Source organism: Chiloscyllium plagiosum, unplaced genomic scaffold (genome assembly GCF_037043375.1).
Source record: "Chiloscyllium plagiosum isolate Xiang-an unplaced genomic scaffold, Cpla_swu_hap1 HiC_scaffold_12, whole genome shotgun sequence".
NCBI lineage: Eukaryota > Metazoa > Chordata > Chondrichthyes > Orectolobiformes > Hemiscylliidae > Chiloscyllium > Chiloscyllium plagiosum.
In genome coordinates this window covers 69,188,422-69,476,779 of record NW_028270150.1, presented here as the reverse complement: position 1 = coordinate 69,476,779, position 288,358 = coordinate 69,188,422, and the positions used below count along the sequence as shown (strand labels likewise).

At 40.6% G+C, this 288,358-nt stretch overlaps 2 protein-coding genes across 6 annotated transcripts in view; one reads left to right on the top strand and one right to left on the bottom strand.

Moving 5' to 3' along the window:
- Positions 1-115,467: 115,467 nt before the first annotated feature.
- Positions 115,468-249,312, top strand: tab3 (TGF-beta activated kinase 1 (MAP3K7) binding protein 3). Of its 3 annotated transcripts, XM_043700739.2 has the most exons (8): positions 115,468-115,719; positions 195,734-195,929; positions 201,009-202,524; positions 204,750-204,910; positions 211,975-212,068; positions 221,564-221,656; positions 230,510-230,605; positions 247,778-249,312. In XM_043700739.2, the coding sequence occupies exons 2-8, from the start codon at positions 195,828-195,830 to the stop codon at positions 247,924-247,926; spliced, it is 2,211 nt and encodes a 736-aa protein (XP_043556674.1). In that variant the 5' UTR covers positions 115,468-115,719; positions 195,734-195,827; the 3' UTR covers positions 247,927-249,312. The 3 variants fall into 3 exon arrangements, with proteins under 3 accessions (XP_043556674.1, XP_043556676.1, XP_043556675.1); XM_043700741.2 differs by lacking the exon at positions 195,734-195,929 and having other exon boundaries at positions 115,469-115,719; XM_043700740.2 differs by lacking the exon at positions 230,510-230,605 and having other exon boundaries at positions 115,469-115,719.
- Positions 249,313-279,667: 30,355 nt separating this feature from the next.
- The window catches only part of LOC122555492 (uncharacterized), an 81,668-nt gene continuing 72,977 nt past the window's right edge, over positions 279,668-288,358 (bottom strand). For 2 of the 3 annotated variants that reach the window (XM_087992888.1, XM_087992889.1), the window contains exons 11-12: positions 286,054-286,287; positions 279,668-283,862 (exon numbers count right to left, since the gene is read on the bottom strand). In XM_087992888.1, the coding sequence (XP_087849014.1) occupies positions 283,805-283,862; positions 286,054-286,287 (292 nt within the window). In that variant the 3' untranslated portion in view covers positions 279,668-283,804. The remainder of the gene's footprint in view (positions 283,863-286,053; positions 286,288-288,358) is intronic. The other variant, XR_015758904.1, reaches the window with a different exon arrangement.

The window sequence follows — 288,358 nt, the reverse complement described above, 5'->3', positions numbered from 1 at the left end:
CAAAAGCACGTCAGAATTATATCACTTGGATAATGTGATGTGAATTCAAATGTACCATTTCAACTGGACAAAATATTAACCTGATGCAGCATATAATCATTGGGCAGTAAGTAAAGATGTGTGAAAAGCTGCAACAACCATGTGAATGAATTACAAATTTCCTCTTTTGGTCAGATATTTGGTCAGCACTAAATGGGTCCTGAGACTTCTGAAGCAAAAAACAAATACTGTTTATTTCAGCAAGTAGAATATCTGTAAGTGTTAATTAATATAAATGCACACTTTGAATAGTTAATAAACAAACTGCAAAAAAAAAAATTCCACTCAATGGATACAATGTGCCACTCCAATTACTCCAGGATCTGCACAGGCCCCAGGGAAATTAGAGAGAACACTGCCCTAGCTAAAAAGGATAGATAAATGTTAAGAAAAGCTGGATGAAAGCAATAGTTTTTTTACATATATTCTGTGTGTCACTTTGAAGATATAGATGGTTGCTCATGCCATTTGTCATTTCTATGGCTCTAGAGGCGAAATTATGATGGTACAATGGCTTTAAGAGGTGTATTTGGTCCTTTTGTTTTATGAAGCGAGGTTGAGACAGAGGTACTGAGCAGTCTGCTTCTCAGCCAATGAAGTAAATCATTTGTAAAACCTTGGCATTTTTTTTAAAAAGTTGGTACATTTGAAGCGGCCTAAATGAATGGGGTCAAACTCCCACAGAATCAGGATTTTTTTAGTTTTCAACTTCAGTAGCAGTTGCTGGGGTCTTGAAGTTGAATGTGGAGGCTCTCATTCCTCTCTCTCTCTCTGTTACAGCTAAAATCTGGGGTTCTCTTCCTACTGCTGGAATTGCATGTGAAATAATCAAGTTGCCTTTACCAAAGGGTGTCTTTATGTGATGTTCTTATATGGGAACAGTTAATTAGTAGTAATATATGTTTTGTTAAGAATTTCGATAGAGTTACAGTTAAGCCAATTATTTTGTTTTTATTTTGTCTGCATTTAATTATACTGTACGAAAGAAAGTGTGTTTTGTTTCAAGCCTAGTAGTTTAACCAATTAAATTGCACCCGGAACACAAAGCTTTACACTTATCCGTAAAATTAGAAAAAGTTAGAGTCTACACTACCTTAACATATTTTGAGGCGGTTTGATCTGGGCCATAACAGTATCAGTATAGAAACATGAGATAGTTAGTGATCAGCTAGTTCACCGATGCAACAATATAATGGAAAATGTCATTATTGACTATGATTAAAATCTAGTGCAATGGTTAATGGTTGCAAGATAAAGCTGAAATGGAACAAAGAGGTAAGGTATATAGATAATGTATCAACAGGAAAAAAAACTTTTGTCTAGATTCCTAAAAAGGTGAAAACTGTAGCAGCAAAACAGCAACCAATAAATGTTAAAGCATTGCAAAGGTTTATTGAATTTCTCAACTGTTGAGCAAAAGTCTTGTCCAATTTGTTGCCAGAATTTTAACCATCACACTAACTCACTGCCAAAAAAAGCAATGGTATTGTGTCTTGGAGCAAGACTTTTCTTCACTACTGTTAGGCAACTAGAGATGGTAATGACAGTGCTGAAATGCCGTGGTATGAATGGTAAAGTCACTCTGCAGTCTGACATTATGAGCAAAGAAATCAAGAATCACATCATAGTTTAAGCTAAGTAAGCTAGAGAAGTATTGATGACACATGATATCCCAGACAGACCATGGACGAAGCTGGGACCAGATTTCTTTATTCACAAAGGATCTGATTATTTTGTCATGATAGACTACTACATTACCTTCTGGGAGGGGGACTAGCTGACTTCAGTGCCTACCAGTGCGATGATAGAATGTCAGAAAGCACACATCAGCTTTTATGGCATTCCTGACATTTTGATGAGTGACAATGGCCTTCAGTTCACAAGTGAAAAATTCAGCCACTTTATGAAAGGTTTGGAAATTCAACACCATACATCATTTCCATGCCAGCCCATGTTAAATGGAAAGGCTGATGCAGCAGTGGAAATCACTATAGGAATCATTAAAAATCAAGTAAATACTGCACAGTTTAATACTAGATAACCGTAGGAGAAGCAGCACACCTACTGAATGTGTGGCAAGTACTCTAGTACAAAGACTAATGTTACACTGCAGCCAAACTATTTTTCCAATACAATAAAAAGTCACTAAAGTCAGATGTTATAACAGGTGCGAATGACACAATCATGATTAAGTGGTAGAAAATCAAATTTCAGATTTTAAAGATTACCAAACCATTGCCAGAGTTGAGTATTTGAGATCCAGTCAGGGTACAATTCTTCAACACTGTCAGCAATAATCAGCTCCAGAAGCAACTGGGACCTGTGTAGAGCAGTTGTTACCTCAACGGTCTGTCATGGACATGAACAAGCAATCTACTGTACTAACTGCAGGTATGTAGGCACATCTGGAAACATCGTTTTTTACCTATTGGTGGTTGATCAGGAAGATGTGAACTCAATACCTGCACAGGCCACAGATCAACCATCAGACTCAGAAATCCAACAATGGAAATGAAGCTACAACAGCTCTCACTGAAATGACAAATGACAAAAGAATGACAGGAAAGGAACATCACCTATAAAATAGTAGATATTCCATATATACCATGATTTAAACATGATGTGTGTAATGCACATTTAAAAAGCTGATAAGAATAACAAGCTGTTAATACATGATAGCTGTTTGTATTGTGAATAATTTGGGTAAGTCAGAAGGTACATTTTAATGCATGCATTTTTTGTGTTTTGCATTAAAAGGCAGATATTTGGAACAGAAAGTACCAATGGCTTGCTGTATTTATATGACTTCTACCATGAGGCACTGACTGGTTATCCCTCTTCCAGCGATTTTCAAGAAAGCCAGAGGACAGGCAGAATGGTATTGGATTGAATACATAACAGATGTCCCCAGATTCAGTGTGGTTAAAACAGATGTAGGCACATTCACAAGTGATTTGGAAAGGTTTTCACACTGTACCAATTTAACCCTCTCCCACCAATTGGGTGGAGTGTTAAGAATGATTGTGGGGTGTCAGTCTGACTCCCGTTGTAACTACTGTCTCAGAATTTATATACGCACAAACGCAATTTGCTTGTATATTGGTTAGAATAATACGATGGATCTCTATGGTACTATGGACAAGAAGGATGGCTTCATGAAAGATAAGTTTTTTTTGGCTCATGATTTTTAATTCTCTACAGCATTCCTACACAATGATTTTTTTTTCCATAATTGTTAGCAGTGAAAGGGTTTGTTGTCTTGGTGTGGTGCTCAAGCAAACCAATTGTGTTGTCTTGAGGAATCAACAGGTAGACATTAGCACTGTTGCTCCAGCTTTATAGTTGATGAATCTGATCAATTCTGTGCCAATAGCTTGTCAATGAACCCTTGACATTTGTAGGAATTACAGTGCATATCATTTCAATACTTTCAATACAATCATTCATTCTTTTTTATTTTTTGTTCTTTTGACAAAATCCTTTCAATTTGGTTCACAATGAACAAAATGACCCTATACAGTTTGCAAGAATGTTACACAGCAGGCCTACATGCATCTTAATGAGTGTGAACTGGTGAGAAAGCACCACTGTTTCTACCTGAAAGAAACATAGCACTTAAGAGACTGTAATTGGCAACTTTAAAATTCATGTTAATGTAAGTGGATAATGGTTATTGCTTTATACTGGCTCCTTCTTTAGAGATGGGCATTTTAAATGGTATGGGCTGTATTTCTCCGCAGGTAACAATTAAGATCTATGAATTTCAACTTTTCCCAAAAAGCTTTCATGAAACCAGCAAAATAATAGTGTCCACAAGTGGACGTCACAGGTCGGGAATACTCCAGTAAGTAACTCATCTCATGTCTCCCCAAAGCCTGTCCACCATCTACAGGAAATAGAAGTCATGGTCAATGGATATTTTTTGTGCTCAAGGAATGTCTGTAATGAAGTTTGAGGGTTGGATTTAGGACCCTTTCCTGATGCACTTTAATGACCTGGATGTTGGTGTGCAGGGGGAAATGTTAAAGTTTGTAGATGACACAAAGTATGGGAGGCATGTAAACTGTGAAGCAGACAGTGTAGAACTCCAGAAGGACATAGCCACATTTGTGGGAATGAGCAGATAGATGACAAGTGTGTTTTAATATGGAGAAGTGTAAGTGATGCATTTTGGCAGAAGGAAGAACTTTGAAAAACAATATAAAGTAGGGGGAACAATTCTAAGGTGAAGTGTGGAGGGACAAAGGGGAGATGGTGCAGGAGCAGAAAGACCTGAGTGTACATGTGTACAGGTCATTGAAAGTGGCAGGACAGAGAGTGAGCAGTAAATAAGATGTACAGCATCCTCGCTTTGTTCATAGGGTCACAGAGTACAAGAGCCACATAAATATTGTTGAATCTGTATCAAACACTATTAAAGTCTGCACTGGAATATTGTGGACAGTTATGGGTGCCATTTACAGGAAAGATAGAATCTTAGAATTGTTACCCTGTGGAAATAGGCCATTCAGCCCACACTGATTTTCCAAAGATCATTCCACCCAGACCCACCCCTACCCTATCCCTGTAATCCTGCATTTTCCATAGCTAATTCACCCACACTGCACATCTCTGGACATTACGGTTAATTTAGCGTGGCCAGTCTACCTAACCTGCACCCCTTTGGACTGTGGGAGGAAGCTGGACCACCTGGTGGAAACCCACACAGACATGGGAGAATGTCCACACAGACAGTTGCCCAGGAGTGTAATTGAACCCAGGTCCCTATTGCTGTGAAGCAGCAGTGCTAACCACTGAGCCACTGTGTTGCCCCTTTTACAAAGGGAGGTAAATGTGAAAGCAATGGAGAAAGTACAGAAGTGGTAACAAAAATGGTTCATCATAAATTCATCAAGTGTATAGATTGAAGAAATTGGAACTGGCAGGAGATTGGCAGGTGGTAATGAATAAAATAGTTATTTATTGTCACTTGTATTTTTACAAAAACTACAGTGACAAGTATTTAAGTTGCCGTACTCCAGCACCTATATTGAAACAGAAATAACACATATAGAAAAAAATACAACAAAGTTTATCTTTGATCAATTCATGGGTCATGGGTTCTCAAGGAAATGACAGGAATCACATTCTCCACTACAACAGAAAGTCGCCATCGAAGCTACCGAATCTTGAGCCAATGGAATCTCAGGCTTTTGGAAACCTTGGCTGGACCACATGCCGCTGAAGACATGGCAGAAGCTGCCTCAAGGTCCCACTTGGTCTCCAAAGCCACTGCTGAAGCACACCACCATTCCAGGCCATTGGGATCCTGGGCCAGACTCCCCATGCTGCCGAAACCTCCGAACCAGACCACCACTCCACAGGATCCACCAGGACGCAGCCGCAATGACCATGGGGAATTGACCACACAGCCTTCAACACTGCATCAGATTCCCCAAAACATCCTTCCTCCACTGCAAAGAAGGCAAGATGAATTTTGATGTTAAACATAAATAAATATAGAAAGAAAAAATGGTAGGTGGGTGTTGGGTCCAAGGATGGGGAGGAGGGGAGAGCATACCAAATAGTGGTTAGGACCAGATGTAGATCAATTCCGGAGAGTGGGAAGGGGATGAGGAAAGGGGAAGTGGGTCCAAAGCACCTGAAGGGGGTGCCAGGTCCAGGGTGAAGAGGGGCCAGGTCCTGGCAGACAGAAGGAAATCAGTGCTCCATGACCCCAGGATAGGTTAGTGCCCAGTGAGCACTTCCTCCTCCCCCAGAATAAGCAGTGTTCAGGCACCAGGCCATGCCAGCCTGGTCCAGGGTTGCCACCCAATTACAGCAATCTCAGACTTTTGAAGGAATGCCCAAAAAATGCCCAGAGTAGACGTTCTCTACTCTGCCAACATAAGTATCACCATCTTCTCTCCAATAACTCTCACACACTGTCTTCTCCTAGACTCACCTCCCATCAAGGCTCATGCACTACCATTCTCACTGCTGCCTGCAACAACTCACCCACTCAGTCTCACCCACACAAACTCCTGACATCACTAACCTTGCACGTCCTCTGTGCAGCCTGCTCACTCACTTCGGACATCTCTCCATCTGGACTAACAGTGATAGCTGTTCCATCCACTTTCATCTCCCTTAATCCCAATCTCTTCCTCTCATTCCAGAAGCAAAACAGCCCGCATTAGGCTAGAAAAAGCCAAGATGATGTGCTGCTTTTTTAAATAAATTAATTCACGGAATGAGGGCCTCGCTGGCTAAGTCAGTATTTGTTGGTCATTCCAGAGGTTGGTTAAGGATCAACTATATTGCTGTGGGTCTGGAGTCACATGTTATCCAGACTCAAAAAGGAAGACGGTTTCCTTCCCTCAAGGACATTCAGGACCTAGATGTGTTTTCCTGATGATTGAAAGTGGACTCATGGTTATCATTCAAATCTTAATTCCAGATTTTTACTGAATTCAAATTCTACCATCTGCCATGGTAAGATTTGAACCCTACCATTCAAGGACCCTAGGAACTACAGAGGATCACAGTGACCTTGGTTTGCACGCACATAAACCCTTGAACGTAATAGGGTAGGTAGTCAAGGTGGTTAAGCAGAAATATGAAATACTTGCCTTTATTGGTTAAAGCATTGAATACGAAAGCAAGAAGGTGATGATGGAACTGTATATAATGTTAAGCCACAGCTGGAGCACTGTGGGAAAGATGTGACTGCACTTGGGAGGGTGCAGAAAAGATTCACCAGGATATTGTCTATGCTGCAACAACTCCGATGTAAAGATGCACTCGATAGGCTGGGGGTTACTCACAGCAGAGAAGGCTGAGACCTGATCTGATTGAGGTGTATGAAGCTCAGAGGGGCATCGATATGGTACTTCGGGAGAAATGTTTCTTGTTAGTAGAGTAATCAATAACCAGAGGCACAGTTTAAAGTTAAGGAGCAGAAGTTTGAGTTGATTTGAGGGAAAACAGAAATTACACAGAGGGTTGTGGGTATCTGGAACTCACTTTCCAAGAGGATGGTAGAAGCAGGAACTCTAAAGACATTTAAGAACTAGTTCAATGTGCACTGGAAACACCATAGCATTCGGCTGCAAGCCAAGTGCTGGAAAATAGGATGAGAACAGATGGATAATTGATGACTGGCACAGACACAATGGGCTGAAGGGCCTGTTTCCATGCTGTGAAAATTCTACGACTCTATTACTAATATTAACTTGGTACCTCTAGCTGAGGGGTCAAAAGGCAATGAGCATCCAGGTAGGCTCAGAGTGAGTGATAGTTATGACAGCAAGCGAAGAGCCCGGAGATGTAGTCTGGTCCAGTTCATGAGCTGGGTGTGTGACCCTGAGCATAGTGTCCTTGCTGCAGTGTTATAAGTTGCTGGTGCTTCATTAATGTGCATCATTGATGTGCAGAAATGTCCTGTAAATGTATCAGAAACGTGTCATGATGGTTCATTGAAGCTGGCACATATCAGATGTCAATGCCTGTGGATGCTGGCTGAATGTGGCTGGTGCTCATGGAGTTTGCCTGAATAGTTGGCACCCGACTATGGAAGTGGTTTGGAGCAAGTGGCAGTTAAATCCACCAACAACTGACTCTGGTTTCCATGTCAAATATTCCAGATGGCTATTTTGTATGACGAGTTTGGTAAGATCACAAACCATGACGCTTCGAGCTGTTAACAAGACTTTTAACAAGCAATAATGAATGTCAGTTGGGAATCTAACCATGCTGCTTCAGAAAAACATACCAGATACAGTTGGGTGAAGTCAACATTGACATAGGGTCTTCCCAACATCTTGCCCAATTCTGCCACTCATCTTGCCATTGCCCACACTAGTCATAGGATTTTGCCCTATGTATTTAATAGTCCAACATTTCTTGAAGAACTATTTACTTAATTTCATCAGAACTCTCCAAATTCTCTGATTGAAATGGATTCATTCAGAGGATTCCAAGCATAGGAGAATTGCTTAGTGAAATCTTCAAATTCCTGGGTAATTCATTTGGAGTCTGCTACAATGCAGGTTCCACAGAGTCCCATACAGAACTCCCATCTGCACTGGCATAATGACTGTCTGGCCGGCAGAAAATCCGGGCCATTATCTCTTTTGACTGAGTGTCTTTTTTTTTAACTTAGATCTGCAGTCAAAACATGATATTTGGAGGGTGTTTCTCGTAACTTTCAAATCCTCATTCTGGTTACAGTTCAGTGAAATGCGATAAAATCCTTGAATATTTCCCCTATTTGAACTTTGTTTCCATTGATAACAAGTGTTTTGACTATCAAAGCATGAGTCTGGAGATAGGAGTTTCCTGCATTCCTGCAATCCTTCAGTGAATGTTCAGCAAAATAAACGCCCTCGTACATGCCCCTTCATTTTATGAACTCAGATTGTGACAATTAATTATTTTGCTTCAAGTATTTTAATTGGCCTCCTTTTGTTTAGATCGTCTAGAGTCAATTGAAGGAATGAACTCTGCTGGCTAATAATAGAAATTAGTGAATACTTTCTAATCAGCCTGTTCAGAGCTGTTATTACGCCCCTCAGGAGGAGGCGAGACTCAAATCCAGACTTCCTGGTCCAGAGGTAGGAACAATGATAATGAATCCAGATGGCTTGGTTTAATATGTTTAACTGGTTAAACTTTTAAACTTGACACAACCCACAGAAGTTCCAGGCCTCAAATTTGTTTTCCAGATCTCAATGGTTTTTTTAACAAAAAAAATTAGCTTGTTTTTAAGTGCAATTTCATTGAATGTTAGTACAGGAAAAAGCTCTGCTATTTTCACCTTTTAAAAACAATAATAATAACAACTTACGCCCATGTAATATCTTTTAATGTTATAAAACATCAAAGGCACTTTGCAGGAAACATTTTCAGACAAATTTAATACTAAGCCAAATAAGAAGATTTTTATTTGGAGATGCCAGTGTTGGACTGGTGTGTACAAAGTTAAAAATCACACAACACCAGGTTATAGTCCAACAGGTTTATTTGGAAGCACAAGCTTTCGGAGCACTGCTCCTTCATCAGGTGGTTGTGGAGTAACATGGGTTACCAATAGTTTGTCCAAGATGGTAGGTTTGAAGGAGTGTCTTAAAGGCAGAGGTGGAGGAGAAGTTGATTGAAGGAACAGCCACAAATGGTGGGAAAAATCTAATGTGGGCTGCACAAGAGTGCAAAATTGAGAAAATGCAGACTTCTTTGAGATTTGTGAGGCTAGACGGTGAGGAACTGGTAGTGGGTACTGGATGAGCTGTTAACATTAAATTAAAGATAGATTAATTTTTGTTCAGCAACTGTATTAAGAGATATGAGGCAAAGGCAGGAACATAGAGTTAGGCCACAGATCAGCAATGATTTGAATGAATGGTGAACCAGGCTCAAAGGGCTGAATGGCCTACTCCTATGTTCCAAGAGGATGGGAAGTTGTTCCATTCAGGTAAGGATTGGAAAATTATTAACAATGCTTGCAAGTACTGGAACTGTTGTTTTGGCATTGAATTCAATTACATATAGAATGAATTGGTTCCTTTTTCAGCATTTTTCTAGGTTACACAAAGTTGCCCCAATGATAGATGAAACCTTTATATTAATAATCTTTTCTGGATTGGGGGTGATTCCTCAACATTAACCCATTTATCAAAGCTGGGGATCAACATTAGTAAATGCTGCTTTGCTTGCGCCAATAACTGGACTCATCATTGAAATGTTTACAATTCACAAAAGTAACTTCTGATTTACAACCTGAACTATTGATTGAAAAAGTCTATATTCTTCAAACAAACAAATATAATCTTGCAACGTGTTCCATTGCAACATAATACAGTGGCAGTTCTCTGTTCAACTCAGGGTCCTTTTTAGCAACATATTGGGTCAAAGCAGACATACTCTGGTGCAGAAAGGACATGCAATCCACTTCAGGGAATGATCAATAATGCTGAATCCAAGAAAAATGTCTTGTAAAACTCAAAAATGTAATTTCATTGTTATTAAGGATGAAATGTTTAGATGTCAAAATGTAGTAAATTGCAGCAACCTTTCAGGGAGTGCTGCAAGTCATTGACGATGAATTGTTAAATTGGGTGGTTTAACCAATTGATTTTATATAGTCCCCATGAACATTGCTGCAGCTTTGTGAATTAATCGAGCCTGGGCATCCATCAAGACAGTATTTTGAGCAAGTATGTTCCAATAAAACAAAGGTGGGACAAAAAATACGCCATTCAACCTGAATTCTTGTTTGGATTGAATTATCAGATGGTAGCTGACATCCATACAGCTTTTTGAAACAAGATTCTCAGCTAGTCATGTTATGATCAACAGAGAAGATCCTTCAATGAGTGATTCCGCCTTAAGTGCTAAAACATGGTGAAGAAGACACAAAAGTCATGCAAACATAAATTTGGGAGAGGCAGTGATGTATTGGTACTATCACTGAACTAAACATTAGATCAATGCTCTGGGGATGTAGGTTCAAATCCCACCAAGCCAGTTGGCAGAATTTAAATTCATGTATGAATACAGCTGATAGTCATATAAAAAAAACATCAAGTTCAAAAATGTCTTTTGTGTGCCTACATGTGAGTCCAAACCCACAGCAATGTAATTGACTATCAAATGTCTCTTGAAATTGCTCTGCAAGCCACTCAGTTATATCAAGCTGCCACAGAAAAGAATGATCCCAAACATAGCACAATGACAATAGCACAATATCTAGTATCTCTGTTGGCTCCATGCTGTCTGCACTGTGCAACCTGAAGTGTAAAAGCTATCTATAGCTGTGTTAACAATTTCTAGGAGCTATGCCAAATTGGGAAAGCTGTCCCAAAGGTGAATCAAGCAACAGCCTGACATAATCACACTCACCAAATCATACCTTATAGCATGGATAGGGTAAATAGTCAAGGTATTTTCCCTAGGGTGGGGTAGTCCAAAACTAGAGGGCATAGGTTGAAGGTGAGAGGGGAAAGATTTAAAAGGGACCTAAGGGGCAACTGTTTCACATAGAGAGTGGTGCCAGTATGGAATGAAGTGCGAGAGAAAGTGGTGGAGGCCAGTATAATTATACCATTAAAAAGCCATCTGGATGGATATATGAGTAAGAAGGGTTCAGAGCGATATGGGTCAAGTGCTGGCAAATGTGATATCTGGTCGGCATGGATGAGTTGGCCCGAAGGGTCTGTTTCCATGCTGTACATCTCTGTGACTCTATAACTCAGACACAATCATCACCATTTCCCAGCTGGATAGATCCAGCACAAGAGGCAGCCCAGTGGTAAACAATCAGTGGGAGTCCTCAACTTTGGCTCCAGGAAACAAGAAGTGGCTCCAGACCCATGACGTTTCATGCCACCAGGTCAAGGAAGTCTACTGATCACCACCTATTGCAGGACTTAACTGATGAATTGCACTCCTCTATGTAGTACATCAACTGGAAAAAGTACAGAGGAACAGAATGTAGTCTGCATGGGACACCTCAATGTGCATCACCAAGAATGACTTAGCAGCAGCACTATTGACTGACCTGCTGAATCCTAAAGGAAATCATCACCACATTGGGTTGGCAGCAGATGATGAGGAATCAACAGCAGGGAATAGCCTCCATGACCTTATCCTCACCAATTTACCTGGCACAGATGCAGTGACCACCTTATTTCCTAGATCTTATGTACATGAAGACCCAGCTTCATACTGAGAATGCACTCCATTGGGTTTTGTGACACCAGCACCACATTAAATAGGATAGATTTCAAACAGGTATAGCAGCTTAGAACTGGGCATCAGCAGCAGAATTATAGAGAACCATAAACTGTAAAAAGTGTTTCTCCATTTTAACAATACTACCATCTGAGAAAATCAACTGTTGGTTCAGTGAAGTGTGCAGGAGCAATATCAAGTGTACTTAAAATGAGGTGTCAACCTAGTGAAACTACAACACTATTACATGTATGCCAAAACAGTGGAAGTAACATGCAATAGACACAAATGATTTTACAAGCAATCAATCGATCAGCCTCAGCACATTCCTTCATGAAAGGTGACCAGTCCAGTAAGTTTGAACAAAAATACCAAATATTAAAACATATGGACAAAACTCTGCACTTTGAATACTTTTAAAGAAAGGGGACAGCTGGACTGATTCTGGGGAAAATACACAACATAACAAGCAGAAAGGAGATTGTTGTCTGGATCTATTGTTTAGCCTGGAATCCCAATTTATACCTCCACTCCAAAAGGACAATCGACTGAAACCAACAGGCCCGAGTCTGAGACAGCTTTTACACCTCAGGATACACAGCGCAGACACTATGGAGCCACCAGAGATATTTGACATTCAACGCCAAACCTAACACATCAGTGCAAAATTAAAAATCACACAACACCAGGTTATAGTCTAACAGGTTCATTTGGAAGTACTAGCTTTCAGAGTGCTGCTCCTTCATCAGGTAGCTGTGGAGCAGGATCATAAGACACAAAATTTATAGCAAAAGATCACAGTGTCTTATGATCCTGCTCCATAGCTACCTGATGAAGGAGCGGCGAAAACTAGGACTTCCAAGTAAACCTGTTGAACTATAGCCTGGTGTTGTGTGATTTTTAATGTTGTCCACCCCAGTCCAACAGCAACACCTCATCATCCATCATCAGTGCAAAAGGCAAGCCTGAAGCTCCAATCTTCAGTCAGAAGTGATAAGTGAACGATGCCACTTGGCCTCCTCCTGATTCAATTCATTCACATGATGTCAAGAAATAGTTGAAGGCACTGCAAAGCCTAAGCACTCTGACAACATTCTGGCAATTGTACTGAAGACTTGTGCTCCAGGAGTAGCCAAAACCTGAGGCAAGATTTTCCAGTGCAGCTACAGCCAATTCTTCTAAATACTAATGTGAAAAATGGCCCAGCATGTCCTCCACAAAAAGCAGATCCAAAGTCCTGTGGCCAAGTACCACCCATCAATCTGCTCTCAATCATCAGCAAAGTGATGAAAGTTTGTCAGCAAAGCTATCAAGTGGTATACTTCGCAATAATCTATTCACTGACATTCAGTTTGGTTTCCATCTGAAGATTCATCTCCTGACCTCATTACAGCTTTGGTTTGAACATGGACAATACAGCTGAACTTCAGAGATGAGTTCAAGAGCAACATTTGAATGAGCGTGGCATCAAGGAATCCCACCAAAACTGGAGTCAGTGTAAATCAATGCTGAAAGGAAGGTGGTGGTTAATATAGAGTTGAATCATCTTTGACCAAGGTCATCTCTGTTCCCCAAGGTATCTATTTTCGAATCAATGTGTTCAGAGATGTTAGTAAATACTGTTAAAGCCTATTTTTCACAACATCCCCATTCTGTCCATAAGAATTACTCCAATCTCCAGTTGCTTGCCGTTTCAATAAACCATCTCATGTTAACATTTCTACCCTGGGCCTGCTGCAGTATTCCAGCAAAGCACGGTGCAAGCTCAAGGAATACAACTACATTTTCTATTAGGCACTTTACAGCCTCAAGATCACAAAATTGAATTCAATAACTTCAGAAACTGACCATATAGAGATGTACAGCACGGAAACAGACCCTTCAGTCCAGCTTGTCCATGGCTCTCGATGCACTTTCTGAAGGAACAATTATGCCTTTCTCCAGCCAACGTTTTCTATCTCGTATGCTGCAGGCAAGGATGCCCGGAGGCATAGTATATTGGCAAGGCTGAGCAGAGGCGATGACAACTGATGAATGGACACCGCCCAACAATTACCATCCAGGAGTGTTCCCTCCCAGGTGGGGAACACTTAGAGTCATAAAGTCATAGAGATGTACAGTATGGAAAGAGACCCTTCGGTCCAACCCATGCATGCTGACCAGATATCCCAACCCAATCTAGTCCCACCTGCCAGCACCCGGCCCATAACCCTCCAAACCCTTCCTATTCATATACCCATCCAAATGCCTCTTAAATGTTGCAATTGTACCATCCTTCACCACTTCCTGTGGCAGCTCATTCCATACACGTACACCCTCTGCATGAAAACGTTGCCCTGAGGTCACTTTTATATCTTTCCCCTCTCATCCTAAACCTATGCCCTCTAGTTCTGAACTCGCACACCCCAGGGAAAAGACTTTGCCTATTTATCCTATCCATGCCCCTCATGATTTTATAAACCTCTATGAGGTAACTGCCCACAGCCTCCGACGCTCCAGGGAAAATAGCCCCAGCCTATTCAGCCTCTCCCTACAGCTTAAATCCTCCAACCCTGGCAATATCCTTGTAAATCGTTTCTGAACCCTTTCAAGTTTCACAATGTCCTTCTGATAGGAAGGAGACCTGAGTTTCATGCAATATTCCAAAAATGGTCTCACCAATGTCCTGTACAGCCGCAACAGCCTCCCAACTCCTGTACTCAATACCCTGACCAATAAAGGAAAGCATACCAAACACTGCCTTCACTACCCTATCTTCCTGTGACTCTACTTTCAAGGAGCTATGAACCTGCAATCCAAGGTCTCTTTGTTCAGCAACACTCTCCAGGACCTTACCATTAAGTGTATAAGTCCTGCTAAGATTTGCTTTCCCAAAATGCAGCACCTCGCATTTATCTAAATTAAACTCCATCTGCCACTTCTCAGCCCACTGGCCCATCTGGTCAAGATCCCGTCCTAATCTGACATAACATTTTTCGCTGTCCACTACACCTCCAATTTTGGTGTCATCTGCAAACTTACTAACTATACTTCTTATGCTCACATCCAAATCATTTATATACATGTTGAAAAGTAGTGGACCCAGCACCGATCCTTGTGGTACTCCATTGGCCACAGGCCTCCAGTCTGAAAAACAATCTCCACCACCACCCTCTGTCTTCTACCTTTGAGCCAGTTCTGTATCCAAATGGCTAGTTCTCCCTGTATTCCATGAGATCTAACCTTGCTAACCAGTCTCCCATGGGGAACCTTGTTGAAAGCCTTACTAAAGTCCATATAGATCATGTCTACCACTCTGCCCTCATCAATCCTCTTTGTTATTTTTTCAAAAACCTCAAACAAGTTCATGACACATGATTTCCCACGCACAAAGCCATGTTGACTATCCCTAATCAGTCCTTGCCTTTCCAAATACATGTACATCACATTTCTTTTACATTCTCTTCACATGCACCCTCTCCCACCTCATACATGTCATGTTTGCATGTTGTTTACTTTGCGCTTAGCAGAAAGGACTAATTCTCTCCCTTTAAACCTTAATTTACGTTTTTTTTGCACCATGAACAACCCCTTTGTTTTTTACACTGGGCGTCTCCATCATGTGTCCTCTTGCTCCTCCTCAGTCTCTGTCAAAAGTATAAGGAAGAATCTACTTTTCACCATCTTTCAGTTCTGAAGAAGGCATACCAGATGTGAAGCATTAACTCTCTTTCTCTCTCCACTGATGCTGCTGGACTGCAAAGTTTCTCCAGCATTCTCTGTGTTTGTACAATTCAGCCTCCTCTGTTCAAATGAAATCAACCAGTACCCAATACAGTTATGTCCTTTCTGTAATGTGCTGACCAGAGCTATGCATAAAATTCCAGCTCTGCCCTGACCAGTGTATTCTACAGATCAGCATTACATCCCTGCTCTTACATCCAATATTTTACTTATTAAAGGAAAGCATTCCAGATGTATGGTTTATCACTTAATCGACTTGCCCTGCCACCTTCAGGGATCTGTGGACATGCATTTCAAGGTCTTTCATTTCCTCTGAACACCCTCTTTCTGTTGTACATTCCCTTGCTTTGCTCACCCTCTCCAAACGCATATTATCAATCTTCATCAAATTGATTTCCATTTGTCACTCTCCCATCCGCTCAACCAAACCCTTGGATATCTTCCTGCTGTTTGCTATCAACTACCCAGCAATTTCTGCGTCATCTGCAAATTTTCCGACGGTGCCTCCCACATGTGAGTTGATATAGTTAGAGGCCAAACACTGAGCCCTGTGGAGCACCACTGGAAACTGCATTCCATCCACAAAAACATCCACTCGTCACTCCCCTTTCTTTCCTGTCACTGAGCCAAATTGGATCTAACTTGCACATTCCCCTTTATCCTTTGGGCTTTAAATTGTCTGACCAGTCTGGAACCTTGATAAACACCCTCCTAAAATTCATGTAGTTAGCAACTACTGCCTTATTGATATTGATCTTTCTTGTCACTTACTCAGAAAATTTGATTCCATTCGTAAGGTAAGTCCTTCCCTTAACAAAACCATGCTGACTATCCCTGATTAATTTGTGTCTTTTTCTGGGTAATGCTACCTTTCAAAATTGATTGCAGTAATTTGCTCATCACTGAGGTCAGACTGACCAGCCTACCATTATTTAACTTTTAATTTGCACCCTTTTGAATGATAGTACACTTGCAAACATCTAGTTCCCTAATAACTCACCTGTTTCTAGTGAGGATTGGAAAAAGATCCTCAGAGCATCCATTATTTCCTCCCTGCCTTCCTTTGACTGCCGAGATTACACTGTATCTTCAATGAGGTTAAACCCTCCTGTACTTTGCCTCTCATTCTACTTATTTGCATTGTTTGAGATCTGGAGGAGAGGCTCAGAGGGCTGGCCATTTTGTGAGGAATCAGTATCTGGAGATTGCTTTGGGTATGGGTGCAGGGTGTGGCAGGGTGGGGTGGGTGATAGCTGTTAGTGGGGGGAACACATTGGTGATGAGGATGTGGGAAAATCAGGAACACATTAGTAGGGATGTGAGTCGGGATCAGAGGCCGAGTGGTGGGAATGTTGGTAGAGGTGAGGAATGGAGTTCTGGAGAGGGTGGGTGGGTTAATAAGGGGTGGAAGTGATCAGGGAGTTAAGTGATTGAATGGGAAACTCTGGAGGAAAAGACAAATGGGGTTTGGCATGAACTTGGAGGCTCCTAATCAGGTATGCTGGATTCAAGAACAAGATGTGAATATTACTGACCTCCTGGATCCATTAGACCTCACCTTGTTGAAATTACTGCATTTCCTGATGCCTGACAAACCTTGGTCGATAACAGTTAAAGCTAAAGGGTAGAATGATGGTTGACTGACAACTTTAAAGTTCAAACCATGTTCCTGGATCAAATTGATCACCCATTCATTTTCTGGCCTCAGTTGTGGCTGGGAATGGATGAAACGGAGATGGATATGAATTGGAACAATCGTACAGACTTTAACTCCTTCCACACCCAACTCCACCCTGACTTTCCCTTTTGTTTTATGATAAAATTTCCACAGTAAACTCTGTCATTTCCCCACTAGCAATAGATGACCTGCTGAAAATATCCAACATTTTCTATTTTAAATTTTCAGCATTTGTAGTGTTTCACATTTCTGTTTTGGAATCAGAATGTTATTGATTCAAACCTCAATTTGTGATCTGGAAAACCTGAATTCAGGCTGATGATCCAAGATACTACACTGGTTGGCAGATGAGGTTGAGGAGAGAGTGAGGACTGCAGATGCTGGAGATCAGAGTCGAAGAGTGTGGTGCTGGAAAAGCACAGCTAGTCAGGCAGCATCCGAGGAGCAGGAGAATCAATGTTTCGAGCATAAGCCCTTCATCAGGAATAAGGCCTCAATCCTGATGAAAGGCTTATGCTCAAAACATCGATTCTCCTGCCCTTTGGATGTTGCCTGACTGGTTGTGCTTTTCCAGCACCACACTCTTCGAGGCTAAGTTTCAGGTAAAGCATTTAATTGATATTCTGTCTTTCCTCTTGAGTGAATATTAAAGCTGCAGACAAATTCTCTGATAGCTCCAATTTTACCATTCAAACAACACCATCAAAAACAGTACCTACTCAGAAAGTTGAGCTATTATTTAGGGAACCTTGCTGTTTATAAAATGGCTGTTGTAATTCCTAACAATTCAACAGTAACTGCTACAAAAGCAGTTTGGAACAACCTGAGGTGGTAAAAAATGCTATTTAAATGCAAATGATTTCTTTATATACTGCTTCCCCTGCCTTCAGCTGAGTAATTTTTAAAGACTTCTCACATTTCCACACATCTAACCAGTTGTGTTTCCAGTGGGTATGCAAATGAAATGTTCGCAAGAAATGTTCACATAAGTAACGTGCAGACCATCACCAGGCACAGTCTGAAGAAGACTCAAAACAGCAGAATTTTCCCAGCCCCTGAGCAATGTGGGCAATGGCAAAATCATTTGGAAAAAGACAGTGGGAATGGAAAAATGAGACTCTCAATGTCAAGAAAAAAATTTCAATTTTCCACTTAAAGCTCCAATAACAAAATGAGAATCTTGCTTATGAGCAGTGAGATACCTATTTCCATGCATTGTCATCTTATTATTACCTAGTCTCACTTTATTTGTATGTAGGTTGCTAAGTCTTCTAAGCAGTAGAGAGAAACTAGAAGGCACCAATTCTCAATATAAATGTCTCAGCAGATACCTTGTGGATGAAGCTGGGACTGTCTCTTCTCCGGAAAACCACCTTGGCCACCTGGGCAGTACGGTGGCACAGTGGTTAGCACTGCTGCCTCACAGCGCCAGAGACTTTGGTTCAATTCCTGCCTCAGTCAACTGTCTGTGTGGAGTTTGCACGTTCTCCCCGGTCTGCGTGGGTTTCCTCCGGGTGCTCCGGTTTCCTCCCGCAGTCCAAAGATGTGCAGGTTAGGTGAATTGACCATGCTAAATTGCCCATAGTGTTAGGTGTAGAGGAATGGGTCTGGGTGGGGTGCTCTTCAGAGGGTCGGTGTGGACTTGTTGGGCTGAAGGGCCTTTTTCCACACTGTAAGTAATCTAATCTCAATGTCTACTCCATGGGCAGAGATTACCTGCACACTCCAACCATTGATGTTGGCAGTGGTCCATCACCACATCATTATGGCACATCGTAGACTCACTCAATAGAGTTCAGCACTTCAATACTGCATCTTGGAGCACACTAACACCTTACATTGCGATACTGCTGTCAGGCAATTTTGGACATAGGGATAGATACTCAGCAGATGCCATTAGATCAGACATCATTTATGACATTACTTTCTTTGCTCTCAGTCACTTTGTGCCTACTTGGCTGTGCACCACAACTTGTCCTGCATTGCCTGACAGTTTTGTGCATTGTCATTTCATTCAGGACTTACAGGCTCACAATTCCTGTCATCCCTTGCCTTTTAGTGCAATCACAAAGCCAGGCAGCTTGTCATCTTTGTCAACAATGATCAGTGGACTTGTCTCCAGCACCACACAGCATCAAAGATACACTTACAGCGTGTGCCAGCAGCGAAATCGGTAATTCTACTGCATATGCTTCAACTACGTGGCCATGTCTAAAAGTCTTAGCAGAGAAGTCCTTAGTTCTGCATAGGGAGACTATATTGTTTCACAGTCAGTTAAGGGCATAGTCAGATCCCTGTCCAGGGCTTGGACACTATCTCAGGTTCCATCACTGGGATGGAGGGAGCCTGCCCAATGGAATTTGTTTCCTTTCATGTTTTTTATTTACTTATAGGATGTGGGCATTGCTAGCTGGTCAGTATTTACTGTTTATCCTTGGGTGCCCTTGAGAAGGTAATGGTGAGCTGCCTTGTTGAACCACTGCAGTCCACATGCTTAGATGACTCTGAGGACATTTATGATTGGAGGGTCCAATTATGATTGCTGCGTGTGTTCCTGGCCAGATGCAGGCTTGTCCGCCTTGACTTGAACTCCCACACAGAGTTGAGCGTCATTGCCAGAGTGATAGTGGAGTGGCTGGATACCACTGGAGTGTTCTGAGATAAGACTTTGGTGGGCCTTAGGAGGCACTACCTTATCGCCTTGTGAGGATGGGGTACCTGGAGTGAGATCTAATGTCCCCTGATCCCTTGTCGCATTGTCATTGATGCTGACAATCAACGGCAAAAGTGATGCAGTGCAGGTCTGCGTGTACTTCCTGCAGCCAATGAGTTCTGCTGGGTCTGGTTTTTCGGGGCCTTGGCCAACCCGCCCATGGAGGCAGCCAGATGGACAAAAACCATATCCAGTCATCACTGGTGGACTTCTCCAACTTCCAGTTCAATTTCTCAAATGTGTCTCTGATAAACCTGCCTGCTGCTCCTGTGTCGGTCTGCGGATTTGCACAAAGTTTTAATGGGTGACGCCATGGGCTTCTCCCCTACCTGGGGCTGAGCAGGTGCCTAGTGCCTGGAATTCTGGTGAGTGCCTGGTCTCTGGAATTCTGGTGAGTGCCAGCAACCTATGGCATTTCTCCCTCAGCCCGCTGAGTTGGTGTGATAGGGTTGTGCTCAGCACCACGTGCTCCTGATACTCATCTAGCAAAAACATACTTAGGCAATGTCAGTCTGTGAACTCAAGGATGCTTCAGGAAACAGCCAAACCACCTCCCATCTTGTCACTCCCTGCCCTACTATGAGTCATTTTCTCCTGGACTGAGACAAAAGGGAGGGATTGGGTGAGATCAAATTGGCTGACACAGCTGTTAGTGGTAGTGCAGGTGGTTCAAGGTGGTGAGGAGTGCCGAGTGTGTAACTAGAATGCACAAAGAGAAGGGAGTGTGGTACTTTGGGAGGATGGTGTAGGTGACAGTGATTGAGGGAACATGCTGCATGCCATTGTGAGAGTGTGGAAGAACATGAGTCTTTTGTGAAGGACAGTCGTGGAGTTAAAGTGAGTGTGAACCACCAGAGAGGAGATGGTAATACTTACCCTAGAGGACTGCAGTATGTCATTAAACTCCATCCTGCATTGCTAACTGTTCCTCCAGACTAAAGATGTTGCACTGACACATGGGCACCTTCAGATCAGGCTGGCGGAGTCTGGTGCTGATGTCTCCTCTGGCAGTCCCAAGAGAACAAGGTGGTCTTCCTTTCCACAACTTCATCCATCAGGATTTCCAGATCTATGTCCATGGTGTGGATGCTAATTTGTCTCTATTAGTGACAACCTTGGGAATCCTTGCATATTTGAAATGTGACTGGTCACTCCTAGCTTGTTGCATTTGCAACAATGCATAACTGAGCTTTAAATATGGCTCTGGTGGCAGGAACCTTGGAAGTTCTCAGCAGCAGTGAGCACTTACATTATTGCTGAGTACAAGGTAGTGTGACAGTGGCACTGTGCAGACTTGGTGCATACTTTATGAGATGAACAGTGTAAAGTTGTGCAACAAAACACACTATAGTTCTTAAAGAGAAACTCCCAACAATCTTCATACAATTGATGCTGAGCCAAACTTTGGAAAAATTCTATCCTCTGATTTTATTTCATCATACAAAAGAAGCAACACACTGCATGTTGATTAGAACTAGATAGATCCAACATTATTGCCATTTCAGATAGTGGCCAAACATCAGAACATTACTCAAATACTGCAAACAAACCATCAACATTGCTAGGCATCATTAATCTAATACTGCCAAATAGCTAGAAACTACTAGGGTGTGAAAGATAATGGCTCAGAACCGGCTGATAAACTAACATTCTGTCAAAGATGCAAGCTGTTACTAATATATAAATTGACCAGCAACCAGTAGTTTAAAAGAGATAGCCTGGCTTGAACATTAGCTCCTGATGTGGGTGCACCAAGTTAGCAAAATTCTCAACTCCGCAAGCCTGACACGGGAGAAAATGTCCCGTTAGTCGGATTTTCTTTCCAGGGGACTGGCAGTAACTGGAGTCAGACCCACCACCTCTAGCAACAGTTTGGAGGCAGCTATGAGGGCTGCCAAGTGCAGAGGCAGGCTGCATGAAAGGTTCACTTCAGTGACCTGGGTCATTTTCCTAATTGTTTAGCATTAAGGGAAAGAAGGCCTACAGCCCTTCCCTTTCACATTCTGCCAATCACATTCTGACCAAATACACACCCCATCCATTTCATGCACACCACCCCACCCTCACTCGTCCCATGATCTCTCATACTTTCCATGCCAATCTATACACGCCTTTCCATGCCTCATGGCCCTTGTGTCACCTCAGGCCAAACCATGCCCCTCTGCATCCATCGTCTTTTATTTATCCTTGCACTTTCCTCACCTTATTTTTGCCCATGGACAGAGCACAGTACCCAAGTTGAGATTAATTTTTTAAACATTATTATGTGTCGTTGACACATTCAATATTTAAGTAAGAAGTCATTGATTAAAAAGAAATTCATGACATGTAATTTCCTTCAACTAGTTACTCCTTAAAAACACACTTTTATATTCAAAGCCTCACTTCATATACTTCACTCACTGGAGCTGTCAATCACCTTATGAGCTGAGCTGACAGGCACCCACTGTGACAATGATAGGTTGTGAAAACAGTCATGCTGCACAAATCTTATAATGATAGGCCTCAAGCCTACACCAAATAGAGTGAATTAGTGACACAGACATTTTCTTTATTACAGACAATGTATTCTTTCTGAAAGAGTAAGGATTTAAATCCATTGAGAATTTCCTTGACAGCTTGGCTGGCACTGTGACAACCTGACCACTCCGTCATACAAAACTTATTGCGTTTCTACATCTCTTCAGATCTGAAGAAACTGATATTAAACTTAATCAATACATTAAGTGCATTTTGCTGTACAGAGAGAAACCACTGAACTTCTTCAGTACTCTTTCTTTTTATTTCAGATTTCCAGCATTCACAACCTGATCAATCAATTTGATAGTTGCTTGGACAGCTTGACTGTTCCAATCAACATGACAGATCCAATTAGTTTATTCACCCTTATTATGGACATTCATATTTACATTTAACAATCCCAAACTCTCCCAAGAGTGTTTCAGAACATTTACAAAAAGTAACTTACCTGTGGAAGAGGACACGTTATCCTCGACTAAGAACTCTGGTAACTCGATTTGATTTGATTTATTATTATCACACGTATGTAAGTAGCATGAAAAGTTTTGATTTGTCTGTAGTACAGGCAGATCTTACCATACAAAGTGTATTAGGAATAGCGCAGAGCGAAGAATACAATGTTATGGCTGCAGAGAAGGTACACAAAGAGCAAGATCAACATTAAATTTAAAATTTGAGAGGTCCATTCAGAAGTCTAATACCAGCAGGAAATAATTTGTTCTTGAATCTGTTAGTACATGTGTTTAAGCTTTTGAACCTTATGCCCAATGGCAGAGGTTGGAAGAGATTAGAACTGGGTGGGGGTGGGGGAGGGGGTCTTTGATTAGGTTGCTTGCCTTCCTGAGGCAGTGGGAAGTAGATGGAGTCATTAGATGGAAGATTGGCATAGACCTTTATTTGAAAGATCTAAAGCCCACAAGTCATGTTTTGGAAATCCCAGTTATGAAATCTGTTTGGAAATAGCTGTACTTTATCATGTGCTGCTGTCTTGGTTTGTCATCTATGTGCAAAGTACAACTCATCTCCAGTGCTGACTTCAAGGGAAAGGCTGCCAGAATTGAGTCTTTGTTGTATACAAGTCTAAGCTGAACTTCCGATATTTACAAAAAATCAGGCTTCTGTATTATGTGAATTCTCACAAACTACTACCCAGCTTGCCCTGCCCTACCATTAGCTTCATGCAACATGTTGCACTTCATTTCCCCATAACTTTATAAAGTTGTTGCATTTGTACATCACTTGCCTATGAAATTTGCCACAGAAATTTACTTTTAGTATTGAGCTTCAAGTCAGAAATTGAAGAGAGTGAGAGGCAGAAGTGAGTTTAGTGGCCAATGCTAAGGAGAGGGTGCTGGGAAAGCTGGAAGGTCTGAAAGTGGATGAATTACCAGACCGGATGGACTACACCCCAGAGTGCTGAAGGAGATGGCTGAGGAGATTGTAGATGCAATAGTGGTGTTCTTTTAGGAATTACTGGAATCAGAGAGGGTCTCAGAGAACTAGAAAATGGTTCATATAAAAGGGAGGTAGATAATGGGAAATTATAGTGAAAATTCGAGATGCCAAGTAAAAATTTAAAGTAAAAATTAACAATTTTATTTCTTATAGTATAACAGAGAATAATTAACTAACAACTATTTACAACTCCTTTCTCCAACCTATCTTTTACCTTCCCCTTCTATGGTACTAGTCTGATTAAAACCCCCTGATTAAGATTTACAAAAAGATTCAAATTTCAAAACCAGGCAGCTGTCGAATCTTCTCGTCTTCTTTTCTTCTTAGTGATTATGTTTCACAGGTCACTGATCAGCATAGGTACCTTTAGGAGAGCTATTCTCTGGCAGTCTGCATTTGTTGGTGGCTTGGCAGTTCTCCGTCCCTTGAACTTGGCAGTCCAATTTTTCCCGGTCTTATACCCCCAAAGTATCGGATGTGTCATTGGCTTTTAATATTGTCAATATACTAAATTCAAACTTGATTGGAGTTTAGTATTTTTGGGGATATAATTTAAACTGATTGGCCAAATTTGAATTTGTTTTGTCGTCTCCAGGCAACCTAGCTAATCCAGCTGTTCGATCAAATGTTACATTGTTCCCTTATTCAGAACACTTGGTGCTGTATCAGGTAGTTCTGCTAGCTTTTAACTCCCGTAAAGGTATAATACCCTTTACACCTTTATAACAATAGGTCAGTTACCCTGACCTTGGGTGAGAATACGATTTTAAGGATGAGAGTGCAGAGTATTTGGAAATGCATGGTAAAATAGGGCAGAGTCAGTACTGCTTTTTCGAGGGGAGGTCATGCCTGACAAACGTAGAACTCTTTGAGGAGATAACAAGCAAGTTAGACAAGGGAGAACCAGTGGACATGATCTATTTGAACTTAAACAAGAGTCTGCATAGAGACTGTTAAATAAGATAACAGCCCACAGTGTTAGGTGCAAGGTCCTGGCATGGATAGAGAACTAGCTGACTGGCAGAGGCAGAGAGTGGAGGTAAAGGTTTTCTTGCAGGATAGCAACTGGTGATTATTGGAGTTCCACAGTGTACTACTGGGAGCTTCAGCTGTCTTTGATCATGTAAAGCTGGAGAATAATTATTGTTTGAAATTCTTTTCCATCTGCTATTTTATACCTTGCTTACAGAATAGTCATGGTGATTCATATTATACATTAATGATCTAGACAAAGTAACCAAGGAACAAAATTAGAAATTGCTGGAAAAGCGCAGCAGGTCTGGCAGCATCTTGAGAGAAATCAGAGTTAACTTTTCAGGTCAAGTGACCCTTCCTCATAACCATTAGTTGAGGTCTTGAGGTCTGTACTCGATGGAGGTTAGAAGGACGAGGGGGATCTCACTGAAGCTTATAGAATATTGAGGGGCCTGAATAGAGTGGACATGAATAAGATGTTTTGACTACTAGGAGAGACTAGGACACAAAGACACATCCTCAGTGTGAAGGAATGACCCTTTAGAATTGAGATGAGGAGGAATTTCTCAGTCAGAGGACAATTGTCCATTGAACTAGTTGCCACACAAGGCTGTTGAAGTTAAGTTACTGAGTGTATTTAAGACAGAGATAGTAGGTCCTTGATTAGTAAGGGGATCAAAGATTACAGGGAGAAGGCAGGAGAATGGGTTGAAAAACATATCAGTCATGATCAAATGACAGAGCAGGCTTGATGGGCTGAATGGCATAATTCTGTACCTCTATCTTATGGCCTTATGAGTGGCCTAACATTCATTCAACAATGTGATCTTTGTGAACGACTGCTAATGATCTCACCTAACCAGAAAATATGGCATCAGAATCCTTTAAGCAGCGAAACACAGAATGAAATTTTAATAATATTAAATATTCAAGAAAAGAGCAAGGGGTTGGCTTAATCATTAGGGCCTCTTTATAAAGCTCCATTCCAGCAATCCTGAGCTATAGTTTATGTTTATTCTAACCACGTTTATTCTGTGAGCAAGGTATAAAATAGCAGATGGAAAGGAATTTCAAATAATAATTATACTCCAGCTTTACATGATAGAAGACAGCTGGAGCTCCCAGTAGTACAATACTTGGTGTGAAGAGTAAAATAAAATGACGATACTTATTGGTAGATGTCATTCTTAAAAATAATTTGAAATTTTTTCTAAATGCACCATTTGGAGCAATTGACATGACAACAGAGTATGTTTTTGCTTTGCTGAGCATTATTGCAAAGTCCAAACTATTGTTTCTGCATTTGATGGGGATGCATAATTATGATGCCCCAGATGTTTCCGATTGCGGTTTTTATGAGTCTACCATTGTTGGAACAGCTGTGGGAGACTGGTTTCATTTTTTATTTCAGCTGGTACCAGTAAAAATTAGAAATAACAATCCTTCACACTTTAAATATAATTGACACTGCAAAAAAGAAATTGTGATCTCCATGTCACCTGCCTTCAAATAGTAGCTGTTTTCTGAATACTATGGTGCCAACAACATGAAGGCTGCCAAAAACACAGCTTTGGAAAAATCATATTGAATTTGTTCCCTCTGTTGCTATCACTTGTAAAATGGGAAGACCTTAATTGTATTGAATCTGAGTGTAAATGACAGCTTAGAAATGCTAAACAGTGAGGTGCACTACTTTTATTTCAATGGAAAAAGATTTGTGTTCGATAATAGTCTGCAGAGATTGAAAGGTTTTCTGGTTCAGCCATATCCATTGGAATAGTGATTGATTTAGATCTATTGTAAACTGATGGAATTCACTGGGATGCCAGGAAATTGCAAGACTCTGGATGAACACCACAGTAGCAAAGTGGGGAACAACAGCAAAGGAAGAAACAGTATTTGGGACACTTGGCACTCAGCTAAGTTCATTGCGTGGCTTAACAATGTTTCCTAGCACTTTTGAAGAATGGCTTCTCCAAAAGCAGCTAACAACCTGCAGCCAGACAAGACAACAGGACATAAAAGCATATTGTTTGCTGTCTGTCCAGAATAGCAGGTCTGCCAGAAATGTCACTTGTGTAATTCAGAAGAAGTACAGGCACTATGGATCAACCCTCTCACATTTGGCACATCAGGGTAGTAAGAAATTCAAGGACCTCACTACAATAAGAAAGGTAACAGTGCGGCTGCTCTGTCTTTCATTCCCTGGCCACTCTGAGTAACAATCCATCCATCATCTAAGTTAATACCTGAATAACTAATGCAATCCATTCTCATTAAGTGGTCTCTAACTTGAAATCCAGTACCTTGGCTTCCCATTTCCTTGCATAAACATCCATAACATCTCCCTTGATTCAAACAGTTTTGTACTCCCCTATCTTGGACCTACTACTTGTTGCACATACTTTTCTGTTCAGTCTTCAAGATCAGATAGTTTTAACTTTTGTGTGTTTCGGCTCATCCTGGTGGCTGTAGCGGAGAATTCTGAGCCTCATTTAGTTCAATGACACTGCAAGTATCAAAACACAAACTTAGTGCTACACTGCCACTGGCTTCAATTAAAAAGTACTTCAATATGTAATCAGCTGAAATAGTGGAGGAAGGACTAAAATAATAGAGGGAATCTAAATTGAAGCAAAATCCACCCAGAAATCAATTTATCTTGATTATGTACTCACCAGATAAAGGACATGAAGGTTCAGACATAATACCTTATAATTATTTTGTAGTGTAATTTTATATTAATATGTATGTATTATTTCCCCTTTAACCACTAAACTGGGCAGCAAGTGCTATATTTTTGGAAAAAAAAACCTTTGGTTCACTAATGTCCTTTAGGGAAGGAAGCTTCCATTATACCTGGTCTGGCCTACATATGACTCTGGACCCACAACAATGTGGTTGACTCTAAACTGCCTTCTGGGCAATTAGGGATTGGTTAAAAAAAAATCCTGGCCTGGCCAGTGGTGCCTACATCGCGTGAGTGAATAGAAAAAAAATAAAAAACAAAAAAAAACGTAATGCCAGAACATTAGTAAACCCTGGTTCGGCCACATTTGGCATTTTGTGTGCAGTTCTGGTCACCAAATAACCATAACCGGAAAGACATAATTGCTCTAGAAAGAAGTCAAAACTGATTTACAAGAATATTGCCAGGGCTTGTAAATTATAGCTGTGAGGAAATATTGGTTAGGCCAGGGTTGTTTTCCTTCAAACAGAGGAAACAGAGGGTGACTTAATCAAGATGTATAAAATAATGAGAGCTTTGGATAGAGTGAGCAGGGAATGCTTGTTTCTCTTAATGAAGGGGTGTCCTGCTGGGGCCACAGATTTAAGGTGACTAATAGAAGGATTAGAGAGAACATAAAGAAATGTTTCTTCATCCAGAGGGTGATTTTGGGTGGGTTTTGGGGGAAACCTTCAATTCAATAAAAAGGAACTTGGATCTGAACCTGAAATTCTGTAACCTGCAAGACCACAGACTAGGTTTCAGGAGGTGGAACGAGAAGGACAATAAATTCATTCAAATGGTACAGTTGTGATGAATGCACTGGCCTCTTTCTGTGCTGTAACTCTTTTTTATGGTTTCAGGGTATTCTCAGAAAGAAGTGTCATTACTAATATAACTCAAAAAACAAAAGCCAGTCCCAGTAGATAGAGGCCAAAATTATTGAAATGTAATAAGAGGGGCTAAATCGCACGTTCGTCACTTTGTTTGTAATGGGGGTGGCATGACAATCTTCTGCTACCTGTTGACTTTTGTGATTGTTATGTGCATCCAGAATGAACCAAGCTATTGATTGCTTATATACTTGAAGTCCAGTCTTCCATTCTCCTACCTGTTCCCAAGCATTCTTCTCATCTCTTCCCCTACAAGTCAGCAGCATTCCACTAACCATGTACAGAAATTCATAAAAGTGATTAGTTAAATTTGTATGTAGCATTGCATGATATAGTTTGCAAAAATGTATTGGAATTGATATTGGCTTATTTAAATATTATGGCTAAGAGGACAAAGTGATGGCCAACATTAGGTGAATAGAGAATTGGCATTGAGATTATTTATAGCACACCTGAATTAAATTTTCACATACAGCCCAGGTAGAGATCATGCTGCCTTTATTCCTCATCTGCGTCTTGAGCCTTCTTCTTTTCCACATTCTCCTGTTCCTTCTGAAGCTCCTGCTTCTCAGCTTCTCCATGCATACTGGTATGAAGGATAGTTGCCTCACAACGATGAGGTTATTATGTATGCAGCAGGTGACTGAGCATCCTGACAATGGCTCAGTCAAGTACTGACAGGCTCCTCCAAAGCAGATAAGGCAGATTGGTTGTTTCAACATCCCAGTGGTCTGCTATATTTCATTTCATGCGACAGCACCTCTCTCATTGTATGCATGCCATCCATGTTTATATGGGTTGTGAACTTGGGTCATCAGTTATTAGTCACATCATCCAGGAGTCACCCCCTGGTTTGCAATGCTGGCTGAGATACATAGAGTGGAAACATGACTGTGTCTTCTGCCAGGATAGTGAGCACTGACCTGCATGGTCATCAGGCTCAGGCTGGGGCTTATTGGCATGGAAATCCTTCTGCATGGGGCAGAAGTGAAACAAGGCATCTGTAAAACATTTCATAACATCCCATGCCCAAGGGAAAGCTTGAACATCTTGCACACCCTAATGCTCAAGGTGTGGTTTTGTCTCAGGCAAAAGAGAATGAAATGAAGTAATCTATTTTGAATAGAGAGCTTAAGAGACCTCTCCTGATATAACAAATGATAGCAAATGACAAGAAATTGCAAATACCTTGAGCTGCAGCCTGAAAAGACTCAGACAAAGTCCATAGCCAATGAAGATCACTTTTTGCCCTTTCTGAGATTATAGTTGTGGCTCCAGCAGTTGGCAGATTTCAGTAAACATCCCTTATTGAAATGTAAATGTCTCAAACATTGCTCCTCACTGAAATTCAGAGGAGAATTATGGATTCCTGAATACCCAGGTTAAATATGGCCTCCTCCTCCTCTTCCTCTACCTCTTCCTCTTCCTCTTCCTCCTCCTCCTCTCTTTGTTCCCTTATCCAACAGTTTGTTCTGCACTCAATGGCCTTTTTTCATTCTCATAGCCATGCTATGTTCCAAGAGGAAAGCTCATAAATTCATCCATCTCTGACAAGTTGTTTGTAAAACTTTGTAGTCAGCAAAAAGCCCTTTGCCACTTTATATGCAACGCTCTGCTGACTTTTTGAGACAACCACTTGATGAAGGAGTGGCACTCTGAAAGCCAGTGCTTCCAAGTAAACTTGTTGAGCTATAATCTGGTGTGAGACTTTTAACTTTGTACACCCCAGTCCAACACTGGCAGTTCCAAATCATGGAACAACTATGATAGGCATTAAAACCACATAGAATTGTCACAACAATCATAAGAAATCAACTGATAATTAATTTGTAACAAGTCATTGATTCTTTCAGGTTGTATTGATGGGAACACCTTCCTGCTCTTTAACACTTGTTCCACTGTGCAACCTTACTAGCAGGTATTGGCTGGAGAATTGATCTACAAATTGGTAGCATTGGTATCAAATCAATGTTGAATGGTGTAATTACCTACCCAAGCTGCAGACTCGCCAGACATTCATAGGACAGGTGCTACCAAGCCTAATTTCCCATCCATAGTAGCTTCTGAGACAGAGAAACCTAACAACAGCACCAGCACAATCTAACATGGAGAATATTCTTATATATTTATGAAAGTATACTCTACTGCATAATGGCCACATATTTAAGTAGAAAATGTTCCTGTTTGAGGTATTCTTGCATTTTGACTTAAATTGTTATTTCCTCAGTCCAACTTTTTTTGATGAGATTTATGTGAATAAACAGCTGAGAATTGCAGTGGGTCTTGATCTCATTCTTAAATATTGGTTCATAGCTAATTACAAGAAACAGAGTTATAACATCTTTTCAACTCAATCAAGATTGAGTTCAATCAGAGAGTATGATCAGAAGGAAAATAGATTGGCTTACAAAAAGATGTGGAAAAAGTGAAAAAAATAGGGGAAGAGGAGAGGGATGGAGTAAACAAAAATAAGTCTTGAGTTTGAGTTCAGAATATCCAATAGTTAACTTTGCGACTGGGACAAATATCAAATATACTTTTATTTTGAAAGAATAGAGCAAGTCATAGAGTCATTGGGATGTACAGTACGGAAACAGACCCTTCAGTCCAACTCGTCCATGCTAACCAGATATCCGAAATTAATCTAGTCCCATTTGCAGCACTTGGCCCATATCCCTCTAAATCCTTTCTCTTCATAATAGAGTCATCAAACATTAAACCATATAGATTATGCAGAAAAAAATAAAATTTTAACATTGTAATACATCTGTTATCTTTTTCTGAAGATTGGTTTTATAATTGTTCAAAAACGTTAAAGCAAACTCTAGGCCCTCAACAGGTTTCGCATTCCAAAATGGCAGAATTACAGAAATCATTTAGGGCATAAAGAGGCCATTCGACCCACCATGCTTGCACCAGCTCTTCAAATGAGCATCATTACCTGCTGTTGATCTTCTGCTTTCCCCCACGCCCTTGAGTATTATTTGTATTCAATTAATCATCCAATGCCTTCACCAAAGTTACCATCATTACTGTTGCTTCTAACTCTTCCAATCCAAATATTCCCAATTTTTTTTCACCACTGGATCGATGGTAAACACTTCACATAATTCTGAAAAATGTTCAGTATTTGTCCAAATTCTGCAGCACATGAGGGAGAAAGGAATAGAAGGATATTTTAATAGAGTTAGATGTTAGAGGATGAAGCATAAGTACTGCATGGACCAATTGGGACAAGTAACCATCTCTGGTGCAGCCAATGTATTTCCATGTGAACAGGACAGTGGTCCAGAGATAGATTAATAACCAGATTATCCCAAAGCAAAGCAAATAAAGTAAACCTCATGAAACATAATATAAAGGCCAGTCACAATTTTTCTTCTGTGTTTACTTTTAATGTCAGGGAAGTGATCACTGCTGTTAATTTAATGTAAGTTTACCTCATGGGCCAGAATTTTAATGTTATAAATTGTCATCAGGTTTCTTTTAAAACAAGGACTTTAATATTTAACAGAGCCATGGTGTGAAGCATTGGGCAGTCGGAGACAGTTCAGACAGGCAGCAGTCTGCTCCAGTCTCCCTATGGAGACACATGTCTTACTTCCATCTTGCTAATAATAGTTAATGAGCCTAAGAGTCAATGTAACCTCTGTGTAGTTACTGAGAAGTAATAAATTGTATCTTGTTGTCTAAGAAAAGAAGAAAATAAAGTAGGAAGATCATGACATCAATTGACTTGTAGGTCTCATTTGATGCCAGTGCTGCCACTTCCGAGCTCAACATCCTACTTAAAACCCTCTATTAACCATACAGCTGTAAGGAAGATCTCTTTACCAAAGATATTTACAGGGATCATCAACCACATTCAAGTAGTTGATGTTGATTTTAACCAGTTCTTGCCACACTTGTTTCCAGAGGTATATACGCTGCTGAGATTCACATGGAGCACTGAAGAAATTTGTCAACTTCCAGCATTGTGCACCAAACACTTGTGAGTGCAATAATATACATCTGCCTTCGAGTAAAGCATGTCTATCAGAACGAGCACAGGGCAAACTAGTAGAAGAGGGATCAGGGAAGAGAAAAATCCATCCAGAGTCTTCAGAGAGCAATTCTTCATCTGAAATTCGTGGTGATGAACAGGTTTCCATACTAGGAAATCCTCAGAATCGAAAAGTGTGGTGCTGGAAAAGCACAGCAGGTCAGGCAGCACCCGAGGAGCAGGAGAGTCGACATTTTGGGCATTAGCCTTTCATCAGGTTCCTGATGATTCCTGATGAAGAGCTTATGCCCGAAATATTGACTCGCCCACTCCTCGAATGCTGCCTGACCTGCTGTGCTTTGCCAGTGCCACACTTTTCGATTCTGACCTCCAGCATCTGCAGTCTTCACTTCCTCCTAGGAATTCCTCAGTGAAATTAGCCACCTGCTGCAATCAAAACTGAAGTCATGAGGACAGCATTGTGATTGGCAGAAAAGATGATCGTGCCGTGAAATTTTCTGTGTCTGGGCTTTGGTTGCTTTTTTTCTATCGAGTTGAGTTGCAAGGAGAAAGGCAAAATGGTAGCAAATGTTGAGGAAGAAAAAAAAAGTTTCCATACCAACAGCATCAGAAGCGATTGTCGGGTGAGGGAAAAGTGGTAAGCGAGAGGATGATTATTGTAGGAATGTCATCATCTTTGACATTCTTAGGTAGATTATGGCCATGACCCAGTGTCAGGACAGACATTCCAATGGTGGTTATCATTGTCTCGCCCAAGGGGGTAAGCCCTGTCACATGCTGCAGCCTCAAGTTGTGTGTCATCTTGTTATGCAAGAGACTGAGAACTGTCTTGATAAGGTAGGGGTAAGTGTGGCACAATGTAGTTAATGTAATCACCCCATGGTTAAATAGTCGGCATGTGTACAAGCTATGAAATGATGATTTAAGACCTGCAGTCAACCAAATATGTGAGGGTGTGATAAAGCTACAAATGTTACAAAGGAGCCAGAATGGATAGAGATTAGTGGTAGATAATTGATGGAGATTAGATTAGATTAGACTGGATTCCCTACAGTGTGGAGGAGAAAGTGAGGACTGCAGATGCTGGAGATCAGAGCTGAAAATGTGTTGCTGGAAAGGCGCAGTAGGTTTCATTCCTAAAGAAGGGTCATGCCCGAAACGTCGATTCTCCTGCTCCTTGGATGCTGCTTGACCTGCTGCGCTCTCCCTACAGTGTGGAAACAGGCCATTTAGGCCCAACAATGTTGGGCATTGATTCATGTATGAGGCGAATCATGTAAGATCATTGAATTTCTTTCAGATCTTTTGGGCTGGATTCCTGGCGCTGACCACCACAGCCATTGAGAGCTCCCACTATCTGTGCAGAATTGTGCAGAAGGCCTTCTGTGATTCCCTATCAGCAGAGAACCCTTTTCGTTTTGTCTGCATCCTCCACCAGCACAGTGAGAGACAGCCTTGGAGTCTACATGCTCCCCTTGTTGTGGCATAGCATAGTGTTCCTGTTCTTCACATTGTCTTAGGCAAACAATTCTTATTGCTGCTCCAACCGAAATATACTTCCCTTTTAAGGGAGCAAGTCGTCTTCACATACCTCAGTCTTCTTTAGGTGGGACTAACTTCATGACAGCCCCCCGCTGAGATGTGCAGTCACTTGGCTGTGTTTAGCACATGCTTTATGCAGTCAAGACACAAGTCTGCAAGCAGCAGGAAGTGTGTACATTGCTTGCTTCTGAAGTGTTGGGCTGATTAACTGCACACTGCAATACTTACAACAAATTTTAGACCCCGAAAAGAATTGCAGTGAAGTTTTGCACACTCCACAGTTCCATTCCAAAACTGTGCCAGTGCTAACCAAGTATTATCATATTTGGTTGACTGATTATTGACCATTTCCATAAAAGGTGCAGAATTAATAATCCATTGCAAATTGCCCTCACCTGGCATTTTAAGTGGAATGTTTAGATCCCACGAAACAAAGGTTATGGATCTTTGTGGAAAAGAAACTGAAATTGCAATTCCATGTTAATTTTGTTGAATGGAGTATTTCTACCTGATAAAACAAGATGCTAACTGCACCTAAGCTGTATTGTTTCACTTAGTCTGAGCATTTCAGAAAGGAAGAGAAGGTTCACAGAGGATTTACCAGTTTAACACAGTGCAGATAATAGTATGAAAATTTGATTGAGGCATTAGCAGTAGCTCTAAAGCTTTTAAGATGCGGAAATTGAATATTGTGATGGCAACTAAATGTTTTCATTATTACTGCACTTTTCTCATGGGGTGTGAAAAGAATTTAATTAATTATGTCAGAATTTATAAAACAGGATTAAAATTGTGTCAACAATTGAAGTATTTCAATTTTTCTCTTCAACGCGATAAGTAACAGAATAAGGAATTAATGACTGGGGAACTCAGCCTGGCTTTGATATTTATTTTATACAAAGGAGGCCTTTTTCAACACAAAGTATGATTAAGATGCCTGATACAAAGCTGATCCAATTAAGTAGAATATAATGGTGTCATGTTTTGCAAATTTGTTTAATTCAGAGTTGAAATTGCATCCTTCCAGTAAAATATCTGCAATTTCACAATTGTCAGTTTGTAGTCTGTTGACAGACTTTTGTCATTAATTCAAAATACCCTCAGTGAAATGATTTGTATGGTAAAGAGCAGCTTCTGACTTAATGTGGATTCAGGAAATATTGCCTGGCTGAACTTCCTATTTTGTAGTAGAGAGTGTAGTGCTGGAAAAGCACAACAAGTCAGGCAGCATCCAAGGAACAGGAAAATCCACGTTTCTGGCAAAATCCCTTAATCAGGAATGAGGCTGGGAGCCTCGGGGGTGGCGAGATATATGGGAGTGGGGTGGGGCTAGGTGGGAAGGTAGCTGAGAGTGCAATAGGTGGATGGAGGTGGGAGGTAATGGTGATAGGTCGGAGGGGAGGGTGGAGCAGATCGGTGGGAAAGAAGATGGACAGGTAGGACAGGTCATGGGGGCCCTGCTGAGCTGGAAGGTTGGAACTGGGATAAGGTGGGGGGGAGGGGATTTCACCAGTTTCTTCATTTCCCCTCCCCCCACCTTATCCCAGTTCCAACCTTCCAGCTCAGCACCGCCCCCATGACCTGTCCTACCTGTCCATCTTCTTTCCCACCGATCTGCTCCACCCTCCCCTCCGACCTATCACCATTACCCCCCCACCTCCATCCACTCTCAGCTACCTTCCCCCCCAGCCCCACCCCCTCCCATTTATCCCTCCACACCTGAGGCTTCCAGCCTCATTCCTGATGAAGGGTTTTTGCCCGAAATGTCGATTTTCCCGGTCCTCAGATGCTGCCTGACCTGCTGTGCTTTTCCAGCACCACTTTCTTGACTCTAATCTCCAGCATCTGCAGTCCTCACTTCTGCCTTCCTATTTTGTACTCTTCTCTAAAATGTTAACATTTGCTTTGCCTTAAAATTTCTCTTTACAGTCCAGCCTTCTGGTCAAAATCCTCAGAGTGAAAAGAGGATCTATTTTCTTTCTTGTACCAGGAACTATTCTCTCTCTGTGTGGTGTCTCATTCATGTCTCATTGTACAGGCCTAAACTGCTTGAAAGAATGCTCATTTTCATTGCTGTAAGCAATTGGCATACCTGGAACGCCTGCACAATCTAGAGGAACACTGCTCAACCTCAATTCTTTTGTAGCAGGATAAGGGACTTAAAGGAGGAACAATGCAAGATTTTTTTGCCCCATTTCTAATACTCTCTGCATGACTTAGCAATGTTGTTCAGAAATACGATCACATCTGCCACCTAGATCCAGAAAGTAGTAATGAAGGCCAAAGGAAAAGAATTTGGCACATCACTCAGAAATGTTACTCAAGTGGCCTGGAGTAACAACTTTCTCTTCCCAGGACAGTAAAACAATGCCAACAGAAATATTCAAGAATTTCATTTCAACTCAGTAAGGCAAAGCACTGACCACTTCCAATTGTGCACCAACATACTCTTCACCCTCTTGAAGCAGTATTCTGACAGATGACCTTTCATATTGCAGCTTTGCCAAAGGCAGGTCAAACTAAATATCCTTCACTTTGATTTGGTACTAATTGTTGCTTCATGCAAAATTCTAAAATACTCACCCCTGCTTCAACAGCTCGATCTCATACTGTCCCTTCCATTACCAATCTCCTCAGCCTTTATGCTGCATTTGCAGCTCCCACAGAATGATAGAGAGGCAAGTATTTCAAAAGATGATAGCAGATGGTACTGCTAAAACTGTAGGTGCAGGTGGAGTGATGTGCTGACTGAGTGAGCAGGCAGCACAGAGGCATTGCACTGCAGTGATATTGGAGTTAGTGGTTGGTGAGGGTTAGTGTGGAAGATATTGCAGGCAATAATGAGATTGGTAGAGAATTAGCCTTATATTTTATATTTGTGTAAGCATGATAAACTGTCACTTTAGGAGTCTGATCATGTGACATAATGATGTCATCATCAACTGTTTTGGACAGAGAGACGACTCTGTCTCACCTTGCTGCCTGTAGAGTGAATACCTCCATTATAAAGCTCCTCCTGCTTTCAGCCTCATGATCCTTCTTAGAACGTAATACCTTGGTGGGAGGTGGGCACAGTAGCAGAGATGGACTGAGTGTGAGCTATTACAGAGGCTGGACTTCTCTGGACTGACAGTGCTGGACTGAATGCACAACAGCCTTTGAAATATGGCATCTGCAGCAGGTATGATGGTCAATTCCAGGATATCTGGTAAGCGCCGAATTACACTTCCGGAAAGAGTACTTGGCTAAATGGGATGGAGATAAGATGTGATACACACTGCTTCATCTTGTTTCCCCATGATAAGATCAATGCTGCAGACAGGAGAATCGGACTAAGTATTGATATTGATGTCCACACATTGTGCTTAGAACATCATATCATGATGTGGCTGACTTCGTCAACCAAAAGGAGTTGCACTTCATCAAAGTACAAGTGATTTGACTCTAGCAATCAGAGGGATAACTTTCTGCTGGCTGTAGTCATGCCTGGCATAAAATAAGTTGGTCATCTTTTGCGAGAGGTTAGTCATCTCAGTTCCTCTGTAGTGTCCCAGGCCTAACCATCTTCAGCTGCTTCATCAATTACCTTCCTTCCATCATAAGGTCAGAAGTGGGGATGTTTGCTGATGATTGCATAATGTTCTGTACCATTTGCGACTCATGAGATTCTGAAACAGTATGTGTCCAAACATAGCATGACCTAGACAACATCCAGAATAGGGCTGACAAGTGGCGATGAACATTTATGCCATACAAGTGCCAAATGGTGGCCATCACCAACAAGAGTGAATCTAACAATCACCCGTTGGAATTAAATGGCCTTACATTTGCTATCAATATCTCGGAGGTTAGCATTGACCAGAATCTGAAGTGGACTAGCCATTTAAATACTATGGCTGCAAGAGCAGATCAGAGGCTCAGGATCCTGCAGTGAGTACCTCAACTCCTAATTCCCCAAAGCCTGTCCAACATCTGCTAGGCACAAGTCAGGAATGTGATAGAATTTTCCCCACTTACCTAGATAAGTGCAGCTCCAACAACATTCAAGAAGCTTGACACCATTCGGAATAAAGCAGCACACCTTTTTGGCACCACAGCCACAAATATTCACTTCCTCCACCAATGGTCAGTAGGAGCAGTGTGTACTGCCTACAAGATGCACTCTGGAAATTCATGAAGGCTCCTTAGATAGCATGTTCCCAGTCCATGTGCACTACCTAGAAGGATGATCCTGTAGTTACAAGAGAACACCAATTCCTCCAAGCCCCTCACATCCTGACTTGGAAATATATCACTGTTCATTCATTGTTGATTACTCAAAGTCCTGGAATTCCTTCCCAAGCAGCATTTTAGCTCTACCTACGACAAATGTTCCTGAGTAGTTCAAGAAAGCATTTGAGCACTACCTTCTCAAGTGCATCCAGAGATGAAAATAAGTTCTGGCCCAGCCAACAATGTCCACATGCCATGAATGTACAAGGAAAATTGTGATCATCAGTTTCATATCTTAGAAGTCTGCGGCCGATATCTTGGAACAAGCCATCATGTGTATATCCACGAGAATTCTCAGGTTCCTGCTTCGCTTCAAGGGCCGGTTGCCTTATTAGGATTGTTACTGGGAGACAAGGGTTACCTTCTGCAAGCTTGACTGATGAATCCATTATGCAACTCCCTGACTGAGGCCGAGCATAGATGCAATGTCATTTTTGCACTGGAGCTAAATTGGAGCAGCAATGATTGTCCAATGCTTGAATTGGTCTGGGGAGACTTTGCAGTACAGTCTACAGAGTGTTTGTTGCATAATCCAAGCATGCTGTGTCTTGCACAACTGGAGCGGGCAAAGAGGGGATGTAGTATACACTAAAGAGCTTCTGTCTGAAGATAAGAATTTTGAGTAAAAGGAATATCAGCTTCAGCATGATAGAGTGATGCAGCATTGGGCACAATAAGCCAGTCAATCGATCTGATTTGGGTGAAGTGATCATTCGTTGTCTGTAAGTTTGTTGTTCCTTGAAAGGCAAATTGTTCCTAGCTGTTTTCAAAAGGAAATGCAACATTTTTGGGTTTTTTTAGCTTTTCCGGTTGTTGAATAAAAGTTAATATTTTCAACTGTTTGAGAAAAGATATTACACTACACTAGGCATGAGGGAAAGTGTAGCACTCCATTAGACAGGTTCCAAGATGGAATAACACAAGATGGGTAAGCTGTTGTAGTGATTGGAACCAGCTGGATCTTTTTGACTACAAGCTCATTGTGTTAACCTGGGTCAATAAGGAAGCCCTGGTTGACCAATATAAACAGGGGATCATCTGCTCGTGGGTCTGCACCTGGGCCTGGCCAAACTGGCCATAAACAGGTCCAGGCAGTGGGCCATGGAGGGGTCGTTAGGGCCAACTGCCTGCCGCTCTTCCGCGGTCACGTTAGTGCCTGGGTGTCCTTGGAGAAGGAGCACGCGGTGTCCACCAACACCCTGGAATTGTTCAGGGAGAGGTGGGCGCCACAGGGAGTGAAGTGCATTATTTCCCCCTCCAACTCTATTTTGATTTAATCCCTGCCCTCCCCTTCACTGTTTGATCACGCAGCATTGCCCTTTGATGAGAAGGGCACTGCTTGTCACTGGCCACTTGGGTGTTTCTTTTCTTCCTGGTGGTGGAAATTTGAATAAAGATTTGTGCGCCTTGTGTCTTTCACTGTGTCTCACACCTGCACACACACACACATGGGTGCTGGGGAAAAAAATAAACACTATTGCAGTTAGGCGGTATTGTGGGGGTAATAAAAAAATTAAATAGGAGAAAAAAAGAAAAAACAACAAGAAAAAAATAAAATAAACAGGAGGGTCAACATGGGTGCGGGCGGAATAAATAAGCACTACCACAGTTAGGCGGTAGTGTAGTGAAAAAGTTTTGTTTTAAATGGAAAGAAGAAAAGAAAAAATAAACAGGAGTGCCAGAGGTTCTGTTCTCTCTGAGAGCTGGTTCCAAGAGAGCTGCATCAAAAAAAGAAAAAAAAATAAGGAAGCCCTGGTTGACCAATATAAACAGGGGATCATCTCCTCATGGGTCTGCTCCTGGGCCTGGCTAAACTGGCCATAAATAGGTCCAGGCAGTGGGTCGTGGAGGGGGTCGTTAGGGCCTACTACCTGCCCCTCTTCAGTGACTATGTCCAAGCCTGGGTGTCTCAGAGAAGGAACACACGGTGTCTACCAACACCATTGAATTGTTCAGGGAGAGATGGGTGCCACAGGGAGTGGAGTGCATTATTTCCCCCTCCAACTCTATTTTGATTTAATCACTGCCTTCGCCATTCACTTTTTGATCATGCAGCATTTGCCGTTTGATGTGAAGGGCACTGCTTGTCACTGGCCACTTGGGTGTTTCCTTTCTTCCTGGTGGTGGAAATTGATTAAAGATTTGTACACCTGCTGTCTTTCACTGTGTCTCACATCTGCATGCACACATCATGATTAAAAGAAAAAAAAAATAAGAAGAAAACAAAGAAAGAAAAATTAAAGGGGCTCATCTCCTTGTGGTCTGCACCTGGGCCTGGCCAAACTGGCCATAAACAGGTCCAGGCAGCTCTCTTGGAGCCAGCTCTCAGAGAGAACAGAACCTCTGGCACTCCTGTTTATTTTTTCTTTTCTTCTTTCCATTTAAAACAAAACTTTTTCCCCACACTACCGCCTAACTGTGGTAGTGCTTATTTATTCCGCCCGCACCCATGTTGACCCTCCTGTTTATTTTATTTTTTTCTTGTTGTTTTTTCTTTTTTTCTCCTATTTAATTTTTTTTATTACCCCCACAATACCGCCTAACTGCAATAGTGTTTATTTTTTTCCCCAGCACCCATGTGTGTGTGTGTGCAGGTGTGAGACACAGTGAAAGACACAAGGCAATCGTTGTGGCCGATTGCCTACTCCTCTTCTGCGGCTACGTCCGAGCCCGGGTGTCTCTGAAGAAAGAGCACGCAGTGTCTACCAACACCCTTGAGCTGTTCAGGGAGAGGTGGGCACTGCAAGGCGTGGAATGCTTCATTTCCCCCTCCAACTCTATTTTGATTTAATCCTTGCCCTTCCCTTCACTGTTTGATCACCCTGCATTGCTATTTGATGAGAAGGGCACTGCTTGTCACTGGCCATTCGGGTGTTTCCTTTCTTCCTGGTGGCGGAAATTGAATAAAGATTTGTATACCTGTTGTCTTTCACTGTGTCCAAAACCTGCATGCACACAACATGGGTGCTGGGGAAAATATAAGCACTATTGCAGTTCGGCAGTATTGTGGGGTAAAACATTTTTTAAAATATAACCAGGAGAATTAGAGTCTCCTCAGTTTAGGGGGCTGGCTCGGCCACTATAAACAGGGGAATCACTCAATGTTTCTTCACTATGTCCTGCACCTACATGCACACGACATGGAAGCTAAGGAGAAATAAGCATAAGGCTATTTAGCAGTAGTGTGGGAGTTCAAAAAAACTTTTTAAATAAAATATTCATAACTAGGATATTAGAATCTCAGCTGAGGATTGACTGCAAGCTGGCTGGCCACAGCCAGTGTGCTGAAGCACTAGAAAAGAAGAAAAACATATATATATATATATATATATATATACACACACACACAACACACAGGGGATTTAAAATCTTCTCCGTTCAGGGGGACAGACTGTGAGCTGGCTGGCCATAGCCAATGTGCAGTGCACATGTAAGGTAACTTGGTGATGGGATACTGACCTCTGTGCAGTTATTTCAGCCATGTAGTTTGATTCTTGTAGCTGCAGTGACAATGAAATCAGATAGGGTGATGATGAAAATACCAATATAGTTAGAATTGTGCACTTCTGTTTGCAATGCAGTGTCAACCATGTTCTGTCAGAAGATTTTTTTTCTGTCTCCTCACACTATGAGTACTGTGAAGGATTATTTATGGGTGGCAGCAATTGATCTGATGCACAGCTGGGTTTTAAATATTCAGTTGGCAGTACATGGGATTGGACGTCACGTACTGAAATGGATAGAGAACTGGTTGACAGAGAAGAAATAAAGCCCAAAAATGAATGGGTCTTTTTCCAAGTGGCAGGCAGAGTCAAGTGGGGTTCTGCAGGGATCTGTGTTTGAACCCTAGCTATTCACAAAATGTATCAATGTTTAGGTGAGGGAACTAAATGTACTATCACCAAGTTGTAGATGACGCAAAACTGGGTGGGAGGGTGAGCTGGGAGGTGGCTGTAGAGATGCTTCAGTGTGGTTTGGACAAGATGAGTGAGTGGGCAAATGCATGACAGATGAAGTATAATGTGGATAAATATGATGTTATCCACTTTGGCAGCAAAAACAAGAAGGCAGATTATTATCCGAATGGTGAGAGATTGGGAAATGGGGAGGTGCAACAAAACCTCAAAGCCCTCCTAGACCAATGGCTGAAAGTAAGCATGTGATGAAGAATGCAAACTGTATGTTGGCTTCCATAGTTAGATGACTTAAATATAGCACCAGGGACGTCTTGCTGCAATTGTATGGGGCTTTGGTGAGACTATTGACCTCCTTAATTGAAGAAAAATGTTTTAGCTGTGAAGGGAGTGCAACAAAGGTTTACCACAATGAGTTTTTAAAAAAATCATTCATGGCATATGCAGGTTGCTGGCTCGGCCAGTCTTTATTATCCACCCCTAATTGCCCTTAGAGCAGTTAAGAATTGCTGTGGATCTGGAGTCATATGTAGGCCAGACCAGGTAAGGTTGACAGTTTCCTTCCCTAAAGGACATTAGTGAACAAGATGGCTTCTTCAAAAAATCAGTAGTGGTCATCAACCAACTCTTAATTCCAGACTTTGAGTGAATTCAAATTCCACCATCTGCCATGGTAAGTTTTGAACATTACCTGGATCTCTGGATTAAGAGTCTGACAATAATACCACAACGCCAACACCTCCTTTGTCCTGTGATGGTAGTACTTACCTATGAAGAAAGACTGGATCATAAGGACTATATTCACTGCAATTTAGAAGAGAGAAGGGAATTACATAGATTGCTATGTAAATCTAACAGGACTTAGATGGGTGAATGAAGGAAGGATGTTCTCAATAACCAGGGAGTCCAGAAGCAGGGATCACAGTTTACGGATATGGTATAGGTCATTTAGAATTGAGATGAAGAGACATTTCTTCACCAGAGAGTATGGAATTCTCAGCTGTAGAAAGTAGTTGAGGCCAATGAATTGAATGTTTTCAAGGAGGAGTTTGAGATAGTTCTTACAGCTAAAGGCACCCAAGGTTATGGGGAGAAAGCAGGATCAAGGTACTGTTTTGAATGCAGCCACGATCATATTGAATGGCGATTTCGGCTCAAAGGACCAAATGACCTACTCCTGCTTCTATTTTCAATGTTTCTGTATTTCTAAATCCCAGCAAGTCCCAGCAATGGTAAGTATTCCTGTTGCTGGTGAGCACATAATAGCATAAGTATGATGCCATAGAGGCATGGTGCAATCATAACAGAGTAAGTAGTGGATAATTGTATTAGGTAAACTGCTGGAGATCAAACAAAAGCCCCTATGAAACACTCTCTGAAATGGCACAGCCGATTTTGGCAAAATTCAGCCCAGTGATTTTGACATTTCATTGGAGGAAAATATTGGATGTTGGGCAAGCTGTCTAACAATTGAGAGACAGTGAGCGCTTCAGAAAGTCAAAGAGTCATAGAGATGTACAGCACGGAAACAAACCCTTCGCTCCAACACGTCCATGCCGACCAGATATCCCAACCCAATCTACTCCCAGCACCCAGCCCATATCCCTCCAAACCCTTCCTATTCATATACTCATCCAAATGCCTCTTAAATGTTGCAATTGTACCACCCTCCACCACTTCCTCTGGCAGCTCATTCCAAACACGTACTACTCTCTGTGTGAAACAATTGCCCCTTAGGGCTCTTTTATATCTTTCCCCTCATCCTAAACCCATGTTCTCTAGTTCTGGACTCCCCTACCCCAGGGAAAAGACTTTGCCTATTTACCCTATCCATGCCCCTCATAATTTTGTAAACCTCTATAAGGTCACCCCTCAGCCTCTGACGCTCCAGGGAAAACAGCCCCCGCCTGTTCAGCCTCTCCCAATAGCTCAAATCCTCCAACCTTGGCAACATCCTTGTAAATCTTTTCTGAACCCTTTCAAGTTTCACAACATCTTTCCAATAGGAAGGAGACCAGAATTGCACGCAATATGCCAACAGTGGCCTAACCAATGTCCTTGTACAGCCGTAACATGACCTCCCAACTCCTGTACTCAATACTCTGACCAATAAAGAAAAGCATACCAAACACCTACTTCACTATCCTATCTACCTGCGACTCCACTTTCAAGGAGCTATGAACCTGCACTCCAAGGTCTCTTTGTTCAGCAACACTCCCTAGGACTTGACCATTAAGTGTATAAGTCCTGCTAAGATCTGCTTTGCCAAAATGCAGCACCTCGCATTTATCTGAATTAAACTCCATTTGCCACTTCTCAGCCCATTGGCCCAACTGGTCAAGATCCTGTTGTAATCTGAGGTAACCTTCTTCACTGTCCACTACACCTCCAATTTTGGTGTCATCTGCAAACAGTGATGGTGAGGTTGATATAGGCATCTTCATTGCACTCATGGAAGCTGGCACTATGTATTCAGATTATGTCACCAAGGGGCAGCAAGTGTTGTGAAATAGAATGCCAAGGTAGGTCCATGAGGCACACCAGAAGAAACAGTGTGGGAGTAAGAAGAGATGCTACTGCAGACACTTATCTGTCCTTAGCCTGAAAGATAATAATATAGTAGGTTACACACTGGAGTTAGGTATAAATTGTAACTTCCAGACTCTGGAGGATGCTAAGTTTCAAGCCTTTGATAGCTGCCATTAGACCAGAGATGCTGTTGATCATTTGGGTCCATGAAACCAAGGCCCTGTTGAATGGCAACAGTTGGTGTCTACCTGACTGAGATGTTCACCTCTTAACAAACAGCACTAACCTAGCCCATCTAACAGCACTAACCTGCCTAGGGGAGGCATAGTTACACCTACCAGGAGTACTTTTCAGCAATTCAGTCATGGTAGGGGCCTGCATTATGAATTAACATCACTTCAGTTTCACGACATTTCTGCACAACATGTTGTGCCAACAATCTTCTACAATTTGGATCTGGATCTGCTAGTGCTTAGAAGAAACAACAGAACATATGCTAACAAGATACGGCTTCCAAAAACAGCCTGCTCACTGTGCCTGCTTACTGTGTACAATATTTATCTCCTTATTTAAGAAAAGATGTAAATGCACTGGAAGCAATTCAGAGACAATTTATGAGACTAATCTCCAGAATGGGCCGATACTTTAATGAGAAAAGGTTGACTGGGCTAGGCTTACAACTGCTGGGGTTTAGAAGAGTAAGATTACTTGATGTAAGATGTTGAGGGGTCTTAACAGGGTGATTGCAAAAAGAATCTTTTTCTTGTGAGAGAATCTAGAGTTCAGTGTTACCGTTTAAAAATAATAAAGATGATGCAATTCATTTTTTCTCACAGGGTGTTGTGCGTCGTTGTTACTCTGTTGCTGAAACTTTGGTGGAAACAAAGTCTTTGAATATTTTAAGGTCAGGTAGAAAGATGGTTTATAAGCTGTGGTGGGGGCGTGAAATGGTATTTGAGGTAAGTGGAATTGTGGAATTGAGGCTACAATCAGATCAGCTGTGATCTATGTTAAATGGTGGAGCAGGCATGAAGATCCAAATGCCATATACTTGGTCTTAACTCATAAGTTTGTATGTTCTTATCCGTACTGGTACAGAGATAGCGCTATGTCGGCAGTAAGCCTCTGACATTGCCATTGAGATACATAGTTCATCAGGAAGACATCACAGAGGGCAAATGAAGATGAACAACCTACTCAACAATTTGAGGTAAAGAGCTTATCCACTTCAACTCAGCTGTATGAGCAGATTGAGAGCAGATTGGAGATGAGTTGCTTGTGATTCCATAGAAACCAGACAAAGCGTTTGCAGATTCAGGATGCAATCAAGAATAAGGAATTGCCTCATCTGAAAATCCAGATGTTGCAAGGAAGATAGAACGCATTTCATCAGGGCAGTTGTCATCCATGAGACATTCATAAGGCTAACAGTTTTCCAGGTGATGTTATAATTCAACTATCTGAAGTCATAGAGTCATAGAGATGTACAGAACAGAAACAGACACTCAGTCCAACTCGTCCATGCCGACCAGGTATCCCAACCCAATCTAGTCCCACTTGCCAGCACCCGGCCCAAATTGCTCCAAATCCTTCCTATTCAAATACCCATCCAGACTTTTTTAAAATAAATATTTTTATTAGAAACGTTTTTATATCTTTTACAAGACATCTATATACAAAAAGAGTAATCTCAAAATACAAAAAGATAGAGGCAGTACAACAATGTCATATCACAATACTATTAATAATGAACTACCTACTATTCTACCAGAACAAATGTATCCACGTAACCTAAACTAAACCACAAACAAATTAAATAAAAATTAAATTAAACTGAATTCAAACTAACTTAAATTAAATTATATCTCACTACTTTATTCTGTTTCACTTATCACACCTCCACTGAGGCTCCCATCCCTGGGAGCACCAGTCATTGTACCCGTATTCTTTTCCCCAGCCTTCCCTTCCCAGGGTCCCACAGGCACCCAGACTGATTCTCACAGCTTTACCATGGCCCTGGTTAATATTGCTTATAAGTCTGCATCAATATAATTTTAGAAGGGCCACCATGTCTTGTAAGACTGCTCGGTTTTGTGGTGTACCACATTTGTGAGGTAGTCTTGGAGCAGATACTCCATCATCAGCCGATGCCACCCCATCCAATCTGGGGCTTTTTTCAACATCCAATTCATTAAAATGTTCTTCCTCGCACAGTGGGTAAGAACGTTACACAATCTCTTCCCGTGTTCCCCCAGAGAGGGCAAATTTGGCAACTCCAGAAGAAGAAATATCGGGTTCACTTTAACTTCGATCTCCAGGATGTTCTTCAACTCCCTTACTATATCGCTCCAGTGTCTCTGGATCATACGACATGACCGGTGTGTGTGTAGCAGTGTGTGAGAGTGCCTATAGTAATTTTACATTTGGGACACCCTGGTGATGCTCCTGTCTTGAACTTAGCGAGCCTCTCTGATGCCATATGAACCCTGTATAAAATCTTCAATTGCATGGCCTGCGCTCTATAACATACTGAAATTTTCCTTACATTTTCCCATATGTCTTCCCATACCTCCAATGAGATATCCTCTCCTAGCTTTCAGTACTAACTGAAAGAGCACCCAAACATTGGAGCACTCTTTTCTCCATGTCTGAATTGTAAAACTGAGCCAGAAGCATGGTCTTCCTCTGTAGATAATCCTTTATCTGAAAGTACCAGAAAAGGTCGCCATTAGACAATCCATATTTCCGATTTAGCTGGCCAAACGACTTCAAGACCTCCCCCTCGAATAAATCTTCCAAACAGGAGATTCCCTTATTCTCCCATAATGTAAAGCCAGAGTCCATTGCCCCAGGATTAAATCCTTGGGCTCCCACCAATGGGGTAAATGGCGAGGTCTTAAGCCAATTGCCCTCGTCTTGCCTCATTATCCTCCAGGCCTTCACCATATTTAAAATGATTGGACTTTTTCACTGCTCGGTCATGGATTCCATCTTAATTCATAAATAATAGATTAATTAGAAGACATCGCGACTGTGAGGCTTCAACGTCAAGCACACCGACTCCGAATTTCTCCGTACTCAGTCACCGACATATGCTAACAGGACACTTATTTGATATCTCTTCAAGTCCGGAAGATCCATCCCTCCCTCACCTTGTGAAAGCTGCAATTTGGTAAATTTAATTAGGGAGTGCCTGCGACGCCAAATAAAAAAACTTAGCCAACTATTGAGCCTCTGTAATAGTCGTCTAGGTAGCAACAATGCGAGCATTCTTATGGAGTATGACAGGCGAGGAAGAACATTCATTTTTATCAGGGCTATTCGGTCTAACCATAATAATGGTAATCCCTCCCACCGCTGCAAAACAAGATGCCTTTTAAATGTTGCAATTGTACTAGCCTTCATCACTTCCCCTGGCAGCTGATTCCATACATGTACCACATTCTGCATGAAAAAGTGTCATGGAGGAATAACTCTGGGAAGGGTATTCAGAAGATTAAGCATCCTCCCAAATAAGGTAATGGACAATTACCTTGTTTAGCAAAATTACATCATTCACAAAAAGCATCTGAGAGATAAAGAATCCTTTAGCTAAGAAATGATTCAGATGATCAGACTCAAGGAAAATGGTTGCCACCAAAGACCCAAAAGGAAAGTCCAAGGGAAACACATTCTAGAAGAATTGTCAAACCTCCGTCCAGGTCAAATGTGTGAAGTCACACCTGGGGGTGGTAATAAATGTGAAAATAATCATATATGTGAACATATAAAAGTTAACTATGGAGGAAAAAGTTTGGTGGAATGTGTTATACAAAGGAAGAGAGGATTCTGGATAATCCAAAATGGAGGACAGGAAAAATTTCTGGCTATAAGAGCTGCTCCTTTTTTTGAGGTATTTTTAGGTGCTGGGGGTGATTTCCTTGAATTCCAGGCGAAGCAATTACTGTTTTATATGCTGTTGCATTGTTTTGGAACTTTGGAAAGAGAGAGAGAGAGAAAATTAACAAACAGTGAATTTCACAACTAATCTTGGAGGAACCGGTTTGGGCGAAGTTCACAGCACAGAATCAGATAAGTTAATTGTTGTTTTTAGTCTGTCCAAGAGAAAGGCTGTATTGGTGAGTACAGTGGGTTCTTTCTTGATTATATGTTTTTGGAGATATGTCTCTTGATTAACCTTAAAACATAAGCCATAGCTATTGATTTAACCTGGTGCAGTGTTTTGTAGAGGAATAAGATGGTGTTACTTTCTGGGTCTTTAGATTGTGAAGGAGCAAAAATGGCCTTTGCAGTGATAGGTACTTCTTGTCAGATATGAGAGTTGAAAGAGAGTTTAATGGTTACTGCGGATTATATCTGGCATAAATGCTGTTGGATGCGAATCTTATTAGATCGAGTGGATCGGTTGGAGAGACAGATAGAAGTGATGGGGAATTTGCAACAGCAGCAGTATGTGATGGATGGCAGTTATAGGAAGGGGGAAAGTCTCAGACACAGTCACATAGATGGGTTAACTCCAGGAAGGGTAAGAGAGGTCGGCACCTAGGGCAGAAGTCTTTTGTGGATATATCCATTTCAAACTGGTATGCTGTTTTGGAAAATGTAGGGGGTGATGGATTCTCAGGGGAACGTAGCACAAACAGCCAAGTGTCTGGTATTGAGACTGGCTCTAATGCAATGAGGGGTACATCGGCTTCCAAGAGATCAATTGTGTTAGGGGATTCTGTAGTTCGAGGTACAGACAGACGTTTCTGTGGCCAGCAGAGAAAAAGCAGAATGGTGTGTTGTTTCCCTGGTGTCAGGATCAAGGATGTCTCAGAGAGGGTGCAGAATGTTCTCACGGGGGAGAGGGACCAGCAAGAGGTCATTGTCCACATTGAAACCAACGATATAGGAAGGGAAAAAGTTGAGATTCTGAAGGGAGATTACAGAGAGTTAGGCAGAAATTTAAAAAGGAGGTCCTCAAGGGTAGTAATATCTGGATTACTCCCAGTGCTATGAGCTAGTGAGGGCAGGAATAGGAGGATAGGGCAGGTGAATGCATGGCTGAGGAGCTGGTGTATGGGAGAAGGATTCACATTTTTGGATCATTGGAATCTCTTTTGGGGTAGAAGTGACCTGTATAAGAAGGACGGATTGCACCTAAATTGGAAGGAAATTTGCTGGAACAGCTTGGGAGGATTTAAACTAGTAACATGGGGGGGGGGTGGGACCCAGGAAGATAGTGAGGAAATAGATCAATCTGAGACGGGTAGAGTTGAGAACAGAAGTGAGTCAAACAGTCAGGGCAAGCAGGGACAAGGTAGGACTAATAAATTAAACTGCATTTATTTCAATGCAAGGGGCCTAATAGGGAAGGTAGATGAACTCAGGGCATGGTTAGGAACATGGGACTGGGATATGATAGTAATTACAGAAACGTGGCTCAGGGATGGGCAGGACTGGCAGCTTAATGTTCCAGGATACAAATGCTACAGGAAGGATAGAAAGGGAGGCAAGAGAGGAAGAGAGTGGCATTTTTGATAAGGGATAGCATTACAGTTGTGCTGAAGGAGGGTATTCCCGGAAATACATCCAGGGAAGTTATTTGGGTGCAACTGAGAAATAAGAAAGGGATGATCACCTTATTGGGATTTATTATAGACCCCCTAATAGTCAGAGGGAAATTGAGAAACAAACTTGTAAGGAGATCTCAGCTATCTGTAAGAATAATAGGGTGGTTATGGTAGGGGATTTTAACTTTCCAAACATCGACTGGGACTGCCATAGTTTTAAAGGTTTAGATGGAGAGGAATTTCTTAAGTGAGTACAAGACAGTATGTGGATGCACCTACCAGAGAAGGTGCAAAACCTGACCTACTCTTGGGAAATAAGGCAGGGCAAGTGACTGAGGTGTCAGTGGGGGAGCACTTTGGGGCCTGCGACCATAAGTCTATTCATTTTAAAATCGTGATGGAAAAGGATAGACCAGATCTAAAAGTTGAAGTTCTGAATTGGAGAAAGGCCAATTTTGATGGTATTAGGCAAAAACGTTCAAAAGCTGATTGGAGGCAGATGTTCGTAGGTAAAGGGACGCCTGGAAAATGGGAAGCCTTCAGAAATGAGATAACAAGAATCCAGAGAATGCATATTCCTGTTAGGGTGAAAGGGAAGGCTGGTAGGTATAGGGAATGCTGGATGACTAAAGAAATTGAGGGTTTGGTTACGAAAAAGAAGGAAGCATATGTCAGGTATAGACAGGATAGATCGAGTGAATCTTTAGAAGAGTATAAAGGCAGTAGGAGTATACTTAAGAGGGAAATCAGGAGGGCAAAAAGGGGACATGAGATAGTGTTGGCAAATACAATTAAGGAGAATCCTAAGAGTTTTTACAAATATATTAAGGACAAAAGGGTAACTAGGGAGAGAATAGGGTCCCTCAAAGATCAGCAAGGTGGCCTTTGTGTGGAGCCACAGAAAATGGGGGAGATACTAAATGAATATTTTGCATCAGTATTTACTGTGGAAAAGGATATGGAAAATATAGACTGTGGGGAAATAGATGGTGACATCTTGCAAAATATCCAGATTACAGAGGAGTAAGTGCTGGATGTCTTGAAACGGTGAAAGGTGGATAAATCCCCAGGACCTGATCAGGTGTACCCGAGAACTCTGTGGGAAGCTAGAGAAGTGATTGCTGGGCCTCTTGCTGAGATATTTGTATCATCGATAATCACAGGAGAGGTGCCAGAAGACTGGAGGTTGGCTAACGTGGTGTCACTGTTTAAGAAGGGCAGTAAAGACAAGCCAGGGAACTATAGACCGTTGACCCCGACCTCGATGGTGGGCAAGTTGTTGGAGGGAATCCTGAGGAACAGGATGTACATGTATTTGGAAAGGCAAGGACTGATTAGGGATAGTCAACATGGCTTTGTGCGTGGGAAATCATGTCTCACAAACTTGATTGAGTTTTTTGAAGAAGTAACAAAGAAGATTGATGAGGACAGACCAATAGATGTGATCTATATGGACTTCAGTAAGGCGTTTGACAAGGTTCCCCATGGGAGACTGATTAGCAAGCTTAGATCTCATGGAATACAGGGAGAACTAGCCATTTTGATGCAGAACTGGCTCAAAGGTAGAAGACAGAGGGTGGTGGTGGAGGGTTGTTTTTCAGACTGGAGGCCTGTGACCAGTGCAGAGCCACAAGGATTGATGCTGGGCCCTCTACTTTTTGTCATTTACATAAATGATTTGGATGCGAGTGTAAGAGGTACAGTTAGTAAGTTTGCAGATGACACTAAAATTGGAGGTGTAGTGGACAGTGAAGAGGGTTACCTCAAATTACAACAGGATCTGGACCAGATGGGCCAATGGGCTGAGAAGTGGCAGATGGAATTTAATTCAGATAAATGCGAGGTGCTGCATTTGGGAAAGCAAATCTTAGCAGGACTTATACACTTAATGGGAGTGTTGCTGAACAAAGAGACCTTGGAGTGCAGGTTCATAGTTCCTTGAAAGTGGAGTTGCAGGTAGATAGGATAGTGAAGAAGGCGTTTGGTATGCTTTCCTTTATTGGTCAGAGTATTGAGTACAGGAGTTAGGAGATCATGTTGCGGCTGTACAGGACAGTGGTTAGGCCACTGTTGGAATATTGCATGCAGTTCTGGTCTCCTCCCTATCTGAAAGGTGTCGTGAAACTTGAAAGGGTTCAGAAAAGATTCACAAGGATGTTGCCAGGGTTGGCTGAACAGGCTGAGGCTGTTTTCCCTGGAGCGTCGGAGGCTGAGGGGTGACCTTATAGAGGTTTACAAAATTATGAGGGGCATGGATAGGGTAAATAGATAAAGTCTTTTCCCTGGGGTGTGGGAGTCCAGAACTAGAGGGTGTAGGTTTAGGGTGAGAGGGGAAAGATATAAAAGAGACCTCAGGGCCAATGTTTTCACACAGAGAGTGGTACATGTATGGAATGAGCTGCCAGAAGATGTGGTGGAGTCTGATACAATTGCAACATTTAAGAAGCATTTGAATGGGTATATGAATAGGAAGGGTTTGGAGGGATATGGGCCAGGTGCTGGCAGGTGGGACTAGATTGGGTTGGGATATCTGGTCGGCATGGATGTGTTGGACCGAAGGGTCTGTTTCCATGCTGCACATCTCTATGACTCTATAATGCTTCTAGTAAGGAGATTGTATCAGGCTACATCCAATTTGATGCTGTCATGCTGTTTTGGGTGGGGAAGAAGCAGTGCTGAAGGCCTTGAAAGAGGCTCATGTGTCATCTATGGCTCATTATTATCATATATATAATTATACCAAACCAGCCAATCTAATTTGTACCGATTGCTGATATGTAATAAACTATATCTTGTTCTGGAAGACAAGTGCCTCATTTATTAAGATTCAATAGTGGTTTAGTTTCTGTCACTATTAATTAGACAGACCCTTAGACTCAATATGGAAAGGTATATTCATGAAAGACATTCCTCCAACCAAACCCACCTGTGGTTAGTACAACAACATATGACACATGGCAAATTCTACATGATCAGTATGCTTAACGTGGTGAGAAAATTCAACAACACCGTACTTAAGGTGATAGAAAAAATCTGATTGCAACAGTGGGTCAAATCTAACTGTAAGTTTTAAAAATAGCTGACAGTCAGGGTACACTGTGTAGGACAATAAATGATTCAATGAGGAAAGGTTAAAGTCGGAGTCAAGTACATATTGTTCTAGAAATCCAATACTGCATTATGAAAGTAATCTATTCTCCTCCTCCATTTCACCATTCTATTATGTGTTCATAGTTCATCTCACCCAGAAATATTTTTCTACAATACTTATTTCAAGTTGCACTGGAAATATCCATGCCTTTTTTTTTAACAGTCTATTGGATCCAATGCAAAATACTTTGAAGATTACTAGATAGTCCAATCTTAAACTGAGATCAAACAACCATCATCAAAGACTGAGTGAATACTTGACTAACAAATACGAAGAGAAGCAATTGCTTGAAAGTAAAATCATTATTTTCCCACAGACATTCTCAGGAAATCCTAGCTATAAGTACCATCAGCATTTGTAAAAAAGGCTGAATAACTCAAGGTTGTGAGTACTACATTGATGTGATTTTCCTTCTCCAACTATTTTCAAGTTGAAGACAAGCTTACTGAGTTAAGGGGCTGACATAAGCAACTCATGGTCACATGCCTGTGACATTCTGCCTTCATGAAGAGTAAACTAATTTGTTGGATGAAGTATTGATAGTCTTATGATTGAACTGTGAAAAGAATAGTTTTGATTTCAATGACAATGGTCAAATTGTGATTATAATATCAAGCAATTGAAACAAAGTAGTTATGCACCATTTTTGTAAGCATATTTCTTTCACTTCTCTAACATTTTGTTTTATGCTGCAATAATCAAGAGCAAAGGAATTGTCAAAATCTATAAAGAATTACATCGCAATAACAGTAATCATTGGCAGTAACCACGTTATTCCCTATTCAAGAATAGCTGGCTGCAACTCCAATGGGAGATGATGAAATCTCAAAGAAATCAGTTTGAATTCCTGCCAGAGACTTGTTTCTGCAGAATTTCCAAACTCTAAGGAGAAGAAGTAAGTCAATAATAATATTTCTTGTTTTCCAATCTTCACATTGAAACAAAGATTGTAGGCAGTATAATGATGCGTAAATGTATATAGTATCATGTGAAATGCTTATGATATTTTATCCAGGTTCCAGGAGTTCTTCCTGTTTCAAAGGTTTGCACAAACATTAGGGAAGAGGCTATAAATGAAAGCCAGTTTTTAAAAAATGTAATAATTCTTCTTAAAGACTAATCAGGCAAAAGGACACCTTTCAGTTTATCGTGTCTGTGGTTCTTCAAAAGAGATAGCCAGTCAATCTCAAGCACTGGCAATTTCCTCTGAATCTAGAAAACTAACTGCCAAATTGCACTTCTGACAAAGATAATCAAAGACTAGTGAACTACAGGGTAAACCTGAAGTTTGATATTTAAATAAAGGGAAACATATTGGTATAGCAGGTAAAGAAGTGAATAGTACGGCAGAGACTTGATGCAGCAGCAGCTGCTAAAATTGTAGTCAAGAATGTGACAGGACTTCTCCTGCAATAGTGTCTACCTCCTTGGAAGGACAGAGCAGTGCATGAGTTGGCTTAGGCTCAGCGGCAAGCTGACAACGGAAGTTTGTCATTTTGCTGAAGAAGGCTGCCTACCATGCACATTACATTACCAATAGCAGTGAAGATTACTACTCTCAACTTGACACTACCAGATTTGTCCTTGCTACTACAATGAACACCTTAGGAATTGGTCAGTTCTACACTGGGAAGGTAATGTACAGCCATGTATTACTACACACCCAGCTATTTAAACTTCAACAGCAGAAGAATCTGGTCATTTTCCAACTTGAAAGCTTTCCCAAGGGTACAGGGTTACACTGGCTGTATATCAGCTCCATGATTGCCTTGATTATTTTCCATGTCTGCACTGAATGGGATAAAAAGCAACTTGAATGCAAGAAAAAGTGCATCCATTGTTAAGCGTGAAACCAGTTTGCAAAAAAAAAGTAAAGTTCATTCCACTGTAACTAGGTAACAGCATAATATTATTTGTGTTCATTCTCAGGGAAGGAACAAGTGTTAAATGTGTGATTATAAGCAGGAGGTGTAGAATGATTTGGCATTGTGGATGGAGCATAAGTCTGAGCTGTGGGGAGGAAAGGATTGGAAGTGCTGGGAGTAAAACTGAAATATCTTCATTCTGAGTAAGATTTTAAAAAAAGCACTTACTCCTTTAAAGTCATTTTTTTTGTGTCAGTCTCTTGGAAGTAGGCCACAGATAGTTTAACACTGTGAAGGAGAATGTGACACCTACACACAAAATGTGAAACAAATAGAACACAGTGGTGACAGAAGGAAGTCAAAAATCACACAACACCAGGTTATAGTCCAACAGGTTTATTTGGAAGCACTAGCTTTCGGAGCACAACCACCTGATGAAGGAGTGTTGCTCCGAAAGCTAGTGCTTCCAATTAAACCTGTTGGACTATAACCTGGTGTAGTGTAATTTTTAACTTTGTACCCCAGTCCAACACCAGCACCTCCACATCACGACAGAAGGAAGAATAGACTCTCAGCACAACAGTTTTGGAAAGTATGGCAAGAAGGGGCAGAGTTACATGGAAGCCAAAATTAGTAATATGGAAACAAAATGTTGAATGAGAATGATACATCAAATGATGAAGACAAGTAGGAAATAGTATGAAAGACACAGAAGCAATTAGAGAGTGAGACATGCAGGGCCAATACATACAGAAGCAGGAGTTTTAAGCAGTGAATAGGAGTTCTGGACAAGGTCAAACCTATGTCTTTATTATTTCGGTTTTATGACTCAGAGGTCAGTCTGACTGACACTCTTGGCTCTTGGTTAGGTGGGAATGCTCCAAAAAGAAATTCTATTCAGATGTGTTCTGGGATGCACTAATGATTTGGAGGAAATAGGGTAGTGGTAAATGTAATTATGCACATTCATGAATAAATGATAAATACAAAGAAAAGACTTGGGAGAGATGAAATATAAGGTAATGCTTCTGAAAGGGTTAATGTTGAAGAGTGCAATTAAGCTTCACTCCATTGAGTGAAGTTATCAGGACTTAGGTGGGCAAATGTGAGACAGCTTAGGATCTTATCGAGTGAAAAGCTGTTGCTTGTTGCTGTTCCCCGCTGCAGGCTTGTCTCAAGGTGATCATTCACTTGCTGTAACATACTAGCACTGCTTTTTAACATTTCTAGCCTTCTCAGCTCACTGGATCAGGTAAATGTTTATGTAATTTCACCATCTGATTTCACCAAGTTAAATTAATACTTTTGGCAGGTTCCAGCAGAATCTTCCATTTCCCAGGTGATTTCTTCAGAGTGGACTGATGGGGATTCTGCAGGGTCCTTATGCACAACTCCCATCCTAATTACAACTCTCCGACCAGCAGAGAATCTGGGCCAGCTAGTAAGTTAGGGAGACTCTTAGAAAAAGTGAGTAAGACACTTCTCAACTCAGTCCTAAATGACCAACACCTTACTCGCTGTTCACATTAACATTCAATTTTTTTTTGCTTTATCTATTTGTCTATTGTCGTTTGCTGAAATCTAAAATCCTCCTAATCCACAGCCTTATTAAACTTTATGACAATATTATAAGTTTCCTTCAGTTAAACCTCTGTTAGCCATGGTTTGACTATTCTTCTTTTGGGGATTTATTCCTTAATGGAATACATATTTGTTTTGAGTTATGAATTACTTCTTTAAATGTTTGCAATTACTTATTTACCATCTTCTAGTTTCCCAATTTAAGTCATTAATTTGCCCCTCAGTCCCGTGTGTGTTGCTTTGCTCAGATTTAAGACTCTAGTTTTTTTCAGTTAAACAGAAACTCTTAATCTCAGTATAAAATTCAATTATACTGTCATCACTCTTTCAGCATTTCTATAAACCCTTTATCATTACATAACACTAGATCTAAAATAGCCTATTGCCTAGCCCAAAAAAACTACTTTGAATGCAGGCTATAAACTCATTCTCCAAGCTGTTACTAGAAAGCTGGCACAAGAAAAGGATGAAGCTGAGGATAGAGCAAAGCAATAGACTGTTGTGATTCCGAGAGCAGAATGGAACATTAGAAAAGGGTAAGGCCAAAACAAAAATTTAAAAATAGTGCAGTCCTTAACCCAGGGAATATCAACTATTATTTGGATAGAAATGGTGTGCAGGTATACATGGAAAAGTCAGGCATTGGTACTTGGTCATGGAACAGGTACAGGCATGATGGTGTGGTGATGCTGCTCCTTTAACGTGCTTAGGTTGTCCTTGGTTTTTTTTTCTTCAGGAAGTCGTAAAGACGCAAAGTCTGAAATGTCTGGGGTTGGACTATTTGAGAATGCTTTCAATCTTTTAAGCAGAATACTTGTACAATGAAAGGGGAGTGGCCAGTTCTCCCAGCTCAGCCTTTCTCTGGTTTGGTTTGGTTTTTCGCAGCCTGGCTGCTTACAGAAAGCAGTCAGTTCAGTTTGAGACTGCTAGTCCAAGAAATAGCTACATGGAAGAAGGTGTTCAATGCTGAATCCCTCTGCCATCTCTCTCTCTTCTCTCCTATAAGACCCTGTGTTTGATTTTATCTTTTGTGCCAAAGGTTGTTTATTGGGAATGTTGCAGGAATTTAGAATAACATTAAATTGGGATAATCTGTTGGGTTTCCGGATAGGTTTAGTTATTGGGTATTTTGTTCTCTTTTATTTGTGCTTCATTTGGTAATCTTGTAAATAAGTTCTCTTTTGTTTAAAATTAAGTGGTCTGACCAGCTGTATCTCTCCTGGAATATCCACTTTACAACTGCTTAAAACAACTTGCAACATTTGTGGAAATGTTTTGAGGGGGGTCTGTCCTGGTCCATAACAATGGATTAAATGGCCTCCTGCTGCAGCATTACAATTCTGTGAATCTGTGAACATGGGAGGAAAAAGAAATCACAAAGTAATGTATTAGGAAATGAATTGTATGGTCGAGAGAACTTTTAAATTTATCCCACCAATAACTTCAATAATATCCTGTAATTAGTTTACAAGCTAAGAAGTAAGCTAAATTTATTAAATATATATACTTTAACAAGTAAATATGTAACAGCAGGCGATTTTAAAAATTAATTTGTGGGATGTGGGCATCGCTGGGTGGGCCAGCATTTATTGCCCATCCCTAGTTCCCCTTGAGAAGGTGGTGGTGAGCTGCCTTCTGGTACCGCTGCTGTCCACCTGCTGTGGGTTGACCCACAACGCCATTAGGGAGAGAATTCTGGGCTTCTGATCCAGCAACAGCAAAGGAATGGGAATATATTTCCAACTTAAGATGGTGGCATTCTGAGGTATCTGCTATCCATTTCCTTCTACTGCTGCTACTGAGCGTCGGTAGTGGAGGGAGTGGATGCTTGTGGATATATTATTAATCAAGCAGGCTGCTTTGTCCTGGATGATGTCAATCTTCTTGAAAGTCATTGGAGATGCATCCATCCAGGCTAGTGGGGAATATTCCATCACAATCCTGACTTGTGCCTTTTAGATGATGGAGAGGCTTTTGGGAGTGAGGTGGTGAGTTACTCGCCACAGTATTCCTAGCCTCTGATACACTTTTGTAGCCATTATGTTTGCATCCAGTTGAGTTTCTAGTCAATGATAACCCCCAGGATGTTGATAGTGGGGGATTCAGTGATAGTAACACCATTGAATGTCAAGGTGTTGTGCTTAGATTATCCTTTATTGGTGATGGTCATAGCCTGGCATTTGTGTGGCATGAATGTTACTTGCCACTTTTCAACCCCAGTCTGGATATTGTCGAGTTCTTGTTACAGTTGAACATGGACTGCTTCAGTATCTAAGGAGTTTCAAATGCTGCTGAACATTGTGTAATCATTGGCAAATATTCTGCTTCTGAACTTTTGATGAAGGGAAGGTCATTGATGAAGCAGCTGAAGATGGTTGGGCCTAGGACGCTACCCTGAAGAACTCCTGCAGAGACGTCCTGGAGTTGATGATTGACTTCCAACAACCGCAACCATCTTCCTATGTGCCAGTTTTACTCCAACCAGCAGAGAGTTTGTCCCCAATTTACATTGATTCCAGCTTTGCTAGGGCTCCTTGATGCCACACTCCGTCGAATACCGCCTTGCCTCTGGAAATCAGCTCTCACACCCTTGTTTGAACCAAGGCTATAATGAGGTCAGGAGTTGAGTGGCCCTGACAGAACCAAAACTGAGCTGATCCCCTAGCTTAATGGTAATGACTGAGTGGGGGGAATATGCCAAATCATCAGTTTGTGGATTGTGCCAAGTACAATCTTGCTGCTGTCGATGGCCCACAGTGCCTCATGGATGCTCAGTCTTGAGTTGCTCAATCTATTTGTAGTCTGAGCAACTTAGCATGATGATAGTGCCGCACAATATGATGGAGGGCATTCTCAAGGTGAAGGTGGGACTTTATCTCCACAAAGAGAGTAAAGTGTTTCCTCTTACTGGTATTGTCCTGGGTAGAGCTATCTGCAGCTGGTAGATTGGAAGGATGAAGTCAAGTATGATTTTTATCTTTTGTTGGTTTCCCCACCACCTTTTGGAGACCCAGTATAGCAGCTATGTCCTTTAGGTCCCACCAACTCGATTACTAGTACTGTTGCTGAGCAACTGTCAGTGGTGGACATTGAAATCCCCCATCCACAGTAAAGTTTTATGCTCTTGCCACTCTCAGTGCTTCCTTCAAGTGTTGCTCAACATGGAGAGGTACTGATTCATCTGCCGAGGGAGGGCAGTATATGGTAATCATCAAGAGGTTTCCTTGCCCATGATTAACCTGAGGCCATGAGACTTCATGGGGTCCAGACTTCATGCTAAGGATTCCCAGGACAACTCCCTCCCAACTGTATACCACTGTTCCGCCTCTTCTGCTGGGTCTGTCCTGCCAGTGGGACAGACATATCCAGGGATCCTGATGAAGGGCTTATGCCTGAAACATTGATTCTCCTGCTGTTTGGATGCTGCTGGACCTGCTATTCTTTTCCAATTCTCAAGTCTGATCTCCAGCATCTGCAGTCCTTATTCTCTTCATGGTGATGGTAGTGTCTGGTACATTGTCTTTAAGATATGATTCCGTGAGTATGACTGTCAGGCTGTTGCTTAACCGAATAGTCTGTGACACAGCTCTCCCAATTTTGTCACTTGGCCCCAAATGTTGGTAAGGAGGACTATGCAGGGTCAGCCAGGCTGTTTCTATTGTTGTTTTTTCAGGTGCCTAGGTCAATGCCAGGTGATCCATCTGGTTTCATTTCTTTGAGACTTTATAGCCAACTGATTAGCTTGCTAGACCATTACAGAGAGTAGTTAAGAGTCAACCACATTACTGTGAGTCTGGAGTCACATGTAGGCCAGATCATGTGAGGATGGCGGATTTCCTTCCCTGAAGGATATCAGTGAACCATCAGTGAATTGGTTTTCCGACAACTGACAATGGTTTCATGGTCATCAGTAGATTCTTAATTTCAGATTGAATTTGTTTTAATTAAATTCAAATTCTACCATCTTCTGTGGTGGAATCCGAATTCTGGTCCCCAGAACATTAGCTGACTTTCTGGATTGATTGACTAGTGATAATACCACAAGGCCATTGCCTCCCATCCGCTGGTGTGTTGCAACTTGTGGTGTTTGTAAAAAGCATTGCAATACCAGATATCTACATCTTCAGTAATTAATATCTATAGCTTGAGGAACTTGGGAGTTTTACCTGAAGTCTAAGGTGCAGACATTGCACAGCATCAGAGAGGAGATGAGTTACATAGGTGTTTTGATCCAAGGAAGTGAGGTCAGCATGTGGTACAAGATTGGATAGTGGTCAGGGACTGGAGGGTGTGACTGTTAGGCAGGTACGGGGTCACCACCTGCTGGAGATGCCTTAGCCTTTGTCTTTATCCAGCAAATATGAGGTAAATGTGTGGATGAGAGAAACTGGATGTGCAAACTGTTTGCAGCACAATTGTGTAGGAGGTAATTAAAATAGAGGGAGTGACAGAGAGTATTAATAATAGGGAATAGTACAGTAAGAGGATAGACACTGTTCCCTACAGCCGTAACTGACAATTCAGAAGACTGTGTTGTCTGCCAAATGTCAGGGTTATGAACAACTCCTCATAACCCTGGAAAGAACTTCCAAATGTTGTGATCCATGTAGAATTAAGTATATTGTAAATGTGGAATGAGGTTCTTCTAAGAGAGGAACTAGGATTTAAATTACAACGTGGAAGCTAACAGTTAAGAATCTCTAGATTATCAGCTGAAGTAGGCACAAATTCACATATCGGCAAAACAATTCAAAGGTTAAACACATGGCTGAAAAACTTTTCATTACTAGGACACTGGTACCAAAACTGGGAAAAGAGGGAGCTGTTGGGACTGAGCTGGACCCAGTGACCTGGCTAAAAAAAAAATTTGTAGACTTAAATTAATAATGATGTGGAGGTGTCAGTGTTGGACTGGGGTGAACAAGGTCAGAACTTACACGACACCAGGTTATAGCCCAACAGGTTTATTTGAAATCGCAACCTTTCGGAGCACTGCTCTTTCACCGGATGAAGGAACAATGCTCTGAAAGCTTGTGATTTCAAATAACCTATTGGACTATAACGTGGTGCTGTGTGACTTCTGACCTCAAATTAGTAAAGTGGTGGTGAGACTTGGTCAGCTGATATTAGTAAGGTGGGAGGATCCAGGAAAGTGGCTCAGTGATTAGTATTGCTGCCTCACAGCACCAGGGACCCTGTTCTATTTCAGTCTCAAATGACTGTCTGTGTGGAATTTGCACATTCTCCCCATGTCTGCGTGGGTTTCCTTCAGGTGCTCTGGCTTTCTCCCACAACCCAAAGATGTGCAGATTAGGAGAATTGGCCATGCTAAATTGCCCATAGCATTCACGGATGTGTAGATTAGGTGCATTAGTCAGGGGGAAGTGTAGCGTAATAGGTTAGGGGAATGGGTCTGGGTGGGTTACTCTTTAAAAGGCCGGTGTGGACTTGTTTAGCCGAATGGCTTGATCCACACTGTAGGGATTCTACAATAATATGAAATATGACAATGCTGTAGAACAAGGAGTAATTTGGGTTTCAATTAGAAATGTGTCAGGAAGGACAGAGAGATTAACAAAAATAATAGAGCTTCAGTGACTAAAGCGATATTAAGGAATAATAAAGCTAAAAGCATTATATTTGTATGTTTAAATCATTTACATTCAAAGCTGATGAATAAATAACGTGGATAGAGATGAATGTATTCGATCTAATAGCCCTATTGCAGAGGTATGATTGCAGGTTGCAGAAGTCCTGCTGGACCGATAGGGGTACGTTCCAAGACCTACCGCAGAAGCCCGAAAATAGTATAGGAGCAAACCCATTCACTTAAATGGGAAATTTACCTTCCCAGCAGCCCCCTGGTCCCAGTTCTGGAATGTTCCGTGTAATATGTTTGGGCCACAGTAAACTGTGGGTAACTGAAACCATGGTAACTGGACTGCAGATATGGCAGTCTCCCTGTATCAACGTTGGGACATTTAGGATTTTTAGCTTTTAGAAAAGATAGGGAAAGTGGAAAAAGATTGGAACTTCACTGATAGTAAAGCATGGGATAAAGGCAAAGGAAGAAAGAATCATAGCTCAGAAAATTGAGATGTGATATATCAGTGTGGGTGAGGCCAGAGACAAGAGCCAATGTGTTTAATTTACCAGTGCTCCAAATACCATCCTCCTGTTATCTTAGTTCAACCTTGAAGCACTACATTTATTCAATGGGCTATTATCATCCAGAACAGCTTAAGCTTCTGCTTTTGTTCTCACTGGAGTTGTTCCAGTGTAGGTCCACTCACTACTGCTGCGTTTACTGCAAAGGAACCACCAGAGCAGAATCAGAAAATGGAGGAGTTTTGCAAAAATTTTATCTTGTTCTTATTGCATTCCAGTTCACTAAATCCTTGAGAGGTATTACAACTACAAAACAGAAAAATAATTTGTCCCTCTTCCCTCCAGCCTTTTTCATAACTAGCAATGGTTATTTCATAAACCATTATATTCATGGAACAAGAAATAGTCACCATTCCTTTGATGAATTGAGTGTTTCATACTTTGGAAGAGTTTCTGCAATGAACCGAATGAGAACCAAATTATGATTTACTATTTTTCATGTAGTCTTCTACGTTTTGTTGATTGAGCAAATGTTTTTCTTTTAAATATTAACATCTTATTAAACTGACCTTAAAGGAAGCACAAGGAAAAATATTTTAATGGTGTTACATGTAGAACTATAGCTGCCAGTACGTGATTTATTAACAAACAGGTCTTGAAGTGATATTTTCTGTTTAATAATTTTGAAGTGTAAGGCATCATTACCACCATCTGTAAATGTGCATGCAGCTGTATGTAGCTGAAATATTGTACATCCATATGGGGAGAATAATCTATCCTGAAAGTATGTCCATTCCAAACAAATCATAATTTCTAAGATAGCTTTTTGCAGAAAACGTTTGGAAAAACCAAATAGAATTTTTTCCATTAGTAAAGGAAAGAAGCAAAGCTTTCAAAATAGTAGAGTAGAAAAATCTATAGTCTTACTCAGAATTGCTTTGAATTTTTCTGCTCTTTCATTGTCTCAGCTCTCTTTATGGGTTAGTATATATGTTCAGTAAGTTATACAGGCATAAACGGAGGCTGGATCCACTTTCTTGTGGATGTGGAAGATCTTATCGCATTATTTTGAAGGAGAGATTGATTGATTTATTGTTGTCACAGCGAATAATGTTGTTTTTTGTGTGTTATACAGGCAAATGTGCATCATATAATGTATATCAGGGCCACAGAACAGAGTGCAGAATACAGTGTTCCAGCCACAGCAAACATGCAGACAGAGAGGGAGAGTTCAAAATTGACAGTTGAGACATCTGCTCTAAAGTTTGATATCAGAAGGGAAGACACTATCTGAATCTATTCGTAAACATATACAAGCTTTTATGTCTTCTGCCCGACAGTAGAGGGTGGAAGAGAATATAATCAGGGTGGGAGGGATCTTTGATTGTGTTGGTTGCTTTCCTGAGGCAGTGAGAAGTATAGATGATGTCAATGGTTGGAAAGCTGGTTTGTATGATTGGCTGGGCTGTGTTCATGACTCGCTATAGTTTGCTTGCAGTCTTGGGAAGAGCAGTTGCCATATCCAGCAGTGATGCATCCAGATAGGTTGGCTTTCTCTGGTGCATCTATAAAAATTGATTACAGTGGTCACTCGATTACGAGGTAGATGTGCCAGAAGCTGCAGATCTAGTTGGTGTTAAGATGGGTGCACACAGTCTAACTGTGGTGTTCAATGATGCAACTGGAATACTTTCTTCTATGCTGTACCACTTCAAATATGGAACAGTGCAAATGAGACACTCTGAGAGAAATCCCATTCCCTCATTCATTTAAATAGTCTTGCCTTGGCATGATATCCTGTAGGTTGCAATGTTGCTCCCTGAGCTCATGTGAATTAGTGTATTGTAACAGTTTTATTTATATTTGTTCTTACCTTCATCTCTTTCTGCTATTATTGTTTTTATTGCTTTCGATATCCTAGGAATATTACAGATAATATACTCTTGTGTCCACATAAACATTACAAAACCTTGATGCAAAAGAAGCATTATTAAGGAAAAGATGTACATGTCTTATATGTTTATGGGAGAAAGTGAGGACTGCAGATGCTGGAGATCAGAGCTGAAAAATGTGTTGCTGGAAAAGCGCCGCAGGTCAGGCAGCATCCAAGGAGCAGGAGAATCGACATTGCGGGAATAAGCCCTTCTTCAGGTGCATTGGTGATTCAGTGGTAGAATAGCGGGCAGCCCAGGTTCGATTCCCGGCCAATGCATTGTAGCATCTTATGTGTTAATGTCATTTTACAAAACAGTAAGATGACAATTATTGAAATTCAAGACAAATATCTTTTACCTAGCAAGCAAGCGGTATAGTAGATTTGCATTGCTTTGCTTCTAAAAGCGACATTAAATTTCCCACAAGGGGCAATCGAAGGCTATCATAAACGATCATGCCAATAAAAAATTATACCTGTTTTCCTTTTAAGTTGTGGAATTTTCTTCTTTATATCTCTGAATAAGAATGGATTCTGGTCTGCTCATGGATTCCTCCATCTGGTCCTTGCACATTCTCATCAACTTGTTCTATATTTTACAATAAAACACTTCTGGTCTAATATTGCCACCAACTGGCTTCGTGGACCAGAACATTTAAACATCATTTCAGAAGAAAAAAATGCATCTCAGCTGTTTAAGTTATTCACTTCTCACAGTATGCTATTATCTTCTCCCAGCACAACTTTTGGTCTCAGCAATGGTTGTATTGTGTTTGGTTTTGAACTATTGTTATTTGCTTCTTATTTACACTTTGGAAATCTAAGGAGCTTTAATTACATTATGAGTTAAACCACATGGTTTGTGGAGTTAAAGTCTTTTTTTAAGTTTATTTACAGAATATGGATATTGTCAACAAATTTAGCATTTACTGCCCATTTCTACTTGCCCTGGTGAAAACAATGGTGACTTCCCTTCTTGAATCATCATGTGGTATAGTTCTCCTGGTATGGAGGAAGTTCCAGGATTTTGATGATGTGACAGTGAAGGAATAGTGATATATTTCCAAATCAGGATGGTGTGTGGTTTTGGAGGGGAACTTGCAGATGCTGCTGTTCTGACTTGTTATATATGCATCCCAATCATTTGTATTTCATGCATGCAGGGCACCCAGAGCTCTCTGTATTTAGAGCTTTTTTACTGTCTAGATAATATATTTTCCAATTCTTTCTATCAAATAGAAAAAAAATCAGATTTTCCCACATTTTACTCAATTTTCCCGATCTGAGCCCACTCATGTAATCTCTTGTTATATGATACCAGCTGATGCAACCACTGGATGAAACCTGATATGATAAATTATATTTTCATCATAATTTAATATGGCAGTCCTTCACAAGTTCCGGATTCCATTTTAACAATAAAATAGAGTTTATTATACAAAATAAATATATAAAATAAGACAAGCTACCTAAATATAATAGTTTGAATGATTTCAAAGCAACCAATGAAACAAAATCCCATTGATTTGTCAATATCATCACATTACAGTTAATCAAACTCCAGAGAAATTCCTTTTACGTCGAATCAGTTTCACTTAATTGCTTCTTCTCAGTTTTGGTCCTTTGGGCTAGGAAGCCCTTTCCTATGGAATATTCATACAACTGAGACCTTAGAAACTCCCAGTCTTTTCCTCAACATCCCCAAATGATCTGCCAAATTTTAACTGAACATTCCTGGCCTGGACGTTCCACACACTACTTTTATTTTCACTGAGGTAATTAATTCTCTTAATTGTTCTGAACAATCTCCTTTCTAGAAGAAACTATACTCCCATTTGACTTTAGACCTATCTCCTTTGAACTGCCCAAACGTTTTCCAGTCTCTGAACTTCTCCATGTTAAAATCAATCCTTGATTTTTCCAAACCCAAAGGCAAGCTCATGTCTTTCAATGTTTTCTTTCTCCTCCTTTAAATCCTCACAATGTAAATAAACTTGCAATACCACTCCAGGAGTTCAGGCAGACTCTGTTTTCTGACACATACTTGTTCAAAAATCATTGTTCTGACAAAACTTAACGGATCTTGAATGCTTTCCCAAAAAAAGTCAGCATCCATATATCATTAGTTTATAAACCAAACATTAAAGAAAATGTAAATCACATACCTCTCATTACATTACCTATAACTTTTTGTAACCTCATTTTGTTCTCCTCACAGCATATTTTCCTACCTATCTTTGTGCCATCTTTGGCAACTGTACCTTCCATCCCTTCATCCAATGGAAAACAAGGTGAAAGTTGTCTGCTGGTTGGAGTCACACTTGGCACAACGGATAACAGTTGTAGTTCTTCAAGGTTCATCATTAAAGAAATAACTGCAGGAGTTCCTCAGCGTAATATCCTGGACCCAACCATCTTCATCTGCTTCTTCAATCACCTGTCGTCCATTATGCAGTCAGAGGTGGAGATGTTCATTGATGATTGCACAATGTTCAGCATATTTGCCACTCCTCAGGTAGTAAAGCATTCATCCATATATCGTAAAACTTGGAAAACACCTGAACTTGGGCTGATTATTGGCAAGTAACGTTCATGCTACATAAATGCTAGGCAATTACTATTTCCATTAGCAAGAATCTAATCTCTTGTCTTTCAATTGTGTTACCATCACTGAACCCCCCACTATCAACATTCTAGAGAATATACCTTGACCAGAAATTGAACTGTAATTGCTACATACAAAATGTGGTTTCAAAAACAGGTTAAAGGCTAGGAATTCTGTAGGAAGTAACTCATCTATTGTAGTGTCCAGTATCTACAAAGAACATGTTATTGAATATTCTCTACTTGTCTGGATGAGTACAGCTCCAACAACACTCAAGAAGCTGACACCAGCCATGGAAAAGCAGCCCTCTTGATTCGTACCCTATCACTCCCTACACCACTGACAGACCATGGCACCAATATATAGAATTTACAACCTAAGGTACAGTAACTCACCTATGGTCCTCAGACAGCAACTTCCAAACCTGCAACCTCAACTTAGAAGGAAAAGGGTAGCAGATACATGGGAGCGTCACCACCTGTAGGTTTCCCTCCAAGCAACACACTGTGCTGATATGGAACTGTTCAATGTCACTGCATCAAAATACTGGAGCTCCCTTCCTAACAGCACTGTGGGTGTACCTGCAGCCAAGAGCACCACTCACAACCACCTTCTCATGAACAATTGGAAATGGACAATAAATGTTGGTCTTGACAATGATGTCTAGATTCCATGAGTGATTTTTTAAAAAGACATGTTTGAGAAGTTATGTTTGGAGAAACTTTAATTTGTGATTAGTTGTTCTTTCAATTTCAGATACTAAGGTTATTTCAATGTTCAGATTATATGCTCATAGATTTATATTGTAGTGCATTTCTCTGTATTTAACAGTATAGTTAAATAGTACTTAGAAACATAGCTGATAATATATGCTTTGAATATTCTAAGCTCAATATTTGGTTGATTGATCCAAATTCAAAGTTCTGTTACAATTTACTGGCATACAAAAGCATCTTAGTGTCTTTATCAAATATCCTTATCAGCAAGCAGCCTTAATATGACTTGAGCATGCCTTATTGATCCTTAAATTTTATAACTCTAAACTACAGGATACCAAAATAATCATGTTATATTGTTTTATTGACATGGGTAAAGATATCTCCATTCTCACATATCTTGCATTGCACTTTCTCAGGCTCCTTATCTCACTTTCCCCAGGCACCAGACCATTCCTCAACTAAGTATCATTTCTCTAAGGGTTTGGAGCGTGATAAGAACACAGGTGTTATCTGTCTGGGGAGGCCCACTTTCTGTAAAGAAAGCAATCATTTCTGCTGTTTGTAAAGTTACACATTAACCCTTTCTACTCATGTCACCAATCTCATTCCTCTCCCTTGAACAAAGGTTTCAGACACATACTGTTCTTTGAAATTCTCCCTCCCTTATTGATTTTATGTTCATGGTTTGTTACATACAAGCCAATTTACTGATACACATGTTCTAACTGAAGCTGGCATCAGTATTATTCGATATTCAAAGTTTGTGCGAAGATTTGTAGCTCGGGTGCTCGTTGTTGTGGTTCTGTTCGCCGAGCTGGAAGTTTTTGTTGCAAACGTTTCATCCCCTGGCTAGGCGACATCATCAGTGCTTGGGAGCCTCCTGCGAAGCGCTTCTTTGATGTTTCCTCCGGTGTTTATAGTGGTCTGTCCTGCCACTTCCGGTTGTCAGTTTCAGCTGTCCGCTGTAGTGGTTGGTATATTGGGTCCAGGTCGATGTGTTTGTTGATGGAGTTTGTGGATGAATGCCATGCCTCTAGGAATTCCCTGGCTGTTCTCTGTCTGGCTTGCCCTATGATAGTAGTGTTGTCCCAGTCGAATTCATGTTGCTTGTTGTCTGCGTGTGTGGCTACTAAGGATAGCTGGTCGTGTCGTTTCGTGGCTAATTGATGTTCATGTATGCGGATTGTTAGCTGTCTTCCTGTTTGTCCTATATAGTGTTTTGTGCAGTCCTTGCATGGTATTTTGTACACTACATTAGTTTTGCTCATGTTGGGTATTGGGTCCTTCATTCTGGTGAGTTGTTGTCTGAGCGTGGCTGTTGGTTTGTGTGCCGTTATGAGTGCTAGGGGTCGCAGTAGTCTGGCTGTCAGTTCTGAGATGCTCCTGATGTATGGTAGTGTGGCTAGTCCTTTTGGTTGTGGTATGTCCTCGTTCCGTGGTCTTTCTCTTAGGCATCTGTTGATGAAGTTGCGCGGGTATCCGTTTTTGGTGAATACCTTGTATAGGTGTTCCTCTTCTTCTTTTTGCAGTTCTGGTGTACTGCAGGGTGTTGTGGCCCTTTTGAATAGTGTCCTGATGCAGCTTCGTTTGTGTGTGTTGGGGTGGTTACTTTCATAGTTTAGGAATTGGTCTGTGAGTGTGGCTTTCCTGTATACCCTTGTAGTGAATTCTCCATTCGGTGTTCTCTGTACCATCACGTCCAGGAATGGGAGTTGGCTATCCTTTTCTTCTTCTCTCGTGAATCGGATTCCTGTGAGTGTGGCGTTGATGATCCGGTGTGTTTTTTCTATTTCCGTGTTTTTAATGATTACAAACGTGTCATCGACATATCTGACCCAGAGTTTGGGTTGAATTTGTGGTAGGACTGTTTGTTCTAACCTTTGCATAACTGCCTCTGCTATGAGTCCCGAGATTGGTGATCCCATGGGTGTTCCGTTGATTTGTTCGTATATCTGGTTGTTGAATGTGAAGTGTGTTGTGAGGCACAAGTCCAGTAGTTTAAGTATGCCGTCTTTGTTGATAGGTTCAGCGTCCTGTTTTCTGTTCTGTATGTCCAGTAGGTTGGCTTTTGTTTCTCTGGCTAGGGTTTTGTCAATCGAAGTGAACAGTGCCGTCACGTCGAATGATATCATGGTTTCTCCTTTGTCTATGTGTATATTTCTGATGATGTCCAAGAATTCCTGTGTTGATTGTATAGAGTGTTTGGATCCGCTGACCAGGTGTTTCAGTTTCTGTTGTAGTTCTTTGGCCAGTTTGTATGATGGTGTCCCTGGTAGTGATACTATGGGTCTGAGTGGGATGTCTGGTTTGTGTACTTTAGGTAATCCATAGAATCTGGGGGTGTTGTTGCTTTCCGGTTTCATTCTTTGTAGGTCAGCTCTGGTTATCTATCCGTTTTTTTGTAGATTCCTTAGTGTGTTATTTATCCTATTGGTGAGTTGTGGTGTGGGGTCAATTTCCTTCATTTGGTAGGTGTTGATATCTGCAAGTAGTTGTTGTGCTTTTTGGATGTAATCAGATTTATCTAGGATGACCGTCATTCTGCCTTTATCTGCTGGTAGTATGATTATGTTCTTATCGTTTCTTAGTGATTTCAGTGCTTCCCTCTCCTTGGTGTTGAGGTTACGTGTTTGTCTTTTCCTTATTATCATAGGTACGACAGTTTGTCTCACTGTTTGTTGCGTCTCTTCTGTCAGTCCATTGTTCCTGAGTGTGCATTCTAGTGCTGCTAGGAAGTCTGCTGTCTTGGCGTCCCTGTGGTTGTAGTTGAGTCCCTTGGCCAGTATTGTTCTTTCCGTGTCTGTGAGCTGTCTGTGGGAGAGGTTTTTTAACCCAGGTGTGTGTTGTAGTGTCCTCTTTGTTGTGTGTTAGTTTGGCCATTTTTTCTTTTAGTGCCGTTTTTTTGCGGTGTATTGTCCTGTTCTGTCCTATGGTGACAGCCTGTTCTATGGTCCAGGTCCATTCACGATTAGTGGTTTTTGAAATTAACGACTTTTGGCGTGCAATTTCTTGTTTGTACTTGTGGAGTCGGTTGTGTGCGTCTGTGATCATTACCTGGATCATCCTGAATCCGTTCTGCTTGGCTGTTTCGACTGGGACAACACTACTATCATAGGGCAAGCCAGACAGAGAACAGCCAGGGAATTCCTAGAGGCATGGCATTCATCCACAAACTCCATCAACTAACACATCGACCTGGACCCAATATACCAACCACTACAGCGGACAGCTGAAACTGACAACCGGAAGCGGCAGGGACAGACCACTATAAACACCGGAGGAAACATCAAAGAAGCGCTTCGCAGGAGGCTCCCAAGCACTGATGATGTCGCCTAGCCAGGGGACGAAACGATTGCAACAAAAACTTCCAGCTCGGCGAACAGAACCACAACATTATTCAATATCTTTACTGATATGTCAATGTATCTATCCTTTAGCTGTGTTTTATATTTTCCACCAATCAATGACAACTTTACCAGGATGGCCTATAATTAGAAACACAAACTTTCCAACTGATTGCAACCCTATATCTCTTAGAATTTGGAGGGGTTTAAAAAAACATAGTATTCTATCAGTGTGATCATTTCTAAGTCTTCTTTAATAATTCTCAAAACCAGAATTTCTAACTTTGACTGTTAAAAGGAGCTTTGATACCATATCTGTAAAGCAACAGTAATGTCTTGCACAAGGTTTAAAGATGAATGACAGGGATGAGACCAGAACTTTGGGTTGTAACTCCTGAAGACAAATTCACAGAACTGAATTTGTTCTTCATTTATGAAAACACGGAAAAATACGATTCGGAAACAAATGACTTTTTAACCGACATCATAGTCTTTATGTGAAACATACATTGAGCCTAAAGCAATTCTGAAGAAGGGTCATTGGACCTGAAAAGTTTACTCTGCTTTCTTTCTCTACAGAAGCTGCCAGACGTCCTGAGTTTCTCCAGCAATTTCTGTTTTTGTTTCAGATTTCCAGCACCTGCGGTTCTTTGTTTTATTTTACTGACCAAAACTATCTGGTTATAAATAGATTTGGAGGTCGCAATGATAAGTTGAGAAATGCATGACCAAATGGGAGATAGGACAACACAAGAACCGACTTACTAGAGGATGTGGTCACATACTATCCCCATTGCATAGTAATCTGATGTAGGTTTGACGACTCAATCCACCAAAGGAAACCCATGTCAGGAAATGCATGGGGCATTGGCAACCAGCCAGTAATTTGCACACTGAAATTAAGGGCATCATAAAATCTAATTCAAACTAGGACTTCACACTGAGCATAGAGACTATATTTTTCACATGGCAGGTAATCAGCACAGCACTATGTAGCACAGTGATGGAACTTGGTTAACTGCACTAATAGCTTATTTTGCTGCCATCTCACCTCCAGGAGTCAGTGCTAATGGGCCTAACAAAGTATCACATCAGCTGTACTTTCTGTTTTCCAGCCAATACACAAGATTGCTAAGTAAAAACAGACTGCAGACGCTGGAAACCAGATTCTGGATTAGAGGTGCTGGAAAAGCACAACTGTTCAGGCAGCATCCGAGGAGCAGTACAATCGACGTTTCGGGCAAAAGCCCTTCATCAGGAATAAAGGCAGAGAGCCTGAAGGGAGGAGAGATAAATGAGAGGAGGGTGGGGGTGAGGAGAAAGTAGCATAGAGTACAATAGGTGAGTGGGGGAGAGGATGAAGGTGATAGGTCAGGGAGGAGGGTGGAGTGGATAGGTGAAAAAGGAGTTAGGCAGGTAGGACAAGTCGGGGGACAGTGCTGAGCTGAAGTTTGGAATGGGGTGAGGTGGGGGAAGGGGAAATGAGGAAACTGTTGAAGTCCACATTGATGACCTGGGGTTGAAGTGTTCCGAGGAGGAAGATGAGGCGTTCTTCCTCCAGATATCGGGTGGTGAGGGAGCGGCGGTGAAGGAGACCCAGGACCTCCATGTCCTCAGTCGAGTGGGAGGGGGAGTTGAAACGTTGGGCCACAGGGCGGTGTGGTTGATTGGTGCGGGTGTCCCAGAGATGTTTCCTAAAGCGCTCTGCTAGGAGGCGTCTGGTCTCCCCAATGAAGAGGAGATCGCATCGGGAGCAACGGATACAATAAATGATACTGGTGGATGTTTTACTCTAATCCAGAACCAAGATTGCGAAGGTGGAATCCCAAGGACGGACATTGAATCCATGGGAGAGCAATCAAACATTCTATGTCAGCATGATAGCAGTTCCATTGCCACGCTTTGTCTTTGTCAATGGCACAAAGCCAGGAAGGCAAGAAGCTATAGTCTACATTAATGGCTGCCAATAGCTGCTAAGAAACATCCACTAACTAAAATGTAATGTCCTAATTAGCTTCTCAGCAGTCTTCCACCTTCCAACCTGCAGCCACTGGGGATACACTTTGTACCAGCATGGAGAAAGATAAAATGCACACTAGACTGACACTATGGAGTTGCATAAGGTAGATTCTTAATTATTCCTGTTAAGTATCATATATGTATGGAAAGGAATACATGAATTATCTTTCTTTGCTCTCAGTTTGACATTGGTATTTATCTTTCCAGTAAAGTGGGTTCAGGTACCAGAAAGTTGCACGGAAGGATTGAAAACAAGGTATGGTCGGTTATGATAAAACGTGACAGCTCAGTTATAGAGTCATAGAGTCATAGAGATGTACAGCATGGAAACAGACCATTCGGTCCAACCCGTCCATGCCGACCAGATATCCCAACCCAATCTAGTCCCACCTGCCAGCACCCGGCCCATATCCCTCCTTACCCATCCTATTCATATACCCATCCAAATGCCTCTTAAATGTTGCAATTGTACCAGCCTCCACCACTTCCTCTGGCAGCTCATTCCATACACTTACCACCCTCTGCGTGAAAAAGTTGCCCCTTAGGTCTCTTTTATATCTTTCCCCTCTCACCCTAAACCTATGCCCTCTAGTTCTGGACACTCCGATCCCAGGGAAAAGACTTTGTCTATTTATCCTATCCATGCCCCTCATAATTTTATAAACCTCTATAAGGCCTCAGCCTCCGATGCTCCAGGGAAAACATCCCCAGCCTGTTCGGCCTCTCCCTGTAGCTCAGATCCTCCATCCCTGGCAACATCCTTGTAAATCTTTTCTGAACCCTTTCAAGTTTCACAACATCTTTCCGATAGGAAGGAGATCAGAATTGCAACCGCAACATGACCTCCCAACTGCTGTACTCAATACTCTGACCAATAAAGGAAAGCATACCAAACGCCTTCTTCACTATCCTATCTACCTGTGACTCAACTTTCAAGGAGCTATGAACCTGCAATCCAAGGTCTCTTTGTTCAGCAACACTCCCTAGGACCTTACCATTAAGTGTATAAGTCCTGCTAAGATTTGCTTTCCCAAAATGCATCACCTCACATTTATCTGAATTAAACTCCATCTGCCACTTCTCAGCCCATTGGCCCATCTGGTCCAGATCCTGTTGTAATCTGAGGTAACCCTCTTCACTGTCCACTACACCTCCAATTTTGGTGTCATCTGCAAACTTACTAACTGTACCTCTTATGCTCTCATCCAAATCATTTATGTAAATGACAAAAAATAGAGGGCCCAGCACCAATCCTTGTGGCACTCCAGTGGTCACAGGCCTCCAGTCTGGAAAACAACCCTCCACCACCACCCTCTGTCTTCTACCTTTGAGCCAGTTCTGTATCCAAATGGCTAGTTCTTCCTGTATTCCATAAGATCTAACCTTGATAACCAGTCTCCCATGGGGAACCTTGTCAAACGCCTTAATTCTCAATGATCAGAAAATTGCGCAATAGCCACGCCATTTAAACCAATGGGGGTGGAATCGCCTTATAGCCAATACAGGTAAGGAAAGTTTGCATTCTACAAACAGCCGTCTAAATTCTTTGATTGTGTTAAAGCCAATTTCCACTGAGCAAACACACATTCTAGCAGAACCAACTGTATTTGTAAATATGATGATGCTATGGATTGTAGGAATTTTGATACAATGGAAATAGGAGGGTAATAAAAAGGGAAGTATTTGTAGATGAGTTGCTCTTTCAGCTTGGGCACTGGCTGTCTCATCTTCATCCACTTCTTGCTATCCAGATGGTTCCATCGAATAACAAAGTTATGAAGCATGAAAGACCCATAACCACAAATCTGGAAGCATAATTAGAAGTGTATTGTTTCATGTTCAGTCGCTGGGCAACATGCCCAAATTTGTTACAGGTCTGTTTGAGAAATAATGACCAGGCTCAACTTCGTTTTCCGACACCCCAACTCTGTTGGTTGAATCAAGGGTAAATTAAAGAAAACCTCTTCCCTCAGGGATCCCTTTGCCCAGACATAATGTATTTATGTTTAAGATAGACTTTCTTGAGTTAAGGAATCAGTGAATTTATTAGCCAATAAAATGTGAGAAAAGATAATAAAACATGACGCCTACGCATGCAGATGAGCAATGAGAGAGGGGTCCAAAAAGGCAATGATTAAAAAGGAATGTACATTTGACTTGTCCATGATGAATGTGAAACATTGCAGGCATTATGTTGGATGATTCCATAATTGGCGTCAGTCAGCTGTGGCAATGCAGTCGGCCCGAATCAATACTCCGAGTGGATCAACAGGAGAGGCGGTTGCTTTGGCGACAGTGTGGTCGGCCTGGTACATGGACTCCTGGTATGGACTGTGCAGGGAAAGCTTGACAAAGAGGAGGAGGTTAAAACACTGTAGAAAGTGATGTCCCAGCATAGCTAAGCACATTCAAAGACTGTAATGTTTGACTTTTAGCTTTATTTCTTTATTTTTCTACTTAATTTTAAGACATACTGTAATGTTTAAATTTTAACTTTGCTCTTTCTTTATATCTTGTTCTTATGATTACATATCAAGGTACTTGTGCCTAAGATGGCAACATTACACACTTTTCACTGAACTCCTGTGCTTTTGTACCTGAGTACACATGACAATAAAATCTAAACCTAAAAAATGAAATAAAATCTAAACCTTATCTCTGTCTTTGGTAGTTGAGCAGTTGTTTGAGATTCTTGGTTCTATGGTCAGCTATAAAGAATTTGTCCAGTTTTCTTCGACAGTTGCTGTTCTGACTTGCTTTCAGAAATCAGAGGAGTTTATTTCTTTTCACCTGCGTCGACAGAGGTGTCTCGTTGAAGTTCCCAGCTGGCCCCTTCACTGCATACTTCAGCACAGTGGAACTTGAACTGCAAGCATTTCAGCACCATGAGTGGCAATTGGTTTTTTAAATCTCTTCTAATATACTCCTGGAAGATTAAAACAAAATGTGTTTTTTGTCCAAAACTACCTTCCTTTCAACTTATATCTGGAATATGGGACACAATTCACAGAGGATCGTTGTTCGGTTTCTTAAATGGTTTGTGTCCCTTTTAAAGTGTTGTTGTCTGACGTTCCCCTAATACTCTCGAAGTGCGATGTTCCATGATTCTTCTCGGTACTCAGTGAAATCCACAGACAATGTTTAAAAGGCCACTGAATTTACATCTTCACCCATAGTTTGTATGTCTTTCTTATTTGAAAGAAAACAGATGATTTACTTTGAAGTTCAACATATCTATAATTCGGATGTTATAAGCCACTGTCATGCCAGATCCCTGTATGATGAATGAAATTAGATTAATTTTCTTTTGATTGCAAAAAATTTGATTTCCTGAAGGAGAACAGTTTCTGCACTCACTCACATCAATGCTACTGAAACATACACCATGGAAACAGACCCTTCGGTCCAACTCATTCATGCTGACCAGATATCCTAAATAAATCTACTCCCAGTTGCTAGCATTTGGCCCGTATCCCTCTAAATCCTTTTTGTTCACATACCCATCCAGATGCCTTTTAAATGTTGTAATTGTACCAGCCTCCACCACTTTCTCTGGCTGCTCATACACGCACCACTGTCTGAATGAAAAAGTTGCCCCTTAGGTCCCTTTTAAATCTTTCTCCTCTCATGTTAAACTTATAGCCTCTAGTTTTGGACTCCCCCATCCTGGGAAAAACACCTTATCTATTCACCCTGTCTGTGCCCCTCATGATTTTATAAACCTCCATAAGGTCACCCCACAGCTTCCAACACTCTGGAGAAAATAGCCTCAGCCTATTCAGCCCCTTCCTATAGCTCAAACCCTCCAAACCTAGCAACATTCTTGTAAATCTTTTCTGAACCCTTTCAGGTTTCACAACATCCTTCTTATAGCAGGGAGACCAGAAATGCACACAATATTCTAAATGTGGCCTAACCAATTCCTGTACAGCTGAAACATGATGTCCCAACCCCTCAACTCAATGCACTGACCAACAAAGGGAAGCGTACCAAACACCTTCTTCACTATACTACTTACTTGCAAGCTTTCAAAGCACTGCTCCTTCATCAGGTAAAACCTGGTGTTGTGTGACTTTTAACTTTGTCCATCCCACTCTAACATTGGCATCTCCACATCATGGCTAGCTCCTTGTGACTGGGGAGGGGGAGGGGGGGGGGTTTGTTGGGTGCATATGGTTGCTGCCCCTGGATCGTGTGCTGGGATACTGCCCCAAAAAAACTATTGTTTACAATCAGTTTTGAGTTGAATTCTCCACGTACTCACTTTGGTTTCCATGTCGAGTTTTCTCAATATCTTGCTTCTTTGGTATGTTTGATAAGATGGAAATTTGAATATGAATGAACTGAGCTGGGCTGTTAACAAGACATTTAACAAGCAATAATCCCTCTCAATTGGCAACTCGCCACTGCCTTATGAGGAACTCGCTTGAAAAAGCGTAAAAGATCGAATGAGATTGTTCTGGCATCGGTCTTATTGGATTTCCCTTCTGATTTTGCTATAAATCTTGCCATTTGCCATGTGCCCAGACCCTTATAAGTTCCTGCCCATAAACCCTTTCTCATTATATAGCTGTTGTTTGACGTGCTGATTGCTTGCAGCATTTGCTGTTATTGGTGCTCACGTCCAGGATTGGCAGTGTTTTTGTTTTATTTTAATGGAATTTAATATCTGTATTTCCTCACTCGAATCTCCAACAGACTGTTTTTACAGATGACTCCAGCTGCAGCATATAATTAGTTTGATGAATGCTGCATCAATTAAAATGTTAATCACAGCGTTCCCCCATGAAAGGGTATCTTCATCAGTCAATTTATAAACAACAGCTCTGTCTGGTTTGGACAGATTGAGGATTTCTGGTCCACCAATTGGTTCTTTTTCTTACCCTCCAGGGTGTGCGCTCTTCTGATTCTCCAAGGCTACCAGCCAGGCACTGAATGAGGATATTAGAAATTGAAATATTTGCCACACAATCCCAAGTACCAGAGCCTGACTCTTTTGCTACATTGTGGGTTTTGTCGAGTCTTTTTCAAGAGAGTTTCTGTCCCTGAGGCCGAGCAAGATTTCTCACCATATCATGCCAAGCCTGTTTCATTGATTACCTACCCTCACCTCTCTGGTGTCTCTCCCAGCAAATGCTTGCCGATTCCACACTCACTGTAACCAGAATGGTTTTCCACACCCTGGATATCCTAGGATAGACTGGCTTCCCCCAGCACCCACACTATTATAATGCTGCTCTGCACCCGGATGAGCAGCTGCATTCTGAAACTGTCTGGCTTGGTTTGTCTTCCTTTCCCTGGATGTGGCAGGTGAGGCAAAATTTCCAGACAGGGACCTGGATTTCTTGGTCAACCGGGTGGTGAGGGGAGGAGGGTCCTCTTCCCCCAGAACTGGCAAAGGAGGCCACACCATCAGACCCTTCCCATCTCCGTCAAGACCATCACCTGGGTCCGTCTGGAGGAACGGCTGTCAATGTTGCAATAAAGTCAATGATGTTCTCCAGTCTGCCGGCGTAATTGCTACCATCCTCTGTCCGATACCTCCCAGCAACTTTATCTCTGCTACTGCACACACCTCCCAGCAAGGATGGTGCTGCACCACTCTCACTGTTAAATGCACCACCTTCCCTCAATCACCATTCTGCCCACACCCTTGGGCCCTGCATGCCCTCTGCATTGACATACTCACTCACCTGGAGGCACCTCACCACCTTGCCCTTTCCCGACCCCAGTTACACAAGACATATTCCTCTCACTCAATCACATGCTTTATCTTATTTGTGGAGGAAACAGTCTATGATGGGGCAAAAAGGGCCTAGATAGATGGTTGTACCCCCAACATAAGGCACCTCATGAGGAGAGAACCCTGGCCTTTGCAGGAAAGACCGGGACTGCTCCTGTGGGATGCTGAGGCATCTATGTCCCGCAAATTGAGGAAGTCCCACTCTCCATTCCACTGAACTCTTTCATTAGCTCCATTGTCAGTATCATTTGCTGTACTCAAATTATAACCCTCGGCCATGATGCCTTCTCTCTTTTGTGTTTCACAGGTTTGAGCGGGATATACACTACCTGTATGCTCTGCAAGAAAAACCCTAAGGCTTCTCTCAGGAAGACAGTTCAGAGACCGCAAAAGAAACATCTGCAACCCTGTCTCCTACACCTCAGCAGCTCTGATACTACAACTCGGTGGGAACTGTTATTAGATCTCTGTCAGAAACACACCTCACTGACACAGCTCCACAGCTGTGTTAATGTGAACTGCCCCCCCCCCCCCACCCACCCAGACTGGCCGGGATGAAGGTACAGGTTCAATTGTGACCCATTCAGTGGATAGACAACACACCAACAGGATACTTTCCCATGACCAAGCGTGTGGATTGATGTGGAGTCTGTGCTTTACTCAATGAGCCCGAACCTCCTAATTTATAGGTGCCTCTGTGTATTTCACTAAAGATTACTCTCCTTAGACGTTGCGGCATTGCTTGCTGCACATGCACTGGAGTGTGCCCTTAGTCACTAATGTTGGCCGTCCAAGATGGAAATCTTGAGGAACAAGTGGCAAGTTGAAGTCACTAGGTAGCCACAATATATTTCATTGTAAACATCTTGTTTCTTGATGGTGAGTGGGAGAGAATAGGAAGATGTATACTAATGAGGCAAGATTAATTGTTAATCAGTCTGTTAACAAGCAATCAACCCAATTCATAGGTATCTGGCCACTCCCTAACGAGAAACTCATCTCAGTATTGGAACACTCTGAAAATGCACCTCGTTGTGCGTGATGTCAAGAAAGACCTCTCCTGACTCCATACAGTATTATTCCTCATTTCCTGCAATACCCGCACTATTTAGGCCTCTACAAAATTCCACTGAAAGTGCTTAATATTTCCAAATAGCTTCAGCGTGTTTTCTTTTTCACTTTTGTTCATACATTATCCAAAGATATACTTTTGACCTGAAATAAACAGAAAGAATGTAAAGAAACTTCCATTTTTTATTTTGAGATTTAAGGAGGTGTATGAAATTTCTTTGTGTGCTATTTGATGGCAATGTTACCATGTATGCAGTTAAATGCATCTATTAAAGTAACCTATGGAAAGCTTGTATATGAAAATGTCAAACAAAGTCCATTTACCAATATCACACAACATCATCTCTCAGCTAGATTTGGCTATTTCCAATTTATTTTCCAAAGGATATGTCCTGTAGTAGTTTACAAAGCCAAACAGCTTTGTCTGTCTGCTGAGCAAAAAAAAACTGCTGTCAGCCATCAGCATGCAGGGAAGCCTGTAACCTGATCTCAAAAGTAGCTTCCACTGTGCTCTTCCCTATGGCAATATTCAACACGTCAGCCTTGCTTCCAGGTAAAAGTCCTGATTAGCTATTCTTCACCAAAACTCTCTTTCACATTAGAAATAAATACAGGGTATTCTTATTTAAAGTTGGGATTGTATTCCTGCAAACTCTGACGTTTAGTGAAAAGGTTTGAGGTGAAGCATTGTTAGGTTCAATAGGACCTTTTTTTAGCAAAGGAAGAAAGTTAAAACATTACAACTGTACTTTCCAAGTTGAAATGCAGTACCAACTGTATTGTAAACTGCTAAATTTCCACATTGACAAATTGAATAACTTCAAATTAAGTAAACTTTTAAAAAAAATGTAATATTCTACAGTACTACAGTATTAGGTTGACCAGGCGCAATCTAACAGCAGAGATTGATAGTGGCACTGGATGTTTGGCTTACCTACTCTGACTAACTTTGACCACTAGATGGAGCCTAGGATCTCTGTTTGAATTCACAAAATGAAAAAAGACCAAGGATTGGAGACATAGAGTCATAGAGATGTACAGCACAGAAACAGGCCCTTCGGTCCTACTCGGCCACGCCGACCAGATATCTGAATCTAATCTAGACCCATTAGCCAGCACCTAGCCCATATCCCTCTAGCCCTTCCTATTCATAAACCCACCAAGAAGCCTTATAAATGCTGCACTTCCACCACTTCCTCTGGCAGTTCATTCCATACATGCACCACCGTCTGAATGAAAAAGGGTCCTTTTTAAATCTTTCCCCTCTCACCTTAAACCTATGCTCTCTAGTTCTGAACTCCGCCCCCTCCCCCAACTCAGGGAAAATACCTTGTCTATTTAGCTTATCCATGCCCCTCATGATTTTATAAACCTCTATAAAGTCACCCCTCAGCCTCCGACGCTCCAGGGAAAACAGCCCCAGCCTATTCAGCTTTTCCTTATAGCTCAAATCCTCCAACCCTGGCAACACCCTTGGAAATCTTTTCTGAACCCTTTCAAGTTTGACAACTGCCTTCTGAAAGGAAGGAGACCAGAATTGCAATAGGTTTAGGTTTAGGTTAGGGTTAAGGTTAGATCAAGAGGTGGGGGAACAAAGTTGGGTTGTGACAGATGCTAAATAGGAGGCATGCACCAGAAACCCTGGAAACACTTAAGTAGTATTGATATATTCAGTTACATTGCCGTTTCCTTCAGGTTTATGGGCAAGAGGTGGAAAATGGAAGTAATGTCGCCAGATCTGGGCAGCATGATGGCTTGGCGGTTAGCACGGCTGCCTCACAGCGCCAGGGACCAGGGTTCAATTCCCACCTCAGGCGACAGTGTAGAGTTTGCACATTCTCCCTGGGTCTGCGTGGGTTTCTTCCGGGTGCTTCGGTTTCCTCCCACAATCTAAAGATGTGCAGATCAGGTGAATTGGTCATGCTAAATTGTCCATTGTGTTAGGTACATTGGTCAGGGGTAAATATAGGGTAAGAGAATGGGTCTGGCTGGGTTACTGTTTGGTGGGTCAGTGTGGACTTGTTGGGCTGAAGGACCTATTTCTATACTGTAGGGAATCTAATCTAATGTCTGTTGACCAGCATAGACAAGATGGGCTGAATTACATCCACCTGTGCTGTAAATGTCTATGAGTCTAAATGCATGCAAATAACAATAACATGTAAATGAAAATGGAAAAGTAGGGTGCAAAGAACATTAACCAGGGCAACAAGAAATGTTTATGTAGACAGGTTTCAGTACAGCTGTTCGCAACCTGATCCATTCAACACATTTCTGGGACTTCAGGAGAGTTAAAATTTAACTTTTGAGACTGCTGCCATTGTTTTCAATCGTGAACACCTCACACTGTTACCCCAGTAACATAACCTGAGCCTCTGTCTCGTCCTTAACAACTCCAGGCCAAGCAGACTTCACAAAACAATCACATGATCCTCTCTGTTTTGCCCCAAGTAAAAGACAGAGTCCCAAAACTTAACAAATCTTATAAATTTTACTATTAAGTTAAAACTGGAGACTAAAGTATTACATACAAGTATACAAGTATATCATGGGTCCGTACTCTAACATTTCAGTTCAGTCTTTCAAAGCTTGCGTTATTTTGTACACCAGATATCAGAAAAAAATAAAAGCACATTCTAAAATAAAATTTGTGTACTGATCACTTAGAGAATGGACAAGTTAAATTTTAGTTCTTTTTCTTCGGGTAGTGTAACCCACTCCTTCAAATATGTCATTAACCTCCTCATCCAAAAGTTACAAAAGGAGAGCTGGATAGGCTGAGGCTTTTTTCACAGAAGTATAGGAGGTTTATAAAATCATGAGGGTCATAGATAAGGTGAATGGCAAGTGTTGTTTACCTCAGGTGGGGGATTTCAAGACTTGGGCGCACAGAGCAAGGTTTAAAAAAGACATGAGGGTACTGGATTGCGCAAAAATCTCCATTGTCTCAAATACTGGACAAGACCACGGACTTTTCAAAACTTTTAAAAGTAAAGGGGACAGCTGAGCTAAGCTCTGGGAACATACACAAACACAGAGATAGCTGCCTGAAACCATTGTTTACCCTGCAATTCCAATTTACACCTCCACTCCAAGAGGGCATTCAACCGAAACTACCATTTACACTTTAGGCGACCCAGTGCGGACAATATGGGGCCTGCAGAGATACCTGGCATTCAACTTCAATCGAAATCCATTCACATATACTCTTAACAATTGGGAAATCAATTGACTTCAGAAGAAACACCACAAACACAATTTGGAGATGCCGGTGTTGGACTGGGGTGTACAAAGTTAAAAATCACACAACACCAGGTTATAGTCCAACAGGTTTAATTGGAAGCACACTAGCTTTCGGTGCGACGCTCACTATCACCTGATGAAGGTGCGTCGCTCCGAAAGCTAGTGTGCTTCCAATTAAACCTGTTGGACTATAACCTGGTGTTGTGTGATTTTTAACTTTGTACACAAACACAATGGACAACGCAGATTTGAGAGGAGATAACAGTCTGTATAACTGCCAGCCCCAATCTCACCCTGGGGGAGAGCCTTTTTCAACGACAAGCCTCTGCACAAACAGCTTCCTCACAGGCTTTCACCACCCAACAAGCAGCTTCAGAGCCAAGACCCACAGAGGCCGAACAGAGAAGACTGAATTGGCAAGTTAAAGAGCATCATTGGAATAAAGGAGGGGGGAAGCTAACCAAACGCTATCCGAACAAGAGATTCCAGACACAGGCCTGTTCCAAACCAAAAGAACCAATGGCCAGAACCTTAGTAACTAGACTCACCTTTAATCCAAGTTTCTGTCAGTGGTGAGCTGAAACTTCTGAGACTCCAAAGTTTTCCAACCTAGCTAGCAGGGAGGGGAAAGCGGGTGGTGACAGTACATGTGACTCCAAAGTAGAAAGAGTGCATCTGAGGAGCAGGAGAGTTGATGTTACGAGAATGAGTTCAATCATCATCATTCCCCCCCCCCCCCCACTTTCATCTACTTATCGCATTCCCAGCTATCTTCCCCTCAGCCCCACCCCTGTCCCATTTATCTCAGCCCACTTGCCCTCTCCCCCCTTCCTGATGAAGGAATGAATCATCGATTCTCCTGCTTCTCGGATGCTGCCTGTCCTGCTGTGCTTTTCCAGCACTCGCTTACCCCAGGGTAGAAAGCCTGATGAAAGTTTCTGTGATGAAAACTGATGTCTTTGGGTTCTAATAGTGTTTAATCTGGTTAATATTGTATTTAATAGTATTCTTGTCCTCTGTATCATTGTCAGAGAAATGAGCCCAATAAAGCAGTGGCCACACAAACCAGATCGGGTGAAATTGACAAGCTGTTTATTACAAGCGATATCGCTGGAAGAGAGAATGATGAGGCTGACACGGAACTGACAGTCTGTACAGGTAGATCAAGGGTTCTCTTCCTCGAGTTGAGGATGAAGCCAAGTTTTTATAGGAATCTTGTACAATAAGGTTAATTAAAATGGGGAAGATACAATGCATTTGGAAATGGAGTAATCTAGTGACATATAATTGAAAAACAGTTATCGAGTGAATGCCCTGATTCTTGATACAATGCAATATTCTGACAGTATCAATGGGTCCAGAGCTTCTAATCTTCTTCACAGGTAGGTGGGTAAGGTGCTTCTATTGTTCCTGTCCTGGGAGCAGGGTCCTTTGGTGCCTCTCTGTCTGACCTGTCCTTTGTGTGGCTTTGGCATTGTTGTGTTATGAGACTGCCCTCCGGGCTTTTGGGACAGCTGTGGTTGATCTGGTATTGTTAGTGGGTTTTGGGAAGTATATTCCCTTGTCTGTGAGTGCTGTCTGGTTTCACTTGTCAGCCTGCTTGATCCCTGATGAGGTATTCTGGGTATTTTTAGTATAGTTTGGCCAAGTTTGCTTTCCTATGTTCTGTGTGGGTCTACTATTGGGAGGCAGGGTGGTAGATCTTTTCCCACAATCATTAATTGCTTCAATTTCAATGTCTTTTGCATTCACCTGTATTTCTTTTATTATACTTACATTTTGTGTTGTAAATAAACACAAAGATTCTTTTGAAACAAAAACAGAAGTTGCTGGAAGTGCCCTGAGTCACCTGTCTACTGCCTTCTTCATTTCACATTCCCTAAACAAGTCCAATGTTTGGAACCAGCGATCTGGGGGTGATTCAAACCATTTAAAAATCAGAAAATAATTGTTTGCAAACCAGAGCCCTACAAAGGGCAATTTTTTACAAAAAGAGTGTGCAGAATGAAATTCTGAAAGAAGTGGTGGATGCAGATACAGTTACAATGTTTAAAAGATATTGGATAATTACATGAATTGGAATGATTTGGAGGAAAATGGGGCAAACGCAGGCAGGTAGGACTGGTTCAATTTGGGATTATGGTCGGGCATGACTGGTTGGACCGAAGGGTCTGTTACCAAGCTGTATTACTCTATGATTCTATTCGTCCTGCACCTTCCTGGCCTTGCAAGCAATCATACCCCAATATTCAACCAAGTGCTTTCTCAGTAAATAGCTTCATCTTATAAAGAGCACAAGATCCACAAAACAAAGACAAGGACAAACGTTACAATCGGTTCTGCTGTAATACATGCTTCTTCAACACGTCTTGGCTAGAACGCAATTGAAGAATTTAGACTGTTATTTGTAGAACGTGAACCTTCCTTACCTGTATTGGTTATATCGCAATTCTGACCCCATTGGTTTAAATGGTGCTGCTATTACACGATTTTCTTTTAAGATGGATCACATGGGAACAGCACTATAATGTTATAACAGACTGTATGTCATAAAACTGAAAATAAAACTGAAGCATTTTTAAAAAGTAATTTCATCTAAGAGATTACACTGCATTTAACAAACACACTCAGCACAAGGTTTTATTATCACAATTTTTCATTAATGCCAGCAAAAGCACAAAATGTACACCACAACAAAATATTGAATCTGCATGATCCACATACTCAGACAGATTTTGCTGTTAAAATAATGCTGATGCTAATAATTCTTGAGGTTATTTATGCATAAATGTATTAATAACTGCAGGTGAGGAATAAAAGTGATGTTAAATGCCAGTATCCAAAAGCCAGGCCCTGGCAGTTCCCAGCTTTTCAAATCTGGGCTCCGATAGAGTCTTCTCATCAGAACCGCAACTGATCTCAGCAGTGGCCATTGTTCCTGGCAGCAGCTAGACTGGAAGAAGAGAGCAGCCATTTGATCAGGGCTGAAAGCACTGCCTCAACATAACTGGAGGTCTGAAGACTGCTAAATGGTTGCCTAATCTTGCCAGGTTTACCCTGGGCTTTTATTCTGCTCACTGCAAAGGATTCAGTCTGTAGACACTTATTGTTCCAGATACTAAATGCAAGACATAAAAGATCTCTCACTTTTCTTGCCTCCTATCTTTCTTTTTTCCCCAAGTATGGTGAATTGCCATAACAGTGTTGCATATGGGTCTGAAAGAGTTAGTACTGAGAAATGCCATAAACATCAGGCACAATGATGGTCACATACATCTTTTGGACTTTGGGCAGAACAGCTTTGTCTCAAAGGTGTGAGACTTAATGTCTGGTTCTCTTCAATATATATTCTGTCAATGTAACCTGTAACTAATTGCTGAAAATGTGTTGCTGGAATAGCGCAGCAGGTCAGGCAGCATCCAGGGAACAGGAGAATCGACGTTTCGGGCATAAGCCCTTCTTCAGGAATGAGGAAACTTTCCTCATTCCTGAAGAAGGGCTTATGCCCGAAACGTCGATTCTCCTGTTCCCTGGATGCTGCCTGACCTGCTGCGCTATTCCAGCAACACATTTTCAGCTCTGATCTCCAGCATCTGCAGACCTCACTTTCTCCTCAAAGTAACTAATTGCTAACATGCGATGAGCTATGAGTTCAATCTCCACCACTGAAGGTATAATGGTGAGCATTATGATGTAACCAGGCAAGATTTTCACCATTGCGAAAAACTATCACAGTTAAATCCTCCATCCTTAGATGGCAAGATCAAATTCTCATCATCGGCTTACGAGAAACCTATTTGCTTGCATTTATATTTTATTACTTACCCAACTTTCTCTATTAACTTTCCCTTCCAGATGAACGTTTCCCAAGTCAAGAAACTCAATGCTTCCAAAACCCAATGGCAAAACTCAAACCTTTTGGGTTGGTTCCTCTGCTTCAGGTCCAGATGGGTTCATGACTCTGCTGGCCATTTTCTTTCATGGCATTACTGCAACTACAGTAGGAATTCCCATGGTCACTGGGTATGGGGCGTCTACCTGGGCCATCCAGCCACACAACTGGACAATGGATATGCATCAGCCTCTGAATACCAAGTTGCATCCTTGGGCAGGTTCAGGCAGTGCTTTTTCCCAGATTGGTGGCCTTTGCAGGCTGGGGCAGTCCAACAGTAAGGTATTTCTTCAGTACAGAGGGAGAGACAGCCGGCTACCTCCACCTGATAGGCAGAAATTAAAATTTAATATCCATCTCTTTAGAATTATCACAACCAGGCCTAATGGGATAATGAAACCACAACAGACATTTTAATTGTGGAACTGACCATTATTTAAAAATCTGCAGGTTTTACACAATGACTGATATGCTCACAGAATGTTTTCTCTATCCTCTCTCTATCATTACACCTCGGTGCAGGCCAACTTGCACAGCTTGGTTGGAGGCAGCCTGCTGTATGGTCTGTCCTATTGATGATGAAGAGACAATGTCCCCCGGTGATCTTCAGCTCAGTGGGTCCTGGCCTGCTGGCAGTGTCCTGCCCAGCTACATGCTCACTGGCTCAGCCTGCGGGCAATGGGGTCACAAGCAGGAGGGGCAGGCAACTCTGGCGCATCCTAAGAGGAAGTTGCCAGGGCTACCTTTGTGTCAGTTCTCCTCCCCCTGGGTGCCTGATGCCTTGACTCTCTGAGCCTGATGTTTTTATGCCTCTCTCTTCAGGTCAAGAACTCATTAGTGTACAAGTACAACATACAATACTACCTCTGACCTGAGAACAATGGTTCTCGAGTCCTGAGTGCCCAGACCTGAGCAGCTGCCTTGTCTCCTGGAGCTCTCTGTGTGCCAGAGATGTCAGGCATTTCTTCCCCTGCACAACATGCATCAGTGAGGTACTCACCCATTTGAGTACCCATGTCTAATCTAGCAGGACTTGGTGGAAGTCTCTTAGATTGTTGCTGTGAGATTTTGTGAGATGTGTTTGCAGTAGCAGAGTCAGAATGAGTGATGACCCAGTACGTGTGACGTAACAGAGAGAAGATGATGCCACTTCCTCCACTGAACTGCAGGAAATCATTGTCTTTTTTTTTCTGGCATTGTTTACCATTCCTTTTGGGGGATGATCCAACTGTGCAGTCCTTCATTGCTTTCTGCGCCCAGGCTGGTCAAATGTGACATCATAGCTTCCTGATTCTATTCACCGGTAAAAAGATGTCTCACCTTTTAGTGACTCCATCAAGCAATGTCTGCAGGGCACATTTTGTGAATGGAGAGGCAACAGAGGCTTTTTTTTCACTTGCATCACTTCTAATATTGTAGAAGTGTCCACCACATGCTGAAGGGAAGGTTGTACCTCGTAGGATCTGAAGTAGTAGCCAACTGGCCTTTAAATATGGTGCCAGACCCTTAGAAGTTAGAATTTTAACTTCCAAGCACATGATTCACTGAGTAACATGTCCAATATCTTGCTTACATACATTGGCATATATGATGCTGTCCAGAGGTCTTGCAGCCATTCTTTAAGTTCAAAAGGGAAAATGCCACCCTACGTCCTGTTAATCACAAGGCACCCTCCTATTACACCAGGAAATAATTTTCTTCAACCACAATTGACCAATTTGATACACATGAGGATGGTGGCAGCTAGCTTCTTCATGAAGCAACAAGTTCACACTGCTGAGAGAGTCAAGTGGTCCCAATATAGACTCTTAACAAGTGAAACCAAACACCTGAGGAATGAATGTATAATATTATCCCCTAACTTTTTAACTCTTAGTTGCTGATATTTGACCTGCTCAATTTGATTTGCCTAGGATGATGACGTCAGCTTGTTTGAGGGGACATAGCTACAAATTGAGGGGTGATAGATTTGAGACAGATGTCAGGGGCAGGTTCTTTACTCAGAGAGTGGTAAGGGTGTGGAATGCCCTGCCTGCCAATGTAGTTAACTCAGCCACATTAGGGAGATTTAAATAATCCTTGGATAAGCACGCGGATGATAATGATGGGATAGTGGAGGGGGACGAGCTGAGAATAGTTCACAGGTCGGCGCAACATCAAGGACCAAAGGGCCTGTTCTGCGCGGTATTGTTCTATGTTCTATATTACCCATTTCACAAACTGTTTGTCTTATAAGTGTGCTGTGAATGAGTAATTATTCCATATTTTCAAAACATATATCACAATCTGTACAGTAAATTTCAGAAATGTAGCTGGATTAACTAGAGTTGAGATAGTACAATGCAAAACAGTAAAACAATGACTTTATATATCAATTTAATTGTTCTGTCCTTTTTATCAGACAAACAATTAACAATCAGATACAAACTATAAAGCACAATGATAAGTGAAAAATGCACAATGGATAAGTGAAAATATACTTTTGCCATTTGTCTTTTACATACATATTACAGTTCAACTGAACAATTGTTTTTAAAAGGACTTTAAATGTTCTGAGAAAGCAGCTTCAAAAGGATGAATCATATTTGGCAATAGTATTTAACACTTAATCATTTTGAAAAGTTCAGTACTGTTTGCATTTTAGGTTACAGCGAATACAATGCCATCAGCACTCACACCTGATGAGGGTTTTTCACACTTCACCAAAGCGTAAGTCATGTTGACTGTCAAAAATGTTTCAGACCTAATATCTGATGAACGAAAGAGTAAGAAGCGTCATTCAAATTGAGTTACTTAATGACTTCCACAGAAGCTCTTGCACAAAAAGTTTAATATATTGGCTTTAGTAAAGTGCTACATCACTTAAATTAATAAATCTAGAATTTTGCAATACATTTAAATGTTTTATGCATTTAACATTTATTCAGTTTCAGGGACAGCTACCACTGGAAAGGTTAAAAAATGACACATGCAGTATAATGTTTTTTTTTAAACATTTTATTCGTGTAACAGTTATTAGTGTAAATAAACCAGGTTTTACAAAAAAATCATACTACCTATGGTGAGATTTGCTGGTGAGGAATGCACATTGGCACTTAACGATAATCTATCTCTTAATTGTGAGAACCCATCAACACTTAAGCTTTTCATTTTTTTAACAAACACAGTCATATGATCACCTTCACTCTTATACCACATTTATGGAACACTGTTCTATTACATCTAAGATACAAATAAACATCTGAACATTACATTCAGTAGATATTTCATCCCAAGGCAGATGTGGTTTCATAGAGTCATAGAGTCATAGAGATGTACAGCATGGAAACAGACCCTAGGGTCTAACCTGTCCATGCCAACCAGACATCCCAACCCAATCTACTCCCTCCTGCCAGCACCCGGCCCATATACCTATCCAAATGTCTCTTAAATGTAACAATTGTACTAGCCTCCACCACTTCCTCTGACAGCTTATTCCATACACATACCACCCTCTGTGTGAAAAAGTTGCCCTTTAGGTCTCTTTTATATCTTTCCCCTCTTACCCTATATCAATGCCCTCTAGTTCTGGACTCTACGATCCCAGGGAAAAGACTTTGTCTATTTATCCTATCCATGCCCCTCATCATTTTGTAAACCTCTATAAGCTCACCCCTCAGCCTCCGACGCTCCAGGGAAAACATCCCCAGCCTCTCCTAATAGCTCAAATCCTCCAACCCTGGCAATATCCTTGTAAATCTTTTCTGAACCCTTTCAAGTTTCACAACATCTTTCCAATAGAAAGGAGACCAAAATTGCACGCAATATTCCAACAGTGGCCTAACCAATGTCCTGTACAGCCGCAACATAACCTCCCAACTCCTGTACTCAATACTCTGACCAATAAAGTAAAGAATACCAAATGCCTTCTTCACTATCCTATCTACCTGCGACTCCACTTTCAAGGAGCTATGAACTTGCACTCCAAAGGTCTCTTTATTCAGCAACACTCCCTCGGACTTTACCATTAAGTGTATAAGTCCTGCTAAGATTTGCTTTTCCAAAATGCAGCACCTCGCATTTGTCTGAATTAAACTCCATCTGCCACTTCTCAGCCCATTGGCCCATCTGGTCCAGATCCTGTTGTAATCTGAGGTAACCTTCTTCGCTGTCCACTACACCTCCAATTTTGGTGTCATCTGCAACCTTACTAAGTGTACCTCTTATGCTCCCATCCAAATCATTTATGTAAAATACAAAAAGTAGAGGGCCCAGCACCGATCATTGTGGCACTCCAGTGGTCACGGGCCTCCAGTCTGAAAAACAACCGTCCACCACCACCCTCTGTCTTCTACCTTTGAGCCAGTTCTGTATCCAAATGGCTAGTTCTCCCTTATTCCATGAGATCTAAGCTTGCTAATCAGTCTCCCATGGGGAACCTTGTCAAACGCCTTACTGAAGTCCATATAGATCACATCTACTGCTCTGCCCTCATCAATCTTCTTTGTTACTTCTTCAAAAAACTCAATCAAGTTTGTGAGACATGATTTCCCACGCACAAAGCCATGTTGACTATCCCAAATCAGTCCTTGCCTTTCCAAATACATGTACATCCTGTCCCTCAGGATTCCCTCCAACAACTCCAAGAATGACTAGGATAGGATTAGGTCTAGTCAAGGATAGTAGTGGGAAGTTGCGTGTGGAGGCTGAAGAGATTGGGGAGACACTGAATGAATACTTTTCGTCAGTATTCACTCAGGAACAGGACATTGTTGTCGATGTGAATACTGAGTCACAATTAAGTAGAATGGATGGCTTTGAGGTATGTAGAGAAGAGGTGTTGGAAATTCTGGAAAGGGTGAAAATAGATAAGTCCCCTGGGCCTGATGGCATTTATCCTAGGGTTCTCTGGGAAGCAAGGGAGGAGATTGCAGAGCCATTGGCCTTGATTTTTATGTCCTCGATGTCTACAGGAGTAGTGCCAGAAGATTGGAGGCTAGCAAATGTGGTTCCCTTGTTCAAGAAGGGGAGTAGGGATAACCCTAGTAACTATAGGCCGGTGAGTCTCACTTCTGTTGTGGGCAAAGTCTTAGAGAGAATTGTAAGGGATAGGATTTATGAACATCTGGATAGGAATAATGTGATCAAGGATAGTCAGCATGGTTTTGTGAAGGGCAGGTAGTGCCTCACAAACCTTATTGAATTCTTTGAAAAGGTGACTAAGGAGGTGGATGAGGGTAAAGCGGTAGATGTGGTGTATATGGATTTTAGTAAGGCATTTGATAAGGTTCCCCATGGTAGACTACTGCAAAAAATACGGAGGTATGGCATTGAGGGTGAGTTGGAGGTTTGGATTAGGAGTTGGCTGGCTGGAAGAAGACAGAGGTTAGTAGTTGATGGCAAAGGTTCATCTTGGAGTGCCGTCACTCGCGGCATTCTGCAAGGATCTGTTTTGGGACCATTACTGTTTGTCATTTTTATAAATGACCTGGAGGAGGGGTTAGAAGGTTGGGTGAGCAAGTTTGCGGATGATACGAAAGTCGGAGGAGTTGTAGACAGTGAGGAAGGATGTGGCAGGTTACAGCGGGATATAGATAAGCTGCAGAGCTGGGCAGAAAGGTTGCAAATGGAGTTCAATGTAGCTAAGTGTGAGGTGATTCACTTTGGTAAGAGTAACAAAAAGATGGGGTACTGGGCTAATGGTCGGATACTTGGTAGTGTGGATGAGCAGAGGGATCTTGGTGTCCATGTACACAGATCTTTGAAAGTTGCCACCCAGGTAAATAGTGTGGTTAAGCAGGCATATGGCGTACTGGCTTTTATTGGTAGAGGAATTGAGTTCCGGAGTCCTGAGGTCATGTTGCAGTTGTATAAGACTCTGGTGCGGCCACATCTGGAGTATTGTGTGCAGTTTTGGTCGCCATACTATAGGAAGGATGTGGAGGCACTGAAACGGGTGCAGAGGAGGTTTACCAGGATGTTGCCTGGTATGGTAGGAAGATCGTATGAGGAAAGGCTGAGGCACTTGGGGTTGTTTTCATTGGAGAAAAGAAGGTTTAGGGGTGACTTGATAGAGGTGTACAAGATGATTAGGGGTTTAGATAGGGTTGACAGTGAGAATCTTTTTCCACGTATGGAGTCAGCTATTACAAGGGGGCATAGCTTTAAATTAAGGGGGGTAAGTATAGGACAGATGTTAGGGGTAGGTTCTTTACTCAGCGAGTCGTGAGTTCATGGAATGCCCTGCCAGTAGCAGTGGTGGACTCTCCCTCATTATGGGCATTTAAGCGGGCATTGGATAGGCATATGGAGGATAGTGGGCTAGTGTAGGTTAGGTGGGCTTGGATCGGCGCAACATCGAGGGCCGAAGGGCCTGTACTGCGCTGTATTCTTCTATGTTCTATGTTCTAACTTGCCCACCACTGAGGTCAGGCTCACCGGTCTATAGTTCCCTGGCTTGTCTTTACCGCCCTTCTTAAACAGTGGCACCACGTTTGCCAACCTCTAGTCTTCAGGCACCTCACCTGTGACTATTGATGATACAAATATCTCAGCAAGAGGCCAGGCAATCAGTTCTCTAGCTTCCCACAGAGTTCTCGGGTACACCTGATCAGGTCCTGGGGATTTATCCACCTTTAACTGTTCGAGACATCCAGCACTTCCTCCTCTGTAATCTGGACAGTTTGCAAGATGTCACCATCTATTTCCCTACATTCTATATCTTCCATATCCTTTTCCACAGTAAATACTGATGCAAAATATTCATTTAGTATCTCCCCCATTTTCTGTGGTTCCACACAAAGGCCACCTTGCTGATCTTTGAGGGGCCCTATTCTCTTCCTAGTTACCCTTTTGTCCTTCATATATTTGTAAAAATCCTTTGGATTCTCCTTAATTGTATTTGCCAACGCTATCTCATGTTCCCTTTTTGCCCTCCTGATTTCCCTCTTAAATATACTCCTACTTCTTTTATACTCTTCTAAGGATTCACTCGATCTATCCTGTCCATACCTTCCTTCTTTTTCTTAACCAAACCCTCAATTTCTTCAGTCATCCAGCACTCCCTATACCTACCAGCCTTCCCTTTCACCCTGACAGGAATATACTTTCTCTGGATTCTCGTTATCTCATTTCTGAAGGCTTCCCATTTTCCAACCGTCCCTTTACCTGCGAACATCTGCCTCCAATCAGCTTTCGAAAGTTCTTGCCTAATACCGTCAAAATTGGCCTTTTTCCAATTTAGAACTTCATCACGATTTTAACACGAATAGAATTATGGTCGCTGGCCCCAAAGTGCTCCCCCACTGACACCTCAGTCACCCGCCATGGCTTATTTTCCAAGAGTAGGTCAAGTTTTGCACCTTCTCTAGTAGGTATATCCACCTACTGAATCAGAAAATTGTCTTGTACACACTTAAGAAATACCTCTCCATCCAAACCTTTAACACCATGGCAGTCCCAGTCGATGTTTGGAAAGTTAAAATCCCCTGCCATAACTACCCTATTATTCTTCCAGATAGCTGAGATCTCCTTACAAGTTTGTTTCTCAATTTTCCTCTGACTATTAGGGGGTCTATAATACAATCCCAATAAGGTGATCATCCCTTTCTTATTTCTCAGTTCCACCCAAATAACCTCCCTCAGCACAGCTGTATTGCTATCCCTTATCAAGAATGCCACTCCAGCATTTAATTTAGCGCACTTCTCACACACTGTATGGAATTGTAAGACAGCAATGGACTCCCCAATGCACTTGGAATCTGTTGAGTGAATGGCAGTCACCTCCCTGTTGCAGGGAGAGGAACCAGAAATGCATCCTGCAAAGTAGCCTAGTATGGATCCACTGGAGTGTGACAGCAAACAGCTTTGGCATTAGCTCATCTTCTGGAGGGGCTGCCCCTCCACAATGGCGACCCCCAGCAGCTGTGGCTATGATATAATTGCCCCATTTAAAAGTCTTCAGATGTGCCTCCACCTTGAGATACCATTACTGCCTCCTAAAACACCACAGCAATGCAGTCTGTTGCAGTGGCAGGCAACTGGAAGCTCAGGGACCTTTTTGCAAACAGAACCAAAGTTTTCTGTGAAGCATTTACCCAGTCTACACTTCATTTTCCCAATGTAGAAAGACCACATTGTGAGCAGTGAATGCAGTAAATTAGATTGTGTGAAATGCATCTGGGGCAGCATGCTGAAAATCAATTCCTGCTATTCCAGGATATGTCACAAAAGTTGAAATATGCAAAATTCCCCAATTTTAGACCTAGGTTGTCAGAAAACACAGACCAGGTATCTGTACCAGCATGAATTACTACTTATTACAAACATCATTGGAGATAAATAATCATGAACAGTTGATATGTAATCCTGTAAATTACTTTCTAACTCTAACCCTAATCCTTTTATAAACTCCCCCTGCACACACATATAGACAGACACAGGCAAGAAGGAAACACGAGTGTTTTGGATGGAGGGAAGGATTGGGAAAGCTGCTTTTTGATCTTTCTTCTCCAGACGCATTCACCTCTTTACAAGCTGCCAGGTTTCCACTTACAAGCATTTTTGACTTATCATTTAAAGTCACAGTTTACAGCAACTGGAAAGAAGATATAAGCTGGCTATTTCCAGGCTTGAGATGCTTCTTAACTGCAGAGTAAAAGCAATTCCCTCCCCCACAGGTGACCAATGATTTCTGAAAAACAAATTCATACATCCAAGTTGTTCTGCTATCTCAGAGCCAATCACATAGTTGTTTGCAGGTGGAAAGCTTTTGTCATCATTAACTGGTCACTAGCCCACAACTAAACTCTTACTTGTCGTCAGCCAAATCTCCATCCATACACATGGTTTGGCTCCAGCTTGTTGGCTTCACCAAACCTCACAACAGCTTAAATAAACAGCTGTGTAAACAGTACTTGCATTGAGTCTCAGGTACTTTCTTTTAAACAATGAAACAGTTTTTAAAATCGCCCCTTTACTCATTTCAGTTCATAATCAAAACTACAGAAAAATAAAAAGATATCATCTTTACAAGTTGTTGGAAAACTTCATCTAGTTCACTAAGGTCCTTTATAGAAGGAAATCAGCCATCCTTACTTGTTCTGCCCTACATGTGACTCCAGACCATAACAATGTGGTTGTCCTCACAAGCCAAGGTTTTGGACAATGAGGGAGGGACAACAAATGTCGGCCTTGCCAGTGACACTGACACCACACAAGAACAAAGCCAAAGCTTGTTTTTTCAAGTAGTTACCATTGACAGGACAAGAGAGATAGATTTTTGACTGAAGAACTGGAAACAGATGGAGGAAGTGCTCTTTCTACCTTTCAAAAAGAAAAGTGCTGAGGAACTAATTCGAGATAAACATCAGGACATTAAGAATTTAAAACGGTGGCTCAGTGGTTAGAATTGTTGCCTTACATTGCCAGGGACCCGGGTTTGATCCAAGCCTCGGGTGACCGTCTGTGTGGAGTTTGCATGTTCTACCCTTTGTCGACATGAGTTTCCTCTGGATGCTCCCATTTCCTCCTACTGTCGAAAGATGTGCAGCTTAGGTGATTGGCCATGCTAAATTGCCCACAGTGTTCAGGGGTGTTCAGGCTAGGTGGGTTAGCAATGGGAAATGCAGGGTTGCAGGGATAGGGTGGGGCGTGGGTGCTCTTTGGAGGGTTTGTGTGGACTCGATGGCTGAATGGCCTGCTTTCACACTGTAGGGATTCTATGATTCAATTTTTAGTATATACTAATGCTGATGATTTAAGACATCAACCTAACAACCACGGTCTCAAGTTAAAACATTAAATCTCAACAGCACCCTTCATGACATTAAACCATATATCATTTTTATCTATCTTTCTTTTGTACTGGACACTACTTGTTTTTAACATTACAGTTATATGTATCTGCTCAATGTCATGTCCTAGTATTTTTCTTTCTTTCGAGAATTATTTTTAATGGGCTCTTTACTCGTACGGTAGAAATTGGAGAGGTATATTTGTCATCAGAAAAAGATATAGACCCAAGATAAAAGCAACTTAAATATTCATTCCATCAAGCAAGGAAGTTTAAAAGAGGGGGAGCCATTTTACCCCGCATCACTTTGTCATAACAGTAGAAGAAACGATAGAGAAATATTAAACTCCTCCCTAGTTCTCTTTTTTTTATTCTTACACACCTCCTGTAATTTTTCTTCCTTCATTGTGTGTTTCTTTCAACCACATATAATACTTTGATGGACCTTTCTATTTGTTGTGGTAACTAGCACCTTCTACAACAGAGAAAACATAAACTGCCAAAACACTCAAAACCCTAACCACCTATTAGCTGTTGGAGTACTGGAATTAAGCCCATGCTGTACCTGTTTGTGAGTTTGCAGGGTTGTAAACACATGGAAATATCTGCCAATTAGTAATCATCTCTAGAAAGTGTTTGCATTTTGCCTTGCACTGGAAATATTGATTTCCTGAATTACTTTTTGTTCATTTCCAGTTAAATCGTTGAATTAGGTTTCTGTGATGACAGCTACACCTCTGGTTAATTGGAGAACAGCAGCAAAAAGTTCAGGTCCTGGATTGCACTAAGATGTATTTATATAAGTTAAACTAATTGGGATAAGTCATGAAAATATTAAAGTGATAACATTGAGTCTTGCCTTCAAAAAGTATCGCACGATAGGTAAATTCACTTTAATTCTGTACTTACAAAATCATTCACACAGAAGTTGTGTATAAAATATGCAAAGAGACATGACTGAGGGTAGGTGCTATCTATTGCTAACCCACGATTGACCATGTTATTGATAGACAATATTTAAATGACCTGCTTTATAAGGACAAACTAAGTAAGAACTGGAGTGGACTGCACTTCCTTAATATTGTGAAATGTAACAAAATTATTAATGACTTTGGAACAAAGGCACTTTTGGGTAGCATTGATATAAATAAGGGCAACTATGGTCATGAAAGCTGAGTTAGCTGAAGTGAACTGGTATTCTAGGCTAAGCTAAATCAATAGAGTAGCTGTAGTATACATTTAATGGAGTAGTTCAGAATACTCAAGATAGGTTCATTCCTACTATAACAAAAGGAGAGGATCCACCTGCATGGTTAACTGAAGTAAAGCAAACATCAAATTTAAGGAAAAAAACCATATAATTGTCCAAAAATGAGTGGCTGGACAGATGATTATATTTCAGGTAGTTGCTTTGGGCAGATCAGGAGAGATGAATTTATTACTACAGAACTGGGATCAGCTGGAGGAACTGCTCTTTCTATTTCACAAGAAAGAAAAAGCGGCTGATGAACTGATTGGAAAGAAAATATAAAAAAGGTAGTGAATGAATATGAAGTCACAGAAAAGAACGAATGAGAGGAATCTATCTAGAAATGTAACAAAAGATAGCAAGAGTTTCTACAGGTATTTAAAAAGGAAAAGAGTAAGTAAAGTGAGTGTTGGTTAAGCCACTATTGGAATATTGCGTGCAATTTTGGTCTCCTTTCTATTGGAAAGATGTTGTGAAACTTAAAAGGGTTCAGAAAAGTTTACAAGGATGTTGCCAGGGTTGGAGGATTTGAGCTATTGGGAGAGGCTGAACAGGCTGGGGCTGTTTTCCCTGGAGCGCGGAGGTTGAGGGGTGAGCTTATAGAGGTTTACAAAATGATGAGGGGCATGGATAGGATAAATAGACAAAGTCTTTTCCCTGGGGTCGGGGAGTCCAGAACTAGAGGGCATAGTTTTAGGGTGAGAGGGGAAAGATATAAAACAGACCTAAGGGGCAATGTTTTCACACAGAGAGTGGTACGTATATGGAATGAGCTGCCAGAGGATGTGGTGGAGGCTGGTACAATTGTAACATTTAAGAGGCATTTGGATGGGTATATGAATAGGAAGGGTTTGGGGGTATATGAATAGGAAGGGTTTGGAGAGATATGGGCCGGGTGCTGGTCGGTGGGACTAGATTGGGTTGGGATATCTGGTCGGCATGGATGAGTTGGACCGAAAGGTCTATTTCCACGCTGTACATATCTATGACTATGACTCTATAACTGTGGATACTCTAAATCAGGATCAAAAACAGAAATTGCTGGAAATGCCCAGCAGGTCTGGCAGCATTTGTAAAAAGAAATCAGAGTTAATGTTTTGGGTCTGGTGACCCTTCCTCAGAACCAGACCCAAAACATTAACTGTGATTGTTATTCACAGATGCTTCCAGATCTGCTGAATATTTCCAGCATTTTCTGTTTTTGTTTCAGTTCTGTAAAGTTCTGCACTAGCTCCTCAGCTTTATATCTCTGACTCTGATGAGGAAAGTGAGGCATGATAGCTAAATTTGCAGATGACACAAGGATAGTAATGTATGTTATGAAGAGAAAATAAGAATTTTGCAGTCTGATGTAGCTAATCAGGAGTATAATGTGAGCAAGTGTGAAGTAGTTCACTTTGAAAGGAAGAACAAAAATGCAAACTACTACATAAACAGAGAACAAGTTCAGATGGATTCAGCTGTCCTAGTGAATGAGTCACAAGAAATTAATTTGCAGGTTCAGCCAAGTAATTAAGCAGCCTAGTGGAATGCAATCCTCTATTATGCTTCAATTATACAGCATGTTGTTGAGATAACATCATGAATAGTATGTGCAGTTTTGGTCTCCTAGTTTCAGGAAAGATGTAAATACATTAAAGTTGATTCAGAGAAAGTTGTCAATATTGATGCCTAGATTGAGCCGATTATCTTATAAGGAACGTGAAGACAGACTGCTGTTTCCACTGGGGTTCAGGAAAATGAAGGGTGACTTGATTGATGTATGTGTGCATCTGCTTAGAGAGGCAATGACCTAGTGGTATTATCACTAGACTATTAATCCAGAGACATAGATGATATTCAGGGATGAGGGTTTGAATCCTGCTATGGTAGATGATGAAATTTGAATTCAAGAAAAAAAATTGCACTTATGAATTTAATGATGAGCAGAAAACCATTGACAATTGCCAGGGGAAAAAAAACCTTGTCTGATTCATCCTCATCGATCTGGCCAACATGTGACTCAGTATTTAGGACTGGCCAATAAATGTTAGCCTAGCCACAGACAGTCACATTCAATGAATAAAAAAACAGAATCCCGAACTGTCCTGATCATGTGGATATGGGCGTGGAATTGGTTGAGTCCAGAACACTGTTTTAAAATGATGGATTGCCCTTGTAAGACAGAGTTGAGGAAAAATATTTTCACTCAGAGGGGCTGACAACTTTAGAATTTTTGGCCTCAGAAGTTGAAGGTGGGGTCATTGATTATTTTTAAGGAAGAGTCAAATCAAATTTTATCAGGCAATTAATTGATTCAAAGGTTACCAGGGGTGGATGGGAACATGGAATTCAAAACACCAACACCTCAGTCATTGCCTTATTGAATGTCCGAGCAGGCTTGAGGGGCTCAGTTGGCTAGTTTCGATCTTAGTTTATTTATAAGTTCGTACAGTTCCTCCATCTTAACTCCACTTTCCCACCCGGTAACCATCTCCTGTGAATTCCTTTGAGTCCAAAAGTCTATTGATCTTGGCTTTGAATACATTCAACAACTTAATGGCCACAACTCTCTCAGGTACAAAATTCCAATGATTCCAATCCCACTGAAGAAATTTCTCTTTGTTTTGGTCCAAAATTATATTCTTATATTCTGAAACTATGGCTTTTTGTTCTAGACGCTCTAGCCAGGGGAAAAAATGCCTCTCAGCATTACTCTTTCAAGCCCTCTCAGAATTTATATTTATTAACCACATCACACTCCTCTAACTCCAGAGAGTATGTAGGTTCATTGTATTTAACTTCTCATCATAGAACAGTCTTCTTATCTCAGGAATGGTCAATCATTAGAAAATCCCTCCAGAGGCAGTCTTTGATTGCATCTGAAGACAGAAAGCAGAGATGGTGGGTAGCATTCCTGAGACACAGGCATCCCTAACACAGTAAAAGTAATGTACACCATTAGACAGTTGAAATTCCAGATAATTAAAAAAAAACATTTGATGGTGTCAGGAATGGAGAACAACTCAAAAACCTAAGCCCATTCACAGCAATTAAAAATAGCTGAGACCCAGCACTGATCATTGTGGCACCTTTTGTGATGGTTGAATGAATCAGTGAGCTTTTTGAAAGAAAATTATGACGATAGAAAGAAAACCAAGATTACAGTTGTTAAAACTTTTACTGTGAAAAACTGACTGATAATAACATAGATCAAATATTAGTAAACAGGCAAAGGATAGTTTAAATAAAATGATAAATTTTGCATTAAGTAGTCAACCTAACACAGTTACACACACTCAGATTACTTCACTCACAAAGGTGGTACTACATGCAATCTCACATTTTTCCAACTAGTTATGTAGAATCTCTCACCTCCCATTCAATCTGTTCAGCCCTTGAATCACATTCACCAGCAGCCATGTCCCACCTGACATTCTTGGATATGCAAGGCACATGTCATTAAATCATCTGTCACTCAGCTCATGACAGTCCTGATGCTTAGTAATCCACATTACCTTTTAAACTGACCATCCAAAACATCTGGATCATGGCCTAACTCTCTGATACAAACACTCAGCTTGCTCACATATAACCTCACTACGAGCATCTGGAATTCAGTTTTAATTTTGCTACTGTGCAAAAAACATGAATAAATATTCATTTATAGTTAACTTGGCTTGCTCCAATGTTCTAAAATGCCGACCACAACACAGGCTGGAAAACGCCAGCACTGCAAATAACTTTCCATTTATTTTTTCCTTCAAATTTGATCCCAATAGTTACCTCAGGTCACATGGGCATTTCTTGGAATCCAATAATGTCATAACCGGGAAAGCAATTACCCCACTTTTAGAATACTCCTCAGTTTAATTCTAGTCTTATAGAGGACAGGAGCAGATTGGTTGCTCCAATATTTTAGCACAACTGTACGCTTCTGATTTTATCTATGTTTTAAATTTAACACTGACAAGCCACGTTTTCCATGCTGTCAGACATAGAGAAACCTGGCAGCTTATCTGAGGCAAAGAAGCTGTTTTGAAGACATACATTTCTGACATTGCTTGTGTGAGAAAAGGAGCAAGAATGTTTCCTGGCTGATCACCATATCCAAGCTAACTTCTTCCACTGTCCATCAGCAGATATTTGTATCATATCACTGTCTCCCTTCACATGTTTGGGCACCACATAAATATTATGCCCCACATCCCTATGATCAGATATTTCCTGTAAACACTGACATCCCTCCATTTCTGCACTCAAACTGATTCTGTATCACCCCTACCATAAACATGTTTTGACCCTACAATCTTCACTTTATCCACCCCAACTCATGATGTTTCACTGTAGAACAAACTCACATGCTCCTGAGCTGTAACATTCCTTGTCCAACATTCCTTGTTCATCAGGTGGGCTTCTGAGTGGGTGTCATGTTGGAAACTTTCACACACATTACGCAGGCAAAACCTTCACAGCTTTTTGGGAAATCTAGTCTTCAAGGTATTTAATAAGAATTTCACTCCATTTGAAAAATATACTCAGCAGTTTTCAGGTCCATTATTTCAGGAGGAAAATACAGTCTCTGAGAGACTGTCTTACAGACACGCTCAGGAAAGTCTCCCCTTTTCAATAAAATATTATGAATGAATATTATCTTGTGGGATTAGACAACATTGAATACCTTGTTTTAGCTTTGCTCTATTCCTCATGCTTATCCTATTCCTCTCACAGAGATCAAGGGATTTTCAAGTGACATTTTCAAACTTTTTGATGGTGTCCAATATTGTTTCATTTTGCACAAGAATATTCTTGAAAATACGCGTAAAATAACAAATGTTCTTTGCAGCACTTCATATCCAGAAGTTATGCATTTCACAATTTACTACAGTTTGTGAGGGCATTGAAGGAAAGCAGAATTGTGAAGGAAACTCTGTGCGGAATATTCTAGGGGTCAGAGTGATGGGGGCTATGATGGGATTTGAGGCGGAATCAGATGGAAATCCCAACGAGGTCTATTTCTATGTCAGGAGCATCTTTCTGCTTTTGCCGAGCAGTGAGGTGAATTTCCCGTCTGGCTGCAGTGAGTTGCCAGTAGAGGAGGATTACAGCTTGTTAAACACCTTATTAATGCTGCAGCTTGCCTCATTCAGCTTCTTCTCTTCCTTAACATGCTGAACATGTCAGATGTTTAGAATCCTCATCCTGGACACCAGACAGGGTACCTGGCGAGTTGTGCTCACTGCTGGCTGCAAGGAAGTTTTATGTTGCTCAACACCTAGTGATGGCTCAGGGCACAATCCATGGGCATTAGTGCTCCTTGTTCATGAATGTTGGCATCTGATATTTACCAACACTTCATGCCCAACATGACACTTCTCTGTTACAGGTGCACACCGCTCGGGAGGTGCAGAGCCGCAGTGTGGGCTGCACCAGCAACTCAATTTGAAAAACTACACAGGGACCCAGCTGACAGTTTGGCCCAGGCTACTCGCTTGGTCTGTTAGTCCACAATCACTTAGAGCCTATCTGCACACTCTCAGCATCCATGCTTTGCCTTGCCAAACCTATTAGTAAATTGGCATTTCAGTCAGAGCCAAAGGCTCGCAGTACAGCAGTATTGACAAATTCTTTTGAGTAGATACACAGACAGTTTGATTGTCATTACCGATTAGTTTCGAGGGAAAGGAGGCATCCTGCTTTGTGGTGTACCGAGATATCTGTTTAACACCCACAGCATCTGCCAGCTGCCTGTTTGGCAAACAGTCATTCAATCCAATGGCCATGTTGGAAACTAAATGGGAGCCAGGCCTTAGTCAATGGGGGCAGCTAGTGGTCAGGGGGTCCTAGTACTGTGAGTACCCTGGACAGTTGGGTCCAGGGACTTAGTTATTGTCAGTCATCCGGTCACTCTGTCTCAATGCAATCCATGCAAAGGGCAATATTATGTGCTGTAAGCCCAGTGCCAGCAATAAGATAAATCATGATATGTCATTCATGGTGCTACAAAAATAGAGATCAGACTGCGGTCAGTCATGTTTAGGGGTAATGGTTGAAGTTTATAAAAGTTTATGGTTTTCATACACTCCTGTGGTCTGACTTACAATTATTACAGAAGGTGCAATGGGGGCTGAGGGCAGCCAGGAAATCAATGCCAAAAGTGGAGGGCGAATCAAGACTAGGAGGGGTGGGGGAAAGGAGAGGCTTTTGTGGCAATGGGAACAAGAATGATGACAGGAGTAACCTCAAGGTGAATGGGGGAGTTAGACCGAACAGCTTTAGAGTGCATGGTGGACTACAGTAATGAGTTTAATGGGAAGGATCAACAGTGTGTGGGCTCCACAGGGGAGTGTACAGGAACACGGCAGAAAGTGAGGACTGCAGATGCTGGAGAATAAGGATCGAAAAGTGTGGTGCTGGGAAAAGCACAACAGATCAGGCAGCATCTGAGGAGCAGGAGAATTGACATTTCGAGCATAAGTCCTTCATCGAAATGTCAACTGTCCTGCTCCTCGGATGCTGCCTGACCTGCTGTCCCTTCTCCAGCACCACACTTTTCGACAGTGTACAGGAGCAGGGTAGCAATCAATAAGGTATAAAGTTTAGACTCATGGCCATAGAGGAAAAGCTACAGTTGAAGTTCATTGTTATTGGTCTCCAAGTAGGGGAAATGTGTGTTAATGGGCTTTTGGAATCGAGTGAATTAAAGGGGGTAAGGTCCAGTGTTGACAGTATCCACCTTGGCTAAACTAACTTTTCATCTCAGCAATGCATATATTAATGGCAATAATTTAAATTGAGGTGAATAGTGGCCTAAAGCTTGCACCCAAAATCACCTGTGGAGATTCCAAGGGGAATTGCTGTATTTTGTTATATAGATCTGATGAGGGACTCTAATGAATGCAATGATAGGTTTTGTGTTTTAAATGGATCTGGGAAGGGAAGGAGATTGGAGCACAATAATCATACCCTTTTTTGATGTTGAGTATTGGTCACTAAGCTGGCATAGCCCCTTCACCAAGTTGGTACACTTGTTGGGACCAGGGCTAAAGTGAATCAGATGGTAAGGCTGCTTTTAACTTGCCCTGTCACAGCTTGGAGGGGTCTGGGGGTATCTCATGTACTCTGAACAGTGAGTCCCATAACATCTTGTTGTGCTATATTTTGCTGAATTGGAGCAGACAACGCGATAGATGTGATAGGAGCAATCATCTGAGAAGGACGATGAGGACATTGAACTGAAGGAAGCTCTCTTTGTGCATGACAGAGCTCATCAGCATCAGGCACTACAAGACAGATGGGACCAGTCTGTCACCCAGTTCCAGTAGATGTCAGCTGGGTACAGAAAGCCATCACCAACTGCCAAGGTCATGATGCCAGCACTTTGTTTGCATTGCAGGGATGAAATGCCACCTCTATTAATTTCCTTTGTGTTCCCTTTAGCTGATTGTCAATAACTTCAATTTAAATAAAGGTGATGCATTTTAGAAAGGCGAATCAGGGCAGGACTTACACACTTAATGGTTGCTGAACAAAGGAACCTTGGAGTGCAGGTTCATAGTTCTTTGAAAATGGAGACCCAGGTAGATAGGATAGTGAAGAAAATATTTGATATGCTTGCTGTTATTGGCCAGTACGTTGAATATAACAATTGTGAGGTCATGTTGCTGCTCTACAGGACATGGGTTAGGCCACTTTTGGAATACTGTGTGGCAATTCTAGTCTCTCTGTCATAAGAAGGATGTTGTGACAGGGTTCAGAAAAGAGTTATAAGGATGTTGCAAGGGCTAGAATGTTTGAGCTTTAGGGAGAGGCTGAATAAGCTGGGGCTGTTTTCCCTGGAGCATCGAAGGCTGAGGTGTGACCTTATACAGGTTTATAAAATCATGAAGGGCATGGATAGGATAAATAGACAAGGACTTTTCCCTGGGGTGGGGAAGTCCAAAATGAGAGGGGAAAGTGAGGAACAAAGTTTAAAAGGGACCCAACAGACAACCTTTTCACACAGAGAGTGGTGTATGTATGGAATGAGCGGCTACAGAAAGTGGTGGAGGCTAGTTCAATCACAATATTTAAAAGACATCTGGATGGTATATGAATAGGAAGGGTTTAGAGGGATATGGACCAAATGCTGGCAAATGGGCCTAAATTGATTTATGATATCTAGTCGGCAAGGATGAGTTGGACTGAAAGGTCTGTTTCCTTGCTGTACAGCTCTATGATTCTATGATTCTAAAAGATTGTGCTTGGAATTGTCTGACTGCTTTCCTCTATGTGATGTTCACTACCAGACTACGAGAATTTGCTGATGTCCAGTGGTTATTGGGGTCAGAGTAGAACTGAGTTAGAGAAGGTGTGTAGAAAGTATGTAGCTCAGCTCAGGTAAACTGTATTGCATGGTGGTTATATTGCAAAGGGTGAGAGAATGTGTTTGTATACACAAGGAAATGTCAGCAATACCCAGCTATGTGCTGTGAGTGTTGTGGCTATTTGGCTGCTGTGTCATTTCATTGCTGGTGAATAGCAATACTGGATAGCTTGTCTGGATGCACAGTTGCTTTTCAAGATGGTCTGGGTGCAAGGTATGTCATTCTTCCGGTAGATATCTGACAACTGTTGAGTCATTCTGGGAAAGGGACTGGGTAAAATGGGATTAGAATCAGATGTGAGGGATGCCATATGAAATCTAATCTAACAGGGATTCTAATCTAATCTTTAAAAAAATGGAGTGATAGACAGTGAGGTGTTATTAGTAAAACATGACTAGAAAGCCAGCTGGATCTCACAATAAACACTCCCTCCCAAAAACTTGTTACAACTCACACTAAGGTAAAAGAATGTAAGATTTTGCCCCGTCTTTTTTATTGGCATTTCCACATAGCAAAGCAGCAAAGTGTGTCGGATGCTGTGTCTTGCAGATGAATCTATTTCCAAGGTCACTGGAAGGCCTTTTTTTAGTTATAGAAGTTATAGAATTCCTACAGTGTGGAAACAGGCCCTTTAACCCAACAAGTCCACATCGCAAAGAGTAATCCACCCACACCCATTCCCCTACATTTACTACTGACTAATGCACCTAACCTACACATCCCTGAACACGATTGGCAATTTAGCATGGCCAATTCACCTAACTTGCACATCTTTGGATTGTGGGAGGAAACCAAAGCACCCTGAGGAAACCCACGCGAACACAGAGAGAATGTGCAAACTCCACACAGACAGTCGCCCGAGGCAGGAATCAAACCTGGGTCCCTGGCGCTGTGAGGCAACAGTGCTAACCACTGAGCCACCGTACCGCCCCATTGAGCCACTATGCCACTCCACTGAGCCACTGTGTGGCTTTTTTTTAAGGCAGTGCTGGTGTTGGGTGTCAGTTTACAGAAAAAACCTTGCCTGAGCTTCCAATGTATACATTGCATTTTAAAAAATATTTAAAAACCCTTCAGGTATATTGTTAATACATATACAATTATTTAACTTTAGAAGAATAATTGTTTGCAGATGTAATTATTTATTTGACAAAATAACATATATTCGATAGGATCATACTAACTATAGAAAAAAAAGCAGAATGTTCTGAAATTATTGCAAGTTATTTTTGTTTCTAATTAAGATTGCTTTAACAAAAGAACAAATCAATTCATTCAGCTGAACAAAAGCACAAATTAAGCCAAATTGTATGAGATGAAATGGATTAAGTAGCAGTCATTTTTTGTGTTTAAAAATTATATAAGCTAAAATTACAAAAAGTCATAGTTAGATCAAACTTTATTAGTGCTGACAGACTTGACTCAAAATATTTTATGGAGAGATTTTTATGATTATCACAGAGTCTAAATATCCACTGCTTCTCTACTATAATGCACAATTTTTAAGACAAATATCCATGTAATTCAGAGCCCTGAATAATTTTATCCCCATCCTTCAAACCTTCCTTTCAGTTTATTCATCTTCAATATTAACAATTGGTTTGTAATTTTTATTTATCTATATTAACTAATGTTATGACTTATGACAGTCCAGTTCTAGAATGATTTCATAAGTACTCAGTCATTTACACATAAAATGATTTGCAATAAATGTTTGTACAAGGCAATGGTTACAAAGTTTGAGTACAGTTTGCAATTTTTGGGATTAAAGAACATTGAATTCATTGTAGGCATTTACCATTATCTGACAAGGCTGATACCAAGAATGAGAAACTATTTGGAGAGATGTGTGATACTTGGACTATTGCCACTGAAGCAGAGAAGAGCAGAGTTGGGACTTCGTAAAGAATTTTAAGACCTGAATGGAACTGAAAGAGTGAACTGCAATCAATTTTCCAGAGATTTGGGAGTCAGTGTTGAGAAGTCATTAATTTAGAAAATAACGAGACAGGGGAGACATTTAGTTCTTTCACCTACTATTGGAATGCAGCAATGGATGGAGAAAATGGATGAAAAATCATTCAAGTTCAGTAATGGACATTTTGTCATCACACCATTCACAAGACAAGCAATGAAGTTAAAAATGATCCCAAATCGTTCTTTGATTTCAGTAAAGATATCCACATTCAAGAAGACATTGTATGGATTGGTGATAGATTGCAAAGATTGATGAAGGAAAGGGTGATAAGATAACACAAGAAAGAATTAGCAAATATGATTAAGACATGGAGAATAAATGCTGTTATAGTCTGGTAAACCGAATGGTTTGTTTCTATGTTTTTACTTCTCCTTCTTTAGATAAGGTGACTAGAAAATGGATTTGTTTGTGGTGAGTTTCACAATTTAATAATTATGCTTTACAATAAGGGCTGCAGAAAATTGAGCTTGTTCCAATGTTTTTCATACACTCAAGTTGGCCCTGAAATTCTGATTGGGGTCCAGTCAGACCTCTTGTTGGTCGACTGAAAATTGAATAAGGTAGAATGTGGTTCTGATTGCGTTCTGCATTATTTCTTTGGTTTGCTTCTTTCTGATGGACACATAATCTCAAAATTTGCTGATATGCAAAGTAGGAGGATTAGCAAACAATAAAGAAGGCTGTAAATAGTTTTAGGATAATATAGATAAGTGAAATAATAGACTAGTAGCTAATGCAGTATAACATGCTTAAGAATGTGACATTTTGGAAGTTAAAAATGAAACAAGAAAATAAGGCATATGAGTAAGCACTTAAATGAAATGACAATGGAACATAAATCCAATGCTGTTAATATCTCTTTTAGATCGTATAAATGGTGTAATGATGACTAATGGATAAGCAAGCATCAAAACTTGGACACTGCTAACTTGTTCAAGACATCTTTTTGGCTAATCTTATGCCTGAAATGAGCATTGTTGTTATATCAATATTGAAATGCAATTACTACACCCAATTTTGAACTGAGTTCTTAAATTTGTTTGAACTAACTTGCCCTTTGCTAGGTCTAATTAACATTTTTTGTGACTTATGCAACCTAGCTTCGGTCAAGAAAAGGGAACTTGGAAACCACTAGACAAGGAACCACTGATGTTTGTGGAAATGAAAGGTGCAGGAGTGCTCCACTTAGCTCCAAAAAACAATGGCAGGCTCCCCATCCCAAAAACACCTCCTCCCAGGTATTTAGATTGGCTTTGATAATGGACAAAATTGTTTAGTCCTTGAAAGATAAAATACATCAAGGCTCACAATTGGTCCTGGATGTTCATTGGAATTATGTTAACGAGGCTTGAGGATCAATTTAGAACAAGCCTAGGATATTCAATTCTGGCCCACGTTACCTTCACATTGCCAGGATTGCACCAGATTTTGACTACACCTAATTTCTACTTCACTATATAATGTGTCGAATAGAGTTATGAACACTGTAATACATATTCTCATGACAATAAAATGGAGGTGTAGCCTGAAATAAAACAATAGATTAGAAGAATCAAATATGAAAGCAAAGGACTGATTATAAAAGTTCAATCAGTTTTTGGCTGTCTTTTTTATGTATGGCTAGAGAACACATTAACAGCATATTCAATAGATCATTTAGATTTATGCATACTCTTCGTTATCCAGGTTTTCTCACTGTTACTGTTGTTAATCCAGTTAGTCGGAATTGTCATTTTCTTGATTACTGCTAACTTGTTCTTTCTTTTATCTTATCTTTCAGGTTGGACTTGAAGGAAGATGGAACTGTCCTTGGTGGATGCTGCGTTGGTCTCCAACTCTTATCCACATTGAAATGATATTCAACAGGAAGACATCCCAAACAGTTGAAAAGCATTTATAATATTCTAGGGTTTGTTTGCTCTTAGTTGTTAGTCAGTCCTACAGTCTTCAACGTGTAACATTGTCCTAATTATTAACTTGGGAGATGAAAATGCCATTCGGAAGTTAATGTAACCTGTTATCTTACCATTATGCAATAAACTACTTCCTGTTACTCAAGTTTATGACTCTTCTGTCTGACTTATTAGTTATTAATCCTTTACCACATAATATTAATAAGCTCCTTAGACTAGTGTTAGAAGATGGTTTGGTTGCAGCAAATCTTCCCAAGGAGGGTCCAATCACAATCATCTGCAAGCAATGGGCATCTCTTATGTCATACCTTAATTTGGGCAGCATCATCTTCAGCCACTTTGTACAAGTCTGCAAGCTCATGATATTGCACAAAGCACTGGTGTCTATCTGACATCTCACATTCATTTGATGCAGTCCAATCACAGTCATCATTCTAACAATCCAAACTGTTTATTGTTTTAAACCTTACAAAGCCAAACTGTTTCATGGTGCAAAGTAGTTCAACAGAATCATTGGTTGATATTTTTTTCTAGTTTGGCACTTGCCTGGAAAATGATTCAGCTGCTTGCAGTTTGAGCTAGTTATTCTTTTATGTGATACCCTCCCCAATATTTACATACTGCTCTCTGGCCTTGATCCATCTGCTAGTTCTTCTGCAAATACTTCTTCCTTTTTCCAAATTTGTAGTTTTCATTAAGCCTGAAATGTCCCTCAGAATAATGTGAAGCCTTGTCTGGCTGTTAAGAATTTCTGCACATCAATAATTTCCTCGAGAATATGTTTCCTCTCTCTCAGCAGGTGTGCTGTCATGGCAGGATACCTTTTGCCTAAGACAACTTTATCACTGAGGAGCTCATCTTTCAGTTGTGCAAAATCACTGGATCTAGCTGGACGGATCCATGCAGTCACATATTGATCAATAGTTCCCATCACCCTTTGAACTCTGATGTTGGATGAGTACCATTCATAATTAATATTGAGATGGGGCTCAAAGTTACTTTCAAAGCTTGCAAAACCTGTACAGTCTGGTTTGATTGCTCCTCAGTATGATCTGTGCTCCAAAGAAGTGTGTACCAGTCTTTTCCAATACTGTTAGCAAAGTTACAAACTCTTGAATTCTCAGTTGTTTGTAAATAAAAAAATCTATTGATATTTAATAGCTTTGTCACCATAGAGTCATACAGATATACAGCACGCAAACAGATCTTTCAGTCCAACTCGTCCATGCTGACCAGATTTCTTAAATTAATCTAATCCCATTTGCCAGCATTTGGTCCATATCCCTCTAAACCCTTCATATTCATATACCCATCCAGATGCCTTTTAAATGTTGTAATTGTATCAGCCTCCACCACTTCCTTTGGCAGCTCATTCCATACATGAACCACCCTCTGCGTGAAAAGGTTGCCACTTGGGTCCCTTTTAACCTATGCCCTCAAGTTCTGAACTCCACCACCCCAGGGAAAAGTCCTTGTCTATTTATCCTATCCATGCCCTCCATAATTTTATAAACCTGTAGAAGGTCACCCCTCAGCCTCTGATGCTACAGGGAAAACAGCCCCAGCCTATTCAGCCTCTCCCTAAAGCTCAAACACTCTAGCCCTGGCAACATCCTTATAAATCTTTTCTGAACCCTGTCACAACATCCTTCCTATCACAGGGAGACCAGAATTGCCACACAGTATTCCAAAAGTGGCCTAACCAATGTCCTGTCCAACAGCAACATGACCTCCCAACTCCTATATCTAAATGACCAAAAATGTCAAGCATATTAAACATCTTCACTATCCTATCTACCTGGGTCTCCACTTTCAAGGAACTATGAACCTGCACTCAAAGGTCTATTTTTTCGGCAACATTCCCCAGAACGTTACCATTTAGTGTATAATTCCTGCGCTGATTTGCCTTTCCAAAATGCAGCACCATAGCCTTTTCTAAGTTAAACTCTATGCCACTCTTTGGCCCATCTGATCAAGATCTCATTGTACGCTGAGGTAACCTTCTTCATTGTCCACTACACCTCCAATTTTGGTGTCATCTGCAAACGTACTTACCAGATCTCCTATGTTCACATCCAAATCATTTATGTAAGTAACAAAAAGCAGTGAACTCAACACCAATCCTTGTGGCACACTGCAGGTCACAAGCCTCAGTCTAAAAAGCAAGAGTAGGAAAGATTCCAACTCTGTCTCACATCTCCTTTCCTTTCCACAGCAGCAGGGAGTGGAAAATTGAAGCAATTTTGAGTCATGCAGTTGTAGACTTATTTTTACATCCTTGCTGTTTCTCTCAATAGCTGGCTCTTACAGCTCTTACATTCACATATTTTCAACTGTCCTACTCTGACTCCAAATTGCATATTACAGGCTTTTAACATCTCCCACATGTTCCACACTAAAGGCATTTTTAGCAGAGGTAGCGGTCCTTTGAATACAACAAATCAGCCAATGCCTTCAATGTAAAGTTAAATTTTTCCAAACAAGTTCTTCCTTATTTTTTGTTTTTGTTTGTTTGTGTAACTTACAGAATTGGCACCATTCATTGTAGCATACCTTCTATGAAATGGAAAAGTGTGCTATTATCAGCACCTATGTTAGGACTAAAATGACCTCGGTTAAAATTCTGGAATTCCTTCCTTAATGGTGTGTAGTTCCAGTCACCACACTATGGGAATGATGTGGAGGCTTTGATGAGGGTGCAAAAGATGTTGCCTGGATTGGATTGTACTAGCTATAAGGAGAGTTTGTACCAACTTAGATCGTTTTCGCTAGAGTGCCAGAGGCTGAGAAGCAACCTGACAAAAGTATATAAAATTATGAGAGGCACAGGTGGCTAGATAGTCAGTCTTTTTCCCAGGGTGGAATGTCATATGCTAGGGGATATAAGTTGAAAGTCAAAAGGAAATGTTTAATGGTTTACAAGGCAAGTTTTTATGTAGAGGGTAGTAGATGCATGACTACATTGTCAGGAGAGGTGGTAGAACTTGATAGGATAGCAATGTTTAAGGGCTATTTAGACAGACACGTGAACAGACAGGAAAGAAAGGGATATGGATCATATGCAAGCAGATGGGATTAGTTTAGAATGGCATCATGGTTGACACAGACATGGTGGGCTGAATGGTCTGTTCCTGTGCTGTACAGTCATAGAGGTGCACAGCATGGCAACAGATCCTTCAGTCCAACTTGTCAATGCTGACCAGATATCCTAAATTAATCTAATTCCATTTGCCAGCGTTTGGCACTTATTCCTTTAAACCCTTTGTATTAATATTCCCATCCAGATGCCTATTATATGTTGTAATTGTATCAGCCTCCGCCACTTTGTTTGGCAGCTCATTCCATGCACGCACCACCCTCTGCAATTTGTTGCCCCTTAGGTCCTTTTAAAATTTTTCCCCTATCATCTTAAACCTATACCCTCTAGTTTTGGACTCTGCTCCCTCAGGAAAAAAACCCTGGCTGTTCACCTTATCCATGTCCCTCATGATTTTGTAAACTTCTATAACGTCATCCCTCAGCCTCCGATGCTGAATGGAAAATAGCCCCATCCTATTCAACACTCCCTGTAGCTCAAAGTCTCTAGCCCTGACAACATCCTTGTAAATCTTTTCTGAACCCTTTAAGTTTCACAACAGCTTTCCGACAACAGGCAGACCAGAATTGCATGCAGTACTCCAAAAGTTGCCTAACCAAGGTCCTGTATATCCACAACATGACATCCCAACTCCTATATTCAACGCATTGACCAATAAATGCCTTTTTCACTATCCTATCTACCTGCGAATCTATTTTCAAGGAGTTATGAACCTGCATTCCAAGGTATCTATGTTCAGCAACACTCTCCAGGATCTTACCAGTAAGTGCATAAGACCTGCCCTGGTTTGCCTTTCCGAAATACATTTATCTAAACTGAGCTCCATTGGTCCATCTGATTGAGATCCTGTTGTACTCTGAGTTAAGCTTTTTTGCTATCCACTAAACCTCCAATTTTGGTGTCATCTGCAAACTTACTAACCTCTAGGTTCTATGTCTTACTGTCTGCAAATAAAAGTGATGGAAATGTTTGCAGGCTGATAGTCAAATTGCTTGAGCATACTACAAATGCAAGTACAATAGTCAACAAGTCTAGATGTGGGAAATGAACCACTGCTCTCCCATTGTGCACTGTTTCCACAAACAAAATGTTTAAGAATCTATTTTGGAAATCCTCCTTTTCTGAAGTTAATAGCAAAAGAAAACAAAATTGTATCAAAATATTTCAGAGAATTGTACCAATGGCAAACTTGATTTTTTATTTTGATCTGTTGAACTTTTTTTTCATTTGATTATATTCTCATTAGGAAGTTAACCCAATCACAGTTTCATGAAAAAGAAATATGAACCGAATTGGATCACAAAAGAAAAGAATGTGAAAATTGGATGCCCCCCCCAATGATGACTCGTATTAAACAAGTCTATATTTGCCACTTTTGATGAATGAGTGGTTCTTGAAAGGTGTTGTGATTTTTTTCTGCAGGATAATTTGTCAATGCAGTTGCATGTTACTGACTATTGTGTCCCAGGCAGAATTTTGCTGCTAGCAGTTAGAACAGACTGAAGGTGGCAGCACTGCGCAGGAGCGGCAGAGACCGGAAATATTGCCAGTCGCGCCCGGAGGAAGTCTCGCGAGACCTCAGTGGTGGCCATGTTGTATTTTGGCTCCGGCCTTTTAATAAGTTAGAGACAGGGAGAGGGACAGCGCGAATGATAGAGAGCGAGAGAGAAAGAGAAGGTGGGAGGGGTAGATAGACAGAGAGAGATAGCTGGATAGGAGGAGAGAGAGAGAGAGAGACATAGGGACGGACGGAAGGGGGGCGTATCGAGTTGCCCAACGGAAAGGAGCCGGCACAACCCCCCGCCCAACGTCAAGAATGAGAGTCAACGAGGAATGAAAGGCGGTGAGTACATGTTTAATACTTCATCCCAGTTTGTATCTGGAAAAAGGTCTGGGTGAGGACCAGCAAGAAATCTCACGCCCCCCCCCCCCCTTCATCATTATCATCATCATCATCATCATCATCATCATCATCATCATCTTCTACCCACCACTCCATCATCAACATCATTCCAGCTGCATATCATCAAACCCCAATTTCTTCTTCATCATCATCCCCCCAGTCCATCATCATTATCATCCCCCCAGTCCATCATCATTATCATCCCCCCAGTCCATCATCATTATCATCCCCCCCAGTCCATCATCATAATCATCCCCCCTGTCCATCATCATAATCATCCCCCCAGTCCATCATCATTATCATCATCCACCCAGTCCATCATCATTATCATCATCCCCCCAGTCCATCATCATTATCATCATCCCCCCAGTCCATCATCATTATCATCATCCCCCCAGTCCATCATCATTATCATCATCCCCCCAGTCCATCATCATTATCATCATCCCCCCCAGTCCATCATCATCATCATCATCCCCCCAGTCCATCATCATCATCATCATCATCATCATCCCCCCCAGTCCATCATCATCATCATCCCCCCCAGTCCATCATCATCATCATCATCATCCCCCCAGTCCATCATCATCATCATCATCATCATCCCCCCAGTCCATCATCATCATCATCATCATCATCATCATCATCATCCCCCCAGTCCATCATCATCATCATCATCCCCCCAGTCCATCATCTTCATCATCCCCCCCAGTCCATTATCTTCATCATCCCCACAGTCCATCATCTTCATCATCCCCCCAGTCCATCTTCATCATCCCCCCCAGTCCATCATCATCATCCCCCCAGTCCATCATCATCATCCCCCCAGTCCATCATCATCATCCCCCCAGTCCATCATCTTCATCATCCCCCCAGTCCATCATCTTCATCATCCCCCCAGTCCATCATCTTCATCATCCCCCCAGTCCATCATCTTCATCATCCCCCCAGTCCATCATCTTCATCATCCCCCCAGTCCATCATCTTCATCATCCCCCCAGTCCATCATCTTCATCATTCCCCCAGTCCACCATCTTCATCATCCCCCCAGTCCACCATCATCATCCCCCCAGTCCACCACCATCATCATCATCCCGCCAGTCCATCATCATCATCATCATCCCCCCAGTCCATCATCATCATCATCCCCCCAGTCTATCATCATCATCATCATCCCCCCAGTCCATCATCTTCATCATCCCCCCAGTCCATCATCTTCATCATCCCCCCAGTCCATCATCTTCATCATCCCCCCCAGTCCATCATCTTCATCATCCCCCCAGTCCATCATCTTCATCCTCCCCCCAGTCCATCATCTTCATCATCCCCCCAGTCCATCATCTTCATCATCCCCCCAGTCCATCATCTTCATCATCCCCCCAGTCCATCATCTTCATCATCCCCCCAGTCCATCATCTTCATCATCCCCCCAGTCCATCATCTTCATCATCCCCCCAGTCCATCATCTTCATCATCCCCCCAGTCCATCATCTTCATCATCCCCCCCCAGTCCATCATCTTCATCATCCCCCCAGTCCATCATCTTCATCATCCCCCCAGTCCATCATCTTCATCATCCCCCCAGTCCATCATCTTCATCATCCCCCCAGTCCATCATCTTCATCATCCCCCCAGTCCATCATCTTCATCATCCCCCCAGTCCATCATCTTCATCATCCCCCCAGTCCATCATCTTCATCATCCCCCCAGTCCATCATCTTCATCATCCCCCCAGTCCATCATCATCATCATCCCCCCCAGTCCATCATCATCATCATCCCCCCAGTCCATCATCTTCATCATCCCCCCAGTCCATCATCATCATCATCCCCCCCAGTCCATCATCATCATCATCCCCCCAGTCCATCATCTTCATCATCCCCCCAGTCCATCATCATCATCATTAACCCACACAGTCCATCATTGTCATCATCCCCCCCGACTCCATTGTCATCATCCCCCCCCGACTCCATTGTCGTCGCCCCCCCGACGCCGCCGTCGTCGCCCCCCCCCCCCCCCAGACGCCGTCGTCGCCCCCCCCCAGACGCCGTCGTCGTCGCCCCCCGACGCCGTCGTCGTCGTCCCCCCCGGCGCCGTCGTCGTCGTCGCCCCCCCCCGGCGCCGTCGTCGTCGTCGCCCCCCCCCAGCGCCGTCGTCGTCGTCGCCCCCCCCGGCGCCGTCGTCGTCGTCGCCCCCCCGGCGCCGTCGCCCCCCCCGGCGCCGTCGTCGTCGCCCCCCCCCGGCGCCGTCCCCCCCCGTCGTCGTCGTCGTCTCCCCCCCCGGCGCCATCGTCGTCGCCCCCCCCCCCCCCCCCGGCGCCGTCGTCGTCGCCCCCCCCCCCGACGCCGTCGTCGTCGCCCCCACTCCATCGTCGCTATGCTTCCCCGACTTCATCTTCGTCATCCCTCCCCGTCTCCATCGCCATCAAGCCCCCCCCGCCGACTCCAGCGTCATCAACCCCCCCCGACTCCAACATCATCATCTCCCCGACTCCATCATCATCCTCCTCCTCCCCCAACTCTGTCGTCACCGTCACCACTGCTCTGCCCTCATAATCACTGCCGCACCATCATCGTTGTCATTGTCACCCTGCTCCGTCGTCATCACCACCGCTTCATTGTCACTGACTCTCCCAACTCCATCATCATCATCACCCCCACTCTGTTGACGTCATCATCATCTTCACCCCAGTCAGTCTTCATCATCGTCGTCACCAGTCGTCACCATCTCCTCCCACTGACTCCATCATCATAATAACTTTCTCTCACCCCATCTCTCTCACCACATCATGATTATCCCAACCCCCACTCCATCATCACCATCTCTCCCTCACTCCATCATTATCATCATAATCATCCCCCGACTCACTCCATCAGCGTCGTCGTCGTCATCATCAACATCATCTCCCTCCCCCAACTCCGTTGTTCATCATCATCTCCCTGCAATTCCATTATCATCATCAACCCAAAGGTCCACAAGGCGGCCTTTGTGTGGAGCCGCAGAAAATGGGGGAGGTACTAAACAAGTATTTTGCATCAGTATTTACTGTGGAAAAGGACATGGAATATATATAATCTAGGGAAATAAATGGTTCACCTTGCAAAATGTCCATATTACAGAGGAGGAAGTGCTGGATGTCTTGAAACACATAAAGGTGGATAAATCCCCAGGACCTGATCAGGTGTACCCTAGAACTCTGTGGGAAGCTAGAGAAGTGATTGCTGGGCCTCTTGTTGAGATAATTGTATAATCGATAGTCACTGGTGAGGTGCTGGAAGACTGGAGGTTGGCTAACGTGGTGCCACTGTTTAAGAAGGGTGGTAAGGACAAGCGAGGGAACTATATAGAACCAGTGAGCCTGATGCCGGTGGTGGGCAAGTTGTTGGAGGGAATCCTGAGGGACAGGATGTACATGTATTTGGAAAGGCAAGGACTGATTAGGGATAGTCAACATGACTTTGTGCGTGGCAAATCATGTCTCACAAACTTGATTGAGTTTTTTGAAGAAGTAACAAAGAGGATTGATGAGGGCAGAGCAGTACATGTGATTTATATGGACTTCAGTAAGGTGTTCGACAAGGTTCCCCATGGGAGACTGGTTAGCAAGGTTAGATCTCACAGAATACAGGGAGAACTAGCCATTTGGATACAGAACTGGCTCAAAGGTAGAAGACAGAGGGTGGTGGTGGAGAGTTGTTTTTCAGACTGGAGGCCTGTAACCAATGGATTGCCACAATGATCAGTGCTGGGTCCACTATTTTTTGTCATTAACATAAATGATTTGGATGAGAGCAGAAGAGGTACAGTTAGTAAGTTTGCAGATGACACCAAAATTGGAGGTGTAGTGGACAGTGAAGAAGGTTAGCTCAGATTACAACGGGATCTTGACCAGATGGGCCAATGGGCTGAGAAGTGGCAGATGGAATTTAATTCAGATAAATGTGAGTTGCTCCATTTTGGGAAAGTAAATCTTAGCAGGACTTATACGCTTAATGGTAAGGTCCTAGGGAGTGTTGCTGAACAAAGAGCCTCGGAGTGCAGGTTCATAGCTCCTTGAAAGTGGAGTCGCAGGTAGATAGGATAGTGAAGAAGGCTTTTGCTATACTTTCCTTTATTGGTCAGAGTATTGAGTACAGGAGTTGGGAGGTCATGTTGTGGCTGTACAGGACATTGGTTACGCCACTGTTGGAATATTGCGTGCAATTCTGGTCTCCTTCCTATTGGAAAGATGTTGTGAAACTTGAAAGGGTTCAGAAAAGATTTACAAGGATGTTGCCAGGGTTGGAGGATTTGAGCTATTGGGAGAGGCTGAACAGGCTGGGGCTGTTTTCCCTGGAGCGTCGGAGGCTGAGGGGTGACCTTATAGAGGTTTACAAAATTATGAGGGGCATGGATAGAATAAATAGACAAAGTCTTTTCCCTGGGGTAGGGGAGTCCAGAACTAGAGGGCATAGGTTTGGGTGAGAGGGGCAAGATATAAAAGAGACCTACAGGGCAACGTTTTCATGCAGAGGGTGGTACATGTATGGAATGAGCTGCCAGAGGAAGTGGTGGAGGTTAGTACAATTGCAACATTTAAAAAGCATTTGGATGGGTATATGACTAGGAAGGGATATCGGATGGGTGCTGGCAGGTGGGACTAGATTGAGTTGGGAGATCTGGTCGGCATGGATGAATTGAACCGAAGGGTCTGTTTCCATGCTGTACATCTCTATGACTCTGTGGTTCCCCGCTCCCCGCTCCCTGCTCCCCGCTCCCCGCTCCCCGCTCCCCGCTCCCCGCTCCCCGCTCCCCGCTCCCCACTCCCCACTCCCCTCTCCCCACTCCCCACTCCCCTCTCCCCTCTCCCCACTCCCCTCTCCATTATCAGCATGATGATCATCTCTCCCTACTCCATTATCATCATCATCTCCCCTCCAAACCATCATCTTCTCTCTCACATCTTCTTCTCCTGCCTTCCACGACCATCATCTTCCACACCCTCTATCATTATATTCCACTCTCCATCACCATCCCCACTTCACTACATCATTGTTTTCCCTCATCATTATCTTCCCTCTCATTGCAGGATTATTTTCACCCCCTCCCATCGTCATCTCTGCCCCCTCCCATCGTCATCTCTGCCCCCTCCCATCGTCATCTCTGCCCCCTCCCATCGTCATCTCTGCCCCACCACCGCCATCCATCCCCACCACAATCATCATCTTCCCTGCCCCCGCCCCATCATCATCTGCCACTCACCTCCATTACTTTTCCGATACTTGCGTCATGCCCCCCCCAACCCTCCCAGTACCTCCATGACTTCCCCTGCTTCACTTCCATCCCCCTCCCCCACCCCTGTCTTCAAACTCCATCAGTCAAATTATTGTGTGTTCATTTGTTATAGGTGTAATAAATTTGCATTGTCATGTTAAGTTGTGGAATTGTAGGCAAAATTAAATATGTTCTGGTCTTGCTCTATTTCCATTTATTTAGAATATTTTTTGTCTTAATCCATTTACTAATTAGTTTTGTATAATATGCTGTTTTAAAGTCAGTGCTCTGTTTTTCATTCACTGATCCTCAATTATTTTCTCCTGGTGGGGTGTTTGGAAATGGATTACTCCATTTTACAAAGAGCTACAGCATAAGGAACTTGAAAATCAGTTTGTATTGAGATTGCCATATCAAAAGTGATAATTTACCGTTTCTTCAAAGTTGTCACTTGCAGATGAAAGGTAACAACTTTGTGCCTGAATAATTTTGCAACATTGAATTGATGTTAAACCTGGTCTTAATTGATCTAATGATATCAGGGACACATTTTGACAGCATTCATACTTTGGCACCAGAAGGTTTGAACCATATTTGCTTTGAATTTACTTAGACAGCTGTACTCAAAATGTGTCCAGACAGCTAATAAGAATAGTTCAACTAAATCTCATTGACAACTGGATGAATTACAAAATCAAGTGAAAATATAGGATTATTACTACTTCATGATGTCATTCCAATCATGTTCTTTCTTCCATGCTTGCATTCCCCTACTTTGTTGAAACCGAGTAACCTTTCTTGCAGGTGGATCTAAAAGATCTCATGAAGCTAAAAGGAAGAACAGGGAATTTATTCTTGTTGCTCTAGCCACTGTATAACCCTGAGTCAACAGATTTTCTGGTCATGACCAGATTGCTGTTTGCTGTGTGCAAATTGGCTATTTTGTATCTTATAATAGTGACTTTACTTCCCAAGTATTTAATTAGCTGTGGTTGTAACAAGTAAATGCAGCAATGATTTGAAACCTGTTTTGTAAATTATCTTCTGGACTGTACAGAAATTAGGAATTATCAACAATGTCCAAAAAGCTGAGATTTTAATTTCAGCACTATGCAGCACACCTGTGTGCGCAACCTAACCCTGGTAATAAAGTATTTACTGGTACTGTATACTCGATGAATTACTGATCATGCAGAATGGTTACAGAAGCAGTTCTTGGTTTCAAAAAAAAATTAAACATTGGCATCTAAAAACCTGCATATGTGCGTTGGATAATATTTGTACTGAAATATTCAAAAAAATAATCTCATATTGGTGTTCATATTAGCTACTTTCTGCTGTTAATTTTTACATGTAGTTATGCAGCTAAGAAGTCCATGTGATGGTTTGTGTAGTATTGGTGCTGCTCCTTCTGTATCCAAGTAGTATGGCGTGATCAGATTTTAGACATACATTGTATAGGTGCTAAAGGTGGGCATTTGTTGTTTCCTCTTGTCTGGGCACAAGAACTTCATTAATGAAAAAGTAAAAATGTGAGACTGATAATTTTCAACTGATAAAACTTTGAGGAAAATACTCTTTTAGTATTTACAACATATTCTATTTGTAGACTTATGGTATTATAAGATTTGAGATACTTAAAGTTCTTCACTATTTTACCGTTAGTATTCAGAAGCCATAAAGTTCGGTGGAGTCAAGTAAAGAACTATTAGGGTGTTGTCTTTTCAGCATCCAATCTTTGCAACGATGCTGATGTTGGAGCTTAGATCAGGAAGCCAGTCTCCATACTATATGGCTTTTCTATTAAAATGAATCTTTTATTAGAAAAAATGAATACACTTACTTGAACAATGTAATACAAGAGAAAATTCAGCCCACATTGCATGTCTCCACTGTTTGATAGATTGGCTCTTCACTTCTGTTTTTCCTTGCATTGGATTCAAATTAAAAATTTGCTGGTCTGGGAAAGTGTCATCTCTCAACAGATGGCTGCTTATTCAAAAGGAGGATGTATTTTATTTTCCAATAGTATAGTCAAGCCTTTCTTCTCCAGGTTCTTTATTTATCCTTAAAGAGTAATGGCCCCTTTGGTCAGCTTCTAATATAGTATAGTCAAGCCTTTCTTCTCCAGGTTCTTTATTTATCCTTAACAAGTAATGGCCCCCTTTGTCAGCTTCTAATATATGTACTATACCCAATCATTTAGTATAAAATGCAATTAATTGCATCAATGTATAGGATCTTTTACATGTGTCCACCTTATGGTACATAAAGGTAACAATTGTTCTAATGGCTCATAAACGGTAGAAATTTTGGAACCAGTTCAGACAACATCCACCAAGACATTTTTGCTGGTAGTTTTTCCTGTGATTACTACCACTCCTTTTTATCAATTTGAGATGAAATTAATTATTATTAAATCCACTTTCATTTTCATTAACATTTTGAGATTTTAAAAAGAAGCACACTATTCAGTTTTTGATTACAGTCATGAAAACAAAAACCAGGTACTTACTGCGTTCCTGGTTTTGTGTTTCTATACTTGTAATTTTTCTGGGTACTGGAGAAGAAGTTTGGGATTTTGAATTTGATCTGTTGTCATAAAACAAGGGCAAAAAAGGAAACTTGACAATGTATTAAGTATGGCACTGGATATTTGCTTGAAAGCAGTTTCCCCTGATCTATAAGGATCCTATGAATTTGAGCATTCATGGTCCTGGTGGACGTGAAGTTTATTTGGCCAGCAATTAATAACCTTTGTTCAAAAGCCACGCGAAGGTGTTAGAAACCAATTTCACGAGTACTGACGGTTCTCAAGTCTAGGCCTAAGATAGGTTGTTGGAAGAGATGGGAGATTTGGCAGTACTCTACTGTCCTGGGAATGGTTAGTAAATGTGTAAAGTCAGGAGTTTGATTTCTCCAGCACTGGTGTCACTTATCTTGTAATCCCAAATTGTGCTATTGGCATCTTCCTATTAACCTAAGGGTGTTTTGTGAAAGACATTGCCTTCACCATAGTAGAATATGTTGCGTTTTATGACACTGTATATACTGGATGATTAAACATGAAATGAGTAATGACCCTGTTGGATTTGCCATGGAAATAGCTGGAAACAGTAAGGTGATGAAAATTAGAACTTGATTCACATACTTCATTTAGGTTCTCCCATCAATAAAATGTTGAATAGGCAGATAAGGTGAGAGGTGTTGCTCACACTGTGGTGAACTTGCTTGGTTCTAAAATAAAGCTTTTTTGTTAGTGTATTTTAACTAAAGAAGTGAGAGACATCTATAGTGAATGTAAGCTGTGAAGTTACAAAACTTGGCCAGTGATTAATTGCAAAGTAACTTTACCTGTGCATCATACCTGAAGATGGTTTAATAATACAAAACATCTTTGGACTTGTGTGTTGACTAAATATTTTGTATAATAATCATTTACAGTGACTTTGACAATGCAAATAAGAGAAAGGATCACAACTTCTTAAGAGCTCATTTAGCTTTGTTTTTAGGTTTACTTGTAGCAAAGTGGTGGTTCTTGGGCTGTTTCAAGGTCACAGTATGTGCCATTCTTGTATAATTGAATAGTTGTGCAGGGTCTTTCTTTCTCCCCTCACTCCTTGCAAAGAGGTTTCTGGCTCTAGTTCAATGGCTAAAATTGAAAATGGATCCAAAACCTGCACTCAACCCTTAGTAGCATAGCAGACACAAAGCTGGCAAACCACTTCAAAGACTTAATTATTAGCCTGTTACTTTTAACCATCACAAAAAAAATGCAGGAGATGCTCTATGATTATACAAATGCTACCAGAAACATTTGAAGGGCATGTTTCTTCATGTTGCATTTTAAAACTCAGCCTTGCACTGTTTCACTTCTATTTGGTGAATACTTGTATGAAATTGAAATGTTCTGGATAATAAACAAAGAATTGTCAGTATCTGTTTTGTTTTCCAATCATTTCACGGCAGTATTCCTCCCAGTGTGTGTTATGCCCATCAGCATGGTGGCAGTTATCTAATGCTGGCCTCTTAAGCATCTCTTTTCCTAATGGCATCATTGTTGGTCACCTCAACATAAACTCTGAAGTTCCCTTCCTATAATCCTCTGACTCTCGATCGCTCTCTTCCTTTAGACACCCTCTTAAAATTTATCTCCTTGACAAAGTTTTTACTCATGTGCCCTAATATTGCCTTATGGGATTTGGTGTCAAACTTTGCTCTATGAAAATCTAAAATGCCTTGTGACATTTTATGATGTTGTATAAATGCGAGTTGCTATTGCATGAACATTTTAGATTTTTTTCTATTCTAACATTTCAAAGGTTCTGACAAAACCTGTCTGAAAAAGTATAGAGGCTTAGCTGGAAATCCAAATTATTACTGATAACTTCTCCCAAAGAAACCTTTCAACAAGTTCTATTCTTGTGAACCTGTTGTGATTGTTGTCCTTTGCTGATGGCATAAAGTTATAATTTATGGATCTTGACCATTGGATAAGCCTGACATACATTCCTGAAGAGACTTCTAAAAATTCAAATGGATTCTGACGTACTTCCAGAAAAAAAAATGAAGATTACCTAATATCTAATCGATGTGCCACCAGATATGGTACTAACTTTATTAACTAGAGTGTTTACAGGATTAGTTTTTCTGTGCTGAGTTAGCTTATCTTTGCTGATATAATATTTAATATCAATTATACTGTATTCTCTTGAGCAAAGGAGGGTTATAGTTAAATATCTGTACTCTCAGTTAAATGTTGTGGTTCTGTTCGCCGAGCTGGAAGTTTTTGTTGCAAACGTTTCGTCCCCTGGCTAGGCGACATCATCACTGCTTGGGAGCCTCCTGCGAAGTGCTTCTTTGATGTTTCCTCCGGTGTTTATAGTGGTTGGTATATTGGGTCCAGGTCGATGTGTTTGTTGATGGAGTTTGTGGATGAATGCCATGCCTCTAGGAATTCCCTGGCTGTTCTCTGTCTGGCTTGCCCTATGATAGTAGTGTTGTCCCAGTCGAATTCATGTTGCTTGTTGTCTGCGCGTGTGGCTACTAAGGATAGCTGGTCGTGTCGTTTCGTGGCTAGTTGATGTTCATGTATGCGGATTGTTAGCTGTCTTCCTGTTTGTCCTATATAGTGTTTTGTGCAGTCCTTGCATGGTATTTTGTATACTACATTTGTTTTGCTCATGTTGGGTATCGGGTCCTTTGTTCTGGTGAGTTGTTGTCTGAGCGTGGCTGTTGGTTTGTGTGCCGTTATCGACCTGGAACCCAATATACCAACCACTACATCGGACAGCTAAAACTGACAACCGGAAGCGGCAGGGACAGACCACTATAAACACCGGAGGAAACATCAAAGAAGCGCTTCACAGGAGGCTCCCAAGCACTGATGATGTCGCCTAGCCAGGGGACGAAACGTTTGCAACAAAAACTTCCAGCTCGGCGAACAGAACCACAACAACGAGCACCCGAGCTACAAATCTTCGCACAAACTTTGAACTCTCAGTTAAATTTCTGTCTTTTTGGAAAGTGGATGAGGACAGGGCAGGATAATGCTAGACTGGTGCATTCCACAGCGAAATTGCCTGCTCACACTTGCTGTGTTTCTGCACAGATGAAGAATTGGCATGCTGCTGTGATAGGGCTGACTATAGCATCTTCTGAACAGTAAAGGAGAAAGTCTGATTTGAAAGAATGGTTGAGAATACTTTGTGTTTTGGAGCAGGATATCAGATATTCTGAGGCATAGCTTATGGTTAGTTGGCGATTTTGCATGGCAGATTTATGTCAACTGGTATTGCCCAGGGCATTTATTTTCATCGTTGGGATTTGAATGCTTTTTGTGATCAGTGCATAGATGAACAATTTTCCACCTTATCAGATAGATGCCAGTGTAATAGTCATACTGGAGTTGCTCACCAGAAAATGCTGGAATGCCAAGTTGTCAGCACTGCATGTTGGATTTTATTGGGCTGTATCCATTGTGTTCAACCATTTCTTAAAATAAGAAACAAGAGCTGGATTAGGGTGTTTGACCTTTTGGGCCTGCCTCTCCATTCATCTTCAATCCCAATGTTTCTATAGCCTAACTTCCATTTTCCCATCTTTTCTTACTTCCTGTTGTATGCCTGTTCCTTGAATATTCTCAACAGCTGAGCACTGGCACATCTCTGGTGTCAAGAATCCAAAGATTCACAACTCTTGGAATGAATACATTTCTCTTCTCAGTATTAAATGACTGACTCTTCATCCTGAGACTGTACACCTATCTTCCAGTTTCACCAGTCACAAATAATACTTTCATAGGAACAGGAGTAGTCCATTCAGCCCCTCTAGTCTTTTTTGTCATTCAATGTGATCATGGCTGATCGGGGCGTAGCATTTACATTGTCAAACAGCTTAAGAATTTTGCTTTCACTTAGATCATTTGTCCTCCTTAAAGTTGTGGATTATAAACCTATTATGCTTAATTCCTCCTTCTGGAACAATCCTGTCATCCCAGTAATCAGTCCAATAAGTTACTGGAAATATTTCCCATACCCAAAACTCTGCACTGTACACTGACACTGGTCGTTCTGCTAAAACACATATCTCATTCATGTGAATTCACGATAACACGATTGACAAACTGGGGACACTGTTTCTAAAGTGTGAACTTTTAAAGCATGTATTGGTTATAATGTGATTCTGGCCCTATTTGTTGAAACGGTGCTACTTATTATGTGATTTTCTTATAACATGGGATTGCATGAGCATGGAACTACAGTGTTATAGCAGAACTGACTGTATGGCCTCTCCAATTTCCGTGACAATTGTAGTATTAAGATTGAGCACGCACACATCTTGAGAACCTTGGTTGTGCATGGCTTATTTACACTGACATGTTCTTAATTGCTGTACAGCGCATATTAGAATGACTTTAGAGTAATCAAAGATTAGGGCTAGGCCAAGATAGATCATCCTTCTGGCACTTAGAGAGAGAGAGAGAGTCATACAGCACGGAAACAGACCATTTGGCCTAAAAATCTCCATTCATTACTTGTTATCTGTAGGAATATGTGTACACATTGCTTCATTTCCTATATCATAACAACATCTTAAAGGATCTTGTTGCCTGTGAAGTATTTAGGGAAGTCATAAGGCTGTGAAGTACTTTTTCTTTGGTTTTGGTGTTCCACACCTGAAGAGAGATAATCAGACAATGTTTCTTTTTGTCACTAATGTCGTGAACACTGTTTCATAAATATTCAGTCTTTTAATATTTAAACTTTCACACACCAAACCCAAAAATTGCAACTGAAATGCAATTATTTTGTCCTAAGTTTCATGCACTGTACACAAATTCCATGATGTGAGATATGGAGTCACACTTGGTATGCTGTTGAAGCATGACCTGACAAAGAAGAGGGGTAGGGGTGTGTGGAGAATTTAGTCTGCGTGAAAATATGAATAGCCTAATGATCATAAGAACTGGGTACAAGAGTGAGGGTCGGGTTAAAAAAAAGATACATATGAAGTCCTAAGAAACTTGTGTCATAAAACACATGCTTTTTAAAATGTTAGGTATGATGAAAAATGTGAACTCATTAATCCAGATTTTGCTATTGCTAGGTATCTACATAAGATCATGAGAAATAGGGGCAGAAAAAGACCAGTTGGCTCATTGAGCCTGCTCTGCCATTCCAAGAAACAGATTTCCACTTGTTTGCCTGTCCCTCATAACCTGTAACTCTTGTCAATCAAAAATTGTAATGTCATCCGTGAATATCTTTAATGAATCAAACTTCACTGTTCTCTGTGGAAGAGAATCTCAAAGATTAACAGCCCTCAAAAAAAAATTCCTCCTGACCCTCCTGTTCTTGTGTTCTGAAACTCTGCCGCCTTGTTCTAGATTTCCCATGAAGGAAGACAGCCATTCCATCTCTGAGCAAGTTGTCTCCTCCTCTCAAACCTGAGCAAGCACTCTCTTTCCTCTAAAATAACTTTGAATCTTTTAAAATCATAGATTCCTTGTTTACTGTACCATTCTATTTAAACTGTTGTGTCAATGCTCGCTCTTAGACACCCAGTCTTTCTTTCTTTTGAATTTCCTTTTAAAGATGACTATTGAATTGGTTTCCACACTCTTATCAGTCTAACTACTTACCAATTGTTGCATAAAAATGTTTGTTGTCCTTGTTCTTTTGGTTCAATAAGATCACCAGTTATTCTTTTAAACTCTAATGAGTATATCCCAGCTTGCTCAATCTTTCAAACAGCCCATTAATGCTAAGGAAAGCAGGGGAGGAATTAAGTACCATTGCCATCACAAGCGAAATAGTATTCGACAGACTAATCTGGCTAAAGGCAGATAAGTCCCCAGGCACTGATGAGTTGTGTCCAAGGATCCGAAAAGAAGTATTGACAGATAGTGGATTTATTGGTTGTAATTTTCCAAACATCCTTGGAGAAGTATAAGGGGATTGCGAAACTGCCAATATGACATTCCTAATCAAAAAGACATGCAGGCAAAAAACGGATAACTAGAGACGGCATGGTGGCACAGTGGTTAGCACTGCTGCCTCACAGCGCCAGAGACCCGGGTTCAGTTCCCGCCTCAGGCGACTGACTGTGTGGAGTTTGCACATTCTCCCCGTGTCTGCGTGGGTTTCCTCCGGGTGCTCCGGTTTCCTCCACAGTCCAAAGATGTGCAGGTCAGGTGAATTGGCTATGCTAAATTGCCCGTAGTGTTAGGTAAGGAGTAAATGTAGGGGTATGGGTGGGTTGCGCTTCGGCGGGTCGGTGTGGACTTGTTGGGCCGAAGGGCCTGTTTCCACACTGTAAAGTAATCTAATCTAATCTAATCTAGAGACTGATTAGCCTAACATCTTTTGTTGGAAAAGTATTAGAATCAATGATCAAGGAAGTAATAGCAGAACATTTGGAAAATACATCCAATCAGGTAGAATCACATGGCTTCATAAAAGCGAAATTGTGTCTGACTAATTTACTAAAGTTTGTTGAGCAAGTCTCAACTAGAATGGGTAGAGAAAATCAGTAGATATGTTGCATGGGGACTTCCAAAAAGTGTTTGACAATGTACCTCATAAAATATTAAGTCCTCAGATGAGATCCATGGTGTTGGTGATAGTATATTGGTGTGGATAGAGAATTAACTGACGGGCTGCAAGCAGCGAGTGGATATACAGCGTTCTTTTCCAGGTTGGTAAGGTGTGACCAGTGTGGTTCCATAGGGATCATAGAATCATAGAATTTTACAGTACGGAAGGAGGACATTTGGCCCATTGTGTTTGTGTTGGCACCTGAAAGAACTACCCACCTAGTCCCAAACTCCACCCCTCTAAATTAATTACTTCCAATTATATATCCAGCTCTCTTTTGGAACCTCCTGTGGAATTCACCTTCACCATGCTCCCAGGCAGCACATTCCCATCCTAACAACTCTCTGAGTAAAGACGTTTTTCCTCATCTCACTCCTAGCTCTCTTCCTGACAGTCTTCAAATTATGACTCCTTGTTACTGACATATCAACTAGTGGAAACAGAATATCCTTCTTTACCCTGTCAAAATTGTTCATAAATTTGAACATTCAGTTAGATCACTTCTTAATCTTTTCTGCTGCACACTCTCCAAGGCTTTAACATACCTTTTTAAATAAGGTGCCGAGCACAGAACATGGTACTCCAAATGTGATCTGACTGATGATGTATAGAGGTTCAATAGCAGTTCATTGTTTTTATACTCTATGCCTCTATCTATAAACCCAAGAACCCTACAAGCGGCCTTAACATCTGTTTCAACTTGTCTAGCCACCTTCAGAGAGTTATGCACTTGAACCCCAAGGTCCATCTGCTCTTGTACCCCCTACCCCCTCAAAGTTGTACCATTGACCCTCTATTGTTTCTCCATGTTTCTTCTACAAAAATGTATTGCCTCACTTTTCTCTGCATTGAAGTTCATCGGTCAAGTGTCTGCCCATTTGACTAACTTGACAGTGTCTCTCTGAAGTCACTCAGCATTATCCTCACAATTCACTATTCTCCCTAGTTTAATATTATCTGCCTATTCAGAGATTTTGCCCTTAATATCCATCTCCAAACCATTGATGCAAATCAGAAAAAGCAAAGTTCCCAACACCAATCCTTTGGAATACCATTTTCAACTCTTTTCCAGTCTAAGAAATGTCCCTCTATACCTACCCTCTCTTTCCTATCTTGTCAACAATTTCTAATGCATGCTGTCAAGGACCCATCAGTCCCAAATGTTGCTAATTTACTAACCAATCTGCCACATGGCACTGTATCAAATGCTTTCTGAAAGACCAAGTATAGAACATCCACAGCATTACCATCATCCATTGTCTGTGTCACCTCAAATTGAAAAAAATATATAGTGCTGGGACCACAACTGCTTACAATATATATTAATGACTTGGAGAAAAGAAAGAAATGTGCTGGAGACATATTTGCAGATGGCACAAAAATAGGTGGGAAGGAACATTGCAAAAGAAATACTAACAGTTTACAGAGAGATATTGATAGGTTAAGTGAATGGGCAAAAAGTTAGAAATGGAGGATAATGTGGGAAAATGTGAAGTTGATCATTTTGGAAGAGACCATAAGACAAAAAAACAGAATTAGGCTAATCGGCCCATCAGGTTTGTTCCACTACTTGATCATGGCTTTTATGTTTCTCAACCCCATTCTCCTGCCTTCTCCCTGTATCCTCTGATTCCCTTGCGAATCAACAACCTATCAATCTCTGTCTTAAATATACTCAATGACTTGACACCCATAGCCCTCTAGCCCTCCAATTACACAGATTAACCTCTCTAGCTGAAGTAAATCTTCCTCATTTTTGGTTCTAAAGCATCATCCCTTCATCTGAGGATGTGTCCTCAGGTCCTAGTTTCTAATACGAGTGGAAACATTTTCTCCCTGACCACTCCATTCAGACCTATTAGTATTCGATAAGTTTCAATCAGATCCCACCCCAACCCTTCATACTTCTAAAGTCCATTTGAGTACAGACCCAGAAAGACCTCAACTACTCCTCATATGACAGGTCCCTTCAACCCAGGGGTCCTTCTTGTAAACCAGCATATCATTTCCGAGAAACAGGACCTAAAACTACTCACAATACTCCAAATATAGTGGTTGGACAGAGGCTTTTATAGCCTCAGCAGAACATTTCTGTTCTTGTATTCTAGCAGTCTTGAAATGAATGCTAGCGTAGCATTTATTTTCCTCAGTGTTAACTGTAAGACAATCCTGAACTAAAACTCCCAATTCCCTATGTGCTTCAGATTTCTAAAGCATTTCCCCACTTAGAAAATTGTCCACAGCTCTGTTCTTCCTACCAAAGTGCATAACCTCACATTTTCCCACATTGTATTCCATCTGCTACATCCTTACACATTCGTCTAGCCTGTCCAAAATCCTTTTGCAGCCTCCCACTTCCTCAACATTGTGTTCCTCCACCTATCTTTGTGTCATCTGCAAACTTAGCAACAAGGTGCTCTGTTCCATTATCCAGATTGTTAATATATAACATGAATAGATCTGGTCCCAGTACGGACCCCTGCAGAACGCCACTGGTCACAGCTCCTTTCCTGGAAAAGACCCCTTTTTCCCTACTCTGTCTTCTGCCAGTTAGCCAATCCTCTATGCATGCCGATACCTTTCTCCAACACCATGGGTTTTGATCTTATTTAGCAGCCTCCTATGCAATACTTTGTCAAAGCTCTTCCGAAAATGCATATAGATTATGTCTACTGGCTCTCCTTTGTATAACTTGCTTACTGTCACCTCAAAGAACTCTAATGGATGTGTCTCTTTGATGAAGCTCTGCTGACGCTACCCTATTTTACTATGTACTTCCAAATACTCCGCAATCTCATTCTTAATAATAGATTCTGAAATCTTACTATCAACCAAGTTCAAGCTAACTGGCTTATAGTCTCCTGTCTTCTGCCTCCCTTTGTTCTCAAACAGGGGTGTTTCTTCAACTATTTTCCAGTCCACAGAGATCCTCCCTGACTCCAGTGATTCTTGAAAGATCAGCAATGCCTACAGTCTCCTCAGCTATCTCTTTGAGAACTCTGAGGTGTGGTCCATCCAGTCCAGGTGATTTACCCACCTTCAGACTTGTTGCTTCCCCAGCACCTTCTCCTCTGTGAAGGCCATTACACTCACGTCTGCCCCTAACTCTCTTGTAGTTCAGTTATGCTGCTGACACGTTCACTGCATAAACTGATACAAAGTACCTAATCATTTCCTCTGCCATTTCTTTGTTCCCCTTTACTACTCCAGCCTAATTTTTCAGCTGTCACATATCTACTTTTACCTCTCTTTTAACTTTAAGATATCTTTAAAAAAACTTTTGAAGCCACTTATTGCTTTTTTTGTTAATCGGTATGCTTTTTCTTTTATATTTATACAGCCATCATTGCCTCTTCATTTCCAATGAAGAAGAAAAATACTAAAGGATGAATTTCTGCTATGCTGCCTGAATTGCCCCCAGAAACCCCTGTCATTGCTGCTCCATCATCTTCCTTGCTAGGCTCCCCTTCCCATCAAGTCTGGCCAGTTCCTCCCTCATGTCTTTGTAGTCACCATTACTGAATTATAATACTGTTATATCTGATTCCAGCTTCTCCCTCTCAAACTACAGGGTGAATTCTGTCTTATTATGGTCACTGCCCCTGAGGTGTTCCTTTACCATAAGGTCTGTAATCAAGCCAATTGTACATCAAATTCAGAATTGCCTGTTCCCTGGTGGGCTCTAACACAAGCTACTCCAAAAAAGCATCTTGTCGACATTACACAAATTCCTTTTCGTGAGATCCGCTACCAATTTTCCCAGTCCACCTGCATATTGGAGTCCACCATGATCATTGTTGTAGTCCCTTTCTAACAAGTCTTTTCTATCTCCTGATGTATTTTATTCTCCACATCCTGACTACTGCTAGGAGGCCTGTACACAACTCCCATCAGTGTCTTTTTTTCCTGCGCTCTGCCCACACAGATTGTATGCTTTATGACTCTATATCACTTCTTGCTTTTGAAATAATTTCATTTCTTACTAACAAGGCGACCCTGCCCCCTTTGCCCATTTGCTTGTCCTTTCGATATTCTTGGGTATTTAGTTCCCATGCCTGGTTCCCTTGCAGCCATACCTTTCTGCCAGTTTCAGTCTGCACTACAAGTTCATTTACTTTGTTTTGTATTCTGCATCCATTTAAGTGCAACACTCTCAGTCTTCCATGGACTGCTCCTCTTATCATAGTTGTCCCTTAACTGCAGAAAGCTGCAACAGAAAGGGACTGAGGAGAACTTTTGCATGAAACATACAATGTTAGAACACAAATACAGTAGGTAATCAGAAAGGCTAATCGAATGTTAGTTCTTATTTTAAGGGTGATGGAGTATAAGACTAGGGAAGTCTTACTGCAACTGTACAATGTGCTTGTGAGACTTACTGAGAGTAATTTTGGTTCCTTACTTCAGGAAAGATATAATTATATTGGAGGCAAAAGAGGGTTTATTTGGATGATTCCTGATATGGCGGGATTGTCATATGAGCAAAGGTTGGGACTCTATTCAGTGGAGTCTAGAAGAATGAGAGATGTTTTCATTGTAACATGTAGGATTCTTCAGGTAAATGCTGAGAGGATCTTTCCCCTTATGCAATGATGTAGGACCCGAGGGTATGATCTCAGAATAATGGGGTTCCAATTTAAGACTGAGATGAGAAATTTCTTCTCTGAGGGCTGAATGTCATTGGAATTCCATGTTACCGAGAGCTGTAGGGGCCCAATTATTGTGTATATTTAAGGCTGAGATGGATAATTTCTTGACCAGTCAAGGAATCAATTGTTATGGAGAAAATGCAGGAAAGCAAATATGAAAAATATTGGTACAGCCCATGACCCTATTGAATGATGGAGCATGCTTCAGAGATTGAACAGACTGCTCCTGTTCCTATTTCATATGGTTTGATGATTTTTTCCTTCAAAAACAACCCCTTCATCCCAAGACTTACTGAAAGAGTACAATGTGGGAAAGTGGGAGGTCATGCAATGTGGTAGGAAGAGTAGAGGCTTGGGCAATTTTGTTAATTGGCAGAAACATCAGAAGTCTAAAGTGCAAAGAGAATTGGGAGTTCTCGTCCAGGATTCTCTCAAGATAAACTTGCAGGTTGAATCAGTAGTTAGCAAGGCAAATGCAATGAAGGCATTTATTTTGAGAGGACTTGAATATAAAAGCAGGGATGTACTTTTGAGGCTCTATAAGGTCAGACCACATTTGAAGTATTGTGTGCAGCTTTAGGCCCCATGTCTCAGGAAGGATGGACTGGCCCTGGAGCATGTTCAAAGGATGTTCACAGGAGTGGTCCCAGGAATGAAAAATTTAACATATAAGAAACATTTGAGGACTCTGGGTTTATACTCGATGGAGTTTAGATCTAATTGAAACGTACAGAATACTGAATGACCTGGGCAGAGCAGATGTTGGAAAGGCGTTTCCATTGGTAGGAGAGACTAGGACCCAAGGGCATAGCCTTAGAGTAAAAGGAAGACCTTTTAGAACAAAGATAAGGAGAAACTTCTTCAGCCAGAGAATGGTGAATCTATAGAGTTCATTGCCACAGAAGGCTGTGGAGGCCTGGTCATTGAGTATATTTAAGATGGAGGTAGATAGGTTCTTGAGTATCAAGGGTTACAGGGAGAAAGCAAGAGAATGGGGTTGAGAAACTTATCAGCCATGATTGAATGGTGGAGCAGACTCAATAGGCTGAATGGCCTAATTTCTGCTCCTATGTCTTATAGTCTTACGGTCTGTCTGCAATACGATTAAGCTGCTTTAAGTTATCAGGCCAAATCTTCAAAAAGGATTTGTTCTCTAAGAAACTGTTCTGAATATGTTCTGTGAAGTTTTCTCCAGGCCACTGTAGCGTTTTGATTTATCCATCTTATATGATTATTAAAATCATGTGCAATTATTGCAGTACCTTTATTGCAACAGCCTCATTATTGTACATTACAAATATTTATAGGGGCTTCAATAACTCAGATTCCCAATTGCTTACTTTGCTATTTCTCATCACCACCCAAATTAATTCTACATCTTGATCTTCAAAGCTAATCTTCTGTACTGTACTTTTCATCAAGGTTGGACAGTTTGAACAATAGGTGGAGGCTGACTAGGCTGGGACTATTTTCCCTAGAGCGTTGGAGGCTGAGGTTTAAGCTTATAGAGGTTTATAAAATCAACAGAGACATAGTTAGGGTGAACAGCCAAGGCTTTTTCCCCAGAGTAGTACAAAATTATAGAGCATAGGTTTAAAGTGAGAGGGGAATGATTTAAAAGGGACCTAAGGGGCAATGTTTTCATACAGAAGGTGGTGCATGTATGGAAGATTTGGTCAGCATGGACTAGTTGGACCACGGGTCTGCTTCTATGCTGTAAAGCTCTGTGACTCTATACAAAAGAAAACTACTGCAGATTCTAGCAATTTAAAAACAGAAAGAGTATTCATGTACTCAGAGGGTCAGGCAGAATCTATGGAGAGAAGTAGTTCTCGTTCAGACCTGCTTTTTCAAAATGCAGGTGTGGTTTCACTGACTCTTTGTGCGATATTAGTAATAACTCTTTCCTCTATACTCCACCTTTGCCCCTCCCCCACAACAATAAAGACCAACACTTTTACCTAATTATTTGCTGTACGTGCATGTTAACTTTGTGAATCATGTATGAGAACACACTGGTGTTCTGTAGCAGTCTTTAGTCCTAATCATTTAAATTAGACTTCCTCTTCCTGTCAATGTGAAAACTTTAATTTTCTTACCTTACACAGTCTTGGCTTTAAAAGCAAAACCAAAATACTGGAGAAACTCAGCAGGTCTGACAATATCTGTGGAGAGGAAAACAGACTTGGTGTTTCGAGTCCAGTGACCCAAGGGTTTTAGATGACCAACATCTGCAATTCTTTGTTTTGTCCTGGCTTTTAAGGCTGTTTTGCATTCCTTCTTCTCATTGCTCATTTCCTTTCTTCTGTACTTGCTGCTCCATAAGGGACAGATTCTCTGCAAGAACAGCAAGAGCTGGAGAGAGGGAATCTGTGACTGGAGGAAGTGTTCAGGCCAGACTTCCAGGAAGGCAGTAGCAAGCCTGGTGGATCTGTCATTGCTTATTGAGTCGATTGATGCTGGGACTGAGCTTTAGTTGGTTGAACTTGATTTTCAGCCTGTTATGGGTCAGGGGGAGCTTTAAAGCTGCTGGCCACCTTGGTATCATTCCACCTCTTGCTTTGAATTTTACGTCCATGCTCTTGAGACATGAGTTAAAGCATTACTTGGTTTGCTGTGATTTTGCCCATAAACATAGGCAGGCATGAATATTGCATGTTGAATGTGCAGGACCTGACTATAATCACGCGACATGTGCTGTCTCCTCCTACATCCTATTTCATGTGAGCTACAAATCGTTTTGTATTCCATTCTTTTTGGGCTATAATTTAACTCAAAAGTCAGGATTGAGATCAGTTAATTTTATTTTTTTAAAGCAAGAAGAAATGCTTTCTAATTTTTAAATTGCACATAATTAAGTGTGAACTTTAGTGTGCCTGTCAAGTATAAAGGAACGCTGATAATGTTTGACGTATAACTCAACAGTCTATACTAGACTTAATTTTTGCTGGACATAGTGATTTAATGTTGACAGTGGATCTCATGTTCCTGAGTGAGTGGAAGGAGGGGTTTGGAAAGCGAGGCATATGTGGAGATTTGAGAGATTTTGTCATAACGAAAACATCATCTTTGTAGATTTAGCATAGATAGTGCAGTTATCAAAGAGATATAAAGATGAAATCACCACAAATATAGATGTTTACATTACTACATGATTGGAACATCTAATAATAACCAGCAAGAACAAAAATATGTCCCTAAAAACTGAAAGTAGTCTGCAAAAGTCAAAATCTAAATACATGATCAAAACCTCTGCCATTTCTTTGTTTTCCCCATGATAGATATGTGTCTCATCCTGTACAGGACCAATGTTTACTTCAACTAATTCCTTAATTTTTATATACCGTTAGAGGCTGTTGCCCTCTGTCTTATATTTCTTGCCAAGTGTCTTTTTTTTTGTTAGTCATCCTTTGCTAGTCTCTGCAATTTCACAAATATTTTGGCCAACCAATAATTTTGCCAGCATTGTACATTATTTCTTGCGATTTGGTACCATTCCTAACCTCTCAAAGTGTCTGTCTTTCTCAATGGATTATGTCTTTGAGGTTTATGAAATTCATGTTTATGTCCACCTTTGATCATCTGCTGTCTTGTCTTTTAACCTATTTTCTGAATCTACTTCAGCCAAATCTGCCTTCATATTCTTTATATTTGCCTTTATTTAATCTTGAGCCACTAGGTTCAGATATCTTTCATAAAAACTAATTTTACATTTGGTTTGTACCATCACACTTTCATAGAGGATCCTTTAGTATGAAATTATTCACCTTGACTTGTTACACACTGTTACATCGAAAATAACCTGTTCATGGTAAGTTCCGAAACTCGTTGTTCTCCAAGAAACTGTTCTGAATATGTTCTGTGAAGTTTTCTCCAGGCCACTGTAGTGTTTGATTTATCCATCTTACATGATTATTAAAATCATGTGCAATTATTGCAGTACCTTTATTGCAACAGCCTCATTATTGTACAGTACAAATATTTATAGGGGCTTCAATAACTCAGATTCCCAATTGCTTACTTTGCTATTTCTTATCACCATCCAAATTAATTCTACATCTTGATCTTCAAAGCTAATCTTCTGTACTGTACTTTTCATCATCAATTGACAGAACTACCCCATCACCTTTTTCTTAATCTTTCTAGAAAGTCAAACACCTTTTAATATTCAGTTCTCGGCCCTGGCACCTTGCAACCATGTTCCTGTATTTGTTATCATGTTCATTTCTCTCCATTTGTTCATCGATGTATCTATTTTGTTATGAATACTGTATGCATTCAGATTGAGAATGTTTTAATTCTGTTTTTGCTAACTTTCCCAATTCTAATTATATTTGCTGGTGTAGTCTTTGGTTTGCATGTGCAATCCTTTCCTGTCACATGCTGGTTATCATTACCAATCATACAACTCTGCATTATTGCTTTTCACTTTGGCATTTATTTTCTATATTTCATCTCCCTGAATGCTGTCAAAAATATTTAGTTTTAAGCCTTGCCTACAATTTGGGTCGTGTTATTCTTTCAGGACAATGGAACAGCTCACTTATTCTCTCATATTGGAGTCTGAGCCCCATAAATTCAAAGACATCTCTTGCACCACTCTTTGAGCCAAGCATGCAACTCTCTAATCCTATTGCCTTATCCAGTTTTCTCTTGGCTCAGGTAGTAATCCAGAAATTGTTATCTTTGAGTTTCTGCTTTTTAATTTAACCATTTGCTGCTGCTATATTATCAAAACCACTTATTTAGTCCTAACCATGTTGTTGGTACACACACGGATGATGACAACTGGATCCTTCCCTCTCACTCTAGATTCTCCTTCAGCTTCAAGGACGTGTCTTTAAGCCTGCAATTGAGCAGGGAGCACAACATGTGGGACTCATATTCTCAGCTGTAAACACGTATTCTATTTACCTATCTATACTGTGCCCTAACTCGAGTAGATTCCTTTTTACTCCTCCCAGCTTGAATGGTTCTCTGCACCATGGTACTGTAGCCAGTTTGCTTACCCTCCATGTTCTAGATAGGGGAGGGGAGGGAAATATATCCCTGGTGGTGGGTTCCGGAAATGCCGGCGGATGATACGCTGTATATGGAGGTTGGTGGGGTGGTAGGTGAGGACCAGTGGGGTTCTGTCCTGGTGGCGGTTGGAGGGCCGGGGCTCAAGGGCTCAATACCGTACAACCCAGATGGCCTCCTTCTTCAAAGACCGCAATTTCCCCCCAGAAGTGGTCGACGATGCCCTCCACCACATCTCCTCCACTTCCCACTCCTCCGCCCTTGAGCCCCGCCCCTCCATCCACCACCAGGACAGAACCTCACTGGTCCTCACCTACCACCCCACCAACCTCCATATACAGCGTATCATCCGCCGGCATTTCCGCCACCTCCAAACGGACCCCACCACCAGGGATATATTCCCCCCCCTCCCCTATCAGTGTTCCAAAAAGACCACTCCCTCCGTTCCTCCCTCGTCAAGTCCACACCCGCCACCAACCCAACCTCCACTCCCGGCACCTTCCCCTGCAACCGCAAGAAATGCAAAACTTGCGCCCACACCTCCCCCCTTACTTCCCTCCAAGGCCCCAAGGGATACTTCCATATCCGCCACAAATTCTGCACCTCCACACACATCATTTATTGCATCCGCTGCACCCGATGTGGCCTCCTCTATATTGGGGAGACAGGCCGCCTACCTGCGGAACGTTTCAGAGAACACCTCTGGGACACCCGGACCAACCAACCCAACCACCCCATGGCTCAACACTTCAACTCCCCCTCTCACTCCACCAAGGACATGCAGGTCCTTGGACTCCTCCATCGCCAGACCATAGCAACACGATGGTTGGAGGAAGAACGCCTCATCTTCCGCCTAGGAATTCTCCAACCACAAGGGATGACATCAGATTTCTCCAGTTTCCTCATTTCCCCTCCCCCCACCTTGTCTCAGTCAAATCCCTCGAACTCAGCACCGCCTTCCTCACCTGCAATCTTCTTCCTGACCTCTCCGCCCCCACCCTCACCTTAACCTCCTTCCACCTATCGCATTTCCAACGCCCCTCCCCCAAGTCCCTCCTCCCTACCTTTTATCTTAGCCTGCTGGACACACTTTCCTCATTCCTGAAGAAGGGCTTATGCCCGAAACGTCGATTCTCCTGTTCCTTGGATGCTGCCTGACCTGCTGCGCTTTTCCAGCAACACATTTTCAGCTCTGATTCAGAAATATGCCCAGTAGTTTTGCCTGAGTAATTAAGGCAGTGGATTTGAAATCCATCAGGATCTCCCTATACAGGTTTGTATCCTGCTGACACCGTTTCTCCACTTCCTTGATTCTTCACATTGAGGCCTATTGTGACGCAAAGCTAGTATCCCTGCCTTTCACCCAGGAAGCTGGTGCACCTTTACCATAGAGGTGTAGCATCTCTCAATAGGTTGATTAGAAAATAAAAGGTTAATTTAAAGAAAGATTAGAGGGGCCATCTTGTGTTACAGTGGTAATGTTCTTAGTCTTGGACTGAGAGGCCAGGTTCAAGTCCCACCAGCTCAAGGGATATATGATAATATCTCTGAACAGGTTGGTTGGAAAAAGCAAGTTAAATTAAAAATAAATAAAACAAAGAAAGGAATCCTGTAAGGGTGATCTGACAATTAAAATACTGAGAAGACCAGAGGAGCTGCAAAAATGCAGCACTCTGGTGGAAGTTGTCAGAAGTTGTCAACTGACATTCTGATAGTGAAGCTGTCTATACTCATATGTGGCATGATTAGGACAAAATTCAGGCATAGATTGAGAAATGAGTGTGTGGGTTGGGAGAGAGAAGTAACATTTGGCTGTGTAGATTCCAGGCAATGATCCTGTACATTAAGAGAAAACTAAAGATCATTTGATGTAGGAACAGAAGTAGACCAGTTGGCCCATTGTGTTTGGTCTGCCATTCAAAGAGGTCTGATATTCCTCAACTCCACTTTGCTGCCTTTTTTCCCCTTAACTCTTAATTCCTATACTGATTACTCTATCTCTCTCAGCCCTGACTTTCTTAATAATCTAGCATCGACAGCTATTTGTGGTAAAGAATTCCACAGACTGACTAGTCTGAGAGAAGAAATTCTTCCTTGACCCTGTCCAAGCTAGGTGACTCCTCAGTCTGAGATAAAATCCTTTGGTCCTAGACCTTGCCACAAGAGGAAACAACCTCTCCATATCTCACCTTGTCAAGGTTTGTTTGTTTCTGGCACATGCAATAGCTTAAGTTTTGAGGCCAACAGAAAAGTGACATCACTTGCTAAGTCCAAAGAAAATTGCCCATTAACGTCTACTGAACTCTGGCATGGATTTCCTCTTTTGCGATATCGGTTTTAATCTGGCATCAAATTGAAGGGATTTTCAGGCATTCCCCAACAATCATGTATTTGAGCTGGATAAGTAAAATTGTAAACTGCGAGGAGGGCAGTTCCCTGGATGCTGCCTGACCTGCTGTGCTGTTCCAGCAATAAAGTTTCAACTTTGATCTCCAGCATCTGCAGACCTCACTTTCTCCTCGGAGCAGTAAGTAAGAACACTAACTTCTGCTTTATTAAGAGAGGTTCAGAGTACAAGACCAAGATGATGTTGAACTTGTATAAGTCACTGGTTAGACATAATTTAGAGTATTGTGCATATTCCTGTGCTTAATGAAAAGGAAATGATTTGAATGCAGTGGAGAGAGTGTAGTAGTGATTTACAAGAGTGCTTCCAGGTGTGACTGTTGTCCTTAGAGAGAAGATGGTTAAGAGGAGACATGATAGAGGCTTTCACAGTCATGAGCAGACTGGATAGAGTAGATAGGGAAAAACTGTCCCTGCTTGAAAAAAGGATAAAGAACAAGAGAGCATAGTTTTGAAGTGATTTGCAAGCAAAAAACTGAGGTGCATGAAAATAAAATCACTCAGCAAATAGTTTGGGTCTGGAATGCATTGCCTGAAACTGTGGTGGAGGTAGGTTCAGTTGAGTTATTTGAGGGCTTTAGATGATTATTTGGATAAAAATAGCATACAAGGATACGGGGAAAAAGCAAGAGATTGGCACTAGGTAATGATGGTCTTTTGAAGGCATGATGAACTGGTTGGCCGACTCTTGCATATTTCCACCATTAAACAAAATAACTGATTATGATATACACAGATTAAGATAGGAAGTAAAATATCATTAACTTTAAAAAGAAGTGGAATATTGATTTTATATTTGAATTCAGTATACTGAAGAAATTTAACATTCCAAGAATATAAAATTTGTGCTACTATGGCTACTGCATCAGTAATTATTTTAGTAAACTGTTTAAATCCTGAATCTTAGCTCATTAAACAAGGCAAAATTTTGTTAGGGTTTTTATAATGTGTAAAAGGCAAGTTTTCATCATTCCAGTGATTTTTATTTAATTTCTGTCTGCAATTCCTCAACAGCGCACTCTGGAAAAGTGCAGAATCTTTGCTGATATTTCTGTGTTAGATTTAGAGAATTAATTGTGATGAGTGGTGATAATTTTAGCATCTTCACTACAAAAACTAGGGCAACTTGGTGACAATGGACTATTTATTTTCGCAAATTGGTAGAAGGAAAACAGCTTCTGTCTAAAGTCAACAAATTTATGGAATGTATTTTTGGCAGATTTCTGAGCATTTTTTATCCTGCATGATAATTAATTGGCTGTACTGGGTGTAATGGTGAGTATTGAACCAGAGATAATGAATAATATGATTGTAAGAGAATAACTTGGAAGTAATGGCCATAAAACTAGAGATTTAAACTTGAATGCTTTGTAGGAATGAGAAATTAATTGGCCAATAATTGGTTAATTGGCAAATCTGCAAACAATGCAATGTAATCAAAACGTAATTGAACAGTACAAAACTGCTGCAGATCTCTCAAAGTTTAAACAGTCATAGTCAGAAAATCGGGCAAGAGATAATGAACGATTAAAATTTAGTAGACTGGGAGACCCTTTTACAAAGCAACTATGTGATGCAGAGAGGAAATGTGGGGAAGAAAATAGAAGGGATTACAATGTGGAATATGAAAATGATGGTCCCAGGTATAAGTGACTTCGATAAAGTAGTTAATTTAATTTGCAGGTGACCTTAAGTTAGATAGTGTATACTACAGTTCTCGTGGAGTCCGAGTTCTTTGACAATATTCATTTGTACACATTTCAGCTTGGAGCTGTGTACCCGTAGTGATATTAGAGGTTCCAATTTGCATTCCATCACGTGGCTGACCAGGAATCTCTCCCATTCTTGTTGACTGCCTTTGGCATGCAAGTTGGTATTTGAACTGTTTGGCTGTGTTATAAATGACTTTGCTTGGCTATCATGTCCTGGAATGGGATTTGATCTCACCAGAGCTTCTGGCTCAGAGGGAGGAACGTTACCCACCAGACTCCACTAGGTTAGGGGGAAGCTAGAAATTAAGAATGGGAGCAGGAAATGGCTGAGTAACATAAAGGATATTTACAAAAAAAAACTTAATGAGAGTTTATCGATTTTAGTTTCAAGAAAGAAAATATTCTGATTGTAATATTCATATAAAGAGTTTTGTAGGATCTAAGCTATTTGGGTGGTCACAAAAATCTATTGTACAGATACAAGTAGTATTTGGTTTTCCCAATCAAATGTTACTGGAATGTCATCTCTATCTTCGAGCTTGAATACAAAGGAATGGAGTTACATTCGAAATGTATTGAGCATTATTCAGACTCCATTTCATGTGTTCTATACTTGAATCAAACTCAAAGATTTATTGGCCTTGAAGTAGTACAAAATTAAATTATGACTGCAGGTTGCATGAACATGGCTTGAATCCCCTTGAAATTAGAAGGGTGAGTGATCGAATGGAAGTTGATGTGCATATCGAGTCAAAGAGATGTCCAGCACGGAAACACACCCTTCGGTCCAAATTGTCCATGCCGAACAGATATCCCAACCCAACCTAGTTCCACCTGCCAGCACCCGGCCCATATCCCTCCAAACCCTTCCTATTCATATACCCATCCAGATGACTTTTAACTGTCGCAATTGTACCAGCCTCCTCCATTTCCTCTGGCAGCCCATTCCACACACGCACCACCTTCTGTGTGAAAAAGTTGCCCCATAGGTCTCTTTTATATCTTTCCTGTCTTACTGTAAGCCTATGCCCTCTAGTTCTGGACTCCCCCATCCCACGGAAAAGACCTTGTCTATTTACCCTATCCATGCCCTCATGATTATGTAAGCCTCTATAAGGTCACCCCTCAGCCTCTGACGCACCAGGGAAAACAGCCCCAGCCTACTCAACCTGTCCCGATAGCTCAAATCCTCCAACCCTGGCAACATCCTTGTAAATTTTTTCTGAACTCTTTCAAGTTTCACAACATCTTTCCGATCGGAAGGAGACCAGAATTGCACACAATATTTCAACAGTGGCCTAAGCAATGCCCTGTACAGCCGCATTATGACCTCCCAACTCCTGTACTCAATACTCTGACCAGTAAAGGAAAGCATACCAACCACCTTCTTCACTATCCTATGTACCTGTAACTCTACTTTTAAGGAGTTATGAACCTGCACTCCAAGGTCCCTTTGTTTAGCAATACTACCGATGACCATACCATTAAGTGGAGAAGTCCTGCTAAGATTTTCTTTCCCAAAATGCAGCACCTCGCATTTATCTAAATTAAACTCCATCTACCATTCCTCAGCCCATTGGTCCATCTGATCAAGATCCTGTTGTAATGTGAGGTAACCTTCTTCGCTGTCCACTACACCTCCAATTTTGGTGTCATCTGCAAATTTACAAATGATACCTCGTATGCTCACATCCAAATCATTTATATAAATGGTGAAAAGTAGTGGACCCAGCACCGATCCTTGTGGCAATCCACTGGTCACAGATCTCCAGTGTGGAAAAACAACCCTCCCACCACCACCCTCTGTCTTCTATCTTCGTGCCAGTTCTGTATTCAAATTGCTAGTTCTTCCTGTATTCTGTGAGATCTAATCTTGCTAACCAGTCTCCCATGGGGAACTTTGTTGAATGCCTTACCGAAGTCCATATAGATCACATCTACTGCTCTGCCCTCATCAATCCTCTTTGTTACTTCTTCAAAAAACTCAGTCAAATTTGTGAGACATGATTTCCCATGCACAAAGCAATGTTGACTATCCCTAACCAATCCTTGCCTTTCCAAAAACATGTACATTCTGTCCCTCAGGATTCCCTCCAACAACTTGCCCACTACTGACGTCAGGCTCACTGGTCTATAGTTGCCTGGCTTGTCCTTACCACATTAGCCAACCTCCAGTCTTCCAGCACCTCACCTGTGACTATTGATGATACAAATATGTCAATAAGAGGCCCAGCAATCACTTCCCTAGCTTTGGACAGAGTTCTAGGGATCAGGTCCTGTGAATTTATGCACTTTTTTGTGTTTCAAGATATTCAGCACTATTTCCTCTGTAATATGGACATTTTTCAAGATGTCACCATTTCCCCACATTCTATATCTTCCATGTCCTTTTCCACAGTAAATACTGATGTAAAATACTCATTTAGTATCTCCCCCATTTTCTGCAGCTCCACACAAAGGCTGCTTTGTTGATCTTTTAGGGGCCCTATTCTCTCCCGAGTTACGCTTTTGTCCTTAATGTATTTGTAAAAACCCTTTGGATTCTCCTTAATTCTATTTGCCAAAGCTATCTCGTGTCCCCTTTTTGCCCTCCTGATTTCCCTCTTAAGGATACTCCTACTGCCTTTACAATCTTCTAAGGATTCACTTGATCTATCCTGTCTATACCTGACATATGCTTCCTTTTTCTTGACCAAAGTCTCAATTTCTTCAGTTATCCAGCATTCCCTACACCTACCAGCCTTTCCTTTCACCCTGACAGGAATATTCTGCCTCTGAACACTTGTTATCTCATTTCTGAAGGCTTCCCATTTTCCGGCTGTCCTTTTACCTGCGAGCATCTGCCTCCGATCAGCTTTTGAAAGTTCTTGCCTAATACTGTAAAAATTGGCCTTTCTCCAATTTAGAACTTCAACTTTTCGATCTGATCTATTCTTATGGTCACTGGCTGCAAAGTGCTCCTCCACTGACACCTCAGTCACCTGCCCTGCCTTATTTCCCAAGAGTAGGTCAAGTTTGCACCTTCTCTAGTAGGTACATCCACATACTGAATTAGAAAATTTTCTTGTGCACACTCAACAAATTCCTCTCCATCTAAACCCTTAAAACTATGGCAGTCCCAGTCTATGTTTGGAAAGTTAAAATCCCTGACCATTCTATTATTCTTGCAGATAACTGAAATCTCCTCACAAATTTGCTTCTCAATTTCCCATTGACTATTAGGGGGTCTATAATACAATCCCAAAATGGTGACCATCCTTTTCTTATTTCTCAGTTCCACCCAAATAACTTCCCTGGATGTATTTCTGGGAATATCATCTCTCAGTACAGCTGTAATGCTATCCCTTATCAAAACGGCCACTCACCCTCCTGTCTTGCCTCCCTTTCTGTCCTTCCTGTAGCATTTGTATCCTGGAACATTAAGCTGCCAGTCCTATCTATCTCTGAGGAGAAAGTGAGGACTGCAGATGCTGGAGATCAGAGCTTAAAAATGTGTTGCTGGAAAAGCGCAGCAGGTCAGGCAGCATCAAAGGAACAGGAGAATTGACGTTTCGGGCATAAGCCCTTCTTCAGGAATGAGGAGGGTGTGCCAAGCAGGCTAAGATATAAGGTAGGGAGGAGGGGTGTTGGGAGTACAATAGGTGGAAGGAGGTTAAAGTGAGGCTGATAAGCTGGAGAGGGGGTGGGGGCGGAGAGGTCGGGAAGAAGATTGCAGGTCAAGAAGACAGTACTGAGTCTGAGGGTTGGGACTGAGAAAAGGTGGGGGGAGGGGAAATGGGATGAATGCAGATTTCTCCAGCTTTCTCATTTCCCCTCCCCCCACCTTTTCTCAGTCCCAACCCTCAGACTCAGCACCGCCTTCTTGACCTGCAATCTTCTTCCCGACCTCTCCGCCCCCACCCCCTCTCCGGCCTATCACCCTCACCTTAACCTCCTTCCACCTATCGTATTCCCAATGCCCCTCCCCCAAGTCCCTCCTCCCTACCTTTTATCTTAGCCTGCTTGGCACACCCTCCTAATTCCTGAAGAAGGGCTTATGCCCAAAATGTCGATTCTCCTGCTCCTTTGATGCTGCCTGACCTGCTGCGCTTTTCCAGCAACACATTTTTAAGCTGTCCATCTCTGAGCCATGTTTCAGTAATTGCTATGATATTTCAGTCCCTTGTTCCTAACAGTGCCCTGAGTTCATCTACCTTCCCTGTTAGGCCTCTTGGCATTGAAATAAATGCTGTTTAATTTATCAATCCAACCTTGTTCTCTGCTTTGTTTCTGCCTGCTCTGACTGTTTGACTCACTTCTTAACTGTACCAGCCTCAGATTGATCTCTTTTCTCCCTGAGTCCCACCCCCCACTTTACTAGTTTAAATCCTCCTGAGCAGTTCTAGCAAATCTCCCTGCAAGTACCTCTCCCAAACAGGTTCCTCCAAGCTCAGTTGTGAATTTCACCGTTTGTTAATTTTCCCAGATACACTCCAGTTTCCAGCGATGCATGAATTCAACAGCAAAGGCAGTAACTGCACAGGTTCACTTAGTGTGGGTTTCTTCCTAAATCTCTCTCTGTCCCCGTACAGACCATGTGCTGCCTTTGTCTGTTCCTTTTCCTTTTAAAATTGCCATTGTTTTGACTTTTTTTTTCTCGCAAGTTTCAAAAAAATGCAACAGCGTATAAAACAGTAATTGTTCCTGGAATTCGAGGAAATCATCTCCCAACACCGAAAATACCTCAAAAAAGGAGCAGCCTGTTATAGCCAGAAGTTTTTCCCCTCCTCCATTTTGGATTACCCAGAATATAAAAAATTAAAGGAGACCAAGCCAGTATTTGATTTTGAATGAAGGGTGGCATGGTGGCTCAGTGGTTAGCACTGCTGCCAGGGACCCAGATTCAATTCCAACCTCAGGCAACTGTGTGTGTGGAATTTGCACATTCTCCCCGTGTCTGCGTGGGTTTCCGCTGGGTGCTCCGGTTTCCCCTCTCAGTCAAAAAATGTACAAGTCAGGTGAATTGGCCATGCTAAATTGCCCATAATGTTAGGTGCATTAGTCAGAGGGAAATGGGTCTGGGTGGGTTACTCTTCGGAGGGTCGGTGTGGACTTGTTGGGCCAAAGGGCCGGTTTCTACACTGTGGGGAATCTTAAAAAAAAAGTGGATTCTGCATATCCTGGGTGATTGAGACCTCTGGTATTCCAGCCAATTAAAAAAAAATAGTTGTTCCATACTTCCGCCTTGACCCCTCTGTAGCTTCTGTTTTGTCAGATTCCAGTTCCCTTATGACTAATTCCACAATTCCCCTGTTCACTGTCTTAGGCTGAACCAGTCTGTTGACAATCTCGGAAGCCCTGACTCAGTTGAATTTCCTCCCCTATATGCGCTCCTTCAACTCCCTGATGATGTCCGTCAAGGTTTTGCCTGTATTCCAATATATTTTCAGTTAAACTTGCTTGCTTTTGCTGTCTCCAGATCCAATTGCCCCAAGGCCCTCCTCTTAGCCTACTATTTTATTCCCTCCATATGTATTGTGCTCACCTCAAGTCCCAATTACTTTTATCACCCCTCCAGCCTGCTAACCCTTAAAAGTGAAATTTTCATCCATTGGTTCAATTCCATTCATACCCTTGCTCAATTTTATTTTCTTTTTAACCCTCTTCAGCTCTACAAACATCAAGATGGTTCAGTTCCTCCATTTCTGACCTTGTGTATTTCTACCCCTCCCCCGTGGCCATGGCTTCAACTGTCTTGATTTTCAACTGTGAAATGTTCTACACCTTTCTCACTCTCCTCCCCCTCCCTCGTATATGAATAAATGCAAGTTGTGGTTGCTTGGGTCACACTGAAGTTCAGGTTTCCATTCTTGAACAAATGAGCAATGCCAAGCAATAAGAAAACATGCAAGTATGGACCAACAGTAATCCTCTGTGGGTTTCAGTCTTTTGAGATGGGTACTTTAATTCCAGGTAAACTGATCTACAAATCAAATGCTGTTAGAAAATCTGGGATTTTAATGAGAAAATTAACAATGTTGGTTCCATCTTGGAAACTTCATTAATGTACTTGTTAGCTTATTTGTACATTTTGATTAGAAAACTTGGACAGTTATGCATTGTGGCAAATACTGAACACAGTTCATATGAATATCTTCACAGCAGTATAATTTTAAAACTTGTTTTTAGTATGAGCAGTAAAACAATTTCTTTTTCATGGCTTTCTCACAGTTCCCATTATCATTAGCTTCTCCGTATTGTATCTTACACAATCTTCTTCAATTGGCCACAAATTAGGTTAGATAACCCTTTATCTGAAATCTCAAAATTCAAAAAGCTCCAAAGTCCAAAGATTTTTTTGTGAAGATTTTTTCTCATTAACAAGGTCACTTGGCATGCAGACAGTTAACCCAAGTCTACACCCACTTGATGAGTGCCACTAAGATGTGACATGTGGGGGCATGGCCCAGCAATGGCAGGCCTCAATTTTGTTTCAGGGTCCGTTTTACTCACAGTAAGTCTATTCTTCGGAAATATTTTTTAAAAATTCACCGTCAAATTGCACTTATTCTGAAATTCCGGAAAATTCTGAATTCCGAAAACCAGTTGATCCCAAGCATTTCTGATAAAGGATTGTGCACCTGTACTATGTTGTTTAAAAAAATTGTATAGTGGAAAGTGTACTTGGACCTTGCAAGTGCCTTTTCATGCTGAGTACTTATTTCTAATATGTTTGAGATTTCTTTTGGACTGTGTATTCAGTGGTTCAAAGCTTACTCCATATTGGATAGAGACAAAAAAAAACTAGAGCTGCTGGAATCCAAGATAGACAATCAGTAGGCTGGGAGAACACAGTAAGCCAGGTAGCCTCAGGAGGTGGAGACGGGTTACACTCAAGAATGTCCTGAAGAAGGGTTACACTCAAAATGTCAACTTCTCCAACTTTCTAATGCTGCCTGGCTTGCTGTGTTCTCCCAGCCTCCTACTTGTCTGCTCCATCTTGGTAGCAGTTCCAGTTTCTAATACTCCATTCCAAGTTGCTACATTGAATATTATATAGTTGAAGACCACCTGATGAAGGAGCAATGCTTCGAAAGCTAGTGCTTCCAAATGAACCTGTTGGACTGTGACTTGGTGTTGTGTGATTTTCAACTTTGTACTCCCTAGTCTAACATTGGTACCTCCAAATCATTATTTTATCAGTTATTGTCTTTTGGATAGTGGGTATGGCTTTTTTTATACCTTAGATTTAACTAAATCTCCATCTGTTTGGTGCTCTTTCTGGCCCTTCTAATTTGAGGATAACAAACCTACAAAAATATACTTTAAAAGTTGAAACTGCAGAGTAACTCATCCATAAGCACACTACGTCCTCTGTTTATGCCCAGGTATTTTGGCTTTTCTTAGCATTATTTTAGCCTTCGCACAGGCCTTTTTTATGTTTGTTTGCTGTTTCCATTGTTGATGTTGAATCCAGAGCAATTCTTGAAGACAAGGATTCTCACTAATTAAAGTCTAGATTTTAACATGCAACTCCCTCTATCAAATAGATGAGAAATTAAACAGGTAGTAATAAACGTAGACTGGCACTTTTAATCTTAAACTGCAATTTAACAATACCTAAAACTGGAAAATTGTAAAAAGAATTATAGTTGATACCCCACCAGCATACAAACATTTGCTCATTCTGTAGCCACAGAAATGAGTTGGAGATCAGGCCGTACACAGCTGTAAAAATCATTTTGTTACATTGTTTTGCTTTTTCTAGCAATTAGTTCATTTTAACTCTTGTTATGACACAGCACTGAACCCTTCCGATAATTATACTAAACACCTAGCAAAGCTCACCTTGCCTTGTAATCTGTTAAAATATAAGTGACAGAGAACTCCCAAATTCCACTAAGAAAATAACATAAATTTATTCTTTAATGTTCACTTTTAAACAACTATTCACAACTCTGAGCCCTCCTTCCTCTTAATTGCTTATCACCTGCCTCCAACTCGATAACAATATGCTGTTCCAAAAGGACACTTATTAAAATTACATCAACTTAATTTCAAACCATACAACTGCTGTCGTCTTTGGTATCTTTCTTCTTCTAGTTGAAGATCTGCTTGGGTCATCGTCTTTTTTTACTGTGAATATGTTTTACATGAAAAGGTACCTTTGATAGAGTGTTTCTTAATCTCTTGGGTCTCTCTTGATGCCAATTGCTCTGACCAATTTTCAAAATGCTTGCCTTTTTAATATCCCCGATATCAGATCATCTCATTGTTTCCATGTTGGCAAAACAAAAATTCAAGAACTCGATTGAGTTTTAGTATCCTGGGGCATAATTTAAACTGATTGGTTAAAGTGGGCACTTGTCAAAACAGCAACCAACTCAGGTGTCCATTTCACGACCAGATGTTAATTTCAATTTTCCAATGCATTCTGTGACTGCTATCTAGTCATATGACACAGGGGTTTGTAAGCTCTCAGAGCAGAACAGCAGTCACTCTCTCTTAAAGGTACAGTGCACACAATTGACTTCATAACACTATACCATGGTCATTCATGATAGACAATCTAAAGCAGGCTATTTTTGCAGATGTTATGGACTAGCCCAGACCATTCAAAACATTCTTAAGCAGGCAGCCCAAACCATAACTTTGCAGTTTGTTTTGCTAAGTGTACAGTGAAAATTACCTGGAGTAAGTTAGCTAGGTTGACTACCAGGGTTTAAAACATACAGAAATTTCTTCACAAAATTACGGAATGAAACAAAAAGAACACCTATAGAACTCAGTCAATCCAAACTAAGCTTAATTATGCTGTTCTGAATATGCGCAACAGTTCCAATAAACAAACCTCTTAAACATAATAAAAATTAAACAAAGGCTCACAGGTCAAAGTTAGAAGGGCAGCAGGAGAGTCCTGCAGCCTGTTTCCCACACAGCCTAAACTGTGCTAAACTGACAGTAACTTAACTTCTGAACTGAAATGCTCAGCGAGAGAGCTGGCTTTCCAGCCCCCTTGACTTGCACAGGTTACTTCTAAAAACAAAAGCTTTGGCCTAAAGTCTGATCTGTTTACGTATAAACAAAAAGGCCTCACAGTACCCTTTTATCTCTGTACCAAACCCAGTCATTTTGGAGCCCGGAGTGCTTTACGTTCCCTCTGAAAAAAATTAAGGACACATTATCCTTGAGAAAAGGATCAGCTTTTAGAAAGAAGGGACCAGCTTTGTGACACAGAGCAAATGATTTTGAGAATATATGGTATTATTTAGCCTTTGCAGTGTCTAGTCTTATAGAATCCTATCAGACCCATATTCTTACAGATGACCTAAATTTAAGATGAAAATATTTTTGTTCACTTTATCTTTTCAGCAATATCTAACCTATCAAGTGGTGTATACAGCAGAAAATAAGTGGAAGTTGTGGAGATTTAAGTGTGCAAATGGCAGGTAGCAAATTGAATAAAGTCGAAGGAAAAATGCATTCAAATTATAAAATGTTTATCTTGGAGCAGCACTGTAATTACCTAGGTGGTACAAAGTCAGTTCTTATTTTTGCATGCTTTCTTCAATTTTGGAATATTATCTGTATTTAATTGGTAGCCTCCCTTGCAACTTGATCAAAAAGTTATGGGCTTAAGAACTCGAGCACAATCTGGACTTGAAGAACAAATGCTTGCAAATGGGACTAGATTAATTTAGGATATGTGGTCGACATGGACGAGTTGGATTGAAAGGCCTGATTACGTACTGTACATCTCTATGACTTTTTTTTTAAAAAAGTACTTTTCCCTAAAGACTGGAATTTGGTGATTCTGTTATCATCCTACTCCCATCACATGAAGAGAGTAGGAATTCTGTTCCTTAACATCCAGAATGAATGAGTGGTCATAATGAAACACCATTTAATGAAGGCAGAATTGAATATGTAGCTTTCTAGATTTCTGTTGAGCATCATCTTAGGTGTCTTGAGATCAAGGTTGAGTTACTTCCATGCAGGTTTCACATTCTAAGGCAGCTATAATGTTCAATGTGTTATCTGCAGCCTGCCATGTGTGGAGCAGACGTTGCTTGGTTGTTAAAGGAGTTATTTGGAGATTTGTGTGCACCCTTGCTTAGTCTCTGAACATTTTGACGAAAGTATCTGTTTAATTTCTTTCCAAATGAATCTTGTTCATTTTGGTCGATCTCTAGTCAGGACTCTCAGGAGTTGGTAGGGATGGTAAATTCCTTCAATGATCCTTTTTAGGATGTTGCTGAAGTGTTTCTGTTGTCCTCCTGTTCGACGGTCCTGTGGAACTCCTTGGAACGTTTTACGATATTGAAGAAGCAGTTGTTTGTTCATAGCTTGAATTGTGCTTCCAAAATACATTTGTTATCAATGTCCATTTGCTTCTGTTTGTTTAATGCCTTAATGTTTTGTCTTCCTTTTTCAAATGTCAGTCAGTGCTAACTGATTGTATGGTAGCAGAAAGATGTTGCAGCTACTTAACTTCACTGACTGAATACAACCACGATTTAACTGCATTGAAGTGTAACCTATGGCGACGTCTCAGGAGGTTTAAGGATTTTGGATAATGTCCTGGAAGCAAATAATTTTGTGCCGAATTTAACCTCTCGTAAAATATTTCTTACAAAGTTAGGAACAACTTTCTTACTGGTCTCTTTTTACAAAGCTGCACCTTGAAGTAATATGTGACAGTCTGGTTAATATTTTTCTCTTTATCAAAAGTTTGTACTAAATGTCAAGCACAAAACACAAAGTATTATCAATGATTCTTACTTTTTTTCTTTCTTGAGGGCCAGCACACTGGAATTGTTACAGAAGAACCATTTTAGCTGCATCAGCTTTCCACTTGAAGTAGTTCTCATCAGTTATACATTATCTGAATTAATGTATTGATTTGGGAGCTCTCAAACCTTTATACTATGGTGTGCAAAAAGCCTCAGATGAGCCAAAAAATGATTCTTTTTTTATATATATGTTGTTAACTTATAAATGGTTTTGACGCCATAGAGCTAATGACTCAGTGAATGATGTTGAGGCTGTTCAGAGGAATTTAATATGTTAAAGAGCAACATGAAGTCTTAAATTACAAATGCGTTCCTGGCAACATGGAGCAATCCTTCAGATCCAATGCATGTTCTGATTGGATCTATTTCTTGTTACAGTAACCTGTTGTGATTAAAATCATTTTTACTATGTCTGCAGAGTGACCATTGTCATTTTTGTTTGTTAATTTTAAAGAAGTTGGCAGATCTGTCCATATTACTATAAATTGGAGGTTACAGTTGCAAGTGGAGGTGAAGTTGGAGAGGTATGCAAGTGGCTATTGAGATACTTTGGAAAGGAGATTTTGAGACACTGTGAACTTGTGTGTATTTGTCCTTTCACTCCCTATTTAACTCCAGGCTGGAAGTGACCCAGTGGCTCATGCAATGTAACAATGTGGGTATTTTGTGCTGACATTGATTGCAGAGTGATGTTGATTTGTCAAGGGAGTTTTTTTAAACATGTCTATGCTGGGTCTTTGTTACAGCATTTCGAAATGAATCTTGATTCTTTCCTGGCCATAAACATGATGTTCTTCTGCTTCTAATACTTAGACCACATGCACCTTTTAAATGGAAATTGACTATGTAAAGTCCTGTCTGTGACAAAGTATTCCGTACTTCAACAGTGCTTTATGTATATAATTTCTTTTTAACAACTCAGACTTTTTAATTATTTAAAAGTGATGACTCCTCATTTTTGATTTCTTAGGAGCAATAGCCTTAATTTATGAAACTCTTAGTAATTTTAAGATTTTTGTTGGAAGTTCCTTTTTACCTTTTGTGAGGTTAAAAACCCTGTATCCCATTTATAGTTTCCAATTCCTGCACAATCTCATTGAACTCTTAATAATGCATTATTGTCTTTTATGTAAAAGTGTGCTCAAAAACTGCCTACAACATTCTTAAGTTGTGACTTAACAAATGCTTTGTTTTTATTTGATTACTTCCTTACTCTTGTTCCCGAAGACTTATTTTATAACACTCAAATCTCTGATACTTGAAGTGTTTTTATTTGTATAAAATTATAATTTGGGGCCTTAGGTATCTAATTTTATTCACTCTTCACTGTTTATTCAGGCTATATGTAGTTTTAGACATGAGCAAGGAGTGGAATACCAGACAGTTATTCACGTTAGATTTCACCAGACTCTTTCCTGCCTTTTACGCTAAAATGAACACTGAGCCAGCAATGAGTATATGAGGAGGGTGACCAAAAACATGACCAAAGAGTAGAATTTAAAGGACTAGAGACAGGGATTTTTTTTTACAAAGAATACCAGAAGATGGAATTCATATATGACTCATTGTGAGGAGTGTGCAGGCAGCACAAAACCAAAATAGATGAAGAATGTAGTGTGAATAGTTATAGTGCTGGACAAGATTATTATCAGAAGAGGCAAAGTTATGAAGGTATTTAAACAAGTGCATTAAATTGAAAACAAAGTTGTCGAACAAAAGTTTTCATTCTTTGTCAGGGAAATAAATGAAGGGGTGTCAAATGTTTACACTCTAATTCAAAAGAGAAATAAATCAACAAACAAGAAGCTAGATAATGATATAAATATAAAAACCACAATAAACCAAGAGAATGCACTTAGTTTTAGAAGTGTCTGAAGGTAGGTGGTGCGTATGGCAAGGCTTTTCAAAGTGAGGGTAGGTCCCTAAGTGGGATTGTGAGCTGAAATTGGGGCTGTCAATCTCTGAGCAATGTCTACTGTGAAGCCTTGACCAAGTTATAACAGCTATACTCCTGCTTTCTCAGCTTCACCCACCTCCAAACTCAACTCCTACTGAAAGGTCACAGCAATTTTCAAGTCTCACAATGAAATCACAGTGAGCACAATGTTTAAGAAGCAAATGCTTTGGGGCATAGACACAAATTTGTAATTTGCAGGCTGTGCTTTCATTGGAAATCTTGAGGATCTGGACATAATTGCTTCTCCACATTTATCTAGCTTGTAACAAGCATGTCAAAATTCCTAACCTGTTTGCGCTCTCTGCATCAAAATTTGTGACAGTTGACGAATGTTACAAACTTTTTCTTAACATAAATTCAGATGCGAGATAATGAGTATGAAGAAATCTTAAACGTTGGACAAGTTAGATTTTGTCCATCTGGAGAAATATTGATTTATAACTCTTGGATTTTCATTTTTCAGTGATCCCTCTGTTCAAGAATGCTTATTTACCCATAATTCTGTAGACTTTAATCTTAGTGTTTGATTATGATTCACAAAATAGACAATAGAAGTTTGATCTGTGAAGACCAATACTTTTTTAGTTTCCTAACAGATTAGTTAGTGTTGTCCAAGAAGAAGGTAATATAGTTTGCTAGAATTAGGAGGCTTGGCAAACTGTGGTGAGAACAATGTCAAATTAGCAGAGTGAGCAGACTTTTAATTTCTAGCATTTACAGCAGAGATGGTGACTATTTGTCCCATTGTCCAGGTTCTTGGAAAGAGTCTGCACGGTTCCATTTCATGGGAACAAAAGTACAGCATAACAGTAGATATCCTTATTGAATCAGTTATCAATTTAGTTCCACACTATTCTATGTATGTTTGTGTGTTTGGAAATTGTTCTGATGCATGTGAAAAAGTATTTTGCATTTACACAAACAAATGGCCAGCTCTGATTTTAAAATTTGGCTCCTTATGATCTGGATTTTCTCACTAGATAAAATATGTTCTCTATAATGACCTTATAAATAACTTGTTTTAAGGAGCTTGGTGAGATCACCCTTAGGGAAGAAAGCCAAAATTACTTGACTTTTCCTCATAATTTATCTTTTAAGTTCCGGTATTTTGATGAACCTGCACCGGAGACCTTTCGAAGGCCAAAGGTATGATAACCATATGATGTTGATGGCTAAAGCTTTTACAACTCAAGAATGTTTCTCATTGTTTTTCTCTTCTCAATTTCATAAAGAAAAGACTAACATTCCATTAGCCTATTTAATTACTTTAGTATTTGGGCACTGGCTTTTAGTGATCCTGTAAGTAGTCATTCAAATCCCTTTGCTGTTTTGTAATTCCAAGATTCTCATCACTAAGAAAAAAATCGAATCTGTTTGTCTTTGATGGAAAGCTGACAACCTTGCATCCCTCCTATTTTGAACTCTCTTTGTAACTGTTTTGCTTGCTTCCTTAACTAGATTCTTGGGACCTTTTGCCAACTGTCCAACCTAATTGTGAACTAACTTAGTATCATTTGCAAACTGCATATACAGCTCTCGATTTGATTCAGGTCATCATCTCATTTGATTTAAAAATTACTGAGGGTCCAGTACAGGCTTTCAAATCTCAGCATCCAGAGCATTCCGTTTATGCATATGGTTCCCAACTTCCAAAATAATTATGAATCCATGTCACAAGGTTACCTCAAAATGTTGTGTGCTGCATCTCCCAGTTGGTGCGAAAATTGAAATTTATTACCATTAGTTTTTTTTCAACTAATTCATAGCATATCCTCAGAGCCCTCTTTTCCTGCAGCTGTAACTGTGGCTTATGAGTATTATTATTCCACTTCCTTTTCTGATTTGCAATTAGTTTTTAAAGATTTGTTTTCAAGAGATTTTCCAGTAATTCCTGTTTTTGTTTTGGATTTCCAGCATGAGTCTTTGGCTCTTCTAAAGATTTAATAGCCTGGATTACGTGGCTGTCAATCACATCTACTTTACAGTCATTTTTCCATGTTTACAGTATCGTATCCTTTATGCTAAAGTTCTGAGTTGAAATAATTTGTCTTTGTTATTTTGTGTTTGTGTACAGAGCTCTTAATTGGATAATTTTTTCCCACCTCATCAATGAGTCTAGCTGGTATTTGTCAACACGTTGATTTGCTCTGATTTTCTCCAATCTCCTGTCAACTAATTTAGGTCTTTCTCCATTGTCATATTTAATCTTCCTGCAGTGACCCATGGTTGGTTCTCTAGTTTAGTTGAAGGTTATCCCACCCTTTCTGGAAGTGGCCCCAGTTTCCTCTAAATTTTCCAGGCTAACTCTTAAGTTTGGTAAGAATTATCTGAATTCTTTGACTCCAGCTCGGAGAAAGGGACTTTGATGGAGCCTTTCGAATGCCGGGTAGTTGTCCGTTGAAAGTTTCAATTTCTCAGACAATTCGCACAAAATTAGGTACTTTGGTATTTCCATATGGTCCCAGTGCATTAGACTAATTGGTCTGTAGGTAGATGGTTCATTGTTATATAGTTACATTGTTATATAATGTCAAGGGAGAATATTTATATTTAAGACAGATTTAGGAAATGTGATGAGCACCTCTTTGATTTGGAATCGGCACAAAACTTTTGGATAAGCAAGTATGCCTTTTGTTGCAACTCAAAATTTTCCATTTATGAGTGAGCACCTTTTTGAGATAAGCAATCCTAGTCAAGTGATCAATTCTAATTACATGAATAGATGTACTTCAAAAAGAGCTAGTTATTTGCTGTTCAGCTGCTGATGATCACTGTCATCTGTAAATTTCCCTACCATGCCTTTGATCAGTTTGTCTAAGTGAATGATAAATTGTAACCTTCAATTCTGTACAAACTTCTCTCCCTGATTCTGTTGTTGTTTGCAGATCATTGTATGACAGTGGCACAGCTTAATGGCAACTATTTGTTCAACAAACAGCAAAGTTATCTCATTTGTAAATATAGGTCGAAGCAGAGTGATAGGTACAGTCAAAGCTTCTAGGCGATCTTTGCTCCTGTGTTTATGGGTCTTCAAGTTACACTCTGCTCATTTTGCATAATGCTTGAAACTACAAAATGAATATTCTGCCTATTTCTTGCAAAGAAGCCAATAGTTACTGGAAGTAACAAACCATCAAAACCAGTTAATATGCTTTCACAATGCATCAAAGACCGGATGAAAATGTCAGCTCCCATGAAAGTAACCAATGAAAATATCACATCTCTCTTTTTAAGAAATTTGATGGAGTAAGCCAAACTCTAGATTTTGCCAAATTTCAGCTTTATCAATTAAGCTTCTATATATGGAGGCTACCTGAAGATGCAAAATTTGGTGCAAGTTTTTTTTTCTCAGTAGGATGAGATAATATGGTTTCATGCCTTCACTATTCTGCTCAAATACACAGATTTGAAATCTTTTTTGTTCACTGCATTTTTTAATCTAACTTGAAGCTAATCTTGTAATGCCCCTACTGCAGTGTAAAACAAAACTAACTTCACGCTCAGCCTACAGTATAGATCTGAACTCTGTCTGTCATGACCCTCTGACTAAAACTGGTTGACCAAATGAATCTGATTATTCTCAAAAATTTGATATTAGATTCGGAACCTAGAAGTGGTGTTCAAATTCCACAGTGGCATACTTTGAAATTGTAAAGACCATTAATTGTACGTATGGTACAATTTATTTCCCTTAAGAAGAGAAGTCTAAATGCTACCTGAAATGATTCCGACATGTAACCTCGTCGGTATTGACCACATCTTAAGAATAAAATGCAGCATTTTCCTTTTCTGAAAACACACAAAATTTACATGAACTACTAGTGGAGAACTGCTAAAACAAACACACAAAATCAAAGTAGAATTTTTTTTCATGTGCAAAGTCAAAGTCTGCAGGGTTACTAAATTCACCAAAAGCATAAAGCTGTACAGAATCATTAGCGTGCAATGTAAAAATATCGTCGTACCATTGTTTAACCATTCCTGTATTGTCAAACTTCAAACTGGATAGGTGCAGACATAGATTAATCCGAAGTCTAAATATCAAGCTGGAAGAAAGTTGAAGGAACATAGAAATGATTAAGTGGGTGCTTGGGATCAAAAGTTAGTTGCTTCTCTGCGAATTCAAATTTTAAGGGCAGAAATCTTAGGTGCCCAAGTTTTCAGTCCCAGTGGCTTGATGCAGTTTTATGAAAATTCCAAGAGCCTGGAATTGGTGTTATAAAATGATTGGAAACTTGAGCTTTTAATGGTAGTTGCTTTACAAACATTCTCTGATCTCTGGTTATGCACGCAGTCCTTTGTCACAGGTCATTGAGCAAAATCAAAGCACATGGGATTGGTGTAACATGCTGATGTGGATTGAGAATTGGGTAGCAGACAGGAAACAGGAGTAAATAGGTTTTACTCTGAGTAGAAGGTTGTGAGAAGTGGGGTACTTCAGAGATCAGCGTTTGGGCCCCAGGTAATCACAATATACATCAATAATTTGGATGGGGGAAAATATTAGGAGTGATGAGGAAGATGTTAAAAACATTTTCAAAAGTAATTCAGACAAGTTGAATAAGGGAGCAAATGCAGTATAACGTGGCTAAGTGTGAAGTTATCCGCTTTGGTTGGAGCAACATAACACAATATTATTCAAATAATGTTATTTTTGGAAATAATGATGAACAAAGGGACCTAGGTGTCCTTACATACTTGTCACTGACAGAAAGACAAAGAGATTTTGGCCTTCATTACATGAGGGTTTGGGTGTGAGAAAGAGAAGAACAGCTGTACGGGGTTTTGGTGAGAGCACACCTGGAGTAATGCCCATATCTTTATCTAAGAAACCACATATTTCTTGGGAGAGTTGAGCAATAGTTCACCAGATTTGATACCTGGGAATCTTGGTTTGTTGTATGAACAGAGATGGGAGTTAACTGTATCTGTACTCATTGGAATTCAAAAGAATGAGAGGGGATCTCATTGAAACGTATAACCATTTTGACAGAGTTGAGAGTGAGCTGAAAATGTGTTGCCGGAAAAGCGCAGCAGGTCAGGCAGCATCCAAGGAACAGGAGAATCGACGTTTCGGGCATAAGCCCTTCCTCAGGAATGAGGAAAGTGTGTCCAGCAGGCTAAGATAAAAGATAGGGAGGAGGGACTTGGGGGAGGGGCGTTGGAATTGCGATAGGTGGAGGGAGATCAAGGTGAGGGTGATAGGCCGGAGTGGGGTGGGGGCGGAGAGGTTAGGAAGGCGGTGCTGAGTTCAAGGGATTGGACTGAGACAAGGTGCGGGGAGGGGAAATGAGGAAACTGGAGAAATCTGAGTTCATCCCTTGTGGTTGGAGGGTTCCCGGGCAGAAGATGAGGCGTTCTTCCTCCAACCGTCGTGTTGCCATGGTCCTGCGATGGAGGAGTCCAAGTACCTGCATGTCTTTGGTGGAGTGGGAGGGGGAGTTAAAGTGTTGAGCTACAGGGTGGTTGGGTTGGTTGGTCCGGGTGTCCCAGAGGTGTTCTCTGAAACATTCCGCAAGTAGGCGGCCTGTCTCCCCAATATAGAGGAGGCAACATCGGGTGCAGCGGATGTTGTAGATGATGTGTGTGGAGGTGCAGGTGAATTTGTGGCGGATATGGAAGGATCCCTTGGTGCCTTGGAGGGAAGTAAGGGGGGAGGTGTGGGTGCAAGTTTTGCATTTCTTGCGGTTGCAGGGGAAGGTGCTGGGAGTGGAGGTTGGGTTGGTGGGGGGTGTGGATCTGACGAGGGAGTCACGGAGGGAGTGGTCTTTTCGGAATGCTGATAGGGGAGGGGAGGGAAATATATCCCTGGTGGTGGGGTCTGTTTGGAGGTGGCGGAAATGACGGCGGATGATACTTTGTACATGGAGGTTGGTGGGGTGGTAGGTGAGGACCAGTGGGGTTCTGTCCTGGTGGCGGTTGGAGGGGCGGGGCTCAAGGGCGGAGGAGCGGGAAGTGGAAGAGATGTGGTGGAGGGCATCGTCGACTACGTCTGGCGGGAAATTGCGGTCCTTGAAGAAGGAGAGCATCTGGGTTGTACAGTTTTGGAACTGGTCCTCCTGGGAGCAGATGCGGCGGAGACGAAGGAGACCACTCCCTCCGTGACTCCCTCGTCAGGTCCACACCCCCCACCAACCCAACCTCCACTCCCGGCATCTTCCCCTGCTACCGCAAGAAATGCAAAACTTGCACCCACACCTCCCCCCTTACTTCCCTCCAAGGCCCCAAGGGACACTTCCATATCCGCCACAAATTCACCTGCACCTCCACACACATCATCTATTGCATCCGCTGCATCCAATGTGGCCTCCTCTATATTGGGGAGACAGGCCGCCTACTTGCGGAACGTTTCAGAGAACACCTCTGGGACACCCGGACTAACCAACCCAACCACCCCGTAGCCCAACACTTTAACTCCCCCTCCCACTCCACCAAAGACATACAGGTCCTTGGACTCCTTCATCGCCAGATCATGGCAACACGACGGTTGGAGGAAGAGCGCCTCATCTTCTGCCTGGGAACCCTCCAACCACAAGGGATGAACTCGGATTTCTCCAGTTTCCTCATTTCCCCTCCCCCCACCTTGTCTCAGTCCAATCCCTTGAACTCAGCACCGCCTTCCTAACCTGCAATCTTCTTCCTGACCTCTCCGCCCCCACCCCACTCCGGCCTATCACCCTCACCTTGACCTCCCTCCACCTATCGCAATTCCAGTGCCCCTCCCCCAAGTCCCTCCTCCTTACCTTTTATCTTAGCCTGCTGGACACACTTTCCTCATTCCTGAAGAAGGGCTTATGCCCGAAACGTCGATTCTCCTGTTCCTTAGATGCTGCCTGACCTGCTGCGCTTTTCCGGCAACACATTTTCAGCTCTGATCTCCAGCATCTGCAGTCCTCACTTTCTCCTCGAAGAGTTGAGAGTGAGTCCAGAACAAGGGATCATGGTCTACACATATGCTGTAAACCATTTTGGACTACGATGAGAAATTTTTTCACTCAAAGGGTGGAGAACTCTGAATTTTTTTTCCCAAAGTAGGTTGTTGAGGCCAAGTCACTGAATGTATTTATGAAATAAACAGACTTTTAGAAGTTCAAGTTGTTGAGGTGTATCGGGAGAATGTGGAAATATGCATTGAGATAGAGGATCAGTGTTGATCATGTTGACTGGATGGACCGAATGACCACCTGCTCCTATTTTCTATGTTTCTATTTCACTTGTACACTAAAGCTCATTTCAGTCCAGAACAAAAACACTTCGTGGTCGGTGAAAAATTCAGTATAACAGTTCACACAAACTTCAAATTACTCCAGAAATGTTATGCTGCTTGTGGTTCTGATTTATTTTTGTTTTGTGATTAATTTATTGCTTACCTATTCTTAGTTATTTTCTGATTGCTTTCAATGCCTCAGTTTTAATTTATGTTGAGATTTACATTTTGTTCAGTTTCAAATAAACTTTGACAGGTGCATGTTATGTGGATCACTTTTCAACATGTATGTATTATGTATACAAAATACTTCTGTTTCTTCAGGCTTTTAATATATTTGCATAGCTCACCTGAGACTTTATAAATCACACAGGAAATGGTTTACAGAAATGTGCAATTGAATATGAAATTTAAAAGCTGAGGAGCTATCAGTTCAGTGCAAAAAAAGCAAGAGAAATTGACATAAAAACGTTAACTTAATGATTTGGAGATGCCGGTGTTGGACTGGGGTGTACAAAGTTAAAAATCACACAACACCAGGTTATAGTCCAACAGGTTTAATTGGAAGCACACTAACTTTTGGAGTGTTGCTCCTTCATCAGGTGGTAGTGGAGGGCTAGGATGTTAGGATTGAGCCCTCCACTACCACCTGATGAAGGAGCAACGCTCCGAAAGCTAGTGTGCTTCCAGTTAAACCTGTTGGACTATAACCTGGTGTTGTGTGATTTTTAACAACGTTAATTTAAGGCAGAGTTACCTAATCTTTTGCAGCTCATCACTAGTCACCCATTGCGTGAACTACATGGTTATAGAAGATATTCATTCTACTAGATGAAATTCAAACTGTATGTTTTGTACACTGCCTACAGAAAAATATAGAATTACCTAAAAACATTGCAATTAAAGCCTCTAAGCACCAAGTTCACTCCCTTGTATTAAAAAAGCCAGATCAGCGCACACAAAATGTAGTTGCTTCGCTTCAAATGCATGCATTCTCATGTTCAGTTTTAAAATAGAACTTTGCTTCTCCATTTCTGCTAAGCTTAACTCATTTAATCACTAACAATTCGGATTTCCCAGCCTGGAGGACTGATGACAGTCTCTTTCCTTCATCGGTCTAATGTACCACTTGATACAGCTTTGCTCATCCTTAATAACGAAGAGATTCAAACAGCTGAAGCAAAAGTCAACTACACATGGTTCAAGTTAGTTTATCAGATGTAATGATCATATGGCCAGATTTGGCTTGAAAGGCAGTTTTTACATCTGATTTTTGGGTGTAGGTGTTCCTTTCAAAGCTGACATTTATTGTGCATTCCCAATTGTCCTACAGAAGGCAGTTGTGAACTGACAACTGCCTTTTTTAACCACTGCAGTCCTTAAAAATGTTAGGAGTCCAGCAGTGCTGTTAGGAAGAGAGTTCCAGGATTTCAATTCAGTCACCATGAGGAATGGTAATACTGTATACCTTCAAGTCAGGATGCTGTGGCTGAGAGGAGGGTGTGCAGATGGTGGCACTCCCATGCATTGCTGCCTGTGTCTTTCTAGATGGTAGAGGTTGCATGTTTGGAAGGTGCTGTCTGAGGTGCCTTGGTAAGTAACAGAAGTCCATTCTGTATATGGTAGAACGGTGACTCAGTGGTGAGCACTGTTGCCTCATTGCGCCATGGACCCAGGTTCGATTCCAGCCTCTGGTGACTGTTTGTGAGAAGTTTGCACATTCTCCCTGTGGCTGTGTGGGTTTCCTCTGGGTGCTCCAGGTTCCTCCCACAGTCTATTGAGTACAGGAGTTGGGAGGTCATGTTGCAGCTGTACAAGACATTGGTTAGACCCTGTGGGAATATTGCATGCAATTCTGGTCTCCTTCCTATCGGAAAGATGTTGTGAAACTTGAAAGGGCTCATAAAAGATTTACAAGGATGTTGGAGGATTTGAGCTAAAGGGAGAGGCTGAACAGGCTGGGGCTGTTTTCCCTGGAGCGTCGGAGGTTGAGGGGTGACCTTATAGAAGTTTACAAAACTTTTGAGGGGCATGGATAGGGTAAATAGACAAAGTCTTTTCCCTTGGTTTGGGGAGTCCAGAACTAGAGGGCATACGTTTCGGGTGAGAGGGGAAAGATATATAAGAGCCCGAAGGGGCAACGTTTTCATGCAGGGGGTGTATGTGTATGGAATGAGCTGCCAGAGGAAGTGGTGGAGACTAGAACAACTACAACATTTAAGAGGCATTTGGATGGGCATATGAATAGGAAGGATTTGGAGGGATATGGGCTGGGTGCTGGCAGGTGAGACTGAGTTAGGTTGGGATGTTTGGTCGGCATGGACGAGTTGGACCAAAAAGTCTACTTCCATATTGTACGACTGTATGTGCAGGCTAGGTGAATTGGCCATGCTAAATTGCCCATTGTGTTCAGGGATGTATAGACTAGGTGCATTAGTCTGGGGAAATGTAGAGCAATATGGTAGGGAAATGGGCCTCGGTGGGATACTTTTCGAAGGGTCAGTGTGGACCTTTTTGGCCTAATGGCCTGTTTCCACACTGTAAGGATCCTGTGATTCTGACCTCATGGTTTAGGGAAGGTGTTTGATGAAGTCGGTAAAGATGATTGGATCCAGGACATTTCCCCTGAGGCACTCTTGTGGTGATGTGCTTAGATTGAGATGATTGGGTTGGATTTGTCTACTTTTTATGGACAGGCCATACCTGGGAAATTTACCATCTTGATGCCAGTGCTGTGGCTGTACTGGATAAGCTTGGTTAAGGGATGTCTAGCTCTGGACCCAAGTCTTCACAAACTGTCATTGGAGCGTTGTCAAGGCCCATTTCCTTTGCAGTGTCCAGCCATCTTTTCTTGTGATCATGTGGAGTAAATTGAATTGGCTGAAGACTAGCATCTGATGGAGGCTGAGGTGGATCATCCATTTGACAGTTCTACCTGAAGATGGATGCTAATGCTTCAGCCTTGTCTTTTTACAATATTATATTTGGCTCTAATGGATCAGTATGGGGATATTTGTGGAGCTTTTATCTCATGTTAGTAGTTTAATTGTCCACCACCAATCATGACTGGATACAGCAGCACTGCAGAGTTTAGATCTGATTAATCGGTTCGCGGAGTGCCTTGCCCTTTTATGCTTTGGTTTTTATGCTTTGCATGCTGCTTCCATTATTTGGCATGAAAGTAGTCTTGTGCTGTAGCTTTGGCGTCTAACTTTTAGGTATGCCTGGTGCTGTCCTGGCATGTCCTCGTGACCTGTTCACTGAACCAAGGGTTGATTTCCCCCAACTTGATGGTAATGACAGAGAGGGAGATTTGCTTGGGTAGCATTTCAAACAAACAGCTGAACTGAGAGTGCATTAAATATAACTTGGTCGCTGTTACCAAGACGTGGCTCCAGGTGATATGAATGGATTTGGACCTAAATCTTGAAGGGTACATGACATTTAGGAACAACAGGAAAGAAGACAGATGTGGAGAGGTGTCTCTTAGTTTTTGGTTGCCTTAACACAACAGAGAGAGATGAGTGAAGTTTAGGAAACCAAGAAATGGCAGTAGTTTAATAAGATCGAGAACTGCCGATGCTGAAATCTAAAACAAATACAACAGTGGAAACTGTTTGGTTGGGAATAATAAAGGTAAGAAATAATTTGGAGTAATAACACAATATGATAAAGGAATAACGGAAGAAAGAATGAGACCTTGTCCAGAGGCATGATGATAATCATTTGAGATTTTAACCCATGAATTGACTGGAAAAGTCAAATTGGCAAATGTAGTCTCGATGAAAGCTGACAGAATATTTTCAGCATAGTTTCTGAGAGCAAAGTTAAAAATCACACAACACCAGGTTATAATCCAACAGGCTTATTTGGAAGCACTAGCTTTCAGAGCGCTGCTCCTTTATCAGGTGGTTATGGAGCATAAGATCGTAAGACAGAATTTATAACAAATGTTTACAGTGTGATGCAACTCCGATTCTAAGAGCAGCACATTCTGGAACTGAACCATAATACTATTAACCTGATATTAATGAAATAAGGTAGGATTAATTAGCAATATCTTGGTGGAGGCAACTTTAGGTAGCAGCAACCATTGTATAAGTGAATTTTGTTTTAATTTGACAGAGAGGGTGGGTCCAAGATGTGTTTTATTTTAATTAAATAAAGTAAAATATGAGAGCATAAAAACTGAACTGGCTAAGGTGAATTGCAAATTGTGGTAATGGATATTTCAATAGAATTGCAATTTTGGGAATATTTCAGAAAGCACAATAGATCCTCTCCAACAAATAAGAACGATTAGTTTAAATGGCACTGCTATTGTGCGATTTTTTTTTTAATGATATGCAATTGCACAAGAATGGAACTACCACGTTATAACACAACTGACTGTAAATTTTTGTTAAGAAATGGATTGAATGGTTATAAGGTGAAGACAGGATTTGGATTTTTGGTTACAACCAGATCAGCCATGATCATGTTGAATAATGGACCAGGGTCAAGGGGTGAATGGTCTACCTGTACTTATGCATATTTTCATATGAGGTTACAGGTTGTGGTTGAATATAATTTTGTCACTGATGGCTTGCAGTGCCTCATGCATGCCCAGTTGAGAATTTTTGGATCTGTATGAAACTTGTACCATTTAGCACAATAGTAATGTTATACAAGACAGTGGGGGTGTTTGTCTCCATAGTGACTGTGTGCGAAAGCCACTCTTACCAGATGTTATCATGATTAGGCATACCTGCAACAGCTACATTGGTAATTTTGGGTGTACCAATGTTTTCTGTGCCTCAGTCGCATGCAGGCCAGACCAGAAATGGTGACAGATTTCCTCCCCTTCAAGAGCATTAGTGGACCAGATAGGTTCTTAAAGCAATTGTCAATGGTTACATGTTAACATCAGGCTAGTTATTTTTAATCCAGATGTTATTGATTTGCATTTCAGTATCTACCATGATAGAGTTTAAACTCAAAATTCCAAAACAGCCTGTGGATCTGAATTAATAGTCCAATGATATTACCTTACATTGTACCCTCAATTAAAGGTAGACTTTATTTTTAAAAAAGTTTTCATTCTGCATGCTGGACAGAATGGAATGATTCACGATAATGGTGTGTTTTCCACACCTTTGAATCTTAACCTTACTTTTTGACAAATTTTAAATCAGTTGAAATTGTAAGTTTTTCATTGCCCTGTTCCTACTATTGATAGACTAATTTACATTGTTGCTATGATAGACTAAGATGCATTGTTACAGTTGCAAAACTGGCAAGATCTGTAAACGAGCCTTGTGGAAAGTAGGTACACCCAAGTGTTGAGTCATAATGACATGCTCTTGTCACCTGGAACTGCTTGTTGGTTGGCAGAAAGGTGCAGCTTCCTTTTCATTTCAGGGACACCGGTTCCCACCCACCCCTATTGATGCACGTCTTTCCCCATTATAACATCCTGATGCACATGTTTCCATCCTTACCCCCTTTTGATGGATGCAGCTCACCAGGATAAATGTGAGGTATTGCATTTTGGTAATACAAGCAAGGGGCAGGACTTGTACAATTAATGATATGGTCCTGGGTAGTGTTGTAAAACAGAGACCCAAGGGTTCAGATATATATTTCCTTCAAATTTGCACCACAGGTAGACAAGGTGGTTAAGAAGGTGTTTAGCACGCTCACCTCTATTGCTCAGACCTTTTTAAATATAGGAATTGGGGCATCATGTTAAGGTTGTACAGGATGTTGGTGAAGCCTCTTCAGCAGTACTGTGTGCTGTTTTGGTTGCTCTGTTATAAGGTGGATGTTATTAAACTGGAGAGGTTCATAAAAGATGTTGCCAGGAATGAAGGGTTTGAGATATAAAATTAGACTGGAAAGGCTGGGGCTTTTTAAACTGGAGATAGGAGGTTGAGAGGTGATGTTATTGAGATTTATAAAATCATGAAGGGCATAGATAAGGTAAATGACAAAGGTTTTATTCCTTGGGGTGAAGGAGTTCAAAACTAGTGGACATATTTTTAAGGTGAGAGGACAAAAAATTAAAAGAATCTCTTTTGGGGTAGAAGTGACCTGTACAAGAAGGACGGATTGCACCTAAATTGGAAGGGGACTAATATACTGGGGAATTTGCTAGAACTGCTTGGGAGGACTTAAACTAGTAAGATGGGGGTGGGGGGTCCCAGAGAGATAGTGAGGAAAGAGATCAATCTGAGACGGGTACAGCTGAGAACAGAAGTGCGTCGGGCAGGCAGGGACAAGGTAGGACTAATAAATTAAACTGCATTTATTTCAATGCAAGGGGCCTAACAGGGAAGGCAGATGAACTCAGGGCATGTTTAGCAACATGGGACTGGGATATCATAGCAATTACGGAAACATGGCTCAGGGATGGGCAGGACTGGCAGCTTAATGTTCCAGGATACAAATGCTACAGGAAGGATAGAAAGGGAGGCAAGAGAGGAGGGGAAGTGGCATTATGGATAAGGGATAGCATTACAGCTGTGCTGAGGGAGGATATTCCCGGAAATACGTCCAGGGAAGTTATTTGGGTGCAACTGAGAAATAAGAAAGGGATGATCACCTTATTGGGATTGTATTATAGACCCCCAATAGTCAGAGGGAAATTGAGAAACAAACTTGTAAGGAAATCTCAGCTATCTGTAAGAATAATAGGGTAGTTATAGTAGAGGATTTTAACTTTCCAAACATAGACTGGGACTGCCATAATGTTAAGGGTTTAGATGGAGAGGAATTTGTTAAGTGTGTACAAGAAAATTTTCTGATTCAGTATGTGGATGTACCTACTAGAGAAGGTGCAAAACTTGACCTACTCTTGGGAAATAAGGTAGAGCAGGTGACTGAGGTGTCAGTGGGGGCGCACTTTGGGGCCACCGTCCATAATTCCATTAGATTTAAAATAATGATGGAAAAGGATAGACCAGATCGAAAAGTTTAAGTTCTAAATTGGAGAAAGGCTAAGAGCTTTCAACAGCTGATTGGGGACAAATGTTTGCAGGTAAAAGGACGGCTGAAAAATGGGAAGCCTTCAGAAATGAGATAACGAGAGTCCAGAGAAAGTATATTCCTGTCAGGGTGAAAGGGAAGGCTGGTAGGTATAGGGAATGCTGGATGACTAAAGAAATTGAGGGTTTGGTTAAGAAAAAGAAGGAAGCATATGTAAGGTACAGACAGGATAGATCGAGTGAATCCTTAGAAGAGTATAAAGGCAGTAGGAGTATACTTAAGAGGGAAATCAGGAGGGCAAAACGGGGACATGAGATAGCTTTGGCAAATAGAATTAAGGAGAATCCAAAGGATTGTTACAAATATATTAAGGATGAAAGAGAAACCTAGGAGAGAATAGAGCCCCTCAAAGATCAGCAAGGCTGCCTTTGTGTGGAGCCACAGAAAATGGGGGAGATACTAAATGATTATTTTGCATCAGTATTTACTGTGGAAAAGGATATGGAAGATATGGACTGTAGGGAAATAGATGGTGACATCTTGCAAAATATCCAGATTACAGAGGAGGAAGTGCTGGATGTCTTGAAACGATTATACGTGGATAAATCCCCAGGACCTCATAAGATGTACCCGAGAACTCTGTGGGAAGCCAGAGAGGTGATTGCTGGGCCTCTTGCTGAAATATTCGTATCATCGATAGTCACATGTGAGGTGCCGGAAGACTGGAGGTTAGCAAACGTGGTGCCACTGTTTAAGAAGTGTTGTAAGGACAAGCCAGGGAACTATAGAGCAGTGAGCCTGACCTCAGTGGTGGGCAAGTTGTTGGAGGGAATCCTGAGGGACAGGATGTACATGTATTTGGAAAGGCAAGGACTGATTAGGGATAGTCAACATGGCTTTGTGCGTGGGAAATCATGTCTCACAAACTTGATTGAGGTTTTTGAAGAAGTAACAAACAAGATTGATAGACATAGAACATAGAAGAATACAGCGCAGTACAGGCCCTTCGGCCCTCGATGTTGCGCCGATCCAAGCCCACCTAACCTACATTAGCCCACTATCCTCCATATGCCTATCCAATGCCCGCTTAAATGCCCATAATGAGGGAGAGTCCACCACTGCTACTGGCAGGGCATTCCATGAAGTCACGACTCGCTGAGTAAAGAACCTACCCCTAACATCTGTCCTATACCTACCCCCCCTTAATTTAAAGCTATGCCCCCTTGTAATAGCTGACTCCATACGTGGAAAAACATTCTCACTGTCGACCCTATCTAAACCCCTAATCATCATGAGGGCAGACAGTAGGTGTGATCTATATGGACTTCAGTAAGACTTTCGACAAGGTTCCCCATCGGAGACTGATTAGCAAGGTTAGATCTCATGGAATACTGGGAGAACTAGCCATTTGGATACAGAACTGACTCAAAGGTAGAAGACAGGGTAGTGGTGGATTGTTGTTTTTCAGACTGAAGCCTGTGACCAGTGGAGTGCCATAAGGATCGGTGCTGAGCCCTCTACTTTTTGTCATTTATATAAATGATTTGGATGGGAGCATAGGAGGTCCAGTTGGTAAGATGACACCAAAATTGGAGGTGTAGTGGACAGCGAAGAAGGTTATCTCAGATTACAACAGGATCTGGACCAGATGGGCCAATGGGCTGAGAAGTGGCAGATGGAGTTTAATTCAGATAAATGTGAGGTGATGCATTTTGGGAAAGTAAATCTTAGCAGGACTTATACTCTTAATGGTAAGTGAGTGTTGCTGAACAAAGAGCAGAGCATTGAGTACAGGAGTTGGGAGGTCATGTTACGACTGTACAGGACATTGGTTAGGCCACTGTTGGAATATTGCATGCAATTCTGATCTCCTTCCTATCGGAAAGATGTTGTGAAACTTGAAAGCTTCAGAAAAGATTTACAAGGATGTTGCCAGGGTTGGAGGTCTGAGCTACAGGGAGAGGCTGAACAGGCTGGGGCTGATTTCCCTGGAGCGTCGGAGGCTGAGGGGTGACCTTATAAAAGTTTACAAAATGATGAGGGGCATGGATAGGATAGATAGACAAAGTTCCTGGGGTCGGGAGTCCAGAACTAGAGGGAATAGGTTTCGGGTGAGAGGGGAAAGATATAAAAGAGACCTAAGGGGCAACTTTTTCACGTAGAGGGTGGTACATGTATGGAATGAGCTGCCAGAGGATGTGGTGGAGGCTGGTACAGTTGCAACATTTAAGAGGCATTTGGATGGGTAAATGAATAGGAACGATTTGGAGGGACATGGGCCGGGTGCTGGCAGGTGGGACTAGATTGGGTTGGGATATCTGGTCGGTATGGACGGGTTGGACTGAAGGGTCTGTTTCCATGCTGTACATCTCTATGACTCTATGACACGAGGAGAACGTTTTTACACAGAGAGTGGTTCATGTGTGGAATGAACTGCCAGAGAAAGTGGTGGATGCAGGTTCAGATACAACATTTAAAAGACATTTGGATAAGTTCATGAGAAGGAGAGGTTTGGAGGGATTTGGACCAAGCGCAGGCATATGGACTAGTTTTGTTTGGGAACACAGTCGGCATGGACTGGTTGGACACAAGGATTGGTTTCCATGAGAACCACCACCCCTAACTTGGCTTATAGCATTGCATAAGTCTCCATTACTAGTCCTGCAACTATGAGACTAGACCATTGCCCCTATGCAGTAAATTCTTGGGTTGAGTGGTTGTGCAACTTTGAGCAGCTAAGTTTCCCTTACCAATTAGAACTTTGAGTTTGCTGAATTTCATACTCCTCCTGTCTTTTACAAAGGTTAGGTAGAGAGTCATGAAGCACAAAACCACCATCCTAATGTATCTTGGAAGTTTACACAGGTAAGAGCAGTGCTACGGAATTCAACCAATTTGCATAATTTTGATGCAACAGTAAAAGCCATCAGACTGAAGGAATTTGAGTGACTTGCTGAAAATATGGCATCACTAGTGTCGTTCACGATGCAATAAAATCATTTACTAATATACTTTTTAAAATATGTTTTATGGGTAATTGCATGAGCTAGCCCAATCTTAAGACCCAATCAATTAAAACAAGCAGTGACACAAATAGAAGTTCAGTGTCAAGTATTTCGGGACCTTAGGAGTTGTACTTGAGAGATTTCTATCTTAATGAAATATCAGCAGTGGTAAGACCAGGAGAGGGAAATCCTTTGAATTGTTATGGAGCAGCCCCAAGAATGAATGCATCTGTAGGAATTTTAATGTATGTAGTATGTTTTAATGTAAGACATGTCAAAGTGCTTAACAAATAATTTTTAAAGAATTAGATACTACTGTATCTTTGCTTTCTTTTGTCTCCCGGTTAAACAATATTTGCCTCAGGCATGCTTACCACTTGAGCTGGCTGTTAAATTTAAAGGCATCTCACATTAAAGTTGATCAAAATGATTTGTCTTTTGTCTGCTTGGGGCTGATCCAGTTTTGAGTAGAAGGCCGACCATTACTGGTCACGTCCAAGTAATTGTTACATTTCAATCTGCCTCGCTGGGTGTTATTATCTGTCCCATCTGCTTCTTTGACAATTGTTTCTTTTGCACTATGTGGAACAAATTTTCTTTGAGTATATTTATTGGAATGCAGGAAGACTTGTTTAAGCCAGTGTACATTAAGTTAAATGTGCATTTTGAAAACGTAGTTTGATGTTACACAGCTTATACTGTACTGTATGTATGCATTATGGTAAAGCTCTTACAATTAGAAAATTAATTCTGTTAAATAACCATCCTCTCTAAAAGTGTATGCACAAACTGCAGAATGTAAATTCACTTTCAAGAAATTGGAATGTTAAATAAAATCTGGTTGAATTTAACTGCAAATCACACCAGCATCTTGAGTTCTGCATTTGTCCTTAAATTAACACAGCACAAGCTCAAAAGCCAAAATCCCCTCCAGCTCGACAACCATCTGAAATATCAGTACTCCTTTAATTCTGACTTCTTGAGGATTCCCAATTTTAATCATGCCATAATTAGCAGGCATGCCATAGGCTTTTGAAGCCTAGAGCACTAGAATTTCTGCTTCTCTTCCTTCTTCCTTCTAGCCCCGCCTTAAAACCCACCTCTGTGATTAAGCTTCTGATTCATCTGAATCTAATATTTCCTCTTGCCTCAGAAACATATTTTGTTTAACACTGCCATGTAGTAGCCTGGAAAGCATTATTACATTGATTTGTTTAAGTATGAGTTGTAAGTATCACACTCGACTGTTAAAAAATGTTGATAGTCACACAGTGTTGCCTTTTCCCTTTGAAAGTGGGTTGATTTAAGAAGCATGTGTGTAATAAAACTGCACTGATATATTAACCTGAAGTCCATTGATAATTTCTAGTTTATAAAATGGCAGTTAAGCTTCCAGGCAATTAATGGCAATTAACACATCTAACGTCATATCTAAAATCGAATTAGCATGTGTTGATGTCACCAGGTAACTTTATACGATTAATATTCCTTCATCTTCACATTGCTATTAATTCTGTTAGAAAAAATTGTCTCATATGTGGTCAATTATTGTTGGCGTTGGTTTTTTGTTTTGCAATTTTAGATAAATAGCTTGGGAACTAAAAACATTAAGACAGATCCTAAACTCATTCTTGCATTTTTATTATTCAGGTTTGTGCCACATATGTTGGTTATGTTTTGTTAAATAGTGAAGTTGAGCCCTCTTTGCCGGTCTGTGGAAACTACAGTGAAAAGTGCTGTTGAGCTGTTTTATTATTTTAAAGATGGTATGTAAATGCAGTTGTTATCTGCTCTCCAAATTTCTCCTAAAGGTTGTGGACATCACTAACGCATGTGATAATATCAAAAAGTCAACAGCCTTTGAGGAGTGCCAGCAGGAAACTTGTGTTTCAAAATAGTGGCTCATTACTTTGCAGTTGCATTCCCTTTATGTAAAATGTTTGAAGTGGTCTGTGTGGCTGGTTTTGTTGGATGCTTTTGGCTATTAATCAGCATACTTGCTTTTACCATGAGGTTGGTGAGTTATTAGCCATGAATTATTCATTATCCACATTTCGTAATCACTCTTTAAAACTTTGCAGTTTTTGTTTTTCTTGCAATTTTGGGAAATAATTCCCCTGCACCCCACAAATGTTAAAATGATATATTTTAAAAGCTTACAATTATAGTCAGAAGACAGAGCCTGGAATGCTGCAGTGTGCCTGTGGAAAAAAAAACGTTGAAGTGCCTTGGCTGTCGAGTTTAATTTGGATTTTTTGGAAAAGATTGTTCCTCATCTCTCTGCAAATTTTACAATCAGAAAATGAGATTTATGATTCAAGGTCACATAAGTTCTTCAAGGGGTTTCAATAGTTTGTTTTGATGTGGATTAAAACAGCAAATTAGAAGGAGAAAATTGCCAGTAAGTTTTTTTTCCAAGTTCAAGAAATTATACCTCCTAACTTATCAAAACATTTCTAATTAAAGTAATTTGATTGTGAAAATCTTATCACTTTTTAGAAATTATTTCTAGACTACATTGAACTTAAAGCACAGGTTTACTCTGTGCAGTAGTTTAAACCTGTCAAAGGACATTGACCACTGTTGACTCTTGCTTTATATTAGTTAGCAAATATTTTCTAATCACCCTGTTCAAAGATGTTATTACACATCTGTGCAATAGGTGGGACTTGAACCTTGGCCTCCCTGTTCAAAGGTAGGTACAGTACCACTGTTGTACTCTGGTAAAATTCTTGCCTTCTAGAGCACGGTGTGTACATTGTGTTCAGTGTATATTGGAATTCTCCCATTCTAAGGTCATGTTGATGGGTTGCAGCTGTCAAAGGCATCACAGAATCTTCTATTCAGAGTTAAGAACTTGAAAAATGTCAAGAAGATCACCATCATCCCAGGATTTAAGAAGGCACATGCAATCTGCCTTAATGACTACTGCCCAGTCTCTTTGACCTCCATAAGCAAGAAGTGCTTTGAAAGGCTGGTCATGGCTCACATCAATTCTAATTTTCCAGCCTGCCTTGATCCCTTGCAAACTGCACCTCCTCCATGATAACACTCAGCACTGGACCCCCCCCCCCACATCCCCCCCCAGGATGCATTCTCAGCCCCCGACTGTACTCCCTGTATACCATGACTGTGTTGCCAAGTTCCGAACAAAGTACCTAGATGTTTGCTGATGACACCGCCGTGGTAGGGCGGTTGTCAAATGAGTCAGAATACATAAAGGAGGAAGCAGGCTTGGTGACTTAGTGCATTGAGAGCAACCTCTCTCTCAATGTTAGCAAAGCTAAAGAACTTTTAATTGCCTTCAGGAAAAAAGGAGGCGAACACACCCGCCATCTATGTCAACAGAGTGGTGTTTGAGAGGATTGAGAGCGTCAGGTTCCAAGGAGTCATGCTAGCTGACAACGTTCGAGACACCACCCACGCCCTCCACCTCCTCCAAGACTTCCGTTTCCCCGGCCCCCAATGCCTCATATTCACCATGGATATCCAATCCCTCTACACCTCCATCTGCCATGACCAGGGCCTCCAAGCCCTCCGTTTTTTCCTCTGCAGACGTCCCCAACAGTACCCTTCCACCGACCCTCTCATTCGTTTGGCCGAACTGGTCCTCACCCTTAACAATTTCTCCTTTGAATCCTCCCACTTCCTCCAGACCAAAGGGGTAGCCATGGGCACACATTTGGGCCCCAGCTATGCGGCTTTGTTGGCTACGTAGAGCAGTTGATCTTCCGTAATTACACCGGCACCACTCCCCACCTCTTCCTCCGCCATGTTGATGACTGCATTGGCGCCACCTCGTGCTCCCGCGAGGAGGTTGAGCAATTCATCAACTTCACCAACACATTCCACCCTGACCTTAAATTTACCTGGACCATCTCTGACACCTCCCTCCCCTTCCTGGACCTCTCCAACTCCATTAATGATGACCGACTTGACACTGACATTTTTTACAAATCCATCGACTCCCACAGCTTCCTGGATTACACCTCTTCCCACCCTACCTCTTGCAAAAATGCCATCCCATATTCCCAATTCCTCCGCCTCCGCCAGATCTGCTCCCAGGAGGACCAGTTCCACCACAGAACACATCAGATGGCCTCCTCCTTTAGAGACGGCAATTTCCCTTCCCACGTGGTTAAAGATGCCCTCCAACGCATCTCGTCCACATCCCGCACCTCCGCCCTTAGACCCCACCCCTCCAACCGTAACAAGGACAGAACGCCCCTGGTGCTCACCTTCCACCCTACCAACCTTTTCATAAACCAAATCATCCGCTGACATTTTCACCACCTTCAAAAAGACCCCACCACCAGGGATATATTTCCCTCTCCACCCCTTTCCGCCTTCCGCAAAGACCGTTCACTCCTTGACTACCTGGTCAGGTCCACGCCCCCCTACAACCCACCCTCCCATCCTGGCACTTTCCCCTGCCACCGCAGGAACTGTAAAACCTGTGCCCACACCTCCTCCCTCACCTCTATCCAAGGCCCTAAAGGAGCCTTCCACATCCATTAAAGTTTTACTTGCACATCCACTAATATCATTTATTGTATCTGTTGCTCCCGATGTGGTCTCCTCTACATTGGGGAAACTGGACGCCTCCTAGCAGAGCGCTTTAGGGAACATCTCTGGGACACCCGCACCAATCAACCACACTGTCCCGTGGCCCAACATTTCAATTCCCCCTCCCACTCTGCTGAGGACATGGAGGTCCTGGGCCTCCTTCACCGCCGCTCCCTCACCACCAGACGCCTGGAGGAAGAACGCCTCATCTTCCGCCTCGAAACACTTCAACCCCAGGGCATCAATGTGGACTTCAACAGTTTCCTCATTTCCCCTTCCCCCACCTCACCCCAGTTCCAAACTTCCAACTCAGCACTGTCCCCATGACTTGTCCGGACTTATCCTATCTGCCTATCTCCTTTTCCACCTATCCATTCCACCCTCTCCTCCCTGACCTATCACCTTCATCCCCTCCCCCACTCACCCATTGTACTCTATGCTACTTTCTCCCCACCCCCACCCTCCTCTAGCTTATCTCTCCACGCTTCAGGCTCACTGCCTTTATTCCTGATGAAGGGCTTTTGCCCGAAACGTCGATTTCGCTGCTCCTTGGATGCTGCCTGAACTGCTGTGCTCTTCCAGCACCACTAATCCAGAATCTGGTTTCCAGCATCTGCAGTCATTGTTTTTACCTAGCTGACAACCTGTCCTGGACTTCCCACATAGATGTAACGGTCGAGAAGGCATCACAATGCCTCCTCTTCATCAGGCGGCTCAGGAAATTTGGAATGCACATAAGGACCCTCATCACCTTTTACAGATGCACCATAGAAATCATTCTATCTGGGTGCATAACAGCCTGGTACTGCAACTGCTTTGCCCAGGATCATAAGAAACGACAGAAGGGTTTACGGTGTAGGTTTGCTTGCTGAGCTGTAGGTTTGGTATCCAGGCGTTTCATTATCTGGCTAGGTAACATCATCAGTGGCGACCTCCAAGTGAAGCGAAGCTGTTGTCTCCTGCTTTCTATTTATATGTTTGTCCTGGGTGGGATTCCTGGTGTTTGTGATGATGCCATTTCCTGTTTGTTTTCTGAGGGGTTGATAGATCATATCTAGATCTGTGTGTTTGTTTATGGCGTTGTGCTTGGAGTGCCAGGCCTCTATGAATTCTCTGGCATGTCTTTGCTTAGCCTGTCCCAGGATAGATGTGTTGTCCCAGTTGAAATGGTGGTTTCGACGACAGTGCTGTTACGTCGAATGAGATCAAAGGCATAAAGTTCACCAAGGAGGAAGAAACTAACAACAAACTCACTTTCCTGGGCGTCACAGTCGAAAGAACGGACAACGGAGAATTACAAACCTGCGTATACAGAAAACCGACAAACACTGACCAAATACTTAACTACACCAGAAACCATCCCAACACAGACAAAGAAAGCTGTATCAGAACACTATTCCAACGAGCCACCACACACTGCAGCACAGACGAACTTCGGAAAACAGAGGAGAACCACCTATACAACGTATTCAAGAAGAACGGATACTCAAAAAATACAGTCCGCAGATTCCTCAAGAACAAACCACGACAAGCAGACCAAACACAGCCAGAAAGCCTAACCACCTTACCATACACCAAAGAAGTTTCAGAAATGACAGCCAGACTACTAAGACCCCTCGGAATCTCAAACAAAAACTAACAAACTTAAAAGACCCAGTACAACCCATGGACAAAACCAACGTCGTCTACAAAATTCCATGCAAAGACTGCCACAAACACTACGTAGGACAACAGGGAGAAAGTTAGCCACCAGGAAACACGAACACCGGCTAGCCACAAAAAGACACGACGCTCTCTCCCTCGTAGCCTTACACACGGAGGGAAAAAAACACCATTTCGACTGGGACAACACATCTATCCTAGGACAGGCTAAGCAATGACATGCCAGAGAATTCATAGAGGCCTGGCACTCCAACCACAACACCGTAAACAAACACATAGATCTAGATAGCATCTATCAACCCCTCAGAAAATGAACAGGAAATGACATCACCACAAACCCCAGGAACCCCATTCAGGACAAACATATAAATAGAAAGCAGGAGACAACAGCTTCGCTTCACTTGGAGGTCGCCACTGATGATGTTACCTAGCCAGGTAATGAAATGTCTGGATATCAAACCTACAGCTTAGCGAGCAAACCTACACCCTAAACCTCCATCTGAGCTACAAAGCTTCACAAACCTTGCAAAAACGACAGAAGGTTGTGTGCACACCCCAGGCCATCACGGAAGCCAACCTCCCATCCATGCTCCATTTACAAGTCTCGTTGCCGCGGAAAGGCTGCCAACATCATCAAAGACCCATCCCACCCTGGCAATGCTCTCCTCTTCCGTCAGGCAGAAGATTCAGAAGCTGAACACATGTACCAGCAGGCTCAAGAACAGCTGATCCCCTGCCCTTATTAGACTGAATGGACTCTCTAACTTCAAATAAAACTGATCTTGTTAACGTTGATCTTGCCTCGCCTATGTCCTGTGCAGTGCAATCTGTATGCCTCACTTTATCCCAAGTATTTCTCATCCTATGATCTATATGTTTTTGCTTACTATGATCTGACCGTACTGCTCTCAAACAAAGCTTTTCACTGTACTTAGATACATGTGACAACAGATCAAATTGTATCAAATGTGCTTGCTTTTTAGTCATTTTATTTTGGCTAATTCATAGTATGCAACAAATAGGTAGAATTGAAGATCACAAATTCTGGAATTGTTTTGCACAAGACTATGATATTTGAATGAAAAATGCATTATTCGCTACCTATTTTACATTGCAGCACAGGAGTTTTCAGGATTTCTTCAGGATTTTTAACTGTAATAGTGAATGGATGTGATACAGTGCTTTATTTTGAGGAAATATCTTTCAACACTGCTGGTCACTTGACCGTACATGCTATTTTTGCTTAGCATTCAGGCTTTTAAAAACTGTGCTGTGCTATATTCAGGATGATTATGAAACTTGGAGAATGGATGGAAAAGAAGGAAGGAAATGTGAATATAGTCCAGCATGTAATGACCATGCAAGCTCACAACCAGGGCTGCTTCCTCCAGTTGCGGAATGAAGCAAAACAGCTTTTTATGGAAAATGCAACTACTCTTGTAAACTACATGATGAAACTGATACTAACATCATTTTGAAAATGATCAGTGTATAAATGAAAGCTTGATAACCAATCAGGATTTGGACCAAAAAGAAAGAACCAGGAGATTTAGATTTGATTTTATTGTCATCTTTAATGAGAGTAGTCATTGAAAGAAACCGACAGTGCAAGTACCTTGGTGAATGTTTTGTAGACTGTGAATGCATTTCAGAGAGCCCACTGTCTGAAAGCAACGGTGCGCTTGAGCAGACTACAAGTTGATGAATGATTAAAAAGATAATTTAAAACCTGTATTGAAATCAATCAGTAGATGAGATTTGATAGTAACTTGTCAGACAGCTTCCAAGCAAAAGATGGGTTTGCCAAGGAAGTGTTGAAACTGTACACACGAGCTATCGTCAGAAACATAGACAATTTAGTGAATGGGTTGAATGCCAACAACTTGAAATATGCAAATGACACTGCACCGATTGTCGAGCAGCAGTGGCACACCAAGGAATTGTGAACAAAGTAACTGTGAGGTTTGTGGGACATGGAATAAGAATGAATGTGAAGAAGACTAAAACAATAGTGATGAATAGAGGCTTAACCCCCTGAATATAAAAATGGAAATAAATTGATAAGTCCTGGAGCAAATAAAAATCTTCACATATCTTGAGCAGATTGTCAAATCCAAAGGAAAGTTGAGATCGCTAGCAATAGCTTTGTCAGCATGGAGGGCATGTTAACCTCAAAGAAATTGTACCCAAATCTTAGAAAGAGAATGCTGAGGTATTGCATTTTGTCATCTATGTCAAATGCCTTTGAAACAGCCAGAGCATATTGATCAGTTGAATGCTGTCAGGATGTGAATGTAAAAACAGGTATTCCTCCTAACCAACACAATGACTAATGAAGTGCTGGAGAAAAGAGGAGAAAAATTACATTGCGTTAAAGATAGAAAAGCAATTTTGGCCGCATCATTAGATCAGATGATCGAGGCAATTATTGGAAGGAAATATGGACAGAAAGCATAGGTAAGGGAAGCAGAGGAGAAAATGGATGATGGATATTTTACATTATGTGGAATGTCTAAGGGTGGCATAGAGCAGACAGAAGTGAAGATCTAAAGCAGTTAACGTTTTAGGAAGATGACATTAATTAATGAACAAAAATATTAGAAACTAAATAAAGAAAATGAAAAATTAAAAAAACAAAATTGATGAAAAATAACTATCTTTGGCAAGAATGCATTTTGTGCATCATGTATTCCATTGTTGAGCAAAACATGAGAGAAATGCTCAAGAGTCTTTTATAACGCTGCTGACTTGAATCATACAAAATCAGATTTGTTTTTGTTTTGGAAAAGGGATGTGAACAGTTACTGTTACGCTCTGACATATAAGACTTGCTGTAACACGCAAATATGTGCTTGCCTTTTGACTAGTTACTATACTTTAGTCTAGGTTTGAGTTACGGAGCTGACTCACGCTACACAGCGGTGCCTGGTTCTCATTTGGAACTGCAAAGTGATTCCATAAAATCAAGACAATTCCATAAAATCAAGACAATTCCATAGATCCTGAAGTTGAAATAGAACAGCTAGCTTACATTGATACAAAATAATACACTCATTGTATTTACATCTTGCAATTCTTGATTAACTGACACGAGTAACTGTTAGCCACCGATTCTGATATTTTTTATATCAGTTTTGTACACCCTTTAACAAGTAGATCTTTTAAAAACAAATTAATGCATATTTTTCATATTTTGCAGAGCCAATTGTTTTTTGTATTTACTTATAATTACTTTAGTCAAAAATCTCACAACACCAGTTTATAATCCAACAGGTTCATTTGAAATCACAAGCTTTCAGAGTGACGCTCCTTTTTCGGGTGCATTGATGAAGCAGCGTCACACAGAAAGCTTGTGATTTAAAATAAACCTGTTAGACTATAACTTGGTGTTGTGTTATTCTTGACTTTGTCCACCCCAGTTCAATACTGGCACCTCCACCTTATAAGTACTTTAAGTTCTGTGTTTGTCTCCCAAATTTCAAGTTAAATCTTGGTTATATTATTGCCTGTGAAAGCTTGTATTAAAGGAAAGGGCTATTCTATTCTGTGCTCTTCAAAGAAATACGTATATTGACTCTACAATGCAGCATGAGTCTAAAAATAGTGCAGTGGCAGGAAACAGTTTTTCAGTGTGCATTTTTGTATGCAGGGATTTAAACTTCTGTAAGATTCAAGATTGTTTGCAAGCAGTTGTCAGTTACTGGCCTCCTACTGTTGTAATGTAACAATTTGTACCACAGAGTGAGAGCTGTTGCTTTGTGATAAAGTTACTGGATTATAAACCCAGGCTTATAGTTCAAACATGAGTTTGAATTCCACCATGATGGTGAAATTTGTATTCAGTAACATCTGGAAAAAAAAGCTAGTCTAAGCAGTGATCATGCAACCACTGTTGATTATCATTAAAAGAAACATTTAGTCTATTAATATTCTTTTGGGAAGGGAATCTGCCTTCCTTACCTGGTCTGGCCTACATACATGTGACTCCAGACCAACAACAATGCAGTTGTCTGCACTTGAGCAATTCGGGATGAGCAATGAATGATGGCCGAGCATCCGTATCCCAAGAATGAATTGTTAAAAGTAAGTGTAGAAGTGAAACATGTTTACAAATAACATGCTTGTATTAAGGGGAAGAGCTATTCTATTCTATTCTATGCTCTTAAAAGAAGTAAGTGTACTAACTCTACTGTGCAGCATGAGTCTAAAAATAGTGCAGTGGCCTGGAACAGTTTTTCAGCATTCATTTTTGTAACGCACAAAGTATTCTTCGTCATGCTTCTCAACCTGTATGCATCCTTTGGGCTGACTGCACTACCTTCCTCAAATGCCTCTCTAATGCCATTCACCTGATTAGGATTGCACTGGCTTTGTTCCATTCTTGTCTAATTGTTGACAAATAACTGCCTGGCTTTTGTTCCTGCTATCTCTTACCTCTGTTCCCATGGATCTATCCTCTGACCCTCCATTGTCTTTCTCATCAGCTGGTGACCTCAGAAAACTCTCCTATGTATACCTCATGACATCCACCTCTGCCTCCCCACCGCAAATTCCCTTTTGTTTTTCTATTCACGTGCTGACGGAATGTTCTCGTGTGACGAATTCAGTGTTACATGCAGATGTATGCATCCGAACCAGAAACAAACTGTATAGACTCTATGTATTTATAAAAATGTTATAGATGTGCAGCAGGCAAGGAAATATTAAAACAAGAGCTAATTATCAAAGTTTTAATAATTTGACCTTTCACAACATATGAGCCTTGTTGGCAAGGCTCATCACGAATTGCTCAGAACAAGCTGGTGACTCGCCACCATCTTGAATGCTGCAAACTCTGTGATGTAGATACGCCCACAGTACTGTTAGAAGTGGAGCTCTAGATTTGCACCCTGTGAGAATGAAGGAACAGCAATATAGTTCCAAGTCAGGATGATCAGTGGCTTGGAGAGGAACTTGCAAGTGGAGTTGTTCCTATATATTATCTGTCCTTGTCCTTCTAAGTCGTTGGAGGTTGTGCATTTGGACAGTGGTCTCGGTGAGTTGCTGCAATGCATTGTGTAGATGATGCACGCTGCTGCCAGCATTTACTACTGGTGGAGGCAGTGAGTGTTGAAAGTAGTGAATGGCTGCCATTCAAATATAATGCTCTGCCTTTGACTAGGATCCTTTGAGTCTTGCTGGAGCTGCACTCATCCAGGCAAGTGGAGATTATTGACACTTCTGACTTATACCTGCAGATGGTGGACATGGTTTAGAGAGTCAGGAGGTCAGTTACTCAAAATAGAATTCATAGCCTCTGACCTGCTGTTGTATCCACAATATTTCTGTGGTAAACATTAATGAACATCCATACTTAAAGATAAAAGAAATGTTGTAGGTGAAGAAAGTTGTGTTTAGGATTCTAATCTATGAACTCCTGCAGAAGCTTGAAACAATATAGGACAAAAGAAGCCCACTTCATTGGTACTACATTCACCATCTTCAACATTCACACCCTTTACCGCTGGTGGCAGTGTGCACCATCTCCAAGATGTACCACAGAAAGTTACCATGGTTCCCTCAATAGCATCTTCCAAACCCACGACCATTATCACTGGTAATGACTAAGGCCGTAGATATAATGGAACATCACTATCTGTAAGATCCTCTGCGATCCATTCATCACTCTGACTTGGAAATGTGTTGTTGTTTCTCCATTGCTACTGAGTCAAAATCTTGGAAAACCCTCATTGCGTTACTTCTAACTTTCCCCGCTGTTGCTTGGAACTTGGAGGTTCATCTGCAGCAGTCACTTCCAGACTTGAAGTCAGTGTGGTGTGCAGATCCTCTGCCAGTACCACAGCGGGAATGTTGCTCACTTCTGGTAGCACTGTGGGTGTACCTACACCAGATGAACTGTAGTGGCTCAAAAAGGTAGCTCATCACCATCACCTTAACAGTGACTGGCATGGATCGGTTAAGTAGGCAAAATCTTTTCCATAGGGTGGGAGAGACCAGAGCTATAGGACATATATTTGGGGTGAGAGGGGAAAGATATAAAAGGGATCTAAGGGACACCTTTTTCACACTCAGGGTGGTGCTTGTATGGAATGAGCTACCAGAGGAAGTGATGGAGGCTAGCACAAATTACAACATTTAAAAGGCATTAGATGGGTATATGAGTAGGAAGGGGTTTAGAGAGATATGGGCCAAGTGCTAGCAAATGGGACTAGATTAGGTTAGGATATCTGGTTGGCATGGACAAGTTGGACCGAAGGGTCTGTTTCTGTGCTGTACATCTCTGTGACTCTTAAACTATGACACAACTAACTCCCTCACTCTTGGTATTATTTTGTTAATGCTGCTCTGCATTCTTTCTACACCTTGCTTCAATGCCTGCATAAAAGTAATGTAAGTAACCCTTACAGTAATGCAAAATTCAGAATCTTTTCAACATTTCCTCTGTATAACTTGTATAGCTTTGTATAGAGACCCCTAATAGCTTTAATGCTGTCACCTTATATTATCTAGTTTTTATGGATACAGATTAGCTACTTGTTCTTTGGTAAAAGTATGGGAGATTTCATGTACACCACAACAATTATCTGAATTTTGGATTATCCGAACACTACCTCAAGGTCCCGTAAAAACGCTATTCATTATCCGAACAATCCGTTATCCAAACTCTGTTATCCAAACAAAATACTCCCCACCCATCTCTTTCGGATAATCGAGGTTGTCTGTATTTAACTATGGTCATTTTGATAAGCCAAGCCTCCTTCAGGGCGACCTCAACACAGTTGCTGAAGCTTTTTTCTGACATAGCGATACACTCAAGTAATCCAATACTTGAGGTATTTTGTAAATCAACCTTTGCCAAGACCACTGGATAGGGTTGAGGCAAGTAGATGATTCACTATAATCTTTGAATGTGGATGCCAGTGAAGTTAAATCTGTCCGGTAGATAACTCCTGCTAGATTGCCAACCTGTTTTGCAAGTATTACGTCTTTCCCAACAGACCAGTTTCATACTTGCTATTCCTTATTGTAAAGGTTGGTATGTAGACATTTAAAACAAATATGCAAACCTCTGCTATTGTGACTTTGAAACTGAAGTTTGCCAAAGACGCATTGAAATTTCCAAAAGACATAATATATAGGAACAGAATAAGGCATTTGACCCATTGAGTCTGCTCTGCCATGATATGTTTCTCAACCCCATTCTCCTGCTTTCTCCCTGTAACCTTCGATCTCCTTATTAATCAAAATATCAGTCTCAAATGCTCACCATTATTGGGAAATGAGCAGGCATACAAATAATTAATTAAAATAAAGTAACTCTGACATTTACTGTTAAACCTAAGATTTTCTTGAATTGTACAATATAAATGTATTGAGACCTACATGTTCTGATTTTGCTGTTTGATGCTGTGCTGAGAGTATAGTCAGATTGGAGCTGTTCATAATAGATTAGCTTTCGTTATCCTGATGTGACGTTTTGCTAATTTACCTTTGGTTGTTATGCTGAGTTTGGAGATTTTGTATTGAATGTTGCCAACACTACCAAATTTGCCTTCTCACTGAAAGCTTTGAACCCTTGATTAAGGTTCGCATGCAACTTCAATTAAATCTTTGCTTCCTTTGGACTTGCCTCCCTCTGTCCTTACTTTTGGTTTAACCCCCTTCATCATTGAGGCCATTTCCTCTTTTTGTTGTGAATGTTGACTGAAGGCTCCCACCTAGTGGCAGAAGTTAGTAAGTGCATTGACAAACATTTCCCATAAAAATACAAAGATACAGTTTAAATTTTTTACAGTTGTATTTCTTTGATATTTAACGTAATTAATGTTGTCAAGTTATTTCAACTAGAACACATGGTTTATACAATTTATAGTACAGAAATCCATATATCTGTACAGTACTTCATATAGTACATGTTTTTCTGGCAAAAATGTCTGAAGGAATCCAACTCTGACTTTAGCATTTATTCTAATAGGGACTGCTGATTCACTTAAAATTATGATTGTCAGGAGTACAACCATAACTCGAAGTGAGGACTGCCTATTTATTTGAATAATAGTTATTGCATAAAAATAATCCCCTGACCTTTAACAAAAATATTTTTTCGTATGAGTTTTGTACGGATCCACCCTGGCTTACCACATGCTCGTCACTGAGGCCAATCTCAGCTTGATTCAAATCTACTTGATAGAATATTGGCATAAAACAGCATTGAAGTCGGATGTTCCATTCCTCATTTCTGCGTGAATACTTTTAGTTTTTTTAGGACAGGGTTAGTAGGAGCACTCTAACCAGGCAACTCTGATGGGGAACTGGTGCTGTAATGGTAATGTCAAAAGATGAGTAAACCAGAGACTTGGGCTAATGCTTTGAGTACATAGATTCAAATTCAGTCATGGCAGGTAGTGGAATTTAAGTTCAATTCATAAAATCTGTAATAGTGACCTTGTAATACAGGTTGTTCTGTTATAATGCACGTTTCGCCATCACAAATTTGCTGTAATGAGGTTGACAAATTGCGGTCTTTAAGCGCTGTTTCTAAAATGTGATTTTTCTTTAATGCGGAGTTGCTCAAGCACACAACATCACGTTATAGAAGAACTGACAGTAGTATCATCGATTGTCACAAAGACTCATCTGCTTCACAAATGTCCTTGAGAAATGAAAGTCTTTCACCTGTACCTGTCTGACCTACATGTAACTCCAAATGCACAGGAATAGTGCTGATTCCTAACTACACTCTGAAGTGGCTCAACAAACTGCTCCGTTAAAGAACATTTAAGGATTGACAGCAAAATCTGACTATCCCAACAAAGCCCAGATTCCACGAAGGACTAACGGAATAACAGGGTGATGTATTTCAGTCACTCCAAAATGAACCCTTTTCTGATTAAGAAGTTAGTCTTGATAAATTGACTTTAATACTCATTGCTACAAGATTTTGTTTGAAATAACTTCATTAAATGTTGCAGGTGTTGAGATTTGTTTTTTAGGAGAAATGAAATAACTTGCCTCTGATATCAATTATAAATGTATTTTCACAAATTTTCAATTGCAAACTTGCCATCTCCATGCTCTTTGCACTTTGACAGCTGTTTCCTTTTTACTAAATTCAACTATGATGTGTTATGTTTGGTTATGTTTTGTTTGGAATCAACTGATTAAAATGCAGAATTTGTCATTGGAACACAGTTTTGTTTTTCACCTCTGAGAACACTTAAAATTACACTTTGTTGCACTTTCAGGCTAATTGCTACGAAATGGTAATTTCTGTGGCTTAGTCAGCCACAATATGTTATTCCAGTTGTTTCTACTTCCAGTTGTTTACCAATTCATAATAGTAGTCTTAGCTCTCTCTCTTTTAGGGTGGAAGTGACCTGTACAAGAAAAACGGATTGCACAAATGTACTGACAGGGAGATTTGCTAGAGCTGCTCGAGAAGACTTAAACTAGTAAAATGGGACCCAGGGAGATAGTGAGGAAAGAGATCAATCTGAGACTGGTACAGTTGAGAACAGAAGTGAGTCAAACAGTCAGGGCAGGCGGGGACAAGGTAGGACTAATAAATTAAACTGCATTTATTTCAATGCAAGGGGCCAAACAGGGAAGGCAGATGAACTCAGGGCATGGTTAGGAACATCGGACTGGGATATCCTAGCAATTACAGAAACAGGGATGGACAGGACTGGCAGCTGAATGTTCCAGGATACAAATGCTACAGGAAGGATAGAAAGGGAGGCAAGAGAGGAGGGGGGAGTGGCGTTTTTGATAAGGGATAGCATTACAGCAGTGCTGAGGGAGGATATTCCTGGAAATACATCCAGGGAAGTTATTTGGTGAAACTGAGAAATAAGAAAGGGATGATCACCTTATTGGGATTGTATTATAGACCCCCTAATAGTCAGAGGGAAATTGAGAAACAAATTTGTAAGGAGATCTCAGTTATCTGTAAGAATAATAGGGTAGTTATAGTAGAGGATTTTAACTTTCCAAACATAGACTGGGACTGCCATAATGTTAAGGGTTTAGATGGAGAGGAATTTGTTAAGTGTGTAGAAGAACATTTTCTGATTCAGTATGTGGATGTACCTCCTAGAGAAGGTGCAAAACTTGACCTACTCTTGGGAAATAAGGCAGAGCAGGTGATTGAGGTGTCAGTGGGGGCGCACTTTGGGGCCAGCGACCATAATTCCATTAGATTGATGGAAAAGGATAGACCAGATCAAAAGTTTAAGTTCTAAATTGGAGAAAGGCTAAGAGCTTTCAACAGCTGATTGGGGACAAATGTTTGCAGGTAAAAGGACGGCTGAAAAATGGGAAGCCTTCAGAAATGAGATAACGAGAGTCCAGAGAAAGTATATTCCTGTCAGGATGAAAGGGAAGGCTGGTAGGTATAGGGAATGCTGGATGACTAAAGAAATTGAGGGTTTGGTTAAGAAAAAGAAGGAAGCATATGTAAGGTACAGACAAGATAAATCGAGTGAATCCTTAGAAGAGTATAAAGGCAGTAGGAGTATATTTAAGAGGGAAATCAGGAGGGCAAAACGGGGACATGAGATAGCTTTGGCAAATAAAATTAAGGAGAATCCGGTTTTTTACTAATATATTAAGGATAAAAAGGTAACTAGGGAGAGAATAGGGCCCCTCAAAGATCAACAAGCTGGCCGTTGTGTGGAGCCGCAGGAGATGGGGGAGATACTAAACGAGTATTTTGCATCAGTATTTACTGTGGAAAAGGACATAGAAGATATAGAATGTAGGGAAATAGATGGTGACATCTTGAAAAATGTCCAGATTACAGTGGAGGAAGTGCTGGATGTCTTGAAACGCATAAAGGTGGATAAATCCCTAGGATCTGATCAGGTGTACCCGAGAACTCTGTGGGAAGCTAGAGAACTGATTGCTGGGCCTCTTGCTGAGATATTTGTAGCATCGATTGTCACATGTGAGGTGCCGGAAGACTGGAGGTTAGCTAATGTGATGCCAAGGTTTAAGAAGAGTGGTAAGGACAAGCCAGGGAACTATAGACCGGTGAGCCTAACCTCGGTGGTGGACAAGTTGTTGGAGGGAATTCTGAGGGACAGGATGCACATGTATTTGGAAAGGCAAGGACTGATTAGAGATAGTCAACATGGGTTTGTGCGTGGGAAATCATGTCTCACAAACTTGATTGAGTTTTTTGAAGAAGTAACAAAAAAGATTGATGAGGGCAGAGCAGTAGATGTGATCTATATGGACTTCAGTAAGGCGTTCGACAAGGTTCCCCATGGGAGACTGATTAGCAAGGTTAGATCTCACAGAATATAGGGAGAACTAGCCATTTGGATACAGAACTGGCTCAAAGGTAGAAGACAGAGGGTGGTGGTGGAGGGTTGTTTTTCAGACTGGAGGCCTGTAACCAGTGGATTGCCACAAGGATCGGTGTTGGGTCCACTACTTTTTGTCATTAACATAAATGATTTGGATGTGAGCATAAGAGGTTCAGTTAGTAAGTTTGTAGATGACCCCAAAATTGGAAGTGTAGTGGACAGTGTAGAGGATTACCTCAGATTACAACAGGATCTGGACCAGATGGGCCAATGGGCTGAGAAGTGGCAGATGGAGTTTAATTCAGATAAATGTGAGGTGCTGCATTTTGGGAAAGCAAATCTTAGCAGAACTTATACACTTAATGGTAAGGTCCGAGGGAGTGTTGCTGAACAAAGAGACCTTGGAGTGCAGCTTCTAGCTCTTTGAAAGTGGAGACGCAGGTAGACAGGATAGTGAAGAAGGCATTTGGTATGCTTTCCTTTATTGGTCAGGGTATTGAGTACAGGAGTTGGGGAGGTCATGCTGCAGCTGTACAGTACATTGGTTAGGCCACCGTTGGAATATTGCGTGCAATTCTGGTCTCCTTCCCATTGGAAAGATGTTATGAAACTTGAAAGGGTTCAGCAAAGATTTACAAGGATGTTGCCAGGGTTGGAGGATCTGAGCTACAGGGAGAGGCTGAACAGGCTGGGGCTGATTTCCCTGGAGCGTCGGAGGCTGAAGGGTGACCGTATAGAGGTTTACAAAATTATGAGGGGCATGGATAGGATAAATAGACAAAGTCTTTTCCCTGGGGTCGGGGAGTCCAGAACTAGAGGGCATAGGTTTCGGGTGAGAGGGGAAAGAAATAAAAGAGACCTAAGGGGCAACCTTTTCACGCAGAGGGTGGTACATGTATGGAATTAGCTGCCAGAGGAAGTGGTGGAGGCTGGTACAATTGCAACATTTAAGAGGCATTTGGATGGGTATATGAATAGGAAGGGTTTGGAGGGATATGGGCCGGGTGCTGGCAGGTGGGACTAGATTGGGTTGGGATATCTGGTCGGCATGGACGGATTGGACCGAAGGGTCTGTTTCCATGCTGTAAATCTCTATGACTCTGAGTTGGCAATTAAAAGAAAATTTGTTTGTAAATGAGCAAAATCATTTAACTCCAGTCCTGAAATTTAAAAAAAATTCTTGACAAGATGAGACTTTGTCTGTGGCAAAGTGGAACTGTGAGATTATCATTTGTGAGCATTTCCATAACACATTAATAAAAATTGCAGTAAAATGAATCTGATTAGTTCAACTTATACGTTACTGTAACTTAATTGCATGCATCAACAAGACTCTTGTGAACTTATCCCCATTGTGCCTGATTCTGGACAGCATACTCTTACGAATAAATTGGAGGCTTCAGACATTGACTAGAATGATTACAGGGCTGAGGGATTGCAGTTAGAGTAGATGGATGGACTACAGAAGCTGGCCTTGCTCTCCTTCAAGCAGCGGTGATGAGAAGCTGTAGTGGATTCTCCTGTCATCAGAGATGAATGTTGATTAAATTGACTCTATATGACAAAATACAAACTTGGTCAAAGTTTTTCACCCTTGCACTCATCAGGAGAATCTCTGCGAATACCAGTTTATGGAAAAAATAACATTTATACTGCATGAGAATGTTGATTGATTGGGAAGTGAACTCTAGTGGCTTGACAAGCAGATTTTTCTTTTAAATGCCAACTAGCCAGAAAGAGAGAGCTAATTCAATCAAAGAATAGTTAGGGGTCACTTCTGCGTAATGATCAAATCTTGATTTGCAGATATGATTGCAGTTATTACATAGGAAGGAGCTGTTGAAATTGTACATAAGGCACTGGCTTTGTACTGTGCTTAGCTGACCTGTGATGGCCTGATTCTGTTGTTCTCAAAAATAAAATTGCTTGATGATTAGAGACTTCTCCATTTAGATCTGTCCTTTTTTGCCTCCATATACTGGGGTCCAGTTTATAGGCACTGAGATTGGCTTTCAGAATTCCTTTGTATCTGAATTTTGAACATCCTATGGTATTGTTTCCTGTCCTCAACTGACTGTAGAATATCAACTTCCATTCAGTCCCAGGACAACCCAGCAAAGCTGAACTGTGAGCATACTCTCGATACTTAGCATGTGGCATTTTGCAAGAAATGTGTTAGGAATTTTGATCTGCTCCTTGATCTTGCAGGTTGATCTTAAACCATGAAAATGGAGTTCCTGCAGTTGGTTTATATTGCATTGTTAGCTTGTCCATGACTCTTTGATAGAAAACCATTGGATAATAGACATTTACGTTTGTTTTGAGACAAATTCCATTCCCTTTCTGAAGCCTACGGTGAGATTTAATATTGCAATTCATTATTCTGAAGTACAGAAAAAGCAACTCCTTCCAGAAGATTTGATAACCAGAGGGCACAAAGTCGAGCTCATGGGTGAAAGAGCTAGAGGCAATATGAGAAATAACTTGGTTTGAACAACAACTTGGTAGGGTTCAGAATGTACTACTTGCTACTGTGGTGGATGCAGATTAAATTACAGCTTTTAAAAGGCATTTCATAAACACTTGGAGGAAAGAACTGATGCAGGTAATATGAGCCAAATGGTAGCCTCTATACTGTACCATACTTGCTGATTCTATAATCATCAGATCTATTCCCTACTGATATTTTGATAATCGAGAAACATGAGTGACATTTTACTGATAAATATTGTTCAGTCTCTATAGTGTTTGATCATTTTGTTGCTGCATTTGAATAAATGTATTTTAAAATGTTGTTTTGCCCCAAAGTCAGTATTGAAATAGATGCAGTTAAAGTTAGTCTAAAGGTATCACAGATGGAGCATGAGCTGAATATATTTTCTCATTGCTGATTGAGACATTAGTAAATGCATTCAGCACTATAGTTGATCAATTCTATACTCTAGCTTCTTCTTAGATATATCTTAAATATTGTCGCCATTTGGTTTTATCCTTCTAGAAGCCTTTATTGAATAACTGTTTGCATACAACAACTATGGGGTAAGATCTAAACTTTGGATTGTTGGGCATAGTGACACTGAAGAGGCTCCTATCCTCGTGGAATTCCCATAAATACAGGTTGATACAGTGAACGTATGAGAAAGACCAGAGAATGCTGATGTGTTATATGTTTTTTTTAGATAACATTATTTCTAGCTGTTGCAACATCACTATAGTATTGTACTTAAAATGAAAGGTTAATTGAGACACCACATATCGAGGAACCTCGATGTTCCAAAGGACACTGGTGGAGAGTGTTTCGTTCGGTTAATCGAATTCCTGATAATCAAATGTCGAATAACATAGTTTAGCCAAGCATCAGGACCTTGCGATCTTGCAGGATAATCTGATATTGGGACAATCGAATGCCAGATAATTGAGGTTCCTCTGTACATAGTCAGTTTCTTTTCATGCTCGATTCATATGCAAACATTACTGACACGGGAATGGTTTAAAATTGCTCTTTTGATGTTAAAACATGGCCATCTTGGACCTGGCACCAGCATCAAAAGATGGAATTGAAGTGGGAATGCCCTCTGGTTTATTGATGGTAATATACTTGGAAGAAATTGTTTCACATTGGCTCATTTTACATCGCGTCTGATGGACAAAGTTGGCAGTATGAAGTGCTACCACAGTCAATTTTAAAAATGTCAGCTTTAATAAACCCAGGAATTGCTAATCTCATTTTTAAACAATGTGATTTAGCTTGTTTGATTTGTGCAGTGAGTATGCATGTAAATGTTGTATATTTATTCAAATTAACAGGGTTAGCAGAAAGTGAAGAGGTTTTTCTGATTGTACTGCTGTGATTGCACTGAATCATCATGTTTTGCAGAGTATTTCTAAAATGAGTGAACCCCTTTATAACTAATAATTATGAAAGCTATGCTTCTTAGTTAATGAGTTTCAAAATTAATTTGCTGGATTACATAATTGGCCTTTTGCTGTGGTTCAACTCCTTGGATCTGTCTAGGTATTCCATCTTTTATTTCCTGAAATGCTTCCATTTAGCACAAATTGTGCTATATATTTTACATGCATCAGTCTGCATTGTTGTTCAAAGCTTGAAATTCCATGCTATGGGATATTTTGAATGACATAACAGTAACTGAACTCCAACTATAATTTATTATTGTGCATCTAAAAACATCTGATGTGCTTGAATACATGCCTTTTTAGGGGTACTTCTAACTCAAGGTGCTTGCATTCTATGAAACCATGATGCTGGAGGAGTTGCAGGCTAGCCTGTTTTTTCCAACTAGCAGTAAAACTCAGTTGTGTTATCCACTCCTCAAATCTTCACTATATTTTGTCTTTCTCTCTCTGAACAGAAAATGCCAGAAGGGTCGGAGGACTGTAGGCACTGGCAGGCCCATTGACATCCATCCCCTGTAACTGTTCCAGTATATACATCCAATCCTGGCAATGGCGCAGGGCATCCAGCAAATAGATATTCAGGTTTTGCATGATCTCCGGCAGCGCTTCCCTGAGATCCCAGAAGGAGTGGTGTCTCAGTGCATGCTGCAGGTACTGTTTAAAATGGGAACCATAAGCTGCTAAATACATTTTAGTTTTGGAACAATAGCATAGTCATAGCTTGATGTAGTTTTAGTTTCTTTGTACTACTTTAAATTATCGTATAGATGGTAATTCATGTTAATGTTAAGTGGAAGCTTTTATTGCCGTAAAGGGGTTATTGTAACTAACTCAATGACTTCCAACTCTGGCCTTGATAATCTTTGATTAATGGGTAAAGTTGTTTAAATTATTTATCTATTACTTAATTGTCTGACATTGTAACCAGACACATTGTCTCCATTCTGCATGTCTCCAGGCATTATAACTTACAATACATTGAAAATAACAAAATATTTGGAACAAATATGGAAGTTTATATACCTAAAATGACAATCAGCAAAACAGATTCAATAAAATAAAGCAAAAGACAGTATATCTCTATTTGGAAAGATGAAACGTGTATTTGACATGTAAAGAAAACCTGAACGGACAAGTTCTGCTTCGTATGATATATTATTTTTGCAGTACTCTGAGTAGTTAAAGTTAGAGCCAAAATAACAATCAAATTTAAGAAGTAGCAGCATTTCATAAAATATTTTACAAAAACACTTAAGGGATTGTTTTCTATTTCTGACAACCCATTATCAACAATTTTAAAGACCATTTGTAAGGACACTAATATTATCAGGACTTCAGATAAACATCATCTGCGCGAGAAGAATCAATATTATTAATAAGAATGGAAAATATAGGAAACGCTCAGCTTTAGCAGCACCTGTAGAGAAATTAAATTAATGATCAGGTCAATGAAGGTTTGTTGGAACTGGAAAATGTTAAGAAATGTATAAGATTTTGAACAAGTACAGAAGCAGGAAAAAAGCCCAAAGATAGGAGTAATTGACATCAAGATTATGATGCAAAATTAGATGGAAATATGACAAGCAAAACGAAAGATCTGTCTTGGGCTATATGTGAGAAAAGCAAAATCATAATGGACAGCTACCATCCAAACCAGTATATATCCAGGAATGTACATCTTTTGTTGTTTATCACCATGAAGAAGTTACTAGGCACAAGTGTAGTTCTCCACAAATGACAAAAGATGTCAGTGTTGCACAACTGTGTCCTCAGTTGGACATTCATGAAGGGCAAACATAATGTAGTCAAATATATTACAACATTTTAAGAAGAAAACTGTCGAGTAAAAACTCAGCAGTAAAATGATTGAACAAGTTCACAAATTTGTAAAAGATAATTTGACTTTTTATGATCGTGCCAATATAAATGCAGCATACAGTAGATCTCCAAATAGTGTTGGAAATATTTCACACAAAGGACAATTAAGTTAATGAAAAGTCATTAGAATTTAAAGCAGAAAATGGAAATGAATAGATTTTTTTCACTTTAAGGAAAAGCCTGAAGATGAATAACAAGCTAATTTCATTTGAAGCATAATATTTATTTGGTTGAAGTGGGGGGCTGCTGCAAAGAATGGTAAATATTTTCTGGAGCCATGAGGAATGTAATGTTTGGGACTCTATTTCTGATTTATACCCCAACTAATTGTAAGCATGTCACAGTTCCTCATAACATAAAAACATTAAGGACAAAGGATGGAGCATGAATATTTGTGAAATGATTTAAGAACATAGAATATAGGAAAAGGAGCAGGGGTAGTCCATTTTGCCCTTCAAACTTGCTCTGCCAATAAATAATATCCGACTGATCTAATTGCGGCCTTATTTCCATTTAACTGCCTGCCCTTCATTACCCTTGATTCTCTTGTCAATTAAAAGACCATAAGAAATAAGAACAGGACTTGGCTATTCAGCCCCTCAAACCTGCTCTGCCAGTCAACAAGATCATGGATGATCTGACATTCCTACCATTTCCATAACCCTTCATTACCTTACTGATCAAGGGCCTACATATCTCAGCCTTAAGTATATACAAGGACTCTGCAATTTCCCCCTCCCCCAGTTATCAGTCGCAAGGAGTTTAAGGGCTTTTAACTCGATTCCACCCTTGGTCAACTGTCTGTGCGGAGTTTGCACATTCTTCCTGTGTCTGCATGGGTTTCCTCCCACAGTCCAAAGATGTGCAGACGGATTGACCATGTTAAAATTGCCCCAGTATCTCATGATGTGCAGGCTAGGTGGGTTAACCATGGGAAATACAGGATTCAGGGATAGGATGACAAGACTATGGCATCAGTATGCTATCTTTTACTGTTGTTCCTGTGCAGTGATAAAACTGACATCTACCCAATAATGTGGAAAATTGCCCAGGTATATCCTGTGCACATGAAACAGACAAATCCAATCCTGTTAACTATTGCTCTGTCACTTTACTCTTGATAATCAGTAAAGTGATGGAAAGTGTTATGAGCAACACTTGCTTAATAATATCTTGCTTGCTGAGTTTTGCCAGGGCCACTAAGCTCTTGGTTCAAACATGGATAAATGAGCTGATTTCCAGAGGTGAGTTGAGAGTGACAGCCTTGACATAAAGTATGCATTTGCAGTGAGAGTGCACATTTGACTGAGTGTGGCAGGGAGAAACTGAGCAAAACTGAAGTCAGTAGAAAGTTGGGGGGTGGGGGGAAGGGGAAGGGGCAGGGGCAGGGGCAGTGGTGGTGGGGTCTGTCCACTGATTGGAATCATACATAGAGTGTGGTAAGATAACTGCAGTTATTTGAAGTCAATTATCTGAGCTTCAGGACACCCTTAAGGAATTCCTCAGCATTGTAACCTGGGCCCTACCACCTTCAACTGCTCCAATCAAAGATCAGAAGTGGGGAAGTTCACTGATGATTGCAGAATTTTTTAGCTCTATTTGTGACTCCTCAGATACAGTATCAGTTAATGTCCAAATGCAGCAAGCTCTGGACAATATCCAGGTATTGGACTGACGAGTGACCAATAATATTTGTATTACATAATTGCCAGGTAATGACTATCTCCAACAAGAGAGAATTTAACTACCGCCCCTTTCAATAGCATCACCAAATTTTCCCATGTGAACATCCTGGGAGTGTGTAAAGTGAACTGGACTAACCATTTAAAAGTAGTGGCTGCAAGAGCAGGTCAGAGTCCAGGAATCCTGCAGTGAGTAACTCACCTCCTATCTCCCTAATGCTGTCCACTATCTCTCGGACATAAGTTAGGAGCGTAAGAGAATACTCTTCACTTATCTGAATGACAGCAGCGACAACAGCACTCAAGCTTGACTCCATTCAGTAGCTTGTTTTGCTTCATATCAAGAAACACTGACTTTCAGGAGCAGCAGTGTGCTCCATCTACAAGATACACTGCAGCAACTCACCAAACCTCTTTTGATAGCACCTACCATACATGCTACCATCTAGAAGGACATGTGCAACAGATGCATGTGAACACCACTATTTACAAGTTCCATCCAAGCCATTCCCCATCTGATTTGGAAATATATTGCTGTTCCTTCAGTGTTGGTTGAAAATCCTGGCATTTCTTCCTTACTAGCATTGTGGATGTGCCCACAACAAATGGACTTCAGTAATTCAGCCAGTAGCACCCACATATCATGAATGAATAAAGAAATTCCACAGTGTAATGTACTCAAGAAAACTTCCAATATCGTACTGAATGGTGTCTGATTTGTACAGTGGAATCACATCTACCAGGGTTTGAATGAAAACTGTCCATATTAATTTTTCTTTGTCTTTTTTCTGTGGTAATTGTGATGATCCATCATTCTAGAATAGTTGGAATTTAAGTTGCTAAAAACGACATTGCATCCTTCTGAAGTTTGTTTGAATTGTCTGTCTATCTTGCCACCTTGGTAACCCTGAATAACAGATCATGATCTGCTGTACAGTACACTGATACATGGCATGGACAAAATACAGAGCATGAAGCTTATAAATTTTGATTTGTGGATAACCAATCATTTTTTATTAAATAGTAATTAATCAGGAAAAAAGTTAATAGTGTTTTATATATCATAATATCAACCTGGATAATTGTGATAGTCAAAACACTGTTGTTCTGATTTGCTGGTCAGCATAAACTTTGCACTGTTCGATACACTAGTTTAAGGGTTGTATTAGATTTTCTTCAAACCTGAGTTTTTGTCATTTGAACATGCTACAGAGTGGATATGAGCTAGTGCTCCATTTCCCATTTCCATTCCTTTTGCAGAGATGGCACTTCCCAATGGTGCACTGAAGCATGCACCCCCATGGTAAGGTATTTGAACAGCATAGATTAAATTGATGTTTGACTCCTCCTTTAATTTAGCTGATCTTAGTCAGTAAATTTATCTGGTCACTATTTGAACGAGAGGAGAAAAATGTATTCCAAATTATTCGCTAATTTTCCCATTCTGCCAAATATATGGCTAGTGTAGGACTTTACTGTAATACCTCTTTCCGTCCGACACCCCATCCCATATCAATTGAAAAGTTCACTTTCATGCACAGTTTATATTAGAAGTGAAGAATAAGTTTCAGAACAAGGTACCAAGGGTAGCCAGCATTTGCTGTATTTGCCTCAGACATATCCTTTAAAAAAAGCAAGGTTTAAAAAGCACAGAAAATGCATGAAGTGCAAAGTTAAAGTCTATTTCAGATTTTTTTGAATGTCCCTATATTCTGAGGGTATTGATAAACTGGGATTTAAAGCTATTCACAGCAATAAGTAGTGTGAGCACTGTGTAGCCCAGAGTAGCGTATGCAAAATGGCTTTTGTTTTTCCTGCTTGATCTGTATTTTGACTCCAAATGGCTAGGCTATTGAAAATACATCCTCAAAAGTTTACTTCTTATTTCTCAATTCTTAGAAGTTTAATATTTGTCACAATTTAAAATAACTTGACACTTCCTTGCTAATTAGCAAAATAGAATAGCTGGTACCACCTCTTCCTTATCATGGCATTGTATAGTACTTGTAATACCTCCAGTGATTTTAAACTTTATGACATTATTTGATCAATATTTTGCTCTTGTACATTGGATTCATATTAGAATTTGAATGTTTGAAACTGTCCATGTGTTACTTTTAAGCTGCAGTAGAACAAAAATAACTTATTTTTAATTTCTCTTTAAATTAAGAATAACAGTAATCTGGAAGCCTGTTGTTTGGCACTTGCCCAAGAAAGCAGCAAATACCTTTATGGGGAGTACCACAGCCCTGATGACGCCAGAATGAGCAGAAACCACATGCTGCAGATTAATCTGGGTATCCAGCCTCCAGCAACATACCAGGCAGGGGATGGTGGTCAAATCAATGGGGGTCGAACGCTGGTCCACAGCACAAGTGATGGCCACATTGATCCTCAGCGTGGAAGTGGTAAACCACTTGTGCGACTTATACAGGAGCCACATTCTGCCCCTGCAATTGTAGCTAATCCATCTGGATTCAATCCTTTCTTTGTAAATGACCAGGGACGGAATACAGGTACGCCTCCCCCACAGTCTCAACAGCCAACGTCCCTTCAACCAAGCATGAACACATCACCTATGCAAGGTCTTTCTCCAACATATCAGCCCATACCTCGGTACACCATGAACCCTATTACCGTAACCTTGTCACAGAATGTGCCATCTGGTCAGACTACTCCTACTGCTTTGCACATACATGGTGGTCCATCACAGATGCAGAATACTCCCTATGGGATTGGTAATTCTATTTACATTAGGCCAGCATCTGGACGACAGACTCCTCAGAACACAGCTTGGACTTCTAGCCAATGTCCTCTTCCACAGTATAATCATCATCCTCCACCTGTTTATCAACCACAGCAGACCTATCAACCTTCTCAGTATTCTCCGAAGCAGCCTCAGCTTCCTCAGCAGGCATTTCGATCACCACCTCCATCACAGTTCAGCTCGCCGTACAGTTCTCCCCAGCATCAAGTACAAGCAAACCAACAAGGTCATCAGACTTCACATGTCTTCATGCCTATTAGTTCTCCCACAATGACGCACCTTCCGTACCAGCCCCCACAGAATTATCCACAGCAAGGCAGTCAGTCACTGCCCTACATCCCTTATTCGGTGTCTGGATTGTCCAAAGGTCCTATGAAAAATCAAATAGAAATCAAATTGGAAACACCCCAAAGACCTGGTGTTAACATTACTCGAAGTTCGTCCCCCGTAAGTAATCAACCTGCTTTACGGAATCAGCCTACGCTATATATTGCCACCAATTCACCTTCTAGCTCACCATCAAGAGGAATGTCTGGACAGATGAGCGTTGTTCAACCACAGCCAGTGTATACCGTACCACCCACATATATTCATCATCAACCATCACGACCTAGGTCTACAACTGCTGGCAGTAACCAAGTGAACTCTCCTCGTGTAGTTGTAACTCAGCCAAATACTAAATATACTTTCAAAATTACAGTTTCCCCAAATAGACCACCTTCAATTTCAAGAGGTGTAGCATCACCTACTTTTGAACCTGGGAGCATCTTGAATTTAGTTGACTGCCATGGAGAGCATCCAGGAGCCCCAGAACCCATACAACCAATATCAGCAGTAACAGGATCTAGTGTCAATAAACGAAATGAGGAGCAGCGGAGAAAATCGAGTTCTGGGTCAGATGACTATGCTTATACTCAAGGTACTGTACGCTTTCACAAAACGTAGGCATTTTTATTCATTGTATTGCAAGGGTACAAGTTAAGTTTTGAATGGTCTCATGCAATTTACACCATGCATGTGAGATAGGCAATGTGTTTCAAGGTATTTTGGATATATGTTGCAACTTGATACTAATTTCTGATTGTAAATTGGGAATAAAAATCATACGTTTGTGGTAGACTGAGTTATTTCACCACGTATTGCACTTATTAATAACATAGATCAATATGAAGGCAAAATGTTAGACTGTTTTGGTTGGTTATCCAGTTGTGCTTGGAAAACAATTTTGATTCATGCACTGTCAAAACAGTTTTTAAGAGCTTACTTCATTTTCTGCTAGAAAATTAAGTACAAAATATTAGGAGTTACAGGCTATTTCACCCCCTCATGCAAGTTCCATTGTTGAATCAGGTCATGTTTATCTGTATCTTGACCCACTTAGCTACCACTGCTCCGTATTCTTTATGGTAACTTAACAAACATCAGGTGTGTTTTTGAAGGGAGAATGCGGAAGATTGCCAGCAATATTCTCAGTCTAAACTTCATAACTTTATTTAGCTTGACAGTTGGAAGAACATGGGTTGTATGATAATTTTAACACTGGCAAAGCAAGTTTAGCACTCCACCTTCACCTTCTGGAAATAAATAGGAGTTACTGTAGGGCTTCATCAAGGAGATGTAAGTTGATTATTTAAAATTAATATAGATAATTGTGAACAATATTTATTTGTCTGTGATTAAAGGAAGGCATACAATTGGAGATAATGTGCAATTTGGAAGAATAAGTCGGATTGGCTAGTGTCATTCCCTGTTCCTGTCTTACTTTCTACGTTTTGGATGATCTCCACCACCATCCACTCTGGGTTTTGAATTTCACCCTTTTTCTGCTGAAAAAGTTGTCAAGCTTGTAGCTTTAATTTCAAAATTTGAGATGCACCTCTCCTCACCTCACCTCACCAGAGCTTTTTAAAACCTTTCTCGATGCTTGCTTGCAGGTGACACTTTTTCTTTGTGTGAAAAAAGAGCACCGACTCTTTTGAGTCCCAAAGTTGTGAAGTAATTTAGTAAACATGTCAAGTGGATTTTTGTATAGCTTGGTGTATCTACTGCATTGTGCCTGACCTCAGATTACAGACATTAAGGTGGAAATAATCATTCAGTTTTACAATAAAATGTCTCATTTGGCAGTCACACGTCCTACACCTATTAAGTACCTAGAGGGAAATATTTATTGGACTATGGGGAAAAGAGCAGGGACTAATAGGAAAACTTGTTATTAAATAGTTGACACAGGCATGATGAGCCTAAGGGACTCTTTCTACATCTTTATTTGTCATTGTTTAATTAGGCTAAATTATCATGCATCAAATTTTGTGTTTTAGTTTTGGATCATGGCACTAATTTTCTGATTATCTTTCAGCTGTTACTCTGCAGTAATTCTGACGTATGTTTTTGGTGCTTGGTATTTTTGTAATGGAAAATTTGCTTTTCATAGGTAATTTGGGCCAGAATGAATAGTAAAATATAGGATCAGAAGTTCAGATACAAAATTAATCATTACAGTATTAAAACTAAACTTTCACATTAAAGTTTGTCACTTAAGTGAGTAAATCACATTATAACATGACCAGATTTGACACCTATGCAATGTTAATTGGCATGAACAATCATAAGAATTGTTTATGTGAATATCATTGTGAAGGATTTTCAGGCTGCAGTGCTTCAGAGATTGTAGAGTTAAACTATTATTCATTTAAATATGCAATAGTTTATAGTGTATTCCTGCGGGAATGATTGAGTCTTAATCATTTTATCAACCCACTGTAGCCGACATTGGCAAGAATTGCTGACTTAGCTGTGCTGTCACTTAAGAGGGTTATAAGTAATCAGCTGAAAGTAAATACGTTCCTCGATGCAAAGTGAGCCTTTGAATTTTATTTTTATAATGACTCTGAATGTACAAAAAAAATTCTCAACTTGATGTACTTGTTATTCTGCATGCTTGAGTCACTGACAACAGACAATTAGTTTTTTTTTACATTTTCTTGTCAGTGAAAAGAAATGCTTAGAGAATAGTTTATTTAACTTTGTCAACCTTGGTTTAACCAGGGTCATTTCTCTACTTAGTGCTAATTATTACGCTTGTCTGACTAAGCTAGCTGTCACGTTTTTTGCTCTTAACTGATTTTTACGATGTGTATTCAGCACTATTGCTTCATCAGAGAGCTCGAATGGAGCGATTACTAAAAGAACTAAATCTGGAAAAGCAAAAGCTGGAGAAGCTGAAGGCTGAGGTCAATGAAATGGAATATGATTTAATGCAACGACGGCTGAGGAGAGTGAACTCCAACACATCAATACCGACAGTAAGGCCACTACTCTAAATGATGTTTATTTGGGAAGCGAATAATTTGGATATTTCAATAGAATAGGCTTTAACTTTGTGGTTCTTGATCTTAAGTTGATCTGTTTCATACCCTTGTATCATACCCTTTGGAGGCCATCAGTTCCTGTTTGTGAAGGCATTTTATTAAAACTGTACGTCAGTTTCACAATGGTAATGGAAAGGCATCCTACCTGACCCGCCCATCTGCTTCATTCAAAGCTAAGCTGCTATTGAACTCTCAAATTGATTTAGTACCATTGAACAACCGTCTTTCTTGGTTCAATTAGAACACCCTCATGATAGGTTGCATGGATGCTTGTATTGTACTTTGCAAACTCTTCAACATGTATATTGAATATTTATTCCCATTTCAGTGTACATCCATGCAATCCATACTTTTCAGTGAGCAAAGGAGTGAAAGCCCTCAGCAGTTTAGACATGGATTATGGATTTGGCATGAGTAACATCCTACTTTTGTGTAATACAGCTTTGAGATTTTGGAAGTCAAAAACTAATCAAGTAATCGGACTCTAAATGATTTATTTTTTGTGAAGTAATTAGAGTGTTTGCAAATATTAAATTAATATAGTTGTTTTCAGGAAAGTTACTGGATTTCAGTGATAGACAGACTATTATCAAATTAAACCATATTTTCTGGACTGCCTAGTAAAAATGTATTGGATAGTATTCTGGTTGAAATAGAAAATCATTAGCTCTCTTGTACATATGCAAAAGATAAACTATTTACTGAGAGAACAATCAACAGTAATAGGTTAATTTGCAGCTCAGTCAATACATTTTATCTCCTGAAAAACAGTTAAATATTATACCTATATTAGTTTTATTTACAGCACAGTACGGCCTTGGTGCATTGTAACTTTATCAAATTGGTTTCAAATGAGAGGAAAAGCGTAGCAGATGCATGGCAATGTCATCAGTTCCAAGGTTTTCTTCTTTTCAGCTTGGACATGTGTCATGTTTCCTGTGACATGTGTCATGTCACCAATGAGTTAAATTCTGGAAAGTTCCACCTTACAGAATTCTGGACCATTTAAACATTGGTTCCAGAAGTCTCAAGCTTCCCCTGGGCAAATTAGACATGGACAATAAACATTTTGCTAGCAACTCCCTTTTGCTGTTCTCAGTACAATATACCAGGACCCATTTACCTTGTTTTTTTTCAAGTTGCATATGTTTTAGGATTAAAATGTCATAATTATTGTCACTTCATAGGGGACATCAAAGTCCAATAGTGATATCCATGAAACAGACTTCTAATTTGTGTGCTTGAATCAACATTGAACAAGTCCATGAATTAACTCAAGTCTTTACTGATGTTGGAAAGTGCTACTGACTCATTATAGTTTTCGCTTAAGATTTAATGTTTATTATTGAAATCTTAACATTTAAAAATTTTCTAACTGATTTAAGATGATGTAGCATCTTTCAGTTTCTTCAAGATTGGCTGCTTGTTATGCTGCTTGCGCTGTCTAACTGGATGACATAAATGGGGGCTTGTGTGAGGTTAATAATCATCAATTACACAAAAGGGGAGGAAAATAAAGGTCCACTTGCAGGTTCAAATTTACTAATTGAGTTTGTTTAAACTATTTTAAGGCCAAAATAACTTTTCTAAACTGTACATTTGTTTGCAAGTATCTGTGTATGAAATCAGTAAATTTTGGATGGATGTAGAAATGGTTATAATGCTTCCTGTTAGGTGGCAGAGTTTAAATAGAAGCCGTCAAAGTAAGATAGTCACCAAGAAATCCAATAGTGAATTCAGAACAAACTTGTTTACATAGAGTGTGGTGACAGTGTGGATTTTGCCTCGATGCAGAGAGTTTGAAACAAATTGATGAGCATTGAGGTAGAAGAGAGAATAGGTAGATATGATAGATTTAGATGAGAAAAGCTGGGAGAAGGCTTGAGTAGAATGTAATGCTGACATAGATTACTTAGGCTGAATGGCTTTTTTTCTTTTTTTTATTCATTCATTCACAGGATATGGGCCTCGCTGGCTAGGCCAGCATTTATTGCCCATCCCTAATTGTCACAGTTAAGAGTCAACTATATTCCTGTGGGTCTGGAGTCACATATAGGCCAGACCAGGTAAGATGGCAGTTTCATTCCCTAAAGGACATCGCTGAACCAGAAGGTTCTTACCAACAATTGACAGTGGTTTCATGGTCATCATTAGACTCTTAACTCCAGATTTTTATCGAATTCAAATTCTATCATCTGCCATGGCAGGATTTGAATCCAGGACCCCAGAACATTACCTGAGTCCTTGGATTAAAAGTCCAGCGATACTACCACTTGGTTGTCACCTCCTTTGATTTGAACAGACTGTGTATACGACTGTAAAAGTCACATTTTTTAGACTATGTTTAAAGGTTCAGTTTCTGGGGTCGACTGTTACATGGACATTAGTTTTGAGGGGCAGAAACTCATGCTGCAGTTCAAAATACCATATTATTAGAGAAGTCGATTTGATCGCCCAACTAATCCGGGGTAAAGAAGAACAGTACAATTTATTACAGTAAAGGTAATTACTGGATAAGAGCAAGAAAAACAAGAATAAATTCTGGTAGTAAATTTTATTTATGCATACCGGTATGAAAATTTAACATGTCGAAAATTCATTGAAATCCTACAAAATCACCCTGTTCAACATCGTCATGGCCTGGTATAATGGCACACTTAAAATGAAACATGTATTAAATTCTGAATGTGTAAGCGTCTTGAACTTTCCCACAAATTCTTCCATTTACCTCCCATTTACTCTCATAGAACAGAGAACAGTACAGGCTCTTCGCCTCTCGAGGTTGCGCCGACCTGTGGAACCAATCTGAAGCCCATCTAACCTACACTATTCAATTTTCATCCATATGTTTATCCAATGACTATTTAAATGCCCTTAACGTTGATGAGTCTGCTACTGTTATAGGCAGGGCATTCCACATTCCTACTACTCTGGGTAAAGAAACTACCTCTGACATCTGTCCTATATCTATCACCCCTCAATTTAAAGCTATGTCCCCTCATGCTAGCCATCACCATTTGAGGAAACAGGCTCTCACTCTCCACCATATCGAACCCTCTGATTATCTTCTATGCCTGTATTAAGTCACTTGTCAACCTTCTCTCTAACAAAAACAGCCTTAAGTCCCTTAGCCTTTCGTCATATGACCTTCCCTCCAAACAAGGCAACATCCTAGTAAATCTCCTCTAAACCCTTTCCAAAGCTTTCCATGTCCTTCCTGTAATGTGGTGATCAGAACTGTACGAAAGTCTCAAAGTGTGGCCGTACCAGATTTTTCTGCACCTGCAACATGACCTCTGAAACTCAATCCCTCTGTCAATAAACGCTAACACATCATATGCCTTCTAAACAACCCTATTAACCTGGGTGGCAACTTTCAGGAATCTATGTGCATAGAGATCTCTCTGCTCATCTACACTACCAAGAATTTTACCATTAGCCCAGTACTCTTTATTCCTGTTGCTCCTTCCGAAGTTAATCACCTCACACTTTTCCGCATTAAACTCCATTTGCCACCTCTCAGCCGAGCTCCTACAGCTTATCTATGTGCCTCTGTAACCTGCAACATCCTTTGTCATTATCCACAACCCCACTGATCTTAGTGTCATCCACAGATGTACTAACCCTGCCCTCATCCAGGTCATTTACAAAAATGACAAACAGCAGTGGCCCCAAAACAGATCCTTGTGGTATACCACTCGGAACTGAACTCGAGGATGAACATTTCCCAACAGCCACCACCCTCTGTCTTCTTTCAGCTAGCCAATTTCTGATCCAAACAGCTAAATCATCCTCAATCCCATGCCTCTGTACTATGTGCAATAGCCTACCATGGGGAACCTTATCAAACGCCTTACTGAAATCCATATACACCACGTCAACTGCTTTACCCTCATCAACCTGTTTGGTCACCAACTCAAAGAACTCAATAACATTTGTGAGATATGACCTACCCTTCACAAAACTGTGTTGACTATCCCTAATCAACTTACTCCTTTCTGGATGATTATAAATCCTACCTCTTATAACCTTTTCCAACACTTCACCCACAACCGAAGTAGGGCTCACTGGTCTATATTTACCAGGTTGTCTCTACTCCCCTCCTTGAACAAGGGAACAACATTTGCTATCCTCCAGCCTTCTGGTACTATTCCTGTAGACAATGATAACGTAAAGATCAAAGCCAAAGGCTCTGCAATCTCCTTCCTGGCTTTCCAGAGAATCCTAGGATAAACCCCATTCAGCCCAGGAGACGTGTCTATTTTCACACTTGATAGAATTGCTAACACCTCCTCCTTGTGAACCTCAATCCTGTCTAGTATAGTAGCCTGTAACTCCGTATTCTCCAGGACAGCATTGTCTTTTTCTAGTGTGAATACTGACGAAAAATGTTCATTCAACCCTTCTGCTATCTCCTCAGACTCCATGCACTACTTTCCATTTCTGTCCTTGATTGGCCCTAATCTTACTCTAGCCATTATTTTATGTCTGATATACCTATAGAATGCTTTAGGGGTTTCCTTTATCTATCTGCCAACGACTTCTCATGTCCCTCCCCCTGGCTCCTCTTAACTCTCTCTTTAGGTCCTTCCTGGCTAACTTGTAATTCTCAAATGCTCTATCTGAGCCTTCACATCTCATCCTAGCATGAGCGAGCTGCCTTCTTCCTCTTGAGCTATTGCTATTGCTACCATTTAACAATTTTTTAAGAGATTCAACTTTTTTAGTAAACCACAGCTTCCTCACTTGACCACTTCCTCCCTGCCTGATAGGTACACACTTATTAAGGACACACAGTAGCTGTTCCTTGAATAAGCTCCACATTTCAATTGTGTCCATCCCCTGCAGTTTCCTTCCCCATCCTGTGCATCCTAAATCTTGCCTTATTGCATCATCTCGTATGTAATGAACCTCAACAACATTAACAAATTTGTCAAAGAATGAAAGGTAAATGTAACTAATATATCTCATTTTTATTCAGATATAATTGCACAATTAAAATGATTAACCTTTTAATGATATTAACTTCTGAATGTATGGTGAACCAAGAGCGATAAGTACAGACAAACTTAGTACCCGTCTGAATGAATGAATGAATCAAAACATGCTGTAGTAAACCAAGTGGGCTAGGTAGATGAATGAATGAGTAGAGACACAATATAGTAAACAAAGCAATGAGTAGGGTTCCCAGTATGAATGAATGAATGAGATTTCATTTAAGTGGGTTAATGGGAACATGCAGTTTTCTTTGTGAGAAGTTTATAATGTGATATAGTAGGGTTAACGTTTACATGAGATCTATGAAAAATACAAGATTTCTTGGCCAAAAAAATGGGGTTGACTTTTACATGAGATCAACTTTTACACGAGTATATACAGTATTATGCAAATTGGTATCAATTCTTATCCAGCTATTTAAATTTTGGGTTCCACCATGTTGCTAGTATTTTGAACAATTCCACCATAATTTTGCAGAGAAAATTATATGATCTTAAATTAGTTTAAGCTTCCACACATTGCAGATTCCTGCAAATCTATCACATTTGTGTTTATATCTGAGACACAACTGGCTGTTCAAGCATTGTTCCCTCAATATTTCCTTTATCAAAAATTGTTAAATGGTAGCAATAGCTTTTTGTCTATCCAGCAAACTGATGGAACATGTCCACATATTAAAGTATAGCAGGCAGACAGAAAAGTTAGCAAGTGAATTGTAAGAATAAAATTGATTTCATCTAGTTCCATCCAAATTAATTTAAACACTTTCACTTAATCTTTTGAACTGAAGTTGATAGAGTACTGACATGAGAGAACAGGCCACCCAGACCTCTGAGACATGCTTAGGTCATGTCTTGGTTCTGTAACAGATTATTTCTGACAAACGAACACAAAGCTGTGGTGGAGTTATTTTCTGATTTTCTTGTACTTCGGCCGTAGGTTGCAGAGAGTCGTTTTTACTTTTCAAAGATGTCCTATTGCTTGAAAGTCTAGGAACTCGTGATGAGATAAATGCCTTATCTCATCGCTTTTTGATTGGCTACTGAATGGGACTAATAATTATTGGTTCACTCAGTCTTCATAATCTAAGCTGGTTTTCTGCTTTCCCAAGCTGAGAAGTACTATGATATTGACTGTTGGTAGTCAAGTTGACTTATAATTCACATGGCACTTTTCCCTCTCACCTATGACCATTTTGGTTCATTTGTTATTTTCCTGATCCTTTTAAAATGCTTCATTTATTCTTCTCTCACATTGTGGTTTGGAGAGATAATGTAGCTCCAAATTCCTTACATGATTTATTGGGGAAAGAATTATTTTCAATTCCTTGCATTGAATCTTACGTTAGAATTTTCCACATTGAAAGCAAGATTTCCTATTGGGTTATTTAATGATCTATTAAGTTAGATTACAGTAAATAGATGAGCATGAAGGATTTTTGTTCTTGCTGAATTGGTTACCTAATCCGTGCTACCCGATTACCTGACTGCTACACTTCAAATGCATCATCATTTACAGAAGCTAGTGATTCAAATTGAGTACTGATAATTTGAAGATAACGATTCTACAAGACCAATTGGTTATTATCAATTTGGTTCGGTTTTGTAAATCCATGTTTAGAAGTGATTTTTAAAATTTGAACAGTAGAATATCAGTATTATTTTGTCACTCAAATTGTGGAATTGTTACACAAAGGTCCTGCGATGATGATGTAGTATAGCTGTCACAATATGGAAACCAAACATGTGTCTGATTTCTGAAAAGTCATTATTATTGTGGTATTGCCTTATTTCAGACACCACCTCTAAAAAGAAGTTGTGTCAAAACAGAAATATCAGATTCTCCTTATAGATTTGGTACTTGTAATATCAACTACTATTATCCAAGGCAGCATCTTAGTCATATCTTGTGGACCATCAATCTGAGTACAGTAGTGTATTGAATTGTTTAAAATTTTTAATAGTTTAGGGAATCTGTATTTTCCTATTTTGTCTTCACAGCCAGAGGAGATGACTAGATTGCGAAGCCTAAACAGACAACTTCAAATAGACATTGACTGTACTTTGAAAGAAATTGACCTTTTACAGTCCAGAGGTTTGTGGTCTTTACTACATTTCATGAGGGTAAGGGATGTGTTAACTTGGGTTTTCATTCCTACTCTTCATTGTGAATAACAGTTGATGCTTGGCTCGATAAGCAGGCTTAACAAAACCATTCTTGCTAATTACCTTGTGTAGTTGTGTTGATATTTTCTCTTCAACCTGTTCAGAGATGTTATTACGCAGCTCTGGAGCAGGTGGAACTTGAACCAGGGGTGAGGACACCACTACTGCGCCACAAGAGTTAATGCAAAAGGATCAGAATTTCCCAAGCTTTAGCAAGGCAAGGAATGACATGCCTTGAGTCTGGAACCTTGGACCACTCAGCCGTCTCTCTGTAACACCTGTTACTTAGACAAAAGCATTGTTTTAAAAACTGAAATTCAGTCGGCATTTGTAAAGGAAACACAACATTTCAGGTGTATAGTATATTTTTTTCTCATAAAATTTGCACAAAATGTAAATGTTGTTCTTTCAGCTATGACTAACCAGTACACTTTCAGTATCATCTGCTACTGTGATAAATTTACAGTTTGTTTATGAACATTTGCATTTATACAGTAATTTGTAATGTGGTAAAATCTTCTGTATGTCCTTCACTGGAGTCATGTCAAATACAATTTGAGCATGAGCCCCTTTAGGGCCTGTTTTATTCTACCAATATAGAAAAGCTTAGCAGAAGAAGTAGGTTTTAAGGAATGATTTAAAGGAAGAAAACAATGTAGAGAGAGTTAGGCGGACATTTCAGCCTATGGGCTTGAGGTAACATGAGGCACAATCACAGTTAGTGGAGCAATTAAAACTGGAAATGCATATGGGTATAGAATTAGAGAAATGTAAGAATCTTAAAAGAGCTGTCAGGCTGAAGGTGATCACAGAAATGGGGAGTGGTAAGGCCTTGGAACAATCTGAAAACAAGGATAGGAACTTGAAATTAAGGCATTTCTTAACTGGAAACTAATGTAGATCAGTGAGGACAGGGTTGAGGGCTGAGCAGAGTTTGGACTTCGTGCTAGTTATTCTAGCTAGCATGTAGTTCTGAATAAGATAAAGTTTAAGAAGAGTGGAAGATGTGACGCCAACCAGGAGTGCATTGGAATTTGAAAACTAAAGTTAGCAGAATCATGGATGAAAGTTTCAGTAACACATGAGCTAAGAGGTGAAAATCCAATGTCTTGGTGATTATTTAGAGCTTGTCTGTGGAATTGAACGTGATCCAAACTGAAGGTTTAAATCACGAACCAGAGGACACTCAAAAAATGTAGCTACCTGAGCACAGAACACTCATGTTATCTCAACTCATATCTGACTTGTGAAACTTTGTTGTTGTTTTACTTTTTTTTGTCAGTACTCTACTTGAACATTCTCCTGTTTCATTTGTTTGCATTTACAACACACACAAGTGTTTGCAGCAATGTAGCAACAGAACATTTGGCCTGTTGAGCCTGTTCTGTCTTTTAGTGGTTGTGCAACTTATTCTTTATTCTTTCATGGGACATGCCTGTCCTGAATTCCCCTTGAAAATGTCAGAGGACACTAAAGAAACCACTGCCTTACTGTGGGTCTGCAATAACATAACAGACAGACGAGGTCAGGATAACAAATTTCCATCCTGAAAGAACTTTAGTAAACTAGATGGATTTTTAGAAAAATCACTAATCATTTGCATGATCCTTGGGCCAATTTTTAAATTCTGTATTTATTTATTTATTAATTCAATTAATCTTTCACCCATGCTGTGGCGGGAGTCAAAGTCGTATCTCCATGGTGTTAGTGTGGATCAAGGTTTTTACTCCATAGTTGTTAGTTTGGATCAAAGGCGTATCTCCGTGGTATTAGTTTGGATTAAAGGTGTGTCTCCATAATGTTAGTTTGGATCAAAGGTGTATCTCCATACTGTTCGTTTGGATCAAAGGTGTGTCTCCAGAGTGTTAGTTTGGATCAAAGGTGTATCTCCATAATGCTAGTTTGGATCAAAGGTGTAACTCCATCCTTTTCATTTGGATCAATGGTGTGTCTCCATAGTGTTAGTTTGGATCAAAGGTGTGTCTCCATAATGTTAGTTTGGATCAAAGATGTATCTCCATAATGTTAGTTTGGATCAAAGAGGTATCTCCATAATGTTAGTTTGGATCAAAGGTGTTTCTACGTAGTGTTAGTTTGGATAAAAGGTGTATCTCCATAATGTTAGTTTGGATCAAAGGGTGTATCTCCATAATGTTAGTTTGGATCAAAGGCGTATCTCCGTAGTGTTAGTTTGGATCAAAGGGTGTATCTCCATAATGTTAGTTTGGATCAAAGGTGTATCTCCGTAGTGTTAGTTTGGATCAAAGGTGTATCACTACAGTGTTAGTTTGAATAAAAGGTGTATCTCCATAGTGTTAGTTTGGATAAAAGGTGTGTCTCCATAATGTTAGCTTGGATCAAAGGTGTATCTCCATAATGTTAGTTTGGATCAAAGGTGTGTTAGTTTGGATCAAAGGTGTATCTCCGTAGTGTTATGTTTGGATCAAAGGTGTATCTCCATAATGTTAGTTTAGATCAAAGGCGTATCTCCGTAGTGTTAGTTTGGATCAAAGGTGTATCTCCATAATGTTAGTTTGGATCAAAGGCGTATCTCCGTAGTGTTAGTTTGGATCAAAGGGTGTGTCTCCATAGTGTTAGTTTGAATCAAAGGTGTATCTCCGTAGTGTTATGTTTGGATCAAAGGTGTATCTCCATAATGTTAGTTTGGATCAAAGGCGTATTTCCGTAGTGTTAGTTTGGATCAAAGGTGTATCTCCATAGTGTTAGTTTGGATCAAAGGCGTATCTCCGTAGTGTTAGTTTGGATCAAAGGGTGTATCTCCATAATGTTAGTTTGGATCAAAGGCGTATCTCCGTAGTGTTAGTTTGGATCAAAGGCGTATCTCCGTAGTGTTAGTTTGGATCAAAGGTGTATCTCCGTAGTGTTAGTTTGGATCAAAGGTGTATCTCCGAAGTGTTAGTTTGGATCAAAGGTGTATCTCCATAGTGTTAGTTTGGATCAAAGGCGTATCTCCGTAGTGTTAGTTTGGATCAAAGGCGTATCTCCGTAGTGTTAGTTTGGATCAAAGGTGTATCTCCATAGTGTTAGTTTGGATCAAAGGTGTATCTCCGAAGTGTTAGTTTGGATCAAAGGTGTATCTCCATAGTGTTAGTTTGGATCAAAGGTGTATCTCCGTAGTGTTAGTTTGGATCAAAGGTGTATCTCCGAAGTGTTAGTTTGGATCAAAGGTGTATCTCCGTAGTGTTAGTTTGGATCAAAGGTGAATCTCCGTAGTGTTAGTTTGGATCAAAGGTGTATCTCCGTAGTGTTAGTTTGGATCAAAGGCGTATCTCCGTAGTGTTAGTTTGGATCAAAGGGTGTATCTCCATAATGTTAGTTTGGATCAAAGGCGTATCTCCGTAGTGTTAGTTTGGATCAAAGGCGTATCTCCGTAGTGTTAGTTTGGATCAAAGGTGTATCTCCGTAGTGTTAGTTTGGATCAAAGGTGTATCTCCGAAGTGTTAGTTTGGATCAAAGGTGTATCTCCATAGTGTTAGTTTGGATCAAAGGCGTATCTCCGTAGTGTTAGTTTGGATCAAAGGCGTATCTCCGTAGTGTTAGTTTGGATCAAAGGTGTATCTCCATAGTGTTAGTTTGGATCAAAGGTGTATCTCCGAAGTGTTAGTTTGGATCAAAGGTGTATCTCCATAGTGTTAGTTTGGATCAAAGGTGTATCTCCGTAGTGTTAGTTTGGATCAAAGGTGTATCTCCGAAGTGTTAGTTTGGATCAAAGGTGTATCTCCGTAGTGTTAGTTTGGATCAAAGGTGTATCTCCGTAGTGTTAGTTTGGATCAAAGGTGTATCTCCGTAGTGTTAGTTTGGATCAAAGGTGTATCTCCATAGTGTTAGTTTGGATCAAAGGCGTATCTCCGTAGTGTTAGTTTGGATCAAAGGTGTATCTCCATAATGTTAGTTTGGATCAAAGGGTGTGTCTCCATAGTGTTAGTTTGGATCAAAGGCGTATCTCCGTAGTGTTAGTTTGGATCAAAGGCGTATCTCCATAATGTTAGTTTGGATCAAAGGCGTATTTCCGTAGTGTTAGTTTGGATCAAAGGCGTATCTCCGTAATGTTAGTTTGGATCAAAGGTGTATCTCCGTAGTGTTATGTTTGGATCAAAGGTGTATCTCCATAATGTTAGTTTGGATCAAAGGGTGTGTCTCCATAGTGTTAGTTTGGATCAAAGGCGTATCTCCGTAGTGTTAGTTTGGATCAAAGGCATATCTCCGTAGTGTTAGTTTGGATCAAAGGCGTATCTCCGTAGTGTTAGTTTGGATCAAAGGGTGTGTCTCCATAATGTTAGTTTGGATCAAAGGTGTATCTCCATAATGTTAGTTTGGATCAAAGGCGTATCTCCGTAGTGTTAGTTTGGATCAAAGGCGTATCTCCGAAGTGTTAGTTTGGATCAAAGGCGTATCTCCGTAGTGTTAGTTTGGATCAAAGGTGTATCTCCATAGTGTTAGTTTGGATCAAAGGCGTATCTCCGTAGTGTTAGTTTGGATCAAAGGCGTATCTCCGTAGTGTTAGTTTGGATCAAAGGCGTATCTCCGTAGTGTTATGTTTGGATCAAAGGCGTATCTCCGTAGTGTTAGTTTGGATCAAAGGTGTATCTCCATAATGTTAGTTTGGATCAAAGGCGTATTTCCGTAGTGTTAGTTTGGATCAAAGGCGTATCTCCGTAATGTTAGTTTGTATCAAAGGTGTATCTCCGTAGTGTTATGTTTGGATCAAAGGTGTATCTCCATAATGTTAGTTTGGATCAAAGGGTGTGTCTCCATAGTGTTAGTTTGGATCAAAGGGGTATCTCCGTAGTGTTAGTTTGGATCAAAGGCATATCTCCGTAGTGTTAGTTTGGATCAAAGGCGTATCTCCGTAGTGTTAGTTTGGATCAAAGGGTGTGTCTCCATAATGTTAGTTTGGATCAAAGGTGTATCTCCATAATGTTAGTTTGGATCAAAGGCGTATCTCCGTAGTGTTAGTTTGGATCAAAGGCGTATCTCCGAAGTGTTAGTTTGGATCAAAGGCGTATCTCCGTAGTGTTAGTTTGGATCAAAGGTGTATCTCCATAGTGTTAGTTTGGATCAAAGGCGTATCTCCGTAGTGTTAGTTTGGATCAAAGGCGTATCTCCGTAGTGTTAGTTTGGATCAAAGGTGTATCTCCATAATGTTAGTTTGGATCAAAGGTGTATCTCCGTAGTGTTAGTTTGGATCAAAGGCGTATCTCCGTAGTGTTAGTTTGGATCAAAGGCGTATCTCCGTAGTGTTAGTTTGGATCAAAGGCGTATCTCCGTAGTGTTAGTTTGGATCAAAGGTGTATCTCCATAATGTTAGTTTGGATCAAAGGCGTATCTCCGTAGTGTTAGTTTGGATCAAAGGTGTATCTCCGTAGTGTTAGTTTGGATCAAAGGCGTATCTCCGTAGTGTTAGTTTGGATCAAAGGGTGTGTCTCCATAATGTTAGTTTGGGTCAAAAGGTGTGTCTCATAGTGTTAGTTTGGATCAAAGATGTATCTCCATAGTGTTAGTTTGGATGAAAGGTGTTTCTCCGTAGTGTTAGTTTGGATCAAAGGTGTATCTCCATAGTGTTAGTTTGGATCAAAGGTGTATCTCCGTAGTGTTAGTTTGGATCAAAGGCGTATCTCCATAGTGTTAGTTTGGATCAAAGGTGTATCTCCATAATGTTAGTTTGGATCAAAGGTGTATCTCCGTAGTGTTAGTTTGGATCAAAGGCGTATCTCCATAATGTTAGTTTGGATCAAAGGTGTATCTCCGTAGTGTTAGTTTGGATCAAAGGCGTATCTCCGTAGTGTTAGTTTGGATCAAAGGCGTATCTCCGTAGTGTTAGTTTGGATCAAAGGCGTATCTCCGTAGTGTTAGTTTGGATCAAAGGCGTATCTCCATAGTGTTAGTTTGGATCAAAGGCGTATCTCCATAGTGTTAGTTTGGATCAAAGGTGTATCTCCATAACGTTAGTTTGGATCAAAGGTGTATCTCCGTAGTGTTAGTTTGGATCAAAGGTGTATCTCCATAATGTTAGTTTGGATCAAAGGTGTATCTCCGTAGTGTTAGTTTGGATCAAAGGTGTATCTCCGTAGTGTTAGTTTGGATTAAAGGTGTATCTCCATAATGTTAGTTTGGATCAAAGGCGTATCTCCGTAGTGTTAGTTTGGATCAAAGGTGTATCTCCATAATGTTAGTTTGGATCAAAGGTGTATCTCCGTAGTGTTAGTTTGGATCAAAGGTGTATCTCCATAATGTTAGTTTGGATCAAAGGCGTATCTCCGTAGTGTTAGTTTGGATCAAAGGTGTATCTCCGTAGTGTTAGTTTGGATCAAAGGGTGTGTCTCCATAATGTTATTTTGAATCAAAGGTGTGTCTCCAGAGTGTTAGTTTGGTTCAAAGGTATGTCTCCATAATGTTAGTTTGGATCAAAGGCGTATCTCCAGAGTGATAGTTTGGGCTTCTGCATTACTAGGCAATGGTGTTAGCACTATGCTCCTAATTCTACATTCATTTTTGGCCTACGGTTTGTCAAACCCAAAAGGATTAACCCAATTTAAATTTCACAGTTAACCTAGCATCAATTGCTATTTGCAAAACGTTATTCTGATTACCAAATATGTTGCAATGAATTCCTGTTTCATTCCTCCAAGTTCTAGTTCTACCGTGACCTCTAGCCTTGGATTCCCCAACCAATGGAGATTATTTATCTCTCACTACCCTATCCTTTAATGTTGTGAAAACTTTGATTAAATCACTCCTTACCTTTCTGAGCTCCAGGCAACACAGTTTTCCAGATGTTGTAATCCATTTAATTTGACCTTCGTCATCTCAAAATAATCTGAGTAAATCTTTCCTGGACTCATTGCATTCCTGATGAAGGGCTTATGCCCGAAACATCGATTTTCCTGCTTCTCAGATGCTGCCTGACCTACTGTGCTTTTCCAGCACTACATTCTCATCCTTGCTAGATCAGCATATCTTAGCTAAGATATGGTGCCCAAAACTGTACTCAGTACTGCAGGTGTCGTCTAACAAGGTCTTCATATATTTGAAGTAGGACTTCTCCCCATCTTGTATTCCAGCCTTCTATAAACGAAGGCCAACCTTCTGTTAACCATATTGATTTTTTTTTGATTTCCATGATTTGTATATTATGTGCCTCCACTGCATAAATTTATATCATTTCAAAAAGGACCCTGTTATGTTCTTTTTAGCCCCACAGTGAAAGACTTAATAGTTGCCTATCCAGGCATCTATTTGTAATCACTGAACCAAGTTTATTTGCATCTGTTGCAGTTATTGTCATTGTTCATTTGAATATGGCTTTATTTTTATTCCTTTACAGGGGCATCTATTGCAATCTCATTTCCATTGTTTAATGTCAGTGCTTGAAACATAAAAGAGGCTTGAATTGCTATAATTGTTCCAATCATTTCTTAATCCTTTCCAATGGAGTGGGCTTTTTTGTTAAGTTTGTCCTGCTTGCAACATCCTTGAGAAGGGATTGATGAGAAAAAAGTACATTGTGATACACAGATGAACCACGTAGATAAATGGTTTCTGTGGAATGCCTAAGTATGGAAGTGTAGCATCTTGGTTTTTAGCTTTCATGTTAACTTTTATATCTGAGAACACCAAAGTTGGTTCAACTTTGCTATAGATGTTATTTTTTGTGTTAAATTTGACACTGATTGTTCTGTGGAAGCCCTGAGATGCTGTGCACATTTTGGCCGTTTTTTGCAGGATAATTAGAATGTTGACACCATCTCCTATGGAGCATGGCTTTTTTCCAGCATTAAGATACCCTCATGATACTTGGATTTTATCATCCAGGTGAAAAGCTTTGTTACAAGAGAATGGAATAGATTTTTAATTTGTTGCACAAATACTATTGACAGAGTAATCCTAGATCAGGTAAAGTCAAATTCTGTTTTGCCCAATTTTATTTCTATTTGTAATAATTTTCTAATTTTTGCACACTATGTTGTAAATTTTGTCATTATTGCAAGTGTTAATTGGATAGTTCTGGTCTATGAATCTGTGTTTATTGAAGTTCATTGTAGTTCTTAAAACTAGTTCATAATTGAGGAGATGCTAGTGTTTAAAAGCCTTAATTCCATCTCCAAAGCTGACTCATTGGAGTTCACAAGAGAAATATGAAAATATTTGAATGCAGTTCATTTTAGAATAGTAAAGGTTTGGCATGATGCAATTAGTTAGAATGGTAGGGAAAAACAAGTGAAAAAGCATTGGATGGAAGTTACACCCAAAGAAGCAAAACTTTACGCAATGATTTATTTTTTGGAACTATTGGTGTTATAATGTCATGTTGTAATATATCTGCTTCTAGACTAGTTTAATGTTTTTATTCTATGGTCACATTCTATGGGTAGATAAAGACAAAGTGAATGAACATATTAAGACAGGAATTTCCTGAAATAAAAACAGAAGTTGCTGAGAAACTCATTTGAGAAACAGAGTTAAGGTCTTCAGTCCCATATAAATCTTCAGATTTCCTGAAGTCACTGTAATTGCCAAGTAGTTTGACAGATTCATTTATATAAAAAAAAGCACAATGATGTATAATTCAACTGAGCCTCCGCTTGGAAAGAAATCAGCTCCATTGTTCTGGCACACTTCTGTTTCAGAGTAGTAATATTCTGCTTGAGGTACTGCCTTAACTATTGTATTAACAACAATACTGTACGGAAATTACTTTATTCCCTGGTGTGTTCAGTTTGAAATAATGGTGAATAGTGTTTATATCACATGATGGAATGTTTGCTGTGTGCATTTTTACTTTGTCTCAGCTGTCTTGTGTTGCAGAAATTAAATAAACTGGTTATCATTGCTCCAAACATCACCCCCCACCCCCCCACCAAACAATCCTCCAATCAGTGCCAGTTATCTACTTGCCTTTAGTGAAGGTTTCATATTTTCGATATGAAATGTTTCATAATGGGAATAGCTGGATTGAAGAAGTATTTTCTTTCCATATTGTTCTACCCTTGCTTTGTTCCCAGGAGTTTGGAAAACTGCTGTTGAGCCTCCTAAGCCTTGCTTAACTATCCATTAAGAACTCATGAATCTTGAGTTAAGTACAGAAGAATCAAAACTGAGCTGATTTTGTTGTCAATGAAAATTGAAAAGTACAGTTCTTGCGTAAGTTGCTGAAATAATTGAGAATACAAGTGCGTTGAATCACCTCTCTGAGAATATTAAAGTGTTCCACTGAGGCCCTGGCTGATAACAGCTGCTTTTAGGCAGGTTGTGCTCAGGTCTCCCCCTTGCTCTGCATACCCGCTAACTGGAATTGTATAATTGTTAATTGCTGAGTTTGTTTATTTGTGCTTGCTTGAAAGCTATTTTTGTAATTCAGTTTGAAATATTGTTCCTTAATTCTTTCCATTTGTGCTCATTGCAGGGAATTTTGACCCAAAGGCCATTAATAATTTTTATGACAACATTGGACTAACTGGTCCTGTCGGGGCAGTCCCCCCAAAGCATAGCAAAAAAGGTAAGTTATTAACTGAAATTCAATGCTGTCTTTTTTTTTCCATTTTTTTTCTTTATAAATGTAACTGTTCTAACTTTTAATCTGTACCAGGGATAGCACTATGGATTAGAAAATGCCTATTCTAATTATTCACACCCTTGTCATTTTCATGAAGAAACGGGACATACCCCTGTTTGTTCATCTGTCTAATTGTCCTTGTAAACACAAAGAAGGTAGGGAAGTAGCTCTAGAATATCATGACAGTGGAGGTAGTCTCCTTGAATGGAACTTTCAGTAGGATTGCTGGGATAGAATTCAGTCTGCTTATGCAAATAGAGTGCATGAAATGGTAGGCTGTTTCATTGTAACTTGAATTTACGAGATGTTACAGAGAAGGTAGGGTTTCTTACAGTAAGGTATAAAATACAGCCAGAAATTATGAATCATGTTTTATCCAGTGTGCAAGTATCATAAAACTTTTCATTAATGCAGTTAGAGATTTGATTAGATATGTAACTATATTCTTGAATATAAAACATAAATGTAAGTGGAAATTGTGAATTGTGAACGTTTTACAGCATTTTAAGTCAATGATTTGGCCACTTAATCCTTTTCATGATATGAATACATGAAAGAACTATCAATTTTGCCTCATCATAATCTTTTTTAAAATAACTTTTGCGCTTTTTGAAAGCTCTAATAGATTTTGTTTTGCTTTTTAAGCTCTTTTCATGTTTTAGTGGTAAACTTCCCTTCATGTTGTTGATTCATTGGGTGGTTTTTTTTCAGGATTACTTCAGCAAAAAAACAACTTTGCTTTTGAATTTCTTTTCCCATTGTTTTGTCAGTTTTCATTATGATCTAAACAGTCCAAACTTCTGTAGCCTCTCCCTCTCAATTTAGCTGCTTGTTTCATGTGTCAGCCACACCCCCTCAATTACATCTTTCCTAAAATCAAATCCTAAAAACAGATCCATATCTTACTTTATACCACTGAATGATTTCTGTTGGTTCCCTTTAACAATTCTCAGCGCCTCTGTTCAGAAAATTTTTGTTTTCTAACTTAGCCTCTCAGTTTTCAAGATTTATGACTTTGAATCCCACATGGATCCATTGATCGACTCCTTTATTGAAGTTGTATAATTTATCATGTTGTATTATTCCCAAAATGAAACCCCTTACATTTATTCTCATTATGTTTCATCTGATGGTTGTCTGTCTACTTGCCCGAAGGTGGTTTTGTCCTTTAAATAAATAACCTTCTTTTTGGATCATCTCAAAAAATGTTGGCATTGTACTTTGCTAGTTCAGATCAGTTAGAGAAAAGCAATGATCTTAAATGGCTATATTCAACTCAATTGCCAATAATTTGTGTATTGATAAACGTTCTTGTCGCAAGGATTTGTTCCCTTTTTTGACTAAAATAAAGTACCATTACTCTGTTTCAATTCTTTGAAATTGTGTAATGCTTGCCTTGTTCAGAAGTCAACTCAGACTGAGAGTTCTGTGTGGAGTAACATGTTCCTTGCCTTCTTAAAGCTTGTCCCACCATCTATACACAAAGCACAATTCTGGAGTTTAATGGAATACTCTCCATTTGACTGGATGAGTGCAGCTCTAACAGCATCCAAGAAGCTTGACAGCATTTGATTGTGACCTCATCCATCACCTTTAACAATCACACCCTAACCACCAATGTGCAGTGACAGCCCTGAGAAGCACGTACAAGAAGCCCTAGAATAATTCATCCAACCCCATTTGACATCGCCTTCCAAGCCCATGACAGCAACCACCTAAATTTGGAGCATTAGGACCATAGTTGTTAATGTAGGGGGTCAGATGTTCCTAAAGAATATCAGATAGTTTGTCATGCTTTTGGTTAAGCAGCAGTTTAGATATTATACAATAATTGTTCAAACAAAAAAGTGTAGAAAGCATTATGGATTGAAGTGATGGAGGCATCATCCTTGCCTTCAACTGATGGGTTCCTTGGGTCATCTTCCTCCTCTCCTAGCCCAACTTCCATCTAAAAGAGACAGCTGTTTGGCGAGCAGTGCCACTTGACAAGGACTGCCCCTGACATTGCCCACTTGTTGATATCTATAGGGCTGGTAATTGACCCTATGACAATCAACCTTTTGAATCTTTCTAACCAATAGACATTGGACAACTTCTCTCAAGGTCAGCATAAGCATTGCCTATTTTCTAACTTTTACTTGGAGGTTAGTTTTTGTCCTTTCTTGGAACAAACCTTTATTTTCCTAAATACTATTGCTACTAGGATACGTCTGGCATTAGATAGCTCCTTGATTCAGCTGAAGGAAAAGATATTGCTTATGTTTGGCAACAGAAAATTATGCTGTAGCAGCAGTTATATGAGGACTCATGCTACACAGGAAGTAATAGAAAAGTTCAATTTTAAAGAGACCCCAATTTCCAAAATCTCAGAATTGAGCATGACTTACTTCCACTCTCCTTGAGTGAGCAAGACCTATTAAACCACATACAAGACAGACAGTGCTTGAAGGGTTTGTAGGTGAGTTGTTTGGAGGTTTGTGCACTCCTTCAAATGTCTTGATCTCATTTCAGAATGTTTCTATTGAATTCTCTGTTCAGTGCCTTATTACCCTTGTGGCTATGACCAACCAAATTAGACCAGGCTCTCAGGAGGTTTCACGTCTTCAGGAGTGCTTTCACAACACCCTGAAACCAAACTGCTCACTAAAGACAGAACTTGATATACAGTTTGCAGGTGGTTGCAGTTCTCTTGCCCACTCAGCAGCAGATTTCTAAGGCACTGTCACTCTTATCATTTCTGCATACACTAAGTTATCACTTAAAGTTGTGATAATGTTCTAAAAAATTGCATTTTTAAATGAAGTGACTTTGACAGAATCATCTTTTCCCTTTAAAATGAATGTAAAAGTTGTAGTTGGGTTTTGATAGCTATTAGTTAGAAAGAAACATAACTCCTGTAAATTTAAATACTTTACAAGGCTAATTTCTTACATTTGTAGATTAAGTAACTCTTGTGATGCTATATTTTCCATTGTTTAATTTTACATCTGTAAATTTGTAGTTTACCCCCTGCTTGCCGCTGATCATGCTGTCTAGACTTCCTGCTCTCTGATCCTCCTGGTTCTCCCTGCTTCTAACCCTCCAATGTAAATCCACCTCCTCTCTGGATGTGAGTTTGCTCGCTGAGGTGTAAGGTTTGATTTCAGACATTTTGTCATCATACTAGGTAACGTCATCAGTAAGTCTCCGGTGAAACGCTGGTATTATGTCCCGCTTTCTATTTATGTGTTTAGGGCGGCACGGTGGCACAGTGGTTAGCCTCACAGCGCTAGAGACCCGGGTTCAATTCCCGTCTCAGGCAACTGTCTGTGTGGAGTTTGCACCTTCTCCCCGTGTCTGCATGGGTTTCCTCCCACAATCCAAAAATGTGCAGGTTAGGTGAATTGGTCATGCCAAATTGCCCGTAGTGTTATGTGAAGGGGTAAATGGAGGGGAATGGGTCTGGGTGGGTTTCTCTTCGGAGGGTCGGTGTGGACTTGTTGGGCCGAAGGGCTGTAAGTAATCTAATCTAATCTAGGTTTCTCTGGGTTGGTGATGTCATTTCTGGTTCTTTTTCTCAGAGGATGGTAGATGGGGTCCAAATTGATGTGTTTTGGGTCCAAAGAAACCTAAACACATAACTAGAAAGTGGGAAAACACACCAGCGCTCACCAGAGGCTCACTGGTGATAATACCCAGGATGGTGACAAAATGTCTGAAACTTCCAGCTCAGTAAGCAAATTCACATCCAGAACCTCAATCTGAGCTGCAAATCTTTTCAAATCTTGCTACCACCTCCTCTCTCCTTGACTCTCAGAATAGCAGCCTCCTCCTGTGCCCCTGACTCTCTGTCTTGTAGTCTTCTCCTTTGTCCTTGACCTTCCAACTTGTGATTTCTTTCTCCATCTGTGATCCTCTGACTTGTGGCCTCCTTCCCTGTTCTTGATCCATCTTCTTGCTGGACTTCTCACTCCCTACTTTTCTTTCTTAAACTCGCACTTGTGTTCAAGATTTAAAACCCATGTATGTCTTAATGCGACAGAAGTGCTCAGCTTGCGCTGTTATAATCCATGGCTTTTCAACATGCTCCCATGTGTTGCTTCCTTCTCCAGAATCCTCACCTTGATTAAGGGCCTTGATTAAGATAGCACCAGCATGGTATTTCTGCACCACGGTAACTTGCACTCTTGTAAACCAGGAATTGAATGGGGATCTTGAATGGGAGCACACATTCAGAAAGGGGAAGTGGTGAGAGGGTGTGTCAGAGAGTGGTAAGTATGGATGAGCATCTGGCATGGTGAGATGCCACTAATCAGATAGTTAGGCATGGCGATAGCAAGAGCGGCCACACAGAATGGCAACAAAAGGGTGCTGTGAGGAATGATGTTAAAGTGCATCTTGCAACACCGAACAATATTAAAGGCCCCATTAACTTAACCATTGTTAAAGCGAAACAGTGTTAAATAGGCAATATACAAGAAACTTGAATTTGAATGTTGCCAAAAATCCAGTTGATCCATATTTGACTAGCCAGTATTGATTTCCCCTGTATGTTGAAGGATGGATATTATTAACCTGGAAAGGGTTCAGAAGAGACTTGCCAAGATGGTGTCGAGTATGAAAGATTTGAGTTATAAAGAAAGGCTGGATAGGCTGGGACTTCTTTCACTGGCACATAGGAAATTGAGAGGCGACCTGATGGAAATCTATAAAATAATGAAGGGTATAGCTAGAGTTAATCGTAGTTGTCTTTTCCTTAGGAGGGAGTGATTTCAAAAGCAGGGGCCACATTTCTAAACTGAGAGAAGAGGAATTTTAAAAAGATAGAAAAAGGATGATCACCTTATTGGGATTGTATTATAGAACCTCTAATCATCAGAGGGAAATTGAGAAACAAATTTTTAAGAAGATCTCAGTTATCTGTAAGAATAATAGGGTGGTTATGGTAGGGGATTTTAACTTTCCAAACATAGACTGGGTCTGGATAGTGTTAAGGGTTTAGATGGAGAGGAATTTGTTAAATGTGTACAAGAAAATTTTCTGATTCAGCATATGGGTGGACCTAGCAGTGAAGGTGCAAAACTTGACCTACTCTTGGGAAATAAGGCAGGGCAGGTGACTGAGGTGTCAGTGGGGGAGCACTTTGGGGCCAGCGACCATAATTCTATTAGTTTTAAAATAGTGATGGACAAGGATAGACCACATCTAAACGTTGAAGTTCTAAATTGGAGGAAGGCCAATTTGACGGTATTAGGCAAGAACTTTCAAAAGCTGATTGGAGGCAGATGTTTGCAGGAAAATGATGGCTGGAAAATGGGAAGCCTTCAGAAATGAGATAACGAGAGTCCAGAGGCAGTATATTCCTGTTAGGGTGAAAGGAAAGACTGGTAGTATAGGGAATACTGGATGACTAAAGAAATTGAGGGTTTGGTAAAGAAAAAGAAGGAAGCATATGTCAGGTAGAGACAGAACAGATCAAGTGACTCCTTAGAAGACTGTAAAGGCAGTAGGAGTATACTTAAGAGGGAAATCAGGAGGGCAAAAAGGGGACATGAGATATCATTGGCAAATAGAGTTAAGGAGAATCCAAAGGGTATTTACAAATACATTAAGGACAAAAGGGTAACTAGGGAGAGAATAGGGCCCCTCAGATCAGCAGACTGGCCTTTGTGTGGAGCCACAGGAGATGGGGGAGATACTAAACGAGTATTTTGCATCAGTATTTACTGTGGAAAAGGACATGGAAGATATAGAATGTAGGGAAATAGATGGTGACATCTTGAAAAATGTCCATATTACAGAGGAGGAAGTGCTGGATGTCTTGAAACAATTAAAAGTGGATAAACCCCCAGGGCCTGATCAGGTGTACCCCAGAACTCTGTGGGAAGCTAGGGAAGTGATTGCTGGGCCTCTTTCTGAGATATTTGTATCATTGATAGTCACAGGTGAGGTGCCAGAAGACTGGAGATTGGCTAATGTGGTGCCACTGCTTAAGAAGGGTGGTAAGGACAAGCCAGGCAACTATAGACCAGTGAGCCTGACGTCGGTGGTGGGCAAGTTGTTGGAGGAAATCCTGAGGGACAGGATGTACATATATTTGGGAAGGCAGGGACTGATTTGGGATAGTCAACATGGCTTTGTGTGTGGGAAATCATGTCTCACAAACTTGATTGAGTTTTTTGAAGAAGTAACAAAGAGGATTAATGAGGGCAGAGCGGTAGATGTGATCTACATGGACTTCAGTAAGGCGTTCAACAAGGTTCCCCATGGGAGACTGGTTAGCAAGGCTAGATCTCATGGAATACAGGGAGAACTAGCCATTTGGATACAGAACTGGCTCGAAGGTAGAAGGTGGAGGGTTGTTTTTCAGACAGGAGGCCTGTGACCAGTGGATTGCCACAAGGATCGGTGCTGGGTCCACTACTTTTCGTCATGTATATAAATGATTTGGATGTGAGCATAAGAGGTATAGTTAGTAAGTTTGCAGATGACACCAAAATTGGAGGTGTAGTGGACATCGAAGAAGGTTACCTCAGATTTCAACGGCATCTTGGTCAGATACTCTCACACATGCTTTGAGTCGCAACATCTTAGTGATCAGGTAGAGCAACAGCAGAGGAGAATAGAAAAACAGCGCATCCTGCACTTCAAATCTCCTACCAGCTTGCGATTTATATGCCTCCATGTGCCCAAAGATGTGTCAAGAATTGACTTGTCCAGTCATGGGAATGTCCATGGCAAAAATTTACAACTGTCAGTAAACGCAATCATTTTATTGAGGAGCAAATAACGAGAGCAAAAATCTATGTAGAGAGATGCGGCAGCTATAAAAATGCCAAATTAAACTTTCTTCTGATATATGTAAAGGAGGAATGTTGACCAGGACTTGTAGCTACTGTGGCGGGCAAATTATTTTTTGCCAAAAAATTGTACCTGTGGTAATGAATTAAAGAGCCAACCAATAAAATGTGCTGAAATCCTGGATCATTTAAAAGCAAATGTTGTAGAATGCAAATATTTTGGAAGTGAGAAAGGCAATTTGTTTTAATTTCATGAGTATGTTCGGTATTTTATGTGATAATGTATTTATATTATTGAACTTAAAGTTGATTCAGACTGACTCAGTGGAGCAATAAATAATTGGGACTCGTGGAAAAAATATTGAACAAATTTAGTGATGTATTAACATAGCGCTAGATAAGTTATAACGTGTGAAATATTCATTTCTCCAAGTCTTTGAAGAAGAAACAGTCATATTTTGTACAATCCACATTTTTCTTGTGATTACATCTTTAATCATTTGGAATGGAAGTTTGATTGCGAGTCAACGTTTGCTAAAATGAAATTTTCACGTGATTACTTAAAATTTGCGTCGGAATGTTTGGGGTGTACACTCTTAAGTTGATTTTTGTGAAACACTTCAAAGCCTGGAATCCCTTGATTTGTAGTTTCAGCATAGTAAATTGTAATTCTAAAATAATGTTGCGATCTCATTGTTTTAATTGAGTTGATTGGTGTTTCGTGCATCGTGCCATGGAATGATAAAACAGGATTTTATCCACACATTGAAGTAATGAGTTTTTTTTCAGTCTTCAGGTACTGAAAACAGATAAGGTATTTTGCTAAAGTGAAGGGGAATACAAGCGTATTGCAGTCAATCCTTACTTGAACTAGGTTTAAGGGTGGAGGAAATTGCATGGGCATTGGCTTGAATGTGACAATCTTTTCCTTATTCAACATGTTTTGTAGCATAAATGGAGAAACAAAATGAGAAAATAAGGCTTAGAAGGGAATTTATGTTTAATTTCATGGTTGGTCTTTAGTTGCTGCAAATTTAAGTTCCCTTCAAAAAATGAAAATTTACCATGTTCTGATTAATTCTTGGTCACTTGGAATTGAAATCTTACAAGTCAGTATTTCACAACTGTATTGACCTGGGTTAAATCATTAGTTTCAATTATTGATTAGGGCATTTATATTAGAGGTGAAATATTGTTGATCTATTTGAGTTAATATGACTCAGTGCTAAACATCTTACAGATTTGCACATTGAGCATCAATCTCATTTTTAACAGATTGATGTTAAAGATGAATAGTATCTCTAGTTCAGCTCAAGCCTTCAAAAGATTACAAATTAAATTATACAACATCAAAATGCTTTATGGCTCAGCTTTTAAGCTCTCCTATAAGGTTTCTTCTTAGTCATGTTACCTTTACAGTTGCAGTGTACTACTTTTGATAGCACATATTTTGATAGCTATTTGAATGCCAATGTCAAGTATGTGCAGCTGAAGTCTCAGAAGCTTACATATATCTAGATTGTGGCCATGAAAAGGATTGCATTCTTGATTTGAGTAATAAAACTGTTTTTATCATATAAAATTACAACAAGGACATTACTACATGTAGCATCCATTAACTGAAACATATCTCAGCACTGATTTGATGTGTTAAGCACCAATATTCTTTGGGTGGGAGAGACATTGTTGAGTCCAAATGGGGGACTGACTACATAGTAAAACTGAAGAAATTGCAAATTATTTTCTCACCTTAGTGCTATCCCACCAATTGTCTGCAGGATTATTTGTGCATGAATCTTTGGGCTTCATGAAGGGGTCAGTTGCTATATATTTTGTTGGCTATCTCTTGTTCATTAGTTTACTCTAGTAGTGTGAAATAGCTAGATAAATACTTAACAAATATGCTTTATGTATCATATCTAGTTGTGGTGTCTTACTTGTGTGTTGGGGTTTTGTTTTAGGTTTTTAGAGGTTTGCCCCTTTATCCCTCTCAATCTTCATGACTTGTCTTGTACAGACCCTTCAGGTACTCTAGAGAGAAAAGCAAGGAAAATTAGTGTGACTTCAAAGTTAAAGAAGGACTCCTCTGATTCCCAGGCTGCTCCAGCTGAGGGTGGGTACTTCATTGAATGTCACCTGACTACCAGATTGGAGTAGATATTCACAGTACATAAGGCAAAAGGACCAGTCCAGAATGGTTTTTAAAAAACTTTTAAAATTTCTTTATTTTATCATTTTTAATATTTTCAGACTTTGAACATTGTTAGCATCTTTACTAATGTCTAATGATTTAGACTGTCACTTGTTTTTGAATATTTTATTTTATGTGAAATGTCTTGTCTGCTAACTGTATGATAACATAGGTTAACTTGAATTCCTGTTTACGCCATTTTTGATAACAATACATTCTATCAGTTCTTTAAAAGGAGTCACACAGTTGAGGACTTGATGAGGTTTTAAACTGCACTGGTTATAAATGTTCATATCACAAACTCTGCATATTAATAATTTTAGGCAAAGTGTTTCTTTTTGATATCTAATTATGTGCAGCATTGAGGATGTTTTTTTTCCAGGTCTATCAGAGGAAACTAGAAAATGAAATATGACTCATTGTATTGACAATACTAATTATTTAGGAAATGTCAAAAGAAAAATTCTCAAATGATATTAATAGTAATATTATCAATTTTACATGGCTTGCATGCTTTGGATTTCATGGCTTTTTTTAATGCTGGAAGGAGGAATCAAGTAGCTAGAATTTTTTTAAAAAGAGCTATTTAGTCAGATTATTGAGAGATCTCTTAGGGGGAAAAACCTACAATTTACTGACATTTTTGAGCTATAAAATTTAAATTATTCAATAATCCAAATTTAGCAATCAAAAAAGAATGGACTTCTGTGTTTTTCTAATAATCAGAATAAAAGGTCTGTTCATTTTTGAATGCAGCAAATTGAATTGAGTCACTGCTGAATATTTTCACATCTTTGGAAGGAGATTTTAAAATGCCGGAACTGAGTACAAAATGTCTGAAATAGCACACTAATCCAAACGACCCAGCTTTCTTGCCCACACATATGTAAAGCACCCCATTAGTATTTGTAATGCAAAAACATTGCAACTGATAAAATAAAAACAAATTCTGGAAATATTGAATTGATTAGGCAGCATTTGTGGATAGAACCAGATGAAATTTCATCAGATCAGAGATATTTGAAATGTTACCTGTGTTCTTGTCCGTGGATGCTGCTTGCCTTAAAAGCAAACGTTGCTGGAAATACTTCTTCCAAATTTTAAACATTAACAGTATTTTTCTTGTGAGAGTAAACACTCCTAATGGGGTCATTTGCTTCTGAGATGCTGGTCCCTTGTAGAACAATATTTATTTTACAAGATAGTGATATAAATCACAGGCTATGTTCTATTTTTGAAGTATGCTTTGAATAAAATAAGTTGGTGGAATCCACCACCATTATGCTTTATATCAAATGACATCTTCATGAATCTTGACCATGGTGCTTTATCCTCCTCCCATTATTTGCAGTTTTTATTGAAGTCATTAATGTTCTTCAACCTACTCTTCCTCATCCAACACTGTGGCGAGGGCCATCCTTTCATGGTTATTGGCAGTGCATTTTCATAAAAGCTGCTGCTGTTACCCTTGCATTATTTCATGTGTGTTGGTTCCCAACTATCCACTCTTGCATCCCTTCTGAGGAAGGTGTTATTCTTCAGTTGGTTTATCCATAAACATTGGTAAGCTTTCCTCTATGTGCTGATTAACCCTATCTCCATCTCTTTTCTGTCAGTCTGAGAACTTGTGTTTGCCTTTTTGCTGACACTCTGGGTGAACCACACATTCCACCAGTTGAATATCAATAAGAGCAAAGCCATTGGCTAAGTACCATTGAAAAAAGGTTGCAATTTGATTTCCAATTCTTGTGTGTACTGGCCATGCCTTCAGCTCTGTTTTATTGAGAGTTGAACTTCAAAGTCCATATTAATTTAATCTTCCAGCCTGCATTCTTTCATTTGTTTTGGAATAGTTTGAACTTCCACCCTACTTCACTGCTAAAACACTTTCTGTGCATTTGCCATTCCAATGCCCCACATATTAATCTGCTGATCTCCATCTTCCCTAAAGTACAAATCATCCTGCACGGTGCCATATACTTTATGTTCCATACTAAATTACTTTCTCTTTGTCCAAATCCTGCTAAATCACATTGATTCCCTGTTCCCAAAAATCAAACTTCGAAGTTTTGATCTTATAATCTCATCACCCCCATTACGTCTGTTATGTGCTCCAGCTGAAGTCCAATCCCATTTCTTCTACTCTTTTACTCCACCTTTCCTTCCACACCGTTGTTAGCATTAGCTTGAGTAGTAATAGGATTCTTCCCTCTGAAGCCTCACTGCAAATGTTCAACATTGAATCTGGTTTAATGCTTCATTGCTGCATTAAGAGACTCCTGTGTTATTAATGCTGGCTTTCACTTCAGGCATTAAACTGAGATTCTGCATGCCTGATCAACTTGAAATTAAGTCTCTCATGACATTATTCAGCAGGTGAGAGAGAGTTTTCTGAGTGTCCACATGAATTTATTTTTATTTTACTGTTTGTTTGTGGAATCTTGCTGTGTTGCCTGTTTTTTTTGTGCAACAGTGATTATATTTAAAATTTATTGGATGAACTCTGGGACTTCGTGAGGATATGGAGGATATAGTATGCTTTTTTTAAATCTTGTGTTGGAAATGTCTCCAGTCATCCGGATTGTATTATTCACAATGTCCTTAGTTAACTTATGCTTCTTGCTTTCAAAGGCTTCTGAAAACCAATCACTGTAATTCAGTTAATGGACAAGGAATTCCATCGCATTGCTATTGGAATCAGTACTGATTGAACATGGATTCTACTTCCTTTATACAGTACCTTGGGACAGATTAATTAAAAGTCCTGAATGCAAATTGCAGTTATCTAGATCAGCTACGAACGAAGGGTAGTGACATATCTGACTCAACAGACATGCTTAACTATTAGTCACATACTGAGAAGTGCATATCTGATTTATAAAGTCATCCTCCTTTAAAAATAATGACAAGTTCATGATGTGTGCTATTATGTCAATTGACTAACTTATTCAGTGGAAGAAGTTGCGAGTGGTGACTAAAGCAATTGATGGTCAATTTATACTCCTACATCTTTTCCGTAAAGCAAACAGCATGTCATCTTTAGCCTCCCTGTTAATTTTCAAGCACTTTCTGGATTTGCACATTAATTGCCCATTAAGCTCATGACAGTAAATTAGAGTATATAATTAACATTATTACATGCTTAAAGGGAAGTTAATGACAATCAATCTCTGCCAATTCTCAGAAAGGAAACAAAAACTGTTGCATCTTATTTCTGTGTGTCAGGAATTTTATTTCTTCCTCCCCATTCTTTCTTTGTTTCTTATTCTTTTGTCAAACTTATTTCTTTCCCTTTCCTCATTTCTTTATCTCTCAATCCCACTCATTCAGAGATACACTATTAGTCCCATGTGTCTTCTTGCTTTGCTGTTCTGTTATCAGCCTGCATCTTGAGCAAGTTGTGCAGGAAGTGATTGACCTGAAAGATGCAGGGAAATAAAGATGTCAACCATCAAATACTCTTTATTTTTTAAAAATACAAGACAGCATCATTTTTTAATTTTCCAAGGTGGGGACTTATTCTGTTTACAGATAATTTAGCAATGCATGCAGTATTTTAGCTCATAGTTGTAGCTGATGGATGTATTCCATTTGAGAGTTTAAGATTGTGTAATTTATAACTCTAATTAGTAGTTTAGCTGTAGCTAAATAAAGTTAATATTTTCTTAAAAGGCAAGTATTATAATCCAGTTTTTTATTTGTGAAGATTTCACTAGACTAAAGTTGCCAAGGAATCCCATTGGTTCGGTTCTAAAGAACACTACTAAACAATTGTTCAAAAGTATGGGAACATAAATGCAATGTCTCTGTTTTAGGTTGTTCCATTTTATATTGTTCTGCATTAACAACACAGATGTAATGGACTGGCATTTGCCTTTAGCATACAGATTTCCATTGTTTTACCATGGTTTTGTGCTGGACTGACAGTGTTGCCTAACCCAGTTGGTGTCAGTTCGGAGCTGTCTCCTGCTCACCGTTTCTCTCTCCCACCATTTGTTCACAGCTTCTTCCATGCCCTTGCTCATAGCAAGGCAAAAAATCAAGTAGGTGGTAAGTAGAAAATGTTAGTGTATTTATTATCAATTATAAAATATATTTAATTCATGAACATAGAAATTTTTTATTCCTTTCTCAAATAGACGTGTTACACTTGCTACTTTCCAGTCTGATTGAACCTTTCCTTGAATGTATGGAATTTTGTAAAATTAATGCCATTGATTACTTCATTAGCTACCTCTTTCAAGACCCTGAATTGAGGTCCTTCTGGACCTAGCAACTTTGTCAACCCGAACAAATCTGTCAGTTAGTGAAGTGTCCCTTCCCTCATGCCAAATTTGCTAAATTCCTCTCTGCTTTTCACCACCTAACTTAGTGATTACTGGGGTTTTTTTGTTCATTTCCTCTATAATGAAGATAAGCAAAATATTTGTTCTTTTCATCCCCCATTTCTTTCTTATTTACTATTGGTTCTGCATTTTCACTCTCTCAAGAGCCAGCATCAATTTTGCCAACTCCTTTCCTTTTTAAATGCCTGGAGAAACTGTTGCTACCTTTTTTTTCATTCCTACCTGGCTTCCTCTCATACTCTATTAATTTCTTACTCCTGATAAGTCTTTCTATCATTCATTTTTGTGGAGTTGTATGTTTTTTCTCACATTTGTTGGTTTACCTACTTCTTAGTTAACCACAGCTGGTGGGTCCTCGCTGTAGGGTTTATCTTTATAGTTGGAATAAAGTCATTCTGAGTATTCTGAAATATCCCCTTAAATGTCTATCACTCGTCTCTATTGATCTATCCTATAGCTTGGAATGCCAGTTCGTTTCACCTGGCTCAACTTCCATGACCACATTGTTGGCTTTATTTAGGTTTAAAATACTAGTCTCAGACTAATTTCCTCCCTTTGAAGTGGAATTCAATCATATTGAAATTGCTGCTATCTTGGGCCTTAACACCATAAGACCATAAAAAATAAAAACAGAGGTAGATGGTTTGGCCCTTTGTCTGTTCCGCCATTCACTAAAATCATGGTGATCCGACATTCCTCACATCCACTTTCCCTGTCCCCCTTGATTCCCTTGATAATCAAGAATATTGTCTATCTCAGCCTTAAATACAAAAGGACTTTGCCCCATAGCTCACTATGGCAAGACGTTCCAAGGACACTCAACCCTCTAAGAGAAGGAATTCCTCCTCATCTCAATCTTAAATTGGCGCCGCTTTATTCTGAGACTATGTCCTCTCATTCTAGATCCTCCCATGAGGGGAAACTTCTCTCAATATTCACCCTGTCAAGCTCCTTAAGAATCCAGTATGTTTCGGTGAGATCACCTGTTACGTTCGGATACTACTCACTGGAGCTTAGAAAACTACTTAGTGCACATGCCATATGAAGAAAGGCTATGATCATCCTAATAAAGCTTCCATGAACTGCCTTCCATGAAATAATATTTCCTTAAATAAGGAGACCAGAATTGCTCTCAGTACTTCAGATGTGGTCTGACCTGCACCTTGTACAGTTGCAGTAAAACTTGCCTACTCAAATAATGCAACCCCCTTGAAATAAGGGCTAACATTCCATTATCCTTCCTGATTACCTTTTGCATCCATGCGCTATCTTTCTGTGTTTCATGCACAAGTACACCCAAGCTCCTGTGCATTATAGCTTTCTGCAGTTTTTACTGTCATATACCGCTCAATATTGTACATGCAGTCCTTGTATTCCTGAAGTCATGTCTTTGTAATAGCTATCAAATCTTATTTATTTACTGCAATGTGCACTATTAAGTTGTTAATTTTTGTTCTGATTGTCTATTTTATCTTTGTAATATCTAGTTTTGCTTGTTGATATAATCCTAGATTTATTTTCTCTCTCTGACTCTTTTTGCCATTTTTGTGATCCTCATTTTCCATATTGAAATTTTCCTGTCTTCCCTTCTCTGTACTCTTTATTATAGCTCATATTTCCATTTGATCCCTTGACCCCACAATTTAGTTTTAGATACTCACTACCTCCGTAGTTATACTGTCTGCAAGAATACTGGCCCCAATGTTGTATAGCCCCCAATTTCTGTAGTACTAGTGCCAGTGGCCTATGAGCTAAACCCCTCTTCTCCCACATGAATCTCTGAGCCACATATTCATCTTTCTAATTCATCTGCCAATTTGCTAGGCAAGTAATAATTTAGATGTTATAAGCCTTTGATGTTCTGCTTTTCAGTTTAGTGCCATGTAGGCCCTTTACCTTGTTATACCTAAGCCGTTGGTGCTTGCATGGACTTGACTACTGGATCCTCACCCTCACATTCAAATTGCTTTCTAGCTCTGTGCAAATGTCCTGAGTCCTGACAGCAGGCTGGCCACACAGATCTCTGGTCTCTTAACCTTTGCTGCAAAGAACAGTGTGAATCCTTCTCATTATACTGACACTCTGCAGTAAGTCATTGATTCAAGCAGGCAGGAAGTACCTCAGACCTTCCCGATAATGCAGAGGCTGACATTTCACCTCTCTGGATTCCCTTGCGTGTCTGACACACAGTCACACGTTCCCGTCCTTGACCAAATCAGCAGACCCCTGTCCTAAGTGGTGTAACTGCTTCTTGGAACAAAGAAGCCAAATAGCTTTATCCCTCCCACCTGAGTCGGATTGCTTGAAGTTCAGCTCATAAGCTCTGAGCAGAAGCTGCTCGAATTTCAAATCTGTTTGCCCAGGATCTCATAAGAAAGAGCTTCGACATGATGCAACCCTAACACATGTACTACCATCCCTAATGAGCTTTTATTATTTATTTATTTATATTGCCTTGTATATACTTTATTAATATTGCCACCAGTTTGTATACTATGTTTTCATTTCAGAATAAAGACCATAACGACTCAACAAGCAGCTAGCTCCTTTATATGTAGTGGAGAAACGATTCCTGATCCAATGAACCTACATTTGTATTGGGCTATGTATCTTGAGGTCATCACCTCACCCACTGCTCTTGGCAATGTTGACTGCATGTCTTGGGATCCTCCCCTTGTCCATTCTTCTTGTTATCACTTACTGCACAATTCAGAGTCTTCACTTCAGCTCTTTTTCTCAGTGATTTTAATTCTCTGTCTTGGGGACCTCACTTTCTTTGCCGCACTTGGTCAAGCTAACTGGCTGTTTCAGTATCCTTATCGACCCTTCTTGATGGAGCTGATTGTCTGTCTTGGGTTCCGCACCTTACCTGCTCCTTTTCAAATTTATTCATTTAAAAATATAAAATATATGTGGATGTAACTCCTAGAGAAGATGCAAAACTTGACCTGCTCTTGGGAAATAAGGCAGGGCAGGTGACTGAGGTGTCAGTGGGGGAGCACTTTGGGGCCAGCGACCATAATTCTATTAGTTTTAAAATAGTAATGGAAAAGGATAGACCAGATCTAAACATTGAAGTTCTAAATTGGAGGAAGGCCAATTTTGATGGTATTAGGCAAGAACTTTCAAAAGCTGATGGGGGCAGATGTTTGCAGGTAAAGGTACAGCTGGCAAATGGGAAGCCTTCAGGAATGAGATAACGAGAATCCAGAGAAAGTATATTCCTGTCAGGGTGAAAGGAAAAGGCTGGTAGGTGGAGGGAATGCTGGATGACTAAAGAAGTTGAGGATTTGGTTATGAAAAAGAAGGAAGCATATGTCAGGTATAGACAAGATAGATCGAGTCAATCCTTAGAAGAGTATAAAGGAAGTAGGAATATACTTAAGAGGAAATCAGGAGGGCAAAAGGGGGACAGGAGATAGCTTTGGCAAATAGAATTAAGGAGAATCCAAAGGGTTTTTACAAATACATTAAGGACAAAAGGGTAACGAGGGAGAGAATAGGGCCCCTCAACGATCAGCAAGGCGGCCTTTGTGTGGAGCTGCAGAAAATGGGGGAGATACTAAACAAGTATTTTGCATCAGTATTTACTGTGGAAAAAGATATGCAAGATATAGAATGTAGGGAAATAGATGGTGATACCGTGCAAAATGTCCATATTACAGAGGAGGAAGTGCTGAATGTCTTGAAATGCACAAAGGTGAATAAATCCCCAGGACCTGATCAGGTGTGCCTTGGAACTTTGTGGGAAGCCAGAGAAATGATTGCTGGGCCTCTTGCTGAGATATTTGTATCATCGATAGTCACAGGTGAGGCACCGGAAGACTGGAAGTTGGCAAACGTGGTGCCACTGTTTAAGAAGGGTTGTAAGGACAAGCCAGGGAGCTATAGACTGGTGAGCCTGACCTCGGTGGTGGGCAAGTTGTTGGAGGGAATCCTGAGGGACAGGATGTACATGTATTTGGAAAGGCAAGGACTGATTAGGGATGGTCAGCATGGCTTTGTATGTGGGAAATCATGTCTCACAAACTTGATTGAGGTTTTTGAAGAAGTAACAAAGAGGATTGATATGGGCTTCAGTAAGGCATTCGACCAGGTTCCCCATGGGAGACTGATTGGCAAGGTTAGATCTCATGGAATACAGGGAGAACTAGCCATTTGGATACAGAACTGCCTTAAAGATAGACAGAGGTTGGTGGTGGGAGGGTTGTTTTTCAGACTGGAGGCCTATGACCAGTGGAGTGCTGCAAGTATCGGTGTTGGGTCCTCTACTTTTTGTCATTTATATAAATGATTTGGATGGGAGCATAAGAGGTACAGTTAATAAGTTTGCAGATGACACCAAAATTGGAGGTGCAGTGGACAGCGAAGAAGGTTACCTCAGATTACAACGGGATCTTGACCAGATGGGCCAATGGGCTGTGAAGTGGCAGATGGAGTTTAATTCAGATAAATGCGAGCTGCTGCATTTTGGGAAAGCAAATCTTAGCAGGACTTATACACTTCATGGTAAGGTCCTAGGGAGTGTTGTTGAACCTTGGAGAGACCTTGGAGTGCAGGTTCATAGCTCCTTGAAAGTGGAGTCGCAGGCAGATAGGATAGTGAAGAAGGTGTTTGGTATGCTTTCCTTTATTGGTCAGAGTATTCAGTACATGTTTTGGGAGTTCATGTTGCAGCTGTACAGAACATTGGTTAGGCCACTGTTGGAATATTGCATACAGTTCTGGTCTCCTTCCTATCGGAAAGATGTTGTGAAACTTGAAAGGGTTCAGAAAAGACTTACAAGGATGTTGCCAGGGTTGGAGGATTTGAGCTGTAGGGAGAGGCTGAACAGGCTGGGGCTGTTTTCCCTGGAGTGTTGCAAGTTGAGGGGTGACCTTATAAATGGTTTACAAAATTATGAGGGGCATGGATAGGATAAATAGACAAAGTCTTTTCCCTGGGGTTGGGGTGTCCAGAACTAGAGGGCATAGGTTTAGGGTGAGAGGGGAAATATATTAAAGAGACCTAAGGGGCAACTTTTTCACACAGAGGGTGGTAGGGGTATGGAATGAGCTGCCAGAGGAAGTGGTGGAGGCTGGTACAATTGCAACATTTAAGAGGCATTTGGATGGGTACATGAATAGGAAGGGTTTGGAGGGATATGGGCCGGGTGCTGGCAGGTGGGACTAGATTGTGTTGGGATATCTGGTCAGCATGGACGGGTTGGACTGAAGGGTCTGTTTCCATGCTGTACATCTCTATAACTCTAAATCAAATTAGTAGATGCTGGAGATCCAAAACAAACAAATCAGAAATTGTTAGAGAAACTCAGCAGGTCTGTTAGTATCTGTGGAGACTAAAGTAGTTAACGTTTTGAGTTCTTCTGCAGAAAGACTTGAAAGCATTAACTCTGTTTTCTTTAATTCACTTATTGATGTTTAATTTAAAAAGCATTTTTCAAGGATGAAGTTACAATGTAAAGCGCAAAATTATTGTTAAAAGCTTATGTGCTCTTGTTGCATATCAAGAAATATCAGTTATTGTGCTACTAGGATTTCACCCCTTCATTTGCCAACTGACTGAATTGTTTCGCACAGAATTAAAATTTTTGTATCTGAAAAATGCTGCACAGTCCTGATGAGAATTGTTGGTATTCTGAAATTATTATTTATATACATTGAACACAGCATGACGTTTTCTACTTTACTTCAATCGCGCAACCTTTTTTTGTTCAATTTTCGACACTGGCTTCTCTTAAATTTTACTACTTCATACTATAGAGCTGTAACCACTGAATACAAGATTAAGAATGCTAAACCTTATCATCTTGCAATGTTGCAACTTGGCAAATGAAGGACTTGCATATCTGCAATCAAATCCAGTTTTGAGTGTTCCTTTCAACTGCACTGTTTGTTTTCCTCCTTGATTCTTCATATAGCATTTTGTTTGCTTTATAAACTGTTGTCAAAAAAATTGAGTTCAGATTTGAAGTCTGTGATGAGGAGAAATTGTTTGTCTTGGAATACCAATGGTGATAGGTGTCAGAATAGATCTCTTAAGTAGTAGTTATTTTTAAGATTTGTAGCAAGTTCGATTTGTGTGGAACTGTAGCAGTGACCATTTTTGACCAGGTACTCTGAAACAGTCAGTGGGAATTTCATCCAGTCGCATTAGTAGTGGTTGGAAAAAGTATAACTACAGGCCTGTTATCTTAAAAATCTTTGGCAGGAAAGTTTCAGTGCTTTTAAGGAAAAATACACTACCATGTTTTATTTCAAAGGAAATAAGTTAGATGCAACCAGCATAGATTTAAAAGGGATTAAATATCCTTGATAAATCTCAATTCTGTTGAGGCAGATGGGGAAATGCAGTGGATGTAATGTGCATGATTGACAAAATAAAATTTGAGATGACTAGAGAAAATTGAGGAATTAGGGAAGAATAGTATGCTGGATTTAAAAAGAAATTGAGTGTCATTAAGGGTTTTCCACCAAACAATGGAATTGTATATTATCATAGTATTTGGATCTGGGGCCACTTTCATGCAATGTACATAAGCCTAGAAAAATATTGCCCATGATCGCAAAATGAGAAGGATATACATTTCTTTTGGAGGTGGAGATTTTGAGATTGAGGAGTAAATTAAATCATGGATTAGTATTTGGTGTCAGTAATGGGAGGTATTGCATTGTGAAGAAAATATAATAGTAAGTATACTCGGAACGCAAATTGCTGTGGAAGGCCAAAAAGCATTATGGTCCAGGTTCAGAATTTTACCAGACTCACCTCATGTTGATGATGATTAAAGAAAGTTATAGAAGTTTAGTTTTTCATACAACAGATAACATCCATGCAGAGATTGGAATGATAATTATTGAAATGTTAATTTTGAAATGGAACAGTTTGTCTATAAGATAGTGTATATGCACAATTACAAATGAGACATTGTACTAAATGAATGGTGAAAATCAAATATCTTATGTACAAAATTAAATATGATTGACCGAGAACATGGGAAGATTAAACAGTTGGAAAACAATTTTGTTTCCAAGAATGATACCTGGACGTCAGGGGTTAGGTTGCGAGGAGAGATTATACAAATTTGGCCTATTTTCTCTAGAATTTAGAAGGTTGAGGGATGATCTGATCGAACTCTTCAAAATATTTATAGGAAAAAATCAAGTAGACAAACAGCTTCCACTAGTTGGAGATTCTCGAACTAGAGGATGTTGAGAATTGGGGCCAGACTGTTCAGGTGAGATATTAGCAAGCACGTCTACGCATAAGGGAGCTCGATATTTGGAACTCTCTTCCACAAACAGTAGTGGATGCTGTATTAGTTGTTAGTTTTAAATCTCAGATAGGTAAATGTTTGTTCAGCAAAGATATTAAGGTTTATGAGCCAAAGATAGTTATATGGAGGTAGGCCATAGATCTGCAATGATCTCATTGAATGGTGAAACAGTTTTGAAAAGTTGAATAACCTACTGCTGTTCCTATGTTCCTAATTATTAGGTTAACAATTAAAGTTAAAACTGTGTCAGCCTTCAAGATACGATTGGATCTGTGGTTGAAGGAAAATAGTTTAAAAGGAAATAAGAACAGTGGTATTAATCATTTTCATTACACCGAACCACTGTGCATTGCTTAGACCAAATGGACTGATTGTTGCAACTTCAGTGTATTTATCAAAAAAGTAGCTTGTAACTAAATGGAAGAGAATAATATTCATTTCCCTCCTATTTTGGAGAATTACTGAATGACTTGCTGTCAATGCCATTAGGGCCATTCACAAGGTGGACTGTGACATTTCATCCTCCAGCTTCTGATATTTTGCAATGTTTCCCACTACATTATAGTTGAGATTGACAATTCAGCAACAGGTGTATCTGTCCTCCATTCTGTTTGTCTAATGCACAGCTCCTCCAATACACTGTTGCCACTTGCTTTTACTAACCTGCTGGTAAATAACATCTACTTCAAATTGTTATACTGACTTGAATAGATATGTCAGACAATTGCACACTTTGACCTTTTGTTTTGTGGAGAATAAGACCACAACATTCATATTAGTTCCCATGTGTGGTTTCCCTCAAAAGATGGGAATGGGCTATTATCTTAAAATGCTGCATTATTTGTACTGATGATGAATTACAGAACTTTGAGCTTACGATGAAGGAACATTTGAATCTATGCAACTCTAAATAGGGAGACACTTCGGCAAATTAGTAGCATTTGTGACCTAGTTCCATTAGCTGTCAATGATGGAGATAATTATGCTAGAAATTGTTTGTGAAATAATCTTAGTGCATTGCTGCAATGAATTCTGGCAATAATTAAAATTGTATAGTTGATGGAGTGGCTCTTGAGTGCCAAATACACTGACACAGTGGATTCATTTACTCAAAATATTGTCTTATGTTAGGGATACAATTTTCCAGACCAGTGATGATTGTTTCATTGCACTTATGACTGCACCCTTGCAGATGAGTGAAAGGTTTGGTGCTTCAAGAGGTGAATTGCTCATCATCGGGCCTTTTGTTAGCAATGATTATTGCCATTTTGGTGTCATGAATATTAAATGGTACTTATCAGGAAAACTTGGAAGATGGAAGGTTGTACACTTAACAGGAAGAATAAACAAGCTGAATATTATTAAAATGGAACAGGACTGCAGAAAGATACAGCACAGAGGAATTTGGGATCCTTGCCATAAAACAATTGAGAAGACAAATGGATTGTTAGTCTACATTTCAAAGGGAATGGAATGTAAAAAAAGGAATCCTTACTAAAACTATGCAAGGCAAAAGTTGAACTACGTGTGGAAGTTTGGTCCCCAGGTGGAATGATAAGTGGTCCAGGTAACTTTCTCTAGATTGATCCTGGATATGGAGGGATTTTCGTTTGGGCAGTTTGAGTAGGTTGGGCATGTACTGACTAGAATTTAGAAGAAGGAAAGATGATCTTTTTGAAAGGATTCTTAGGGGACTCGGCAGAGTAAATGCAGGGAGGTTGTTCCCTTACTTGGGAGAATCTAGGACCAGAGGGCATAATGTCATAATCAAAATAAGGAGTTTCTCAGTTAGGACAGAGGTGAGGATGGACTTCTTCTGAGGATAGGGAATTTGTCAAATTCTTTACCTGACAGGACTGTCGAGATGGTGCTTTTAATTCTATTCAAGGCTATGATAAACATTTTTAGTCAGCAAGGGAATTCACAGTTATGGGAGAAGGCAGTACAGTGAAGTTGAATGTTGTCAGATCAGCGATGATCGCTTTGAATGGCAGAGCAGCCTCAATGGGCCAAATGGTTGACGTCAGCATCTACATCTTGTGGTCTTATAATCTCGGGGATACTGTCCAGGTTTGCTGGCATAGATTTCATTGTCAAATAGTCTGAAAGGTCAGAGCACTTTAGGGAATATTTCTGGACATCCGCACCAATCGACCCCACTGCCCTGTGGCCCAACATTTCAATACCGACTCCCACTCTACCGAGGACATGCAGGTCCTGCGCCTCCTCCACCGCCACTCCCTCACCACCCGACGCCTGGAGGAAGAACGCCTCATCTTCCGCCTCAGGACACGAGTCCCAGGGCATCAATGTGGACCCCCCCCCACCTTACCCCAATTCCAAACTTCCAGCTCAGCACCGCCCTCCTGACCTGTCCTACCTGCCAGTCTTCCTTCCCACCTATCCGTTCCACCCTCCTCTCTGGCCTATCACTTTTCTCCTCAACTCCATCCACCTATTGTACTCTTGGCTACCTTCTCCCCAGCCCCACCCCCCTCCCATTTATCTCTCCACCCCGCAGGCTCCCTGCCTTCATTCCTGATGAAGGGCTTTTGCCCAAAATGTTGATTTTCCTGCTCCTCAGATGCTGCCTGACCTGCTGTGCTTTCTCTGCACCATTCTAATCAAGATTAAAATTGGCATACATTCCCTGCTCCATGACAGAGTAGAAATTTGGCTTTACTGATTGCCCTAGTTAAGAAAGAAAAGGGTTCCTCTATGTTGGATGTCTTGGTATTGTATCCAACATTACCTCAGTGTCACACTTTATTCACATTCTTGCACCCATGTCTGGATCAAAGCTATATCCAACATGGAACTGCACAGTATTGGTAGAACCTAAAATGAGCAAGTTACTGGTGTTGTTTATCATTTCTTTACTCTTTTAATAATTATCAGGGACTGTTGTGGTGCAGTGGTAGTGCCCCTACTCCTGAAGTAAGAGACGCATGCTTCTAGAATAGCTTCCCCAGCAAGGCATTCATTCTCATGCACAGAGATCCAGAATTACAAATTGGATGTCATCTCAGAATCTTGAGTGTCATATTAGGGTGAAGCAACTTGTCAGGGCATTTGCCTGCTTGCTTTCAGGATGGCACCATTGTGAAGAGATCTAATAGAGTTAACCTTTTCTACGTAGTTTATACACAGTTATTCAAGTTAACATCCAATTATGTGTCAGGTATCAATTTCTAAATTGAAAATGTTATTTTAAAATGACAGCATTTATATTCTAAATATTGAAACAAACAGTATTTTTTGGAAAGGTCCCAAAAAATCATGTTTCTAACTATGACCTGCAGAATGAAATGTAACATGTTTTATTTGTTTTTTGTTTTAGTTTCCTTGTGCACAAAGGTGAAGAAACCAAGTGCTGGGAATAGACGTCTTTCCATTTTGGGCTGTCAGTTTCAGTTCTTTCCAGATAGCGATAGGTTCTTCCAGCCTCCGAAAAGCAGGCCATATTGCATCGGGGAGTTGATGGCTAAAGTTCTTACTGCTAGGCTATTTATCCAGAGACCCTGGTAATGTTCTGGGTCTCAGTTTCAAATCCTGCCATGAAATCAATAAATGTTTGGAATTAGGAGGCTAATGATGATCATGAGTTGTCATGAGTTGATTGTCTGGAAAAGCCCATCTGGTTCACTAATGTCCTTTAGGAAAAAAAAGTCCTGTCCTTGCCTGGTCTGGCCTGGATGTGACTTCAGACTCTCAACAATGTGGTTATGTTTAACTGCCATTTGGGCAGTTAGGAATGGGTAATAAATTCTGGCCTGGCCAGTGATGACCATATCCCATGAATGAATGGAAAAAAATAACTTTTCCTTTCTCCCACATTAAATGAGTACTGTTCTTGGACTGATATTTGGATTCTACTTTTGCTCGACAAGTTGAAACACTGTTAACGTCGTCTGACTCAAATTCCATAGAGTCAGCAGAAAGGAGGCTCATATCTCATCAAACAATTGTGATGATAGTGAAATAGTGTTGCAAAGAAGGAAGACTACTTTTTGATCAACTATAATTGCCTTGTTCCTCCCTTGCTGCTTTTTTCATCAATACTTTATACTGAGACGTCAGAGAGAAGTGCTAAGCAGAAGCCAGGCTCTGTTACTCTACCTGCATCAACTATATAAATGTAGGGAAATTATGATGTTAAAAACGTTACATAAATGCAAGTGTTTGAACTCAAGCTCTTGTACATGCTGATATACTTTACATTGCATCTTTAAAGTATGCTCATAATTGCTGTTTTCTGCCCACTCTCTTGTCCTCTGGGATTCAACTTATCCATTATTGGAAACAGTGTTTCCCTACCTATTTTAAAAACCGTCATGATTTTCAGCATTTCTTGACCTTCTCTAAGGTGAGCAACCCTAGCTTCTCCAACCTATCTTTGTTGAGAAAGTCTCTCACTCCTGGAATTATTCTTGCAAACCTTTTGTGCGTCCTCCAAAGTTTCCATATCTTCTCTAAAGATCAGTGCCCAGAATTGAACACTACTCTAGTTGAGCCTGAACCAGTGTTCAATAATGGTTCAACATTACTTACATATGTTTGTATTCTGTGCTGTTATTTGTAAATCTTCCCATCTCATATGCCTTTGAAACATTTTCTCCACCTACCCTGCCATCTTCAATGATTTGTCCTAGTTTCTGCACTGCATTGAGAATTGTGCACTTTGTTTTACATTGTTCCTCCTTGTCCTTCCTATCAATATGTATTACTTCACAGTTGTCTGCATTAAATTTAATCGACCATATACCCTCCTAACTACATTCTCTTTTAGCCTGCCCCTGTCCTTCTGTTCAGTTCATAATCCTTTCAAGTTTTGTATCACTGTTTGTTTAAACTGCAAACGTTCTCTGAATAATCCTTCCAACACTATCCAGGCAATGTGCCTTAAACCTACCCGAGGAGCAACTATTCTGTCTGTGGATCTGAAACTGAATCAGTGACTGAGTACTGGCATACCGACGTGGAATTAAGTGCAAACCACACTCCTAAACTTCACTATTTTCTTTGGACAGTTAGATCCTATTTGAATTCAAATTTAAATATCAACAATCTTAATTGATGTACTTCAATTATCATTTTGATGTGCAATGAAAAAGTCTTTGTTTTGCAATCTAGTTTATGATTTGATTTTTAAACTGGTAGGTTTGGAAATGTTGTTAGATTGTTTAAAGAATTACTTTTTGAATGTTAAACTGACATATTGACTATGCCAGTAATTCATCAGGAGAAAGCATTGCCAACATCGTTTTTTTTTATCTTTTAGCTGTGCTTGTGCAATACTGAAGGTTATGATTGAAGAACTTTGAATTTAAGCATTTCTTTTTCAAATGTTTGTAATCTGTACTGAGAAAAGTGCATTCTGAATTGGAAATGTTTGAAGTTTACGTTTTCTTAATTACCACACGACAGTAGTAATCACTGTTAAATCTGAACTTCACTTTGCTTGTGTTGCAGAAACTGGTCCTGTCATGGCATATAGCCCAAGACCTCATCAACGTGATGAGGATTTTGAAGGTGCCCCTTGGAATTGTAACAGCTGCACCTTTCTGAACCATCCAGCACTGAATCGCTGTGAACAGTGTGAAATGCCGAGGTACACCTGAACTGGAGTGGGCTTGCATTTGCCAACGAGCAGGATCCTGCACCTTTAGGGGCCGCAATGGGACTGAACATGTGTAAACCATTTGTCAGGCCTTAGTGAAGATGCCAATTCAAATCTGCTGCATATTGAAAGTCAGCTAAATTCACAATGCAATCATAGCTGTCTACATCACAGTAGGAATGCTAAACTGTAATCAGCATCTCGTCACAGTGATGTTTCATTATGTAATGCACTCAGTAAACATTCAGCTGCCCATGAAGATGGTCTTCAGTGAAGCTGACCACAGTTAGCCCTTCAAGGTCTGTGGATCATAAGTTGGGATGATGTTTTGTTACCCTACCTTTGTAGGGTATCTATCCACAGGATGAAATTGGTTGCCTAAATGAAAGTCTATCTGCAAAAAATGATGTAAATCATGAAGGATTCTGGTTGCTTTCAGTTGAGGTGGATTGTCCCTTGTGCTGCATCTGTTAACTGTTGGCATATTTACTCAGTCTTACAGGCAAAAGGGACTGCCGTGACACTACATTAGGGTAAAAGACTTGAGTTACTAGTAATTGCTGCTTACTTCAGGGTAAATGCAATCTTTACACAAATCAATTATATATTAAATTTATGAGACTGTCACAATGGACAGATGATGAGGTATTGCCTTTTGTGTGTTCTAAAATTACAATCATAATCAACAATCCCTTTTGCTTGTACTGTGTCCTTTGAACTACATCACTGACACTGGTTAATAATTGAGTCTTTGCAGATCAGAACAATGCTGCATGCTCTTATTAGGGAGATGATTTTAGGCTGTGGGCCTGTTCATTTGATTTTAAAAGTCATGTGTGCCCATGTGTGCTTTTTAATTTCTTTTTTAACAAAGCTTCCTCTAGCCCTTGCTCTGTAACTGTACAGCAAACCTATGCCAAAGGCTAGTATTCCACAATATGCTCAAGACTCACCCACCCTTTTTTGTGAGGATTTGTTCTGCTACTTAAGCAATTCCTGAGCTTCCACTCTATAAAGAAATCATCTTGTTTACAGCACAGAAGATATGTTTTGTATGCCTTCTTCCCCATGCAGCTGCATTTAGTAATCAATAGCTCTTTAATAAGAGTGAGTTTGCACATCACTAAGAAACCAGCCTGTAATAAAATTTGCTAAATGCAGCCTGAAAATAAATGGTCGCACACTGCAAATGTAAAAGAGAACTGTTGGAACTTTGTTTCATTCGCAAAAGAATGAAACTTGCTGGACCCACAAATCAAAGTTCATTATGAACTTGCTGGTACTTGTATGCATACAATGTTAAACTGTATTATTAAAGGTGATGTTTAGTTTCAATGCTTCAGGTTGCTATAACTATAATAAAGTACTTGTTCTTTGTGAAATCACACTTTGTTGGGTCTGGACAGCTGAATGAGAAAATTTGTGAGTGAATTGGATGTTTGTGTTCCTACACATGAGGCGCCTATCTTTCTTTGTATGGTCTGCTCTCTACAATTGAAATAATTGTTTAATGTATGATCTTGTCTGAAGTTTTAGCTGGAGGCAAAAATGTGCAAAGGCAATAAAGAGTGCATGTATGGTACATATATGAACATTCTGGTGGCCACAATATTTTACAAATAAAATCACTAAGTGAAGAGAAAATAACTTACTTGGTTTTACTTGGAAAGCAGTGAAAGCATTAAACGTTTATTTTTAGTTTATTTCAAAGTCATTTGTTCCAGTCTACCTGAAGCAACAAATGAAAATATTTTATAAAGTTTATTCATTTCTAATGTTGGTTTGATATGGTGGAAAACTTCAAACCTCATCATTGCTTTTTAAAATGCAGGTACTATAAAAGTTGATATGTGATTAACAATTTTCAGTATTGTAGGTTAATACGTTGCTTTTCCAAGAAGTTATCTATGTTGTGGAAATGTGGGAAATTAGGATGAAGAACTGTACATGAATAATACGAGTAGGCATGGGCTTTTGCAAGTAAAGAAGAAACTTAGGTCTGATATCTGAAGTCTTCAGAAATACTGATCAAGAAGTGGAATGCAGATTGAGTACTTCCCCAAAACTCCTTGTTTTCCCTTCAGTAATCAAATCAATCTCAAGATTTTATCTGGAATAACTGTGACTTCCATCATCTTAGGAAAGTAACCTGCTAGATTTTTAATGATGCCCAATTCATCATCTTGCAATATGATAGTATCCAGCCTTAAGTCACTAGAGTCAATATTTGCAGCAAAGGGTTTAATGAAATCAAGGATGGACAACACCTGGTTCTTTGTTAGAATTGTTTTCAGCTTCACAAAAGTTGCCTGGCACTCAGTTGACCATTTTGCATGTTTTTCAACAAATTTGTTTTGGTCACATATATTGTGCTGAGATTTGGCACAGATATTCAGTAGAATCCGCACATTGACAAAAAATCTTATGTTTCCCATTCAGCCTCGACTTTGACTATCCATGGCAGCATATGCTTTTGCCCTAAGATGTGTCCTAGTTCAGTTCCTGTGCTTTTGTGAATTCATTCCTGGCAAGTTTTATTACCAGGTCAGCTAACTGTAACTGTTGGAATAAAGGTTCCAGTTGTGTTACGTGTTCTTCTGAGGTGTTGTTAGATATCAATACATTATTCAAGTAAACCTTGCCCCTCCGTGACTCCCTCATCAGGTCCACCCCCCCACCAACCCAACCTCCACTCCTGGCACCTTCCCCTGCAACCGCAAGAAATGCAAAATTTGCGCCCACACCTCCCCCCTTACTTCCCTCCAAGGCCTCAAGGGATCCTTCCACATCCGCCACAAATTCACCTGCACCTCCACACACATTATTTACTGCATCCGCTGCACCCGATGTGGCCTCCTCTATATTGGGGAGACAGGCCGCCTACTTGCGGAACGTTTCAGAGAACACCTCTGGGACACCCGGACCAACTAACCCAACCACCCCGTGACTCAACACTTCAACTCCCTCTCCCACTCCACCAAGGACATGCAGGTCCTTGGACTCCTCCATCGCCAGACCAAAAGCAACACGACGGCTGGAGGAAGAACACCTCATCTTCCGCTTAGGAACCCTCCAACCACAAGGGATGAACCTGTCAGGCAGGAAAGAAATGGTCGTGTGAGGGAACCTTGGTTGACGAGGGAGGCTGACTGTCTTGTAAAGAGGAAGAAGGAGGCTTACGTAAGGTTGAGGAAACAGGGTTCAGACAGAGCAGTGGAGGGATACAGGATGGCCAGAAGGGACCTGAAGAAAGGGATTAGGAGAGCTAAGAGAGGGCATGAAAAATCTTTGGCGGATAGGATCAAGGATAACCCAAGGGCATTTTATGCGTATGTGAGAAACATGAGAATACGAGAACGAGGGTAGGTCCGATCAAGGACAGTAGTGGGAGACTGTGTATTGAGTCGGAAGAGATAGAATGAGTACTCTTCTTCAGTAATTACGAATGAGAGGGACCGTATTGTTGAAAAGGAGAGTGTGAAACGGACTGGTAAGCTAGAGGAGATACTTGTTAAGAAGGAAGATGTGTTGGACATTTTGAACAACTTGAGGATAGACAAGTCCCCCGGGCCTGACGGGATATATCCTAGGATTATGTGGGAAGCAAGAGAGGAAATTGCAGTACTGTTGGCAATGATCTTTTCGTCTTCACTGTCAATGGGGGTGGTACCAGGGGACTGGAGAGTGGCGAATGTTGTGCCCCTGTTCAAAAAAGGGAATAGGGATAACCCTGGGAATTACAGGCCAGTTAGTCTTACTTCGGTGGTAGGCAAAGTAATGGAAAGGGTACTGAGGGATAGGATTTATGAGTATCTGAAAAGACACTGCTTGATTAGGGACAGCCAGCACAGATTTGTGAAGGGTAGGTCTTGCCTTGCAAGTCTTATTGAATTCTTTTGAGGAGGTGACCAAGCATGTGGATGAGGGTAGAGCAGTGGATGTAGTATACATGGATTTTAGTAAGGCATTTGATAAGGTTCCCCATGGTAGGCTTATGCGGAAAGTCAGGAGGCATGGGATAGAGGGAAATTTGGCCAATTGGATAGAAAACTGGCTAACCGGTCGAAGTCAGAGAGTGGTGGTAGATGGCAAATATTCAGCCTGGAGCCCAGTTACAAGTGGAGTTCCGCAGGGATCAGTTCTGGGTCCTCTGCTGTTTGTAATTTTTATTAATGACTTGGATGAGGGAGTTGAAGGGTGGGTCAGTAAATTTGCAGATGATACGAAGATTGGTGGAGTTGTGGATAGTGAGGAGAGCTGTTGTCGGCTGCAAAGAGACTTAGATATGATGCAGAGCTGGGCTGAGGAGTGGCAGATGGAGTTCAACCCTGCCAAGTGTGAGGTTGTCCATTTTGGAAAGACAAATAAGAATGCGGAATACAGGGTTAACGGTAGGGTTCTTAGTGAGGTGGAGGAACAGAGGGATCTTGGGGTCTATGTTCATAGATCTTTGAAAGTTGCCACTCGGGTGGATAGAGCTTGTAAGAAGGCCTATGGTGTATTAGTGTTCATTGGCAGAGGGATTGAATTCAAGAGTCGTGAAGTGATGTTGCAACTGTACAGGACTTTGGTTAGGCCACATTTGGAGTACTGTGTGCAGTTCTGGTCGCCTCACTTTAGGAAAGATGTGGAAGCTTTGGAGAGGGTGCAGAGAAGATTTACCAGGATGTTGCCTGGAATGGAGAATAGGTCGTAAGAGGATAGGTTGAGAGTGCTAGGCCTTTTCTTGTTGGAACAGCGAAGGATGAGGGGTGACTTGATAGAGGTTTATAAGATGATCAGAGGAATAGATAGAGTAGACAGTCAGAAACTTTTTCCCCGGGTGCAACAGAGTGTTACAAGGGGACATAAATTTAAGGTGAAGGGTGGAAGGTATAGGGGAGATGTCAGGGGTGGGTTCTTTACCCAGAGAGTGGTGGGGGCATGGAATGCGCTGCCTGTGGGAGTGGTAGAGTCAGAATCTTTGGTGACCTTTAAGCGGCAATTGGATAGGTACATGGATGGGTGCTTAAGCTAGGACAAATGTTCGGCACAACATCGTGGGCCGAAGGGCCTGTTCTGTGCTGTATTGTTCTATGTTCTATGAACTCAGATTTCTCCAGTTTCCTCATTTCTCCTCCCCCACCTTGTCTCAGTCAAATCCCTCGAACTCAGCACCGCCTTCCTAACCTGCAATCTTCTTCCTGACCTCTCCGCCCCCACCCCCACTCCGGCCTATCACCCTCACCTTGACCTCCTTCCAACTATCGCATTTCCAACGCCCCTCCCCCAAGTCCCTCCTCCCTACCTTTTATCTTAGCCTGCTGGACAAACTTTCCTCATTCTTGAAGAAGGGCTCATGCCCGAAACTTCGATTCTTCTGCTCCTTGGATGCTGCCTGACCTGCTGCGCTTTTCCAGCAACACATTATCAGCTCTGATCTACAGCATCTGCAGTCCTCACTTTCTCCTCTGATATGTTATTTCTGCCTTTTTCCTGTAACCCTTAATCCTCTTATTAATCACAAATCAATCACTGTCTTAAATACTCTAAATGACTTGGCCTTGATAGTCCTCTGCAGCAATGAGTTCCACAGATTAACCAACTCTCTGGCTGAAGAAATTCATCCTTGTCTTAGTTCTAATAGGTCATCCTTTCACTTGATGAGGCTGTTCCCTCAGGTCCTAGTCTCTCCTACTAGTGGAAACATCTATGCATTATGCTAAGCTGACCTTTCAGTATTCTGTAAGTTTCAATAAGATTGTACACCCATTCTTCTAAACTCCATCAAATACAAAGCCAGCGTGCTCAACTACTCATCATGTGACAAGCTCTTCTTCCCCAGAATCATACCTTCCTTTAGATATAGGGCCCAAAACTGCTTTCAGTATTCCAAATGTGATCTAACCAAAACCTTTGTACAGCCTCAGCAGTGCATCCCTGCTCTTGCAGCCCTCTTGAAATGAATGCTAATACTGCATTTGCCTTACTAACTGCCAACTGAACCTGCAGTTGAGAAAGTCCTGAACTAGGACTCAATACCTCAAAAATAGGGAATGCTGGATGACTAAAGAACTTGAGTGTTTGGTTAAGAAAAAGAAGGAAGCAGATGAAAGGTATAGTTAGGATAGATTGAGTGAATCCTTAGAAGAGTATCGAGTAAGCAGGAGTATACTTAAGAGGGAAATCAGGAGGGCAAAAAGGGGATATGAGCAAGCTTTGGCAAATAGAGTTAAGGAGAATCCAAAGAATTTTTACAAATACATTAAGGACAAAAGGGTAACTAGGGAGAGAATAGCGCACCTCAAAGATCAGCAAGGCGGCCATAATGTGAATCCGCAGAAAATGGGGGAGATACTAAACGAGTATTTTGTATCAGTCTTTACTGTGGAAAAGGATATAGAAGATGTAGACTGTAGGGAAATAGATGGTGACACCTTGCAGGATGTCTATATAACAGAGGAGAAAGTGCTGAATGTCTTGAAATGCATAAAGGTGAATAAATCCCCAGGGCCTGATCAGGTGTACCCTAGAACTCTGTGGAAAGTTAGAGAAGTGATTGCTGGGCCTCTTGCTGAGATATTTGTATCATTGATAGTCACAGGTGAGGTGCCGGAAGACTGGAGTTTGGCTAATATGGTGCCACTGTTTAAGAAGGGTGGTAAGGATAAGCCAGGGAACTATAGACCAGTGAGCCTGACCTCGGTGGTGGGCGGAATCCTGAGGGACAGGATGTACATGTATTTGGAAAGGCAAGGACTGATTAGGGATAGTCAACATGGCTTTGTGCGTGGGAAATCATGTCTCTCAAACTTGATTTGAGTTTTTTTGAGGAAGTAACAAAGAGGATTGATGAGAGCAGAGCAGCAGATGTGATCTATATGGATTTCAGTAAGGCATTCAACAAGGTTCCCCATGGGAGACTGGTTAGCAAGGTTAGATCTCATGGAATAAATGGACAACTAGCCATTTGGATATAGAACTGGCTCAAAGGTAGAAGACAGAGGGTGGTGTTGGAAGGTTGTTTTCAGACTGGAGGCTTGTGACCAGCGGAGGATCTGTGGTGGGTCATTTTGTCATTTACATAAACAATTTGGATGGGATCATAAGAGGTATAGTTAGTAAGTTTGTAGATGACACTAAAATTAGAGGTGTAATGGACAGCGAAGAAGGTTACCTCAGATTACAACAGGATCTTGACCAGATGGGCCAATGGGCTGAGAAGTGACAGATGGAGTTTAATTCAGATAAATGCGAGGTGCTGCATTTTGGGAAAGTAAATCTTAGGACTTGTACATTTAATGGTAAGGTCCTAGGGAGTGTTGCTGAACAAAGAGACCTTGGAGTGCAGGTTCATAGCTCCTTGAAGTGGAGTCGCAGGTAGATAGGAAAGTGAAGAAGGCATTTGGTTCATTGGTCAGAGTATTGAGTACAGAAGTTGGGAGGCCATGTTGCGGCTGTATAGGACATTGGTTAGGCCACTGTTGGAATATTGCGTGCAATTCTGGTCTCCTTCCTATCTGAAAGATGTTGTGAAACTTGAAAGAGTTCAGAAAAGATTTACAAGGATGTTGCCAGGTTAGAGGCTGTTTTCCCTGGAGTGTTGGAGGCTGAAGGATGACCTTATAAAGATTTATAAAATCCTGAGGTGCATGGATAGGATAAATAGGCAAAGTCTTTTCCCTGGGGTGGGGGAGTCCAGAATTTGAGGGCATAGGTTTAGGGTAAGAGGGTAAAGATATAAAAGAGACCTAAGGGACAACGTTTTCACGCAGAGAGTGGTGCGTGTATGGAATGAGCTGCCAGAGGATGTGGTGGAGTCTGGTACAATTGCAACATTTAAGAGGCAGTTGGGTGGGTAAATGAATAGGAAGGGTTTGGAGGGATATGGGCCGGGTGCTGGCAGGTGAGACTAGATTGGGTTGGGATATCTGGTCGGCATGGATGGGTTGGACCAAAGGGTCTGTTTCCATGCTATCCATCTCTATGACTCCAACGTCCCTTTGTACCTCAGATTTTCAAAAACTTTCCCTGTTTAGAAAATAGTTTGTCTGTATCCTTCCTACCAAAGTGCATAACCTCACACTTCTCCACGTTGTATCTTATCTGCCACTTTTTTGCCTGTTTGTTTAGCATATCCAAGTCCTTCTGCAACCTCAACACGATCTGTTCCTCCACTACATTGAAGAATTCCAACTGCTAGGTTGAATCAAGTGATTTTGGATATATTTTATAATCAACCTAATCAGACATGTTGTTACTCTGGAAAAATTGAAACTTGGGCTTTCTGTCTCAGAGATTGGGATTTTGCCAATGCACCACAAGAGCTCCTCGAGTTATTTTCTTAAGTATGTTGCATCTCCACTTTCACCTGTGCCTGTTTTTCCAAACTTAAAAGCTAAGGATAATGTGTTTTTGGTGCAGATTTCCCTACTTTCTTATCATGACTCAAAAGATGTTTACTCTGATTAATCTTTATCTATTTCGTTAAATTCCCAAGTAACCTTACTAGATCTTCCCATTGTCCATGCTCTAAACTTGAGAATACAGTTTCTAACTCCCACAATTTCAGTATTAAGTTTAAAATCACACAACACTAGGTTATAGTTCAAATAATTGTGATTTACATATGAAAGAAGTAAAACTAACACTTGTCATTTTAACAGATGAGAGACTTAACAAACAGTCCAGGTATTTTTCAATGTATAATTTTAGTTACGTCACACTGTAAAATTTTGCTATAAATTCTGGGTCTTACAATCTTATACTCCACAACCACCTGATGAAGGAGCAGCACTCCGAAAGCTTTTGTGCTTCCTATTAAACCTGTTGGACTATAACCTGCTGTTGTGTGATTTTTAACTTTGTACACCCTAGTCCAACACTGGCATCTCCAAATCATTATTTCAGTATCGGTTAATCAGACTGAATTGGATATTAGGAGATTAAACATGTCAATTGTCAAGGTCTCCGTCTACTTCACTCTCATGGTCTCTGTCACCCACTGCTATTCCTACCATCTGAAGTACTTTCTCACTCTTTTCTACTGTGCTATTGTTTCAACATGTTATGATACTACTGATTTTTCTTATGATGCAGAGTTTCTACCAGATAATTTACTCTATCTTGTATGGACCATTGAGTCTTGCACTTAAACATCATCTTCTGTTTGAAATACATTGGTTTCCATGTGTTTGCCCATTCTTTTGTCGTTGCCTATGAAATCTTTTGTCAGTTCTGGAAAGTCTCTCTCTTATCAGAATTCAATTTTTAAGATAACAGGATTCCCTCAGCCTCTGCATTTAGTCTGTGCGCTTTACTCCAGAGCTTCTCCATTAAATAAGACATTATACACTTATTTTGATGTGGAGGTACCATGTTAAAAATCACACAACAGCAGGTTATAGTTCAAATAAATCTGTTGCACTTATTTTGAATTATCCACACCTTTAAAAAAAGTTTCAGCTGTTCAAATGTCTGCTTGTGGTATCATTTTGATTTCATGATAGATTTTATTCAGTCATTGCTCTGGTCAACACACCGGACCTTACCATTAAGTGTATAAGTCCTGCTAAGATTTTCTTTCCCAAAATGCAGCATCTCACATTTATCTGAATTAAACTCCATCTGCCACTTCTCAGCCCATTGGCCCATTTGGTCCAGATCCTGTTGTAATCTGAGCTAACTGTCTTCGCTGTCCACTACACCTCTAATTTTGGTGTTATCTGCAAACTTACTAACTGTACCTCGTATGCTCACATCCAAATCATTTATGTAAAAGACCGAAAGTAGAGCGCCCAGCACCGATCCTTGTGGCACTCCACTGGTCACAGGCCTCCAGTCTGAAAAACAACCCTCGGGGGATCCAAGATGGCGGCGACCCAGTAAGACTGAGTCTATCGTGCTCCTCCCAAGACTTGGGCACAGTGGGTCACCTACCCCCTACCAAGCTCACCAAATCATTTATAAATCATTTTTAATAGTTTAGTAACTCAATTAGTTGTGTAATATTACATTTAAGCAACTTTATCCTAAGTTAAAATGACTAAAGGGAAGGGAGCCCGCAGCTCTCAGCAAGCAGGAACCCCTCCCCCACCCTCTCCAGCTGCAGCAGAGGCGTCCACAGCCGCCCCGGGGGACTTACCTACAGTAGCAAGCCTTGCAGAAATGCTTTCCAAGCTTGACTCGAAGATAGATGCCTTTATCGTCGAATCCAGGAATCGTTGGGAGTCGCTCTCGGCCGCGCTGCAGAAGCACGACCGCGAAATTGAAGAAATTCAACGCCGAGTCGGAGGGGCGGAGCTAAAGGCCGCGACCTCGGAGACAACCGCTCAATCGGCCGTGGATCAGGTCCGGACTCGCGAGCAGCGAGTCCGGACCTTGGAAAATCATATTGACGACCTCGATAATCGAGGTCGCCGAAAAAATATTCGTTTGCTGGACCTTCCCGAACGGGAAGAGGAAGGCCAGCTTACAGCATTCCTGGAGCAGTGGCTGCCACAACTTTTAAATCTGCAAGCTGGATCAGGCCAGGTAAGGGTGGAATGGGCCTACCGGGTAGCAATACGCGGGCCCGGCTTGAACCAGCGCCCACGCCCGGTCCTGTTCCGGCTGCAGAGCTATAGGGAGAGGCAGATACTCCTAGAAGCCTCTAGAAATCTCGGAAAAGACCCCCAAGCTATGATCTACAAAGGATCCAAGATCATGCTATTTCAGGACTTTTCCCCGGCTCTGGTTCGAAAGAGGAAGGCATTCGACGAGGCGAAGAAGCGTTTAAGGGACTTAAATGTACAGTACTCCTTACGCTACCCAGCGATGTTATGCTTTAACCATGAAGGATCTGTATATAACTTTGGATCACCAGAAAAGGCTAAGGAATTCTTGGACTCTCTTAGATAAACTGTAGGACATAATGGATGTTGGTATGCCTTCCCCCCCTCGTTTTGGTTTATATCCCCTCCCTTTTTTTTTCTTCTTACCTTATTGCTTAATATTATTATGGGGGGTGGGGAGAGGGATTTGATTTTCTCCCCCCCCCCCGGAGTTGTTTTCTGTTATTATTTTATGTATATATGAGGGGTGTATGTATATGTGTGTGTATGTGTATATATATATATATATATATATATGTATGTATGTATATATATGTATATATAAGCTGGGGGATTTGGTTAATGTTGGTGGGGGGAGGTAGTTACCTTATTCGATTTTACCTCTGTCTTTAGGAGCGGGGTTGTTTTTCCCTTCGTTATTTTGTATTATCATATTTAATTATTATTTGTTGAACTGGTAATTTTATAGTTATATGTTTATATATGGTATTAACATTACCAAATATACCCAGGTGTTGGTAGGAGTGGGGGTGGGGTGCTCACTGTTAACTCTAGCTTTGTATTATATTTGAATTTTCCTCATTTTATTGAGGAGTGCCTGGGTCAAGGGTGGGGCATTGGTTGGGAGAGGATATGAGGGATTTTTGGAGAGGAAGTGATGCCCCCTGGGAACAAGGGGGAAAGTCTCCACTTAGATACGTTTTATATCTTTTTTATTTAGAAATAGTTTTCTACTGTATTGTTGTGGGTGTATTAAAGAGGGTTTATTTTTGTAAATTTTACATGTTCCATGCTCGGGATGTTCTGGATAGGGTTCCCCCTCCCGAGGGGTCTCGGATTGGCCCAGAGGATTATGGTTGATCAGTCGGTTAAGTGGTGCACCTGGAATGTCAAGGGGAGTAATTCGCCACTTAAAAGGAAGAAAATATTATCAAATCTTAAGAAGGAAAGAGTTGATATAGCTCTCCTACAGGAGACACACCTGTCAGACAAAGAACACTTGAAATTACGACAGGGCAGATTTGATCAGGCCTTTTTTTCTTCTTTTAGCTCAAAAAGCAGGGGAGTTGTTATTCTTGTTCGGAAGAATTTCCCTTTCAAAATCCTAAAGCAGATAAAAGACGAATCTGGACGATATATCTTGATTAAAGCTCTCATAAATGGAGAGGAATATGGGATTTTAAATTTGTACTGCCCCCCGGCACACCCCTTTAAATTTATAACGGAAGCCTTTTCAAAATTGATGGCTTTTGATGCCCGTCATATAACTATAGGGGGAGACTTTAATTGTATTATGGATCCAGAAATAGACAGGATTCCCAAGAGTACTGCAGGAGTATCTCCCAGATCTAGACAATTGATGGATCTGAACAAAGAATTAGGACTGGTAGATGTATGGAGATGTCTTCATCCACAGGGTAGAGATTTTTCTTTCTACTCTAATCCACATAAATGTCACACCAGAATTGATATGTTTTTTGCCCCCTCAATTTTTTTAAATTCCATATCATCCTGTAAAATAGGTAATATAGCAATTTCTGACCACGCTGCTGTATATATGGAAACTAAGGCGAGGAACAGTGGGACATCCCCTCGGCATTGGCGTATGGACCCCTTCTTAATGAAAGATAGTAAATTTGTAAAGTACTTCTCTCAAGAATTTAAAACTTTTTTAGAAATTAATTCAGGTACAGCTAGCAACCCGTCAATGATGTGGGAGACCATCAAAGCTTACACGCGAGGCTTGATCATCTCCTACTCAGCGACCCAGAAGAAATTAAAGGGAGAACAACAGCGTCTGCTTGAAGCCCGCTTAAAAGCGGCTGAAACAGCATACACTGATAGACCCTCTATTATTAAATTGCAAAGGATTACAGCTCTTAGGACAGCTCTAAATACTACACTTACTCAAACGGCTAAGAGGGAAATATTATTTGCAAAGCAAAGGTTATATGAATATGGCGACAAACCGGGTAGATACTTAGCATTTCTTGCAAAGAAAAAAAAGGCCCCTCAGACTATTATGTCTATCAAGGAAAGTACGGGTATTTTGACTCATGATCATAAAAAGATTAATGAGACCTTTAGAAAATTCTATTTTGAGTTATATAAATCACAGGATTGTGAAGATAGGACGAAGACGATGCAGTCATTTTTTAAAAATTTGACTTTTCCAGACCTAACTCCGGAACAAGTATCGGTCCTAAATGCTCCTCTTACACCCCAAGAAATAGTTGATGCAATTAGGCACCTTCAAAATGGTAAGACGCCGGGCCCAGATGGCTTTCAAGCTGAATTCTATAAAGAATTTACAGAAATACTGGTTGGTCCACTTATGGATATGTATAACTATGCATATAGTCAGGGCTGTCTCCCGCCTTCGCTGAAAGAGGCAAATATTTCTCTTATCCTTAAAAAAGGAAAGGACCCAGAAGATTGTACATCATACAGACCAATATTCTTGCTAAATGTAGATTTTAAAATCCTCTCTAAAACGTTAGCACTGAGATTAGAAAGGATACTGCCACATATTATAAAGGAGGATCAGACGGGGTTTATTAAGGGCCGTAGATCATCCAATAATGTTAGAAGGGCTTTGAATATGATTCAAGCTTGTCATCAGGGAAAGATACCAGGAGTAGTGGTTTCATTAGACGCGGAAAAGGCATTTGATAGGGTCGAATGGTCATATCTGTTTTACACATTGGAGAGGTTTGGTGTTGGACAGGTGTTTACCAAATGGATCTCAACATTGTATAGTGATCCCAAAGCAGTTGTGGTTACCAATGGATTAGGCTCGGATAGCTTCAGTGTGGGTAGGGGCTGCCGTCAGGGATGTCCCCTCTCGCCATTGTTATTCACGCTAATAATTGAACCACTAGCAGAAGCTATACGAGCTGATCCTAATATAGTGGCCCCAAGGATTGGTACAGGTAAACATAAAATTACCCTTTATGCAGATGATGTTCTTCTATTCCTCAGTAACCCTTTGATGTCCATACCTCGCTTAATCCAAGTTATTAATACATTTAGTACATTCTCAGGCTATAAAATTAACTTTTCAAAATCGGAGGCTATGCCAATGGGTGGCCTTGCTGTGATACCCCGCTTAGCGGACGGTTCCCTTTTTCCCTTTCGCTGGTCCCTGGAGGGTTTCTTATATTTAGGCATTTTTATTACCCCAGTATTTGGTCAGTTGTATAAGGCTAATTTTGTGTATTTATTGGAAAGGATAAGGCAGGACCTCCAGCGATGGGGAGACCTGCCAATTTCCTGGTTGGGTAGAATAGCACTAATCAAAATGAATATCCTGCCCCGTCTCCTATATCCTATGAGAATGCTTCCGGTGATGCTGCCGAGGACAGCTTTATGTAAATTATACGGCTGGCTGAGTTCCTTTATCTGGAACCATAGGCGGCCCCTCATTAAGCTGAAGAAGCTACAGCTTCCACAGGCAAGGGGTGGATTGGACTTCCCAGATTTTAGGAAATATCAATTAAGTTCCCTATTAAGTTATATAGCTGATTGGGTCTTGTCTGATCCACAATCAATCTGGTTGGACATCGAGGCTTCTCAAGTAAAATACCCACTTATTAACCTTTTATTCTCAGACAAGAGGAAAATCATTACAGATCACTATAAAAACCCTATAATACTGAATACAATCAAGGCTTGGAATATAATGCGGCAAAATGAGGGTAATTCACATAAAACATCCCCCTATGCACCGATAGTGGGAGCATGGGGATTCCAACCGGGGTTAACAGATGCCACTTTTAAACTCTGGAGATCCAGATGTATCTCATGTCTCGGGGATTTATTTAAAGATGGGGTCCTGATGTCTTTCGGACAGCTGCGTCAGAAATTCGGATTACCCAATGGAGACCTCTTTCGATACTTCCAAATTCGAGATTTTATACAGAAGAAGACTACGTTATTAGATAGTCTTTATAAATACGATAGAGAATGTAGTGTCCTACGACCAGTGGGGGTATCTTCCGTCAGTAATATTTATCATTTGCTACATGATGAAGTATCGGGAGATATGGATAATCTGCTTAAAACATGGGATCAGGATCTGGGACTAGAAATCTCCACAGAAACGTGGAATGATATCTGGGAAAATGCTAGAAGAATTACTATTTGTAACAGAACCCAGGCTATCCAGCTGAAGATACTTCATAGGGCCCATATAGCACCGGTTCGATTGGCAAAATTTAAGGCAGGAGCATCTCCAATGTGTCCTAAATGCAAAATAGAGGTGGGCACTCTTGTACATTGCTTATGGACCTGTCATAAGATCCGTAGATATTGGACTAAAGTAGCAAGTACCCTGACAGAAATTTTAGGAACGGAAATAAAAGTGGACCCCGTATCTCTCCTCTTGGGCTTTTCGAACTTTCCCTCCCTGGACACGTATGGGAAGAGACTATTTTCTATTCTTTCTTTCTGTGCAAGGAAAAATATTTTGATGAACTGGGTGGCGGAGGGCCCCCCTGGACTTTCAAATTGGCACAGATTAATTATGGAATGTATTCCCCTTGATTTCCTTACAAATATGGTGCACCGAAAGACCGAATTATTTTATAAAATATGGCAGCCCTTTTTGAATTACATAAATACAGATATTTCGGCTATCCTAACAAGGGCTTTTATTTAATTGAGACTACAAACCTGGCTGGTCCGCGGCCCCTCGGGGGAGGAATCCCGCACGAATACGGGTTTTATCATATCTGATGTTAACACATCCCGAGCATGTAAGAGACTTAAATATACACCCTGGTTAGTTGTAGGTTAGATTAGTAGATAGTTGAGTTTTGTTTGTTTGTGTTTTTTTTTCTTTTCGGTTTTTTTTTTCTTTTTTTTTGTTGTTTTGTTTTTTTTTGTCAAATTTTGGTTATTGTATATTTGAGCTAATTGTATATCAATGTTTATATCTGAGAGTTTTGTTTATTTTTGTAAACTTGTAAAAATGTTAAATTTCTAATAAAAATATCTATATAAAAAAAAACAACCCTCCACCACTACCCTCTGTCTTCTACCTTTGAGCCAGTTCTGTATCCAAATGACTAGTTCTCCCCGTATTCCATGAGATCTAACCTTGCTAATCAGTCCCCCATGGGGAACCTTGTCGAACGCCTTACTGAAGTCCATATAGATCACATCTACTGCTCTGCCCTCATCAATTTTCTTTGTTACTTCTTCAAAAAACTCAATCATGTTTGTGAGACATGATTTCAGCGGTCTGGGACATTCAGCCTTGGACCTTCAGGACAAGCAACAATTCTGAGTGGCTGAGCAGTTCGGTACCTATGGGAATGGCCTCAACTGGGACCTTGGCTTCATGTCACATTACAGATGACCCCATTGCATGATTCTCTCTCTTTCTCGCACACGCTCACTCTCACACACGTTCCTACATACTCTCACCCATGCAGACCCTCCCACTCACACAAGTTCTCTCTCATATGCATGCGCGCACACACTCCCAGCATTCTTACCAACACACGCACCCTCTTTAACATACTCCCCCTCCCACTCTCGCACACACTTAACCAAGCTTACACACACACATGCACACTCAATCTGTCACCCCTAAATGTGCGCACGCACAATCTTATGGCGTAAATTTGTTTTTGCAGAATTACATTTTATTTTGCTCAAAACCTGAATGAATCCATATAAAACTCTGTAAAACTATACAGAGGGTTCCTCAGTCTGACATAGCATTGGGAGTCAAGATTAGAGTGGTGCTGTAAAAGCACGGCAGGTCAGGCAGCATCCGAGAAGCAGGAAAATCAACGTTTCAGGCAAAAGTCCTTCATCAGCATTGGGACACAGACAGACTTCACACCTATTGTTTAAAAAGCTGAGCTATCTTGACAAAGTAATTTAAAACAAAAAGTTCTGGCATTAACATATCAAAGAACAGAAACCAGCATATCCCATGATAAAAGATTAACGTATTAATCACACCTCCATGAAGCTGGACTCCTTTGGCTATAAATTCTGTGAGCATGATCTTATACTCCACAACCACCTGATGAAGGAGCAGCGCTCCGAAAGCTCGTGCTTCCAAATAAGCCTGTTGGACTATAACCTGGTGTTGTGTGCTTTTTAACTTTATTCGCTTCTGTCGTTTTCATAATGTTTACCTTTGGTCTCCTAGTTAAAACTTGAGTTTAATCTGTGGTATTTTCACTCTGGCTTCCTTTTATTGAGTCATTTTTAGGAATCCCACAAAGTCCCATGGTCTTATCACCTAATATGGTTTGAAGGAATACCTGAGACCTAACAAAATGTGAGAACAGGTGATGGATGTCTTAAGAATTAATTGGGTTTGATTTGATTGCACAAAGGGAGGTAATAATCAATGGGCAGGGTGAATTTTATTGAATGTGTCTAACTAAAATAAAGTTCTTGCATGAAAGTGTGAACTTGAGTCCTGTTTCAATACAGGTGTCTTTTAGAGTATGGCTTCTCTCACAATATCCAGCATTCTGAACAAAAGTGTCCCACTGGAAACACTTGAATCTCTGATTTTCACTTCCATTCTTAATACTACTTTCTGGTCTGAGGAGGAATTATCAGGGAATTCTCATCTGTCCCTTCTTTACATTAGTTGCTTGCCTTCCTTTTACTCTCCTATCTTCTGTCCTTTTTGGCTGTAAGGGGGTGATAGAAAGGAGATTTAATTTTTGCTTCAGCTTTTAATTGTCAGCCGTATCTGCCTGGCCAGCAATTGCAACCTTCTAATTACTAGAGGGAATATATTTAAAGTTTATTTAAGAAAATAATTTCCCAAAGAGGTTCATATGTGATTTAATCCTGAATACACATATCCAATGTTCAAAATTACTTTGGTTTACCCATTCAAATTCAATGTAAACCTTCCCAGGCTATTTGCTTAAGTTTCAAAACTTTTGTCTATATATTTTAGGAACTAACTTGTACACACCTAGGATTTTTTTTATTGTATCACAATCCATACAAATCTCTTCTGACAGTGATAGCTAAATCTCATGTTCTACCTAATCTTCATGGGCAGTGTCCAGCTTACATTCAGCCACTCCATATGTTTGACTATTTTTTCAATATAAATCCCTTTCCGCAAGTTTTTGACTTATGGATAGATTTTTTTCCTCATCCTGACCCTGCTGTGCATCTGAGGTGTCTTTTTTTCAAAAGTTCACTATTTTAAACAAGTTTTTTTTCTTGCCTGAAATGCTTTTTCTTTTTTTCTCAAGTTCCAACTTCATGCATGCTCTCCCTTTTCCCTTCTGTCATGAGTTCTTTTTCCTTTTATTTCTCTTCTTCTGTTCATGTGTTTTTTCAAAGACAAATTCATCAACCTTTCTATCTCGAGGTGTTTATTTTTTTCATGCTAAAGTTTAATTGCAATTTAATGCCAAGTCGCTCAGTTGACTCATCACTCAGTATACCCAGTCATTTTTATGTTGCCACCAATTCCAAATGCTGCATTAGTACTTATTATTTCTATCTCCTTAGCCACTGCAGAAAATTCCACCTTTAACTCTTTAATGTTACTAGTTTTACCTTCATTAACTTCTGTAAACTACCTCTTCCCTTCATAGGAATGTTTAAACTGCTTCCAATGCCATTTTAGTTCTACAATATAAGAAACCTGGTGTCTGTTTTCTCAATCCTTCAGCAATTACTGTTATTCCAAATCTGACCATCCATTGTCTGTGCCAAGTTTCACTCTGGGCAAATTCCCACACCTTATAATGACTGTGACAGGAGAATTGCACTGGTCGTACAACCCACTACTCCAGCAGTCATTCTACATGTGTGGATGTGTTAATGCAGTGACTAAAATATTCAATTGATTTTCTTTATACCACTATCCAGAATAGAAGACACTTTTACCTGGCTTTGTTAATGAACTAAAAATGAATTAATTTATTGGAAACAAAACTTACTACGGTAGGGCAATTGAAAATCTGGTTATAACCATACTACAATCCAGAATTAAAACTGTATACCTTTTAATCCCAGAGAAGCATGTTTACACAATAAAAATAATGGAGAAATCTGCAGACCTGCTTTCTTCTAAAGAGTCTAAACATTATTTGAACAATGGTCTAAAACAATGGATACGTTTTGATGAACTCAGAAGTTGAGATTTTTGTGGACTTGACATTAATCAGTTAAAGGTCTTCAATACCAAGGTTAGTTCCGATAGATAGCCAGTGAGATCCCAACCTTTGAATAGAGCTTTCATCTTTACTGTTTTAGAGTTTGAAACATAGTCCCAATATTGAGATGTGCAACCTTATGAAAGCAGAGGTAGTCCAAAGTTTGAGCTGTGTTTTTTTTTAAATAAAGCAGGTTCCAAATTTAGCCACAAGAGTGACAGCTGTAGCTTTTCTACTTGCCTGCGGTTGCTGTTCTTTTTCTTTCAACTCTGCAACATTATTGGTTCTGTCTGTCATACCAAAATGCTTGATTGAGAAAACAAAGTCCAACCAGGGTTACCAGGTAACCATTAGCACAGGGCCACCATAGTTTCTTCCAAACAATTAAATAGCTTACAGTTGTTTATTTTTCTAACAAAGTCCAATATGTTCTGCTCTTTTCCACAAGATCCATGGATATAAATATGTATTCCCAAAAGGTCACTGCTATAATCTCAACCAATGATAGTACTGGCCAAGTCAGATTCTAGCATGAAACATGGCTTTATGGAACATAAGCTTAATCTTTAAAGTTGGTCACCATGGTGGTTAGTCACTGAACATAGTCATACCAGACTGCCAATATTCTTTAACCTGAGAGAACACCCATCACACAAAGATCAGATATATATATATATAAAAAACAGTTTAGAAAGATCTTAACAAAACAGGATTGCAGTCTGATTCCCACCAATATAAAATCAAAAATATCTTTCCTATCCCAGAGTTGTTGGGCTGAAGGGCCTGTTTCCACACTATAGGGAATCTAATCTAACCTAAACTCCTTATTTCTTATTGATTTACTGGATTGCTGAAATAGTTTTATACCATATTTCTAGTTCTGCTTGGGTAAGTCCTGACAACTTGAAAGCTTCTGTACAAATTCACACATCTTGAAGACAATTCAAACTAAAATCTGATTTATGCTTGATTGTCATGCGTTTTTAAGTCTGGATTTTGAATTAGTAACGTGGGCTTTCTGTATATCTGATGTTGATCATGAACTTATATTTCTGTAGACACAGTGATTTCATTCAAAGCAGCTTTTGAGTGTTACTTTGGCAGCCGAGTGTGTTTACCTTTGGATTTTGTGATTTAGCAGCATGAACCATTGTGCTTTCAGATCTGTTACAAATTTTTGGATTGATTTTAAAAAGAAACTTGAGGGAAATACCCATAACTTAGGGGGAGAGACTTTTCTTTCAGTTTTACTTTGTTTTGAGCAGTTCTGTAAAGTCAGTGTGTGGAGATGCATGCATGGAGCATTGCTCCTGAGAAGGGAAAAAATAGTGAAATTGCATTACCTCAGAGTAGGAGTTAGTAATAATCCCAAACCAGAAGTGTTGGGATAAAATCCTGAAGAGGTTACTTGAAGCTGAATATTTTTAAAACATGATGCATGATAGTTCCAGGAAAAAGCTCTTAATGTTTCCAGCTTAGGAGTCACCTTAAACCTATTATGGTGTTAGAGAAAGGAATCCTGTATAAGAACATCAGGAACAGGAGCATAAATAAGATTACCTGACCCCTCGAGCTTGCTCCACCATTCAATAAGATCATGGCTGATCTTTTTGTGGACTCAGCTCCACTTAACTGCCCAGTCACCATAACCCTTAATTCCTTTACTATTCAAAAATCTAACCATCTTTGCTTTGAAAGCATTCAACAAAGTCACCTCAACTGCTTCACTGGGCAGGGAATTCCACAGATGCACAACTTTTTGGGACACATTGTTCCTCCTTATTTTCCCCTTATTTTGAGGCTATTCCCCCAGTCCTAGTTTCACCCACCATGCTTCTATCTTATCTACTCCTTTCATAATTTTATATGTTTCTGTAAAACCCCTCTTACTCTTCTAAATTTCAATCAGTATAGTCCAAGTCTACTGAACCTCTCCTCATAAACAAACCCCTCAACTCCAGAATCAACGTAGTGGAACCCCTCTGCACTCCTTCCAGTGCCAGTACATCCTTTCTCAAGTCAGGAGACCAAAACTGTACACAGTACAGGTATGGTTTCACCAGCACCCGATACAGCCGCAGCATAACCGCCCTGTTTTTAAACCCCATTCTTTTAGCAATGAAGGACAAAATTCCATTTGCCTTCTTAATTACCTGTTGCACCTGCAAACCAATGTTTTGTGATTCATGCACAAGGGCACCCAAGTCCATCGGTACAGCAGCATGTTACAATTTCTTACCATTTAAATAATAGTCCAATTTGCTGTTTCCATTGTCAAACTGGATGGCATCATATTTACCAACATTGTATTCCAACTTGCCAGACTTTTGCCCATTCACTTAACCTATGTATATCCCTCTGCATACTGTTAAGTGTCCCCTGCATATTTTGCTCTAACATTTAGCTTAGTGTCATCTGCAAACTTTGACACACTACACTTGGTCCCCAACTCCAAAGCATCTGTGTAAATTGTAAACACTGTGGTCTCAACACTGATCCCTGAGGCACACTGTTAGCTATTGATGTCCAACTAGAAAAACACCTATTTATCCACACTCTTCATTTTCTGTTCATTAACCAATCTGCTGTTCATGCTAATACATTAATTGTAACACTGTGTACATTTAACTAATGCAGCAGTCACTTGTATGGCACCTTGTCAAATGCCATCTGGAAACCAAGTACATCACATTCACTGGTTCCCTGTTGTCCACCGCACGCATAATGTCCTTAAAGGATTGCAGAAGATCAGTTAAACATGACCTGCCTTTCATGAACCCATGCTGCATGATGGGACAATTTCTATCCAGATGTCTCACTTTTCTTCCTTAATGATAAATTCAAGCATTTTCTCCACTGCAGAAGTTATGCTAATGGGCCCATTGTTACCCTCCTTTTATCTACCTCCTTCTTTAAACAGTTGTGTCACATTTGTTGTTTTCCAATCTGCTGGAACCGCCCCAGAGTCCATTGAATGTTTGTAAATTACCACGAGTGCATTTGCTATTTCCCCTGCCATCTCTTTTAGAACTCTGGGATGCATTTCATTAGGACCTGGAGAGTTGCCTACCTTTCACCCCATTAGCTTGCGCAATGCTCCCTCTTTAGTGATAATTATCATTTCCAGGTCCTCACCTGCCACAGCCTCCTTGTCATCAAATATGAAATGAGTTCAGTACCAGGGATCCTGTTGATTATTGAACAAATAATTTTCTTAAGCTTGTAAAGCTTAGTGACATATGGATGTTTTTGATTAATAACTAGTGGCGTATTAATGATTAATGAGATCATGTTTTTATTGTGTTTATTCTCTTTGAGTTTGAGTTATGAGACAAATGGATTACTTTGTTCTAGTTTATCTTCATTTCTTTTAATAAAAACATCTGTTTTCTTGTCAAAGCAAAATCTGCAACATTGTGCTTCTGTCTGAGTGAGAGACCACCTCATTAAAACCAAAACAACACCAACATATGATTAAGCAAGGGAATCGACGTTTCGGGCATAAACCCTTCTTCAGGGCTTATTCCTGAAGAAGGGCTTCTGCCCGAAACGTCGATTCTCCTGTTCCTTGGATGCTGCCTGACCTGCTGCGTTTTTCCAGCAACACATTTTCAGCTCTGATCTCCAGCATCTGCAGCCCTCACTTTCTCCTCCTATATGATTAATCAGTCCAGGTTTCAGCCTGGGAGCTGACTCAGCCAATAATAATATCAGCTGGAATCTTTACATTTGGGGGCTTTTGGTGAGATTATTGAATTCACTGGATTTAAGAGGGATTTGTGTTTTTTTTTTCAAAATTAACTGTTATGTGGTGATTCTGTCCAAAAAGACATCAAGTCTTGTGTTAGATCTACATCATTTTGAAATAACATCACCAACAAACATTCTTTAATTTTCTTGGAAGAAAATTCAGCTCAAGAGCTTATGGTTATTTTGGTGGAGCTTAATTCTTTATTCTATAATGTGAAAATCATTTGTGTGCCTGGAAGATAATGTTAATGTAGATACTTTATCGATACCACATGTGAAGGACAGTAAGTGATATGGTGCCCATGCACTAATGTAAATTATAATTGCTGGGTAACTCATTTAATGTCAACATGTTAGGACTGATTAGGGATAGTCAACATGGCTTTGTGCGTGGGAAATCATGCCTCACAAACTTGATTGAGTTTTTGAAGAGGTAACAAAGAAGATTGATGAGGGCAGAGCAGTAGATGTGATCAATATGGCCTTCAGTAAGGTGTTCGACAAGGTTCCCCATGAGAGACTGATTAGCAAGGTTAGATCTCATGGAATAAAGGGAGAACTAGCCATTTGGATACAGAACTGGCTCAAAGGTAGGAGACAGAAGGTGGTGGTGGAGGGTTGTTTTTCAGACTGGAGGCCTGTGACCAGTGTAGTGCCACAAGAATCGGTGCTGGGCGCTCTACTTTTTGTCATTTACATAAATGATTTGGATGCGAGCATAAGTGGTACAGTTAGTAAGTTTGCAGATGACACCAAAATTGGAGGTGTAGTGGACAGCGAAGACGGTTACCTCAGATTACAACAGGATCTTGAACAGATGGGCCAATGGGCTGAGAAGTGGCAGATAGAGTTCAATTCAGATAAATGCAAGGTGCTGCAGTTTGGGAAAGCAAATCTTAGCAGGACTTATACACTTAATGGTAAGGTCCTAGGGAGTGTTGCTGAACAAAGAGACCTTAGAGTACAGGTTCATAGCTCCTTGAAAGTGGAGTCGCAAGTAGATAGGATAGTGAAGAAGGTGTTTGGTATGCTTTCCTTTATTGGTCAGAGTATTGAATACAGGAGTTGGGAGGCCACGTTGCGACTGTACAGGACATTGGTTAGGCCACTGTTGGAATATTGCGTGCAATTCTGGTCTCCTTCCTATCGGAAAGATGTTGTGAAACTTGAAAGGGTTCAGAAAAGATTTACAAGGATGTTATCAGTGTTGGAGGATCTGAGCTACAGGGAGAGGCTGAACAGGCTGGGGCTATTTTCCCTGGAGCTTTTGAGGCTGAGGGGTGATCTTATAATGGTTTACAAAATTATGAGGGGCATGGATAGGATAAATAGACAAAGTCTTTTCCCTGGGGTCGGGAGTCCAGAACTAGAGGGCATAGGTTTAGGGTGAGAGGGGAAAGATATAAAAGAGACCTAAGGGGCAACCTTTTAATGCAGAGGGTGGTATGTGTATGGAATGAACTGCCAGAGGAAGTGGTGGAAGCTGATATAATTGCAATATTTTAGAGGCATTTGGATGGGTATATGAATAGGAAGGGTTTGAAGGGATATGTGTCGGGTGCTGGCAGGTGGGACTAGATTGGGTTGGGATATCTGGTCAGCATGGACTGGTTGGACTGAATGGTCTGTTCCCATGCTGTACATCTCTATGACTCTATGACTCTATGTTACAATTGTTAATACGACATAGATATTTTGTTAAAAGTTTTGGTGGGTAATGAAATAGCCTCTTAGAGTTACATTTTCATTATTCTTTGGAAGAGATTTGACATAAAGTGTCTGATTATACAAATGCCATTGATTTTTGAGTTTGAACTTGAATTTTGAATTTGAACCAGTGACATATGGATTTTCTTTGCTGTGTAGGAATGAGTTTAATGATTAATTTTCCAATCTTTCTAAAACTGTGTTTTTTTTTAAAAATGTATGAAAATAAGAAGATGGAAGGTGAGGAAAAGAGAAATCAAATCCTGGTTCTGGAATGGAAGAGGAATTGTGCAAAGTGGAATGGATACATTGAGGGCCCTATCAACTATCATGGGGTGAATCCTGGATTGACGAAGAAGAAATACAACACACAATGGTATCTAAAATTTCTTAAGCAGAATAGATATATTGGAGTGGAGAAACTGGGATAATGGAGTAGAGTTATGAAAGGAAGTATAGTTTGAAGAAGTATAGTCAAGATAACTAGAAGTCAATGTATTTATTGTGGATATTGGTGGATAGCCCATCATGGCTAGTTACCTGAGAAAGGAGCAGCACTCCGAAAGCTAGTACTTTTAAATAAACCTGTTGGACTATAATCTGGTGTTGTATGATTTTTGAACCCCCAGTTCAACACCTGCAGCTCCACATAGTCAGAAATAAAGATGGAGAAGTTGAGTAAGAAGCTATATTTATGAACTGACATCTTTTAAATCTTCTATTAATGTAGCACACTATTTGCATTGCTTCAAGAATCGGAATCGGGTGGTCTTTTGTTTAGATATCATATTGCAATGTCAGTTCTCAATTGCTGTTTGAGGAAATCACTTAATGTTTGGGAAAAAATGCACATCCAGTACAAACTATACGCAAGCAACTGTTCCTTCCACAACATAATTTCTCCTTGTATATTACCACTGTTCACACTGTAAACTGACTTCCTTTCCAAATTTTGCTAAAAGCTACATCTACAGTAGATGGCAGTGTTGAATTCTCCTAGACCCATGGAGTAAATTTTATACAGCTTCATGAATGCAAGTCAATACCATCTATTCCCAAGATCCTCATTCTGCCATGATTCCATTTAAACTGTTTATAACCCATGTTATATACGTCAATATCCCCTTCTTGCTTTACCACACACCATTTAAAAAATAAGCTGGTGATGAATGCATGCAAAGATGTTTACATTAAATTTATATTGCGCTGAATGACACTAATTCAAATTTGTTGCATTTTGTCAAAAGTTTGAATTTAAATTCTGCATAGTAGCATGCATGAATTCAAATCTTGGGATATGTCAGGCTACTTCAATTAATGCTGTTGTACTTGTGCTCTTCGATCATTTCATGCAATTGTAGCCAAGTGTTTTATAGAATCATGGAATGATTGCAGCATGAAGGAGGTCATCCTGTCTGCTCCAGTTCTTCATGTAAGCAAATCAGCTAGTTCCATTGGGGCTTTCCCCTGTAGCACTGGAAATCTTTCCTCTTCAGTTGATTATCCAGTTCCCTTATGAGGGCCCCAATTTTTTTAAGTCATATCTTTCCACTTGTTAAGGATAACCTATCAAAATAGAGACAAATTTATTGCCAGAGATTTTTAAAATTAGTATTTTGAATTATTTAATGAATTCCAGTTGTACCTGAAATGGAAATAATGGAAGAACTATACTGAACTATATTCCTAATTATTCCAGACATAGTAGGAAGACTCCTCCCTCGCAATCCAAAATATATAATGTGTCTGGAAAGGGACCTGAAGGGGACAGCTCGTTGAGGGAGAGAAGAGATCTGCTCTGGTGCCACCAGAGATTGGAAGAGGAAAATCCTAGGCAGGTGGTGAAGGAGTGATGAGTCTCACTACCACTGTGTTTCCACCTGAAATTGAACAGCGTTCTTTGTTTTTGTTACAATAGCTACAAACAAAGGTCATGATTTGGAGACACCGGTGTTGTACTGGGGTGTATAAAGTTAAAAATCACACAACACCAGGTTATAGTCCAACAGGTTTATTTGGAAGCACTAGCTTTCAGAGCACTGCTCCTTCATCAGGTGATTTTTAACTAACTACAAGCGAAGGATCTTCTATTATAAGGGCAGTGAAAAAGTAAGTTGCCTCAGTGGAATTTGATTCAGTGGATTTCAAGAGATTTCAGTATTTGTTAATATAGAATTTTAGTATCTGAAATCTGTTCAAAGCTTGGCGATTTTTTGGTTTCTTACCCTCTTGTCTGGGTGTGCACCTTCAGTTGCTGATGGTAAATTACACCAATACAGCCTCCCTTTAGTCTGATTTCATGCCTCTGTGCACCTGCTGAGGAACTGTATTGTCATTGTTGGAAGGCCATAATATTCTAGCTCCAGTTGTCAGGGTTTCTGAACTGGCTGCTGAGAGTGCTCAGCTACTGCTACTTTTATTATTTTGATTTGAATTGTTTTAATCTCATTAAGGAATTAGAACAAAGAGCAGGACAGACCCTTCAGCCCACAATGTTATGCCGAGCATTTATCTTATTCTAGGATCAACCTAACCGACACACCCCTCAATTTACTGCCGTCCATGTGCTTGTCCAGCAGTCACTTAAATGCCCCTAATGTCTCTGACTCTACTGCCACCGCTGGCAGTGCATTCCACACACCCACCATTCTCTGCATAAAGAACCTACCTCAAATAGGTCCCCTATGCCTTCCTCCAATCACCTGAAAATTATGTCCGCTCATGACAGCCATTTCTGCCCTGGGGAAAAGTCTCTGGCTATCTACTCTATCTATGCCTCTCATTAAATTGCACACTTCTATCAAGTCACCTCTCTTCCTTCTCTCCAGTGTGAAAAGCCCAAACTCACTCAACCTCTTTTCATAAGACAAGCCCTCCAATCGAGACCGCATCCTCGATTGGAGGGCCTGTCTGCACCCTCTCTGAAGCATCTACATCCTTCCTATAATGAGGCGACCAGAACTGGACACAATATTCCAAGTGTGGTCTCACTAGGGTTTTATAGAGTTCCAGCAAAACCTCGTGGCTCTTAAACTCAATCCCCCACTGTTAATGAAAGCCAAAATACCGTACGCCTACTTAACAAACCTATCAACTTGGGTGGCAACTTTGAGGGTGTATGTGGACCCCAAGATCCCGCTGTTCCTCCACACTGCCAAGAATCCTGTCTTTAACCCTGTATTCAGTATTCAAATTCGATCTTTCAAAATGAATGACTTCGCATTTGTTCAGGGTGAACTCCATCTGCCACTTCTCGACCGAGCCTGCCTCCTATCAATGTCAGTCCTCGACATTATCTCCAAAACCACTGACTTTTGTGTCATTGGCAAGCTTACTAACCCACCCTTCACTTCTTCTTTCAAGTCATTGATAAAAACTACAAAGAGCAGAGGCCCAAGAACAAATCCCGGCAGAATATCACTGGTTACCAACCCCCCGGGCAGAATACTTTCCATCCACTACCACTCGCTGTCTTCTTTCAGCCAGCCAATTCTGTATCCTGATAGACAAATTTCCCTGTATCCCATACCTCCTAACTTTCTGAATGAGGCTATCGTGGGAACCTTATCAAAGGCCTTACTGAAATCCATGCACAGCACATCCACTGCTCGACCTTCATCAACGTGTCTCATCACAAACTTAAAGATCTCAATAATGCTTGTGAGGCATGACCTGCCCCTCTGAAAACCATGCTGACTATCTTTAATCAAACTATGTTTTTCCAAATAGTCATAAATCCTGTCTCTCAGAATCCTTTCCAGAAACTTGCTTACAACATAACATAATAGGATTTCCCTATTCCCTTTTTTCAACAGAGGAACAAGGTTCGCCTCCCTCCAATCATCTAGTACTACTCCCGTGGAGAGTGAAGATGCAAAGATCATCGCAGAGGTTCAGGAATCTCATTCCTTGCTTCCAGTACTAACCTTGGATAAAGCTGGTCTGGCCCTGAGGATTTATCTACCTTGATGCTTCCCAGAATTTCATTATCAATCTGTTCAAGTCTATTAACCTGGTCCACTGTGTTCTCACTATCAACGATGTCCCTCTCTCTAGTGAATACTGAAGCAAAAAACTCATTTAGGGCCTCCCCAACCTCTTCAGACTCCAGGCACAAGTTCCCTCCTCTATCCCTGATCAGCCTTACCCTTCTTATCAATCTGTTCAAGTCTATTAACCTGGTCCACTGTGTTCTCACTTTCAACGATGTCCCTCTCTCTAGTGAATACTGAAGCAAAAAACTCATTTAGGGCCTCCCCAACCTCTTCAGACTCCAGGCACAAGTTCCCTCCTCTATCCCTGATCAGCCTTACCCTTCTGATCATTGTCTTATTCCTCACGTAGATGTAGAACGCCTTTGGGTTTTCTCTAATCCTTTTCACCAAGGCTTTTTCATGCCCCCTCCTAGCTCTCCTCAGTCCATTTTTGAGTTATTTCCTAGCTACCCTGTAATCCTCTGAAGCTGTGCCAGATCCTTGCTTCCTCAACCTTAAGTAAGCTTCCTTCCTTTTGACGAGAAGCTCCTCTGCTCTTGTCATCCAAGGCTCCTTCACCTTGCCTGTTTCAGTGGGACAAAGTTATCCAACACTTGCAACAAGTGTTCTTTAAACAGCCTCCACATTTTAGATTAGATTACTTACAGTGTGGAAACAGGCCCTTCGGCCCAACAAGTCCACACCGACCCGCCGAAGCGTAACCCACCCATACCCCTACATTTACCCCTTTACCTAACACTACGGGCAATTTAGCATGGCCAATTCACCTGACTTGCACATCTTTGGACTGTGGGAGGAAACCGGAGCCCCCGGAGGAAACCCACGCAGACACGGGGAGAACGTGCAAACTCCACACAGTCAGTCGCCTGAGTCGGGAATTGAACCCGGGTCTCTGGCGCTGCGAGGCAGCAGTGCTAACCACTGTGCCACTGTGACGCCCACTACCACCGTGCCGCCCACGCCACCGTGCCGCCCACTGCCACCGTGCCGCCCACTGCCACCATGCCGCCCACATTTCTGTTGTACCTTTCCCTTAGAACAATTGTTCCCAATTTATACTTCATAGCTCCTGTCTAATACTAGTATAGTTTCCCCTCCCCCAATTAAATACCTTCCCATACTGTCTGCTCCTATCCCTCACCATGGCTATGGTAAAGTTGAGGCAGTTGTGGTCACTATCACTGAAATGCTTTCCCGTCAAGAGATCTGACACCGGGCCTGGCTCGTTGCCTACTACTAAATCCAATATGGCCACCCCCTAGTCGGCCGATCAACATATTAAGTCAGGAATCCCTCCTGGTCACACTTGACAAAATCAGCTCCATCCAGACCACCTCTACTAAGGAGATTTCAATCAATATTGTGGAAGTTGAAGTCACCCATAACAACAGCTCTGTTATATCCAAACTTTGGCAGAAATGGGTACTGCAGATGCTGGAGATTAGAGTGGTGCTGGAAAAGCACACCAGGTCAGGCAGCATTTGAGAAGCAGGAAAATCGATGTTTCGGGCAAAAGCCATTAATCAGGAATGAGACTGGGAGTCTTGAGGGTGGAGAGAGAAATGGGAGGGGGTGGGGTTGGAGAGAAGGTAGCTGAGAGTGCAATAGGCGGATGGCGGGGGGGGGGGGGGGGGGTGTAAAGGTGACTGGTGGCATAGGAGGGTGGAGCGGATAGATGGGAAGTAAGATTGAAGGAAGACAGGTGGGACAAGTCATGAGGATGGTGCTGAGCTGGAAGTTTAGAACTGGGGTAAGGTGGGGGGAGGAGAACTTCACCAGTTTCCTCATTTCTCCTCTCCTCACCTTACCCCAGTTCCAACCTTCCAGATCAGCACCATCCTCATGACCTGTCCCACCTGTTAATCTTCCTTCCCACCTATCCAATCCACCCTCCTCTCTGACCTCTCACCTTTATCCTCTATCCACCTATTGCACTCTCAGCTACCTTCTCCCCAGCCCCAACCCCCTCCCATTTATCCCACAATCTCTGAGACTCTCAGCCTCATTCCTGATGAAGAGCTTTTGCCCGAAATGTTGATTATCCTGCTCCTCGGATGCTGCCTGACCTGCTGTGCTATTCCAGCACCACTCTAATCTTGACTCTACATCTACACCTTTCCAAGATCTGCTGTCCAACCTGTTCTTCCAACGCTCTGCTGCTATTTGGGGGTCTATATAAAACACCCAATAAAGTGACTGCTCCTTTCCTGTTACTGACCTTCACCCAGACTGACTCAGTAGACAAGTCCTCCTCAACAACTTCATTTTCTGCAGCTATGATGCACTCTCTAGTTAACAATGCTACTCCCCCTCCTCTTTTACTCCCTCTCCTTTTTTTATATAAGATCTAAACCTGGAACATCTAGCAACCATTCCTGCACCTGTGAAATCCATGTTTCTGTTATAGCCACAACATTGTAGTTTCGAGTACTGATCCATGTTCTAAATTCATCACTCTTATTCCTGACACTCCTTGCATTGAAACAGACACACTTTAATTCATCCCTTGGTCCTATCAACTGTGTATCCTTCCTGACAGACTCTCTGCATTCCGTTTCTGTCCATTCAACAACTACCCTCTCCTCTGATCTGTAGCTCTAGTTCCCATCCCCCTGCCAAATGGGTTGAAACCCTCCCGAAGTCCACTAGCAAATCTCCCACCCAGGACATTGGTGCCTCTCCAGTTTAAGTGCAACCTGTCCTTCATGTATAGGTCACACCCTCCCCAGAAGACACCCCAATGATCTATATATCTGAAACCCTCCCTCCTCCACCAGACCTGTAGCCACATGTTTAGCTGCACTCGCTCCCTGTTCCTCGCCTCACTAGCACAAGGCACTGGCACAGAGGTTACTATTCTGCTCGTCCTCCTGTTTAGCTTCCAACCTCACTCCCCAAAATCACTTTTTAGGTCCTCATCCCTTTGTCTAGCTATGTCATTGATGCCAATGTGCACGATGACTTCTGGCTGCTCACCTTTACCCTTCACAATCTTCTAGACTTGATCAGAGACATCCTGAACCCTGGCACCTGGGAGGCAACATACCTTCTGGGAGTCCCATTTGCAACCACAGAATCTCCACCCCATTCCTCTAACTATTGAATCTGCTGCCACTAGCACTTTTCTGTACTCAGGGATGCCCATTGAACTACATTAAGGATGAAAGAAATAGAATTGTGTTTATTCATTGGAAGAAAAATCATTACACTGATATTCTTTAAATTTTTCCTTGACTTAATTGCTACTCTTGATTTGTGGAGTCTTGACCCCTTTACCCATCCTGAAGAAAAAGTAACATGAAACAAGTTGAGTAGAATAGCAATTTATTGTCACATGTACTTTTGCAAGAAGAAATACAGTGAAAAGTTTTATAAGTTGCATACCACGGCACTTAGAAGTCATAAATAAGAGATAAAAGTAAAAGTTAATCACAGTTCAATTTATGGCTCTGGGTTCAGGTATGTTGGAAAACCAGGCTGAAACCAGAATGCAGTGTCAGGCCAAGACCACCCAACCACCACGAGATGAGACCTCTATGGTGGGACTCAACCTCCACAGTGGGCCGCTGGAAGACCTGGAAGCCGCCTATAAAGCAAGTGCAGTACCTCCATGCCAAGTTGAGACCTCTGTGCTGAGACTTGACCTTCACACTGGGCTACTGGAATTTCCTGGAAGCTGCCAAAGAAAACCTCCACACCAGGGCTAGACCTCCACACCATGACAAGACCACCCGTCCTGGACAAGGTAGCCACTTTGGGAGGCCACCACAATGGAAACCGCCCACTAGGCCTTTACCACTATTCCCGGCTGCTGGAAGTCATCTCGTCGCTGGGTCTGGGCCAAGAGAAGACACTCGCTCCCTGTTCCTCGCCTCACTAGCATCCAAGTAGTTAGAAGAATGTAAGGTACCATTAAAAATGGAAACATTTTTAAAAAGCATACAAAGAGCAATAAAAAGTAAAGTGGACCACATGTTGCGCTGCTATTCTGCCACCATCTTGAAGTTGAGGTGACCCATGGTTATTGCTTCTAAAATGAAACTGTTCTCAATTGCAAAAATACAAACAACTCAATTCATATTATTCGAGCATTATTGCTGCAAAGTTGTTGCCCTTACTTTATCCATGCACCATAAACATTCCTTGGTTCTATGGTGGTGACCTCCTGGTGTCTGAATTCACAGTTTTCAATGGGAAAATTTGATGGAGCGATGCAGATAAGGCCCAAGAGTTATAACTTCTGAAGCCTGATTCTGTCAAGATCTGCACTGGTTTCCACCCAGTCTGTTGATGCCCCAAGTCAAAATTGGGGTTAATGTTCTTATTTGCTGATCAGATATCGAATAGGTATTGGATGCGACTTGCAGGTTAAAACAAAACTCCTTCAAAAACCAGCATTCAATGCACCTCCTTTATTGACTTAGATAAAAACACTGAGTCACAATTAACCAATAATCATTCATTTACTCACAGTTCAGACATTAAATTCCTTTTAACAAATTGAATTTAACATTAAATAAATGACAATAAGACAAACAGAGCATCATATTTATGTTTGGAAAATGTCACCCAAAATGTGTTGAAATAATTTCAATGATAAAATAGTGGACAAATGACTCATCTGTTGTCAATCTGATTAAACCTCACACATGTTGTATTGGTCACGCCAGGGATGATTTCATGGCCACGCATTTTCTCAGTTTAATTGTGTAGTGTCACGATCTGAAGTGTCATTCCATTTCGAGTGCAAAGCTTAAATGGCACAACCACACCAGGGAATATGCTAAATATGTTTTTTCTTTGTGATGTAGTCTCTGCTCAAGGATCTTTACAATAGAGAAAAGCTGAAAGGCAGAAGAATTGAGATGGTCAGAAAACAAAATGGTGCCAAAGATATTCTATTCTATGAAAATCTTGAAATCACATTGGCATGATTCATATATATATAGGAAAATCTGATTTGCTGTTACAAATCCAGTTTATTCAGTAATTTTCCATCTACAATAGTTGGTATTCAGTGATGCCTGATCGAATCTTGCAGAGTCTGCTCAGAAAAATAATTTGTAATTGATTGCCTGGCAATCTTAAGGACAGTACATAATGATACAAATTTCCATCATTCTGAATATCTTATCATGAATAGCATATGGCATTTTGGGAAAAAATATCACTATTTGGGTAAAGAAGGAGAATTGGAATTTATGCTGCAGTTTATTGGAAACAAGTGATTTTGCAGGTAACGGAAAATGCAAAGTTGCAGTTAGGTATCTGAGGGAATTATCATCAGTATGATTATTAAATACTCATGAACCTCTTGTATTTTTGCCTCTGAAAAACTTTCCTTAGTGTTCAGTCATGGTGATGTACATACAGGTACAGAGAACTGTAGACTCTGAAACTTTTTAATAGGAGGTGAACCTGCAGATATGACTTGATGCACAAATGCAGATTTTGACACATAATGGTTGAATATTGTTGGAATGGTAAGCAATTTATCACTCAATTGTTGTAAGCATGCTGTAAGTTCAGGAGCAGAAAGAGTATGTGTCTCTGCTGGTTGAAGGATATAAGGGGAATTACCTTGGAAGATCCAATGCACCCACTCTTGACTGTGGATATCAGACAATGCAGATAAAGAAAAGTTTAAAAATTCAAACAGAAAAGGGGATAATGCTCTTTAAAATAAAGCTCTTGCTTAAAAAATAGTATCAGGGTAAAGTACAAATTAGAAGAGTGAGCAGCTTCCAACCGTAAGGGAGATTAGGGTGAAAAATGTCACTTTGAATGGATTTAGGGAGTGGGGGGAGCAGAATGTTGAGTACTAACGTGAACTAGTTTAGAGGATGTTACAATAGGATTGTTATATTTTTAGGACAATACATTTTTATTTCTAAAAATGTTGAAGTTTGGGACTGTAGCATTAAATTTTAGGAGAAATCAAAGAGGCAATATGATTTATGCCGAAGCCTATCTGACATTAAATCTGTGTGCTTTAAATTTTTAAAAGATCAAAGAAGGGCTCAGACTATTTTGTTGAGGGGACTATGCAAGGAATTTACATTTGGGAATGATGACAGCTATTTCTAAGTCCAAAACTCCTAGTTTCCCAAAAGCAATAAGATGTTATTGAAATTAATTTGTAAACAGTTGTGCTAACATAACCCTTTTTATCAAAGGTGAAAGGCCAGTGTAATCAGAGTTAGCAGATTACCTTAGCTTTCAAGTAGAAATGCTAATGTATTTTCCTTTGCAATGGAGAAAAGAATAGAGGAAGCCATTGAAAGATTATGGTTATACTCATTCCTATAAACTCAGGAATATCACACACTGGGAGAGTTTCAATTGTGGGGTTGCAGCCAACTGAAAGAGTCATACCTGCACCTTAAGCAGAGAAAATAATGACCCTATTGTTCACCATGTGGACTGAAAGTGGGAGCTCAAGTTCAGTTTGAAGACTGAGTTTGTATGCAGTTTAATCGAGGTTAGAGGGCTTGTGTGACTGAAATTAGATGGAGAAACCATAGTAAAACTCACACTGTGGAAAATAACATTTGGAAAAGAAAAAGAACTGTAACTCACTTGGGATTGATTGAAGAAGGATTGAATGCTCATTTAAGAGACTAATGTAACAAATTTTAACTTGTCATTAAAAGTATAAAGGAGCCTATTTTGTTCAGTAATTTAACATATCAGATACCAATGAAAAGAAAATTGTGTTTAGTAGTAAGAGTGCCAATTCTGCATTTGTCACAGCAAAATATTATTCTTGTGTGCCACTCTTTCAGCTAATAATTAAAAGCTCAAATTTCAGTTTGAAAGTTTCCAGTTGTTATGGAGATTGCAACAAAGGTAAGAATAATGCTAGGTATCAGGGATATCTCTGGAAATGAGTGGGCAGTTTACTGATGCATGTTATTTAACTTGAACCAATAAGCATAAGTCTTCATACATTCAACATTTTCCAAGGATGTTTACTTCTGGGTCTGCTCAGATTGCATAGCCAACTTTTGCACCCATTGGTTTTCATGTACTTCATGAGTTTTCTTGTCTGATGCAAACAGGAACATTGGAGATGACTGCAGCTTAATTTACAAAACCCCTGTGTAATTGCATATTTTTACATATGATAGACATTGCAATTGGGTTGTTAGCTTTTCTACTACATTGCTAGTTTGGCATATTTGAAATTATACTTCAAACAATTCAGGGACTAATTTTAATCCAACTCCAATTCTCCCACAAATTGTTATAACTCAATTGCTGGTATTCTTGCAAGAACAGAGAAGTTTCACTGAGTCCAGTTTAGCCTCTTCTACAAACAAGATAAAATGAGGCGTATGACATCCCTGTCTCTGAGAAGAGGATGCTGCTTGTTTACAATTGAAGAAAATCTAGGTCCAGGTGGAAAGATAGTGGTTTCTTTTGTATTTCACATCAGAAGTTATTTTCCTTCCTTTCTACTCCCACGCCATAATAACTTTATTGAAGTTGACAAAGACACCTTTGTTCAATTTACTGTGAAGAAAAAAGAAAATGACAGTTAAACCACTGTAATGAACCTGGGTTATATTGTGTTGGAAGAGTTGGTTATCATCATCAAAGGTGTCAATAGATTTTCACCTGAATATCTTTGGGGAAAGAATACTGTGTGTCATTGCAGACATTAGTATGTCTGAACTTAGCACCTCTCTATCTTCGCAGCAGCTTTTATGTTTTTATACATTAAATTGGACCACTAGCATCATGGAATTGTACATGGTCCATGAAATATCTTGAATCAAGTCATGTAGACATCTGTTTCAATTAAGGTTGTATTTATGCTTCAAATCTCTTCAACTAAACTTTTCCAGCTAGGATAATGGCAGACAGCCTATCTTCCACTTGGAAATTTAACTTAAGCAATGAAAAACCTAGTTCAAAACATTGCTGTAATTATATTTTACCCAACATCAATCTAACTACCTATATTATTGGAATGTTGGATAAACCATCAGCAAAAGATATTTTTCTTGTCCATGCTTTGATCATGTTCTGCCTCCAGTCTTTTAAAACTAAGATCTTGCAAACTACTGCATTGCTACAGGGTTTGTCAACCTCTAAAAATCTTTGAAAAAAACTGGTTCACCTTTCAGCCTTAGTACAACTGGCACTCATCAGAGACAATCTGTTTTCTGTAGAACTCATGGTATTTCATTAGACATGGTTCCCATTCTATGTGATTATAACATTCCTGTTCCAGAGGATTATCGAATGACTACGGGTTGCTCAATTCTTGTGACCACTATCAGTTCCTCAGTGATTGATAATGTAAGGATGCAGAATGATGTGTTAATCTCATTGTACTTATCAAATCAACAGTGCAAATTAATATACTATAATGCAAAAATATGTAAGACTTGTTATATTGTAATAAAAACTTCCAAAATATTGCTCAACATCAAAGCACTTTAAAACTGAGGTGTCAAGCTAAATGAAATGAACTGGATATTTCATCAAGTGTATTAAAATAGAAGACTCGTGGGCGGCACAGTGGCACAGTGGTTAGCACTGCTGCTTCACAGCGCCAGAGACCCGGGTTCAGTTCCCGCCTCAGGCGACTGACTGTGTGGAGTTTGCACATTCTCCCCGTGTCTGCGTGGGTTTCCTCCGGGTGCTCCGGTTTCCTCCCACAGTCACAAAGATGTGCAGGGTCAGGTGAATTGGCCATACTAAATTGCCCCTAGTGTTAGGTAAGGGGTAAATGTAGGGGTATGGGGTGGGTTTCGCTTCGGCGGGTCGGTGTGGACTTGTTGGGCCGAAGGGCCTGTTTCCACACTGTAATCCACACTGTAATCCACACTGTAAAAACTCTTGTTCCTATGAACATGTGCTGATACTATATGTGCAACTTGTATTATACATCCAACTTCTAAGATTAGTCTCCATTACCACTAGGACCTATTTAGGTTATCACCATAACAAATTTTATGTTTGTAAGATTTTTTTTATTTTGGGGTACTAATTTTACTTTAGAGTCATATTACCTGGTTTAACATCTGCCTGGCAGAATCCTGGGTGACGTGCTTGTTCAAGATTAAAGAGAGGCCCATGTTAACCTTGCAAGCATACAATGGCAAAGGAGTTCACAGTTACTTGGAGATAATATCACAGAGTCTTCCTTACAGTGGTTAGACAGCTATTCTCCAAACTCCAAGGAAATGAATTGTTGACAATGTCAAATTGTAAACTGTTATACTTCGAACTGTCTATTTGATTTCAAAGGATACAGTCTTCAAGATTTTAATGAAGATAACTGTGGGGCTATCATGGTTAACTGTTCAGATTGAGTTCTGTACTGCAATATTAGATTAGACACTCTGATAGAATCATTATTGAGATTACTGATATTATCTAGTGTTCAGAAATGGCACAAGAATAGCTTGTGCAAATATGCAAAATGAAATGAAATATTATGTCCCCCTGAGAGCTAATAGTCATTCTGAATTTGTAGGTGGCATTGATATGATGTTTTCAACAACTTTGTTTCACCATCAGTAACATGGCCAAGCTAAATATTCAGAAATACTTACTTTGCAGTAGTTCACCATAAATATGATACATGTTTACGTGTTAACTCTACTATTTGAGAAAAGTAAACATTTTAGTGAAACATGCAGTCTTTGAATGTATCTTGCTTCAGATCAAAAGGTTGGAATGTCAAACGTACCAAATGAAATAACGAACTCCTTCAAATGTTCCATTATGCCGTCCTACTTCATCGCCTTCCAGTTCTACGCCCAGGTATGCTTCCTGTCGACCTGGTAAGTGACCCAAGTATTTAATCAATCCTTTGCTGATTTTCCCTGCAGGTCGGGAGAATTTAACGAGGTGCCCAATTTTCAGATCTGCAATGCTTCTGGGAGCGAATGGACGTCGGGGCAATACTCCTTTATCAATGGGCCTGTTTAATAGAAAGATAAACTTTTAATCCTAATTGTGAGTTCAAACCATTCCAAGGATGTTTCAACCACTTCAAACTTGCTCACATTTCAGGTTTCAGATTTCTAATTTCCCTGATAGCCTTTGAGAAGGAGCTGGCAAGATGCCTTCTTGAACCACTGCAGTCCATTTTGTGTAGGGAGACCCACAATGCATTTGGTGGGGTGTGTGTTTCTGGAATTTATTCCAGCAAGAGTGGAAGAATTATTATATATTTTTATGTCAGGATGGCGAGTAGTTAGAGATGAACATACCGGTGACAGTATTCCTGTCTCTGCTGCCTTTGTCCTTTTAGACGGTGTTGGGGAGATTTCACTGGGGTGTTTAATGTAGGGCTAGGGAGGGTGACACTAGTTCTGCAACAGACACTTCTAGCCCTGAAATGGTTAACAACAGCCAAGCGAGCTGCTGCTGGTGACTGCATGGCTACCTAGCTGGAGCTTGTAAGGGATATGCATAATGTTAATTAAATCTTGGAGCCTGTAAATACCAGCCAGTATCAATTGCCCCATCGAAACTCGGGATTAATAAAGAAACCGATCGGAATCTGTAACTGTTAGACAAGTGTGAATTGCTCTATCGGAACCTGTAACTGTTAAGTGTGAATGGCTCTATTTAAGTCTAAAGTTGACAAGTGTAATTGTCAATTTAGTTAAACTGAAACTATTGAAAATGGCTAGCCTGTCAGACGCATAGTAATTCCTTGAAACAATGAACTATTGAATACGGGATCGGAACCGCTCCCGGGGATGGCTGAGCCATTGTCAAGCACAGCAGGAGCTGGACAGGCACTTCGATGCGGCCAATAGGAGGACGGATCCCCAGCGCGCGCAGATGAATGGACCAATGGGGAAGGCGAACTGACCGGGGACTCCAGGCAGCGCGAAGTATAATTGTGTCAAGTTTGAACGAGAAGGGAGAACGCCTTCTCCAACGAATGCATGCTTGTAGATTCGTTGTACCAGTTAAGATTCTGTGAATAAACTGCTGTCTGCATCTAACCATAGTTGCCAGTGTGAGTCTCTCCTTCCGAAAGAACACGCAAAGACGGGACCCCGCGGGTCCGTCTTAACAACGGTAAGAAGTTGCAAAGTAGTTATGTGTTCAAATGTCTCCTGTTAAGGTGAAATAAAACTTTCTGTAAAAGTTTGCTCAGAGATGTGCCTGTGTGTTCTGGTTGCCATAGGAGAGAAACTCAAATCAAAACCCATTGAGGGTTGGGTGTAATTGTAACTCCTTTTCACTGTATCTCGAAGAAAATATGAAAGCTGTTTCTTGACATGTGAAGACAAAGGAGATACTGCGATGGGAAAATAGACTGGTTTTGCTAACAACCACACAGGAAGCTCAGGAGGGTTTAGATTCTGTTAAAAAGAGAAGGAACATAATAGATGGAACTCTTGAAGATGTGTAGAATGGAAAGTTTCTGTGGTATTCCGTAGAGCAATGAGTGTCCAAGGAGACTGAAGGCTTTGATCTGACATGATGGAGAAAACTGAAGAGCATCTGAAAAACTGGGAGCGACTATGGGACTATTCTTGTCATGCTACATGTCAGCCACAAGTGTGATGTCGAATAAAAGTGTTTGCTAAGATATATTTCAGTTATGTTGTTCAGTGCAAAACTGATAATTCTCTTTGGTTTTATGTTAGTGACCTGTTTAGTGATGTTTTATCTATTTGATATTTAGTTTCTTCGTTATTGCAAAGGTCTTGAAATGTGAAATCTTGCTTTTTAGTTATTTTTGTTGGTTGTTGAGGAATTCCTCTCTTCTCAAAGGTTGTTAGTGTCTGTGGGGATCTTAACAGTTACTCATACTTCAAACTTAAAGTCAGGTGTACATAGTTTCTAGATTGCTGATAGTACATTTTACAGTAATTGTCTATGTTTTAGTGTGCAAGGGACTTTTGAACTATAAACTGTAAAGTGCAAGTTGGGCACTGTTAGATAGCAAAAGGTTCTGGGAGAGTTTTGTTTGCAACTTGAAGGTTAAATGGGATTGTGCAGTTTACCGTTTAGCTACAAAAGATCAG

What these genes read in the sequence shown, in the direction of transcription:
- tab3 (XM_043700739.2), top strand. Translation starts at nt 195,828, where the DNA reads ATGGCGCAGGGCATCCAGCAAATAGATATTCAGGTTTTGCATGATCTC. An exon ending in TGTCTCAGTGCATGCTGCAG is followed by an intron (nt 195,930 to 201,008) that starts GTACTGTTTAAA and finishes CTTTAAATTAAG; the next exon opens with AATAACAGTAATCTGGAAGC. An exon ending in CCCAAAGCATAGCAAAAAAG is followed by an intron (nt 221,657 to 230,509) that starts GTAAGTTATTAA and finishes TGTCTTGTACAG; the next exon opens with ACCCTTCAGGTACTCTAGAG.